Source organism: Apus apus, chromosome 4, assembly GCF_020740795.1.
Source record: "Apus apus isolate bApuApu2 chromosome 4, bApuApu2.pri.cur, whole genome shotgun sequence".
In the NCBI taxonomy this organism is placed as follows: domain Eukaryota; kingdom Metazoa; phylum Chordata; class Aves; order Apodiformes; family Apodidae; genus Apus; species Apus apus.
Window position 1 is genome coordinate 105428868 of NC_067285.1, and position 223030 is coordinate 105651897.

At 38.9% G+C, this 223030-nt stretch overlaps 4 protein-coding genes across 7 annotated transcripts; 1 reads left to right on the forward strand and 3 right to left on the reverse strand.

Annotated features, from left to right (window-relative positions):
- Positions 1-11304: 11304 nt before the first annotated feature.
- On the reverse strand, positions 11305-31019 carry MSANTD1 (Myb/SANT DNA binding domain containing 1). The gene is made up of 3 exons (XM_051618006.1): positions 30595-31019; positions 20704-20988; positions 11305-12357 (listed from the first exon to the last, which is right to left on the reverse strand). The coding sequence occupies exons 1-3, from the start codon at positions 30846-30848 to the stop codon at positions 12117-12119; spliced, it is 780 nt and encodes a 259-aa protein (XP_051473966.1). The 5' UTR covers positions 30849-31019; the 3' UTR covers positions 11305-12116.
- Positions 31020-66345: 35326 nt separating this feature from the next.
- On the reverse strand, positions 66346-150469 carry HTT (huntingtin). Of its 2 annotated transcripts, XM_051617074.1 has the most exons (67): positions 150328-150469; positions 145368-145451; positions 144733-144853; positions 140999-141058; positions 138942-139021; positions 138360-138498; positions 137971-138112; positions 136383-136561; positions 135710-135914; positions 134808-134855; positions 130030-130110; positions 129257-129621; positions 128175-128298; positions 127764-127882; positions 126708-126819; positions 124289-124429; positions 123453-123611; positions 123263-123360; positions 121583-121722; positions 121235-121298; positions 120744-120844; positions 119083-119229; positions 118805-118925; positions 118514-118590; positions 116179-116330; positions 115564-115766; positions 114581-114707; positions 113833-113960; positions 113009-113119; positions 112349-112426; positions 111520-111743; positions 110887-110965; positions 110591-110752; positions 109600-109655; positions 108638-108786; positions 107852-107988; positions 105716-105832; positions 103781-103903; positions 102946-103184; positions 101889-102031; positions 99305-99512; positions 97799-97940; positions 96651-96830; positions 95055-95231; positions 94717-94793; positions 93405-93543; positions 92464-92586; positions 91305-91518; positions 90959-91104; positions 90349-90526; positions 89973-90068; positions 88954-89141; positions 87577-87703; positions 86308-86408; positions 84194-84348; positions 83805-83944; positions 83557-83639; positions 82771-82901; positions 82467-82596; positions 81854-82009; positions 79090-79280; positions 78153-78267; positions 77717-77930; positions 77269-77374; positions 75763-75925; positions 74905-75065; positions 66346-74053 (listed from the first exon to the last, which is right to left on the reverse strand). In XM_051617074.1, the coding sequence occupies exons 1-67, from the start codon at positions 150426-150428 to the stop codon at positions 73840-73842; spliced, it is 9291 nt and encodes a 3096-aa protein (XP_051473034.1). In that variant the 5' UTR covers positions 150429-150469; the 3' UTR covers positions 66346-73839. The 2 variants fall into 2 exon arrangements, with proteins under 2 accessions (XP_051473034.1, XP_051473035.1); XM_051617075.1 differs by lacking the exon at positions 134808-134855.
- A 6504-nt stretch (positions 150470-156973) lies between these two features.
- Positions 156974-195989, reverse strand: GRK4 (G protein-coupled receptor kinase 4). 2 transcript variants are annotated; one of them, XM_051619038.1, is made up of 16 exons: positions 195709-195989; positions 185543-185629; positions 184785-184897; positions 179232-179309; positions 177992-178092; positions 176534-176626; positions 175087-175150; positions 174190-174330; positions 172695-172885; positions 166206-166243; positions 163614-163703; positions 162940-163148; positions 162007-162144; positions 161241-161378; positions 159406-159528; positions 156974-157873 (listed from the first exon to the last, which is right to left on the reverse strand). In XM_051619038.1, exons 1-16 carry the CDS (start codon positions 195758-195760, stop codon positions 157820-157822), a joined length of 1710 nt encoding a protein of 569 aa, XP_051474998.1. In that variant the 5' UTR covers positions 195761-195989; the 3' UTR covers positions 156974-157819. The 2 variants fall into 2 exon arrangements, with proteins under 2 accessions (XP_051474998.1, XP_051474999.1); XM_051619039.1 differs by lacking the exons at positions 156974-157873; positions 159406-159528 and having other exon boundaries at positions 161247-161378; positions 161999-162144; positions 195709-195896.
- A 285-nt stretch (positions 195990-196274) lies between these two features.
- NOP14 (NOP14 nucleolar protein) lies at positions 196275-219779 on the forward strand. Of its 2 annotated transcripts, XM_051618696.1 has the most exons (18): positions 196276-196738; positions 197815-197949; positions 198828-198969; positions 199526-199671; positions 200059-200196; positions 201702-201824; positions 203017-203148; positions 204501-204810; positions 206081-206211; positions 206453-206538; positions 208133-208268; positions 210988-211089; positions 211875-212028; positions 215652-215811; positions 216526-216673; positions 217587-217705; positions 218980-219135; positions 219483-219779. In XM_051618696.1, exons 1-18 carry the CDS (start codon positions 196538-196540, stop codon positions 219580-219582), a joined length of 2619 nt encoding a protein of 872 aa, XP_051474656.1. In that variant the 5' UTR covers positions 196276-196537; the 3' UTR covers positions 219583-219779. The 2 variants fall into 2 exon arrangements, with proteins under 2 accessions (XP_051474657.1, XP_051474656.1); XM_051618697.1 differs by lacking the exon at positions 210988-211089 and having other exon boundaries at positions 196275-196738.
- Positions 219780-223030: the final 3251 nt, after the last annotated feature.

Consider the following 223030-nt stretch of genomic DNA (forward strand, 5'->3'; position numbering starts at 1 on the left):
TGAAGGGGCAGGGGGGTCAGGGAGGGCAGGCCGGGGGGCGTTCAGAGCTGCAGCGGGCGGGAATGCCTTTGGAGCCGGGGCAGGAAGCGAGGCAGACCTTACGAGGTACGGAGAGGAGCGGGTGGGCACCGGGCGGCTCTCGGTTCAACCGCTACGCCGGCAGGTGAGGAGGGAGGTGCGGCACGTGGCGGTGATCAGGCAGCCGAAGGGCAGGAGCGGAAGCGGGAGTTCTGCCCGGCACAGGTGACACGTTCTCAACAGAGGCCGGGGGCAGCTCCTTGTTCCGAAGGGATGATTCCAGAAAACCTTACTTTAAATGCGAGAAACAGCAAGAGGAGAAGACGGTATGCATGAAAGTGAACGTCGATTGAGAGGTGTGCGAAGAATGTCAGGTCCAGAACGAGATAAGGATTAACCAAATGTATTTGACTTCCCTACTTAACCTGAAAATACTTTCTTAACTTCGTAGAAGGTTGTGACCTTTAAATGTGAACAGACTGACAGAAATCCTTTGTACAGAGGAGATTTCATCATTCCAGCCTACCTATGCCTTGGAACCCAAAATGGAACTAAAACTACCAGTCAGGAGGTGAAGGAGAATGCTTACCTTATTTTTAAGTTTCTTTTTCAATTTCCGAAGGAAGACACATGTTCCACATCTCACTACTGCTGTTAGGTTTCTAAGAAAACTTAAAAAAAGCAGAGGTTCCTGCTCCTCTGCTCCCACTTCTGCCTTCTTCTAGTGTTATCTTTGTCATTCCACCCCAAAGCGATATCTATCAACATAAAGCATCTCAGATCAAGTTTAATCCCAACTGTTTTATCTGTTTCATCAGGTTTTACAGGAAAGCTTCTGACAGGGAAAAATAACTGCATTATTTCTTCTCCTCATCCTTATAGAAGATATCTTGGCAGATGAGTGCAAAATTACAAGATGATAGACCTCCAAACTTCACCAGACATGCTGTGTCCTATAAAAGTAATTCTTCACCCTTTGAGGAGGCTAAAAATTCAAAACATAAAAAAGAAAATTGTCTGATTTATTTTAAACCTTGCATGATTGATTCTTTCAGTAATTTTTTAAAATACTCTAGAGATCTAAATTTGCCCAAACAAGCAATAGTTCTTTATTCCTTTGACTTGGCAGATATCACGGGGACAATAATTGTGCTCCACAAACTAAAGATCTTGTTTTGAGTTTCCATTCCTTAATAGCCCAGTAATTTCCAGCTTCCTTACATGGTTGTCAAAACTGTGTCCTTTGCCATGATTTCTGTTGCCTGTGCTCCTTGCACAGAGGTACCATTGACCAGCACTACCTCCTTGCCTACATAAAGGAAGATTGGTCAGCCCTGTATCTCAAATCATCTGACTTGGAAACAGCTGTAACAGAAGAGAATCTATTTGAAAGTGATGAGCAAAGGGGAATAGTTACTATTACACAGATGTACCTGCAAGTCCCCCCTGGAGCCTTATGAAGTTAATACAAGTAAATTATTATTTCTTTTGTTTTGAAGAGGAGGGATACTAGAAGTAGCATCAGCATGTACTAACTATAAAATGATTACTCCATGGAAGTGTCAGATTAGCTCTCCCACAGATTCTGAACCTTTTTTGTTTGTGATAGCCAACAGAATTGATTGGACTTTTGTAATAGCACAGGAACACATAATTAGTCTGACTTCACAGAAGGCTTCTCTGAAGCAGAGCAGAATTTCCTACATGAGTGTTGCTCAGCAAGGAAGACGTGACCACCCAGACCGACATGAGGTGTGCTCACAGCCTTCTTGCAATTGGAATTACCCAACTCATCATGAATGAATTCAGTCCTTTTCTTCAGTATTTTTGGAAATGGTGAATAAGACTTTATGTTACAATCTAGAACAAGGTGATTAATGGCCCCTCAAAAATCCGCACAACGTCTCAGCTGTGACTTTTCTTACTGTTTTCACCACTGTTGGAGACAATAAAGGAAGAAAGGGTGTGAAACAAAGTGATACGGATTTGTGGCTTTTGGACTGTAAAAGCTTTGGCTTATAAGCCTAAGCAGCTTAATGCTGGGTGTGCAGACATCTTAATCACACTGAGAGTTGTTGTCACACAACAGCTTGTCAGATTTGATTTGGAGAGGTTTACAATGCATCCTGTAATGAAGTGCGATTACTGCTGTCACAAACACCAGATGAGAAGTCAGAAAATAAATTTAGTCCAGCACCTGATGCACAGTCTATGGTTTTAATTACCATTGTAAATTGCCTTGGTTAAAGGAATGAAATTGTTGGTGACTCCAAAAAAGTTTTTATTTTAGACATACAGAAATAACCTCACATAAATGTCAATTTTTTCATTTAATTTTTTCAATATGTTCAAAATAATGAAATTGTATACAATTGTTACTATGGAACGCTTCTTCAGTATACAAACTTCATTCTGATTTCCCTGGCTTAATTTTGTTTGGAACATCAGAGAAGATTATAGATCATATACATAATTGTTAGCTTGTGTTGGCCAGTTAATACGTAGTTGGAAGCAAAATCCTCATTAATTGACTTATTTCTTAAATTCCAAAACCTCATCCTCCTTCAGTTAACCATCAGATTCCAATCCAAAGGATCACTGAAGATGTTTTCCACACTGAGGACTGCAAGATGAACACACAGTCATTGATACCTACCTCCATTTACCAGTTAACCTAATTTTTAGAAATTTTATTTTAAACTTTTATTTAAACTTTTATTTTAAACATAGTCCTCTCCCTAGTGGGAGACATTCTTGGCAGTGGGAAAAGGAAGAAAATATTTTTATATAAATGCATTTTGGTTTGAGTGATGGTGTTTCCCACCCTAGCATACTGATGTAAAAACAAAAAAATCTTTACAAGGAGTTGTGAGGTAGTAAAATGACACAGGGATACTGATCTTGTTAAATCTTGACTGGTCAATAGAGGACATATCCTCTCAAATCCTATTTAGACTTAAAAGGATTGTTTTATATAACTTGTGCATCTACTTGGCTTTGTAATTGTGTCCTTACCTACTATGTTATTTAATTAAATTTACTAATTTAATTAGTACAGTTAAATAGCTTTTGTGTTGAAAGATTCTTGTGGGCCTTTACTCTTAAATATGTGAATGGTACCACTTGCAAATCTGAAGGTTTATAAGGTAAATAGTCAGGAACATCTTCCTCTGCTTGAAAACAGGCACAACTAGGCCACATTCCTGACTGCTTCTTTGACTAGCCCGGCATTATAAATAAAATTGTTTAGTATTTCCCTTCAACAGAATGTGCTATATGTATTTTCCCAAATTCACTAACATAAATTATGCCTTCTGTTTATACAAAAAACTGAAAACAAATCATTGCTCAATCATGTCCTTTTTTTTCCCATTACCTATGACTACACAATTAAAATTGGTGTCATGTTAAACATCCAATGCTGAAAAGCAACTCTAATCTATATAACAAAAACATCTATGTCAAGCACACAGGTATGCCTTATATATTTTGGCCAAGAACTGGAGACCCAAGAATTGGGTTTGGCCTTACTGGTGTTAGAGGGAGCACAGAAACCTCTACCCCACCATTTCTTGTGGGCAAAAAGTACATACCTGAAATTCCTCATTTCCTGAGAATTACTTTGCTGAGCCAGAATGATTTTAAACTTTTAATTTCATAGGTGTCACGGACACTTTCCAATATTGTTAAAACACACCAAAAAAATTAAAAATACAATTTTCTAGTGTATTTTTTTCTTTCTCTGAAGTGAAATCTCTGAGATACTGAGATACTGAAGGGTCAGATGTTTTTGTGGTTTTTTTTTCCTTTAAGCTTTGAAGCTTTAATCTTATAATTCAAAATTGCCCGACTAATTAACCTGCCATGGTGTTGTTGCTCCATTTAAGCTGAGTCTTCTGTCCCAGTGGGCTCTTTTAAGCACAGTGTCTTCAGTCCCACTGAGCTTATAAATGTGTATCATCTAGCAGCTGAATGTACATGTTCTGAAGAAGCACTGCATGTTTTTGGTGCTGCTAAGGAAAAGGGATATCTCAGGGAGATATTCCCTGTGGCTCTGAATACCCTGGCAAAAAAAAAAAAAGTAATTATCACCTTTAGCAATAGGTTCTCCCAGAGTGAGCTAGCTCTGTCCTTGCATCTGAACAGGCTGAATCAGGATCATGAGTGACATCTCCCAGTGCTCTGCTCTTTTTTTGCCTCTTTGAAGCCATTTTCTGTGTGGCTCTCAGGTTCACACCACACAAAGGCGACATATCAGGACTCTGCCAGCTAAGGTTGTTGCACATATGTATAAAAAAAGTGTCAAAATAAAAGGTACAGTATATAAATGTCATTCAAGTCCCTAAAACTCAGGAAAAAAAACATGCTAAGAGCTCTCCAAGTCACACAGTCTCCACAGTGGTGCTTAGGTCCACCTTGGCAGAGGTGGTGTTGGTGCTAAGAGCTTCCATGCCTAATAATGCAGGATGACAGGATCCTGCCCTGGCTCTCAAATCTGATTTAACTCAGGCTGACTTCATCTTTCTCCACATCATAACTAGATTCTGAATGGCTTTTAAGATTATAAGATACCTGCTCATTCTGGGTAAAACCATCATGATTCTTAGTATAAAAACTCACTAAGATATGCCTACAGAAAGTAGAATTATTTCTTTGTGCTCTACTGAAACTTTGGTTTAATTTAAGATTTGAAATGAAAATAAATTGATTTATCCATTAAGAGCATCTGTTAAGAGTCATTTTGGCTTTGACAGCATGTTTGGAAACCTCAGTGCCCCCATCATCTCTTACTAAGATTCCTTTCAGAACTAGGTTATGGTCTTGTCTCCTACTAAAATTTCTATTCTGTGGTAAAAGTTAAATGTTGATGGATTATTTCTTTGAACCTGTGGCAGCCAAATTCCTCTTTCACCTTTTTCAGGATGCATTTGGTGGCTGTTTCATGAGCCAAGTGATCTGGCAGTTCCTGCTGAAATCCTAGCAATTATAGCTGATCTTCCATAAACCTCCTTTCCTTCATAATTGGCTTATTGCCTAGCATAACATCCTAATTTAATCTTAAATAGAATATTAGCTTATGGTTTGTTTGTTTTTTTCCTAAAGACATTTTTCTTAAGACTGAACCTGAACTGCATACCTTGCACATCAAAGTATACTTTATTTTTATTTCTAGCAGGCAAGACAGTATCACAAGACTTAACTGTGTCTCCTGCTAAGAGATCCAGAGGCATTGCTGTATCTGGAGGCAGATGGCTGATTATAAGGATGGTCAGAGGGGACTTTTCTTCAAGACCTGAGGAATGCTGCACCAGTGTTGAGACAATTTAAATTTTCACAGGGCACCATGCCATTCCTGATGTTTCAGCACATGGGGTAACTGTCTTCAACTGAAGGTGCTGGTCCCCTTCTCTAGACAAACTACAGTGTGTGTGGGATGTTGCATGGAGTTGTGCATTGCAGAAATGAACACCTACAGGCAGTCATAGAAGGGAAGTCTACTTAAAAATAAAGTTCTTCAAAGTATATTTTACCTTTAACCACCTTCCTAAAGTAAGGTAATGGCTTATCTGCATGAGAATACATAAACCAAATCACAAGAAGTTCTTGTCATCAAGGAGGCATGAAACAAGTGCATAATTTCTGGCATTATCTGTATTTCAACTGTGGTAAAATTCAGTCATAGTTTTTACTGAATGTTAACCAATGTGAACCAGCTCTAAATAGGCTTAAATTCTTGAATACAGATGAGATGTAGACTTAAAGCCTATGTGGACAGTTTTATTTTTGTGGAAGGTTTATCAGTGGTGTATTTCATCTTTATCTAGTGAAATTCTGAGTTAACTGAAGTAGTATATAACATCTTAATCATTTAAGTTCAAAGAAAGTATACCATGATAGTTAACACCACACAAGTTAGAGTGAGCAAGGTTTTATGTATCCATAAAGGAGACAGCATTTGATCTAATTATACTGAATTAAAGCAAAATTATACTTAAAGCTGTAGAGAGAAGCATGAGGATCATGGAGAGTTTTTAAAGTAGCTTTAATTAATTTTCTAAATATGTTTACTTTGCAGTTCCTATGAAATGGATATTCCTATAGCTTCCCTCAGTGAAACAAGCTTTTCTCAAGCTGTGATAAGTACTTCTCAACATTTAAGTATGTAGCAAATTTTATATATTTAATAGTATGCACCAATTATTTTTTATTCTTGCAATGCATAGCAACCCAGAACCTACCCCTAAGATAACAACATACAGTCAGGAAGTTACCAACACATTCACAAATCCAAATTCAGATATATATTATATATATGGTTTAACATCTTAAATATTTCAAGAGTTTTTGCCAAATTCTTAGAACCTGATGGAAGAAGCACTGTTTAAGAAAACAGAATGATAAAGGATCCATTTTCAGATGGTTGAAGGCGGCTGTTTTGAAAGATATTTTTGTATTGGCTACTTTCTTAAAAAATATTTTTGTACTGGACAAGAGATCTAGAATACAAGTAACACCCTTCACTACACTGCAAATATTTTACAAATACATAACTTTCAACCACGATCAAACAGGGATCTTATCTGTAGTAATTAGTCAGCTGTGGATAACTGAATGTCATTCACTGAAGATGAATGATCTGTTCTCTAAAGAACATACCTGAAATTATTCATCCTTATTAGAAACGTGTTTCAATAAAATACCTTCAAATAAGCTGTAGGAGAATTAAAATTTTTAAACCAGAAAAGAAAGCACAGAAACCAAATTTCAACCCAAAAAATGGCAAAGTAATTTAAATGTTTCTGTTAAAACATTTAAAAAGATCAATATAAAAGCTTAATGATGTGGTCTCAAGCTTGCACACACAGGAAGTATGCTACCCATAAAATCAGAGGAAATAGATTAGCAATCTAGAGACCAGATGGTTAGTATTTACTTGCTGACATAACACCACCAAATGTTCTTAAATTTCTTTTTCAAATTTGCCTTTCACATTACATTATCAGCATAGAAACTGATCCTGCAAACATACACAGTTAAATACATTTATTCATCTGAGTAGTCCCAGTAACTTTAGTAGAGGAGACTATTCAAGAGTCAGGCTGTCAGTGTAGGGTAAGGCTACAGAGTTGTAAGCTCTTTTTTGCCTGCTCTGAGCTGGGCAGATCATGTCTGGAAAAATAATAGAACAATTTTATATGTGTTTTTTTCTGCTGGTTTTGTACTTTGCAGAAGAGATAGCCATTTATGGAGAAAATGATAAAAGACATTCCATGTCCATAAATATAGTGCCTGGTTTTGTGGATTACTGTTAAACTTGGCAAGGCCTGAGATAAACTGAAATCTTAAAATGCTTCTCCAATTTGAAGTCAAGGGGAAAAAACACAAATCTTACAAACTATTTTAATGAGCAAATTGTTACTACCAACATGAGAAAACACTTTAATTATAATGAGATCTTCCTACAAATTACTGAACCTCTCTAGTTTTGAGAAAAATATCTTTGTTTCAAAATATTTGTCCACAGACTTATTTTTCTCTGGTGGGAAAAAATACCACTACTTGCTGTATGCTGTTTATAACTTGACTAAGTTAGCTGTAGGAGCTGTCTATTCAAAGTATACAGGATTTCACTAGTCTTAGCTCTTCAAACCATAACTTTTGTTCTTCAACATTATGGTTTTCCTATCTTTTAAAATGATGAGTTCCTTCTCTTCCCTATAATAACTAGCTTTGTTTGGAGGCATTTAATTTGCCCACTGCCCAACATGTTTTTTCCCATCTTTCCAGTCAACTCAATCTCAGTTGCTTGCTTGTTTCTGAATGTCTCGTATTCTCATCTGCCACCTCAGGTTCCTTTTCATTCTATTTTTACATCCATTTCAAAGTCACCTGCCTCCAGGCAGTGTATTTTCTTCCCTATTTATTTTTTCCATTTGCACCATCTGTGTGTGTATATGCAATACAGGCACTTCATTTACTGAAAGTGGTATTATATTCTGGTGACCCCATTACTGCCCTGAAAATAAGGAATTTGTCTTCCTGTTCTACAGTTTATTTGTTGATCACACTTCTAGAAGCCACAAGGGAGTTCCTTTAATGTCATAGTTACAATGATAAACTTGAATAACCCCTGATCTACTCTTATAGAATCTTAGAATCACAGAATATGCTCAGTTGGAAGGGACCCATCAGGATCATTGAGTCCAATTCCTGTCCGTGTCGGGCAGCCCAAGAATCACACCATGTGCCTGAAAGCATCAGCCAGATGCTTCTTGAACTCAGGCAGGCTTGGTACTGTGACCACTTCCCTGGGGAGCTGGTTCCAGTGCTTGACCACTCTCTGGGTGAAAAACCTTTTCCTGATATCCAATCTAAACCTCCCCTGATTCAGCTTCCTGCCATTTCCCCGAGTCCTGTCATTGGTCACAGGAGTGAGGAGATCAGGACCTGCCCCATCTCTTCCCCTCATGAGGAAGCCACAAACTGCAGTGAGGTCACCTGTCAGCCTCCTCCATGCTGAATAATCCAGGTGACCTCAGCCACTCCTCATAAATCAGCCCTTCCAGACCCTTCACCATCCTCATGGCTCTCCAATAGCTGGATGTCTCTTTTATATTGTGGTGCCCAATATAGGCTCCCCAGAGAGGTTGTGGAGTCTCCTTCTCTGGAGACTTTCAAGAGCTGTCTGGATGCCTTTCTGAGTGACCTGCCCTAGTGGTTTTTGGTCCTGCTCTGGCAGGGAGGGTCGGACTTGATGATCTTTGGAGGTCCCTTCCGACCCCTGACATTCTGTGATTCTGTGAAAACTGCACACAGTACTCAAGTGCTCTCCTTGAGTATTTTTTACACTTGGAACTCCCTACTCATACAGCTACAGAAGCAGTGTCTTGGTTCTGCAAAACCAGGAATTCTACCAAGCATTTTAATTCTAGGCACGTCTTTCAAGTTACAATTCATCTGAACATCTCAAACATTCAAATACCTTTACCTGCAGCTAACTGTCCCATATAGGTGGGAATTGTGTGCCTACCTTAAAGGAAAAAAAAAATTAAAAAGCCAGAAAAATCACTCAACCTATTTTTTCAAGTAAATGTTCAGTCTTTACTAAAACACATGAAACAGCAATAAAAAGAAACTATGGGTAGGTAGGGATTTTTCAACCTGTTGTCAAAAAGAGCATTAGAAAAATTTTGTCCTGCAGGAAACTAGTTAATATTTGTCTACAGCAGTGCTGTGTGTACTCTCTGGAGAAAAACAGAGCTAAAACACAGATAATCTGGGAGGATGGGAATAAGCCTTTTGTTAAAGAGATGAGGTTTTGAAATTGAACTTCCAAGTTTAACTACTTTTTAAAATTGTTTTACATAGAAATAAAATCTCACAACCTGCAGAAAACACTACTTCCTTTAACATGGCTACGTAAGACGATGTTCAGAGTCTCCTCTAGAATGCTGCATGAGATTCTGGTCATTCATCTTTAGAAAGTATGAACTAAAAGAGCAAAACTAGCAATTCAGTCTTCAGAATAATCCCTACTTTATAAACAAGTGTTATTCTTCCGAGGAAGGGCTGCATGGGACACAACCTCTGACTCTCGCAAGTAAGTGCTACAGAAAAGTGGCAAAATCACAGTGTTGATACAAGAAAAAATTAGGACAAATTGACCAGAAGTATTCCTAGATGCAATCTTCTAAACTGCAGCTCACCCATCTGTAATGCAGCTCTTCTTATAATTATTTTAAGATACAGGTCCACATTACAAAAGGGATCAATATGACATGGTTGCCAGTGGTAGCAGGCAAGGAAGCAGTGGGTTTCCTCCATTCCTTTGTTCCTACAACTCTGGAATTACAATGCTCACAGCATGTAAGGAGAGGGACTACCTACTCTATAGTACAAGGTTCAAATATGCTGCCATTGTTATTGCTCATTAATTGGATTTAATTGCTATAAGATTCAAGTAGATAATATCAGCAAATATTATTAAATCCTGTGGAGTCACAGGAGAGTTTCTTTAGATCTTCCTGTAAACAAAGTGTCAGGAAGTGCTACAACATGGATATGTCAACCTACCTGAATTTGTGGCAGATCCACATGTGGAATATGCAAAACCATGACGAAACACAGAACATCTGTTCCCTCTCTCTCATATGCCTGTGTGACAATGCTCTTGCCAGTACTCTAATCATCTGTGTGACATTAGGAGCAGTCCTGCTTTTACCAGTAGTTCTGCAGGCAGAGATATAAAAATGTTTCATGATTCTCTTTCAGATGTGACTAATTCAATTTACATGTACAAAAGTATTGGGATTGTCACATTTGCTACATGTCAGCTATCACCCTGTCTTTACAGAATCATACCAGACACTTGCTCATTTTCCAGTCACCCAATCACTGTAGTACAGGTGGAATGAAGGAGAGTTATTTCATTTATACTTCAGCAGCCACCATCTTCTGCAGGTTGAGTCTTCTACATTTGCATTATCCTGTTATCATGAATTAAACTCTATAGGAATGGGCCACGTTTACATACTTAATAATTCTTAACTTCATACCTGCAGGATCTTCTAAGAAGTATTTCCATATATTATTAATTTGCTAGATGAGTATAACCTTTTATCCTGTTCACCAAGCACAATTACAGATTAACTAGTTGGGTCTGGGTTTTAAAATAGTTTTTGTAATGTTAGCTTAGGCAACTTAAATTATATAGGAAAAGGCAAGCACCTTCAAAAGCAAGTTTAAGAGAGGAACTGGAAAATGGCCTGAGTTCCTAGTACTAGCATTAAATCTATACTTTATCTCCTTCTATATCTGAATCTAACCTTGTCTTGCAAGTATAGTGAAAGCAGCAGAAATACCTTTTTCAAGGAGAACACCAAAAGCAATGGTAGATAGGAAATTCAGCTGAGAAATTTCTGAATTTACGCTAAAGGTTATTTCAATGTCATACTTCACTGAAGACCAAACACTTGCTGTTATTTCACCTTAACAACTTAAATACAATCCTTTATGTCTCCGGCTCCCTCTTGTGGTAAGTGAATGTTGATGTGCCTTACAGACCCCACCTTAAAACATCTAATTGCATACCGAAGTCATTCCATCAGCAAACACTACAGTAGAGGTGTTGAATGTCCTTCATGACTTCCATCTCTATATTTTGGGCATCATTATAGGAGAACTTTGTATTGCAATTAAGAATTAAAAACCTTTGATTGTGGCTATCTCTCCCAGTATTTTTCACTGTCCCAAAGTATACTATCTGCCCAGCAATAATGAGAATGTTTCTTCTTTCTCTTTATTTCATTTGATAGATTATATATATATATATATATGTATATACACACAGTACAATATTTTTCTTTTGTGATAGAGAATAAATGAGAGTTTTCATTGCTGGTTGTTCATTAAGTCAACTGATTGCAGTTAATAATGAAAAAAATTAAACATTTAGTATCAAAAGCAATTTCAAGTATCTTCTATACATTTTAGTATTCAGTATATACTAAGGTGGTTTAGGGGCTTTCTTTTTATATCAAAAGTGTATTTGAATAGACTATTTTTATCCTAATACTTTAGGGTACTATTTATATCAGGTATGGAGTTTAAAATTATGTATCTTGTGGTCCCACCTATCCCTTCACAAGAACCATAGGTCACTTGTACAATCACAGCATGTGTTTCAAAACAGGGTTTAATCATCAGCAAACTCAAGATGCAATTACCATGTTTAGAAATGCACAATTTTGTTCTCCTACAACAGGTCAAGCTATAGTTCTTGATGTGAAGCAATATACAACACCACTCGTTGTAAAACAGTACCTGACCTAGGCATAAATAGTACTGAAGTTCCCAGAGCTATTCATCTCTTAACCTTTCTGTAAAAAAATAAGTCAACTTAGGCATATATTGCACTAATTTTATCATACTGGATCGCTCTCACCCTGCATTATCTGTTCTCTTTGCTTAACTAAGATTACACTAAGGTTTTAATTTCCATGGAAAACCTGGGAATAGGTCAACAGACACACATATGGTGTGCAATAACAGGATACCTATAATATCAATACTCATCTCAGAGGCATTCACAAAGGAAACTACACATTAGATTTGGAGATCATCTTCTCCAGTAGATTCATCATTCTTTCCTGTAACTGTAAGCTTTGAACTTGAATGATGTTTTGCTGATCCAGAATCCTGCGCACTTCTCTACAGGTTTCTTCCATAGCTCTACTCAACTTCTTTTGTTCTTCCAACATGGCCTCCATTAATTTTAGCTTCTTCTTTTGGAAGCTGCAGCTTTGCATTTTTCTTTTCTTAACTGGTCTTTCTTCAGCTCTGAAATGTGAATATCAGTTAACAATTAAACTCATATTTATAGAAAAGCACACCTATGTTAGAATTTAAAATTCTATATGACATTCTTGGCCAAGCTACAACCTATTTTTAAACCTCCATGTTCTCCAATAAACTCCCTCTCGTGTTCATGACAAAACATAAGTATTTACTACATTATTTTACTATATTATTGCATAGCGTTATAGACTGTAAAGGAAAACAGTTTTTAAATCTCATTGGTTTCATTAAGAATTTTCCCTGCAGATTACCACGCTTTTTTTATTTGTTTGTTCTTTTAATCTTGACATTTCTTACACATTGAATTTCTGAACTGTACTGGGAGAGAGATTTTGCCCATCTGGCCATTAAAACTCCAGCTTTAAAGCAGCAATAACCATCCCATCTGGAGAAAGCACTGCACTCTTATGTGTGGTGGGGTAAGTTACAGCTCATTTTTTAATGCATCACAGGGGTAAGGCTGATCCCACTACAGTGTACTAGTCTCAGAATTTGCCCTGAGACACAGCAGTTACACTGCCTACTCATTTATATATTCCATCACAAAACCTTCTTCTCGTATTCACGTGAATTACAAGTTTATCAAGTAAGATAGCTAACAAAACAAACCATACTTCCCTTCAAACTCCTAACTTGTTAATGAAAATTTCAAGCACACTAAAACCCTCTGCCTATTTATTTGTTTTCACCATAATATAAAGGCAAGATGATGTATTCAATATAGTAATTAATTGCTATTTCGATTTTAGAAAAAAAAAAAAGTTCTTCTGAAATTTAAAGAGAGTATTTTTAGCCCTTGGAAAACACCACATTGCTGAATCTTTTTATCCAGTCATGCTGACATTCCTCTAGCCGGGAATCTCTTAGCTCTCTCAGGGCATAAAAGTTAGAAAAACATGTATCAAGCTGTACATCCTCATCTGAAATCGGTACAACTGCCATGTGCAATTAGGGTAATAATGACAGAATTTCCTCTAAGCTGCATCATGCTGGGTTTCTGGTTTGGAAGAAAAAGACAAACTGAGCAATAAGGACAGTGCTCTCGAGGTGTGTAGTTCACATGGCCGTCCTAACTCTGGGTGAGAGGGCAACACATGAATTCAAAACCAGCCTACAGGGTGTGTGAGTGACAACACACACACACACGTAGATCTGTTTCTCTTAACCTCTCATTTAGGAAAGAGGCATACTGAATCACGAAGGAGGAAGAAAGGCAAATGTGCAAGTGAACCACACATCTTAAAAACCTCCAGTTACAGCTGAATAACTTGTTTTCTAACTTGAAGTGACAGTCCAAGCATTCATTCACTTAACTCCAGACTGGAGTCCCCAGCATCAAAGTGATAAGATGATGGGTCTTGAAGTCCCTTCACAAAAACAGCAGCCTTGGTGGTGTTCTGCCAAACACAGTATCCTTTCTGGGTGAAATGCAGCAATGGGACAACACAGTTGTGAGCTGTATGCCCTGTCAACGTCGTGCAGATTTCAAGACATCCTTGAATAAAGATAACTTGAAATCTTGAGGAATGTGTTTTTATGAATGTGAAGAAGAGGACTGGGAAGGGAGGTCACTCATCTGTGACAGATTTGTATCATAATTTCATTCATGTTCTTATCCTGCTTGACAGGCTTTGTGCAACAGTGACTGTGACATTCAGATCTCTCAGCAAGATAAATAAACAATCCTAACCACCTGAAAGACTTAAAGCAAATCTAACAAAAGGACACAAGCCCCTTGACATTTAAGAGTGCAATGACCCAAAAAGGGTGAGGTCTATGAAAAGAAACAGGTGGATTAAATTAAATTATATTAAAATCTTAGAGAAAAAAAAAAAAAAATTGTTCTTGAGGGAAACTGAGTACTGTTTAGTCATTTGAATGTGCTGTCCCCCTCTGCACAGGTAAGAAAGAATAGCAATCTTCTTTTGTAAATGTACACTAAGATGGTGAACAGAGACCACTGGCTTCCAGATTATCCAAGAATTTAAAGTTACTTGTACAATTCAAAGGGCTTTGTCACCATTAAACTGCTATGATGTGGCCCATCAAAAACCTGTAAGACATATAACCATACATCCAAAACAGTAACTGCCTTGCACAGTTCCAGGGAGAAAAGAGAGGCAAAATGTCCGGTGGTGAGGGCAGCTACCTGGGGAACTGTATCAGTGGTATCTGCAGTCTGCTAATTACTAAGTAATCACTGACAAGAGCTTGCCCAAAATTTGGTTTCAGCACAGAGAAGTCCCCCAAAAGCCAGGACATGAGGATTTTTCAAGGTCTCCCAAGTACTCTTTATGTTTTTTTTACAATTATCAAACAAGACTTGATAATTAGATGGCCTTAATTGAAAATAAATACTTATTTCAGACACCCCTAGCTTTGGTGGTATTCCAATCTCCTTTTCTCTCCTGCCATAGTGACTATCAGTGAAAGTGTTTTATGATCACTCACAAGTCCATAGTAAGGACTTGGAATTTAAAATCCTCTCCTCTTGCTGAGTAGCTCTTAAAGGAATGCACTTGAGAAGGGGTCTACAAAAGAAGGATCTAAAGCATCTAATTTACTAGTAAAGAACCTCAGCAAGATGAAACAATGTAAAAAGTCCAGTGATGCCTAAAGGAGTTACTTGAATACTGAAGTGTTTCCACACAGCCATCTTTCTCTTCTAGATAGCACGCCAGAGACCTCTCAGTTACAATAACTTTTCATAACAGAGAGTCAAGAGGGCAGAAGGGACAGGAATACAGGTTCATCATCGAGTAACGCACCAGCATCAGTAGCCTCGGATAGTTTCAGCCAGGAGTATGTCCACTTTAGTAACGTAGAGGCATAAGCACAGGACACGATCAATGTTTGCTGTAGCAAACACCAGCTGAGTTCTGTTGCTGGCTCTCCACGTTGTATTCCTGTGGAACCAACACCTCTAAAAAAACAGGGGTGCAACAGATCCTGACAGCATCTACAGCCTCTGCCAAAGTAGCATCTCTACTCTTTGCCAAGCCTAGTCTCTGACTGTAGATTTTGAAATCTGGAAGAAAGGGACCTAGGAAATCCAGGACCTCAAACACAATCTTCCGATATTCTTGGCCTGCAGTGTCTACGACTAGGATCCTCCAAAAGAATTAGCACAGGTGTTCCCCTGACCACACAAACTAAGTGTGGAAGAGCTCTGGCATTGGGACCACATTCCAAGCAGAACCTTGCAAAGCTATTTCCACACCATGCTCTAAAACAGACAGGCAAGGTTCAATGAAGCAAACCAAGGGGAAAAAAGTTCCCTCTCATGTAGGAGACTGAAAGGAAATTATAATATGTATTGGGGACCAAGGGAACACAGCAAAAGCTTCAGATATAATTAGGCAAGATATTAGGCAAGTCTCAAAAGCTTTTTCTGTGCCATCTATCTAAGATCAATTTAATTCACTGTTCAATGAAAAGTTCCCTGATTGATTGCCTATATTCACCTGAGAAGACTCATTTCAGGCATGTGTGTGAATACTTAATGAAACAAGAGTTGAATACAAAGAGTAATCTGCCTACCAAAATGTGTTACCTCTAGAAAACCATGAAAACAATTCCTTTCTGACTGCTTCGTGGCAAAAGGGTCTCCAGTACCATTGGTTTCTGGAATTTATGGCTTTCAGCTTCTAAGAGCTGTTTCTGGCTCAGTTGTGCTTTTTTAGCTATGCACAAATCTGAGTAGACTTCCATAACCTGTATCTTTATGGAAAATAACAACGGTCTGGAAATTATTAATATTAATATTAGAGATGGCACAAAGAACTTTGGAGTTTGAGGGCTGAGAATCAGACAACCTGGATCTTCTGGCAAACTAGGCTCATTCAAATACTGCCAAATGCATTCAGGAATTAATGAGGCTCATCCTTGAAGTAAAGTGTAGGAAAGAACCACAAAAATGGCTTGGAGCCTGGGCCAAGCACCTTGCCATGATAACAAGTCTGCATAATAAGATGCACTACATAATGTGCATAGCCTAAAGCTCCAACTTCTTTGTAGATGCTGCCCATTCAGATTTTAAATAGCTATGGCATACTTTAGAAAGATCAAAGGCTTTGCCAAAACTGTTATTTCCTGAATTAGCATCCTCACCAAGTTTTAATGCGCTTCTATGACACAATCCATATCGTGGTTCATTCATGTTACCAGTTCTTACTTTTTCTCTGTGTGTAAACCTTCTGTACCAAATGATATAATGTATTAAAAATTAAAGTTTAAATTCACATTTGAAAAAAGACACTGGTTGAAGAAAGGGATTAATCAGTGGAACAGATTCCTGTAGGGAAGAGTGAATTCTCCATCTTTTGAGTATTTCAGATCTAGACTGGATATCTAGTAAAAACTTTCCAAGAGTCAAATGAGTCACAAACAAAGAAGTGGAGGACAACAGAGACATGGGGGTCCTGAGTGTAACAGTCCTCTTTTAAAGAGAAACACATCACAAAACCTGTTCCATGACACTTCTGGGCTCTACACCCAAATTAACTGAATACATGGGTGATGTTTAAACAAGAAGTCAGACTAGATGACATGGTGCTTATGGTCTACTAACCTATGAAAGCAACTCTTTTACCCCCATTTTCAGTATGATAGAAATGGCAGAACAGTTCTGTTATTCCCTTAGCAACAAAAATAAAGACTTTAAGCTAGTCCACAGGATGCAAAAACACTGTTTTCAATTAGATAAAAAGTCATTTATAGTGATGTCAGCAATTTTGATTTTAAAAGTTTAAGCTGCAGCACAAGACTCCACCCCATTGCATTGTATTATCTGACCATAATACAATAATTCTATTATTGTCAGATGTTTTATGGACATTTCAGTATAATACAGGCTTTGTTGGAGCTGAAGAGCAGCGTTAGAAGCATAATAAGCAAATAGCAGGCACCCCATTAAAGGGAAACAGGGATTCCAAATGTTTTCCTCATCTGCAAAATGAAACAAATACAAAAATTATTTTAATCCCATGTTAATTGTATTATCCCTAACTAGCAGTATTTGTGTTTTATAAGAAGGTTCCAGACTCAAAAAGAATTTCCAAATGCAAAGAAAGCCAATTTCTTAGCCTGAGAGTATGTATGTATTGATTGAAGTAGAAATCGAATTGAAGTAGAAATTGACATTTTTCTCACATGAAAGCTAAACATTAAATTCAATACCTTTTTTTAAGTTGTAATTTATATAACCAAGTAGCCTCCTGCTATGTTCAAGAATACTGTGGAAAATACAAAGCTGACATTCAAAAGCTGTGTTTGAGAGTTTGAAGTGAATAAGAGTAAAGTTTTCAGAAGTTTAAAAGCTGGCTTCAAAAAAGTGCTGTTTGAGCATTTTTCACTATCCATTGTTGCTGTAACATTATGATTTTTATGACTGAAGGAAAAAAGCCCATAGCATAAGTTTTCTTTGCACACTTGGTTGGTCTGTGCATACTCTGCTTCACAGGAAAACAAGGAATACACAGTTGTAAAATATGAGATCTAAAAAAGCCATCTATATTTTACATACAGAATCATAGAATGGTTTGGATTCGAAGGGAACTTAAGGGGTTCTTCAGCAGGCTAAACTACAGAGGTCAAAGCTGTACAAGCTTTTCAAAAACTCCCTCTGGACACTGCAATGCCACGTTCCCTCCTCCCAGATACGCACCCCATGAATATCACAAGCGCTTTCTAACTTCTAATCCAATCACGATGCTCACCTGCAATGTTACACTGACCTCTCAAGTTCTATCTACTGCTCAACCATTTTTTTTTTTTTTTTACAACACAGCAGAACTGTATTTTAACTTGTGAATATGTACATAACTTGCTGTTAAACAATATGCATAGAATTATATTGCACAAAATTATTTTAGAGTAGATTTTGAGAGCAGAATGCATGGCTGCATTCATAAGTTAGGGAACAACGTATTATGGAAGTCCTACCACACTGACAGCTGATCTGCCCTTCACTCCAGCTCCCAACCCTGTTGCTCAGCCATCCTCAGCAGGCAACGGCAGCACTGCAGCCTGAGCTACTGCAAGGACAAAGAGTCAGAACCTGCCATACAGACTTGCAGGCAGTTGGAAGCCAGTCTGTGCCACTGCAGACTAGATTTAAATCATAAAATGGTTTGAGTTGGAAGGGACCTTCAAGATCATTTAGTTCCAACCCCCTTGCATGAGCAAGGACACCTCCCACTAGATCAGGTTCCTCAGAGCCCCATCCAACCTGCCCTTGAACACTTCAGGGATGGGGCAGCCACAACCTCCCTGGGCAACCTGTTCCAGTGTCTCACCAACCTCACAGTGAAGAATTTCCTCCTAAAGTCTAACCTAAATTTCCCCTCTTCCAGTTTTGATCCATGACCTCTTTTCTCTCACTACAAGCCCTTGTAAAAAGCCCCTCCCCAGCTTTCCTGTAGCCCCTTCAGGTACTGGAAGGCTGCTATGAGGTCTTCTCCGGGCTGAATAGTCCCAACTCTCTCAGCCTGTCTTCATAGGAGAGGTGCTCCAGCCCTCAGATCATCTTCACAGCTCTCCTCTGGAGCTCCAAAAGCTCCATGTTCTTCTTGTGCTGGGGGGCTCCAGAACTGGACACTAGGATCTCACCAGAGCAGAGGGGCAGAATCACCTCCCTTGACCTGCTGGCCACACTTCTTTTGATCCAAAGAGCTATTCAGTAGATCTTACTTAAGGAAGACACACACCTAAATGATCTGCAGTACGAAACTGGCCAAGTTAAAATATTTTATACTAAAACAGGTTAGGTAATTACTTTGGACAAAGTAAAAAAAAAAAAACAAACCCTGAACCTCTACTGGCTAAAACACAGCAGAGCCTACATTTTCTAGATCTTATTACTATGGAAATAATTCACTTAGCGTGGCTTAAGTCCACTTCAGCTATAACTGAAAGCACCTAGATGAGAGTGGGAGTCCACATGCAAACTGTAAGCACAACAGATATGCATTTGTAGTTGATTAGCTTGACTGCTTTGATGGCTTGTCTACACTCTGGAATGAAACCTGGTGTGGTGACCTCTCTCCTCCCCTACTAGGCACCCACGGTACAAAATCTGTGTTGTCCTGGAGTTTTCCCTTGGCTGAAGCAACTTAACATCCATTCATCCTATCAGCTACTCTAGTGAATAAACTATACCTCACTCTTGTGGCAATGTTACCTTCTAATTAAATATTAAATAACAGTATTAGAAATAAAATTATAAATGGAAAAATAGTTATTGCATCAGAAACATGATCTTGGAGTCTACAGATGCTAAAATCAAGAAAGACTGTGTATCAGGGATATCAGCTATTTACAATGAAAAAAAAATGCTGCTTGTGAACAAAATGGTTACTGCAGTCCAAGAGTAATACACCATAATATATATTTGATAGCAAAAAAAATTTTTAAAAAATAATCAGCTCTTCAAGGGCTATTTGCTTGAATTAATTTACCCTCATTTTATCCATCCAAGAGCAGGCCAGGAAACAATAATCCAAACTTGTTAGGTGGGTTCTTCCAGCTCAACATCTTCTCAGTGGCATGAGTGACAGCTAATTTTACTGTTCTAGTTAAAGCCTCACAGACTTGTGATAAGAATCTCTAGGATAAACTTTTCTTCCTGCCAGAAAACTGTAATCAACTCTTATTTCACACCACTCTGGAAGAAAAATGAGACCACTAAAGTCTAAAATTTGTATCAAGTGTACAACACTGCCTTTTGTTAGAGTGCTGCTTTCCAGAGAACTCTGATCTTATCAGAAGAGAAAACACACATTTGCATTCTCAAACTAGCATTTACTTTGAAAAAGTGATGTTCTCAATTGAATTTAAAATGTTGCAATGTACTGTCAAACTGTATGTGTAGCATTTCAGTATCGACAGAAATAGTTAGTTTGCATCTTTTCACCACTTCAATAACAGCTGAAGCCAGGGAAATTTCACACTCATGCCAAAAGCAAAACTAGAGCAAGCCAAAAGTCATCTGAGCAGTATGTTGTACCTCTGACTGCACTGCAGGACTCCCTTGAGCAAGCCCATACTATTATAAACACTCTACCTCACGTGAGCAGTGACATGCCTGCTGAGTTTTGGCAATATTATACAACGTTTTGCCCAGTACTCCTACTCCATTCCAGTCTCTCTTAAAGGGGTAAAGAAAATGCCCTAAATTCAGCGAAGTGGCTGAGACTGGGGAACAGATCTCATGTGTGATTTACAGAAAAGATACAACAGCTCTTAGAGAAGAAGGTGCTGGGGTGTCCCCTGCATAGCAGATCCAGTTCATTTCATGAAATACAAGAAAGGGGGGAAAGAAGATGCTACCTCAGCTTGTAAGAAAGCAAGCTTGACGAGCTCTCTGAGTGTTCATCTTCAAAGCACTCTTCCCTTCCTTCATATGTAAACTGGTTATATGGCAAATACAGAGGTGTAGACTTAGCTGATGGAGACTGCGAGGCCTCCGTCTGGGATGTAGAAGGACCCGGCTGCTGATTTTCATGCATTTTCACATCGCTGTGGTCTGTCACTTTGGATAAGATCCTATCAATGGTTTTGTAGTAAGGCCAGTCAGGTGCAACAGTCTCACTGTCAGTCATGCACTTTAATTTCCTGTAAAAAAAAGGCATGCAACATTAAAGCTTGTTTTCCTATAAAAGTACTTTTCATACAGATCTATCTATCTCAAAATGTTTGTTCTGGTCACATTTCGGAGTCAAACTGAATGCTTCTAATGAGAATAAAATTAGACACATCTTTTAATCTTCAATGAAGCCTGTCATTTTCTTTTCCTAGATCTACCTGTGACTAAAAGTTGCACGTAAACCTGAAATGAAATTAAATACAAATAAAGAACATTATGACCTCAAATAGAAACAGTACTATGTTGGTTGTAGCGTAGTTTTTCTTCCCCTCACAGAGAGCCAGACTAACCAATATGACAGCAGTCCCCAACACCTAGAGTAGGCAACACACCACAGCCTCTACCAGACTATGGGCAGCCCTGTACTTGCATGCTTCACAGAATGAGTACTTATTTTCCATTATGAACACCACTGGCTATAAAAAAATTCATGTCTTTCTTAAATCTTTTTCCTAATATTTCCTAAAAGCTCTGAATTGCCCAAATAATTAAAAAAATAATAATAATAATTAAAAAAAACCACACCAAATAAACAAACCCAGTGAAAACAGTTAATAGTGCATGATAAACTGCATGCACAAAAACATTACAGATTATCAACCATCATCTTATCTTTCACATGCATCTTATTGTGAGATCTGTTGTTCAGCCCTAACACAAAGTTCACAGCTATCTCACTTGCTACCCATTATTTCTTTTACTGAGAAATCTAAAAGTGAGGTGTGTAGATGAACTATACATCTCAAAGAAACTCCATCGCCCAGCTACAGTCCAAAACTTTCTTGTCATTTGCCTGTTCCAGTTGGGAACTTGTTCCCCTAAATCAAAAAGCAGCAAGGGAACACAACAGGAAAGGCAAGACCAATGACCAATGCCCCATTTTCATAAACCAGATTCCATTCAAATCAACACAAAGCTGAACCAAATCTGATTCTCCCAGCTAGCAAGATATTTCCATTTGCAGAAAAAAGGATAAAAACTATTCCTGGACAACTGGCCCACCCCCTTTTCTTGAAGGCTGTCAGGTTTTTCCTCCTCTGAATCTATCCTGCCCACACCAGTCCTGCAAAGGGTAGAATTAAAGAACTTGTAAACACAATTACAATGGTGCCAAACTTAAAAGTGAGAACTTGAAGTTCTTCCTTCTAAACAGCTCTCAGCCTAGGGTAAGGGGAAATCCAACAGTGAGGAAAGAAGGCAGAAAGATTTGCTTAGACTTTAAAGCCATTTAAGGATTCTTCTTTTTTTGCAAGGTCTGATGAGCTTTTCCAGCTCTTTAGGAATGCACATCATAGTCTTGCATAGCAAACCCTCCACAGCCATCCATATTTTTTATGCCCTCTATGCATTCAAAATTGTAATTCCATACAGGTTTCACAACTGCTGCAACTTTAAAGCCAGAGAATATCTAGCGGAACCTACCAATACATGCATATCCATCAAGGACAGATAGAAATAGCTAAATGCAGGCTGACAGCAACACAATCACAGAATCCTAGAATGGTTCAGGTTGGAAGGGACCTTAAGGATCATCTAGTTATAACCACCCTGCATGGGCAGGGACACCTCCCACTAGACCAGGTTGCTCAAAATCCCATATCCAGCCTGGCCTTGAACTCTTCCAGGGAGCGGGCATCCACAACTTCCCCAGGCAACCTGTTCCAACATCACTTGATATTAATTTTAGTTGGATTATTTAGGCTATTATACATTAAACCTGTATCAACTATACCACTATAAGCTTCTAGCCAAGTCTGCATTTCACATCTGTTTGCCTACGTTGAAGTCCCCAATATTCAAGCAATGGGATTTAAAACATTACCATCCTCAGCTGGTCATTGCCCTGCACTCACCATGGACAGTCAGACCATGGGCAAGACAACAAAAAGCCATGTATGGGCACATCCCAGACATGCCAGTGCCCAGTCCTGCAGCTCTATTAAGATTTCATGGGACATGGAAAAAAAATAAGGACTACCATCCATTTGGCGTATAACGTCCCAAAGTGGATACACGGACATTCTTGGAGACTGTGTCTAAAGGGTTTCTGCTGTCAAGCTAGACAACTGACATCACTCGCTCTACCCTCATCCACATGACCTAGTCATTCATTCAAAGAAAGCAAGCAGGTCAGTCAGATATGAAGAACTCCTAGTAAATCCATTCTGGCTATTTCCAGTCACCATTTTCTCCTTTATGTGACTGGAAATTGCTTCCAAGATGGCTTCCTCTGGGATCTTCCTAGGAGTTGAAGGGAAAATGATCAACTATTAATTCTTGTTCTTGTCTTTTATGCAGATGGGTTCAACAGTGGCTTTTCTTGGGTCCTCAGGGACCTCCCTCAACCTTCACAAACTTACAGACGTGATTCCTGACTCAGTTATTTTGTCCTACTGGTATTTCTTCTAATCTTGCTCCAGGCACACCAGACTGAGGCACCTGAGCAAGGAAGACAGAGATAAAGAAAGGTGCCAAGTATCCTCAGCCTTATTACTATCATCTGCTTTCAGTAAATCACCCACCCTGGGATGTGATTTTCAGGGCAACCCTCGGTATGAATACAGGCTGGGGGATGAGTGGATTGAGAACAGCCCCAAGGAGAAGGAGCTAGAGGTGCTGGTGGATGAGGAGCTCAACATGGGCCAGCAATGTGCACTTGCAGCCCAGAAAGCCAATCACATCTTGAGCTGCATCAAAGGCAGTGTGGCCAGCAGGCTGAAGGAGGTAACTGCCCCTCTGCTCTGCTCTGCTGAGACCCCACCTGCAGTACTGTGTTCAGCTCTGGGGCCCCCAACACAAGAAGGACATGGAGCTGCTGGAACAAGTCCAGAGGAGGGCATGAAGATGTTCAGAGGGCTGGAGCACCTCTCCTATGAAGACAGGCTGAGAGAGATGGGGTTGTTCAGCCTAGAGAAGAGAAGGCTCCAAGCAAATATTACAGTGGCCTTCCAGTGCCTAAAGGGGCTACAGGAAGACTGGGGAGGGGCTTTTTACAAAGGCACATAGGGATAGCACGAGGGGTAGTGGTTTTAAGCTAGAATAGGGTACATTCAGGTTAAACATTAGGAAGAAATTCTTCAGCGTAAGAGTGGTGAGACACTGGCATAGGTTGCTCAGAGAGGTGGAAGACACCCCATCCCTGGAAACATTCAAAGTCAGATTTGATGGGTGTCGCAAGCCGGTACTGGGGGGCTACCGGCTGTCAGGAGCAGGTGTTCTGCCCAAGTAGGTCAGTACCTTTGCTTTTTATGTTTGAGCTTAGCTGTATAGCCAGACTCCATTTTTTTCACAGAACTGTGAAGGTTTTGAAGGAAGAGCTGTTGTTCATTTATTTATCTGCTCACATAACGGTAGAGTTGAAGCTGTATAAAATCAGGTATTTCCCTGGCTCTGAATGCATTGAATGGATACTAATTCTTCCACTTCTGACTGCTTGCCATAGCTCTGGGCTGAAGAAAAGGGATCACAAACAAGAGGTAGGCAAGAGAACTTCATTGGCTTAAAAGCAGCACCAGTGGCAACCATCTACCTGTATGGAGTCTGGCTCATACATAAAGGAAAAAGGATGAAATTGATGGAGAGATGAGAAGATAAGGGGAAGGGAGTGTCAGCCCTCTGGAAAACAAACAGGAACACTGCAGGTGGAGGCAAACAGGCAGAACATTTGCTGGAATAGTGGTGATGGTGTAGCTTTCTGGTAAAAACAAACCGAATAGCTGACTTGGTTATATTATTGTCAAGTTTCAGGATTTACTGATTTTCAAATATTTTTTCCTACAACTGCTGGAAGCCCAGAAAACCAAGTGAGACAGCTGTGAAGTTTTGCTTGCATCAAGGTAAGCATAACCCTGGCAGAACTGAAGTCTAAAGCAAAGATGAATTTACTGCTCTAAGTCAGTCATTACTGCAACTCAACACAGCAGGTCTCAGCTGCATCCAAAATGAAAAGCCGGGGTTTTGTTCTTCTTCTTCCTATGTAGTTTCTGTTTTAATGAAAAATGTAGAAGTTAAAAGGAAACAAGGCAATAGTAAGGCTGAGATGCAATAGTCCAGAAATGAGAGAGGAAGATGAGCCAAGCATTCAACACTAAAAACACACATTTGGCATATCCCTGCCCGAATGAGCAAGCCAGGCAGAAAGATTAGGTAAGAAACGGGTAAGTAAGAAAGTCAGCAGAGCCTGCAAAATAAATTCACGCTTGGTTTAACTCAACCTGCTGCTGCTTCATGAAGCTCTATTAAAATACAGCTGAGAAGAGAGGCAACCAAGAACCCTCTCTGGAAACACAGGGATCAAAGCCAGGTTTTGAGTGGACAGACATCTGAAGTATGAAAAACACTGTCTACCCAGTCAGCTCAAAAGGTGGTCACTTGTCTTATTGCAGAGAAGTGAATAAATTAATGGGCATTGAGATTCTACTGCCAAAATGCTCCACTGAATGGCCTGAGACACCAATTGAGTAATTTGTGCTGCCATTGACCTTTCCTCAGACTTTATTCTCTCTGCCTATTAATCTACCTTCTAAAATAAAATCATTACATGATTATGTTCTGGAGAGATTTTTTAAATCATTATTCAGCCAGTAAAAAGCAAGCAATCTATAACATTGGGGGGGGGGTTTCCTCTTTTCCTCAAAATACTACTGCTTTTTTATTATTATTAGTGTGTTTGATATTACTACTTGCCTTAAGGAATGAATACAAGATCCACCTCTTGGGGTTTTTGAGAAAAGCTTTCAAAATACATAATAAATAGCAACTGTTCATGAACCAATCAATGGTGAGGAAAAGATGTATGAATTTACAGTACTAAGTTGTGCATCTGCTCTAAGTTATTGAAATTAAAAAGAAAGCTGGTAAAATATTCAAATTCAAGTTTTCACAGTAATTTGGTTGCACTTACACTTTATCATTTGCTGTAGCAGAGGTCAAATCTTCCAGTTGCTTAATGTCATAGGGTATAGCAACAGATTACATAAGCAACATTGTTTAATTGCTATCATGTACACATGAAAATAAAAAAATTAGACTAATCTTTTATTCAAATCATGAGACTGATTCAAATTTACCAATCATTAACATTAATTGACTGTGATTCAAATCAAAAAGCAACAGCTGCATTCTGTTTCCTAGGCTCTGGGGAGGGCGATGTTTTTTGAAAATAATAAATTTGCATTCACGCAGTTCTTATTTTTAAACATCAGAAGGAATCAGTCAAAACTGTGGACCACTATGTAAGCTTTACAAACCCTGCTTCCTTTTTATAAGCCAGTGTGCATTCAGTCAGTGGAAATATTATAACAGCAGATACAGTGCACTGTTACTGCATACTAGCAGTGACAGGACAGTGCTTTCTTTTAGAAGGACTCATTATAGGTTTATATGCTGAATGCTCACAGCAGCCCACATCACAGAAAGAATTCAGCATGTACTCTTAAGTGATGCTCAACTGCAGAAGCTGGCATGCTAATCTCAGCAAAACTTTTGATGACCAGCACATCAGAAAGCTCAACGTGGGATTCCAGCAGGCTTGACTCAGCCCTTCCTCCTTCCAAGGCAGATAAAAGGGAGGCTCACACAGCTCACCCCACAGGTGTCTTTGAACATTAAAAACCCAGTGGCTGATCTATCCACAGCTGATATTTCAGATTCTACTGCAATTCCTATTAAGAGAGTTTTACTGAAGTGCACCTGCAAAAAAACTTTCCATCCACCTATTGTGCTGGGCAGAATTTTCCACCGAGCTAATTTCCACAGCGAATGAAATGGTCCTTTAATATACTGAGACTGCAGTAAGAATTACTTCAGGTCATGGTATATTTTTCCCTGAACAGTTTCCTCCAAATGCACTTGGATTACACTAATGCAGAGGAATACAGGGACTGCTCCCAGATCAGTCCACTGTCCTGCTGCCTCCCTTTTGGTGAAGGTCAGTGCAACATGCTTCAAGAATCAGGTTTGGGGGAGACATCCACCTATTAAGACACATGCTGACTTTTCCATCAACAGCTACTAGTGTCCTGAAACCTGTTATCTTTTATAACTCTCTCTAATTTGAAGACAAACAATGTCTGTATTTTTATTTAATAAATCTAATCTTTAGCAAAAATAATAATAAAACAACCTACCGCTCTCTTGGTATCAATGATTTTCAGTGGTAATGAGTTCCACATGCTTCTTATGCAGTGTAATACACTTTTATATGACTTTAACTAGTTTTACATTTCTTGCCTTGCAATTCCAATAAATAACTTCTTGTGTTACAGCAAAATAAACATCTGCTTTATATTCTGAAAAATAGTACTGTATATTTTTATGCACCTCTCAAACTCATTTATATTTCTTTGCTTTCTTTCCAAGTGAGTCACAAACTTTTTCATTTCTCTTAATAAGAAAGAAAAAGACTTTTCACATCTCAGCCTAATTGTGTCTTCTAAACATCTCATTCTCTTTGTCACCTCACTGGGATATAGGGCAGTCAGAAATAAACACAAGAATCCAAGGGGGAAAAAAATTACATAAAACAGATTTATGTAATGGCATTTTAAAATTTGAATAATTTTTTTACTTCAGAGGTGGAGGAATGGGAGACCATCAGCCTGTAATTGCTTTTGTGTCGGATACTCACGTATGCTGAACTAACTTTATGTGGCAACACAAAATCCCATTTATGGTTCAAATGTACCCAGAGGAGTGAATACTTGGGCTGTGAGCCCATACTGAGCACTATGCACGTAGCTGCATTAGCTGCAGCAACTGCAATAATTACTGGCTAAGAAACACTCCTCCCCTACCTATGTGTACGTTTGACTGACTGACTCCTGCACAAGCAATGGCTTTCACTGACCAAAATAAGCAAAATAATATTTACAAAATTGCATCTTAAAATTATATGGGATCCTCAGACTGGAAAGCACCATTACAAATGTGCCCACTGCTTCCTATTTTACATCCTTTAATGTTTCAGATCTTCTAATATCTGTTTCGACAGTTGTCCCAAGATAAGACATGCCACTTTTAACACTTGCTTAAAAGGACTAGTAGAAATACTCAACTACTTCTTTTTCTTTTATACCAAATATATATATATATGAATACATACACTTACATATGCATAGCAATTTGTAGGAATTTTATTCCTACAGCATTTTCCTACAGAAATTTTATTTTCCTTTATGAAACTGTGGCACATGGGTAATATTATTATCTGGTTAAACATTCCAATCCAATTAATTTTTATCAAACTAAGGCTACAGAGCACAGCACTGTAAACAGATGCCTAAAAAGCTCAAGGGTCCTGAAGTGGTGAGAAGAAGTAACCGTCTGGGCGCAGAACAACCCCCTCACTCCTGCCGCTGGTGCTTGGTTCTCCCACGTCACGCTTACTAGCCCTACGTAATCATTACAAACCATTATCTCAAAACAGAGCATTCGCTCACTCTCAGGATCTTCTTCTTCAGCTGACACCACAGTGCAGTGATGATACCCCGAAATCCAGCCAGGTAAAGCATCTTCCTCAAGTATCCTCCAGGCACCAAAACATGGATTAAAACTCAGCTGCCTCACATCAAAGCCAGCAGTTGGTGGCAGCTCACATCATTTACAGTTTCATCACACTTCCTACCCTCACACACCAACAAAAAGTAACCAGAAAACTAAAAATTGTAAGCCACAGCTTTTGTTTGTCCCTGTTCTCTCTATCAGCTTGCCCTGAAGGCAAAGAACACAGGCGTGCTTTGGGTTAGGAAGACACATTTCACATTCTAGAGTACAAAACGAAACAGCACCGTGACTGTGCAAGGCAGTTTCTAACTCTCCTAAATTAGCATCTTAATCAATAAGCAGGGAGCTGCAATGCACTGCAAAATAGAACAGCAGCATGAGAACATGCAGCAGAAACATTCTTACAAGTTCACAGAAATAGAAGAATATTTTTTTTTTTAAGTGCTGCATTTCACACACACACAGAGTGTATGTACCTGAGTGATTCTATTGCTTCCCCTCCCCCAGTGCAAGTTTAAAGTAAAAACATTAATTAGAAAAAAACTGAGGCTGTTGGATCGATGCAACATTGAAAATGTAGAACAAAGGCTGACAGAAATAACGCGTTCCACTTGGCAATTACAGCACTTAAATATCGTGCAGTGCTGCTAGACACCTGTAAAATCTCGGTGCTGCTGAGACGTCTTTCGCAGCAGGGAGGACTGCAGAATTAGCAGACTAAGCAAAGGCCTGGGAGTCAGCAACTCCCGACTTCTCAATCTGCATCCGAGTGTGAATTGCTGGGAGATGCTGGGCAAAAAACTGTCTTACTTCCAGGTTCTCTCATCTACAGTCTGGCTGAAGAAAATTGTAAGGCTTGCAGCAGCACTGGTACAACGTTTTGGAGACATTAGCATTTACTACAAAACATCAAGTTTCATATTAAAAGGAAATTATATAAAGATTATGCTTCTGGTTCATACAAATGTAGAAGGACATTCAAAGTTAAGGGGTTTACAGGATTTTCCCTAGTTTTCTATTTCATGAGTAGTAGTCTCTGCACTAAATACAGTGAGGGTGCCTTACAGAGAAGCGAGCAGTTTTAACATGGTTGCCTGCTGTAATAACCTTTTTTATTATTAATATGAGCTTTGAGGAGAGATTAAATAAAAGAGTCACATATTTGATTTTCTTGCATTACAAGCACATAGCTAAATCACCACTCAGGATTTCCAGTATGAGGCAGTTTGTGCCTCACAGAGATAAGAATTTTAAAAAATAATAATAATCTATATATGCAAATATTTCCATTAAGTTCTAATTATCTTTTTTTCCCTGCAAACAACAAATGCACAAATGCCTCACATTTTCTTAAGCCAACTTCCCCTCCTGACTGACACTGCCTGTTCTTTATCATCCCCTTGTAGCCACCTACGCCCTCCCCCCGACTCCTTTGGAGCATATTGACGGTGCACATCGATTCCCTCTCTGCAGATACAATAGTTCTTTTGCTGCCGCTTCTGCTTATAATTATAGCAATGTGTGCCACTCAGTAATAAGACATTCAATTATTCTTGGCCCCGTGAAGTGTAACCCTTCAACTCACAAAACCAAAATCTAGGAGCTTCAGCTCCCTAACCCCCCCAACACCCCCGTCCCCCCAAAACATTATCCTGTTGTGGTTTTTTCCTTAAACTTTGCCTTGCAATACAGATTCTCACTGGCCACTTGGAACTGCAGGAGTTTCCCTGCAAGGAGCTGCTGCCAAGCTAACACAATCAGTCCCCTCAGCAAAGAGGGGGGGGAAAAAATAAATCTCCTTTCCCACTAAACACATTTCCATCCCTCAGCACCGTAACAATGCTAGCTAATTATAAAGAAACAAAGTTGTCCCAGAGTTTGACACGAAATGGGGGGGAAAAATTAACAATGACGTAACAGCACTGGCAAGAGAGAATTTTAAAAGCGATATGAACAATCTTCAATCTTTTATCGACAGATTTCCTCTAGGAGACTTCTTTCTGAAAGGCAAAAATCACTGCGTTGTCCCTGCTAAAATCTCTTAAAATAAAAAAGAAGTAACTGAAGCTTACCTGTACTGGAATGTCATATTTGTAATTTTTATCTTTATTTCCTCTCCGTGGCGAATTTCTCCAGTCATTTCAAAGAGTTTGTTAGCCATTTTCTCATAAACTTTGGCATTCCTTTTAGTTTGTTTCAGCTCATCAAAAAATTCTTCCCAAACCAGCATTAAACCTCTCATTTCTGCATCAGTCCAGTTTCTGGCCCTCCTGTGTTTTTCAGTCTGAGAAGAGACAATGTAACTGGGAATTTCTGCTGCAGCCATTGCTGACTGACCTAAAAGGGTTTTAAAAGAGGACACTTAATATAGATTGAGTTTTTAGTTTAGGTTTTTTGTAGTGCAAGACATGCATATGTAGATAAAGAATTTGAATGACAACAGAACATATGAAACCTTTTTGCAACAGCTTGAAGCTTGAGTGCACAAAATGGGGCCTACATCTGACAGGCAGGAATTTAGTTAAAAGCTTTTAAACAGAGAAACGTCATTTTGATGTCACGTTTCCATAGCAACAGAGCAACTGCATAAGCTACAACAACAAAAACCTTTTAACTGAAAGCCAAAGAATCAGGACAAAGTTGACAGGCCATCAATATTAAAGCTTTTAAACACTTTAGGTTTAACAAAAAAAAAAAGATCTATGCAGCCTTTGAGAAGCCACTTTTAAGTTTCTACTTCTTTTTTAGCTTTCCCTTACCTTTTAGGCAGACAATCTGCTAGCAGGGGGTCATGGTCGCCTGAACGAGCTTTTAAGTTGCGCCTTGACAGACTCTCTAGGAGGCTGCAAGGACTGAGGCCACGTACACACACACACAAAAAAAAAAAAAAAGCTCTTTTTTGCAAAGATATTCTGCAAAAAGCTTCAGCCAGCTTTACGAAAACTATACATCTCTAAGCTAATAAATGTTTAAGCAGGCAGGCTCATTAAAAAGGAGCCTGAATCTGGGTTTAAGAACATGCACAAAACAGTATTTAAGTGTTTAAATATAGAGAGAAATGGATATACAATTTCAATATAAACCCACTTTTCTTTTTTCCCCGAGATGTTTTGCTGCTGATAAGCACACACTGCAGTCCTGTCAGTATGAATTTGCCTTTGTAGGTATGTATTACTGTATGTGTATTTTATATTCCTAGTCATTTCGATGCTATTTATGCAGCCTGTGTTCTGCCTTAGGACTGCAGCAGAAGCATTTCACCTGCTTTATGGGGAACCTAAAAGGATTATTCAACGGGTTAAAAAAAGGCTGCGAGATGCTTAGAACTGTGAATAAATTGCTTTGCTGTAAAACAAGCATTTCGAGATTGTTTCTATACAGGGCTAAATTCTGCCAGCAGTCGTACCAGCACCGCTTAATTCATCGCATGAAACCCTGTGCAAGACCAGCCGGGGGCCAGATCCTGCCCTGCTGACACTCCTGCCATCTGATCATACTCCTCCACAAAACAGTGAGGCGCAGGAACTGCATTAATCCAAGCAGCACGGCCAGCTAAGGAGAAAGATGTTAACGTCCTACAGTCCCAATATAACCGTGTTATGTAAAATATAAATAAATAAACCACCACGGACCTTTCCTCTTATTTTCTCTTTCAGCCTATAAGAGCAATAACGACCTCACTGCAGGGCACTTCCTGAAGATTAATGACAGGCAGGGGTTAATGGCCTGAGGCTCACCCAGCCAGTCGTTAATCCCCAGGAAATGTTCTCTGCCTCAATCCTTAATGCTTAAGTATCCTATAAATTGTAAGTCTTCTCATAACCACATCCTTGATCTTAACAATAGTTTAAAAATCCTCAGTTTGGTTTGCATCCTGGGGATGGCAAAGAGAGCACATCATGTTCCTGAAAGGTACACTAGTAAAATTTGCAGTAGTGTTGTCTTCTTTCTGTTTTATTTATTCTATTGTTTATTACAGAAGGCACAACAGCAGACCACAGAATAAGGGGGATGGGGAGGAATCATATCCTCTACATTCACAGGGACTTCCACTGCTCCAACCCTGAACATGTCTTCAGAAACACCTGCTGAGTCACTGGCTTCCTCAAAAAAAAAAAAAAAAGGAAAAGATCCCCTAGCTTCCAAGTAACTACTTTTAACTACTCATGTGACAGCCTAGCTACTATTACCTTTAAAAATGTGTAAATAGCAGCATATGTTGTGACGATGATCTTGCATGGTTTGTCTCTTGGGTGGCCAGCTGGGAGACATCACATGACCAGGGGACAGATGGTGGTCAGAAGAGGATCAGCTGGTGACACGTTCATTTTATTAATTTATTGTTTTGTTTTGAAATTCCCATCACTTAACCTTGGGCTCCATGCAGCTAAGTTAATAAAACCAGGACAAATTTAAGGATGCAATACAGTGTCTGAGAGAGAAACCCCACCAGTCTCTTTTGTCACAGTGCTGGGTCTACTGTGAGACCCATGCACACTACTGCAAAGCCAACCTTTCCTTGCAGCCTTTAATCATCCATTAGAGGCTTGTTTTTCCCCTCCAGAGTTCAACCCACCTAGATTCTGAAAACGCTGATTAACACCACTGAAACCTACAGCATGATAAATACACCGTCTAAAAAACACAAAGATGGTTTCTACTTTCAAGGCTTTTTCATCCGGTTTCAAGCACAACCAGGACAGGGTGAGGAGAGAACCTGTCCAGCTGCAAGAAGTCCTTGATGGTCCACAACTATTACTTCCCCCTTCCATCCACACATGCCTGGCACATGTGTGGCTGCTCCTTGTGCTCTGCACCATCTGCTGGGGCCATGCCCGGCCCCCAGCCCCAAACCCGGGACCCCTGTGGGGTGGAGGGGGTTGTTTCCCAGTAAAATTCACATCTCTTCGCTTTCTGATGTGCTGTTTCCCATTAGTGTAATTGACAGATTGATATAGTGTTATTTAACATCTGTTAAAAGAAATGCCTTCTAGTAATACCTCCCTTATTCCCCTGCCCTCAGCACCAGAAGGGAATCGAAGTTTCCAGGACTTGGGGTTTATCCCCTCCTCTGAGAAAGTTGCTGATATTAATTATGGAGACTCCACACGCCTCCACGGCCTCACTGAAGCACACACACCACGTGTGACTTGCTACGTGGAGTTGAAAGCAAAGAAAGGTTTTTTTACCCTCAAATAAGCCCTGTAGTCCTACTAAGACCAGGGGCAGGAAAAAAAGCACCTCTCCAGGCCCTGCTGCTGCTCCATGGATCTGCTCAGGCTCTGGGAGTTGCTAACACCTCATCTTGGCCCTGAGTCAGGAAGAACAGCTGAAACAGGACCTTCAGTGGAAGATCAGCCCCATGACAGCAGCAGAGCTGTCCCTCCCCAGGACCAGGGCATTCAGAGGAGATGCTGCATTAATGCTTGGCTGCTTCTTTGTCCCTCTCAAGCTAGAGGCCAGACAAGGCTTGTCATCCATCTCATAGAGTTACAGAATCCTAGCATGGTTTGGGTTGGAAGGGACCTTAAAGATCATTTAGTTACAACTCTCCTGCATGGGCAGGGACACCTCCCACTAGATCAGGTTCCTCAGAGCCCCATCCAACCTGCCCTTGAACACTTCAGGGATGGGGCAGCCACAACCTCCCTGGGCAACCTGTTCCAGTGTCTCACCAACCTCACAGTGAAGAATTTCCTCCTAAAGTCTAACCTAAATTTCCCCTCTTCCAGTTTTGATCCATTACCTCTTTTCTCTCACTACAAGCCCTTGTAAAAAGCCCCTCCCCAGCTTTCCTGTAGCCCCTTCAGGTACTGGAAGGCTGCTATGAGGTCTTCTCCAGGCTGAACAGCCCCAACTCTCTCAGCCTGTCTTCATAGGAGAGGTGCTCCAGCCCTCAGATCATCTTCACGTCCGTCTTCTGGACTTGCTCTAACATATCCATGTCCTTCTTGCATCGGGGGCACCAGAGCTGGACACAGCACTGCAGGTGGGGTGTCACCAGAGTGGAGTAGAGGGGCATAATTACCTCTCTTGACCTGCTGGCCACGCTTTTGATGCAGCCCAGGACACAGCTGGCTTTCTGGGCTGCAAGAGCACATTGCCAGCCCACGTTGAGCTTCTCATCCAACCAAACCCCCAAGTTCTCTGGGCTGTTCTCAGTCCATTCTCCACCCAAGATGTCAAGACTGGCTTGTCACCAAACCCAGAATAACTGCTGGCATAAAGAGCTGTGCCTCTGCCAGACCCAAGGCACTGATGCACCTGGCACCGACATCACACACTGCGCTCTGATGTCTCTGCTGATGGTAGAATCCTCCAGCATCAGCCTCCTCCAGACTGAGGACCAGCCTGCTACCAAGTGCCTCACAAACAACTGAAGCTGTTACCATTCTCCTGTAAAAGGACATTACTTTCTCTTGGATAATGGATCTTCTGAGGACACCCTTGCAGATTACCTCTGTCTGTCAGAGAAAGTAGCTCTTCTGCTCCACTCTCCTGCTCATTCCAGTCCTCCTCTGATGAGCACTGCAATGACAATCTAGAATATATTCTTATGAACCCTGACCTCAGTGGTCTCACTCATGCCCTTCCTTCCAATGCACGCCTGCTCCTCACAGCTCAGAGGAACATTAAGTTAATGATCCTCTCACAAATCTGTTAATGTGAACTGTCTAAACATCCTACCTTTTTTTGCAATCATTGTGTATCAGCTTGAATAATAGGTCTCACAGCTGTTCCACCTTTCATGGTGATCACTAAAGATAACAAACCCGAAACAAGGTGGGAGGGTTTCCAATCTGCAGATGTGGATCTAATGAAGTCTGCCTACAGAGGCTTCATCACATAGTTCAGGCAACTCCATTAATCCTAACAAAGCTGCCGACTGTACTTCAAGTGATCTGAGCTAACCGACTGCACATGCAGCCTCCAGCCTTGCAAGTGTGGGCTAACACATGCCAAATAAAACTTCCTTCACCCAAGTTTTAGGGAAAGGGGTTTTCCCTTGCATTTGCAGGGAGATAACGGCTCTAGCTAGTCAATTACCAGCACTCCAGCCACAAGCTGTAAGCCATTAAACTGATTACAGAAGAGCATGTCTGATCCTGCTGGTGGGCATTGTGGTAGGAGAAGTCAGGCAGCATCTCATTTCACAAATCAGAGTTTACTACCTCAGGACACAATACATTTCTGCAATTTCTCCTAAATATACTTCTGTTCCTGAAACCCACGTGGGCAGCTGCAGATCCTCAACTCCTCCCACACCCACCACTTTGAGGACAAAGCCAGTAACATACGCCCTGGGCCTGCAGAAGGATTTCAGAGCAACAGGAAAGCATCTGACCTCCAAATTGTTATCCCTACCAGCACGACTGCTTTGAAGAGGGACCATCTTAAATGCTTCTGTGCGGATGCATGGAGCATGGGGAATAAGCAGGAGGAACTGCAGATGTGTGTGTGCCTGCAGGGCTATGATGCTATTGGTATCACTGAGACGTGGTGGTGGGATGAGTTCTATGACTGGAGTGTGGGGATGGTTGGGTATAAGCTCTTTCCAAGGACAGACATGGCAGAAGAAGAGGGGTGTCACCCTCTATATCAATGACCAGTCTGGAGAAATTCCCACTGACTGGAAGAGGGGAAACATAACTCCCATTTTCAAGAGGGGGGGGGGGGGGGAAGAAGACCCAGGAAACTATAGACCAGTCAGCCTCACCTCTGTGCCCAGTAAGATCATGGAGCAGGTCCTCCTGAAGGCTCTGCTAGGGCACGTGGAAAACAAAGGGGTGACTGGTGACAGCCAACACAGCTTCACCAAGGGGAAATCCTGCCTGACTAATTTGGTGGTCTTCTACAATGGGGTCATGGTATCAGTGGACAAAGGAAGAGCAACTGATGTCATCCACCTGGACCTGTGCAAAGCTGTTGACACTGTTCCACACGACATCTTGGTATCAAAACTGGAACAGTACAGATTCAATGGATGGACCACTCACAGGGTAAGGAACTGGCTGGGTGGTCACACTCAAATAGTGGTGATCAAAGTTCGATGTTCAGATGGAGACCAGTGACAAGTGTTGTTCCCTGAGGGTCAGTGCTTGGACTGATGCTACTTAACATCTTTGTTGGTAACACGGACAGTGGCAGTGAGAGCACCCTTAGCAAGAACCAAAGTGTGTGGTATGGTTGAAACGCTGGAGGGAAAGGGATGCCATCCAGAGGGGCCTTGACAGGCTTAAGTGGGCTCGTGCAAACTGCATGAAGTTCAACCAGGCCAAGTGCAAGGTTCTGCACCTGGGTCAGAGCAATTCCAAGGACAAATACAGGCTGAGTGAAGAATGGATCAAAAACAGTCTGGAGGAGGAGGACTTCAAGTGGTGGTGGACCCAGGGGGGGTTGGAACTAGATGATCTTTAAGGTCCCTTCCAACTCAAACCATCCTATGATCTCATGATACGTACAGGTGCTGACACACTGTTTGGAATTCATAAGTGGTAGTTCTTGTTCAGGTAAGTTTTGAGACCAGTTGGTCTAGTTCCCAACACCACTGGCAGCAAACACCACTTTAGGCAGCAGCTCTGAGCAGAGACACTGGTAGGAGGAGATCCCCACTAGAGGGCCACAAGAAACATACATCACCTCTCAGAGACATGGGTCCAACTCTAAAACATGAGGGTATTTCAGTAAGGCATCCACCAATGTCTGATTACATATAACAAAAAACAAAGCTGCCTGCACCCCATTTATGTTTTGGGCTTTGAAAGCAAGGTTCTCCAAAGCACAGGCTTGTCACTGCTCCTTGCAGTCCTCCAGCCTGGCCCACCAGGACATAACACGTGTGTGGATAATAGCAAATCTCCAAACAGCACAGTGGCTGCAGAGCACATGTTCATCCTCTGGTAACTCTGATTAAAGGGTTGTAAAAGTTTGTGTGAGGCTGTTTAAAGACAAAGGCATTTGGTTCTTGCATTGCAGTGGGATGCTATGTTTTACAGTCAAAAAAGTTGCCTGCATGTGTGGGGAGGCTGTCTCCTGCCCCACATTTTGATGTCCATCAGGCTAAAAATCCCACTTTCTGAAGTTGTACGGAAAATTATGTGTTTAGTGTCTCTCATCACTGCACAGCCCAATTTCCAAAGACAGGTAAAGGCAATGAGAAAAGTCCTCTTCCACTGCTTCTAGAGAGCTTGGCCAAAGGATACAGGCAGGGAGAGGCAACCACAGAGAAGAAACTGCCTTTATTCTCCTCCATTGAAAGACCAGGTCCACATCAGCAAAACCGCTGGAAACCAGGAGCTCACCCTGAGGTTGGGAAGTGCCGTGCAGACAGCAGAGCTGGATCTGTGAACTGTGATAAGGTCCATGCACCCTTTGGTCTGCCAGTCTCCCTGGGTGATGGAGTGATGTGAGTTTGCAAAGGCTCAGAAGCTTTAGAAAACCATCAGGGTTGTGAACGCAAAGGCATCAGGTCAGTGCTGTAAAACTGCACACAAACCACAGCTCATGGTGTCCTAATACCTGTGAAGGAAGTTTACCAGAGGAACAGCACAATGCTGCGTGTAAGGGAAGCAAAAAGCTATTTAAACTGCAGGAGGTCCTATTACGAAGACAAAAGGTTATTCAGGCTGAGGAAGTATATTAGGTGTCTCACAGCACGTAAATAAAGGGTAGTCCCTTTCATCAGAATGTCTGCAACATAACTGGGACATGCCACAAGGGAAACAAACAGGACAGACCAGGAGGGACAAGTGACAGTGATATTACTGAGCAAAGGGCATCACATGGTTGAACAGCTCTTATGTACATCCGAAATAAGTACCTGCAGAAGATTCTGAACACAGAAGTGCTCTGGAGAAAGCTGGCTGAGGGAAAGGCACCCTGGATGACACGGGGCAGAGCAGGTTTTGATATGTCAACACTTAGAACGAAAAAGAACAAGAAAATTGACATTTCCACTTCAATGCCCTGTCCACATGGCAGGTTTCCCTGATGGAGCAGTGCACTGGGCAGCCCAGGAGGGCAGTGGCCTGAGAAGATGCAGGTGATCTGGAAGAAGCTGGAAAGGTTCTTGATTGAATTTTGCTAGGTCACATCCTGCTTGAATTTCACTGTAATCAGAACATTTCCCCACAGCATTTTGAACTTGCTGAACTGGCAGATTCTGACCAAAAATATCTCCTTTGCCTATTTTAGTAGTAACCATGGAAGCCAGCTTTGCACAAGATATTCAGTCGGAGAGAGGGGGATGGCAAGAGACAGCGAGGTGCCCGCAGACACACCGGGAAACAGCTTCAGCAGTTTGTGTGGCCAGACCAGGAAGCATTAGCACAGACAAGGGGGAGAAGTGGAATTTCGTGAAGCTTTAGAAGAAGGAGTTCATGGACTGCACGGAACCTAAAGTACTGCTCAGAGAAACCAGATATAGACCACTATGTCAGTAGTAGTCATGTATGATCAATATGTCAGTAGTAATTAGATTTAAAATTTCAATACAAATATTTCCTTGATAATTACTTTGTACTTTTTACAGTTTAGCAGAAACACTGATCAAGTGTGGTAACACTGTTAAATTCATGCTACAGACCCTAGTTTAGAATATTGGGGCAAAAAACTATAGCTTACGTCCAGGAGTTACAAATAACTACTCCCAAAATATCTGGCATTTACAATATATGGAGGCAGAATACCAGACTAGATGGTCTGAGTCACACATGTTCCTGAATTTTCAGATGTACAGAGGAGAAACAGGCAATAGTCTTAAAAATTTAGTTATATAGTACAGAGAGCAAAGACATCATCAGTTCTACATGTGCCACACTCCCAGTTCAATTTATAGCAAACAGAACATTTCTGAGATTTGCTTGTTCTTAAGAAATCATTTGCACGTCCTTAGCATATGGAACAACCTTGCACTAGATAGTATCAGACTTACTCCTTTTCTGGTAAGCAAGTAACAAAGCTGATTACAATGAAAATCACCCATTCCCAACAAATGGTTTCCCAAATCCCACTTGAAAGAAATTATTTTGGTCCTGCTTACTTACAGGGGTCAGTCAAAAAGTCCTCCTGGCTGTACTTGGTTTTTAGTACATTTTAGCAAGCTACGTGCTGGGAATTGTCTAGTTCATTAAAATCTGCTCCTAAAATGCTATGCAAATATTTCTCTCTCAGAAGTAAATTCTTATGAGAACCTGTTCTAAATAGTTCACTTTAGACATAGACTATGATTTAACCCAGGTTGTGTTTGAGATGTATTGCAAAAGAGGAAAAATAACCCCTGTTGTGCAGAACTCTGCCCTGAGCCTTGTGCTGAGTGACTTTTCCACAGCTCAGCAGGGCAGGAGAAAAATGCAGCGTCATGAAAAACTAGATGACAGCAGCTGGTTTGATCCTGGTGGCGCTGCAGCTGCACATGGCATCATTTCTGCCCCAGCAAGAATGAATGCTGCTGCAGCCATCCCTTGCTAGCAGCAGAGCAAAAGGTAATGATACTTTACATAAATGCTTGGAGGAGGTTATTGATGCATTGATCCGTTAGCGAGAAGCCATTCCCCAAATTCCAAGAGTCAAGAGCGAGCCAAGCGCACGGAGCTTGGCACTGGTGCAGGACTCCAGCTAAGCAAGTTTTCACACCATTGTGGCAGGAAGCATGGGAGCTGCATTGAATAAATGCGTTCTAGCCTGCTGTTCTTCCAGAAAGTAGAGCAGCTTGGGCTCTTTTCCAGCAACCTCAGAGAATCTGCAGTGCAAGTCGCTGGCAATTCCCTGCCAGAAGCCCAGCCTCACCATGCAGAGCTTGCTACTAGCTTGGCAGTCACTCCATCCACCTAGTAGCTGTTTGCATCCCCACGCTGTCTCTCCCTGACTCCCTGCCAAGGCCCAGGATGGATGCAGGGAGTCTCCCAGTCCCTTGCTGCCCCCTGTCCTCTGCCCACAGCCACGCTCCCAGAAAGCCCAGCAGTTACCCCAGTGCAGCTGGGAAATGCCTTGAACCCTCTGTCTCAGTGGGGGATAGTGATGGGATTAGGTCCTGCTGTTCTGCAGGTTAATCATCCACGGGATTTGAAAATAAAAAGCATTAAAAATCAATCTAAGATGTTTGCCAAGTTCCTTTGACCCTCCTGGATTCTGTTCAGAGATCCCAGACTACCCCCAACTGTGGGCTCCTCCTCTTGCAAGGGTGTGCTCAGCTCTCCAACCCCACAGAGGAAAATTCAGAAGATTTAAAAAAAAAAAAAAAAAATAAAAATAATTCAGATAAAGTATTTAGGGCACAGGAGATTTTCATATCAGTTCATAAAAGATTTAAATACTGAAATGCTGTTGCGAGGTGAAATGGTGTTTTCGGTATTATTGCAAGGCAGCCTCAGAAATGGAAATTTGAGAAAAGTGTTGCAACCCATAAAGTTCAGACAATACTCGTAAAAGACTGCCTGATCTGAGAGCTGCCAAAAATAGAAGTAAAACCAAACTCACCAGCAATGCTGCAACAGCCAAAGAGCTTATCTGCTTAAGTGGTGGCTACTGGAAGTTGAGACCATTCAAGATGAAGCTGCTGGTTTTGGGAGAGGCTGCCAGTGAAGTCAGCCATCCCACAGCATCCCCCTGTCCTTCCATGGGAAACAGGTACAGCTTTCAAGGGACCAAACTGGAAGTATCACAGCAGGTGGTGATTGGTCCTGACTTTATTCCCAATGCCAGGCTCAAAGTGTTTCAGGGGTGTCTAGCTCCCTTCAGAGAGCTACATGGTAAAACCGCTATCCTCAGTGAAAGCACATGGGGGTTCCAGAAGCATATGTTTCCATATCATGCCATGGAGGCTGTGCAGCTGTATGGCCTGTGAAGTCCTGCACAGTCTGTGTTTCCAAATGCTTCCCCTGAGAGGATGATTTCTGCCTTTGTGCAGATGTTCTACACAAGCAGCAAGCTCCCAGGACGCTTGGTTGCAGCTCCAAGACAAGCACATACTGGGAAGTTAAGCACTCGCTCTCACATTTGGTGATAGGCAGGAGGGTTTCCCTCAACATAGGAAGGTTTATTGCAATATACATACAACATTGCCCCTTTTAACATACAGTGGTTTGCCAGCATTTGGGGTCTTGTGATTCCTCTTGGTTTACAGAAGGTACAGTCTTATTCCTTGGACATCCCAGGGATAGCCAGGAGGGATCATCCCCCCCCTCCAGCATCCAAGCATAGCACTTCACCGAGCCTTCTGCCCACGGATGCCTCATCTCCTCTCACTGCCTTCACTGTAAGCCTTTTATGTTCCTCCTTGACTCCTGGCTTTTTCCAGATGGTTTTTTCCCCTCTCCATGGCTCTCTGCTGTTCATCAGACACAACTCTGCTCCAACCACCAGAGTTCCATTTATATTCCAGCCCAAGTCTTCTTCTCCAATCTGGGCATTTGTCTCTATTGTTTCGGCTATCACTAAACCAAGGTGTGTGTATTTGCTTCCTCTCTTGACCTCAGTAAAATTCTGCCAGCAAACCCATCAGCCTATGGATCAAACAAGTGTTTTCTAGCCATTGCATCCTGGCCAGCCTGAGGAATTCCATCTGCCTCCTTCCGTAAGTTCTCCTGAACTAATGCACACACACAAACCATTTCTGGATGCAAACTTTTCCACATCCAACACCATCTGTCCTCCCCAGTGCTCTTCATCCAACATAGCATTCAGTGCTGTTAATTGGAGAATGTGCCCCAAATAAGAGCAGGTCTGTGCAAGGAAAAGCAGCAGGATTTGCTTGCCTATAAATACCCACCAGAGTGAGGGCATTGATAGAATCACAGAATATCTCGACTTGCAAGGGAACCATAAGGATCAACAAGTCCATTTCCCTGCTTCTCACAGGACTACCTAAAACTAAAACATATGACTAAGAGCATTGTCCAGGTCCTCCTCAAACACTGACTGACCTGGTGCCGTGACCACTTCCCTGAGGAACCTATTCCAGTGACTGCCCACCCTCTCAGTGAAGAGCCTTTTCCTCATGTCCAATCTGAACCTTCCCTGACAAGCAAAACTCACACTACCCAAAGGAGTGACAGAGTACCTGCCACCACCCATTTCTCTGCTGGGTAGATCATGCAAGTGCAATCAACAAGATTAGTTTAAATTATGGATTAACTGGACTCAATTTGCCTGGAGCAGATTAGCGAGCACTCAACTCTTTTTTGGCAACAAAGCTGCTTCCAGTACATGAGCAAAGATTATTCTGAATAGTAGCAAAACTGAAGAGCTACAGACCTGATTTTCAGTACTGCAGAGCCTAGCTTTTTCAGCCAAACCCCGCAGGGGGCTGGGCATACCCAGTGTAAGAAAGAAACCTAACCCAGATGTTTGAGGAGGGATTTGGACAGAAAATGTATGGAACCTAAAACCACACAGATGTAGGAGACCTCCAGTGTGAAGATGCAAGTACAGACAAGCGGTCCAAAGGGAGTCTGAGGCAGATGTGAACTGCACTAGGGAATTCTTATTTTGTTTCATCCCTAAACATTCAATCAACAGATTTCTCTGTAGCCAGAAGGGACACTTTTGGATCCTGGTATACTAATCAAATCTTCAATTCTCAGAAGGTTGGGATTTGTTATTGAAAACAGCTTTAATAACTGTAGGCCCAGAGCTAAACAAAGCAACAAGGAACCACCATCTGAGTGCAGAGATAGAAGACTAAATAATTTACAAAAAAATCCAAGCCAGTTCACAACACAGTATCTCCTCTTTAATAAAGGTGGCCAGTGTTTTCCCTCTGCTGTGCAAACAGAAAGCAGCAGCGCAGTTCCCCCAAGAAGCACTCCTGTGCAACTGTTCACTAGATGCAAACAGCCAACTCCAAGGGACTCAGGAAGTCAGGGCATTGTAAAAGCTACTTGGACTGGCTTTAGCTCCTGGTTTGCTATGGATTTAAGAAGAGTTCAAAGCCTGATCCACAAACCTTCCCAACCAAGGGCAGAACAAGTGTGACTGCTGCTTGGCAGCACCTCACTAGCCATAGAAATGAGAATAATCTTCTCTGCTAATATACTGTAACTTGAACCCCACAGTGATGGCTGACAAGCTTGAACATACAGTTTGCACCGACTCTTCCCCCACACTGCCTTTAACGCCCTGTAGCAGTATCCCAGTGGCTGAAGCCACTCAAGCAGACCAAAAACACACCACAGGCAGCAGTCTAAATTACTCCTAATGCCTTGGGTTTCTCCATTTGCAACACCTTTCCTCTCTGCACACCATTCTTCACGATAACTGGACAGGCAGATGATATTAAAGCTCATACATACTTTTTCAAATGATTTCTCATCAAGTCTCAGCGGGAACTAATTGAAGATTAAACTAATCATTCATTGAGACCTCTTATGAAGTGTTTTATCACTTTTTCTTAATACATTATGGAGAATTTCAATGAATTGCTGGTCTGGAAGGACCACTGAACACACAAGCTGGAGTGGTTGGACAACTCAACACACATCTGGGAGGCAAGGACCTGGGACATCCCTAATAAATGAGACAAGGCAAACCCTTATCCATTTCTTCTGGCTGTAAAAACCAGTCTAAGAAAAATACAATAGTGAACTTTTCCAAAAAATGATCCTGCCCTTCTAAAAACAAAGGAGCAAGTCTGACAAGAGCTGTTTGACGTTACGTAAAATATTCCTGACAAACTCTCTGATCTTCTCTGCCTCCTGAAATCTGGAGAATACCACAACTCCCAGCCAAAACCCTGCTACTGTAACTTGGGTTGATCCCTGCTTTAACCTGCTTCCACAATAACCAAATTCTTTCATCGACTGATCTGCAGCTCCAGCCCTGACCCTGCTCTGCCCAGCACCTCTCTGGGTATTGTACATGGCTATCAGATAACAACAACTGACATCCAGACTTCCACCAGCCTCCAGCTAAAAGCCCTAATGCTGGGGCATGGCAGAGCCCAGGACAAAAAAAATTAATGTGCTTCTTCTGCAGTGCCTCCCAGGGTTAAGGAGTCATTTAACCAGAGATGAAAGCTGAAAGAAAGGTCCAAAAAGGTTTTGAAGCAACAGAAAACACCCCCTGGAATGAAAGAACCAGACGCTTCGCTCAGTAATAAAATTCATGGTCCCAAAAGCAGGATCAGATATATCCTTACTAGTGTTTGCTGTGACAGAAATACACATATTCAGGTTTCCTCTCCTGAAAAGGCAGAAGAGAATCCTGAACGCTCATCACCACAACTATTAAACAAACATCAGAAAAAACTTCTTTCCTGTGAGAGTGACAGAGCACTGGAACAGGCTGCCCAGACAGATTGTGGAGTCTCTTTCACTGGAGACATTCAAAACCCTCCTGGACGTGTTCCTGTGTGATGTGCTCTGGGTGATCCTGCTCTGGCAGGGGGGTTGGACTAGATGGTCTTTCGAGATCCCTTCCTACCCCTAGGATTCTGTGATTAGGGATGTTTTTGGAGTATTTTATACATCTTGTAACTGTAAATATTTTAGAAACATTACTGTGCTCCATTCTACTCTGCTTCCCTATGCTGCTTTTATCTCACAAACGAGAACTCCTCCAGGCAAGCATCACATTCAAGTTCCTGTCTAAGCATTTAAAATATTACAGGTTGTGTGAGTTATCAGTCAAAGTTTCTGGAATCATTCAAGTTTAAGATAATTTAGATGTTTCCCGCTACTTGTGACATTCTAAAATATGGGAAAGTAAGATCAGCTTAGTTTTAGGTTATTAACGTGATGTAATAGTTACACTGCACTAAACCCAGTAAAGGCCAAAAACCAGTTCTCACTCACAAATGCTCAATTCTGAATGAAAACTTAGGAAAACAGTAAGTAAACCTTGTGATGAAGGTTTCCATTTACATTTGGCTGTGTTCTTGCCACTGCCTATTTTATACACCAACATATATATACACTAACTTGCTTTTCATACACATACATATGCAATATTTTACCTGATTTCTAACAGCAACTATTCCAACATAAAGTCTCGAAAGAGGAGCTGAAGGAAAACCAGGCCATCCCCTCAGAGCAGAGCCCAGAAAAACCTTACTACATGCAGAATAATCCTCAGGAACTGAAAAAGCACCATATTTTCCTTCCAAAAATTCAGAAATGTTTTGCATGTCTCTACTGACTCCACACTGTCTTAGGACAAATCCAAGACTGGTAAAAATCAAAGGCATGCCTGGATGCCACAGGTTGATTTTCGGTGAGCTGTAGTTTTATTTTAAAAATCGACAAAAAGAGAATATTTATCTTTCTTTAAGCAATATTCCCATCAGAAAATTCTGCATGTAAAAGCTGGAGAAAATGATGAGACTGAGTGCCAGTCCAATGCAGGGCTGCAACAAGGCACGTCCACTGCTAGGCACAAAAATACATGTTGGACCCTCAAGACTGTGAAGAAATGTTAAAAGACAATACATTTTAAAATACACCCCTCCCAGTCCACTGGCTAACATCTCTGATATGGTCCAGACACACAGAGACCTCAGAGCCATCAGGAGAAAGCAAACAGGTTCAGGGACAAAGTACTGACCAGTTAAACCCTATAAAACCCCAAAACTGCCATCGCCACAGAAAGCAGACATAGTTTTATAACTTGGAATCCTTTATCCACAAGGTACAAACCTGCAAAGCGACTCCTTACAAGGGACTGAAATAGTGACTGCCTTGACCTCCTCTGGCTGAAAAGAAAACAACACAGCAACTTCTCCACACTTGGAAATTGCAGCCCTGAAACACTCTGCCCTGTTCCCATGCCCTGCTTCTCAGAGGTGGAGCAGAGGGAGGCATAGGCTCAACACACAAAGCCACACTTCTATAGCTTCATGGCATTTATGGTGTGGAAGAACATCTCCAGTACCTGCTGTCCTAGGAACAGAAGATCCTCCATGAGCCTTGAAGTCAACACAGGAGTCCTCACAGCAGATCACAGACCCAGCACAGAACTTTGTGTCTGGAAGAGAAAGAGTTTGGCAGAACAAGGCACTGTGTGGGGAGGGGAGCAAGGAAACATCTCATAGCAATCAAGGAGAAAGCTCAGCCATGCCTAGCCAAGGTTATCTTGTAAAGGTCTAGCGACATGGGTTTAGTTTAATGCAGACTCTAGCCTTTCAAACAGTACAGACAAATCTATTCCCCATGCTACGTAGTCCCACCATAAATGACTTGAATTTGCCTGTAAGCCTTTATAACCTCATTCATGTGTGATGAAAGCTTCTGACCTTAAGCCAAAAGAATATGGCAAACATACCAATCCACACATCTTACCATTGCCAGCAAAAGGTGTCTCATAAAAGACATCACAGCCTCACCCAGTCCACAGATATAATTTTTCCCAGCTTTTCTCTCATCTGCTAAACTATCTGATTAGTGAGTTGATGATCACTGCTCAGCATGCTGCCCTTCAGAGGATCACAAATCTTTTTTAAAACACGGTGGGTCCTGAAGGTATTGTTATCTGTTTTACACAAGCCAGAGATAGTGAGAGGAAAACGTTCAAAAGCTTCTAAATGACTGTCAAACTGAAGTAATTTTCAAAAGAGAATTGGACACTCCAGAGCTGAAGTCAACCTTGCACGTCCTTCAGTCATATCTCACAATTAAACATGCTCTCAATTCACTTAAGGCAAGGCCCTCAAAGCCACAGAGGCACCTAAAGCGTATCACAATGGGAGACAATTTCCAAGTCTAAGATGCAGAGCTAAATTAGCCACGACTGCTCCCCTCTTCCAAGTAAATAACTGATTAGGTGCCTAACAGCCCACAGGAACCCATTTTTTCACCAAAAGAAGGTATGTGAGTACCTCAAGTTTTGCTTCCTCCGTACTGCAATCCCACCATTTTGGCCGAGCTGAACCTCTTAGCACTTATGCCTGTGAAAGCCCACTTGGGATTGGGAAGTTGTGAGCACAGGTAATGCTCCTCAGGGCAGCCCTGGCGTCAGCACAAGGGAGCAGCTGCTCCAACTTTCTTTTAAAGACGTGGCTGGAGGAAGAGGGTGTGGTCGGGGTGGCACAAAAATAGCACCTGCTGCCAGGGCCAGGTGGTTGCAACCTCTCCCTGCAGAGAGGGGTGCCAGGTTTGGACTCTGCCTCCCTCCAGGGCCAGTTTTGATTTTTATCCAGTGATGTTTTGATGCAAAGCAGGTAGTAAGCGGCTTTGGGAATACCGCCAGATACCTGCTCCCCACCTCCCTTCAGGGAATGTCCCAACTGGTAGGCCACAGTCAGGCTCCCACTTGCTTCTCCTCTCTGGCTCTGCAAATTCTTCTCCGCACCATGGCACAACTTCAATAGGCCGGGCTGGGAGGTTGCCTACAGCCTGGGAAGGGACAGGTGGATTTGAATACCCCTTGGGAGGAGGAGGACCCAAACCCAAGTTCCACCACTTCTGAGACGAGTATTATAACCATTAAGTTATTATATGAAAACCACCACACCAATCATGTCTATCTCAAGCAGTGAGTGCAGGGCTCAGAGCCGAGGCCTCAGCAACAGGGGCAGGTTTGACTCCCCTGGCCGGGTTTGGAGCTTGCAGAGTGTGGGAGCCACTCATGGGATGCAGCTGGCTCTGGGATGCAGCTGGGAAAAGGATACCCAGGAGCTTAAACAGGTATTAGGACAAGTATAAGGCAGGGAACAAGGTCCTGCAAACAAGCCTTCCTGAAATCACCAGAGATCCATCAGTTCCCACCATTCAAAGTCCTAACCTAATACTTGCGGGTTAAAATGTCAAGCTAAAAATCTCTTATCACCACCAAAGTGCTTTTACCTTGAATTTTTAAGTGTTTACACCGAGGTTAAAAACAGTCTGGGCTTCGTAACTGTTAAGCAGATGGTAAAACTCTGCAGTCCAATCAGCTTTAGAAAGTTACTAGAGTTTTACTGACTCTTGTAGTGAGCTTCCTGAGCTGCCTTCATCCTCCAACTAAAAGATTTTAGCTGCAGATATTTATCTAAAGGGGTTTCTTAAAGGAATTTTTAAAGTAGCTGTTGGCCAATGTTTTTATCACAAACCAACACAATACAGTAACAGCTAGCTCTGTGTTTAATTGTTTGAAAAGAGAATGCTTGTAATTGAAGAGCAAGTTTCTACATGCAGTTTTAAATACTGTGAGCCTGATTTTCTTCATATTTGTTATTTCTTCCAGTTCTTTAGGTAGGTATTTGTGAGAAGTGGAAGGATATGGAGCAGTATTTGCAAATAAGTCTCTTGAGCAAAATGAGTACATTTTAATCTCACTGAAATATACTACCCATAAAAATAGGAGCTATGAGGAGAAAAGTGGCTCTTTTTGACAAACAAGAGGTATTTACAGGATGTATCCCTCTAAATGGAGATAGATTAATAGACTGAGTAAATGGAAAAAATTGCAATTCATTTTAGACATTTGTCAAGATAATTTTGTAGGTAGATGTGTGCAAGAGCTACTGCTTCAGGCCCCATTTTGAAAAGAAAGTGACAAAATTTTGGTTTAGATTTCAGACTCAGCTCAGTGACATCATAATTAGTTTATCCAACAGCATTAAAAGCTAACAATTGCCCCTAAGCCTCCCCCAGAATAAGACTATTACAGCTAATATTCTGCATAATTCCATGCCAGTGACTTTTAGGCAGAATTTCCCACTCATCTTAACAAGGTAATAATTTAAAAATCTCTGCCAGGAAACACACCCTCCTCACTAGACTCCCACAGCTCTGAAGACAGCTGCTGGTGGCATGTGATGTCCTGTATCCAGAGCAGCAGAAAGTGTCTGGGGGGTTCATGTTACAAAAAAGTACAAAGTTGTAAGGAGGTTCTACTTCTTGGAGGTTTGGGTTTGTTTGGTTTTTTAATATTAAGAAAAAAAGAAGAAAGGATCCTATCTTTTTACAAGTCTGAGCATAAGGTCACAAACACAGCTTATGGTCCTTCCAGCCAGGCACCTATAGATTAATGCCATACAGTTGGGTCTCCACTGACCTGCCATAGCCAATTTTTCAGTATTTGCAGTGGTGTGGGAGCACCACAAAGTTTAACGTTGCTTTTGTCATTTGGAGAACAATGCTGGCCAAGCCCCTTGCACTGTCACGTTATTTAATTAAATACCAAAAAAATAATTCTACCACATGCCAATACACAGTGCAGTCTTACCAGTTGTGGAACCTAGCTCAGTTTTCAGCATGAATGCCACTGCTAATAGGGGGGGAAGGTGGTGTGAAGGACAGCTACCTACTGCAGTGTCACAGAGCTCAAGGAGGTTACCAGATTCCAGTTAGAGACCAGACAATTCTCTGGCAACATCTGAGAAATACATGAAAAAGCCCATGCCATGGTGCAGGCAGCTCTAGAGGATTTAATGTGGTGACCCCAGGGGCCCCTTCCAAGCCTATGTTTAAGTTGTCTAGGCACAGAGACCATTCTGTATTGTCATTATGGCAGCTTCTCTGTGTCCTGCTTCTACTGCATTCAAGACACAGTTATCACACTAGGGCATAATGTGGATTTACACACAAACCTGAATTTCTTGATTTCAGGTTGTCTGTAAAGTCTTTAATATAATATTTATCTTCTTGAGCACTACTAAGGATTGAGGTGATATTTTTCAAGAACTATTCAAAATCACACTAAGATTTTTTTCCTGAATGGTTACATCTCTGAGGATGCACAGGTATGGCTCTTCTCCCTTGTGCATTACTTCACAGTTGTGTAGACTGGGTGAGAAGATGAAGAAGAATATTCACAGCCAGTTTTAATTTTGATTACCATGGATATTTTGTATATGTAAAGTTTGTCATATGTCCTGGCCAACAAAGGCCAGGCTGGATGGTGGGTGCATTGAGCAACCTGGTCTAGTGGGAGGTTGGAACTAGATGATCTTGAATGCCCTCTGTTATTACCTTCACCTCATTAGAGTCACGACCAGTTGAAAACTACAAGAGCACTTTCCCTTTTATTTCTAGAGAATTTAGGGGGTCTGACAACTGTCAGACTTTGGAAGTCCAGCTACACCTTAGCAAGTGGACCACCTCCTCCCGTGGGCTGCGAGGCTTCAAAGCACATGGATTTGTGACAGCTTCCTTCCACGGAATCCATTTTGACATTTACCCAATATGTTATATTTATTCTACAAATACAAGTCTTCATTTTGGTTTCCATAAATTTGCTCAAGAAAGGCTAGATTTACCAGTGTACAATAGCCCCTTAAATATCAATCACATTTGCCACAGCAATTATTTAATTGATATCAAACAAAACCATTAATTTGACAACTTGATATTTGAGACTCTTGGGTGGCTACCATGGATACCACCTATTTTTATCAATAGTATTATGTATTTTATCTAAACCTGTTCTGCTGACACTTCAATTTGAAACAGCTCTTTACACTTTCAGGTACTAAAATACAGAAGAGAAAGCTCTGAGACCCTTTATAATGAAGAGCAAAGCAAAGATTTATTTAGCTTTTCTGCAACAGTTCTATGTAATTTGAGTGTTCTTATTACACTGCAATCACTTATCAAGCCTGCTGATGGACAGGCTTCCTACTCTTCATGTGCTTAAAAGGGTTTTCTCATTGTTTCTGAATTTAGCAAGTTGTTCCTCAAAATTGATTACACCTGCCTTGTTTAACTTGCCTTATCAAATGTATGCTTTTTTCTATTTTCTCTGTTCAAACATGACCTTCACTTTCTGAAAGATGTCCTTTTACTCCCAACATCTCTCTGCTCTTCCACTGAACATAAACAGCTTTTCAGAGAGTTCTGCTCAACCCTTTTGATAGGAGATACTCACTTCCTTGAGCTCATATTGTAATGTCTGCTCACTGCTGCATGTTCTCTGCAAGTATCTTACTCTTTTAGCTGTTCCTTTGAACTACAGAATTGTAAAAATAATTGTCCTGATCACTGCACAATGCTCTCTGGGTTAAAACAAGCGTTGTCTTCTGTGCTGGTTTGGTTCTGGCATGGCTTGGAGAGTGGGGCAGGAGGCCCAGGGTGACTCCTGTGAGAAGCTACTAAAAGTTCCCCCGGGTGGCCAAGGCTGAGCCATTAGATAATCAATGGATGAGCCTCCTTAATTAACATATAAAAGAACTGATAAAAGACCTGAGAGCGAAGAGTGAGAAGTGCTGAGCTGGAGAGCAGATCCCGAGGCTGGTGAGGAAGAAGGGGAAGGAGGTGCCCGAGCAGAAGTTCCCCGGCAGCTCACGGGGAGATGGCAGCTGTGCCCCTGTGCCCCACAGGGGAACACGGCAGAACATCCCCTGAAGGTGCCTGGAGGGTGGATGCGGAGCTGCAGCCTGAGGACTTGGCTCTGCAGCCGTGGAGGACCCTGTGCCAGGGGAGGTGGCTGTTCCTGACGCAGCCCGTGACTCTGTGGGCAGCGCTGGAGCAGCTCCTGAGGGACTGCACCTGGTGGGAAGGACTCATGGAGAGGTTTGGGAAGGACTCTCTCCCATGGGAGGGACCCCGTGGGGAAGCAGGGAAGGACTGTAAGGAATCGTTCTCCCTAGGGAGGAAGGAGTGGCAGGAACCACCAGCCTGTGAACTGACTCTAAACCCCATTCCCTGTCCCCCTGTGCTGCTGGGGGGAAGGAGGGAGAGAAGGGTGGGATAACGTGTGTAAGCACTGCCCTTTGTTTTGTCTGTGTCCTGTATTTTTTGTCTCCAAGTTGAGTCTGTTTTGCCCTTGACCCTAATCAGTGAGTGAAACCCTCATTGTCCTTGTCTGGACCCACCAGCTTCTAGTTGGCCTTTGTCTGCCCCACAACGTGGGGTGGGGGGCTTGGGGGTGTGAGTGAGCAGCCAGGTGGCTGGTTCTTTGTTGTCAGTTGGGTCCAAACCACGACATCATCTTAATTAGAAAAATTTGGTTCACACTCATACATGGCTTTCCCTTTTGTCTCTCATGTAAGGTTCTTTCTTCTCCTTTTCTGAACTTTGGTTTAGAATCATTGTGATTTCCCCATTTCTGCTGCAAAGAAAGGCCCTTTCTTCCCTGTGCTCCACTGAATACTCTCTTGGTAACAAGCATCTCATAAACAAACACAATTCTGTCTTCCAAATGAAATTGCTCCATTTGCCAAGAAGAGCCCATATTTCCAAAACAGAGTCCTCTGATTTTCTCAGCCAGCAATTTGATAAGAATTTTCCAGACAGTTTCAAGACCATGTTTCATTACCGTGCAATAATACTAATTACGAACACAGTCAACACCAATATCAACACTGCCACCTCCATAGCTGAGACAAGAAATCTCCTGGACTTAATCTTTCTTAGTTTCCCACAAGTTCCCTGGAAGGGCAGGTTTGTTCACACCTCCAGCGTAGTCTGGATGACAAGTCCAAGGAGATTAGCTTCTGTAATGTTTTTAGAAAACCATTGTAAGGAGGATAGCTAACACAGATGACTGATTTTCATCCAGGAGATTCTAGCATTGTTCCACTATCTCATTTCCTTCTGGAGCCCCAAGGGAAATTTTATAATCAGCACACCTGGTATGTGTCGTATAAATAATTAAGGAGATGCCCCCTCTAAAGATCTATGCAGAAAGGCTGTTCTGCTGTAAGAAATGGCCTGGATCACAGTCTTATTAGAAGAAAGAATTAGTTACAAGATTTTCTCAATTTTCAGATTCAAAAAACATCATGAACATTTACTGAACCAAATGGGAGTCAAGGCTCTACCCAGTCTATAGAGGAACCTACCTAGTATGTTTATCAGTTATTTCAACATTATTCTTTCTACTGTGTCAGTGTGGATGGTACTTTATCACCACTTTTCTACCCCGGAATATAATTTATTGCTTGCCTTAACAAAAAGATCATGACACCAATTTAGCTTACAGTCACATTAAGAAAAATAGTTTAGGTGAAAAATCTGGCAATAAGGCAGCACTGTATAAACTGGTTTGATGACAAAAATACTTAGGGCAAACCATGTTAAAGAGGACAGAAATGATGAGGAGCCCTCCATTTGTATATTATCTACTCAACTATGTGTAAGGTCAGTATAGTTGTTACAGCTGAACCTTCAGTCTTCTTTGGAGATTTTCCCCCCAGACATTTTGAGCATGGATGTCCTCACAGATTGAACCTTCTAAGAAGAAAATATATTATCACAAATGGAGAAAATAGGCAACCTCTCCTTTGCACTGAGGACATGTACATTCATGCCAGATGGCTCACACTAACATGCTGGTAGCATCTGCACAATTTTGATCTGAAAGGGTTATTTTGGCTTTTTGATTGTTTTGGGTTTGTTTTTTTCCTTGAGGGCAAAGTACTTCAGTAGCTGGACTTTCACTTAAGTGCTGTGAGTGTTTCTTTGTTTTACCATCAGAACTCTGTTCTGATTTATTTTTTCTGCTACTTTTGATTAATTCCCTGTCTTTATCTGTATTTAACACTTACACTACAGATCTCTTACTTGAAATCTTTTTGTTTTCTTTTCCCCAAAACCTGAAGTCATGTTTTACTTTAAAGCTTCTAAAAAATGTTATAATTTCAGTGTGCTTCACTTCATGTTGCCATCTGTAACTAAAGTACAGCACAGTAAATAGCTTATTTCTGATTTGGAATCCAGTTTTGCAGATAAAAGAGGTTAAACAGTTCATTTAAATATGCTTCTTTGATATGTAAGTGAAATAGATTCAAACACAGATTTGCTCACCATCATTACTCCTATTTTCTAACACATTAATTGGATATAGACAGTCAAATCAAGAAAGTCAGCTTATCAAGGGTTTTATTCTAAACTCTGGTATTTTTTTTACAGCTAAGAAATGCTAACAAATACCTGACGACTAAAAATCTTACATGAACAAAACCAGACATACATGCAATATTGTGTAAACAAACTCTCATCCTTTCAACTTGCCCAGTTACCTTAGGTCCATCTAAGTCCTTACACATTTTTCTAAAGCAATCACACTTGAAAGATCTTTGACTAATTAAAACTATTGCTGTTAGTGTGAGCAGGCCCTATTTAAATTCAATTTTTCCATGTGTTATGAACCCACATGTATTAATTATAAAAATTTTTCTCTTTCTAAAAGCCTGATACTACAGTTGGATCTGATCAGCACCCCTTTACACCTACATGTTGTTTTAAGGGGCCTCTGCTCAGGTGCAAGGGCTCTCCTGCATGGGTCCTTTAGAACAACAGCCTTCAGTTGTAGCACGATAAAGCACCATAGGATTATAGTAATTCTCCTAAGAGAAATAAAAAGGACTTATCTTTATCTTCAAAGTTAGTTTGCATTGGTAACATCAAGACCTTATCCCTTAATTTAGAAAAAGAAAAGCAGGAAGCAGTTATCAAGGTAGAAGGATCCAGGCAGTCTGTGATAAAATACAGTATTTGGTTTCAGTGCTGCCCTCTCTGTTTTCCACCCAGAGCAGTAAGATGCATAGTATCTGGTTAATTAAATTTCAGAAACCTTAGCAAAAAATGGGTTTCAGTTTAGAAAGTGGTAACAGAAGGACTCTGGACACATCCAGAGGGAGAAGCCCACTGGTGTAAGCTTCACAAGCTGAGCAGTATTTTTTCCTCTAAGAAGTAAATGTGTGATCTGAAAGTCTGCACAGAACAGTTTTACACCCAGGGGACAACTTAAGGTATTTTGTGAAGTTTGTAAGACTTACCTTTCTCCTCTGCAAGCTTCATTCTGCTCCAGTGGAAACCTGCACAACCACACACCCTGCTCTGCTGAATCCATCAGCTCGCTCCTCACAGCCACAGCTGCCTGAACCCACGATCACTAAACATGCTCTAATACTGCCAAGCTGGAGGGACTAAAGGGTTAATCCAGCTCGAAGGCATACATTAAACCGTGCTAAGAGCATTCCACAGAAATACCATCCTGAGCTAGCAGCAGAAGGAATAGCTAACCTGACACATGCTCTGTCCTGGCAACAGACAAACACATTTGCTTTTTAAACTCAACATCAACAGGGCACTTCGTGGGGCACTCACGAACCTTGGAAACCCCTGGGCAAAAAAAAGAAACTAAAAATCAGCTGTTGTAGGGACAGCTGCATGGGGGAAAAAAAAATAAATAAAAATCATAATAATAATTTAAAAAAAAGACCTGGAAAGGAGTTCAGCCAGCATTAGCTGTGAAAGTTCTACTTTGGTTTAAACAGACTCACTTCCAGATTGTACCCTCTGTCTAAAAGGCAATATATATCCTCATTTCTTTAAAAATCTGCAGCTCTGTGACCCCTTCTCTTTGCATAAACAGGCCATATAGACACACACCTACAGGAGAATAAAGAACCCGCAGTTTTAAGGATCCCAGATATTGATCTCTACCAGGCTATATAAACCAGCAGTTTTAGCAGTCTCTCAGGAGTTTGCTGTAAAAGCAATTGGAACTGCAATTAACAACAGCACATCTTAGGATAGGGAAAGACTTCTAACTAGAAGCTAATTAGGAGGGCAAACACTGAAGCTTGTTAGCTGAGATGCTAATGAGAATTACACTTGAGTGGCAGCAGACTAGCTATTCAGAGTTAATTAGAAACCTCAGCTGATAGTATATTGCTCTTAAGAGCTTTCAAAACAAACAACTGGAAAAACTGTCCTGCAGCTAAGAATCCAACATGCCATGTTGGGTAATTCATGGGCACGGGGAACAGCCTGAAAATTACACTCAGGCACGAGAGTAATTTAACAGCACGTGAAAAAGGCCAACAGGAGGCTTTCAGGAGGGGCATGCCCTCCTGGATGTTCTGCCACAGTTCTGCTCATCCATGGCAGACCTGATGCTACATTATGCACTGCCATGTACATGGCCTGGCCAGAACAGTGTCCAGTTGCACAAGAGGGTGAGCTGGAGGAATGCCACACACTCCAGGCATCACCACCAGCCCTGTGCAGAGCAGGACAAGGACCTGGGCTGGGCGAGGAGCCCCTGACAGCCTTCTTATCCCACCCACCAGCCTCTCCCATCCCAGCCCTCGGCTATCAGCCAGGGAAAGCTGCCGGTGTCAGCTGTGCCAGGGCAAGCAGCTGTGTGCAAGTTGCTCTCACCATGCCTCTGTCTTCCCCGGGGCACAGGAGGGTTTTACTCTCTCCTTCTCTTTGTGCAGTGAGGAGGCAAAGAGTAAATGGAGGCACTTCGAGGGGAAAATCTTTTAAACATAACATGTCTGCAACGGGGATGGTGAAGTGTGGCCTTACCTGGGCTGAGTTGCATGGCTGATTCCTGCTCTGAGCAGAGCCAGGGAGGCAGAGCAGAGGGGCTGCGTGTTTAAATGTTTCCTCTGTGCCTGATTGGAAGCGCAAGAGCCAGTCAGGGGCAGGGGAGAGGCTGTTAAACTCAAAGTAGGTTGCTTGTTTCAGGAAAAGATTGGATACCAGAGAACCTGCTGACTGGTTTGCAGCACATTTGAACACATGAAAACATGTGTCACAAGGGAGAGAAGCACTCCGGAGGAGTCAAGGGGATTTTCAGTTTCACCAAGGCCCTGTTTGCATTAAAATTTGCAGCAATTTAAGCAAAGTCTGGCTTTAATTCTGTTCACTGAAATGAATTGCAAACCCATCTGGATACTCCTAAATGGATTCAGGTTTCCAAAAGAAAACCAATGCAATGCAGATTTCAATTAAAGCACACAGAAGAGCACCCACAGAAGGTTATACACCAGTATAATAATAATAAAATTTAACTTTAGCTAAACAAATGTGACTTTTAATGCAGATGTGACCTAGCAGTCACTGACTGAAGGCATGTGAGAGGACAGGGAACTTTGCATACTGAAACCTCCCTGCAAGACTCCTGGGAGCAGGTATATATGTAAATACACTCCTCACACAAGCTTTTCTGTATCTGCAGTGGAGAGCATGTGAAAGTACAAAGAATTAAGCGTAGACACAAACAATGGCAACTACAATCCATAAACCCATCCATTTCTTAAAGAAAAAAAAAATTCCTGGTGCGGAAACAATATTCTAGAGAGACAAAGTATCTTCACTAAAGCTTTGGGCACATCATTTTCACCTGATGTTTTTGAAGCAAGACCCTGGATTGTGGTTATTCAGGTTTAACAGGACTTGTAAATGCTGACTGAAGCTGGAGGCAGAATTCCCCAAACACCAAAGTGATGTAGCTCTGGGCTTGACCAGCTCACTGGAGAATCATCCCAGCCACCAGCAACACACCTTGGATCAGCAGACAGCAGCAGTCCACTAGTGACCAGGACATGATGGTGGGTTTGACAAAGCCATCTCACAAGTGCAAACTCACCTGTGGAGGGTCCCTGAGCTGGCTGGAAGCACTGGCTGGGGGTCCCCTCACTCAGCAGCTTGCACAGCCACTCTGTGCTCAGTGCAAAGTGTAACAAGCTGCTTGGCAACTCAAAGCAGGCTAAATATAAGAAACGGAAAAATATTTAAATGCAGTAACTTGTATTAATGCTGCAGGGAAGATTTACTAGTGGGCAACTAAAGGTATGGATAAAGCTACCTCCCAGACAGTCCTAGCAAAGTGCTCTCAAGCTGGCTCAGGTCCTAGAACCAATCCAGCCAGCACAGCATGGAGATGAAAGGCAGCTGCCTTCCTCACCTTCTCAGGGCTTATTCCCTCCACCCTCTTCCCATTGCTTAGTACTTTGGGTCGATTTTCCCCGTATCAAAGAACTTTATGGAAGCAGCCTTCCCAGAGCTGCAGCCCCAGTTGGGAGCAAACCAGGGGGCAAGGTTCTGGGGGTTTCCAGGGTTTGTCTCACTGACAGTAGGTACAGCCCCAGGCCCAGGTGGGCAAAGCTTAGATTTGGCTCTAGACACATCTGTGTCTGTCCTCTGTCTGTAGCCACAGGGCCAGGGGTGGAAGGCTATGGGACACTGGTACCAGACACAGCATTGTATGCAGCATATATTATCTCCAAGGAGTGCTGGACAGTCATTCCAGTGCCCAAGCTGACAATGAAAAGTATGTATCTGTACTAAAAAGGTCAATTTAGCTAAGATGGAGCCTCCCTCACAGTTAGCAGGCCATGCTGTTTTCTCTCTGCTTGAGAATATTGATACTTAGAGCTTGCTTTGCACCAGTGATAGTGCCTTTTCTGACAACAGGGCCAGAGCTGTGCCCATCCTTTCAGTGCTGCAATGGGCAAGTGTACCCTGCCCATCAGAAGCCCTATCAGCCTGGGCACAGGGAGCCCTAAAATTGGGATCAGAAGGCACCTGCCCAGGCTGCTAGGGGCTGTGCTCATCCATCCCAAGCACCACTCGAGCCTGTCTGCTGCTCAGTGTTAGCTCATCATGCATCATCAGAGGCTGCAAGGGAGCACAAGGGTCATCCGCTTCTGTGAGATGAAAGGTACCTGAAAATGCTCACTACATTTTGCTTTCACCAGATTACCTTCAGCCTTTCTGCACTTTCTCAAACACTTCTTCAGTTTCTCAAGCTCTTTGTCAGGACTAATATACCTCATGCCCAACAGACATACAGGGAGAGCAGAGCTCTGCTCTTGGCCACAGGTTAAGCTAGACAAGCAATTTCCAAAATTGCTCAGCATCCCAGCTTCTGCATCCCTCCTGTTTCCTAGACAGGCATTTTGGCAAGCACCTTTAACATGCTGTGCTGACAACTTGCTGTATTTTTTTTTGGAAAAAAATCAAAGATGTTGGAACAAAGCTCCCATTGGGTCATGCCAATGCATACAGAGGCATGAGACAATGGGAGTATATATATATAGGATGCCTACAGTGATAATCCAGTGGCAGTAGGGTTGTCATACATACACACACACACAAGCCTTAGTCCCCACCATGTCATCAGAAACTCTTCTGGCTGGGGCCACAGACCAAAGCATGGTATTTGCCTGCAGTGCTCAGGACATACTGCCTCAGCCCTGAGCACTTGGCTTCCCAGAGCAGTCTGTCTACTGACTATGTATCTTTCAGGCTCTGGGGACACTATGGCAAAATTGGGTTCTCTAAATGCTTTTCACTGCCTTGATGAACAATCTCCTTTTTCCTCAGACATCCCCAAACACAGTAATAGTTTTGCTCCCGTTGATTCAGGAGAGCAACAAAGTCTTTTAGATCCTAACAAGCATATGCCACAAATTGTAACTTTTCCCATTTGTTATGCAGTTTTGCTTCCAATCTTCCCTTCACAGGGATAAATACACAGCTCTAACCCTGAATTTCATCCATTTACCTTCTCCTGACTGTCAATCTCTTTCAGTATTGCTAGCTTCACACTGCCTTGCACACAAGCATCCAACTCCACAAGAACCCAATTGTCCTTTCAGGCTGATGATCCCCTACTGCTGTGATGAAGGCCTCCCGACCGGCCCATGCCGCACACCTGCAGCAAAATGACAGAACCTTTTGCAGATTTTACCTTTCTCCCCCCAGAACTAGGCTGCTGCTCAGCTTGCATTGCAGCTCCCCAGGGACCAGTATTTCAGCTCTGCTGGACATACTACCCCAGGTCTCTGTCTTGTAATGGTGTTAATTATTTTACCACGCTCAGAGTACTGCCTGCTGTCAAGTTTCCACATGCACTGGGGAATTTCCTTTGCTTGGCACATGTTTGTGGGTTTACCGAGGATTATTTCTGGGTTTTATAATAGTGAGGTTTCTAGTAATGGCTCTGAATGGACTTTTTTCCCTAATTCAGTTTTATCTCTCACAACTGATGTAATGCCTCAAAACTGCACGTTTAATGTTCGGTCACTCACCAGTTCTCTTTTTCTTCAGGCAAGAAAAGACAAACAAAACAGGTAGCATCAAGAGCAGAAGCCTCTTCTTTTTTGAAGCTTTTGGCCTTGGGTCAAGGGGGCTTTTCACTAGAAAGTCCTGTGGTTTCCTGGAGAACTTGCATAAAACCCCATTCTCTGCTGCTGCCTTCACCTCCATGTCCTCCAAGGGCAGTGTCTGTATCTGTCTTCCTGCACTGCTTCCTTCCCTCTGCAGTTATTTTTTGGTAACCAAGTACAGCTATTGCATCCCGTGGGAGAGGACTAAAGGAACTTTCAGCCTAAAGGAATTAGTGAATCCGTGATGCTATTTTCCCCTATTCTGTTCATTACTTGGGGTTTTGTTCGAATAAGTATTATTAAAACGTGTCCACAGTTTAGTATGGGTAGGTTTCTACTTTCACTTGCCTTTAAGTAGCCCTGTTTTCTGTGTGACCTGTAATCCCAGCATGCTTTCTTTTCCAAAACATCCCATATGCCATTTACTTTGTCCTTGCTCTACTACAATCACACTCTGCCTTTTAATTGCCATTTGGCTTGGCTTGCTGCAAGTGTACCCTCTTTTCTCACATCAGGATGGGGAAGTCTCTGTAGAACCATGTGTTCCTTGCTGTATCCCTGTTGCTAGGACCGGTGCTGCCTTCCTTCCCTGCACACATAGTGCTGCTGTGGCCCACTTCATCAATCATTTTTGCTGCTTTGCACTAGTCATACCTGCAAAATCTCATTCTCTGAGTCACCATGTGTGTCTCAACGTAGTGCTTCCCACCTCTCTGCATTCCTCTTTCCTGCTGACTTTGCTATAATGATTATTTTTACTACAGTTATGCAGAACATAAAGCTTCTTGTTGCATTTTATCTTCTCTTTGCATCTTTGTGTCTTGCCTTTGTACTTTTCAACGTGCTTTTCATTATGTCTCTAAGCTAGCTCAGAAATTTTCTTTGTTCACATACTCCCTTTCCAGAAGTTTTACCAATGTCCTGCAGGCTGTGGGAGATTGACAGGAGCATCTACACATTATATATGATGGGCAGAAGAAAGTTGAATGTGTCCATACCCCACCAAAACAGCAACAAACTGCATTAGCACAATGCTGAGGCAGAGCTGGTGTCCCTGCTCCTTATTGGGGCTTCTTACTCTGGGCTTGATCCTACAAGAAGGGCAGCACTTGCAGGGATCACTGGGCTCACGTCTGCCCACGTCGTGCTTGTACAAACACTGTCAGCAAGATCACAGAGGCTAGTGAGATAAGAGCAGGTTTAAGTACCCCCCAGCATTTTCACTCAAGTTTTTATTCCTGTTACTAATCACTGCTGAGCTCATCTTTGCAGATTCGTGAGCATCAGCCATCTTGCACTGCTTGGCCAAGTAACAAACTTATTTCTCCTGATTCTTGGTAACACTTAGCAATATTTTTCCTATTAAACCTCATTAAGAGGATTTTTTTTAAAAGATATTTCATTTTTCAGAAATAGGACTTCAACTCAGCTTGGCAAGTCTGTTCCTGTTCCCGTTCCCATCCTAATCCTGCTAGAGAATGTGATTGCTCATTATCCTTAATAACACATCAACTTTTTTTTTTGCTTTTCCTTTTTCTGCATGTCTGGCAGTTTTGTGGCTTTTCCCCTGTGAGCTGAGAAAAGCCCAGCTTCTGCACTAATTTCTTTCCTACAAATCCAGCCCATGTAGAGAGCCTGGGACCCCCTCACCAGGCCCTCTGTTCACAAAGCAATTCTTCATTTCTGGTTGCCTCCACCTGCCACAGCCAGGTCACCTCTGCTACTGGGTGCAAGCACAAAAAGGTACCCGCTGCAGAACAATTCCTTGGTTTTATTCCTTTGACCGACCACTCTCCTCTCCTCGACCACCTCCTGAAATGAATGTTCTGCCTCTCCAGTACATAATCCTTGCAGAAGTTCTTGTCATAATGTGTCTAATTTTTGCCTCCAAGATACCACATACTGCAAAAAAACCCAGTGAAGTATGTATGTGGGCATACCCCAGAATGAAAGGCTCAGTACTTACTTAATAACAAAATACCCATTTCATGTTTAGACCCAGACCAAAGGGCAGGGAACAGCAACTGGTAACAGCTCAGATACTGCTGCTTCAGCCTGCTAAGATTCTGTTTTTTCCCTGCTATTCTAAATATGTCTGTATTTCAAATAAAAACGTTTCCCAAGGATTTTTAAAATAATTAGGAAAGCTTTCATGTCCCATCTAAAAGGGGTCCTTGAAACAGATTTAAAAAAAGAAAACATCAAGGAAGACATTAGGACTGTACCTCACTCTTTCATCAGTATATATAATACATAATGCACAACAGGTGCCACAGGAACTGCTGTTCAAGGTTAAAGCAAGGTCCTAATGAAAGGGACAATTACTCTCTAGTGACAGATAAAGAGAAGAAAGTCAAAACTAAACCATGTGAGAAAGGAGAGGCGGGAGTGCTCAAACTTAAGTGAAAAAGCTACAAAAGCCTTTACCTCGGGGAGAGGTCACTTCAGAACATGGCTGTGAATTGAGGTTTTTATCTGCCACCAATAATCCCCTGGCAGCCTGAAAGGCAGCAGCAAAGTCCGGCTCAAACGAGCCCCAGTGCGGCACAGACTTCTCCTTGGATGAGAGGTCCGTGTGGCTGGTGGGCACTGTGGGTTGCAGAAGGACACAGCCCACACCTTTATGGAGGGGGCCATGCTTGGCCTGTGCTAGATTTAATTTCAAGTTGCTATTAAAAAAGTCTGGTATCAGCATCCCTGTTTGGTACTAAAAACATCATAAAAGCACGTTTTTTTTAAAGGAAAAGGAGCTAGTGTCCAACATAGCACCAAATATAGTGGAGAAGGGAAGACTGCAAAATTCTTTAAACATCACTTTGTTCACAGTTGACATAAAAATGCATTTGAAAGCTTGTGATAGTAGTCTTACTTAAAAAAAAAGCAACCAAACAAACCACTATTACTATTTTTTTATTTCTACGTACCCTGATTTGCATTGCACTTGGTCTCTGGAAACTTCTTACAGATTGAAAGTTCTCACATGAAGGAAGAGCAGAGAAAAAGATGGTTGTGAGCAAGCTGAGAGCCTTCTCTGATGAAATAACTAGGTCAATTAAATTACTAGGTCAGTGGATGAAGGGAGAGAAGTGCATGTTGTTTATCTCGACTTCAGCAAGACTTGGAGCACTGTCCCACAACAGCCTCACAGACAAACTGGTCAAGTATGGGCCGGGTAAGCAGAGAAGGATGATGTGCCCTGGAAAATGGCTGAACTGTTAGGCCTAAAGGGTTGAGATCTGTGGCATGAAGTGGATTCGAGTCACTCATGGAATAACTCAGAGGTTTATACTGCATCCAATACTGTTCAACATGTTCATTAATGACCTGGATGATGGGACAGATTGCATCTCAGCAAGTATGCAGAGGATATAAAACTGGGAAAGGTGTCTGATGCACCAGATGGGAGTGCTGCCACCCTGCAGGACCTCAACAGGCTGGGGAAATGAGTCAACAGGTACCTCTAAGTTCAACAAATGGAAGTGGAAAGTTGTGCACCTGAGGAGAAATAATCCCATGCATTGGTGTATGTTGGGGCTGACTGGCTGAAAAGCCACTTTGTAGAAAAAAACTGAGGGATGTGGTGGACAGATGGAACATGAGTCAGCAACCTGCTGCAAGGGAAGAGCAAAGAGCCAGCACTGCATGGATAAAGCCATTCTCAGGGCTGGTTCAGCCCCAGTATGACTGTGTGTACACAGGGCTGAGATATAAAAGCTCAATGATTTGACCAGATCAAACCATAGAATCATCACATAATCCTAGAATGGTTTGGGCTGGAAGGGACCTTAAGATCATCAACTTCCAACAGCCCTCCATGGGCAGGGACACTTCCCACTAGACCAGGTTGCTCAGGGCCCCACCCAGTTGATCTTGAACACATCCAGTGATGAGGCATCCACAACTTCCCTGGGCAACCTGTTCCAGTGTCTCACCACCCTCACACTGAAGAATTTCCTCCTAATATCTAATAAAAATCTACCCTCTTTCAAAAAGTGGTTGAGGCATTAGAATAGGCTGCCCAGGGAGGGGGTGGAGGCACCATCCTCGGAGGTGTTAAAAAAATGGGTAGTCGTAGTGCTTCAGGAGATGGTTTAGTGGTCATGGAGGTGTAGGGCAGATGGTCAGACTTGATGATCTTGAAGGTCTTTTCCAACCTTAATGATTTCATGATTCAATTTAAAACCATTTCCTCTCATCCCTTTCCCAAAAAGTATTTTGGGCAGGAGCCAAAACTCATTTAAAATAATTTTAAAATCATTATATCAAGAGGTCAGTTAACAAAACCAGAAAAAACCAGTGTTGCATATTGAACTCCAGTACACCCCGACTGTATAACTTAAAAATTTCTTTTTAGAGAAGTAACTTTCTGGAATGTGATCAAGAAACAAAATAATGCAAGAATATTCCTATGAAAATTCAAAACATCAGGCTTTCACTAGAGAAATATGCAGCAATATGAGGAGGTGCAACTGTAACTACAAAAAGCAGTATTTTTTTTTTTACTTTTCTGATTGTCAGGAGAGAAAAAAATACCACACTTGCTTTCCTCAACTAGATGAAAGGCACCAGTATATAAAGAAGAAAGATAGTTCTGGCTGACTCAGGAGTAGTAATTTACAGGGAAAATGGGAGTTCAAAGAACAAATAAAGTATTTATTCTTTTTATAATCGAATGCTCAATTTAAAGTCTCATTATAAGGGTAAAGAACACTACTAAGAAGCGGTTTCAAGTTCTGCAGCCTTCCTTCATCTTGCCATCACAGCTCACTAAAAATGTATTTCCTTTCCTTATTGCTCTCTGAAAACCTATGGAGCCTGAGAAAACTACATGCAAAAGCTGGAAGTGAAATGGAAAAATGCTCTCAAACCTTTAACAACATGCAGGAAACATTTTCAGGCACAATGTGGTGAAGTGAGCACAGCCACTGAGGATGAAGAATAAGATGATGGTGTTCCCTATCATTCCTTTTTTCCTGGGTTGTACCTTGCAGCCAGGTTATATGAAGACATTTCCTGCCCGCTCTTCAGCTCCAAGGTTCTCAGCCACTTTCTCTCAGAAGCTGCCAGCCTGGCTCTGTTCTACAATGGCCCTAAAAGTGTCATTGGTGCCGCTCTATCCTTGGGTGCTGCTCCACAGCTGTTCCACCTCAAGGGAGAAGATGCCACCTTCAAGATCCACAAACTTGCCTTGACTCTATATATACACAAGGCTGCACAAAGAAAAAGTAATGTTGTGCATTAGATAGCAATGAAACATCTCATTGCTTGAGGTTAGGAATTATTTTTTTTTTAATTAAACATTGCTACTTTTTTCATAACTGGCCATCAGCAGACAAAAAGGTCCTCTACTCATCTATAGCACAGAATAGGCTGTTGCACAGAACTGTCGTTGCTTCCTGCATCAGATCTTAGAGCTTTAAAGCAGAAAAGCACAGGAAAAAAACACGTCAGGTAACCCTCATCATTACCACTTTTTGGGTCCTGCTAAAATGTCAACTCAATAATTTTGTTCTGAATGAATGCCCGCCTTTCACGACAGGCTTTGAAACTCTCTTCAAAATACGTCATTCAGGGGTAAATGCTTGTTTATGGCACTCAGCTTCCCAAGGTAGATTCTGTCTACGTGAGATTTTATAGCCAGTAAAGCATGACTGAGTACACCTGAAATAAAAATCAAATTGCTATCCTCTTCTGATTATTTTTAATGTAATCAAGCTATGGAGAACAATGCAGTTTAACCATCATTAATTTGGGTTTGCATTTATGTTTCATCTAGACTTAATGCAGGCAAAAAAAAGAACAAAAGCAGCATATACAAAGGAGAGCCAGATCGCACCAAGAAATTAATAATTAATAACCATTTTGATTATATTTAACCCACCAGCAAAAATGCAAAATAACTTTAAGCCTTACAAATCTCACTGCAACAAACTGAGTTCCTCGTGCTTTCACCCATACATATGGTCTAGCAATCTTTCCCAGTGCAACATGGTAACTCAACATGACTTCCTTCAGCACTCCATCATCACCACTAGATTCATCATTAACTTCAAAGATATAATATGCAGTTTGGATTTTTATGGATCGAAGAAACACAGATTTGCTTAATCCAATAATCTGAGACAACTCAAGTCAGACGACGCTTGCTGCATTCATCCCATGCAAGGATCCCCACAGGAGACCAGTGGTAGGTCTGGAAAATTAATCAGTCAGGCTAATATAAGCCTCTGTTTTAACATTGATAATATAACTTGGGCCCCAGACAATGTTTTCTGAAGCAGCAGGTTCCTTTCACTTTTACCGTTAGTGCTGCCTGCAGGTTTCCCAGCTGCCAGATCATATTACCTATGTTTTTTAATATTATCAGATCACATTGCAACAGAAACAAATCATTATCCCAAGCTCACATTTAAGTAACTCTGCAGTATATAAATGTTTCTTAAGTGAGAATAGTTAGAACCACAAAATCAGTAAAGAAGCAAAAATACAAATAGATATACTTTCTGAAGTAATTTGATTTTGGTACTGTTGAAGGTAAACATCTGTACACAACACTCTTCTTAGATTATTACATTAAGTATTAAAAAGCTGCAGATTTATTCAGTCCCCTTCTTAAGATTCACTTCCTCAGGACCCACAATACATTCACAAACTCGACATACTTTGGATCACTTTTTTTCATCTTCTGTTACTCAGTCATGTACCAATCTATTGATGACATACAACATTTATTGTAAAGCATTAGCCATGTAACATACTTATTCTAGGGGTCAGGGCAGAGGAAAGAAGGCAGGAGGAGAAAGAATGAGCATAAGCCACATTGCCAAGAGATGTAAGGATCAGATGCCTCGAAAGCACTTAAAAATACCTCCCAGCCCTCCAGTATCCTGTGTTGGTTTGAAACAGTATTAGTTTGAAGCAGTTATGACAGCAAAGAAAAATGAGTATGAACAAAGTATAATTAAAAGAACTGCTGCCCAAACTTGCCTGAAACAAAAGTTAAAAGATTATTTGTGTTATTTTCATAGATGTTATATCAAATGCCAAAGATGGTATTTGAAATGTCAACATTAACAAGACATATCAGGAAAAGTTAACAAGCTTTACCATTGCATTTCCATTGGATGACATGACAGAAACTTCAGTCCTGGAGCCATTTAACAGCAAGATAAAACACAGTGCCTCTTCCTCAAGGGGAGAAACGGGTAGAAAACATTTATTTATGGGGACATAATTTCAAGTTTGGGGAACACTGACTAAGTTTTACAGTGCACGTAATTCAAGATGAACTAGACTAGCAATAACTTACTATTTAAATGGTCTGACTTTACCTGGCTCACTACTCTGTAGGCATCTGGGGCACATCAAACTGAGGCCTCAGGGATGCATTTTGCTTGGAGCCCAAACACTGCAGCCTGGCTGAAAGAACTCCAACATGTAAATAGTGAGGCAAAACAATCAGGTTGCACTTGATCAAAAACTACTCATGACATCTGCAGTTTGAAGGATATGAAAACAGCACCTGGGGTGAGGATTACTCTGCCATACTTGGATGTATATGCCATGGGAAAGAACAGAAACAAAATTAAGGCAGAATTATGGCTGCAAATGGAAGAGCAGGAGGTTTGGCTCAGAAGATATCCTTCCCCTATAAACTTTTTCTTGTTCCTACTTCCAACTTTTTAACAAACCTACAAGTTATAAATCTTTTCATCTCTTGCAATTGTTAAGCAAAACTTACGGTATAATTATGGTATAAGTCTAAAAGCAACCAGAGCTTTTTGTCTTGAAACTGGGATGGAGCCAAGACAATTCCAAAATGATGGCTGCAAAACTTTCAGCTGCACTGAGTAAAAAGAAGAAACAGAACAACACTTATGCAGGACAGGAGAGAGACAGGGAAGTAGAAAAGTTACAGTAAATTAAAACGTTCTAGTCTTCTAAGTGCAATGCTTCATCTCCCTGTGCCTGGAAATTCATCTTTAGGGATAATTTTTCCAAAAATTAAATAGCTGTTCTTCTCTGAGTGACAAAAAGATTAAGACTTTAATATTCCAACAGGTCTTCAACCCTAAAGACAGAGAAACTTACCACACTACAGTTCTGTTCCTTGGCTCCACAGCTGAACTAAAAGGAGAGGCTGATAATTTCCTACGAACACTGACATGGGGAAACAAGATGTAAAAAATTGTTTTGGCTAAGAACAAAACCAGCACGTGCTTTGTATATTAAGCTACTACTTTAAAACTTATTCCAGAATTTCCAAAGAACAGTCAAGTGCTGCAAAGTTAATAAAAACAAGATGCCTCTGAACAGTTGAGCACTGCAAATGATCCTCCAATGTTCAGCAGCAGGACCACCCAGAAATTTCTTTTAAGCTGCAAGCCTAACAGCTGGGAAACCAAGCTTAGGCAAGTTAAACCATTTCTTCTCCTGTGTAACATTATCCCCTCCCCAGACTGCTGTAGATAAATACACCCTCATTCACACATACAGCTGTACACCTAAATTTTGTGTTTTCCAATCTCATCTAGAATCCCAGAGAAGTTTTGGCAAGCATGACTGTTAGATACAATTAAAAGCTCAACTGTGGGACTTCTTTGTTAATTGCAAACAGCACTGTGATTGTGAAGCATACCTGCATATGCAGAGTGTTCAAGTATTCTTGCATATTTTTAAAATAGTCCAATATTTGATAGTTGCTGAAAAGAAGAGACACTGTGGAAAAAGCTGAAGTAAGAATGCACCAAGAACTTTTAAATAACCAGAGAAAAATCACTTACAGTAATAGTTATATTTTATTTTCTCTTTTACTTTCAATGTGCAGTATTTTTAGCATTATTTTTTTAAACATACATCTAAAATTATATGCTCTCCTTTTCCTTTGAGTACAATTGCTTTTGTGGTTGGGGCTCCAAGCTTTTGCCTGTCATTGCCCTCAAACTATACAAGACAACACCAGAGGGTGCATGTCACATGTGGTTTACCTTATCCTTCCTTAGGTTGATCCAACTGGATGGTATGCATACACAGACTGATGGGAATTATAAGCTCACACAAAATGCACGTGACAAAAAACAGCACATGCTTCACAAATGCTCTGCAGCATTTATACCCAGTTAACTTGAATACAGCAGAACCTTGACATACAATAGAAGCTCTCCTGGGTATGACTGCGGGATTCTCAAGATTTTGTCAAGGTACCATGCATGAAGAGTTCACCTGAAATCTCAATATTAGGTATAAAAAAGCCTATTAGGCTTCCCCAAAATGTTGCTACACTGCTTACTCTAGTTCTTCCCACAGCTTGCTTTCACTTGAAAATAACTACCTAAAAACACCCAAAGTACTTTGCTCTCTTCTAACTTTCAGCAATTGTATTCTATGATAACCAAAATAGTTTTAAAAGAGCAAAGCACCTGCCATTGTCACTTGGTTGATTTCTACTTTTAGCAGAAAGTTTAGTTGGGATTGTACATGGAAAAAGTCTGCTTTATGCAATGAATGTCCTTTAATCAGTTCCCCTTGTTCTCCCACCCTATCCCTCCCTTTCCACCACTGGCTAATGACCAAATTTAACTAAACTGCTTATTGCTGTATTTATTGCTCATTATACCCTAAAATTTGTTTTATTCAGGAAATATAAATGCTTAGGTGTGACAGCTCCACAAAATCTCAAGACAAACCAGGTCTGCTGCTCTTGGAGGACTGTCTTTGCAGTGTTTTTGACACAACCTCCTTATCTGCTATGTAGAGTTAACAGCCATTTAAAAAGGAGAACGGCACAATGCTTTTAAGGCAAGCCTACTAAATATCAACAAATTACTTTTAATCCAAAAGGTTCCACTTGTTCCTCACTTTGTTTGATCTAAATCTGTTAATTCATTACTTAGTGCTTTAGGAATGCTGCTGGTGGTTAAGAAACAAGCAAGGTCTTGGGGCTGAGAAGGCATTCCTACCAAAGCAAAAGTAATGCACAATCACTTACTAGATGCTTTAGGCAAGAAATTACATCTGAGTATACACTTTAGAGAAGATTTAAATAAACTCACATTCAATTTCAACCAGCAGAGTGTAAATAGTAAAGAAAATACTTGGAATCCCACAAAGAACAACTGCTTTACAATTGGTTGTAGTTTCCAAAGCCTCACTCTTGCACTCAGTGCAAGGAAGGGGGCGTGCTGAAATGAAATGCAATCAAACTTAATTTAATGGGCCAGTGGGTAGCTGGCCCCAAAACTACAAAAAGTTGGCTAGGATACAGTGTTCTTAAAGCAGGGCCATATTACAGATTTAGTAAAGTAGATTCTTTGACAACTGAATTGTAAATGAAGTTTTAAACATTGAACTTTCTAAAGTATGCTCCCCATCATGCCATACCTCCAATCTTGTAAGATTGTAAAGAAGCCAGCTCCACTGCAGAGCACATTAAAGAAACTGTTTGCTTTGGTCAGCCAGGACACCAAATGTAAGCCTGAAGTCGAAACCCATTTATTCCCTGTTCTCAATGAAAAACCCAGCAGCCTGGTTTTCAGTGTTAGCTTTCTGTCCTCAGCAAGTTAAAACACTTTCTGTGAAATAAAACTTTGCCTTAAGTCAGCCTCAAGGGACAAGTTGTTGTTTTTTTCCTATAAAGCCAACATGGGCATTTCTTAGTGGCCACTGTTTTGCTATTACTGTTCTTAACCCTTACCCCCTGGCTCTTGTCACTACAAGCAGGGAGGAGTGATTTTAAATATTACTTCAATCCAGCAGTGAGGGTGGAGAAAGCTGTCTAGGAAGTAGAGAGAAAAACGTGCTGCTGGTGAAAGGTGAGATTTGAAGCACTACTGGCATGTCTACCCACACTAGCAAGACCCTTAAGTTACGTTCTTCTCAGGTCACTAAGAATTTCCTAAGAGGAGATGCCCTTCTTGAGACACTTAGTATCCATGTTTCAGGAGGCATACTCTGACAAATCTCCAAGAGAGGTTAAAACAGATGGAGTTATTGCTGCCAGGAAATCTGTGTGAGGTCAAAACTGACGGCACCAGCTCTGAAGCTTGACTAGAAATAGGTAACATGAATGTTTGCCTGAAGGCCAGCAATGGGCATTTGAGGGAGGGGGGTCTGTCACATCTGGTGTTTTTCATCCAGCCAGGCTGGCTGTTTAATTCAATGTATTCCTTCACTTCTTGGAAAGATCCTATGGCAAGTTCCATATTGGTTTGGAAAGTTTCAGAAAGGGGCTAGCTCCCATGACCCCAAGATGAGGGAACCAGCTATTCTGTGTTAATCACGAGGAGTTTAAAACAACAAAGAATTTAACAGTTTGAAACACAACATATGCTGTTATATGGTGAGAATACGACTAACTCGATGCCTTAAAAATATAGTAAAATCTATTTTAGATTTTGGAAAATAGCTTACAAAAATATCTTCACTTAAACTATATATCATACAAAAACTGACTGGTGTGTGGGTTTACAGTACAAAACAATTATTGGTGGTTACAAAAGGGAAAAGTGATCTATACTGCCCTTAATGAAAGCACAGGGCATTGTATCTCACTGTCTTGAATTAGTTTATCAGAATTAAGATAATTTCCAATACAAGTCAAAAACTTTCAAGCAGTACCTATTTTATTACACCCTTTCCTGAAGTCCCGTTCAGTTCCTTTTAAAAATCACCACAGTGCTGTGGCCCAAGAAAGAATAACCCAACTAAGGGCAGAAATAATTGCTCTAGATAGTAAGATCTGTAGAGAGCTAAATACAGCAACATCTACAGTTGTTTCTACTGCCCATACTATAGTTTTCATCTACCATAACAGGAAGTGACACCAGTGGACAATTCCTTTGTAATTAATTTATGGGCAGAAGCAACAATTTTTGGTCTAGATTGGAATTAGTTTAAATACAGGGGTTTAATAAATACAAATATACACATCTGTATACATTAAATGTCACATGTGTATAATTTCAACATATACATTATATACAGAAATACATACAGTACATGCTCCTCCTGACAACACTATCTCTTTTTTCCAAGTGTCACCAAAAGGTGTGATAAGAAAAGAGAGGTTAAATATAGCATGTGACTGAGAACCAAGGTATAATTTCTTTATAATTAAAGAATTACAACAAATAACAACTAAAAGACAAATGCTGTGCTAGATTTCCCCATGTAATGCTTAGGAATCAATGGGATTCCCTGGGTAGAGAGTAAAAACTAAATATGGCCCTCTGTAGTGTCCTAAAATTCAGGGACATTTGTATTGTGTTTGTGTCTGAATCATTATGCATATGACAGGTGATAAGAGGTTGTAATCTAACACTGTAGCCAGTCCCCAAGTAGCCTACAAGCAGGCATCTGTAACTGCTAGCATCATTTTTTTATTATTAATGAGAGTGGTTTGAATCCAGATGACTCCATGGCTCAGTTAGGAAAGGTCAAATGGTTTTTGACTACTGGGGAGCTTGCACCATTTTGTCTCTTAAAATGCTGTGCAGCAGATAAGGGCAGTTTCTCAAGCACAGAAAAAGCTGATCCAGAGTAACTAGTCCTCTCTTTTACTGCCATGTCCAAAACCAAAGGAATTCAAAAAAAGCTACACTGAAGTGGATCACAAGAATGCCTCCTTAGAATGGTTTCTCCAGACAAATTAATCAGCATATTCCAGTTTTAAAGCACTTCAAGAAAAAGTGAGATGCAGAACAAGATGTAATGTGTACATCAAGATGGATTTCCTAAAGGGACATGAATTGAAGCAGAAGGGAAAAAAATATGAGAACAATACAGATGTCAAAACATTCAGTAGCGTGGCTTCTGTTCATCTCAAATTTCAGCACAGCTCATGCAGCACACATCTTACAATTTTACATATTGTACATGATATAGAAATATTTAAGTTAAAATTTCTTTTACTGATATACCGTACTCAAATTTTAAATCCTGAGAAGAAAAAAGAAAAATTTGTGGTTAGGTATGTGCACTATATCTCTGATGTCACCAACACATACACCACAGGATATTAGAAAGTCCAGAGACAGGAATTACATGCTGGAAGTGTAACTTAAGAAAGCCATTTTCTCTTTTCCTTGTTTGTGGGAGACATCAGGAAGCCATTTCTATGCTGTACTACACAACAGTATATACAGGTACATAAAACAACGTTTTCTAATGACTGCGGCTCACAGTAACAGTGTCTGTCAGTTTCTTACTAGCTGCAACACAGTGGCCCCAGCTGCACGTGAGGAAGAAGAGTAATACCAGTTACCTTGCATGTAGTACTTGCTCATATTTTGCAGTTTGTAAATGTTTCAGGTTAGTCCCAAACACTACTTGAAAAACGTTGACATATTTCCTTCCCCTCACAGGTGCCTGGTGTCAACAAGAACTACATCAGACTTTTCAGGTGATTTCCAGTGCTGCAGAGCACTTGTCCATGCATTCTGGAAGTAAAACCGGAAGGTTCATACTTATCACAAATGCAACCCCAGATACGCTCTTCATCTTGCATTCATATCAGATTCCAACACTCATCATGCAGTTCCATTACATATGAGGATGTTCAACATGCTGTGACCTTGTGGACATTCTGCAAACAAGTTAGTAGTCGATGATAAGGGGTTCCTGGAGATGCTACCACCTCAAACACTGACTGAAAGGCCCTCCGATCTAATTCTTCATCTATCTGATGTCGGTAAAAGTCTATGGCCACCAAACAGAAGATGTTCACATCCACTTGCTCAGATTTTCCCATTCTGCTAATAATATGTGGAAGACTGAAATATAAGTTAAGGTCATAATTTGACAGAAGTTACTTGTATTTTGGTATAGCATAGTTTTAAACACTGTTGTTCAATTAAATGATGTAGTTTTCAGTTCACCAACATAGCTAAAGTGCAAAATGTTGTCATACAGCAATTCAACTGTTACTACAGAAATCCTGTTTCTTCATTAACTTCATGCAATTTCTTATCCCTAGAAATTCATTTTAACCTAGCAGTATTTTTCTTGGTCCACTGGAGCAATCAGCACCACGGTCACAACAGCCGATAGACGAAGAGCGCTGCTGAGATTAAAAAATGCAAGTGATTTTTGTTTGATTGTTTTGAAATCAACCCAGCATGGACACCACATGTGTCTTTTGGCTGTTACAACTTATTTGGCTGATGTCATTCTATTGTCAAATCTCATTAATACTGCAGTGCACCTCCAGGAGGACCCTTGCAAATACAGTTGGTATGTAGAGGATAATCTTGAATTCAGGTTTGTTCTCTCTTTTTTTTTAATTATATTTTATCTTGCAGAAGGAACTTCTAAAGGTCACAGCAAAGCTCTCCGGGGAAGCCCTTCTGAGCAAGGACTTTCCCAATCATCTAGCACAGTTACAAAGAACACATCTTAAAACAGTATTTTTAGGTAACTTCATTCTCATAATCTGTTCAGAAGTTATTTTTTTTATCCTCAAACCTGAGGCACCAACAGCACAAAGTGATACACACCACTAACTGCAGTAAATCTGACTGCTTGTGTGTGCTAAATTTGTACTCTTATCCCTCAAGGCTATCAACATGCTTTACAAAATCACTAGATTTACCCAGAAATGGCACACATTGTCTTTTTAGGATACATTGCTGAAATCCATTGACTGGTGGAAGCACTGACAAAAAAACAGGAAAGACTCCACATTGCCATTGCCACAGGTGTTCTTTGTGTGAAATTAGAGAGAGACAGCATCACCCAGTCACGGACCATTGAGGACTGCCCAGTGCTATGTAGTGTCTGGAATACCTGCAGAAATATTTGACACCAGAATAAAGACATGGTAAATGGACATGGGAAAGAGTTGTTTCTCTTGTAAAGCTTCTCTCCAAGTACAAAGCCCTGAGGTTCACAAACCAGATTCCTGGAGCCAACTTTGAGGCTAAAGAATTCATGAACACAATGCCCAGGCAAAGACACTCTGCAAAAGAGTCAGCCAAGATCCAGCTGGACTCACATCTGTGCCAAACTGAAGTAAGCATATAGAAATGCAAGACTTTTCTGGTGCTCCTATTTTATACATGAACCGTGGTGCACATGTGCACCCTCAAGTGATGCATGAGTCCAGTAAGTAAGTGCTGAAGAGCAAAATACTCAGAAGCCTAAGTGCACAGGAGCTTTACTGTAGAGTTCACAAGGCCAGATGATGTGGACCAGCTCCTTGAGGTCTAAAGAGTCCAAGCATCATGATCCCAACTATTAATCTTATCTTTATTTTTCCCATGATCAGTGACTGAACTGCACTGCTGTGACCTGTTTTCCAGGCAACATGGAAGGCTAGAATCACCACGTCACCCAGAAGACAAAGCTCACTGCAATACAGCTCAATCATTACATAAGGTTTATTAGATCTCACAAAACTGGTATTCACCCTTCTGACTGAGCTGTCAGCTATTTAAGAAATCTTCTGAAACATTTAAGGAAAAAAAATGAATATAAACACTACCTTATAAACTACTGTTGCCATGAACTGAGGGTAAGGTTGCTGATTGGATAGAAATTCTCCAATAACTTTATTCATTACGTCTTGTGGGGGGAAAAAATCATCAAGGAACTGTGGAAGGATTCGAGCCACCACTCTGGCTTCAAAAGGAAATCCCTTCCTAATCCTGAAAATAATAAAAAATAATACATTTTATTATTTAATTCCAATGAATATCTCATTCTTTTCCAATTTAACTGGCAAGAAAAAGAACATGTTACTTTCATCTGTAGATAAGCAAAAAGAGTCTTCAACACTCAGGAATCCCAGTCTTCATGTAATCTTACTCAAACAGTCTACACAAAGAGGTCTATTAAAGCCTCTACCAGAAGCTGTTACAAGCCTTGTGTCCTCTCTCCACCCCTCCTTTTTTTTAATAGTAAATTTTGTTTTAAGCTTTGCATCAGAGAATTTTCAATATTATGAATGCTGAAAAACTGAACAAGAACAAAAAGACAGAGAGATCACTACTGTTAGTTATCAGAGCAAAGACCATTTATAAGCAGAACATGAGTTTCCATTCATAACATCCTTGCATATTTTTAACTGAAGTCCAGGATGACCCATACACCGAACCAGGAAAGGAAGTTGTGCTGCACTGTAAAGAAGAGAAAAGACTCTCCAACATAAAGACAATTTTACTTAAATAACCACTACTGGAAAATCTTCCTAATAAAGGCTGCATCTGTTGGTATATCGAGAACAAGTTATCATCACATGTTTATTTCTTGCAAAAGTTATTTTCTGCCTGTAGTATTCTTTTGCTGACTCTTAGGAGTGGTATTTTCAAAAGCACTCAAGCACTGCTCTAGTGCTGTTCTCATCGAGTGCAGAAGTGAAACCCTCATCTAGTTTTGTGGAAAAACCACTGAACACTGTAAAAATTGTAAACCATTATCCCACAAACTACTATGCAAAATCTAACATGCTATGCTCACTTAAGACAGCTTGAGATTGTCAGATCAAAACAGGGGATTTGAAATATTTCCATTAAATGAGTTCCATGTGAATACAAAAGTTTTACTGTACCCTTCCACTGCAATTACTTAACAGCCTTGGAAAGAGCAATACTTGAGTGGGGGAAGGGGAAAAAGGTTTTAAACTCTGAGGGTGGTTTGAAAGATTATTTCCCGTAAACTGGATTTATATCCTCAATTATGCAGAAGACGAGAAGCACTTAAGAGTTTGACCTGAAGGGAGCTGGAAATACATTTATAGGTCTTATGGTTTGTGGAACACAAAGTATCAGTTAGGACATGCCTGTTTTCCGTTTACATTCCTGTACATTTGTGCTGCCTTCAGCAGTTCCATCAGTGTTACTGTGTATACCAGAAGTATCAGTTTTAAGCAACAGTAAGCATTGAAACATCATTAATTAAATATTAGAGTTGTCAAATAGAGAAGTGACCACACAGTGCCAAACAGAATCATTTCCCTCCCAGTGCCACATTACACGTTTTATCTTCTTACCTATCAAAAAGGACAGAAACTCGTTCCATAGCTACGATCACAGATTCACTGTCTGGAGCAGAGGGATTTGCATCTGTGTTACGACTGGGGCTGATTTTTTCCTTCCCTAAACCAAAATAATTTGTTACAATTTTGCTGTGACTGCTAAAATGAGAACTTTTTAACCTCAGTAGCAAAAATAAATGAAGAAAATCAGCTCTTTTCATAAGCTAGTATCTCAGCACATCAAAGGTATTAAAAAAGCAAACATAACATCTCAGAATGGTAGTGGCTGGAAGGGACCTGGAGATCATCTAATCCAACCTACCTGCTAAAGCAGGTTCACTTGGAGCAAGTTACACAGGATCATGTCCAGGTGGGTTTTGAGTATCTCCAGAAAAGGAGACTCCCTAACCTCTCTGGGCAGCCTGCTCCAGTGCTCAGAGTTCTTTCTCATACAAATAAATACCTGTGTACATGCAAGTCAGCATCAATCCAAGGGCTGCCATTGCTCTGTGGGGGCTCTGCACATTCACTCTGTCCACACTCAGTTTAACTAGCGATTCACTATCCAGCCTAGAAAGTTGCTCTGAAAGAAGGAGTCTTTCTAAACCTCTCAGGACACAATGATAAATAATGGATGGTGTTGACTCATCACTTCCAGACACCATGACTCCACACATCTGAAATAAAGAGAAAGAAACAACTGTCTGAGTTGTATTTAGGTCATCTCCTAGCACCATACCACTGCAGCTGGTATGAAACTGCACCAGATATTAAGACAATCTGATAAAACTAAACCCAGAAGCATACCTACACTACAATAATCAAGTTAAGCATTAAAGATAGCTATGAGGTGATCCCCAGTTATGTGACCACCTATGACCGACGGCTTCACAACATACCTGTATAATTCCTGCAGAGAATTCAGGCCCTACATCAAGTGGGTAGTTCTCGATCAAATAGAAAGCAGCTGCACACATTACCAAGATGTGCTGTTGGTTATGGATGTTTACACAACTGTAAACAAGCAGAAACACTAGTGGTCACTTACAAAGTTGTGTAGATCACAGAGACAATATAAACAAGGAGAGCAGGGCTCCATCACACACAAGGGTTACTTGGGAAGACAAACGTCATCACTCTTTATGTTCTCCCCCCCTTCCTTCTTCTCCCATCTGTATATGCTGAGCATGATGTCACATAGTATGGAATATTCCTTTGGTCAGCTAGGGTCTGCTGTCCCACCTGTGTGTCCCCCCCACCAACTTCTTGTGCACCCCCAGCCTACTGGCAGGCGTGGTGGGGTGAGAAGCAGAAAAGGCCTTAACTGTGTTAGCTCTGCTCAGCAATAACCAAAACACGTCTCTGTCATCAGGGGTTTCCAGCAAAAATCCAAAGCATAATCCCATATTAGCTACTATGAAGAAAATAAAGTCCATCCCAGCCAAAGCCAACACACGCTGGTTATCATGGAAACCCAATGCAACACAAGAAATTTTTCAGCAATTACAAACTATCATTGCCTGACTTGTTTAGAAGAAATAAACTTCATTACTGATCCTACAAGTCTTTTTCAAAGTATGGATTCTGACAGAAAATAAGGTTTAGAGAACACAATTGACTGGAGACACAAAGTTTTCTCACCCTCAAATATCCTTTTGCTTCTGGAAATCAAACCTAAAATTGGCCGATAAGCTTCATTTTTAAGATTTCAATGAAAATGCCAAAACCTGCTTGATACAACAGCTCTAAAATGTACTGACAAGAGCAAACAATGAGGAGCCCTTTTGTTCACACATAAGCACACAACATTTTGGGGGGGAGGGGAAACAGTCTTACTGTGCTACTCCTCTCAAATTGGAGAGCAGATACTCGCTGATAATTGGAATGAGTTGCTTTGCTGTCTCATCAAGCAGGTCACATTCAAGGATATAAAGAATTCCATGCAGAGCTCCAATCCGACTTGGCATATGAGTGCTTCTTAGGGTTGATTCCAGTAGCCGACTTACTGGTTCAGCCACAGCTTTATCCTAATGCATCCAAGGAGAGTATTTGTTAGAAGTCAGCGCTGGTGAATCCTGTCATTTGCAAATACTTGGAACAGATTAAAGAGCAGAAAATTTGGCATGAACTAAGCCTGGCTTAAAACTACTTTGAATCAAATGTCATAAGATTAATATAATCAGATAAGAGATGACTTGCAGATTAACTTGTGAACTAATGCTACTTTGTTATACCTGTAAAAAGTTATCTCAAAACGTAAAGCCATAAAACCAAGCATTAGTTCAGTAAATATTATATGCTATTAACAATTCTCTCTATATAGGATTTGGATGGTTGGAATTTTCTGGCCTGCCAGCTAAGGATTCTTCTGTCTGAAACTGCCTCAGATGCCTACAGTCTGTATCCAAAAGAATAGTCCGTCCATTCACTCAACTCATAGCACAGCATTTCATTTACTTGTTCTCCAAGACCACTGAAACTCAGACATACACGTCTTCCTCTCCACTGGTCCCACGATCAAGATGAAGGGATAAAGTGCACCCTCAGTATGTTTGCAGCTGATACCAAATGGGCTGGGAATGCTGCTCTGCTTGAGGGTAGGAAGGCTCTACAGAGGGATGTGGACCAGCCAGATCAATGGGATGAGGCCAACTGTATGAGGTTCAGAAAGATCAAGTGTCAGGTCCTGTGCTTTGGTCACAACAGCCCTATGCAATGCTACAGCCTTGGGGAAGAGTGGCCGGAAAGCTGCCCACAGGAAAAGGACCTGGGGGTGTTGGTCTACAGCCAACTGAATATGAGCCAGCAGTGTGCCCAGGTAGCCAAGAAAGCCAACAGCATCCTGGCCTCTATCAGAAATAGCATGGCCAGTGGGAGCAGGGAGGCAATTGTCCACCTGTACTCAGCACTGGTGAGGTTGCACCTCTAGTACTGTGTTTGGTTTTGGACCCTGCACTACAAGAAGGACATCAAGGTGCTGGAGCATGTCCAAAGAAGGGCAATGAAGCTGATGAAAGGTCTGAAGAACAAGTCTTACAAGAAGTGGCTGAGGAGACTGGGGTTGTTTAGCCTGGAGAAAGAAAGAAGGGTGATGGGAGTCCTTATGGCTCTCTACAACTACCTGAAAGGAGACTGCAGTAAGGTGGGTGTCGATCTCTTTTCCCAAGCAACAGAAAGAGGAAATAGCCTCAAGTTGTGCCATGGGACGTTTGTTTAGATTGGACATTAGGAAAAATGTCTTCATTGAAAGGGTTACCAAGCATCGGAACCAGCTGACCTGGGAAGTGTTTGAGTCACTCTTCTTCCCTGGAGGTATTTAAATTACATGTAAGTGTGGTGCTTAGGGACAGGGTTTAGTGGTTGACTTGGTAGTGTTAGGTTAACAGTTGGACTCTGTGGGGTCTTTTCCAAATTAAATGATTGCATGATTCTGTTTGTTTTTCAAACATCAAGCTGGTATCAGATACTTCACTCCCTGCTACTGAAGTACAAAAATGTATTGGAATATGTAAAAACTATTCTAAACTGCAATATTAGAAAAGTCTTTTTTTCTTACAACCTATTTAAAGTATTTAGTAGCAATTATTTATTTCCCTGTATTCATGAAGTATCTAAGATACTGGCCAGTTTTACAGTGTATGTTCTCTTTTAAAGCAGATTCTCTACATAACTGAGCACAAGACAACAAGCAACTCTTGATGGAATAAACCTTTTTTCCCCTTCCACTAAGCTGTTACATTCAGTTATTAGTTTGTGAGAAGGTGTTAGTTCACCAAGGGGGTAAATATAGCCTGCTCAGGACAACACACTCTCTAAAACTGCTTCTGCATGTTTGGCATCACTTTCACAGCCTTCCCTTGCACAACTGCTGCTACAAAAGCTACTAAAAGACCTGCCCCAAAACTCTTTCAAATTTTTTCTTATCATCATTACACATACAGTTTTACATTAGTTGCATAGAGATCTTCTAGAAATGCTAACTTCCTCCAAAATAATTTGTTTGTTTGTTTTTTTCCAAAATAATCCCACTCTGAAACATCCATTTGAAAATACTGTTGCTCTCTGGTCTACAGATTTAAAGATAGCATCTTTCTTACCCTAAATATAGAGTGATACAGTGGAGGAAAGCAAAGAGTGAGGGAAAGAAGAGGGATACCTAACTATCACACCACGCATTCATCACACGCAGTGTTCCAGCCTCTCACAAGGTTAGTGTCATTCACTTGTAACGTGAATCTAGCAATAGATGTTCCACAGTCCCCATCGCTGGTCTGAAATGCAACAAATGAGTCCAGGGCAAAGGTAACACTCAACTGAGTAAGATCAACCAGAAAGCACATTACATTCAGCTCAAACCTCAAAAAAACCCAAACCAAACTACCTTTCTGTTTGAATATGGGGCAACTAGAGATGATGTTTGCAACCTCTGAAAGCCCAGAACACGTATCCTCTTACTTCTGACAGCCATGCAGATCAACTAAGGCACTTTCTTGGAGAAAAGCCACTCTCACCAAGTACATCATATTTTGCAGCAAAAGTTACGGCTGAGTCAACCCAGACACTCAGCAATTTATAACAGAACTTCAAGAGAATTTCTTACCATTCCAAGAACAGCAGCAGCTTTACAAGTGGCTGGTATCAAATACTGTACAAGAATCTCATCTTCTGATGGATGTACCTTCCGCAGTTCTGACAATGTTGCATACATCATCTCAAACTGATTCCTTTCTGTAAATAAGTCTGATACTGCCAGAAGCTGTACACAAATTAAAATTTAATATTAAAAAAAGCCCATTAGCAGACAGCCAAAAACTGACATTCCCTTCTGTTACAATTGTAAACAAAGGATTCCTTGACCAACCTATTAAATGCAAAAACATTAACTCAATTGTCTGGAATAACTTGTTAAGTTGTCCAGAATTAATTCCACCATCCATATCAGATAACTATTACCTCCAAACAGTTCATTCTTTGACTAAGTAACAATGAAGTGTTTGCAATACAGTAGCAGAATATACAATCCAGATGCTTATATAGTTTAAAACATCATAATGTTATAGTTGTTCACATGTATTTCTCCATTGCCCATAAAATAGCACTGGCAAGAAAAATCAGTGTCCCCATATGTTAGAAGAGGCCTTACAAATGTTGCTTAGCTCTCAACAATTTGTAACATACTCAATAATGACTCTGGAAAACAGGTTAAGACTTACTGATCGCACCACTTCACTAATCAAGATGACTGGTGTCCTCTTGCTGGGGTTTGAAGGCAATATCCACTGACTGTACAGTTCAAGCAAGAACTGAGAACAAGAATGGATATCTACACCAGCCCGGTGTTTCCTGCAAGGCACAATAAGCAAGTGTTAAATGAGTGTTCTTAAGCCCTTGCTAAATACTTCACTTGAAATACAATTATTTACTAGCATTCAATTTATAAAGCCAGATTATTTAACTCAGCATTAAGAGATAAAAGCTTAATGATAAATCAAGGGAGAATCAAGAAAAAAAAGACACCTGGTGTTAATAGGAGAGGTTGGTGGTGAGGAAGGAGCAGGTATGTCATTCTCATCTTCTTCATCCTCACCCCACTCCTCTTCTCTCAGTGGAGTGATATTGTTTCCTAACCATATGGAATGTATAGAGACCTTGCAACATGACAAATAAAAAAAAAAAAGAAAACCAAACAGAACAGAAGCACAACATTTAACACCCTCATAGTCAGATTAGAAAAACTTATAAGTCAAATACATTTTTCATATAAATGACAGGCAACGAACACATAGCCTCAAATCACATTTATATGAACTGCACATCACTTGACTATTTTTTTAATTTATTTTTTTTAACCTTGCCCAAAATTTTAGTTTAACTCACTTTAATCTGTATGGCACAGCAAAACCAGCAGCACCATGTGCTTAGTACAGCAATACAGGTGATGTTGAAAGTATCTGTCTATAACCTATAAGCACACACTGGGATTGTTCGTGCACATTCATTGTCAAAGTCTATATACCAGACAGAGTCTAAAACAAACTATAAACATCTACAGGTGTTTCAAGCAAGAAAATAATTTAGAAAAGTACAACTCAATAGCTGGCTCACAGGTAGACCTCACACACAAGCAAGTACTCCATGAGAAGTGGGACAGCTGGCCAAGAGGAGTCACCCAGTTACGGTCTACCCTGCATCACTCAGAGCTTTTAGTTTAGATTTGATGTCAAGCAATGCCTTGTAACTGAATTTTCACAAGATAGAAGAAATGTAATAAAAGTCAAGTTCAAAGTTAAGGTTTTAACAAACCTGTCCCAGTTTATAATCCATATCTCCAATTTCTCGTTCAGTATTGATCTGCAGCAAGAGCTTTTCATGGCTGATAAGAGAACCTATAGCAAAAACAGAAGACAAGTTTTTAAAACATGCATGGCAAAGTAGATATGCAAATTACTTCAATTCCTGCCAACTGGATTTCAAGTAAATTCCTAAGAGTATCTTTTCTACTTTTAAAATGTAAAATAAATTCACTTCCCCCAACCCCCCATGCTACTTACCTGTAGTAGCAGGAGAAAGTGATGGAACAGGATCCCAAGCTTGGTATAAGTGATGAGTTGCAATATTATCTCTCTTAGATACCATTGCTTGGATTTCCCGTTCAACAATTCCCCTGATAACACTCAGCTTCCTCCCAAACCTGAAAGCCCAAGAGAAATAAATTTAAACAGATTTTCCCTGTACTCTGTTTACTAGATTTTAATAAAACATTGTCTTTTTCAGATACTTTCAACTCAGCAGGATCCATGTAACTTCTACGTAAACAGATCCACCTGTATACATTCTTGCTTAGAAAACACATATTTTGCTACAGCTAAATTAAGCAATTGTAATTATGCATTAATCACAAGTGTAATTTTAATGCATTTTAAAGCAAGTAAAAATATACCTTGTGTCCAGGGCTTTTAAAGCTTTGTTGCGGGGCTGCTGTTCCAAACAGCTAACTGCTGGATTGCCTGCAACAGGTATTGTCATTGCACTCAGCACCAAGGAAGTTATGGCTTGTACTGCAAGAACATTAATTTGGGTCCTCTCTGTATCTTCCTGTAAAATGAACTTACTGTAATTTGAATTGTAAAAAAAAAAAAAAAAAAAAAAAGATCCTGAAAGCCCTGATTATCAATTTGTCACCTTCCATTAAGTTATCATTAATAAAAGACTGACATCTAGACTTCCTCCCATCCAGAGACCTATCTGGCATAAGCAATGCACTGAAAGCAAGGTGCCTGTAGTGGCAACACACTCTTCCATCTCATCTGCCATTCTGTGTGTATCCTCTCATATCCCAACAGCATTAAAACATAAAGATGTTCACTTCAGAGCTTTCGAGGCGATTAGTCTCTTTGTTTCCACCTACCCATTGTTTCCTGTTGAACAAAGCATCAAATAAGACTAAATGTGAGTTGGAAACTCTTCAGAGAAAGATTCATGTTAACGACTTTTTATAGTTATTGACTGTTCAGGAATAAAACTCAATCTCATAATGTATTTTCTGCAGCATTTTTCTGGACATCATTATCCAGATGCAGCTGATGTTTCTTCTAAACCAGGATGCTACACATTCATTATTAGACACCAATAGAAGTGTGAGATAACTGTCACCCAACTTCTTTAACATATTTGGTTAGATTTATTCTACTATTCATATCTGAGGCACTGACATTTGAATGGCAGGCTGCTTCTCAGGTTTTGATTTGGTTGTATTGATTTTGAGTCCTTTTTGAAAATATCAGAACGCAAGAGAGTCTGAACTTTTTAATAGAAGATGGTAATAAATTTTCATCTTTATTTTTTTAAATCTTATATTTTTATTTCAGAAAATCTTAACATACTGAAATTAAAAATAGCACTAGAAATGGTTGCAGTTTTTAATGTATTAGTTTTCCTTGGAAAGTGAAGGAGCATTATTATTCCTGTTCTACAAATAAATGCTCTCTACATATCAAATAATGAACTACCAAAAGCTATTTTGCCTTAAATCTGTTTCAAAACAGCCATTATATAGAAAAGCTTAACTCAAAAATTCAGCAGGCTGCACAGCAGGTCTCCAAGGCAGTCGACCTAACAGAATTGGCTAACCCAAGGAAGAGGAATGATGTCTTACTCCTTTTTGGAGTCTGACACATAAGAAGCAAGAAAAACAACCCCCTTTGTCTGCTACCCACTATTTGTAGGTATCCACCCTCTGAATTCTTCTAAATGCTTTAAGCTCCGCACCTACCACCAAGGACCATTTACAATGTGGGAGAGAACAGTGTATGAGCCTAGGTAAAAAACCCTTTCAGGTCAAAGAGCCACAACATAGTAAATTCATTCATTAGTGGTAAAGACATTTGAAAAGGGAAAGTCTCTTGTGATCCCTAAGTTCACTCTCATTTTTGCTTTGGGTATAGATAAATGTCTTCAGATCTGATCCCCAAATGCCCACCAGTGAATTCTGCACCTAAGGCATCCAAGTTAGAAGCCCAAGATAAAGTCTACAGCTGGGAGTGAAAGACATGGACACCCATCTCTAGGTCAACTAATTTCTAGAGAAGAATCTTACCAAAAAAAAAATCTTACCAAAGAAACTTCCTTTGAAGTTTGATTATTAGATAGCACAAATAATTGCAGTAATACATACTCGTTACAGTTAACTAGTACATTTCCTAAAGCCACAGTTTTCTCACACCTCATTTCTTTCCAAGTTTTTGGAGTTCCTATTGTGCCTAAAGCCAAATTAATTAAGCAAAGTTTGAACTGTGTGTGTGTTGAGTGACTTAATAATATAAAGCTGAAAAAGTTTCACTAAATCTTTTCCATACTATTCACAAGCTTGCAGAAGCTTTAAGCCAGAAGATGGATGTGTCTGAACTCACAGGGATCTGAAGATCAGGAAATACAAAATGGAAATAATTTCTTAGTTTTAGAAAAGACTTTTCTGCTTTACTGGCTTATTAACAGAAACATTTTTCTTAGTTTAATTAAAATTTAATAAAAAAAAAAACCAGTGAATGACATTACCTCTTGTTGGTTCTCCTCTTGGTCCATTACAATAGGTTGAGTTACAAGCACACCAAGCAAAGTAGCCCAGGTCTCTTCAAACTGAGTACGGCTGATCCATCCTATGGAAACACTCACGAGATAGCCATTTATGTCTTAACACACACTTATGCATGAAATACTATTAAGAAATATACATTTTTTCCACAGATTTAATTTAATAACTTTTCCTATTCAATTCAGCATTTTTTGTAATCACTACAGCTTAAATTTAAGTATTCTATTTTAGAAAGTGATGAACTTTCTGAACATTATTATTTAAATTGTCCCGTCCATGTTCTTTCCTATATGAATGTCAATATTCTTATTGTCCAGCTTTCAAAGCATTGGTATCTATCAGGTTTTCACATGACAGAATACCATCCAGAAAATACGACCATTCTCACAGGAAAGAGAGTTGTGTATCTAGAATCCTGTAACTATCCAAGAAATCTTCATGCCCTAAAAGCAAAACAACTCAATCGCCTAGAAACAGGCCATTAAAATTCAAGCACTTCTCAACATTTTTCCAAACAGATTTTTCCTATGAAAGACTGCAGAGGTTTCCTGAATAATACCTTGCAATTTATACTTATGATATCTAAAGAAACAAAGAATAAGAACATAAGAATGTCATCTTAAGCATTAGGGTGATCAAACAGAAATCAGTGGCACATCACAAGTCAGTCAAATACTAACCTCTAGATCAGAGGGGAGGGGAAAGAAGAAAACAGAAAACCAAAAGAAATTCCATAAGCACAAGAAAAATTTGATGCATTACTTTTGACAGCATCATTTGTTGACAAAGACTTGAACTGTTGAGCCTCACTGCTCTCCTTCAGTAAACCATGACATATGAAGAAGCTTTAAAGTGACAGCATCTCATCTAAAACACTAAGAGTGTGGCACTAATTTTTATGCATATACTATGCATTAATAAAAAAGTAGGGAAAGCAAAAGATTCTCAAATATACTGTCAGAAACAAGTGGCCATTCTGTGGAGCATACTGAAATCATCTGCCTAACTTGGAAAAGTTTTTGGATTTATTTCTATAATTTGTAACTTTTTCTCTGCATTGGGCAAAATGTAAGAATTATTGCAATACAATTACTAACCTGCTCTGAAATATTATTTCTCTTTCACATAACCAAGGGAAACAAACAGTACCAGATTCAGTTATCCAGTAACTTTGCAACACCAGTAAATGCCCAATAAGAGTGAACTATATTCATTTATAATTTTGTACATACCAAGTGTATTAATGCGATAGATGAACTCCTTAAAGATTTCTTTTTCTTGAAGAAATTCTACTGGGATTTCAGGAAAAACTGTGCCAAAATCACCTGCAGGCTTTGGTGACCAGCCTAATTTCCAGACCTGAAGAAATATAAAGAAAGACTACTTATCCAAAACAATAATAGCATTAACACAACAGCTATAAATATGTATGTATGCACCACTGAAAAGCAATAAGACATCAGTAAATAAAATTAACTCTTTAAATATAAAAAAATCAGAGAAAGATTAAATATCTAAAATACGTAATACACACTTTACACTGTACTTCCAAATTATTAATTTTTTGCTTATTTGTCACTATGAATTAATTATGCAAGCCTATTGTCCAAGTTTGGACATGAAAGCAAGTAAGTTCCTGTAATATATTTCATTTTAGAAGTGCCAAGTGAGTCCTAGATTGTGCAGCAATTATGCTGAAAGGCAACTCAGGGAAAATACTGCACATACTATTGACGGCTGAAAAATGCACAAAGGTAAACCCAAGAGTGAGCAAAATAAGTCTCAATCAAAAAAATTAGTACCTTTTGACATCCCCTCAAAAACAGAGTGCTGAGAAACAAAGAGCAGAGAAAGGGCCTTAAACATATCAGTAAACCCCTTTTACTCTACCTAATAAGCATCTAGAAATGTTTCTCATCATGGCTGATCAATGGTTGAAGTTGATCAAAACTAAGTCATTTCACAGTACTAACAATACATAGAGGTAATCACAAGATGTTCTTAAATCCATGTTGAAGTGGCCAAAAAGAAAAGACTGAAACTCCTTGTTGAAAGGATCCAAGATGAGTTAGGAAAGTATGGTATTACACAATCCAAAGACACCTGCATGGTGTATGGTACCACATACAAATACTTGAGTCAGTTCAAACACTGCTTTAGACACCTCAGCACCAGCATATGATTGTAGAACTTACAAAGACTTAAAAAATGCATTTGTCAATTCAGGTGTCATAGAGAAAGTAGCAGCACAGATTTTCCCTCTTTCCAGGGTAAGCAATCCCACTGAGCAGGAGGAAGTATTAGTCTTAACAAAGCATCCAAGTCACTGCTTGCTTTTCCTTTCTTTACCACCTGAACATTCTTTCACATAAGAGTGTAAGGAGCAACTACACTCCTCTCTAGTCAAATCTCCGATTCCAAAACGAACTCTTATTTGATATCTTTACAATGCTTTGCTACTCAGTATTTAAAAAGATAAACTGGCTGACTGAACCAGCTAAAGGTTGAAGTCTTCCTGTAATAAAACTTCACATGCAGCACTGTATTTGGTTTTCAAAAAGCTGTTCAATAACCTTTAAAGTCCTGAAAACAAAGCATAATGAACATACCAAGGGAGGTACTCTTGTATAGCTGTTCACTAGAGGCAGCCTTGCTAAACTGATGATGATATTCTTGAGGACAGGAGTCAGAAATGCTGGAATACAGCTGTTTCTTTTGTGCCCCAGTGACAAGACAGTCTGTAAGCATTCCACCATCTCAGCTACCATTTCACAAGCTGCAGCAATGAGTTTAGTTCCTTTGTGAGAGAAAAAGAAATTCAGTTTTACGAATCTATTCAAAAGACAAATAATTTTAAAAAGATACAGAAAAACAAAAGACGCTTAATGAAAGAGTAAGCCAACTAAAAAGGCCAAAACCACAATTAAGGATGAAGAGAAAGAAGTATTCTACAATATTTCAGCTAGTTGAAGAACACTACTACTCTCCCCACAACGCAATGGCTTGCACTGTTGTGCAGTCTCAGTGCTGGAGATTACCAGTACCTGAGATCTGTCAGCAGAGAAGCTCACATGCTAAAGCCCAGCAAGAATGGGCTACACTAGAGCATTTGTTAGAATTTTAAATTACCAGACTCATCTGTTTTATGAGAAAACAGTCTCATAGTTGGCTCTACGCTAAATCTGAGAAGCACATAATTTCTGTAGATTATATCTTAATGTATCAGGACAGCTGAATATGGAAAACAATGCTGTCCACACTATGGCACTACAGTTGACCTTCACCTCAACTCACTGCTCCCATACAGAAGAAGAGCTAATGAATCTGCCATTCTTCAGAAGAAATATTAACAATTCTACCCCTCCCACAGGAAATTTAAAAATCTCACAACAGTTCAAAAACCTCAGGCTGCAGAGTGCTGCACAGCTAATGGAAACCCCCAAAAGAAAAATCTGCATTAAAGTTTAGCTTGCAAGAAAAAACAACTTTATCTGTTAAAAATATACATTGTAATAAACATTTCTCAAATACAAGTAAGGCGACAGATGAATTCTCATTGTTAAAAAATTAGTAATGTAAAGGGTACAGTGAAAGACTAAGGCAAATACAGAATTCATGGTTTACTTACTTTGTGTGTTTGAATCAACTTCACTCTCAATTAAGCCTTTTGATGTATTCTTCTTTCTTTCAGGACTAAGAAGTTGATTACCGGGTTCAACTGCAACTGAATTAGACAAAAATATTTAAAAGATTCAGCCTTTACATATCTCATATTCCATTTTTCTTGTCAAAATCAAATAGTAGTAGAATATTTACATCTCCAAAGTATCAGCTAAGTTCAAAAGTAAACCAAATTTCAAATGAGAAATTAAAATAGTGAAAATAAATTTGTCAAAGAAATAATTAAAAAGGGCTCTGAGGAAATATTCCAGATACTTAGCATTTGATCAGTTATGACTATTTATTAGAGAAAATTTTCTCATGGCCGTTCAAATTGGACTCACCTGCTTCTATGATAAATCTAATGCAATTAATTAAGGAGCATGCATATGTCACATTAACTGCAGAAGCCAGCAAATTCCAAAGACTGGGCTGCTGTAATGTCAGACAGCAACAATCCAGAGCAGCTTGAAGATCTATACTCAGTGGAATCTGGTCATGCATTAAACGCCATGATAGTGCCTGTGAAAAAATAAACGTTTCCCATTAACAGCAAATTCTTACAATAGAAACACTTCTAACCAAAGGTGTTTTGTTTTTTTTTTAATTCAGCAATATAGCAAGGTGTATTATTTTTTTTTCCCTAAGAAAATTTAAGTACAAGGAAATTATAAGCATTATATACGGTTTATTCAGTGTCTCCAAAATCAGCACAAGGCCATTCTCCCAAATGCCAAAATAATTCCATCATTCAATCAACTTCTCCTTGTAAAAACCTGTCCCTGTCCCATAAGTCCATCTGATTTACTAGCACAAGTCAAATAAAAAAACAACTGAAGAACTTTCTACACTTAAGAAAATTGCCCAGATAAGAAGTTCCTCAATAGTGATGAGTTTAAGTTGTTCCCTCTCCCAACACTTCATCACATCTTTAGTTATACTGTAATTTCTTACCTCTACTGACATAACTATGAATTTCAGGATATCATCCTCTTTGTCAGAAGGAACACGGAGACCAGCTGGTAGTTTTGAGAGTAACAACAAATACTGAGCCAGCGCACGACATAGGGTCATCATAGACTGATACATGACTTCATCTCCTATGAAACAAGACTGGATGAAATCTAGCAGTTTGAATTTCTTGCTCTCAATAAATGTTTTTCAGGATTACTTCATAAGCAACTTTTATACCAGATGTCTTGATTTTTTTTAAATAGTAAGTTTATATATTTACAAGACATCCGTAAAGTACCTTTGCAGAGGGGAGAATAAACTTTAAAAAGACCATTATTTCTATTACCAAAGATATCGCTTAGTTTTTTCCAGTAGGCTGATGGCTCAGTTGGCAACAGTGGTTGAAAAACCTGGTGGTTGGCAGGAAGGTTTTGCACAGTGGTAGACACATGATCCAGAGTTACTCTCCGAGCTGTTTCAAAGAAGCTACTCCTTTGGTCTCTTGATATTTCATTCATGCCAAGGCTTAAACAAGGTGCTAACAAGCTCAGGTTGAATTCCTGAAATCATATAGTAAATAAAAAGTAAAGAAATTGCTTTTAAAAAGAAGTTTTATCTGTATCTGAGGATACTATTCTGGCATATTAATATGGTAATAGATTAACAGCTCGATTACTAACTAGCTTGTTATTATGACCTTTGATCTATTATGGTGTAACAATACCATATTTAAGACCATACTTGTTTCACATTTAAATTCCAAACATTAATGCACTGGAAAGAAAAAAAAAAATCAATATGCTTATTCCAAATTTTCAGAACAGTATGTGCATAAAGGTTAAGGCTGACCCATATACAAGGAATCTTCAAACAATAAGCTTTCAAACAAATAAATTGAACAAAAATCTCTTTAAAAACAGTTTTCCACTACTATTTCCACATCCCATCAGGAAACAATGTAGAGAATTTTAACAAACTATGTTGTTAGAAAACAAAGTATTTCATAAGTGTCCCTGCCCATGCAGGGGAGTTGGAACTCAATGATCTTCCAACTCTTAACCATCCTATGATTCTATAAATCTGGCATAAAGGACAACATGTACCTATTGTTTCTATCTGCGGCCTGTTAGTGGAATATTAAAAGTTATCTAGCATAGATATTTAAAAGGTTACAAAAACATCTGGCCTTGTAAGAGACTGTATGGCAAAATGAGGACATTGTGTAAAATTGTATTTTTGTGACTGCAATACATAAACTAAACTTCATTTCCACTATAAACATCCAACCTGTAGAGCTAGAAAGCTACGATCAGCAGCATTAGTAGACACAGAAATGAAATTATCTACTATACTAGTTTTCAAAATGAGGTTAAAGTCAAGAATTGAACTATCAGTATTGGAAGTGTTTACATTTAAGAGTAATCTATTAATGCTACTAATAAGAACATTAGAAAAAATTTATAACGTCCTCTTCAAAAGACTGTTTCATCTAATAAAGAAGTTACCTTGCTGGTCATGAAGGAGTTCAGGTCAGGCTGAGGAATCCTATTTACCAGCTCTGCACCTTCTAGCAGTGCTGAGTCAGACTTGATCCAACACTGCGACCTCACTAGAGACACATACCAGTCCTTCAATAATTAAAAAAAACAACTTATTACCTATTTGTTTTCAGAAAATAATGTACTTCACGGGGACTTGGGAAGAAATGCTAATTGGCTTGAATTCTGGTCCATTAAAAAGATAATTAGAACACATTAAGGTAAAAAAACCCCTCAAAGGAAAAAGCAAGGCAAAAGAGACAAGTGGTGAGCAACCCGGTCTACTGGGAGGTGTCCCTGTGCATGCAGGGGGGTTGGAACCAGATGGTATCTAAGGTCTCTTATGTTGAAGACAGAAAGCCGTGGTAAATGGTTTCTGGGCACAAACAGCATTTCCTCCTGCTGTCTAGATGGCTCTCAATCTCTGTAAGTCAAGGAATTCCCCATCTACTTAGTCTCCTCCAAACTGTCAGCCATTCAAATAATTGTGGCTGTCTCAGTTACACACGTTTCATATTACTGTGCATCACTGTGCAATACAAAGGAGTGAAAAGGAGAAATTATCTGTGCCATGGGAGAAGCAAGGAAAAAAGACACAGTCCCCAAAGGGCTTGTTCTTAGCTTCCCACCCGGCTTTGAATAAATGCACATGAAAGACAGAAAAAGTTAAGTAGTCACGTTCATTCTCTGAAAGTAACTTAAAAGCTCAGAAGTGGCAACTGAGAAGTAATGCTTACTTTCCAAGAGACAACCAACAGTTTCCAGGAAATGAATATAACTGATCACTGCATGAACATACCAAGAGACAAGAGTATATACCTGCCTCTACTGAACCTGAGGTAAATCTTTCCATTTAAGTTAAACAATGCCAAGGCAGTTTCAGCGACTCTTTCTAAACATCATCTTACCTTGTCTAGGATTACATTCTCTAAAGCTGGGTGGTCTTCTCCATCTAGAGGGTGTGAGGTAACCAGAGGTGAAGGACTAGTTGTGTCTGGTGCTACCATAAGACGAAACCTATCCAAGAGCGAGTAAAGTCTTTGGTGTCTGAAAATAGAAGAACACATCAACACAGAATTAACCTACTGAGTTTTACAAATCATTCAAAAACAGAAAGACACTCAGCAAACCAATTCTAATCCTGTGAGAGAAAAGCAGTAGGGTCTTAAGTTCTTTATCAGATATATGCAGTCAGATGATGGAAACTGCAAATTTCACCAGTAATCAATAGCCAAAAACAAATTAACCCAGCACCACCAACAACATAGATTTAAATTTAATTTAGATTTAAAATTTGTGTATGCTTAAGCATAAAATGAAACCTGTGCAGTTTTCTTTATGGAGTAAAACTTTTTAATGAGCAAGAAGAATAAAACAGATACCAAACAAGAATCCACTACAACAGAACTTAAAAAAAATATATTAAGAATATTGCAGTTGTGGATTTACATCAGTGTCAGAGGTTTGGGGTTTTTTTTGGTTTTAGCTGCTTGTTTGGTTTGGATTTTCTCTATTCCATTACTGCTATCAAGAACTTGTCTGAAGTTATTTGGGGATTTAGGAGTTCTTAAAAAATTCAAATGTAACATGACTTATGAAGGTATATTACTACCAATCTACAGAAGTCTTGGGCTTTAGATTCTTTCCCCCTATTTCTTCCTTATTTCAAGTCAACAAACTCAAACAACAATGACATCAAGAGGAGTAAATTAGGCTCCAATATTAAATAAAGCCTTTTCAAAAACTGAGTAATCTTCTCCCTTTTATAATAGTTTACTTTTAAACAGCTAGGAGAATAAACAGTTAAAACTCAACAAAGCTATCTAGAAAAAAAAGAGCAAAACCCAAGTCCTTTCAGCAAAATTTGAGGAAAATAAAGTTGTCTTCCATAATGTAGTTTGTCAGAATTAATTTGCAGATGCTGTCTCTAAAAAGTTAAATATTGAACGGGCTGTGGGAGAGAGAATTAGATGTCTCCAAGCCTTTAGCTTGCTTTAATTCTTAAGTATACTGCAAATTCACTTCATTCAACCCAACTGTCCTTGTACCAGAATATACCTGCATCTCGTTAAGAGAGGCTTTAATTCTGTTTTACCTCCAAAAATGACCCACTATCTCAACTTAAAAGAAAAAAATCCAAATATAGGAAAACAGAGCTAATACAATTAGTACTAGACTGTTACTTATTCTGGCATTTTAACATGTATTGGCATTATTTACCTTGTTGCTAATCCACTGTTTTGAAGGTATTCCTGAATTCTATCCAGTTCTTCAACTGGTAACTGAGTAATGCTGTTCTATAGGAAAGAGTCACAAGAATTTTATATGACAAAAATGAATAAAATACCCAGAAGTACTTTGAACAGATTAGGAGAACTACAGACAGAGAAACTGAAGTGTAAACATTCACATATCTCTATATCAAATACAAAAAGTTAATTTCTAATGAAATAATTTCAACATCATTCTATTTTGATCTACTTAAAACCCCATATTACACTTGATTATACTGCTAGCACTATCCCATCTTATTTACAAATTAATATATTTGTCTTTACCTGTAAAGTTGCAGCCAAAAGCATTTCAACTCGACGACAAGCCAGCGTGTCAACCATGCGAGCAAGCACACGGAACGGGGTACACAGGAGCTTATCAACATACAGTGTTAAGACAGCCCCAGACTGGCTGAGATGTATTCCCTCTAAGCACTGCAAAGTCTTCTTCAGAGTTGTGGGCTAGATGTTGAAACAAAAAGACAAAAAGCACAATCAGTTATAATACAAAGATCTTAAAGCTAAATGGAAAGACATTTAGAAAAAACTACTGCAGACAACTACCTGATTAATATAATCATCTATATATGAATAGCCCTGTGTTACTTGGTTTATCTAACAGGAACACTAAGTTGTTTGATGTTTAATTGTAAAAGTTACTCTTACAATAAAGAAAAAAGTATGGAGCAAAACTTTTAGGGAAAAAACTAGAGTCACAGGTGGAAATGCAGAAAGTTTTGAAAACAGGGAGAAGCCTGGACATTAGCTGGAGGAAGGTAGGAACATAAACACAGTGAAGACAAGAGAAAGTACAGAAATCCAGATAAACTTTAGGGTTAAGCATTTTGAGTACATGTTTAATCTTAGAAACAGTAATAGTTATTCAGGACTAAAAGGGAGTGCAAAGACATTTTTTCTATTTTTTTAAATACGAGCATCAATTCGGCACTAATAATCTGAAGAGAGAAACAAACTAGTTTGACTTGTGGAACCAATCTTCTTTAAGAGCAGATGTAAATATAAGGTATTTTGATTTTACTGACTTTTCTGATTATCACCAAACCTTGCATGGAATCACTACATCTTCCATTCAACACGTGTAGTTCATGCTACGGATTTACCTGGATTCATCTCACCCAAAATTAAAGTGTTTTATTCACATCCCTAAAGCACTATTGCAGTTGTACTATATTTGCACAGAGACAACAGGAAAAGACAGGAAACATCACAAGGCTACTGAGGGTCCAGTAGCATCTCCCCCCACTAGCTCTAGAAGAAGCCCAGGAAATTACATTTCCCGCCTCGGGAGTTCCCAAGATTAAGAGGGATGCATACAACCTTACATCTCTATAAAACATCCATTCCTTTTAATTTGAAAACTAAAATAATCAACAGAAATCATACACTGAACTTCTTTTCCCTCACCAAGAGGCTACGACTTGAGGGGCAGATCATTGGGGAAAGCATGAGCTTGCAAGTAATTTTCATGCTGTTAGGGCCAGCGAAGATGAACTGGTTACTCTTCCTGCCTGTGTAGTTAGTATTTCTGTTATTTATGCTACCAAGGTACTGAAATCAAAGAGAGAAGTTACAGCTTTAGTTGACCTCTCAGCTATTTATTATGCAGGGGCAATTGGGAGGAAGAAAACCAGCTTAACAAACTCTACTCAAATCCATAGATTCAATGGATTGGAACATATCTGATACTGAAGTTGCTAATATAAGGCTCATTGTTTGGATTCTTAAAGAAGTGACTTTAAAAATAAAATCAAAAGTAGATAAATGACCCAGAAATGTCAGAATGTGCATACTTATCAATTAAACTTAACACTGAAATATGTGATGCTACTCTTTACAAAGAAGTCAAGAAGTTAAACTTACAGCTGCAAGATTCTCACACCGTGACTGAATGGCCTGGATGAAGAGACCACTGGCTGCTGAATTCCTGTGCACAGCACTAATGAAGTCTTGTACTGGAGGCTCATGGGACAGATTAATCAAGTCTTGAACATGATTCACAATAAGCCAGGTCAAGTGTTCTGAATCATGCAGGTTTTGACACTGAAGGGGAAAAAAAAAAAATCAAACTCTGATTCCAGTAATAACCATGTTAAGTGTTTTAATTAATGAAAACTTTATCAGACACACCATGAAGTTTTTCATATATAATTGTGGTAGCTATTTTTAAAAATGGCATAAAGTGTCCATATTTTAATATCACCATCATTTTTACGTGACAAATTTTCCAAATGCTTTTCATCTTTTTGCAAATTAAGAGATTTAAAATGAATTTGTAGCTTTTTTTAACACTAAAAATGCAAGTTACAAACAAGTAAATTGAGAAGGTTGATTCAAAGATACTGCTTTTAATTAAATGCTGTTTGAAATAAACATGCACACACAGAGTCTTCTTGTAAAATGTGATTTTCATTTAGTCTTCTTTTTAAACATTTCTTATCACTGTCCTTAAACACAAGATGATTAATTTCTGGAAAGAAAATTCAAAGAGATCTGTCAATAATTACCTTGGACTATCTCTAATCTGACTCTGGTCTGAATGTCCATTAGTACTTGGAGGGTTTTTTATAAAAAAACACCTTGTTTTAGTTTAATATGAAAGGAATGCAGTTTGCCTGCCCCCAAACTGCTCTGCAACGCAAACTGAAGTGCAAAATACTAGGTATTAGAGGAAGATTCATTTCAAAAAGCTCCCAAATGAACTAAAATGAACTAATACTCAGCAGCAAGAGGCCAAAGCCAGCACTACTTAGATCGCTCCTAGCACATCTCAAGTAAGCAGACAGTTCTATAACCTGCCAGGTACCCTTTACAAGGCAAGATAATTCCGAGTTCAGAACAGAGAAAAAGATGCCAAACAAAGTCATGCCTAAGCTTACAGAAGCACCACCTGAAAATACCATTACTAGTTTCACAAGTCCTCATTTTTCATTTGTGAACCAGACAGATTCAGTTAATGTACACTAAATAACTCAAAACTACAGTTATAAAATTCATAATTCAAAACTTACAACATAGTCACAAAAAAGAATGAGTGCTCCTCTTCTCACTATCTCTCGATTGCACATGCCACGTTTAGACTCTGAATTTGATTCATCACTGTCTCCAGATAACTGAGGGCTAAGCAATTTAGTTGTAGAAAGACTGTGTCTCCTGCAAAAAGCACATTATATTTTGTTACCATTTTATTAATATATTTTGTTACTCTGGCTATTGAAACATTAAGAATCAAATTGTTTGGAATATCCTACTAATGTGCTTACATAATACTTATTTTCCTAGAAACTTCATTCAAACATTAGACTGCTTTTGAAGCACATACTTTGCCTTCCATCAGCCCTTTACCTTCGGCATCACTTTTTTGGTTCTGTACTTGTTACTTCCTTGGACAGTCAAAAGAACTAAACAGGTTATTTAAAAGAAAAACAAGGGTCACTGCATGTCTGAAAGGATAAGAGAACCTAATTTTGTATTTCCTTCTCAGGTCAAACCAGTGTTCTGGAGCACTTAGTCTAGTGTCAGATCAAAAGTGACACCCAGCCCAGAAAAAAAGAGGTTACTAGTAAATCAAAAAAGGTAACTACAACAGATAGCAAATGTCACCTTAGCTATTTTAGTTGCTTTACTTTGCTCATAAGTCTGGTAATTTCGTGTTTCCCCAAATTAGAATAATATTTTTTCACATCATGAGGTTAAACTGAGGTAAGAATCTTACATTTGAGCAAGTACTGACCAACTCATGTCATGGTGAAAGATTAGCCTACCCAACGCATCTCAAGCTGTCAGCCTCCTTCTACAGTTAACACAGAGGGTTACCCACTCACATAGGGGCTTATCTGCCTTACACCCTTCCTTACTTCATCAGAGGATGAATCATTCCAGTGTTTGAAAGGTGGGATGAACTAACTTCAAAAGAACACTAATTTTAGACCAAATCTCTTAATTTCAAACAACTACAAGTGAGGTTACTCTGGTGCTTGATGCTAACAAGTCAGCACAGTGGTGATACTATGTTTTGACAGCATTTAGTACGAGACTCACTGAGAACAGATACCACTACAGTTACAGCTATAAAGACTAGACTGCATTATCATAAACACAACAGTGTATATCAGATCTGCATGGCTGGTTATGTGCTAGAAGGTGAAATACAAAGTCTCCATAGGGACATTAAATCTGACATACTGAATATTTGTCATAGTTATTTCTGTAATTTTAATTATGGGTAATACACAGATGAAGCTTTCTTGGCTTAGAAGTGGAGAGATTACCTGGCAGTTCTTTCAAGGAACAACTGAGCACAGGACACATTTCCTTAGTTTGAAAGACATACTGATACCAGCACAGACAATATGTATACAGAAAGTAAAGGCAGAACTATCTACTTCAGAATCCAAATGGTACTACTCAAAAGGCTGACATGGCTTAGCAGAGAAAAAGGTAGATTTTGGAAATATAATTGCAGAAAATACAATTGAGACACACTACTACTACTCAGGATCAAAAGCAAATCTTACTTTGGGGTTTGATGAACTTCTGACCACCAGTTGTAGTTGGTATAATTGACAAGAAGCAGGATTTGACACCAGAGGAGAACTAAAGAAGGATGCGTGGGAATCATGGATTGAACAAGGTCACTCAAACTTTCAAGGGTATAGAAACTACCATCTGATCCATCTCCTGTGAAAAGTCTGGTAGCTGCAGCTGTGATTCTTCTAAACATCCCTGCAAACAATAAAAGTGTGTTAGAGTAACCATGCTCTAGTCTGAATTCTGAAGTTTTAAAATTATTCAGGGTACTCCAAGAATACAAACCTTGTTTCATAAGACACTACCATTCCTGGAAGAAAGATATATCCTAAATGGTTTTACAAGTGTAAACCAGTAATGATCAGCTCCCAGACTCGGTAACAAATGCTTTAGGTCAGACTGGAATTGAAACGAAACCTGCCTTCTCACATTTTTCTGTGTCATGCATCAAAAAGTTTATCTGATACATGAAAACTTTACCAAATTTAAAATCATTAATTATAGACGAGGATTTTTTGGGGTTATTTTGTTTTGTTTATAAAGTAAAACACAGTTCTAGTTAAGAACCATACTTTAATTATTATCCTACCTGCTAAGGAAGATCACTGACAAGTCTCCTATTTCAGATGAGGGCTTCCCTAATACATTGAGTTCAAACTAAAATGATACCCCTCCATCCAACTGCTGAAGTGCAAAAAAGTAAACGTGCTTAAGTGGAGAAAATTCATTGCCCTGCACACTGAACACTCAGCATGAAAGCTGAATTTTGCTTTCTGACTTGCTGATTCTGTATTCATATGCCAAAACAAAGGGAGGGAAAACAAGGAAAACAGACAAAAAAAAGTTGTGTAAAGGTACAGGACTTTTGAGTTTCTATGAGAAGAAAAAATCAGGGGAAAAAGGATTTATTCAGAAGCAGTTAGAAATCAAAAGCTAATCAGAATAACGAAGATCTGTAATGTTCCTTGCTTGCATTGCCAGATATATAGAAGAATGAAGTTGTAAATACCACAGTCATGTGGAACAGTTTAAGCTGCCCCCAGGACCAATAAATACACAATGTAAACAGCAAAGAATGGAAAAAATAACTGAGTCTTACAACTTCTGTTTCACTTACTAGCAAGCCAGTGTTATTCCCGTTCAAGCTTCCTGCATTTGCAGTAATTGCACCATCTAGTGACTTTCTGCAGTCATGGAAGCCACTGCATGCTCATCTTTTCATTTTGTCTATGCCTTTTATTTCTACTAACTTCAAACTAGCACACTTAAAATGTTAATTTCTAATCTGGTATATTCCTAGGAGGCAGCACTGCTTACATTATGAAAAAACTGTAAGGGGTCAGAAGACAAAACATCCAAGCAGAACAGTGGCTAAATATGACAAAAGACCTTAGTCTATGTTCCCACACACAAGTCCCTATATACTGCACCTGTAGTTATGAGAATACAATTTAAATATAGAGGTTTTCACTGAACAGAAGTATTACAAAAATGAGCACTTAGTTAACCTGAAGGAAAATGTTACAACATGAAAATACAGCCCAAGTATCTGAACAACCTTCCTTCTACTCCCTTACACCGTGCTAGGTAACAACATTAACTGCTAGCACTTAAAAGTTCATTTGTAGTCTAACACTAAATTCATTTCTAAAGATCATGCAGTAACACATATTCCAGTGCTATGCATGAGTACTTTAGTATTTTGTTTTAATTTTGCATGAAAATCTCAACATAGTTCCTGTCAAGACTCACAGTGCAGTTTAGAAGCCAGTCACTGTAGCAGAACCAGCTGAGCATTCCCTTTCCACTATCCTCAAGCTCCCACTCCGCAGGGACCCACTTCTCTGATTTTAATCACCAGATGGATTTTCTGATTTCACCATTTAATCACTCCAAATCACCTTGGTATTAAAATATTTGTTTAAATGCTTCCCTGTAACAACAGTTAACAGTATGCACACTGTAGTTACTACTGTAACATATACATGGGAAAAGAGAACTATTACTCACTACATCCAAAGTCCTATGCCCTAAAGCAGGACTTAAAGATCAAGGAAGGCTCTGGTAACTGTCAACATATTCTGTGCCTTTTCATAGGATTTTCATAATCCTGGGGTCTTTTGACAAGAATCTAGGTTTGAAGACTCAATTTCTTCTGACAAGTCAGAAGACAAAACATGCTCCACCACAGCTGCACAAACTCCTACAACATAATTCAACTGGTTTCCCAGTATTACCTGTTACTGTGACTGAAGACTAGAAGAGTAAAACTACTGAAAGTTAAATCAAGGCAATGCAGAAAAGAACCAGCTGAAGATCCAGAACACTTCTATCAGCATTTTATTTACTTAAATCTAACCCTATGATACTTAGTTTGCAAGAAGGAGCTAGTAGCAATGACAGAAGCACAACTAAGGTTTTTTTTTCTCAAGAAAGGAATTTTATAACAGAAGTCTGTAAGAACAGCTTAAAAAGAAAATAGATTAGAGATTGTTGGGACACAATGGAGCACAGAATCACATTAAATGTCCAACAGTGTTCTGGGTGCACTTTGTTACTGCAACGTATTACCTGATTTGAAGATATGTATTAAGCACATAAGCAGTGTGCCCAGCTCCTGGCAGTAGAAAGTATGCTGCTGCTCATTCATGTCCACTTTCAATTGTTTGGTAACAATATCTTCCAGTAGAATGCCAACCAGTTGTAATAAGAACCTTGAAAAATCATGTATGCCATCAACAGAAAAACTCAGGGGTAACTCAGCAAGTCACAGTAATTCAGCTACTTACAGTCTCATCTATCCACACTCTACTACACAGCTCCATATCAAAAAAAAAGAAAAAAAACAAGGTCAAAAGAAACACCAAAAAAAGGCATTTGAAGAAAGCCATTCTTGCTCCTGGTCATAATTGTTCCTCAACTCACTTCTGTTGGACATATGTTCCTATTAAGGGAGTCCAAAATCCCCTCTTGCCTCTGCCCATGACCCTCACAGTAGCTGAGGATAAGAAACACTTTGTTTCTATGTGAAGTTACATACTTGAACACAAAGTTCTTGATTTTGTAAACAAACTGCTATTTCAAATGCTTTCCACCACATTAAGCCAGAATGCCCTAATGGCAAACATTATGTCAACATAAAACCATCGCCATTTATCCACACTTCTTTTGCCTGAAATTTGTCACATTCTGAGGACACCAGCGTGGAAAGTTAAGTAGGCAAAGCTAGCTCTTTCAAAATAGGAGATAAAGAGCAGGACAAACTTAAAAGATTTTAATCCATCTGCTGCCAAGACACTATTCCAGAACATGGGCTTCTACTAAAGGGGTGATTCATATTTCACACTCCACACAGGGAGGAAGTAAAAGGTTAACCAATTACATTTTTGCACCTGCTTTTAAGAAGTCCTTGGCTTGAGAACAGGTATCAGAACAGTCCAAAGTCTCCACAAAAACTGCTCATCTCCTCCCTCTATTGTCCATCTCATTATTTCCTCCTCCACAGGCACTCCTCTCATATTTATTCCTACCAGGTAACAGCTCCATACACAGATCTATATTCCATAATATATTTGTGATTTCTCAGAAACATTAATCTTTCCTCTAAATTATTTAAAAGACAACATACCTAGAAAATGTCTCTTCAGGCAGGTATTTAGCCTGTTTAACCTCAATGTGATCCTCTGGTGCAGCTGCATTATTTTCTCCACATCTCAGTCTGTTAATTGCTTGACATGAAATCAAATATGGTGAGAAGGAAAGCTCTTGTATACGGGACAGAACGATGTCTTCTGTTGACTGTGAAATCAGAACTCTAAGGATAGCTAAAATTCCAGAAATCCATAGCTGGACAGTGCTCACTGATGCCTAGCACAAACAGAAAAAATCAGATCATTAATATTGTGAATAAGATTGATAGGTTGACATGAGAATAGCATTTTGGAAGACCTGAACACAGAAGTTATTTCCTGCTTGCTCCATTCTCAAATGGATCTGATTTTATGCCACAGTTACTGAAAATGTTTAACTTCAAAAGTATCCAACAGAACATGGGCATGTGTTGAACTTTTCTAAAGTCTTAAAAAAATAAACTATAAAAGCAGTACAAATACTCATTAAAGGAAAAAAAGTGTGATTTACCTATTAACTGCATTCTAGAATTTATTATAACAGTATGTTTCTCTACCTTCCTGATCCTCTAAATACAAAATGGGGGTAAGCAGTCCATAAGTAGAACCTTTCTGTACAGTGCTCCTAGTTGGTAAATCTTATTAGTTCTAATGAATTATTTCCTAAAATCTGCTGCAGTTACTTTAACACCGCACTGCAAAATATGAAAGAGAAACACATGCTGCTTTGTTTTACACAAATGACACCAGATTGTCTCTGGCCTGGAAACAATCACTTTTACTACTTATCTAGAAACAGGTCACAGCTGCTTTAGCAGGTTCCCACTTGCTTACCATTGTTTTAGGAGTAACAAACATGCTCCTTAAAAGCATATCCACAGGGCGAAGGGAGGAAGGAGCCAAAATTTCAAACAAGGTGTTCAGTACTCCCAGAGCATCATGAGAGTCTATATGCATCTGTAAAAGAAAAACAGAACATTAACTTACAACTTCCATTAAATGCAACTGCAACAGAAAATTACCATTTCATGTTTTACATTGTTTTTACATTTCTATGACACCCTGTGTGTAATAAACTGCTTTTCCAGTACAAAATTTAGAGCAACCAAAATCTATGAAATTTAAATTAAAAACTTTCATTGCTTCCTACTCAGGAGGTTTGAGAACATGGACAAAAATCTATCAGATTATATTCAATATACATACCACATATTTTATTAGGAGAAATACATCCTATTCAGAGAATGAGACCAAAAGACTGACCTGTCATAGAAATTAAAACCTTTCCTCCACCCTGCACATCCTACCAGGTATATTTATAGAGAGCAACTCTGGTCATGGATAAACTTAACAGATAACCAGGAGAAAATAATTGCTAATATTCAGGTAAATGAACAGCTACAATGGTATTCCATAGCAGCAACAGAGGTAGGACACCTTACCTGATCAGTTTTTTAGCTAAAATATAAAACAATCAACTGCAAAAAGCAAAGGACTGGACCTGAAATTTAATCTTCATGACTACTTTGCCCAATAATATTATAGTTGAGCACATACACAGACTGATACAAAACAAAGGCATGTTCAAATTGCCAGCATTTTATCTTTGCTCAAAGCCTGTTGTCTAATCCACGATACGGTCCACTCTCCCCAACCCTGGGATCTTCTCATGGTGCTAGAGATCTGCCATCACAGAGTCAAGAACTTTAAGGGCACAATTACACTAAGTTTACTTTTTATCCTTGAAGTGTTTCTAATTCTAGGAAAGCTGTCTTGAAGACAAGTCCTCTACTGCTTAGGGAGCAGCACTGAAAGTCCTTCTACAGGAGCCTTCTTCCAAAATACAAAGGGCCTACTCCCTTCCCCAGTGTGCAGTTCACTAAGAGACACATGCACACATGGGAGGGAGTCCAGCAGAAAGCCACACAGATGGTTACAGGTTTGGAACATCTGCCAGACAAGGGGCAGCTGTGATTGTTTAGCCTGGAGAAGGCTCAGGTGAATCTATCAAATCTGTACAAGTATCTGCCAGGGGAAGAGAGAGGAGGAGATAACACAAGTGCAGAAGATAAAACCAGAATCTCTTCAGTGATACCCAGTATCAGGGCAAAAAGCAATAAGCACAAGTTGAAATACAGGAAATTCCATTTAAATACAGTTCTTATATATTTCTTTGTTTTCTGCCTGTGAAGATGTTCAGACATAGGAATAAGTGGCCTAGAGAGGTTATGGAGGCTCTGTCCTTGGAGACTGTCAAAACTTGGCTGGACACAGTCCTAAGCAGCTTGCTCCAGCAGACCCTGCTTTGTGGGGTTGACAATATCTAAAGGTCTGCTTCAACCTCATCTATTCCATGATACTGTGACTTATTAATGTAATTACTATGCAGAAGACTGTCTTTTCATTCTCCTAAGAAAAAACTCAATCAGTCCAACCTGCAGATACAAAAAAATAATGTTGACATTCTAGAAGCATAAGAATCTTCACATAATGTACTAAGTGCTCTGAGACAACCATGTGCGTAAGAGATGTAGAATGAGCTTCCTCTGGAAACAGCATTGAAGGTACTGAACATAATTCATCCATTTAAATATGGCCTTCATCACTTCAAAGATTAAATTTATGTTGCAGCAATTGTTTTTTTTCAGATATGGCAACCACACTTTCAAGAAAAATTTGTCTTTGAATTAAAAAAAATCAAACACCCAAAGACACATACATTATAACAATTATTTTAGAAGTTTATAGATGAAAAATTAATATAATAACCTGTTGTTTGGCAAGCATTGGGAGAATAATGTCAGCTATTTGACGTGACAATCTTTTCCATTTGTCTTCATTTTCTTTATGACACTGTTGCAATACTAAGATGAACATTTCTAGCACCTGAGGAAAAGTCCAAAAGAATGCAAGTAAACACCCACACTAACAGGAAACATTTAAGTAATCCCACAGTAGGAAAAATATTTACTGTTTCATCCATCAGCAAAAAAGAAAACTCACATGAAAAATCACACAACATTTTAAAATACCATTTTCAGGTTAAAAGCTTTTTCTTACTTACAATTTTTTAAAAAGAATTTTCTAATTACTTTTATAAACTAGAAAAAGGCTTTCTTAGTCCTTTTTAAATGGCATTTGTCAAAAGGCTACTCAAAAACCTCAAAAAAGAGTAGTAAATCTACATGCTGCATTGCACACTCAACAAAAAGGGGAAGAAGGAAGGGGGCAATTTCCTGTGTGTATACTCTTTCTTTACTATAGCTCAAATGAAGTATAAATTTGGTCAAGGAAACAGAACAGACATTTTTATGGAGCTCACTGACCTGAGAAATGTCATTTTCATATAAAAGAAGAGCATGTAATGGAGCAAACCAACACCAAGGATCACTTGGAGTTGCTGAACACGTCATCCATTTGAGAGTCCTAGAGACAATGCTAACAAGGATAGACAGGCCAAAGACACACCAAACAGGAATGTAAATATATGGACTGGGAAGCAGGACTAAAGGAACTGGTTCTGAAAACCAGCTAGGTGGAGCACGTGTAGAAGTAAATAGTTAAGATTCAGAAATGCAGCCAATTAAAACACAAACAAAAAATCCACAAAGAAATTACTAAGTAACTTTCTTCTTAAAAAGTGCTCTTGTGAGAGAAGTTAGCAGCAATTCTGGGCTGAAGGACTTCAGTTCTGGAGCTCCAGAGATGATAGCTACTGTTGTAGCAGAAAAAGTTACAGGCTGCAGCATTTGGAGCTTCTAAAATTGCAGGGATACCACTGCAGAACATGCCAGCCACAGCCAGGGAACAACAGAACTGCCCCAGGGTTACTTTATACATACTGCACCACCAGAACAGGCCAGAATAAGAAGTAAAAATGGGATGGTGTGGGAAGAGCAGTGCATGGGTGGTCTTTAATAGGTTAAGTGTGTCAGCAGTGGATCTGCCAGCAACTGCAGTACCTTATGTAACACAGTTATTCACTATGTCAAATCATGTGTCTACAGAGTGTAATTTCATACAGTTATATTAGTAATTTTACTATTATAAAACTACAAATTCAAAAGAAAATGTGGATACACAAAATTACCCCAATCTGAACATTCAGTTCTAAATTATTTTGACGAGATGTATTGACTTTTTTCCAACTATTCTCAGAAAATACATTGCTTACATTAGTATACACTACAATTGCATTTTCAAATTATGAAAGGAAAAGCACATTAAGCTTGTTAAGCACCTGAATAAGCAGTAAGTTCCCATGTTAACTATATAATTTCTTTTAAAATTACTTTTATGTTTCTTTTAAACAAAGCGTATTGAAGAAAGGAATACTTTCCTACAAGGCAGAAGAAACATGTTTTACGGACTCATGAGATCTGGAGCAAAGCAGCACTTGCTAACAATTGTCTACCAGTTCCATTACCTTATTAAAATAATTACTATTTTAAAATTTTATTGAAGATATTGTTATTGTACAGCAACACCTAAATCAACTCTTTGCAGCGTGCTTCCCACTTTTAACCCTGTTTTCTCTTCCACTTTTACCCCCATTCTTTTCAGTTTCTTGAATCCTAATTTACTATGACTCAGTAAACTTGTTTATTCAATTTGCAAACAAAAGCAACTATGATCCTAACCAGAGCTTTTTCATGCTTTGTTACCTAGGCTTGACTACAGAAATCTCACAGACATGTTTTTTGACTTAAAATATTGTCATGCAGAACTTTTCCCCTAGTCCCAAAAATCTTTTCATACTCTCTCTATAAAGAAAGGTCACACAGAGTCCAGCTATTCAAGTTTGGTATAGAAAATAAGTAAAATTCCCTGAAGCATTCTTAGCAGCCAAGCAAATATCACTCTTTCATAGACCATCAAATGGGAAACTTTGTCCTCCTCTCTTACCTGATGGTACTGAATAAGTCTCAGCAGCATTGACACTACCACCTCCTTTTGTGTTTCCAACTCTTTTCCAGCATCTGCTTTATTTGTTCCTCTCAACACAAAGAGGTCATGAACAATGGGTTGCAGAGCTGGTATTGCTGAAATGAGATTGGTTTGTTTTAGCATGAGACAAGTCACTGTTGAACAGTGTTTTCTTGTTCGAACAGTTCAGCTACTAAAAGTAAAAGGTACTTTAGTTTATTAAAGGTATTACCCATCCTTAAAAAAAAAAACAAACAAATGAAAACAATCCCCAAACTTGTGTATAATGATGTCTAACTTTTTTACTTCTAGTAGAAAATGTGTATTACGGATATTATTTGTCCATTCTCATTGTGCTAAAATAGATGTTTTTATAAAGCATTTTTCAGAAGAATCACTTGAAAGTATGAGAGATGCTTCTACTTAAAGGCTGAAAGTGGGGGGGACTAAAAATTAAAATTGAAGCCTTTGAAGTACTGCTACATTATGAAGTTATGACCTGATATAGCTTAAAAAAAAGCTCTGCTGCTATCATGTACAATGTGTGTAAAACATGTGATAGCAGTGTTAGTAAGGTTCAATAAACTTCCTAAAGGAACTGAGAATTATTTAATGTATTAAAAATGTAAAAGCCAGAGTATTCTAGTACAGTGTGATTACAGTTTTCTAGAGCTTAGCATTCCATCCTGTTTTGTTGCTGAACTACTATAATATTAGTGCTGGCATCTCCCCCCCATATTTTGGGGGGTTTTTTGTTGCAATTACCATGCGTAACAGCTTTTCTCCCACTGGCCATGATACCATCACACAACTGTATGATCTTAGGAATTCCGATTATCTGCTTGGAATGATACCGCTCATAAGACAGCAACACCAAGAAAAAGAAGATACTAGGAATAATTGCTTCAGACTCTCTGAAAAAAAAAAATAATAAAGAAGTGTAAAGTTTAATTGCACAACTCTGTTCAGTAAAAAGAAATATATTTACAGTATGTATTTTTTAAAGAATGTGCTGTTCTGCTTACATACAGTATTTCTATAATTTTTGTTTCCTGATCTTTACTATTGCTTTTTCCCCCAACCGACTGCTTTCAAACTTTGACAATTACACAGTTACTAATATACTAATATTAATATACTAATAACATACTATCTAACACATGTGACACACACAGGAGTATTTATTGTAGGAGACCTGAGAGCAAAAAACCCACTTGTCTTTTCATACAGACTCAAGGGTGAGAAAAAACAGAAACAGTTGACAATAAAAATTCCACTGCATTGCTTATTATCTATTAAGTACTACAAAAAAATGTACCAAGTGATCACGATACAAATGGATTCACACTGAGTCCACAGTAGGAAGATGAAGTTCTCCCTTCAGCAACTGATTCCTGACAATGAAGTGCTGCTTCCTAAAATCAAAACTTTGGAGGGACAGGGTCCCAGAGGACTGGTTTTACAACACCAAATGGGGAAACAGCAGAACATAGCTTAACTTTTTTTTTTTTTTTTTCCATGCTACTTCCCAACTTCTTCAGCTACATGGAACCTAATTAATCTGAAAAGGCTACCACTGGAGCCAAAGAATAAACAAGCATATTGTCCAGAATTTAACTCTCTCTTTCTCATAAAGTAGAAATAACAAGCAAAACTAATCACTATGTGCTTGGGAATAAGACAACTGTAAACCCATACTTTTCAAAGGATCTTGGCTAATTTCATACCTGAACTGTCCTACTTCAATGTATTCAAACTGCTTTAGCACAAATCCAATAAACACCTAAGGAGAGAATAAAGTGTACAACAGATACAGAGACATTAATTCCTATTTGAAATAATACGGACACTTACAAAAGTGCATGTTTTAGAAGGAAAGAAAAGAAAGACAGGCAGCGAAAATAATTTATACTTATATAGTTCATTCTAATATGTTAAGAAGTTTTCCCTCTACAGTTGCAGATCTTGAGAATCTTGTTGATGTTACAGCTTATGAAGGTATGCATGAACTTATTCCATATTGTACCTACTGTATATGTATTTTTAAGTGTAACTTTCTCACTCGTTTAACACACTACTTGAGGCATTATAGTCAAGAAATTAAGAATCAACCAAAAATCTCTCTCAACCAAGATAAAACCCAAAGTATTTATGTATTGAAAAGATTTATCTGTGTTTGAACTCGCAGGAAAACTAATGTATTGCAACACATACTAGTTTGTAAGCCTGAAAATACTGTAGTAAATAGAACATTTAAATTTTCTTTTACACTACAAATTTACTGCTTATATGGACAACCATACAGTCTACTGTATTTGCCACTAATTTCCCCCACCATTAAAATAATGATTGTTAACCATGATGCTCACCACTATCAGTCATACAGAAGTCTATGCTCTCAATACAGAAAGAAGGTACTTCCATTTGTAAATGAAGTTTTATTTAACAATACTGATCATCTTGTCCACATCATCTTACTCCTAAAGGCAATCTGATGAACAGGTCATAAATAGTTTTTGCAGAGCTTAGGAAGAAATTTATATGCAACTGAAAACAGAAATCTGAAGCTCTTTGGGGATGAGAGGGAATTGGGTCTCACCCCCTTATGTCTTTCTTTTCACCTATAGTACAATGAATGGATTGCTGAAAGTATTTTTGCTGGAGATAACAAGCCTGCTGGTGAGTACTACAGATTTGCAAAAATGGTGAGGTACCAACCTGATCTGAATCCAGAAGACAGTAGTTAACTCGTAGCTGAACCAGTTGAGCAAGCAAGTCTAGAACTTGTCTCTGCAGCTGTACTGATGTTGTTGTTGTGTATTGTTTCAATGCTTTTATGACAAGGGGTTCAAATAAACGAATGTGATTGTGAATAGCATTCTGTAATAGAGAGATTTTAAAGTAATCTAATATCTGAACAGGTCTGTGATTCAAAACCAAATTATGTTTTAAAAGGAGAAAAAATATTTTAAATCTAAGGTACAGCTCTTTCAGGAGTACGTAGATACAAGTACCTTATCAGCACGATGTTTTGCTGCACTGGTAATGCTAGTTTTCAGCTGCGTAGAAACTTTCTGCAGCACATCAAACCATCTGTCATACAAAACAAAAAACCATACACATTAAAAAAATGGAGAGACAAAAATACTCTCCTTAGATGCATAGTGTTTTACTAATGCCAACTGTTGTTTTTTTTAATCTACTGGACTGCTGCAATAATCTTTGTAAAAAAAGAGCAAAAGAGAAAACCTAGAGTACACTTTGATCAGATCACAGATTTGTAGACAAACATCTAGCAGAAAGCACTTCTGGTCTTTGCTTAGTCATCTGCCTTTCCTTTAAGTCTGACTATAACTAGCAAATTAATGAAATGGTTTTGAATACAAACATTTAGAACTATTATGCTTTAAAAAAACCTTTAAGTCGTATCCATTTTAATGATTTAGCTTTGATTTGAAAAACACACTAGTGATAAAACAAACAGTGTTGCATTCAGGATCTCACTACCAAGATAAATTAGTTTGCTTAAATCTACAAAAAATCTGTAATTTCAAGTTACTGAGCTCCTGATTATACCTGCATTTATGACAAACAAGAAAAGACATTCTACTTCAAGTTAACATTATTTCATAAGGAAAGAAAGTTACCCTGAAGCATCGTGATCTTGCTCAGCCTGAACCATGTTCCTTAGACTAGCATCAGCAAGGGCCTGTGTGAAATGTGTGTATGGTGCCATGAAGCAGTAATGATAGAGACCAGGTCTCAGATTGGAAGAACCCAAGCGCTGAGCTTTGCCTTGAGCTTTGTTGGGGTTTGAAGACAAGCCATCGTACTGAGAAGCCAGATTTGTCCCAAACAATGTTTTCAATAACTAGGGAAGAAAACGGGAAGGAAAAAAACCAGTTAACATTTCAGGAAAAGTAAACCTGACTCCTCATCCTCATAAAGGACTTAAGAGGAAAGGTCAAACTGTGGATCATGTACTTAAATACAAGAATACAGAAAAAAGCTGGAAAAAAATAAACTATCCATACCTCACCCAAAAATATATTACTAGTTTGGTAACTGAAGCTATTTGCATGTGACAACTCAAAACAGTCTACTAAAGCTTGCCTCTCACCAAAATTAACCTTTGGTGACTTGAACCCAAAGATTTTACTAGAAGCCTGCAAGAAATCAACCAGTAAGGCAGTTCTTTGCTTTCCAGGTAACACGTTGTGTTACCTGGAATTTCCTTTTTTAGTTGAAATAGCTCTTGGAATTGGTAGCAGTTCAAGAAGAAACTGCATTATTCAGATGATACAAAGTTTCCTAAGAAGTCATGAAAATTAAACAAAGCATGCTCTGTTTGCTCCACCTGAACTACAGTTTCCTCACACAGCCTCACTTAAGATTGGCCAGTCTTAATATCCAGTTGATGACCACAGAACATCAGGATTAGCCACCCAGTAACACACCAAAAAATTACCTCCTTACCTGCTGTACACAAACTGTTGCCATTGTTGGTTCTCTGTTGAAACATGATTTTAGGTAACCCAAAATTTCTTCTACGCACTAGAAAAGCAGAAAAAGTGCATGTAATTGCATTTTTATTCATTATACTAAGCATTAAGGTGAAAACCGGACAACAGCACAGGTGTTTTTTACCAAGCAAAACTAAATAATAGAAGGGAAATAATGGAAGTATATAAACAAATAAAAATGCAAGATCTGCCTCCTAGTCTTAAAACACCACAAGGCCTAACACTACAGTCAAGTATCAAGGAAATGGAGAAAGGAGAGAAGTATGGCTTTTGACACTTTGTACATTAAACATATATTGATAAATGAATATATTAATAAATATATTAATAAACTAAATAGATTAATATAGTAAGAATGACTGAAGGCAAACCATGTTTTTGGGAAGAAAAATCTCCACGTTAAATTTAACCAGTAAAAAAATTACTCCAGCTTTCAACAGCAGCCTAAATCACAAAAAGTCTCCTTCAGCCCTTTATCCAACATTGTGGCAGCACAATGCTTCTAGGATTACTGTCTCTCAACAGTACCAATTTTTTTCATTAGTGGTATGTGCTTTTTCCCCAGTAAGGATCACAGACTACAAAAGAAAAAAAACAAAAACACATCTTATACCTTTCCAATATCCTGAAGAGTAGCAAGTTCCAAAATTTGAGACAGAACATCTAAGGCAGACCGTAAGAAACATCCAAACTTTTCATTACTGTTCTGGAGATCCAAAGTAACCTGTCCCAAAAAAAAAAAAAAACACCGTCATAATAATTACTTGACAGGGAAATAAAAATTATAGGAAAAAAGTGGGAATTGACAGAAAATGCTCTTTCACCTTAAAATTTCAGCATAGTTCAATCAATGCCACTGACAGCCTAGACTCCCTTATGAATCACTAGAAAGGTAGGATTTCATTTTGACTAAGAAAGGCATCTTCTAGCTTGAGGAAGTTATAGCATCTGGGAAGGCCTAGGATGTTGACAAGTAATGGGGAAAGGATAATGTATTTCTCAGAAACACAGCAGGTATAATGAGAATACACCACCTGAAGTGCACAAATGAGCTCACCAAGTCCCTAGGGAGTGCATCTTCTATTATCTGAACTAATGAGGTAAAAGCTTACCCATCTCCAACTGTGAAAAGAACCGACACTGGGATACAATCAGCATGGCCAAGCCAGCAAAGGGTCATTTGGTACCAGCATTAGTGAGCAGAAAAACAAGCAAGAGGGTGACAATGCCTATTAAGTCTTCGGTTGGTTCTTGTTTATTCTGATTGGTAATGGCTGTGATTGGTTTTAATATTTTTTTTTTTGTGGATAAACTGTTTACTCAGGTAAACCAGTGAGTCTTGATACAAGCAGAGTCATATTTAAAAGAAACAATATGATTGCCCATATTTAAACTAGAATGTTTAAATATTCTAGTTTAAACAATATCATGCAGTACCTTATAATTAGCATGGGTTGCTTTCAAGACATCATACAACTTCAGATACGATGGAAGATGATAAAAGCTTCCTACTGAAGATGATTTACTTGTTGGAACAGGCCCAGTAGCATCAGTTTGCCTAGTAGCTTAAAAATATATTGTAGATTAGAACAACATAATTCTTCTAGGATGCTCTAACAAGTATACTCAACATAATTTACCATATCTGAATTATCAGACAGCAGGATTTTTTTTATGTGCACACATTTTAAACCAGAAAAACATATGCTTTACAACTAGAAAATGAACCAGCATTCCAAGAAACTAGCTCTGAGTTAAGACTGTAAGTGGATGTACAATTTCCAAAATGGAATTAGCAACCTACTTCACTCATTACTAAGAAAAAACAGTTTTAAAGATTCAGTATCTTGTTTCCAAGAGTAATGTGAGCTGCTCTGGCTAAAAGCTGCAAAGCAACTTTCAAACTTTTTTTAAGAAAAACACATGCAAAAATTCTTTCTTAATTGTAGTCAATAGCTGAGTAGATTCAGAAAACCAGTGTTCAGAAAAACAGTAAAGAAGTTCCCACCCACAGCTGCCTTTCCTGCAAAGCAGCACTGAACAGCACAGAACTTCTGACAGTAGGTCAGGCCTTTTGAACTAAAACTTCAGAAAACAAGTTACTCAGTATTATTTCTTCTCTCTAAGCCATAAGCACTTAAGTGGGGACAGTAGGTGGGGGGTTAATAGGAGTTAGTGTGCCTACCTGGACTTGCTTCGCCACCTTTTTTAGGGCTCATTGGCACAGATGACTGTTCAACGGACTCCCTCTCTTTCCCCTTTCTCCGAATTGGACTAAGAGAAGGTGGGTTTGTGAGAGAAGGCAAAGCTGCCTAGAATTAAAAGAAGCTTTATTCATTTTGTGGGCAAAGGTACCTTTTCTTCTACACAAATAAAAACAAATTCATCTTTTGCTTAAACTCCCCTTTATTAAACTCCTCTTTATTTAACTATCAATTAAATTAAGATACCTCAACTCTCAAGGTTCAGGACATGAATTTCCAGAGTGAAAAGGAAGAAGTTTAATATACTCCCTACTTTCCTTCTCAACTTCAGAATAAGCCAATGAGATGGAAGAAGAGCTCAATGACTCAAGTTGCTTTTGATTCCACACACATTGTCAAAAAATAACCACATTTCTGAAAAATGAAGAAATCACTAATCCTAGTACCATTGCCTTACAGTCACTAAATCAGTCTCAAAATGTAAATACCTCAAAACAAAACCCCAAACTCAAAAGTACCTCATATCAGCTGTTTGAGAAGTCAAAATATTTTTCAGGTTATTCAAAAGATAGAAGAGTTGTTTTAAGATCAGAAAGTAGCTCAGTGCAATATGGCCAGCCAACCAACCCAAAAGTCAACAGATGTTTGCCAGACTATGCAATCCAGTACCACATTTACTATATACACTCCTCACTGAATTAATGTTTCCAGTGAAGTGACCAGGAATGAAAGGTTCAAATGTTAAGATAATATTATATACACTGCAGAACTAAACAAAAAATTGTCACATAGAAGAAAAATGTGGAAGTTCTTTTCATGTTACTAGCTTACCTACATATAATGGACTCCTATTAGCAAGTTGTTAAATAGTTAACCTGTATCAAGTCTAAAATGCAGAGCCTTGAAGAGGTCTGTATCAGAACAGTGTTTAAGTCCCATAATTTTGTTTATTTTTAATACATACCTTTACTGATGGGCCAGGAGCAACATCATCCATTACATGCGCACAAATATTAATGACCTTGAGCAGATGAGAAAAAAGTTGTTCTACTAAAGTAACCAGAGCTCGATCTGCCAGAGCTGGCCAGGGTTCCTCCTGCTTTGCAGCACCTTGGTTTGAATCTTCTTCAGCACTCCAGGGATTCTTTAAGCACTTGGGAGCACATGCTGCAACAGGAATCGGATTATTTAAAGAAAAAGAAGGTAAAAACTTGGAATTAAACATCAGAAAATTCTAGAGGCCCACCATCTCTATATGAACAGAAATTCAAATAGGAAAAAGTGAGCCTATATTTTCAAAACCAGCAGTAGGTGCCCAGTTATCAACAGCAACAACAAAAAATGTTAACTTTTTGTACCCAGCCTGTATTAAGCATACTGCACATTCCCTTTGGTGACTAGAGGAAAGTTGCAACCTGGAGACAGTATCTTAGTAAACCTCTGAAGTGCATGAAATTCCATTTTTCTTCTGCTCAATCTTGCAGGTATTTTGTTGTGTGCAATCAGAATAACAGTAAGATACAGGCATTATGATTCTAATGGCAAAAATAACAGTACAATCCTACTTCCTCTGCCCTACCTGCAAGCAAGTTTCCAGTCAAAATCAAAGCATCCTGATGTGCAGAGAGGTCCAGTGGGAACCATGCTGATGAAAGGAGAGACAGGACCATGCCAGCCATTCCAATGGTGCAGCCTTTCTGAGCTTCATCTGAAGGACTTGGCTGGGAAACACTGTAAGTTTAATTTTAGAATATCATTACTTTTTTACCCTTTTGCTAAGTTTAAAGTATTAAGAAAACTAACAGTTAAGTAGAATGCTTATCTAAAAAAAACAGTACTACAGAAATATATTTAACACTCAAGTGGGACTTCAAACATTTGAAGCAGAGATCTGACAGTACTTCTTATTCCTGAAGAGCCATTACTTTTTTTTTTTTAAAAAAAGCAAATATCAAAGCTGCTAGTGACATCTACTGATAACCTGAAGAATTCCGTATTTAACTGCTAACCAGTATTGTCCTGAACTGTGTCCAGTTAAAAGTCTTAAGCATATGCAAGGCAGGGATGGTAGACATAAGCTGTAGTATCACAGTTTTACAAGATACTGTTTAAAAGCAATAAGAACTAAACAACTGTAATCCACCAAATCATCTAGACTTCTGGGTAGACACTATCCAAGATTGTAATTGGCTGCTGCATTCCACACTTTATAATAATTTTAAAATCAGATTTTCCCTCACAACTAGTTTCAAAAGGAGCAGGCAGTGATTACCAAAAGATGTTTGTCAGAGTACTCTGTGAATCACACACATCATGTCAAAGCTATAAGGCTTGCACAATACTACTAACTGGCTTTCAGGAGAATATTTTAAGCAACTTCTAAATAAAGAGATTCCTTCAGGATATTTTTTTAATTAAAAAACTATCTTCTAAGGTAGTCAACTCTGGTCTAATACAACTACAGCAATTTCAGAAAGTAAAATTTACACTAAATATAGCTATTATTTTGACAAAGTTACACAGGTAATTACAGTGTCTTCCTTTTTTAAAAAAAAAAAAAGTATTTTCATATGCAAGTGTGGTTTACACATAGTTAGAAACCCATTAATTAATCCATGTTGAGTTGTACAGAGTTGAAATGCAGAAACTTCAATAGCTTTTTAAAAAAATAAAGCCAGAATTTTCCAAAATTATTCTCATGTTATTATCCATTATATTATATTCTATATCAGAAAAAAAAAATGTTTATATCATTCCACAAAATAAAATTACAATCTAAAATGCTATGAACACAGGCCAAAAATTAATAAAGAAGGAACTGGAGGAAAGGTCAAAGGCTACTTCGCTGCATCACTGATAACTATAAATGCATCCTGAAAAAAGCATTTTTTCAATCCAGGTAGAAAAGAAGACACAATTGTTACACTTCTGCATTCATTTTATGTTCCAGCTAAGTACTGCTACACACTAACCTACTTCATTTGTTAAAACTGTACCTACAGCTCAAATGCATATCAGAGCACACCACACTCATGGCTGGCGAGGGAAGAAAGGGAATGCTGACAATAAAAGAAGCTGGGGGAGGGTTGTTTTTTTGCTGTTCTTGGCTTTTTGGTTTTTTATTTTATTTAAAAAATAAGATAACATTTTGCAAGAGTTTCAGGATAACAGAAGAGTAAAATAAGAGTAGAGACATGGCAACAACAATGAAAAATTATGTTAACTCTACTTAAAAGCCAAAATGCTCTAGATGTGCACATCTTCAGTAGCTAGCTCATGTGGCACAGCATACTGATAATCAAGACACAAGATCAAAGATTCAGAGTTGGCAACTGTGCAGTTACATTCTGAAGAAACTACTCAGAATACCAGTACTTTAGGGCTATCATATATTACCACTTAAGTATAACAGATACCTCATTTGGTGTTCCCATTCAGTGTGCCAAATGAGAACAATTTAAATGCATCTAACACTTTCATAGTTACAAAAGCAATTAAGAATCAGCTTCCTTTATCTACTGTTTTACAACATAAACATGAGATCAAGGCGCAAAATGTTGATGTTCTGAGTTTAAAGTGATACTGGATGAAACAATACTCTGAAAATAAACATTCTTTCAAAAGCATGGAAAATTTTCTTTTTATTTTTATACACACTGACCATATGTATCTTTCTACCACAGCAGCTGCAGCCAATCCCTGTGACATATGCTGTGGTTCCAGGGATGGGGAAGTGCTCACCCTTAATACCAGGACAACCTAATGTTACAATCTTCTGTATCAAGTTCTTAAGTAATTGCTAATGTAAGCTCAACAGCACATACAGAAACCCAGGCTCCCAATACCTAAACAAGTGCACTTCCATTACACAAACATGACTTTGAGAAGCTTGAGTAGGAGATGAGGGAACATACCCACAGTGCCATCCCACGTTCCAGGTGCACACTGGAAATGTTGTGGAGAGAAGACATAAAGCTTCACAGCAGCCAAACTGAAAAAGTTAACAACAAGAACTGAAATGGTTTCATCACTGGAAGAGTTAGCAACAATGAAATATCTTAAGAGTGAGAATTAAATATATTACTATTACTATTGTGACAGTACCAAAGCTGCAGATACCAATATAGCCAGGAAATAATTAAAAATAAAGCAAGCAAATATGAGAAGAGAAAGAGTCAGCCACTATAGCAACTAAGAAAACTCACTGTAAGTGCTCTTGTAGTGGATATTGTCAATGCATGGGAAATTGCTGCAATAACCCTTGACAGATTATTTTCCATAGTGACATCTGTTGGACTTTGCAGCATATTGTAACCTCTGTATGTTCTGAAATAAAAACATTTGTATCATTAAAACAAGTACATAAAAAAACGACACTTCATTCAAAAATTATTGTGGCTTAAATTACTATTAAGTTTTTTTATGACTAGTCATTGCAAATGGAGTCCACAATCCTTTTAAAGCCAGACAAGACACAACATACCTGGTGATTGTGCTCACTGCAAAGTGAGAAGGAGGCTGAGTCTCATGCATTAATAGTTTCAGGTAGACACTGCTCTGGTCCCGTGCTGCTGCCACAACTGGATCAGCCTGTCCTTGATCACAGTTATAAAATAGCTTTGGAACAAGCCTTAATAACAATTGTCAAAAAGGAAAAGTATTATTCAGAAAGTATTGATTATACTATTTAAAGTATATTAAAAATACATTTAATATACAACTCAGAAAGCTGCATAAAATAATTACACATAAACTTACAATTATTAAGTTGCAAATGAAAGCTGTTACTAAAACACATTGTTAAGCTGAATTAATCTTCTTACTGATGCTTTTCATTATATTCAAGGACCTCAAATCAGGACAAAGGAACTGCTCTAGACATATGGCAGTTTAAAAAAAAAAATCTTGCATAGAGATACCAGCCTATACACACTACAACAACCACTTTGCTAGAGTATTTACCCCTCAGTGTACCCCTGTCTCCCCATGTACTTTCCCCATGGATATCTGTGTCAACCAAGAAATACTTTCTACACAAAAAGGACAGTTTTTCACCATCTGGTATCTGATGATATGCAGCAAAACTGAAACAGACAGTACGATCCAGCCTTCTTGAACAACAACTTTTTCAACTTAAGACAAGAGTGAAAAACTACAGTACACACTTTTTATAAGCTCACTAACAATACTTTCAACGAATGCCCATACTGGATATTCCAAGGGGCTTCTGCAAGCTTGTAGCAGCTTTCTCAGTCAGGTAAGTCTTTTCCAACATTAACACATACTGTCACTAACTCAACATGAAGATGCAGGAAAACTTCAACTTGTTACCACTCAAATTTTAAAAATTCCATTTCAAAATCAAGTCCCTGAATAAAACCAACAAGTACTAGCTATGACGCAATAGTTAATGATTTCACTGCCAAGCTGTTTCTGTAATACGAATGATTTTAAGTGGCAGACTTGTTAAGGTTTCATTGCCTTTTAGTTGTTATTAGAAATGAACAGCAATTAATACTCTGAAAAAGCTAGGGAAGAGACTCCTCTGACAGCAAAATATTCCAGGAATTCAGTATTAGATGCTCACAACTCCTTTAAACATAAAACTTAAGTCCCTGAATTCTAATAAATTAGGCCCTTACTGTTTGGTGTGTTTCTCAGGACAGCAATTTTAACTGTAGCAGGTTACAGAAAACAGCTGCTTTTTAAAGATTAGCTACTTGACTGTAATCAGTGAGCATGAAAGTTTTAAGATAGACTACTTATAAGCATCTGGAAACTGTAACATTTGGGAGTTAGGACAACTTGGTACAATCGCAACATTTTAAGTCCATCAACTACTATCAGGATACTGAAGAAATCACTTCAGCATGCAGAAATTTGAAGCTGAAACTAAACTGACCTCAGAATATAGTACAGTTAAATGTAATTGTAATGCTAATAAAAAGCAAAGCACAATTGCATTATGATTCAGAATTATTCATGTTCCAGTAACCCAGAAGCTGCATTTGTCACCCATCCTTCATTTAAACAAAAACGTAAAAAACCCCCAAAGGGATTATTGTAGTCACAGGTACACAGTATCATGCAAATACCTTCCTAAACAAAACAAAACAAAACAAAATTCCCAAAACCCATATATACCTCATTAATGAAGCTGCAGCTACATGTCTCACTCTTGGATCTTCATCTCCAAGCAGGCATATTACAACATCATTAAGCACTCTCTCCTGAAGTTTCAGTAGCTAGAAAATAAGTCAGCACAGTAAAGTTTATTAAACATTTTCATCATTTGACCAGATTGTTAGAAGACAGCTAACGAGTGAGATTTCACCTGTTAAAGAAGTCTGTAAGACAACCTTTGCCTTAACTTTGCCAAATACACTATTTAAATTAACAAACAATTTTTTGAAGTTTAACACAATAAAAACCACATACACAAGATAACACCAAGGTATTTGATTCTCAGTAGGAAAGTATCTTTCGAATCGTAACAAGTCTCAGAACATGAGCCTATTTATACAGAACATGTGTACAACAAATATCAGTGCTGACAGAATTTAAACACAAAGTACTGAAATTGCACTGGTACCTTAATCCAGCACCAGAATATACTGATTGAATAGTTTACTTACACCAGTATAATGATGAACACCTCTGTGCAAGCTCTCAGTTCTTCCCTCCAAGAAGCTGACTAGCCTATGGTAAAATAGAATTTAAAGTACATTAATTAACATTAAACATTATTTCTCCCTTAGTTGCTCTGAGGGTTCCTTTTGTTTGTTTATTAGGATTGGGCTTAGTAGTGGTAACTCAATGGTAGCTTGGCAAAGGAATTACTACATTCCTTATAGGAATGATTGGTCTCAATTAATTTTATGAAATTTGTTAATATTTCAGAAGAAACTGCTCCATTATGGTTCCAGTTTCCTAAACACAACATCTTTGCATTGTAGTTACAACACCCATGGAAAAACACTTACCGAAAATCTACCTCTGCAAGTGTTTCCAGAAGTTCAGTCCTTACTAGCCAATATGAGCTATTCTTCAGTGTAAGGAGGTCAACAATTAATTGTAAACCTAGTTCACTGTAACTGCTACTACATAAGCTCATGATGCAATGCTGTGAAGAAAAAATAGCTTTCAGTTACATTACTGAAGAGGTTCTCTGAATCAAAGTATGTAAGTGATCATAACAGTTTGTTTTGTTTAGAATGCTAAAAAAAGTTATTGCTTAAGAGCTAGGAGACAGTACCAGAGTTAGGTATGGGGAGCTGGTGTCCTAGCATTGCAAACTACTAAGATCTATTGCTGAATTTAAACTCTGGAGAGGACCACAATCCTCAGAGATCACAGGACAATCCTCCAGTGAGCAAGGTCTAAAACTCAACAGGGCTTAAACATCACAAGCATTATTTTCTTTGCTATTTGAAAACTGTCTCTCCTAATTTCCACTGGGTATTTTTAAGACCCCTGCTTCTGATTCCCAAAGTTTTTCAATAAGTCTACCTCCTCATTTTAATGCCTGTTCAACTATATGCAAAGCATGTGATCTTTGGAAAAAGTCAAAGAATTCTATACTTCTACATCTTATTTAACTACACAAAAATGTAGCTTCTTCTTCAGGGATTAACAAACAAAAATGCTGAAAGTTATGAAGTCAGGCTACATTATATACCAAGAGAAAGAAAACATCAGAATTTCCCAATGTAAGTTGCCTGAACTGAACTGAATTCTATTTAAGTCTTCTAAAAAGTGCAATTGCACATGAAACCACTATATTCAAACAGTAAGATCATGGAACACAATGTTAAAAAGATTGCATCATTACACTAACTGGATTTCCTTCCCTGAGCTGGATCACAGACCCCTCCTCTTAACACATGAAATAATACTTTCCATAGGTTAACTGCATTTTTATAAAAAACTGTGTTTTGCCTCACTGACCCATAAGTTGCAATAGTCAGCCACCCTGTGCCCCTCCCTGATGAACTGATTTCCCTTGGCCTCAAATTTGTCCTCATTGTTCTAGTTTTTTTTGCAAATTCCTGAAGGAAAAGCTCACTCCTTCACCCCTCTGCTTCTTAATAGCACACCTTCCAGAGATGTTATTACAGAAATATAATTCCCATGCTTTAAGTTCCACTCACAAATTCAGCTATCATCTATATTTTAACAATTGCCTGATGGATCTTTCACCCAATATGAAACCCTTACTGTCCTAAGATTTTCCTCATTTTTAAAAATCATTGTTCAGAAAACAATTACTATTTTACTTGTATTTTCTCGTATTTAATTTTTGCTCTCCAAATACAGGATATGACTGTTACACATTCACACTTCCTGTTTAGGCTTGATATCCTTTCTATCTAATGCACTCATCCTACTGTTGCTTAAGGTAACATTACAGCTCATATCAGTACATTTATGACTAGAAATATAATTATTATATTATGCTGCTACACATTCTAACCAACATAATTATTTTCCAACTTTTTGCTCCTACTTTTCTGTAACTGAATCCATGTTTTCTACAATGAAGTCACTGGGGAAAAAGTCATTTATTGCTCCATGCTTATACATGTGAGCAGGGCAGGATCCTAGTCAACTTATAACACCCCTGTGATCTGTGGTGGTGCAGAAAAATTACTGCTTCTGCTTACCCTCACAGCTGTACAAGCCAGTTTGCATGTAACAGAGGACTCATCCTTCAGTGTTTTCTGTAACAGAGGTATGCAGTCTACCAAGGAAAAGAGATTTCCTACAAAAAAAACCAGAAACATTTTAGGCAATTAAAACAAAATAAAATTTTGGTTACATTAAAAAAAAGACAACCTTAAAATTCATTGTTACCTGTTGAGCTTCTGACATTGATCAGCCATTTTTCCACATCAAAGCGGGATTTAATTAGAATGGAGTTGACAATTGTTCCACACAGAATGGCAGTAGCTCCTCTAATCTGGGGATCTCCATGGTCAATGTAGTTCAGAATATCTGACACATACTGCTCCTCTAAGAAAATAAGTTACAACTACTTTATTTTAAAAATACTAGTCTTAGACTTAACTGATCCCTAAAAATGCTTCAGTGGAGTTACCAATTGCTGTACAGTCATTGTCAGTATCTTCACAAGACACCTGCCCTAGTTCTACCTTTGAGAGATCCCTTGCATGTAAGCCATGGATCATTCATACCATGCAGACCAATGATCACATAAAACCACTACTGATTGATTTCAATTGTACACAAAATGCCCTGAGGAAATCTAAGTTTTGTTCAACACTCCACCCTTGCTTCCATCAGTATCAAACCAGTTGATTACTCCAGGTCCCTGCTGATCATACTGTAACATTCACAAGAATTAATCTAGTGGCTTAGAAACCATCTACAAAATGGCCTGATCTAAATGAGAAGAAACAATTTCTAAGATAAAACAACCACTTCTATACAGCAGTTGTACTAAAACACCTTAAATCTGTCATATTTAAGCTCCTCCACTGAAATTTAACACTTATTACAAAAAAATAAAATCTCACCCCACATGCTATCAGTGCAGACAACATAATTCTTCCACTTGGTTTGTTTGCACATACTAAACTGCATTTACCAGTTTTCAGCATAGATGCTGCCTCACTTATTTCAAAACCCAAACACAACTGTTGAAATGAAGTATGTGAACTCCAACATACCATACTCTTCTCCCATTGCTTCCAGGGGTGTTTTATACAGTTTGCTGAAGAAAGACTCAGGGTGAAGAGCAACAGCTGCTCCAACACAACTTACTGCCAGGGCTTTTACACTGACTCTCACATCTCTGTCAGGAACTAAAGCTGGGGGAGGGGGAAAAAAAGGGTATTTAAAAGCTTCCCAAATTGCTTTAAGTTAATTAATAATTACATATCATATAAATAGCTTAACCTGGACAAAAAATATAAAGGCAGAGAAAGAAGTTGCATTTTAGCAGAAAAAACAGTTGTATCCATTTTGGTGTTGGTTTTTTTTTTCAAAAAGTAAAAAACCTAACTAATAATCACACACACTTCTAACTCCCTTCATTGCTGAGAATACAGCTACTACACTGTCCTTCCAAAAACACTACACTAGCAGAGAACATGAGTACAAATATCAGATCAGAAAAGGGAAAAAGAACAAATACCTTAAATGCTCATAAATACTGACACACAAGCACACGTGTGTGACAGAGACTTCCCAGTGAAAGAAAAATGGAAGCAACAGTGTCTGACAAAGGTTTTCTGGAAAATGTCTACTGAGATTTTATTGCTATGCTGAAAAGGTACATAATTCCTGTTTTGAGCCCAAATAGCCTCCTCTAGCAATCACTTACTGTCAAAACGCACCTCTTCGACCACCACATGTGTAAAAACGCATGAAAAATACATATGCCAGAGGGACAGGATGCCATCCAGAGGGACCTGGACAAGCTGGAGAAGTGGGCCCAGGTGAACCTCATGAGGTTCAACAAGGCCACGTGCAGGGTCCTGCACCTGGGCCAGGGCAACCAGATACAGACACAGGCTGGGGGAAGACATGCTGGAGATTAGCCCTGTAGAAAAAGACCTGGGGGTACTAGTGGATCAAAAGCTGGACATAAGCCACCAATGTGCAATTGCAGCCCAGAAGGCCAACTCCATCCTGGGCTGCATGAAAAGGAGTGTGGCCAGTAGATCAAGAGAGGTGATTCTGCCCCTCTACTCTGCCCTGGTGAGACCTCACCTAGAACACTGTGTCCAGCTCTGGTGCCCCCAGCACAAGAAGGATGTGGAGCTGTTGGAATGTGTCCAGAGAAGGGCCACAAAAATGATCTGTGGGCTGGAGCAGCTCTCTTATGAAGACAGGCTGAGGGAGTTGGGGTTGTTCAGCCTGAAGAAGAGAAGACTCCAGGGGGACCTCAAAGTGACCTTACAATATCTGAAACAAGCCTATAAGGTGGCTGGGAAATACCTGTTCACTAGAGCATGTGACTAAAGGAAAAGGGGTAATGGTTTCAAGCTAGGAAAGGTTAGATTTAGGCTGGACACTAGGAAAAAGTTCTTCAATATGAGGTTGGTGGATCATTGGAACAGGTTGCCTAGAGACGTGGTGGGGGCCCCATCTCTGGAGACATTCAAGTTCAGGCTTGATGGGGCTCTGAGCAACCCGTTCCAGTGCGAGATGTCCTGTCCCTCCTTACTGTAGGGTGATTTGATTAAATGTCCTTTAGAGGCCCCTTCTAACCCAAGATATTCTGAGTCTATGAAAAATGATCACAATAACTTAGGCAAATGCTAGAAGATATCAAAAGCAGAGAAAAAAAGTTCAACTTGTGAAATCGCGAAAATCAACTTGTGAAAAAGCTAAGCCTTTGAAAACATTAGGTCCATCCCCTGGATTATTACAGCTAAATCATTTAAAATATGAAGTCGTATTTCCCAAATATAAATGGGTGCAACATCACCTCCTCTACCTGAAGTACATTCAAAATAATTAACACTGAATTAAAACACAACTGAGTGATAAAGCTAAAAAAGGTATTTTTAATCTTGTTTTAATTAAAACAAATTATGCATTGGAAAAAAATATTGCAAAAATATTAAGATGAGTATTTGAAAGAACTGTATACTTCTGAACTGATTTTTAGGAGTTTCCACAGAATGATCAGCAACTCAGTGTATTGCTTCTTTAGTAAGGTATCAACACTTTTGTAGTGAACAAACCAGGAACCCAACACTGACAGGAAAGACAAACTGGTATTATATTGTCTTTGCAGCTTCATACAATCTAGAAACTGTCATGAAACCACAAATTAAATCTCAGAAGAATTTTAAACATAATTAAGTATTTGACTTATGGGTTAAGCTACCATAACGCTTCTTTAGGTGCCCAACAGTTCAAAACAGGATTCACTGTAAAGTGACATAAATTTGCAATTTTTTTTAGGTTTTTCCATATTCTGATGTGATTGTTCAAATCACTACAGCCACAGAAAAACCCCAACCCCAAAATCTACAATACAGCAAAATTAGAAGCCAGACAGAGTAAACTTATCAAATTTCCAACTTGGTACATTGAGAGACACAAAGAATCAACGAGTCTTGAACAGAAGCTTACCTCCTTTCTCACCAGTAAGTAGGAAAGAGGCTGACAGAAGCCTAACGCAGTGCACTAAAGGAGCAGAATTTTCATCGGTATAGTGACCTATGTCTCCTTTTACCCTGGAGGGCTAATGAAGGCAAATCACAATTTTTAGATTTAAAAAAAAAAAAATTAATCTCCAATTTAAATACAATATTAAGAGCAAGATACAGAAATACCGCACATCCTTAAATATACAAAGGTTGTAATACAAAATGTGTTTAACAGGTATTCTGAAAATGGGACTTAAAATTTAATGCTTTCAGGAAGTTTGTATACAGTAACACAATTGGTTTAATTTTATCACAGAAACCATAATTATTCTGTAGATTTTATGAATTTCCTATACTTGCTCTTTGCATCTGAAGGAGTCTGATAACTACTTTTTATCACCAAACAATAAACTTTGGAAACTCTGTAGGACAAGAAATTAATTCCTAAATTGTTTCCAAAGAAGGCTGACAACCCTCTGTAGTTCCACATTTGGAGTTCACCAGCAGCCCAAGCTGATCTGCCTCTGCTTACCACAAATAAAACCCTTTTGCCTCAGCTAAGAGTAAGGTCCAAAGCTAATGTCAAAAACCCGTAAGAGGAAACCAGCAACCTGTGGTTGTACTGGCACGAGCCTCTCTGCTGAAAGACAGGCTCAAAGAGGAACTTCTGAGGAGCCCGTGAAGTTACCTACACAGCTAGCAACCAGCACAAAGGTATTTCAGGCAATATAGTATCAGTGTAACCTACTAATGCATAGATAAAAAGGGTTTGTGTTCTCAGTAGTTTGTGTTCTGTTACAGTTTTGCTGGTGATTGCATTCAAGATGTTAACACTCAAACATTCACCTTATGTTAAACGAAATTCAAGCTGTAACTCAAATTTACTACCCAAGCTTAGTTATTTTGACCTTTAATGAAGTAAATCACATATAGAGGTAACACGCAGTTACCACTAAATTACATGATCATGGCAAACGTATTTATTTTTTAAACTTAGTGGCTTTAAACTTTAAACCAGACCACTGTGACTACTTCTCACCTTATTTTCATGATCACCAGCATCTGCTCCATCTTCTTTTGATGTAAATCTATCCACACTGCTATCAGAAGGCTGCCTACTATGGCTCATGGTTTTCAACAGGTGAGGCTGCTGCAGAGCTTTAGAAAAAGGCAATTCAGAATATATAATTTCAGACGCAAATTAAAAGCACTTCAGTTGAACTTAATTATACAAACACGAAAAATGAATTAGCAATGATCAAAACAAGTGATTCATTAGAAGTGCTAAAATATATTCCTAATTTTACATTTCCATCTAGTTATTTGTTTTGCATATCCATTACACGGCTCTTCAGTCCCTTGGAAGTTAGACAGCAGATGCACCTGTAACACCTGCCTTGAAGGTGTCCTCAGTTCTGTGTCCACTTTCCCCTGCCATTCATCAACATACCAATAGAAGAATTTCTGAAAGACTCTGATGAATCATCTTGGAGAATATTTGCAGCCTCATCTTCCTCATCCTGCAGTTGCCCAATCTGCATTCCCGAGTACTGTCCTTCAGCACCTTCCAAAACCTACACAGTGTAAGGAGAGGACTTAAAATAACTAAGCTTAACACACAGTATTAAATCTCAAACATACAGTGTTAGTGATCTAGAAAAAATCAGAAAGCAAATATGAGCCTGATAAATATCAGTGTACAGCTGTGTGCCAGCCCCAAAGCAGTTGCCTTCCTCCTCCAGCATTTGGGCTATTAGAGGCCAGAGTCACATCTGACAGTCTCCCAGTTGAGCCATGAACTTAACAGTGAGAAAGTCAAACTCGTGGTGCTTTGCCTCCTCTGCAGCTCTTTGCTCCCTTATGCCAAACACAACTGTCCCTCTATCTCAGCAGCTGCCAAAGACAACCAACACTTTTACTGTCACAAACTGAACTTGCTGTCAAACTCTCCCATGTGCTCACCGGTCCTGGATGTGTAAAGTCAAACTGAGAACACACTGTGTAGGACTAAAAAGGACAAGCAAGTTTGAACGTATTTTAACTCCATCATTCTAAAACAGAGAATAGTAAAATGGACATTTTCTAAAAGAGTGGTTCTTGAATCCTCACACCTGCAGGAGTATTTGTTCACTCTTTAACACTTCCATTACTCCTCCTGCACCAAAACTGTTGTTTATATATACACGAAATTAACAATATACTACTAAAATGATACATTTATGTCAAGACTTTGATATTGACATCCTTCCAGTGAGCGACTATCTGTTCATGCCTTCATATGACCCACCCAGTGAACATACTAATTATAGCTTTATGGTTTTTAATTACTGATTAAGTGAAATTGTTAAAAGGAGGTCAAGCTCTCCAATACAGGTGTGAGCTGCTGACCATTCCATTGTTACTAGCTGAGGATGGAAAAGTAGAAGACAAGTAAGTAGATGAATCCAAGTCTGGGCCCGCCATGGAAGAGCTCTGCGATATGTCGGGCCCCTCAGTAGAAGGGGATCCCCCCTCTGCCCGTTGCTCACTTACAATTTCTGAACTGTCAGAAGGTGTTACAGCAGAGTCTGGACCTTCGGTAGTAGTCTGAGAGCTATCACTAATTGGTGAGGAAGCCTGTGTCCCATCATTCAAGTCCATAGTAGGATCTGACTGGACAGCACTGATCTGGCTGGAACTTCGACTAAGCACATCATCCTCTTCCCCTTCAGTGGTTGTACTTGTCAAATCACAGCTTGGCAGGTCTACAGAGTCTGACTGCAGCGTATGTTGGGAACGTGGCTGCTCGGTGATGATGTCATGTCCAGTAGAATCAGCAGATGAACCCCCTACTGACCCAGCTGTCGATACTCCTGATGAAGTAGCTAGTTCACTGGTTATCTCACCCTTCACAGAAGCTGCAAAACACAGACATTTATGGGTCAATCAAATGTTTACACTTTTATTTTACTCTTGATATAGACACCACATAATAACCAACATATTCAACTAGGCTAAGGTCAGTTAAACTAGCAGTACAAAAATAAGCATGTCTAAGATTTCAGTCCATCTATGCCAGTAGCTCAATATGACAGCCTATCCATTAAATAAAATAAAATAAAATCAGTCAACTTCATTAGCTAAGTGTAAGTTTTATACCAGGGATTATTCATGGTTTCAGTTTGTTAGCATGTATTTTCAGTGCCCATTCACTTCTTAGTCACTATAACACATCACATTTATATTTTATTTAGAGCAATAAAAGAATAGATTTCTAATGTATAGTAAACGAGGTTGATTGCCCTGCTAGAGAGAAAGTCAGCTACCTGCAAAGGATGCAGAGCTGACATCCGAGCGGGTTTCAGGATCATCCTCCAAACCTTCTTCTTCACCAAGTAGTATTTTACCTGAGAAGTGGTAAGAAGAAAAACCTTTACATCTTTCCATAATTAGAGACAACTTGAAATGCTGAACAGATGAAGTCAGTTAGATATGAATTTTTAAAAAAATTTTATCCAAACCATTCTTCAAAGCTACGACAGGCAACAGGTGGGAAAGAGAAAGGAACGCAGCAAGTGAATATCCAGTTTCCCACTATCTGATCAGGAGAGAAACAGACAGCAGTGACAAGGAAACATGCAGTTAAGTAATTTTACCTACCAGTGTAACCATTCAAGAAACTACCTATGACCATTCTAGTTTATTTTTATGGACTATGTTTAAGATTCCACTGATTTTGTCAAGTATGTCCAATTAATAAGGACTGGATAATTGGCATCTGGATGTCTGCCCTCAATTCAGAAGGACATTAAAGCACCACAAGTAATAGAATAAACAACCTCTCCCTCCTTAAGGACAAGAAAATTATCAAAGGCTACTTGCAGTTCACGGCTTGGAACTCCAATGATAACAGAATGGAAAATGCCTAGAGGGAAGAGCAGCACAGACTAGAAGCAAAAGACAATGTAAGTGGGACAGAGTGATGAACCATGGACAACAGCCATTAAACCAGGGACTATTAAGGCAAAAACCTTCAGAGAGGCTTTTGCCACAGGAAAAATGAGAACTACTTTTAACTTAAGATAAACATCACAGAGTTCTCTCACAGAGTACTATCTATTTTAAATAGAGGCAGCAAAAAGAGAAAGATAGCTGCAGATGCACACTGCCTGGGAGCAAACCAAGGGTGGAAGTGTACTGTAAAGTCTGTAAATGGGACAGGATATAAAGTGCAGAGGGAGCTATTGAGCCCAAACTTCTGGATCTTGCAAGTCACTTGCTGAGAGAGAGGTATTCATAACTGCTTTGAGATAAGCCTGTTTTCCTATTTAGAATAAGCTTCACCATGCAAGATACCAATGTTTTGAAAATTCTAGGTGAATTCTTATACATCTCAATTAAGTTACCGAGGGTAAAAAATCATTAGCAGACTTCTAAAAAAATTTCTGTCACAACTGCTTTCATACATAACAGTAACATTATAGAACTGTCTTCCTCCAAAAAGTATGCTTTATCCTATTAACCTGTGAGGCAGAAAAGCAACCGTGACATTTCCATCTATGTTCTACGAACAGTGAAACTAATTGAGAACTACACACTCCTATAAAAGAATGAGTAAAATCCTGCTAAGAGTTCCCAACAAAAAGCATGAAAGATAGTATATTCTTCTGTTCTTTCTCAAATTTACATCCATTTCATTGAAACAAACCACGATATTCTTCTGCTTTCCACAGCTGATTACCTTTAAAAGTAAGTCAAGGAGGAAGGACACTGAAAAATACTCATTAGGCATATTAGGCTTTGTATGATCAAGTATGTATATAAAACAAGCTGCAGGATAATTTTCCATTATTTGGGGGGGGGAATTAAGATGAAACCACAGGCTTCCATTTCAGAACGCGTCTTCAGCCTTTTTTGCAAGTAATTTTCTGAAGCTGAAACACACAAACCAACAAAGGCAAGTTGCTCAAAACTAAAGTTGGTCTGAAGCAGCAAGACTGAAAAGACATGGAATATCTGAGTTCTTATGTTAGGGTCACAGATTTCTGTAGATGAGTCTCACTTCACATTCCTACACAGAAAAGGGATATTACAGCTAGAGGAGTTTCACCAAAAGCCAGTAGCAGAAGCCTACTACTCTATACAGTAGTCGACTGCAAAACCACTTCAAGTAGGAACTGGGAATAGGCTTGATTTTTCCCTACTTCCTATGATGGGAGAGCAGCAGGAAATGAACAATTCACAATTTGAAATTAAACAAATCATGCACGAAGTCATGAAAAGATTCCTTAAAATACATTTAAGCCATTGTTTTAGACCACAAAATCTTCATATTGTGATCTTGAAAAAGGATAAAAGCTGATGACTCACATGTATTCCCAATGAGCAAAGGAAAGGTTAGTGTTTTAACAAGTTACTTTAATTAAATTTACAGTATTGTTAATACTGCAAAGTTATACTGAAGGCTACTAACAAGTCACATATCAAAATGATAATTTACCATTTTTCATTTAAAACTGTTATGTGTTGTTATTCTTATTTGTTGCATTCAACAAATAATGGCCATGGCAGTCTGGTGAGGTTCCTGCTGACTGGAAAAAGGAGAACATAGCTCCTATTTTTAAAAAGGGGAAAAAGGAAGACCCGGGGAACTACAGGCTGTTTGGTCAGTCTCACCTCTGTGCCTGACAAGGCCATGGAGCAGATCCTCCTGGAAAGTCTGCTAAGGCACATGGAAAATAAGGTGACTGGTTACAGTCAACATGGCTTCACTAAGGGCAAGTCATGCCCGACCAACCTGGTGGCCTTCTACAACAAGGCTACAGAGATGGTGGATGGTGGCAGAGCAACTGACATCATCTACCTGGGTTTGTGCAAGGCATTTGACACTGTCCCACATGACATCCTGGTCTCAAAACTGACAAGGCATGGATTTGATAGATGGACCACTTGCTGGATAAGAGATTGGCTGGATGGCCACACCCAGAGAGTTGTGGTCAATGGTTCAATGTCCAAATGGAGGCAAGTGACAAGTGGTGCCCGTCAGGGGTCAGTGTTGGGACCAGTGCTGTTTAACATCTTTGTTGGACACACGGACAGTGGGATTTGAGTGTGTCCTCAGCAAATCTGCTGACAATACCAACGTGTGTGGTGTGGTTGACACCCAAGACGGAAGGGACGCCATCCAGAGGGACCTTGACAGGCTGGAGAGGTGGGCCAGTGCCAACCTCATGATGTTCAACAAGGCCCAGTGCAGGGTCCTGCACCTGGGTCGGTGCAACCCTCAGGGACATCCTCCCAGGCTGGGGGGGAGAATGGCTGGAGAGCAGTCCTGAGGAAAACAACTTGAGGGTGATAGTTGATGAGAAGCTCAACATGAGCTGCCAGTGTGTGCTGGAGCCCAGAGAGCCAATTGTGTCCCGGGCTGCAGCAAAAGTGTGGCCAGCAGAGCCAGGGAGGTGATTCTGCCCCTCTACTCTGCTCTGGTGAGACCCCACCTGGAATACTGTGTACAGTTCTGGAGCCCTCAGCACAAGAAAGATATGGGCCTGCTGGAGAGGGCCCAAAGAAGGGCCACCAAGATGATCAAAGGCCTTGGAGCACCTCTGCTGTGAAGACAAGCTAAGAAAATAGGGGCTGTTCCGCCTGGAGAAGAGAAGGTTCTGGGGAGACCTTAGAGCACCCTCCAGTACGTGAAAGGGGCCTACAAGAAAGCTGTGACAGGACAAGGGGTAATGGTTTTAAACTGAGAGAGGGGATAGTGACAGGACAAGGGGTAATGGTTTTAAACTGAGAAGGGGACATTTAGGTTAGATATTAGGAAGAAATTCTTCACTACAGGGGTGGTAAGGAACTAGAACGGGTTGCCCAGGGAGTTTGTTGACGCCCCATCCCTGGAGGTTTTTAAGGCCAGGTTGGACGAGGTTTTGTGGTGGCAGGGTTCCCTGCTCATGGCAGGGGGGTTGGAACTTGATGATCTTTGAGGTCCCTTCCAACTTTAATGATTCTATGATTCTGTCTCATCTTCGGATGCTGCAGCATTATCTACTTTTGGAACACTCTCTCACTCTACTGTTTCTAACCTAGAAATTACCTCTGTATCCATAAAGCACTATTTCGTTCAGCTCTAACCATTATTTTACATTTATGTGTATTCTTAAAGCATACAGGTATAATCTTTAAGCATTATGAGATACCTTGCAAACAAAAATAGAAGGACATACTTGGATAAATTGCAAGCTAGTTGCTATAATGGTCCTTAAAAGTTTGCATCATCTTATTTAGTCTTTGACAATTTTCCTTGAAGATTTTATTTACAGTATTACACATCTCTCTGCTAACTGTGCTTGCATGATTGCACTACACTCACACATAGGTCCACTGCAATAATAACATTGTGTTCACCTAAAAAATTATGAAACTGTTACAAAGCTGTATATACAGTGATTCCACTACTGATATGACTGGCTTTAAGCAAAGTGTAAACATATAACTAGATAGGAAGTGCTTTCATGGGAAAATAATACTTCAGAGCAATTGTATTATTTAAAATCCTGCTAAATGAATCATCTACTGAAGGAAGAAATGAAAACATTCACAGCAAGACATAGTATGAATAGAATTAACCATCTTTAACATAAAAATTAAAAAGCATCACATCAAAGCATGCAAACAAACATGCACATGCATTAATGAAAGAAGAAATAAACCAGGCCCAACAAAACGAAGAAGGTTAAATATTTTGTGAGTTACATTAAAGGTTAAATATTACCATCAAATGGAAGAATGCCCTGTTCAGAGAGATTATTTTTAGATGTGCTCTTTCAAAGTGAAAATCGCACCAATATTCACCACCATAATTTTGTCAGTGAACTATAGCAAAAATAAGACTGATACTGCTTTTAATAATTTTAGAATATTTTGATTGCCATTTCAGAAATCACATCAGAATTCTTAAGATTTACAGTGATTAAGCTCAGCTGATAACACAAAGGCATTTGTGAATGAAGACCAAAGTTCAGCAAGACAATGAAGTGGGAAGGGGGGGGAAAAAAAGCCAAAAAAATCAGGAAGTAATGCAATATTTGTTTTTAAAAAGAATCACCTTTATGTTTTCTCGCAAGAACAGGGCTGCATGAAGACCCCCCTCCAGCTGCAAATCACAGAAAGTAACACATCAGGGCAAAGACAGAGCTGCTGGAATCATGAAGGAATTCTAATAGCCACAAATGGGAAGGGCAAAATTAAAAAAACCAAAGCCAGGAAGAAACAGCAAGCTTGTTGTTTTGAAGTCCAAGGTTTTGTATCATTTGCCATCAAGTGACCTTTTTTCCAAGCCACTTGTGCAAAGTTTGCTTTTACAAAAATATGCTCTAAATTTCACTACTATGATTGCTTCTGGCTAATGAATTGCCTTCTAATAGCAACAATATTAGAATGATCCATTAGTTCAATACAGAAGTCCTTAGAGAAAACCAGAGACTAATTATTTTGAAACACATAAGTAGCAGTTAAGAGGCACTTTTAAGAACATGCACTTCACAGACGAGAACACTGACAGCTGATTTTAACAGTTATAGATAAATTTAAGTCATGCTTTCATTTCATGCTGGTTTTGGCGTTCAGCAAGGAGCTCTCAGTTAATATAAATTCTGATTAGATCAGCTTTTTATGAATCACAGTTGTCAGATGCTTGGTGAGAACATCATTAATTTTGTGAGGAACAAAAAAAAATAAAAATCTGTCACCACAGTTAACCTGTTCTGTGTAACCAAAAAAAACCAGTAACACAAACTGTAGAAAAATACTCTGGAGTTTGTCATTGTGCATTCATTGAATAATGAATGGAGAAAAAAAAAACACCTTTTAGTGTACCTGGGGAAACAAAAAGTCATGCGTAACTATACATTTCATTATATCCTTCATGCTTTTGGCAAACACTGAGACATAGAGCTGGTGATGTGTGTTCATCTTCCCTTTACTTGAACTACCTAAAATAGAGCTTACCAATAAGTTCCACGATGCTCCCACTGCGGCTCCTGCTGGCAGATTCATCTCTGGATACACTGACCTGTGCAATGCCCCCTGAAGCAGTCAGGGCATGGAGAAGTTCAGGTGGTGGTGTTCTAAAGAGCTGTTGTAATAACTCTAAAGCTCCAGTCACAACATTATGGTCCTGATGCTGGGTGTAATACAGAGTCAATTCATAAACCTAAAATCCAACAAAGCACTGGAGTGACTATCAAGACACAACAGACTACATTTCTTCTCATATCCCACACTAAATTTCAGTGATGCATTAAAAGTTACTGACATTTACTGTATCTAATCTTCACCACACTCTCAAAAGGTTCAATGTCAATAAATTGTAGCCATTGAACTGCTTTTTTGTAGAAGTCTGTTGTTTCTCTTTACTGTTACAGAAGGAAGAATCACACCAAAGAACATAAAGGAAACACCTAACAAATGCTGCTGATTAATTTTCCTGGGTTTTCTGGCCATTATTTATGAATAATTCCAGTCACTGGACCAAGTATCATTTACCAAGATTAGAAGGAATTTGAGAACAGAACTCAGAATATTCAACATCAAACTAGTGCTGTATCATACTATATACAAGATTTATTTCTTTTCCTTACAATTAGCAATCTTGAGGCTAATTTTATTATTCATATGTTACCTGTATAAGCTGTTCTTGTGAAGGCGAAATCTCTGTTTCTTTTCTTGTTACTCCAAAACTGCCCTTCAGGCTGGTATCCTTTACTTGTTGTTGCAATAAAGGTATGAGATACCTTAGTGTAAGTAAAACACCCAGAATTAAAAGAGTTGGATGATCATCTTCTACAGGAACCAACAAGCCTGGGGAGTAGAAAAGAAGCAGTCAACTTATCAACAGTGGTTAGTTTCAACACAAATGTTATTTCATGTATTTCATATACAGCTTTTTAAAACAAAACAAAACCAAAACCTAGCAGAAACTTAGGAATGCTTTCTAAAAGTAGGAACATTTGAAAACGTGCAGTGTATAGTACTCCTGACAACGATTTAAGCAATGTGGAGAATGGTCAGAGGACTCTGTCTCATCTTCTCTGTTCTCTACCTCTTCTTGCTCAAAAGACAAAAAAAATTATTTTCCTTAATACTGGATGCCTTCACCAAGTGATTTAGACTCTCTTGCTCCCTTCACCTGCCTCCTCTCTCCACTTGGCAGTTTAATTAGGTCCAAACACAACTCCCTCACACATACATGTGCCACTGTTCTAATGAATAACATTTACACTTTTGCCTCCTCCCTGAAGTATTGGAAACCTTGTTCCACATACATACCTGCTAATCACAGAATAGAACCCAAAACAAAGAAGAAGTACAAGTTATGTAAGAAAACACAATGTTCTATGCAGAGGAAAAAACAAACAAACAAAACAAATCAGAATCAGTTAATGGAGTTCCTATTAGTGCTCCTGTCTGAATTCCTTAATACTGCCAGGATGCTATAAAACATACTATTGAGGCAGGAAAGAACAATGCGTGCACAGAAGTACATAATTTCCAAGTCACATAGACTGAGGAAAGTCACTCCATGGAATTTGAACTTTTCACCCATTGGTCTTCCTTACCTCTCTCCCCTTTTGCAATAAAACCTAGATAGTAAACAAGCCCTTGTTAGTAACAGCACTGAGGCAAAATTTTTCACTACAATCCAGAGAAGTGTCTCATCATGAGTTCCAACACACCCCAAAGACTAAACAAACTTTACAGCTAAAGAAAACCAGAAGCAAAGTTGCCACAAAGTTCTGTGCTTTTAAATAAAAAAAAATCCATTTCTGGTCTAAGTTAGATTTTCAACAAAGAATCTACATTGTACTACTTCTAAAAAAAGGTTACAGGGTATGTCTTCATGACCCAGAAATAGCAGTCATATCTTCCATTCAGATCTGCTGCACTAACAACCAAGCTGGTGAGCAACACAAGTCTCCTGAACAATTTCTTCCAGGATCCCTAAGCCTCCTTGTTTTCCAACAGACTATTTGTTTCCCTAGCATTTTTTCAACATTATTGAACTAGCACTACAGCACACATAGAGATACAAATTGCTTTAGTCATATCTTCACCTAACAACACAATATACAGAAAGCATTAGCAGGGTAACTGGTAGTCTACATATCCTTGCTTTGCCTGAAAACTTCCTGCATCTGAAAAGTGTCTTACATGGAAAAAAAATTCATGTTACTTATACCTGAAGCAAATTTATTATTTTTTAATCTTACCTAAAAGTACATTCAATAACCAGGCATAGAAATACTGTGTTCTTCGTGAGTTTTGGCAGATGCTCACTGCTGATCCTGCTGCTGTTCGACGGATAGTAGGGGAGCTGGATTTAAGATTAGCTATGAAAGCCTTCAATAAAGCCTAAAAATAAAGATATCTTACTTAAGTTTGGGAGAGAGAAAAGGAGGTAGAAGTGAATTAAGTCATCAGCAAATGCATTTTTTGTCCACTCAAAGCATTACTTCACGTATATCTAGCAAGGGCATCTTTTGCTTCAATTCAGACACGCAGCTGTAACGCTGCTTTCTGTAGCATCTAATTGATAATGCTGACAGCTTACTGTGCTTTGAGATATAACAGGGAGCACTAAGAGGTTCAAGAGAGATACCTTAATCTCATTGTCGTTTGCAAAATTGCCAAATGCCGCCATGATTTTTGGTATTGCTGCAGCCAGTGTCTCCTGTACCGACTCTTCGGGTCTCTTACTTATCCGTGTTAGACAGGGTAAAAGGTTCACTAAGTATGGCCTAAGTGTGGCAAAGGAGAAAAACTCACTTCAGATCAGAACAACTAAACCCACCTAAACACTTCTAATTCACACTTAAAAATTCTGTGGTATTACTAAATCATAAAAAAATGTACCTGTTAGCTATTTTGAATGTAAGGAGACAACAGACTTTTGAATACAATTTGCCAACATTAAGATAGAACTCAAGAGTTCTTAAAAAAATGCAAGTCATAGTCTCCAGAAGTTTCCCTGCACTTCCCCCAGAGTCATGTACAGCACAGAACTAAAAACTCCGCTGAAAGAAAACCAGCTAAACAAATACAGTTACTTCAAAGAGAATAATATGACAGGAATTCTTCCAACCTCCCAGTTATACATTTTACATTAAGAACTGTACCTTTTTGCTAACACCTACAGTTTGTTAAGTGCTTTTCAGAACGTTCACTACCAGGATTTCCTTACCTGCACTTTTGAGGCCGAACTAGATGGGCAAGCTCAGCAAATCTCCAGAGTGCAGCACGTAAACTTCTGGAAGCACCATTCTAGACAAAGTACATAATTGTTACATTTCATCAGGCAAAACCATTTCCTAAATAATATTTATAATACACAACAGTATATGGTTTTATACAATTTGACTTCAACAGATTTAGATTTAACCCCTTCCCTTAGTTGAAAGCCATACATTTCCTTTAGTCCAAAGGAAGTTAAGTCAACCTCATGACTGTTTCATTTTTCTACATGGTTTTAGGAATTTTCCAAGTGACCCAAAATGAATATAGTAAGGAACTACAAGAAAGAAGGAAATATCTGAGATCTCCAGTCTGCTGAAATCAGCTTAAAATACCACAGAGAATGGCATCAGCCAACAAAGAAACACTGATGATATCAGAGTCTAAAAAAATAACTGGAACACTTGCAGAGATGTAAGTGCAGCATAAAATTGACAGAAGTGGAGATATGCAAATAAGTAATGCTCAGCTCCTGAGTGCAACAAAGAAAACATCCACATATTGATCTGTATCACTTCATGATGGCTTGCATCCAGAAAATTAGTCTCTTGAGCTGGACTGGCTTTAGACCCAGTGTTTAAGGATACAGTAAAGTTCCTTAGTATTGCTGGAAAAACAGAAAACCATGCAAATCAATAGAAGTCTAGAAGAAATTGTGTACCTCGTGTAGTTTGAACCTAAACAAAATGCTTCTTAAGTCAAGTCCCTTTGAAGACAGAGCTGAGATGTTTGGAAACTGTCATTTCTTTCATACTTTCTTTAGCTAGTATAACAAAGGCTCACGGTCTTGTTAACATGACAAGTAAAAAAACTTGCACCTGAATTACAAAATGAGCACTTCTGAGGTTCAGAGCCAAACAACAGATTCTGGCATGGCTCTTAAAGTGATGCAACTGATGCACAAACAAAATTCAGTCTGCTGGGTGCTCCTGTTATGCCTGCTACTTCTCTCTTGTCTGTGCCATGAATCTGAAAGCAACTATTCAAGAAGCACATGGCACCTGAGCAACAAACTATTTCCTCCTGCATCTGGTCATAACATGCAGAAACTTCCAAGTGATTTTTGTTCATGTTGGCTGTTTTTTGTTAATGTCTAGCTAACATTTACTTCTACACCCTCAAAAATTTTGAGGGACATTAAGGTACAATACAGTAAGATATTCATGCAAGGCCTACAAATAGTCCACATCTAACAGATTAAATGCTATCCACATTGCTTTTGTTATTTATTTTCTAGAGTCCTGTCATTCCCAATAAAATGTAACAAAAAACAGTAGCATTACCGTATGCCAAATAACATCTATATTTTCTCTCTATACAAGCCTTGCTGTCTATATAGCCTTCCTATATGCTTCTAGATGCAAGGAACATTATTTCAGTGACAGTGACCAGCACAGAGCATTTTCCTTTTGTAGTCATATACTTTAAAAAGTTAATTACTAAAATTCTTTCCGTGGACACAATTAAAATGACTTCTGCTACAAAGAGAGATGATTCAGTATTTTTACCTATACTTCTTACAAAAGCTGTAAGTACATATCACACATTCAGAAAACAAAGTAGTTAAAACTTGTATCAGGTCACTTCAGGTCCTTATGATTCCTCCAAAACTTTATTTCAAATTATGAATGTCACTGTCCTCCACCCACTTTTCAGCAACCTTTTGCTTGAAGTTACTCTTTCCAGCTTGGTCAGTGGAGCAAACATGAATATGCCTTATTCATTTGGGTGCAGTCACTAAGGTTAACTCAGACTGCTGTTCACACCAAATGCTCACGTATTTTCTGCCAGATAAGGTTTCAAGAGTGGTTAAATCTAAACAACAGGGCCAATAGTGAGGAACTGGGTAGAATAATATATTAAACTGTCACAGATCCTTCCAAAGTGAAGCTTTGATCTTGATCTTATAAGAAATATGCTATTTATTTACATAAATGCCACATTCCAATATACAAAAACACGTACTAGGTACCATATTTTAAAAGGATACGAAAGTTAGAAACTCACCTTTTTAATCTCTTTATACAGTTCTAATTGTAACCTAGGAAGATTGGAATCCATCAAAGCCTGCAAGAAAATGCATTGAGAATGCATTGTGTCAGAGGAGAGGCACTTCACAGGAAAAGTTACACTTGGAATCAAACAGCTTCAAAAAAGGCACAGAACTATCAAATTGCCTCTGTATTTGATGTGTAACCAGGAATGTGCTAAATACTGAAGAAAGATACCTTTACCTTTCACACAAACATAAAACAGAAATGCAGACAAATTCCTAAACTCATAACAGTTATTTGCAGTTAATATTGACTGCTTTACCCATTCTACATAAAAAAGGCCATACGGAATGAGACAACAAGCGGAGCCAACCTAACATGCCAACTGGCAATTGCCAGGAGTAGATACTCATGAACGGAATATTAAAGCACAAAAACAGTATTCCCAAGCAGTAAAGGTATTCTTTGATATTCATCCCCACCATCTAGTAACCTCCTACTATTTCTCAAACTGAGGCTGTATTTGTACCATTGCCTTTAGCAGCCCTTGAAAAACCCTTCCTTCATGAATCTGCGTATTTTCTACACCCGTTTATTACCACAAGGTGTTCTGGACACCAGAACTACTGCACCTCAGACTCTGATCAAACCTCCTGCAACAGAGCATACATTGTAGTTTCAATCTGCAGTCTAGCTAAGAGCTGGGGTACACGAAATTAAAGTAAGCACCAAGAAGCAGTAATTTTTCTTTTCACCTCAACTCGATCATTTCCCCGTCCATTTTTAAAATAGCAAAGAAGAAAAAAAATATATATAAAAATAGTTCTGCTATACATAATCTCTCCCTACAGGATATTTTGTGTACATACCAGAACCCTCTCTTACTCTTTTTCTACTGCACAGTACAATATACGAACATTTTCACCATCGCTTCCTCAGATGAAAATTAAACTTTCATACAATGTGCAAATGCCTGCATTGTAGATTTACACAGTGCTATAATGTTCAGTATTTTCATTCCTTATTCTATTATATTTCTATCTATATTCTATTCCTTGCCCAATAATTTAATAATTTCTAATTTTCTATCTGCCTTCTTGACTACCAACTATTAAGCTCGTATCTTCACAGGATTACTCACGATGACTATAAAACCTTACATGGCATATGCTGATGTAGAGGTCACAACTGCTTAAGCATGGTCACTGAAGTGCCGGTAGCTCCTCCAGAGCCTGAGTTCCCTAGTCTAAAATTGTACTCCCCAAAACCCCACTCTCCTTCAATTACATCAATCATTACAATAAAATGGTATTACCTTTCCTAGAAAAATTTTACCTGGCTTCGATCTTTAAATTGTCATAAGCATCCCAGCTACTAACTGCAGGTGCCTAGGTTACAGTGGGTTAAGAATAAATCTCACTTTACAAAAATTAGCTTTTATGGGAAATTCGCTGCGTGTGTAAGGATATCAAGCAACACAAACTGAAACCAGCTACTATTTGGCTTCAAGGGTAAACTGTCCTTACAACACAGTCAACTGGAACAACTCTTTTTACTAGTGTTTACCTTTATTTAGCAGGCTAGAATCTAAAAAGTCTCAACTGAAAAAAAAATTCTAAGTATAGACAACTCTTAACTACCACCAATAATAAAGCACAATTACTGAGACCAACTGTACTCCAATCTGTGTGAACAGTCCCCTCAGTATCAGTAGCACAGAGATTACTACAACACCATACAACACCTTCAAAAACAAAACAGCTTCAGCAACACCTTACTTGCAGAAACCTGTTAACTCCAAACTTGGTATTTTTTCCTTTTAAATAAAAGTAACACCAAAGCTATTTAAGCTTTGAGCCATTTCTGCTATCTGTAAGGTTCTGATGCATAAGTGTAGTGGTACTTAAAGATGATCTACAGAGTGTTTAGATAAACGTCTTCCTTGTTCCAATTTACAGCCTTATCTATACAGAAGTGTTAACATATTAGACTAATCCAGACAGACACAAAATTACACAGGTAATGCTCACATTGACATGCTTACATTTAAAGAGAAAAATATAATACATCTTTTTAGCAACACAAATGGTCTCTAAAATGACTGAGGTAGTAAAAAAGCTGAATGTTGACTAATATGAAAGCTTAGGAGACTGATGTCACTGTTCTGCTCTTCACAAGCACCACTGCTACTTGCACAACCAAAAATAAAACTGCTCATCTTTTTGTCTCTGCATTTATACATGAGAGACCATCTGCCTAAAGACTGAATTGCCTCCACACAGCATAAAAGAAACTGAATAAAATCTATGACCAGCTTCGACAACAGTCTGATGCGTTCATGTGGCTGGGTTACTACAACCACCATTTCATTGCTGTGACCAACTGGCAAGCTTACTGGCTGATAGAAGACTCTGTCATTTAAAATGACTTTGATCTTTAAAACAAAAGCAAACTACCATACAAAAACTTGAGAAAATCCAAAGTTTTTCAAGTTACCTTGAAACATGCCAAAACCCAACAATACTAAATAGATCAGTGAATTTAAAAGGTCAGTTTTATACCAAGCCTACAGAAGAGTTTGGTGGAAAGAAGAAAGTAAGTTTGCATTCTCTAGAACTGTTTCAGAGAAGCTTTTAAAGTAAATTAAGTTACATAATGGTGTATGCATTTCAAAGAGTGCTAAAGTCCTGCAAATGGAAAAAACATTCAAACCAGAATGAACTGAGCAAAGAGCAATATGGCAAAACAAAAAAGCAAGAGTTATTTGCATTTCCTCATTCCTATTTATGGAATACACTACTTAATCAATCAGCTTTCTCCATATAGCTTTCAGCCACAAGGTCAACCCCCAAAACTTCATTCATTCATATATATCAAACAAATTGAACTTAACTGAGAGAAATCTCTACAGAAATAGGGATGTTTTATTTGCTTGCTTCTACACACCCCTTCATGCTAAAGAAAATCACTTGCATATTTCTAAAGCACTTAAACTTTGCATCAACTAGATTTATCATGCTGATATATTACATTGACTCAAAGGTAAAGTATTTCAGTAAACAGGAGGAAAACAAAAAAAAGGGGGGCAGGTGAAGGTAAACCTGTCCTAGAAGCAGCAGCTCACAGCAATTGCTAACAAGGTTTTAAGATACTTTGAAACAAGATTTAGACCTTGCCTAACCTCCTATGAATGCCCGCCTGCTGTTCTCCCAACAAACCCTTCATTCTGGATCAGAGTAGGGTAGTAATCACCAAAACACCATATTTATCCTAATTATTGTCTAAAAGCTTCTCCTCCAAGTCTCAGCAAATCACACTACCAGATATACTGCATTCTACTAGGTTGGAATAAAAACTCACTAACTATTTTGGTCAGCTTTTAAAAAATATTTTTACCTTTCTTCACCTTAAGTATCTTTTTGTTTACCAAACAGTAATAGAGTATTCCTCCCATACAAGATGATTTTAGGAAAGCCCACATTCTTGTTTTGGTTAACGTGAAGAGAGCAAAGTTAATGAACAACTGCAGAAAAGAGTGGATTAGAACAATGAATTTCAGAAGTTAAATATTTTGATCTGAACACAAAAAGCACACAGAATTTAGTAAAGACTCTTACTTAACCTCTTGCATTATGAGAGATTATCAACAATAAGAAAAGCAACCAGAAGACCATCAGTGTGAATTCATACAGGAAACTGCATCAAGAAAAGGTAAAATCTGCTAGTACAGCATATTAAAGTTCTTACTTTAATAACTTTATTAAGGCATTCATCAGCAACCATCCGGACATCAGATTCTGCATCCTCACTGCAGAGGAGAAAGAGTTCCATAGCAATCCCCAGCAGTTTCTGAAATTCTGGAGAATTTCTAAATAAACAAACATTAGAAAATTACAATGCATACTAAGAAAAGCAAACACCAGTGCTAATTTTTAGGGGTTTCATAATGCAACTACACATATATTATACGCAGTTATACAAGAGAAGGCATTTGGTGGATTTAAGCAGCTCATAAGGAGTTAGGAGATCATTTTCCTGCTCTTTCCTACCTAATCTGTCAAGGTATTTAACCTCTATGCCTCAGTTTCTCTGTCTGAGGTAGAAGGATAATGACTACTCTACCAATGCATAAACAAAATTACTTCTTAGCTTTTGAGTTGGTAAAACAAAAAGCGACATTTGCTCTAGATGACCCTGCTCTGGCAGGGGGGTTGGACTAGATGATCTTTTGAGGTCCCTTCCAACCCCTAGGATTCTATGATATTTCAGTTTCAAACAGAAGTTGAGCATTTAAAATCAGCAATTCTCAAAAAGCCCCCAAATAACTAACACTCTAAAGCAGCTATTCAGACTAACACTGTAAGTTAAAGACATTGTATTACCTTAAAGACTGAGCAACTATGTTTTCACATATTGTTAGGCAATGATTCACTCGATCTTTCTTGGTAGTTGAAAGTTCTTTCTTTCTAGAAGAGAAACACAATAATAGTAAGTCTGAGATAATACTTCAAAATTGAGAAATGACCACTTAAACACTCTTGCTAGAGTAGCACTGAATTATTATACAAGAAAAAGCTGCTACTACCTGTAGTCCCAGGACTTGATCTACTAATTGTTGCTAGAGCATGGAGGCACACAAGCAACAGAAAGGACGCAAACTTAGAAAAAGAATTAACCACTGAACAGGGAGTATCATTAATTCTCTAACTTTCACTGAGAAAATATTCAGGGGAAAAAAACACTGAATGAAGGGAAAGGAAGGAAAGTGGAGGAGACGGCAAACAAGGATGAATTAAAGAAACTGACAGAAAAAAAATGGAATACAATCCATGAGAACAAGTCTTGCAAGACCTAAAAATACCAGTTTTTAAAACAACTTCTCCACACTTGGTATCACCTTAGACTTTTATTGTTTGGCAAGTTCTTGAAATTTAGAGATCTATCAAATCAACCACTTTGTATCTAAACTGGAAAGGATGCAGAGGCAATACTATCAGACTCCACACTACTCCAAACAATTTTGTATTATAAAAATAGCAAAGCTCTAGGCACATTCTATGCCCATCAAGAATACTGTCCCCCTAATAACACTTGGTATCATTCACGAAAGGCCAAGCTTAGCCAATTTGCAGCAGACGAGTGCAAAACAGAGAAAAGAATTCACAGATATAAAGAATGCCTATCTACAAGCAATGCAGAGCCTAATACAAAAAGCTTCTAGTTTGCAAATTTTCCTTAACATTCACTTCAACATGATATAAGCTGCTATAACTCTTCAAAGTTGACTTTAGAACAGAAGCTTCTTCCCTGCTCCACCCCAACAAAGGAACTGAAAAAGGAAAGTGAAAGAGATTCGTAACTATGACTGTGAGATTTTATTTATTGTTTACAGTGTCTCTTACTGCCAGTGTTACAGACTCAGAATCACTTCTAGGAAAGCAGATGTTACTTTTAAATAATTAGCCAATAGCAATACCAGAGCAAATCTGCACACCCAAAGGTACTTCTCCTGAGTTAATTTCACAACAGGGAGGTACCTGAAATTCAGAGAATCCTCCCTTTTGTTTTCCAAGTGAAAATGTATCACCTGTAGTTCTAGCATTTAATTTTCTGTCTTAAAAAAACACACAGCAAAACCAAATAGCAAAATAACATTTCTGAACTAGAAACATTGGGAAACCACGGGAACAATCTTGAGCTACATCAACATAGTTAACACAACATCAAGGACCAACAGCAAGTATTCAATAAGCACACTAAAAGTAAGCTAGTTCAAAATATATTTTTAGACATAAAATTTGAAGTAAGCCGAAATAATTAAGAGATTTAAATTAATAATAGTACAGATTTGGGGGGGAGGGGGGGCAGGGGGAAAGGTCATTCTTTGCAAGCATCCCTGTCCATCAGGTTGAAAGTGGAGCGTTGAGAAGCATTTACTCCCAAAATTTCATTTTTTTTTCTCCCAAGGTTCCTCTCGTGTCACTCCAGAAATACTTTTCCTTTTTAAAAGTTTAAGGAATGGTTCTTAGCAAAAACATTTTTTCCTTTATAACTTGGCAGTGTTTTGTTTAGGTAAGCTCATGACCTCTTGTTTGGCCTGTTTTCTTAAGCAACTGGAAAAATACAAGTAGCCAATGTGAATTTGATCATGATATCCAATGTCTTTCCCTCTATCTTGAAAAAGCACCGCAGTCTTTCTTCTGCCATTTGTTATTCCACTTCCAAAAAAAAAAAAAAAATCAGCCTTTGAGAAATACAAGGTATAAGACAAACACTTAATGTACACTGTGTGCATGCACACGTTTTCTCTGCCTACATGGTGAGAAGGGTAACACAACAGCTTCTAGAGACTGAACAAAAAAAGCAGCTCTATTCAGAAGTATTATGCTGATGAGCAGGGGACAACACCAGCATCACACATTTCTTAGAAGAAAGCTGAAGTAGCAATCCCCAAGTGTAAGGTCATTTCAGGTTGATGAATAACAGAAGGCAGGAGCTGGAAGTAGCAGTCATCTACAGGAAAGCTTCATCTCACATGCAGAGTTTAATCTGCGTGCTTCCACAGCCAATCTGCAGCCAAGAAGATTAACAACATAAGAAAACCAGCAAGCCCAGATAATTTTGGATGCCGAGTCCTGATGAGCTGGCTACAAAGAGAAGCAGCTCACGTATGCTAATTTTTATTAGGCCTTGGAACTAAGGATATGTAAAAAGAGTACAGAAGCCCTGAAGCTGAACCAGCACTAAGAAAAAGGGCCAAACCAAATGGCTTGACATTAATTTTGAGAAAAGTAATGGGGTAAAAGATTCTATTCAGAACAACAGAAATATGAGTGGATCAAGAAATAACCTAAGCCCAAATATGGAGGACACTTCAAACAATAATGTACAGTCAACTAGAACATGTCTACAACATACCCTGAGAATGGTAACTCCAAAAAACATTTAGGAATCGCCACTGACAAGCAGAGCCATGGGATCTTCAGTTAAGCAAAAAATACATGAAATCTATGACCACAGCTCCAGTCAAACAAACAAACAAAAAGGTAAGAATTCATTAGTATAGAAAAATGCATATTGCAGGAGAGCACTATGGCTCTTGGAGCACCTGTTGCTGTAAAGGTAACTGTTAGAATCAAATGTAAGGAAAAAAGAATTCAAAAGGAGAAAAAATGCATACCAATGACAATAATTAACTATTAGAACAACTTGACAAGAGAAAAATAATCCACATTTGGATTAATGAAATCAAAGCTACTTTTACAGAAGAAACATCAGCAAGTCATTCTCTCAGTTCACTGTAAGAGGTAAAAAGAAATAAAATGGAAAATATAGGATGTTGTGTGACAGCCCATCTGCATTTTAGTTTTACTGAGTAAACTGAACTTCTGCATCATACTAATCAAATTTTAAGTCAGTGGGAGCTTTGTAATCCAAAACAAAACACTCAACTCCAACCAAAATTCAAGGGTCTGAAAAAGCTAAAAATAGATATGGAAGAAAATAAGGTGCCTCAGCAGAAGTGTAGAGAAGTAAAATGACAACAGAGAGCTCAACCAAAGTTTTCACAGAAGAATAAAAAAATCAGCAATAGGTAAGAGAGGGGGTCAGAAACTGATATCTGACTGTAACACACACTAAAAGTGTAACATTATTATTATTAATTCATTCTTTCATCACTGACAGGTAAGCTCATATCCTTTTACAGCAGTAAAACAGACACTGGAAGTTACCACACAGAACTACAAAATATTTGTGTTATCTATAGAGAATCACAATGAACACCTCTTCCCCCAACAAGGCAAAAATACTGAGACAACTTTCCTTTTCAGTCCATTACAAACAAACAAACAAGAATGCAGACAGTATTGGGAACTACATTCAAGATGACAGCTGGTATTTCACTATAAATCTGTGAAACTTCAGCACAGACTGCCACAATATCCTTTTATAGGCTTTTGTGAGGCTCAGTGCTGTTACTGAATTTGTACAGCTCCTGGGGGCAGGCAATACCATCAGCTTTCTGAAAACATACAGCCTATTTTTAAACACAAAGCAAAGTCAACAAGGACAACTACAACCATTACTCTTTAATGTTTTGAGGAGAATATGTGTAAACCCAGACCCCCCAAATCAAGCAGCAACCCTCAGCAACCATCATAAATAATTTTCAGGACTTTCTCTTGACACACCGTGATCTATCTCATCAGTAACTTTCTAGAGAGATTTTTTTTCAACTACATATAGAAAAGACTGGAAAGAAATAGCCATCTAGCCACATCACACAAAGTATGAGCACAAAAAATGGACGTAACAGAGCAATTAGTCTCTGCAGATCAGAAAGGCATCTAAACACAATCAGCTCATGAAGATTATTTTTTTCAGCTGCTATACCCCAAAAGGGTAAAAATGAATTGAGGTTGAGACAACACCTGCCAAGCAGTATCAACCATGATAATTCAGTTGGCATCCATATCAGAATGTACTGAGGGAGCAGGTGGCCTAGGGCCCAGCACTTTCTCAGCATCCTCTGCCAAAACACTATCGAGCTGCCAATTTACAAGCTACCTGCTCCTCAACCCTTCTGCTTCTCCTGTCTCACCAAGAACTGGAGAAAAAGCAATAATGTGACTCATTTATTTATCCCATAAAATTCCTGTATCTTTTCACTTGCTCAATAAAAGTCATTTTTAGAGGATGCAAATGTAAGGGGCAGCATTGTGGCACTGAACAGCTCCTCATCCTCCAGTAATGCCTCCCGATGGGAAACCGGAGTGTCTATTGCATGGACATCGTGGATTTGCTCCTAGTGTTTAGGAAAGAAAACGGGTCTCAAGCATATTTGAACTAACTCCTCTCAGGCCTCTGCACAGCAAGTCACAGCACAAGACATTAAACGAAGTTTGTCATAAACAGACATCCACATCAGCTCCTCCTAGATGCATCAGAGCTCCAGCTTTATAAGGATTAGTACTTTAAGATATGCTTAGGAATCTTCGCCGTTTTCCCAGCACTGTTTTATCTGAAAGTAAGGTTTTCCTTCCTAGAACCAGCCTGAGAAACCCACAGAGCATCTGCTATCTCCTGTTCCTCACCCATACTGCTGCACTTCCAAATGTGCTTGCCCAGAAAGTTACTCCTAGTTAAAACTTAAATAGAGAGCAGGCAGCGCTCCCAGACACATCCACAGGCACAGCCACCTGCCAAGGGCAGAGGAGCGCTCCGGGGACCGCCAGCTGCTCCTCCGGCTGTCAAGGCGGGCTCCGGGGGCGGCCTCCCCTCGGGGAAGGGGAAAGGAAGCGTTCTGGGAACCCTCCCAGCCCCCGGGTGCGGGTCACTCACGGTCTCTGGAGCGGCTCCTCAGGGATGGCAGCCGGACTCTGCTGCTGCTGGAAGGAGCGCAGCGACTCGAAGGCCTTCGTCAGCTTCTCCATGGTGGCCATGTCCGCTCCGCCCGCGCCGGCGGCACCGACCCGACACTCCTCCCCGCCCTCTCACAGGCGGCCGGCGGCGCCCGCCTCCCCCCTCACGGGCCCGGCTCCCGCCCCGCTCTCCCCGGCCGGGCTCAAGCCCCCGCCCAGGCCGCGGAGCCGCTCACTGCGCCGATGAATGAGGGCGAGGCCCGAGGGCCCCGCGGGCGCTCCCCGCCCGCCCCGCCGCCATCTTGGATCCGGCCCAGCAGGCCCCGCGCCGCAGCCCCGCCCACCCCGCGCCAGGCCCCGCCTCCCGGCACGCGCGCCCTGACGTACGTACACACAGCGCCACGCGGCCCGGGCGGGGGGCGGGGCGGGGCAGGGGCCGGAGTGACAGGCTCCCTGTCCAATCAGAGGCAGGACCCGCCCAGGCTCCCGCGCGTGACGAGCGGCCAGGCCGCGGGGGATCCTAGTGCCCGCCGGGCGGTTGTGCCGCAGCGCCCCCTGCTGCCGGGGAGGAGGCGCCGCAGGTCCCGCGGCCGCGCCCCGCAGCCCGCGCCGGGCGGGGACAGGAGACCCGCAGCGCAACCCGCGGAGCCCCCGGGCTGTGCCGGGAGCCCCCGGGCCGGAGCCTGCCGCCGCTCTGCTGCCGGCCCTGCCCGAACCTGACACTGCCCAGGGGGACCCCCCCGGCCTCCCCTCCCCTTTCCAGCCGCCCCTCAGCCCGCAGCCACAGGCACCGCCGGAATTCCAGCGCAGGAAAGAGAAGGACGCATCAACGGGGCACTTAAACCTTGGCGACGTGCCCGCCCGCCTCCCACCCCGCCTCTGGGGGTTCTGGAGTTGCTGTATCAGAGGGTGTTTCTTGCACTCTTAAAGCAAATCCTAGCCCTGCAGTACGCAAGAGATACCATATGCAATATTTAAGTCACTGATTCTATCACTAAGCACTTCATTAAAAAAAACAACAAACAACAGTATTCTGAACTTTGCAATTACAACCAGCGGTTTTAATAGATCATAGGTCTTCTAAGATGATAGACGGTAAGGACTTCGACTTGTATCTCATACCCATGGAATTGGTTCCAATCACAAAAGTGGAGAACAAACACCTCTAAGAATCTTTTAAGGAAGTAACTTCATATGCAACTTGGTTATTGCTGGCATGGATGGACAAAAGAAGCAAAGCTCACATCTTTGGACGTGACAGAACCACCTCACTGATCACATTCTTGCCAAATACTCAGTAAAACTGCTCTGCCACTCACCTTTAATAAAAGATGAACCATTTGACACATTCCTCGGAAACTAAACCTATCTACACTACTGAAAACAATTCAGCTTAGATCAACCCCCTTGTTTCATGACCAACATGTAACAAAATTTGAGCTTTTAAGGCAAAAAGAGTATTTTTTTCCCAATTACTTTATGACAAAGCTTGCAGAGCTGCCTCTGGAACACAGAGACGTTGGTGAGTTGTTTATTTAGCAAATGATACATGAAAAAAGACAACCATGTAGCTGGAATGCTGCAACAGCAACGCAGTGTGGTAACTGCATGTGCCACTCCACGCTTTGAAATAAACTTAAGCGTGTTAAAAAGAGTAGAGGCTCTTATCAAATATTGAACAAGCCACCAACCGAGTCAGTCTTTGCCATCAGATGAAAATGTGTGCCAGTCCCTAAGGGCTGCTGACTCACCGGCAGAAAGGCCAAGGCAGTGCCTGCCCACAAGCACACTCCTCTTTGTTCTCCTTGTCATTCCCAAAGGTACTGGCAGTGCCAGCCCTCTGGCTCATTAACCACGGGTTGGGGAAACTGTAAGAGAACTCAGGGCTATCAGGTTTTTCTTCGGCAAGTACCTTATCAGGAGAGTCTCTCAATTCTAACTCAGTGATCTGTGGTTTTGCGTGTCTCGTGTCACGGAGCCTGTTCAAATAGCAGCCCCATGAACAGCTGCGCTGGCAAAAATAAAAGTGTTGCAAAACTGGCAAGAAGCACAACAAGCAGGCAGGGCTAGAGAACAGGCATTTTGTAAAGCCATCCTTACCACAGGGAAATACAAAGTCACAGTCTCGAGGGAAGAGGCGATACATAATTTAGCGGATGATGATAAATTCATCTCAATCTCCAGGAGAAAATCAAAACACATTTTACCTTGTCTATAAAATAGACATGAAAATCTTGAAGGTGGAGAGGCACAGGCTACCCAGGCACAGTTTACCTCTTGATTTAATGCTTTTAAAAACAGGTTGGACAAGTACATCAAGAGCATTTTTAACCCTGTCTTGAAGTCACACTTAGGCCAACACTTCTGCATTTCCACAAACAATTCAGCACGTAATTGGTTCTACTCTTTCCAACAGCCTTCATGAGACTACTGACATCTGCACAGACAATCTGCAATATACCACAGCATGGTTAAATTATTGTTTAAGTCACTTAATTTGAAGCTGCTTTGTATAGCAAATGAGTGATTAGCCCTTCAACTCATATCATAAAATGACAGTGAAAACCTTTGCATAAACAGGGTAAAAGGTTGGAAACACAAGCAGCCTACTGTTGAAAAGTATTTGATACAGAAAACCACAAATCCAGCTAATAATTCACACAGACATTTATAAAGAAATAAAGATTCAGACCATGAGATACGGTATTAATTGAGCAAATACAACAGAGCTCTGCCATTTTTTCCTGGATCTAAGAATCTTAAATTAGTGAAGAACTTACAGCATATAATACACATCTTCTATTTCAACAAATTGCAAATATGTTTTTTAAAAATTACATTTTTTCTTTTATCTATCCCAGCTACCATGATAGACCAGGTAAATAAATCACATTAGGCAGTAATTTATGTGGTTCAGATACGTGGCAGTGTTTTGCTTTTATTTCAGGAGTAACAATGCTAGAATATCCAGGAAAACAGCTCATAGAACAGTTCAGTGGTTTGGAGATACTGGAACTAACACATCACATTTAACAGTCAGCTTTGTTATACTTGGAAGAAAATCTGGTGTTTTGGACACATGTGGAACATGGGAAAAGTTACCCACATCTCATGTGCACCATAAGAGCAATAATGAAATAAAAAAGAATTGCCCATTCAGCAGAAGAGACATCATCACCACCTAAATGAGCCAGGCAGACACTTCAAATCATGCTGAAAGATGCTTTCCATTAATTTTTAAATTTTAATTCCACTTTTGGAGCACTTCCTCAAGAAAGTATTTTTTGAAAATCTATACCAAAGTAAAGGTAATAATTCCAATGATAAATTAGTGTAATACTAAAGTGTAAACCAAAGTAAAATAATATTATTACTGTTGACTTATTTCAGTAACTTGTTAATAACTATTCTTTGTTATTACAAATGGCAATGAGAAATTTCTTACACCAGTATGGCTTGAAAAATAATCTAAGTGCATTTTTTAAATGGATTTTTAGTTGTTTTTAATAGTTCCTACCATTGATTTCTCAAATTACACAATTTTTTTCTGAGATGGAGATAATTCTCCTTCATAATAAAAAACCTTAACATCTATTTTTTAAGAATAATTTGGAAATAAAACACATCCAACATCATCTATTAAAGGCTAAGATTGCCAAAAGCACTCTGTCATGGAAATCCCCCAGGTTTTTTTTTCCTATTTATAATTTTACATTAATTAAGTGTTCCTTTTTTCAACCACAACTGTTCTGTTGTTCTAACACAGAAACTTAACACCACCTCTATTATGAACACTACACCTCTCAGGGGGTGAGGCTGACAATTATTTTTTTTAATAGAGAACAATCCTGAGGCATGAAAATTCTATTCACTTGGTCAGAACATTCAAAAGCATTAAGTAAACTGATAAGATACTGGTATATTGCTTCACAGTTTCTGAATTTTCAGCTAAAAGATACAGATTCATGAGGTATGCAGAAGCAGACACTGAGACTTACACACACAGATGCTTGGAAACACAAGCCACAGAAAAGGAGGGCTGATCTCATGCAAGTTATTCCACTGAAATCCATAGATTTTTCCATATCTTGCACCAGTAGAACAAAGCAGGTGGGCTGCTGGACTGTCTCACTGCTATTAAAGCCTTCTTAAACAGGGCACAAACCTTTTAGCAGGGCTTGTAGCAATAGGACAAGGGGTAAACTACTAAATCTAGTAGACTAGATATATGATAGAAATTTTTCACAATGAGGGTGGTGGAACACTGGCACAGGTTGCCCAGGGAAGCAGAAAATACCCCATCCCTGGAAACATTCAAAGACAAGTTGTATGGGGCTCTGAGCAACCTGATCTGGTTGGATGTGCCTGCTCATTGCAATGGGGTTGGACCTTTGTAAATCCTGTCAACCCAAACCATTCTATGATCTAGAATCTGAATTAGTGGAGGTATAATGAAGCCATACTGAATGACAGGAATTTCCATTGGCTTTTTCTTTTTTAAACAGCTTCACGGAAATAAAAGGCCACATAATCAGTATTACACAACCTGCTGCCTTCCCCCTTCTTTGTCTCCATTGTGTCCCACAAAAATCAAGAGCAAAGTTCATATCAAGTACCACAATATTTTGCTTTTAGGTGCTCTTCCCTCTTACCCTTTAAGTCACATCAAACAGCATCATATCTTAATTTCCATGTACTGTATAAGGGGAGTTGTGCTGATCCTTCCAGCTTCCTGTCTTTTCTAATTCATTAGGGGATTCACATTAGATAATATCCAGTCATTATTATGTGGTTTATTTCTAGCTAAAAGGGGCAAATTCATAGTAGAAAAATGCCATCTTGAGCCTACTGAGGAAAACAAACAAACAAACCCTTTCCCCCAGATGGAATGTAGGTCCTAAACCTGCAAACATGTAATTATTAAAAAACAACTCCATAGCATTCTTCAGACCATAAAAAAAAAACTAGTTGTGAAATTAAACTAAATAAAGCTTCATAAAAATGAACAAATCCTCCACTTTTTTGTATGGTTGGAGTTCCTCATACAAAGAAGTGGGTGTAGAAATAACCACTTCTTAGGAACAATTTCCTTTTTTTCTTCATCTAGCCTTTTGTCTTCATAGATCCTTGGAGAGTGTTAAGTCTCAGCAATCCAAAACAGAAAAGTTTACTTAAGATCTCTCTCTCTCCAATATGGAAAGATAATTTTAAATACATGATTCTGTGATCAATAGAGTTTCAGATTATAATTTTTTTATTATTATTTGTTAGAGCCAATTCCTGTATTTTCTTAATAAAAATTACTCAGCTTGTGTACATGGTATTCTTGCCCAATTTTAATGTTGCTCTGAGCAGGCATTAAATCCAGACTGTCACCCCATATGTCTAGTGTTAATATGGTCACCTTTGCCTCAAAACACCAAACTTAAGATCTTAAAAAATTAAACCCCTTAATCAGAGAAACCTGATTTATATTTATAAAACAGTTTTGTTACTTGCCTATTTCTCCATTCCTGTCTTTTTAGAGTCCTGTTACTGTGGTACATACTAAAGGGGGTTAGGTCAGATCACACCAGTGCACTGTCTCACACATAATGGTTCCAGGCAACACCCTTACTGCAGGTATTTCCCTTTCTGTCAAGCATCCCATCCCTTCACTATTGCATCAGCCTGCCTTCCAGCAATTCATTCAAAACTCCCTCTGCCAGTTTCTCCCTTTTTATTTCCTATGGCAGTCATTTTGCTGTCCTCTGTGCTGTTTTAGATCTCAGGAAAAATGCACTGAAAACACAGGATAAGACTCTTATTCCTCATTTCAGTAGCCAAGAGGCTGAATTTCAGACAGACACCAGCTCAGCCCTAGTAGGATTCTGTAGCACACTGGTTTCTCAACTTTTTTCAGATTCTAACCTTTTGAAACATTTGTCACTGGAGACAAGATACTGTGAATTAAGACAGGACAATAGGTTTCACTACCAAATGTATCTTGTGAGTTTCTCAGAAGCAGTGGGTCTGTGGATCACACGCAGAAACCTATTTGAGGTAGAGGACTATTCAGGTGCTCTGTGTGTGTAATGGAAGTATGGTCTGGTTGGTGCCCTAGAGATGTGAGAAGGAAAAAAAAAAAATGCATGCTCAGTGAAGAAACCTCTTCAGAATACAGGATGAAATATGTAACAAAATTAATGTCTCATACTCCAAGAGCATTCTGCTGTATTTCAAGTCCCTAACTCAAATTTTGAAGAGAAGAGGCTTTTAATGAAATGTACTCCCTCAATTTATCCTCAGACACAGATTTATAGTTTTACTAGAAAATTTACAAAATAAAAAGTCTGGCATACTTTGAGTCCAAAAGAACAGATGTTTGACAAGCTTTCAAAGCAGCTGGAAACAGTTTTCCTAGTGAACATCAGGTAATTGTCACTAAATCTTCCATACCAGCTCCATGTCTGCATTAAACAATCATTAAAGGCAGGTTTTAATGTTTAAGTTTTTTAAGGTTATATGAAAATATTATTTACATTGTTAAATTTGATATTTAATATGACTTTGTCCTTCCCTCAGTGGCAGTGATTGCTGTCAACTCTACAACATTGTGTATTACAAAAAAATAAGCAGAAAGCAGGTTCCTAAAAAGAGCCCATGCTTTCTTTTTTTAACCCATAATAAAAGTATAACATCCTACATGGTGTTGAAAATAATTTCATTTACAGTAGAAAGGTGTCCCCACAGGTAAAAAGAAATCCTTTTAGTAAAGGCAACAGAGTATTCAAAATAAAATACAAAATTTTGGCATAAGTCTACTTGCATGGTCCATGACAGGAAATTGTATGGAGAGGATATGTAAGATGGGTAGAAAGGAGATGAGTGGGGTAATACAGTTTGTTACAGGGTTAAGATAATGTTCAGAATTCTCTATATTTAGAAATACAGAAAGACATTCCACAGAGCCAGGTAGTAAAGAGCAATTGGTAATAGCTGGCCACAGTGCATTGAATTCCTTTTTCCTTAGCATTTGCTGGAGAGATACATCAGCTAGTAGCACTGCCATGCTGCCAGGTAACACCAGAATTAGGGAATTGATGAGTACAGCACTTTTAGTCTTAAGAGAACTGCTAACAAAGATCCTAATGAACAAGACAGCTTTTCCCAGGAACATACAAAATCAAGTTACATTGATGCCATAGATATTATCTCTGTGCTTTAAAAATCCTTTTAGCATTTCCAGATTCATTCCACTGGGAAAAAAAAAAATCAAGATAAATCAAATACATACAGAAACACACTCACTCAAATAGCACTCGCTGCTTTTTGTACAATTAAGCTTTAGTGAAAATATACATCTTAAAACAAATGAAGTACAAATGTACAAAAATCCTTGAACTCAGATAAAAAATATATATAATACACTTTGCTACAGAGATATAAAACATTTAAAGTCTGCTCATCCTTTCCGATGAGAGTAAAATGATTTAAAGTCTAGAGGACTCCTGCTCATCGTCACTGCAGTCAGATTTAAAGCAGACCTGCAAGAGAAGACAAAGAGCCAATTCAGCTGCAGAACTGACATTATTGTCACTTTGTGTGCTTTATAGGGCACAGACAGGCTGGGGGGGTTTCTTTTTTCCAGCTCATTTTACTCCATACTAACTGAATTATTTGGGAATATGAAAGGAAACCACAACCCAACTCCAAATATCAAGTTGTTAAAGCTCCATTTAACCATAAGATACTTCCTTCTTTTAACTTCACAGGACAATTAACTGCAATCTTACTTCAAACCCAACCAAAAGCTCTCAATCTGTATTAATTTTTTTACGACTCCTTCTAAACACAAAGAACCATATCTTGGGACAGCCTAAACCCTGGAGATTCAGCTTCAAGAAACTGCTGTCAGGCACGAGTTTTTACTTTAGCTATGTGGGATTATTAGTACATTTAACCATTTCTTCTATTCCATTACTGTAAGTGGAAGAAAAGTGAATTTGAACTAAAAATGACAGTACTATTATAAATTCCATTAGCACTGTGCCTTTTTAGAGAGGTGAATTACCAGGTGACAACAAAAAAACATCATCATGCAATTTTAATACAAGGCCCTGTTGTGGCTACTTAATGGTATGCTCCTAGCAATTTTAAAATTCCATTTCTGCTTGAAAGCAAAAGTAATTTCTACAGAAGTGTTCTCTACTGGAACATACTCATGCTTCTCAAGATAATTCCACTAAGTGCAGGCATACTGAGTAAGCAGAATTGTGTACATCATCTTCAACTGAAATCCTTTAAAAATAGCCTATTTCTCATTAACTATAAACAAGCACAATATGCCATGTCTTTTAGGTGATAAATATTCAATTAATATACCCCTATATATTTCCTATAGAGTGGGAGCTGTGTGTGTATGAAGACTGCATTATCAGAATCTATAAAAACATATATTATGTTGTTGTTTTGGTAAAGGCATTAAACTTCCTAAGGTATTTAAACATTTGTTTTGTGACACTTCACTCTCATTCATTTAGAAGCCATTTTTACTTTTTTGCTTGATACACCCGAAAGCTTCATTGGGAGCCCAGCTTTCTAAAGAAGCGAGTCCTAGGAGTTGCATTGCTCCAACACTCTCACTTCTGAGCTTCATTAGTCATCTGCAAAGTTTTTATTATCTCTGAATAATAGTTCAATTATCTCTGAAGTCATCTCCCCAGAAGTTTTTATAAACACTGGCAAAATACATAAGGGGTAAGACCCAAATTAGTATCTTTAGGAAAGAAAGATCTATAGCATAGCCATTAACAGCACACACTACCTTTTCCCCAGGGAACAGCTAGGAGACACTACAGGAAGACAGACTGTCAGGGGAGGAAAAGCTCCTGGAGTTATAAGGATTGCTACAATTTCTGAAATGCAGTGCAGGGGCAAAGCCATAATGCACCAGATTATATTAGTTTCAGTATTAAGTGAACAACTTGTTTTTCCTAAAATAAAATAATATAAAAAACTGAATGGATGTTAAGGTCTTACTGGTAATTTTCTTATGAAAGAAAAGGAAAACCCTTACCTCTCCACTAAAAAGTCTGTGAAAGAAGCCCCTCTTTGGTTTAGGAGACCTCTCTCTGTCTGGTGACACAGTACCATCAGTTTCATATGCATTTATATCTTCAAAGCATCCCGTTTCAATCATCTTTGAAACACAGGAAATATAAATGAAATATCCAGCCAAGACTCTCAAACACATTTCATGTATTTACTTCAGCTGGGTACTCCTAACAGCTTCCAAACTCATCAGTCAAACTACCCTACTTGCAGAGCACCATGAAGGAAAGCACAAAGCCTATGCTGACTCTCCTGTGCATCCAGCAATCTGAAGAATAGCAATGAGAGCACTACCCTGCAGGTAAGTACTCAGATACTCCCTTGCTTTGCTAAGGCATTTCTTCTGCCTCATGCAACAAGCAGAAGTTTTTAGAAACAGCAACTGATTTTCTTTTCATTTATTCTGCTCATTTTGGAGCAGTCCAGCCTAACAAATATAATGTCTCTATACCCTAGACTGATTTTTATTAATAAACATGACATTGAGCAGGAGAAGTTACTCTTCTATGCAGAACACTTAGTACCTGCATAGTATTAGGGGGAATACCTGTTACATAGGGGACAAATTGCACCCTTGGGCAAAAAGCAGCTGGTGTCTGACCACAGTAATTTAAACATAATTCTGGTGGTTTGGACAACCATCTATCAAAAGACAACATATACTATAACTAAAAATAAGGCAGTGAGATAGAAAAGGCAATGCTTTGTGGGGGGAAAAAAAGAGAAATAATGAAGACACATTTGTGGAGAGAAGCAAGGGATTTTTAAGTAATCTCCACTTGAGTACACAGAAAACAAAAGAATTAAAACCAAAATTGCCAGGTGCAGAAAGGACAGCAGAAAGAGTAAATGCCAACATAGTGTAAGAAATATTTATTTCTTCAACAGCCTAAGGTTCATGGCTTCTTAGTGAAGACTTTCTATGTCACATAACAGCTTTCAAATCTCCTTCTTAAAGAAATGCAAAAAAAAAAAAAAAAGGCAAAAGGGAAACAAAAGGCAATGTACTTTTTCTCTGACAATAGAAATTGCTCATGTTTGTGTGTTCAAGCTTTAAAGAAAATTAAAAAATCATACTAGGAAAGAAACTACACTGTTAGAATTCAATGAAATATTAATTTCAGAAAGTTATGAACATCTTATAATAGGGAGAAGGCATTCATAACAAGAACTACAATTTTAAATAACAGTTACCAAGCCCACTTAAATACAGACTTGAACTGCACACAGAAGTAGGAAAATTCTAGTATTCTATGCAGAAGACTAGAAAAGTCATTCCCTGGGCAGATGAAAAGCTGTAAGAGGGAGTTTGACTCAACCAATATTGAACTGTTTTGTTTTGAAAGTTTAGAAAAGGTAAATCTGCAGTTCTGCATTATTGTGTCACTTGGGCACTGTTGATACAGGGGAATGAGACACAAACAGCTTGCACTGCACCCATGTGCTGTCAGATACATTGAATAGCATTCTACCCCTCTCTATGGACAGCAATATTGAATAACAAGGGACACAAGAACTAGAAAGACATGGTCATACTGAGGCTAAATACTGTTCTGTATGCTGTACCTATGATGACAAGATGCCAGATTCCATTTATGCAAATTTACCACAGAACCTCAATTTTTAGAAAGCTGTTTATTGTTTGGGAAAAACTTTTTTCTGAACTCTCTCAGCAAAAAAGTCTAAAGCAGAAACTTCTTTACATCTCTTAGAGGAAGTCAATACTACAATTATATTCCTTATGAAATCTTCTATATTGCTGTGCTAAAGAAAACAAATCTTTTATGAAATATACAATACCTCATTTTGCCAAGGGATTGAGACACAACCTGTAACAAATTTGGAATAGAAGTCATCATCTGTAGTATCCAGGTTCACTCCTTTTACTGTTGAGAACTGCTCTATGTCCAGGACATCTTTACAATACACGGCACGTGGCTGCAGTACAATACAAGATTGCTTCATTAAGGTTTTGGAGTCTCTTTGTTTGGAGTATTGGGGGTTTTTTGTGTGGTTTTGGGTTTTTTTCCTAGATGAGCTAATGGGGAGTGAAACGTCTGCAATTTTATATTTCACCTTGCTGATCACCAAATTACACTGTACTACAAAACAGAAATGTAAAAACTTAAAAGACACTCTCCATAAGGCACCTGAGCAATTCCATCCATCCTACAAGGAACAGAAAAGAAATATCAAAACCAGAAACAGCATGCAACTTCTCTGGATTTCTTAATTGTTGTCATAATTCACTAATGTTCTGTCACCCTCCTTTCAACTCCAGAGTAAATTCTTCAAAGATAATCTTCATCTGTTCAGCATCCAAGCTATGGAAGCAGATTTAAGGGCTAAGGAACGAGCTACAAAGCTCCTTAGAGAAATATAATGATTGAAAATTGTTTTGTCATCTCAGATGAAATGCTACAAACCAATTAGTTATCAATAGCTACAATGGCATTCTCCTGCATATTTGACTAAAGGTTTCTCTGGAGTTCACATGATTGCTGACATAGAATTATGACAGTTGTTGCCTTTTTAGATACTAATCAAATCTGTCTCACCTACTTACATCTGGCAAGAATGGAGGTTCTAACATGTTAGCTTCCAGCCTCTTGAAGTTAATATTCTTAAAAATAGGATGTTGCTTTACAATAGCAGCTCCATCTTCAGTGCAACCCAGTCGTTCTGCTGGATTTTTAGCAAGTAACTACAAAGATACAGGAAAAAAAAGGCTTATCCAGTGATACAATCCCATAATTAAAAAAAATAATTATATATATCACGTCTTTCAGTAAGTTTATTTTGTTACTTGTTTTATTAGATGAAATTTATCATCATATCAAAATGAACAGGAAACCCAAAGTGCAACATTCTGGAAGCCAAAAGTTTTTCGGTAGACAAAAGAATGCCTGAAAGCAGAGCATTTGAAGATTATACCCAGAGTGATATAAAAATATTTTAACTGATGTCATGCAGAATTGTGAACTTTACTTACAGGAAATAGAGACTTGCTTTTTTTTCCAATGGGCTTAACTGATGCCCATATTTTGTGTAAACTAGTAAAGAAAACTTTTGAAGCTTTCCATATAGACTTGCCTCTGATTAAATTTCAGTACATGCAAGATAAAAAAAAAAGCTGCTGCCTCATACAGACTCTTTTAGGCAAGAAAACTAGTATACCACTCTGCCATTTCTCCCCATGCTGTACTGAAGTTGAACAAGCTATTATACTCCATCTATAATTACATGTGGTTCAAGGCGTCCTGGACCTTTTCACTGATGTGATGAAAAATCAGTTTATGCATCTTGAGTAAAGTCCTGAATTGTCAAAGTTTGATAACTGAACAATTTATGGACAATCACAAACTTCCAGCTGAACTAAAGAAAGACCTAAGAACTCCAGCTTTGAAAATCTTTCAATAGAAAATGTTAAAATAAAGTAACTCATCTCTTAAAAAGGTTTAGAAATTTAATTTTCAAACCTCTACATCTCTTCACCCACCATCCTGCAGATGGATTTTGCCTCCTCTGAGAACTTCTCTGAATATGTTTCCTGGTCTTCCTTTACCCTCCGGTCAATCTCATCCCGTTTGACCCTTTCCTTGTGCTTCCTGAATGGAGACTGTCCTTCAATCATTTCATAAATCAAGCACCCAAGACCCCACCAATCCGGGCTGAATGTATACTTTTCGTTTTTGAGCACTTCTGGAGCTACAAAACAAAAACAAAGAAACTCTTCTGTAGTTTGAAGAAATGTTAAATCCTGCAGTGATGACTCTATTTATATCCGAGAAAAGCACTTAAGTTCTTTAACACTTAAGATCAGTATTGTTTACAAACCCAGAATTAAGTTTTTCCAAAACCTGGAAAGAAATGCATTGTCACGGTAATTCGTCTGCTTACCTGTTACCCTAAATCTCTCCAAACCTCAGAAAAAATATTAGATGTTTTCTTAAAGTTCTACCTAACGCTAGAATTTCCAGAATTTAGTTTTCAAGTTTATCAGTAGCCTTATAATTGACTACTAATGTCTGCTAGCACATATTGTAACCCTTCTTCCCATAAAATGTCTAGCAAATAGTCCAGGCCCAGTATAGTTCTTCAGACAAGTCATTCATATATTCACAAACGCAAATTTTCTCGTAAAATGTAACTAGCAAAGGATACTTTACATACCCATGTAACCAACAGTCCCAACCCGACCTCGGACGGTTTCTCCTTCTGGAATCTGCACAGCTAATCCCAGATCTGAAATCCTGATATGTCCTATTTATGATAAATCAATTAGACACAGTCAGCAAATAATGAAGTATTATCACTTTCAAAACTAAACCATTTCTGTAGCATACCTCAACAAAAAAAACACCCCAAACCATCAAAACGTGTTCATAGCACTAAGTTTATTTAACTCAATTAGAATTGAGTCATTTATCATTACTCAACTCTTTCTTAAATAAGTAAAGGAAGAAAGGCACAGATCTAACTGACTTCCTGAAGGTCATACAAAAAATAAATTGCTTTTAAGTACTCCAACTCCTAGTGCTGACACAGGCTGCTACTCTAAGATGAAGAGAAATGATGACTGCTCATTTCAAATTCTGTATTAATGCATCAGGCACGTGTATTTTTTCATTCTGTATTCCTGCCACAAACACTTTGCTTTCTGACTTCCTAACAAAACACCAGAATTTACTTTTCTTATTCCAAATGTGAGAAAACTGTAGCCTGAGACACCAGGTTTTCCTCTAACAAAGTACCCTACTAATGCTAAGCCCAAGTAATTGGAATTGTTATCCTCACTCCCACCTCACAAGAAAACCAGCCTAGCCATAACCTACTTAGAATTATTTATCTTGTAACATGTCAATTCAATATTAGGCTTTCTCCTTCTCATGAATCAATCTAATGTAGAGAACAGTTTCTATATGACTTTATTAGCCAAACTTCTCAAGTTGATTACCTTTCCTATTATGCATGGCATTTATACTAGTACCTATAACGTAGCAGTCTGGTGGCAGACCATGATTTGTTATGAACAACACTGCTGAGATGGAGAAACAGTTCAAGAAGGGCAATGGGAGTAAGTTCACTCCACCCTCCCTTACATTCCCATGGACAGGTACAGTTCTGTGCTGGACAGACTCCACAGCACATGATTCAAGATGGTTCAAGGCAACATCTTTATTGACAAGATTCCAATTTAAAAACACCTAAGGTACTTTCTTAAGAAAAATACAAAAGGCTAGACAGAACACAAGACAATTACATTTTCAATTTGATTTTAAAACAGAAAATTGCCAACCATCTGTAGTAGAAAAATTCAAGGGCAAAAACCAAACAAAAGCAAACCCACACTTATTTCTAATACTGGATATAATGACAGAGACACTGCAATTTATAGGAACATCACAGATTTACAGAATAATTCAGGCTGGAAGGACTTCAGAAGGTCTCTAGTACAACCTTCTGAGCAAGAGGTCAGCTGAAAGTGTTCAAGGTTTTACAAATCCTTGTCTAGAAAACCCCCAAGAGTGGACACTGCATTACCTCTGAGTGGCCCATTCCAATGCCTGAGTGTCCTTTGTGCATGCGTTCTCTATCATGCAAAAAGCTCTACAGCATCAATGTTAGTTAACAGCATGTTAATTTCTTATTTGTATCTGATAGAAAATCAAGGGGTGGGGAGACAGAATTGAGAAAGTCAAGTGCCACTCTTTATACTGGTAGGAAATAACTAAATGCTTTTAAGCAGCAAATGCTATTCTAAATACATTCAGATGCTCTTCTATTCCCTGACATTGATGTGCTCCTTTCCAAGTGCAAGATCCGACCTCCTGAAGCAATTTTCTAATTAGTCCCCTCTGCTTTCTGGAACAAGATCAAAAGTCTCCCTGGCAGAGAGAAAGCTTGCTAAGGCAGTCCTGCGAGGCTACATTTTTCCTCAAAGAAGCCTTCAGCTTTTGTAAGGCATTGCTGGAGAGAAAAACTAAAGAATGCATTTGATGTCTAGCAAAGCTTAGCTCTGGGAAAGTGCCCAAGCATGACCTTTCTAGAAATTCATCAGTCAGAACATGCTGATTTTAGAAAATAATTGTGCTTTTCCTTAACTCAAATACTCAGCAATTACAAGAACAAACTCCACAGCACAGAAGAAGGTAATTGCTGCACACATTCTACAATGAATTAAAGAAATTCTGATTAATTTAATACAAAGTTATTAAAATTAATTAATTTGGCTTTTGAAGACAAAAAAACTACAAACACTTCTTCATATTGTTCCCACTTCCTTGATTCCTTCCAGCCACATATGCATGAGTGACCATCAGACCTGTTTTAGTTGAAATGTTAAAACAGAGGTGCTTCAGATTTCTTTTCTTCATTATTGCTCAAACACCATAGTTCACTATGTAAAATTCTGGCCCCACATCTAACAAATCATGTTTCCATAGCCAAAGAAAAGACAAAATGAAAACAAATCCATAGAAAAGTTTTAGCCATCTTAAATCAAGGAGAAGAGGGAGGAGGAGCAAAAGGGGAAAAGGAGCCATTTTATGATGGGAAACTGACTCCTCCAACATCATTATCATTGTTTCTTAAAGACCCAGTATTTTCCCCTACTTTCTAAAAACTCTGGACAGTTTTTTCTTTACTAATTAATTATTTGTCAGTCAGGTCCCTTTTATCATTAAGAAATCCCTTTGATTTCTGGGACAGTATTAATTAAATTTGTAATTCCCGATTTCAAAATTAATTTTCATTTTTACTTACCACAGTCATCAAGGAGTATATTCTCAGGCTTCAAGTCTCTACAAATTAAACAGAATAGAAATGTAAATTACACAAAGGCAAAATTATTAGCCATCAACAAGTGCAACTGAGGCAACTTGAGACTTCTTGGTTCTAATTAAAGCTGTTTTTTTTCCAGTTTCCACCTATACACAAAAAAAGTGAGGATGAGGACCTATAATATCAATAGTTTAACCGCAGAACTTGAGATCCATTTTTTCCCAACTCTCTAATCCATTTATATCAACAGCAGCAATTCATATATCACAGATTAAAAACCCCTACAAAACACTAAAATCCTGATACGAAGAACCACCAAACTACACCCAAATTTTTGCTCATAAATGAAAGACACTTCTTCTGAGAGTATGAGCTATAATTGCAAAACACACCAGTGTTCAGTGCAGTTTGGTGCTGGCACTTTGCTGTATTTCACCCCAGGATGTCAAAATATCAACTAAAGAGTAAAAGTCCTGAAATTAAGCCCAGGCTTAGTATCATCCATTCACAGAATCACAGAATTGTCAAGGTTGGAAGGGACCTCCAGAGATCATTCAGTGCTAGAGCAGGATGCCCTAGAGCACATTACTCAGGGCTGCATCCAGGCAGGTCTTGGAATATCTCCAGAGAAGGGGATGCCACAACCTCCCTGGGCAGCCTGTCCCAGTGCTTTGTCACCCTCACTGCAAAGAAGTTCTTCCTCATGTTTAAATGGAACTTCCTATGTTCTAGCTTGTGTCCCTTGCCCCTCGTCCTGTCACTGGGAACTGCTGAAGAGTCTGGCTCCATCCTCCCTGCACCCACCCTTCAGATACTTGTAGGCATTAATAAGGTCTCCCCCAGCCTTCTCTTCTCCAGGCTAGAGTCCCAGCTCCCTCAGCCTTTCCTCATAAGGGAGATGCTCCAATCCCCCAGTCATCTTTGTTGCCCTCCACTGGATTCTCTCCAGCAGTTCCTTGCCTCTCATGAACTGGGGAGCCCAGAACTGCACACAGTATTCCAGATGTGTTCCAGACTCAGACTCCATTCCTTTAATTTGGACATGGAGCTTCTAAAGCTTTCTAGACCCTTAATCTAGCTAGGTTCTTTGCAATCAACTTCCTAAGACTCTTTACTACTTTTCTGTAAGCACTGAAGTTTCATGTGAAACATTTCATGGATATTAAAATGCTAGCAAAACTCAGGAAATACTAAAAGGGTAATTAATTCAGTTTTGCAAGTCTGCATTTTATAGGCATCTTCTTGCACATTTTTGCCTTAAGAACAAAAGAAGAAACTCAATGGGTTATTTGCATTTCCTATTCCCTCAAGGAAAATATGGGAAGTCACAGAAGCTGAACCAGAAGCTATTCAGAGGTTACTTCTAGGATTTATCTTCTAGCAGATTCTACTGAGAACTTACATATTTTAATTTATATAAAATATATGCATATGCATGGAAGATATGTATAAAATATATAATGTATATTATATATATAAAACTGTGGTATACATCAGAAAGTATCAGGACTGCAATACAACCTCAGACTTATTTCACCATAAATATTGTATAGGCAGGAACAGAGAAGCAGTTCTTGGCTAAAGATTCAGTTATTGTTGGAATAGATTATTAAAAACAGTATGTACATGTATGGGTATATACAGTTATGACAAGAATAGTTATTAATATACAAGCAAAAATGACTGAATAATATTTAAAAGAACAATTTTAGGAAGAACCATTCTAGAATTTACATTCAAAATGAGAGAGAAATCTACAGAGAGGTATTTGCTCACCAAGAAATCTGTATGCTTTTTTCCCCCAAATACTGATAAATTGATGCTCTGAAGTACGTGCACACACATTAAATGTTCATTATTTCAGGATATTAACTACATAAAGAACTGAGCAAGACATTTTGCTTCAAATATTTCTAAGTCTAGACAGTCCTCATAATGTTAATCATTTGATGTTAGATATGAGATTACAATCCCAGAGAAATCAGGATGGATGACAGCACAAAACAAAAAAAGCATCCATGCCACACCAGTATCAAAAAAGCAAAAGAAAATTCAGTGCAAACTTTTGGTAGAAATACATCTACTAATGAACATAACATATGTTTAGGTCAATTAAAGCAAAAAAGTTTAAAGAGCTCCATCTCCAAGAAGGTTGATTACTAACCAAAAACCTAATACTTACTTGCAGCATCTGCTGCTTAATAGAAACTGATCCTGTTCTGATGTTATTTTGGTCAGTCAATAGTAAAACTTGTTTCTAGCCAAAATTCCCTCTCTTTAATGCTGTTAGATTCTAGGCCTAGCAGTTTGCAAAGAAGTCAGCTTTTGGAAGTGTTCAGCTATTCATTCTAGCTCTGAGACAGTAGCTTTAGGGGTATCAGCCTTCTCCCTCTTCCCCTCCTCCACCACAACAGAGGCCAAAGTCACAGTTTCCACTGGAATACACAGACAGGAGTCCTGCACTGGGTAACAGGCAACTCGAGCTGAAAACCAAGCTCAGAACAAGAGCTAGCAATGCAATTCTAGCCACAAAGGCAGTTTTCCCTTATGAAGCAGAGAAAGGCCAGAGGACTGCAAAGTTCACAAAATGAAAAGGTTCATTAACAAAATTAGATAAAATTTCTATATTTGTTTTAAATTGGACTGAACAAGCACTAGTGCTATAACTTACACCAGCCTTCCCACAGAGAAAACTTTTGGGTAAATAACCTTCAGAGGATTCCACTGTAAGGATGTCTATTCTGAGCACAGAATCACAGAATGGTCTGGATTGGAAGGGACTTCAAAGACCATCTAGCTCCAACACCCCTGCCATGGCCAGGGACATGTCTCACTAGACAAGGTTGCTCAAAGAACCATCCAGTCTGGCCTTAAACACTTCAAAGGATGGGGCATCCACAACTTCCCTGGGCAACCTGTTCCCGTGTCTCACTAACCTCATAGTAAAGAATTTCTTTCTAACATCTAACCAAAATCTACCCTCTTTCAGCTTAAATCCATTACCCCTTGTCCTCTCACTACAAGCCCTTGTAAAAAGTCCCTCCCCAGCTTTCCTGTAGCCTATTCAGGTCTTGGAAGGCCACTGTAAGATCTGCCCAGAGCCTTCTTTCCTCCAGGCTGAACAGCCCCAACTCTCTCAGCCTGCCTTCATAGGAGAGGTACTCCAGCCCTTGATCATCTTCATGGCCCTCCTCTGGATTTGCTCCAGCAGGTCCATGTCCTTCTTGTGTCAGAAGCTGCAGAGCTGGACATAGTACTGCAGGTGGGGTCTCTCACCAGAGCAGAGGGGGAGAATCACCCACCTTGACCTTGCTGGTCAAGCTTCTTTTGATGCAGCCCAGGATATGGTTGGTGCTCTGGGCTGCAAGTGCACATTGACAGCTCATGTTGAGTTTCTTATGAACCAACATCTCCAAGTCCTTTCCCTTAGACCTGTATTCAATCCACTCTCTGCTCAACCTGAATTTGTGCTTGGGATTCTCCTGATTCATGTGGAAGACCCTGTACTTGGCCTTGTTGAACTTCATGCAGTGAGAGGCAGGCAAAGCACTACAGCTTCAAAAGGTCTCAAGCCTGATCTTTGATCTTTCAGGCATATTCAGTGGTATGATGAGCACCTACATGAGTTTGAGAAGAAAACCTATGTAGCCACACAGATTACCTGAGAAAAAACAGTATCATCCTTGAGGAGTCAGGAAACTCCAGCAATTATGTCCCTTTTGGAAAGCAGGCACTTGTTCCCTACTCTGTCTTACGCAAATCCTGTCTTTGCTCTATGTATTATCAGGCTTTTTATGTAGCAGATGGATGAACACTCCACTACTGCCTGTTCCTGTCTGTTTGCTTATTTTTCCTATGTCAGCAACATATGGCAGGTTACAGATAGTTCCACCAGCTCCTGTCAAACAAGCAAACCAGCTCAATTGCTGTAACAAGACTGTGCAGGGCCCTCCTTCCAGCACTGCACCTGTTCTTTTAATCCACTGGGAACCCCACTAACAAAATGGCACAACTGACAAAAGGGTCCTACAGACAGAAGTAACACCCCTGCCTGAATGTAATAACTGGTATAAAGACACATGAAACACATAAATAATCCGGATGTTAACAGAGAAGAAAGTTAGACCTATTTTTTTCCCACTTTATAAGGCACTGATGGTGACATACCCCAAACATATTTATAACAAATTCACTTTACTGTGAATACACGATGTACAGCCACAAGAACAGCTTCTCAATAAAATATTTTGTAACAGTGTGTTACAGAACTGAAGTCAGCTTTCACAATTTAAGCTGTTTGTCTAAAGAGAGTTTAAAACACCTCCTTTAAAGCTGGAAAACAAACGCAGTAACAGATCTTGAGATCTGGCACCAAGAAAAAGAAACGGCTCCAATTTCAGAAATTCAGTGGTCCTACCAGTATGAAATGCATTCAAAATGGCAGCAAAATAAAAAAATATCCTAATGTATTTTCTTGCCTTGGAGAATGAAAAAATACTAGTTACCATAATTCAGAAAAATAAATAATTGAATGAATGGAATTAAGCTTCATTATGTTCTACATCCCACAACATTAAAACTAGAGGTTGCCAGCCTAGCTTCATTGGTGAGAATAAAATAATTATTGCAAATTTTCCCAATCTTGCTGTTTCACTAATCAGATAAAAATCACTGCATTTCAATTAAGATGCCTAATAGAGAATTTTGATTGTGTAACATATCACTATAATTGATGACATTCTGAAGACTTCCATAACCACCTGCTTTGGCTTCTTGACTTTAGAACTGTAAAATTTACAGCTGTGCTTCTAAATGAATGGTACAAAAAAGGAATACATATGGAAAAAACAAATCAAAACTGCCGTTAGCAAAGGAGAAGAAAAAATACTTTGTTTTACAAGATGTTAGTCATTTGATATTAAAAAGCACAGGGCTGAAAGTGATTCTACAGAGAGTGTAAATTATCCAAACATTTTCTAGTTTTAGTACTCAAGCATAGCAGAGCTGACAATAATTATTCTCTTTTCACCTGTTTACATACTGGGCAGGAACTCCCTTACCGAATGTCCTATACTGAATTGTTTAAATTACACCTTCTGTTATGATTATGATTAAATTTAAACGCTTTTTCCTCTCAGCATACAAATCATTCAGTTACTAGCACATGTACAGGTAATTTGGTCCTTAATTTTGTTAGGAACAGAGAAATAAAAATAATTCCAACTCTTAAGAAGAAGTTTTACTCAAGAGTTGGTTGTGAAACTATTTTTCTCTGCACATAAATTTAAGGTCATGCAAATTTTTAATAATTGAAAACTGATGATGTAATAGCACAAAATAGAGCAGAGATGTAGACACCAAGACAACTCCAAGATCACAACCACTCCAAGATCTGGAATTACAGACAGAGAACACTAGCATTTTAAGGCCTTCTTGTAAGCAATAGCTAACAAGTTGGGCTTAAACACAAAGGCTATGATAATTTTGTTGGTTTGGGCTTTGTATTGTTTCGTATTTTAAGCAGTTTTGTTTTCACTTGGGCAATGTGAAATGACCTACTTGTAGCTCATCGAGAAGAATGATGAGCAAAACCATTCATCCTTGCTTCCCTCCTATATGCATGCCAAAACACACTGTGTGACACTGCAAGATGGGCCAAATTGTTTAGGGAGCCACACACAACAATCAGCATAAGCCTGATTTACTCTGTGGTTCTGCAACATTCTGCTGTATGTCTTCTACACTGGGGAGGGAAAAAGACCAAGGCTTATTATATTAAAGTTACACAGGATTACCATTTAAATCTTCTTTGAAAAGAAGTGGTACTTGGTGTTACACACCAGAAAGATAAAGAAAGCTTTCTTGGTCCACCACTAACTTTGTTTTGCTTGTTCTGAAATACTAATGCATGCCAGGGCTTAAATGATGCATGTACAGAGACAGAAAAGAGAAGTAAGATCATACAATCTCAAATGCAATGCATGGGGTTTCTGACAGTTTCATTAATTCAAAAGTGATAGCATTTATTGGAGGAACCTGAAATAAAAACAGAAGAAAGAGGGCAATATGGGTTGTAACTGACTCTCGGACATAGCAAGCAATACAGCAAGGGACGTCTAGAGCCTCCTGTGAACTACTTTAGAGTGGACATGAGTACAATCCCATGTTCCTCAAATTTACTTGAATTACTGATTAATTTGTTTAGCAAAAAAAACCAACAACCAAACAAACAAAAAACCCCAACTTTCAATCATTTTATGTTTTAGAACGTAGAGAGTATCTAGAGCCCAATTAACAGTAAGAAGACAGATCAGTAATTCTGAAGGACATGCCCTGAAAAGAAGAACTAAACAATTTTATTGCTTCTTATACTATGAAGTTGAAGCATAAATTTGTTTTAGTAGAAAACAATATATCCAATGCTGAACGTATCCAACGTTCAAAGTATTTGAGACTATAGATGACACTCACCTGTAAACAATTCTCTCCTTCTGCAAATCCTCCAGACCACAGCACAGTTCTGCAGCATAGAAAATAGCCCTTTCTTCATCAAAGCCAGGATTTCCCATGTTATATATGTGAAACTTCAAATCCCCTCCATTCATTATGGTTAATACTAAACACAGGGCATCCTTCGTCTCATATGTATAGGATAAACTAACCTAAAAATGGGGCAGGGGGAGAAGACAACCATTACTCATTCATACACCCCAGTACAATTAATTTACAGATTTTTTTTCCCAACAGCATAAGAATCCTTTTTTGAAAACAATAAACAAACACAATAGGCAAGTAGAGAATCATTCCTGTCCAGTACTTGAAGAAATAAAGGAATACAGACTAATCTGCATGTATGCACAAACCCTACATCACCATACAAAAGTTTAGTCACTTACCTGTTCAGATACCAGATTTACTCAGCTGCGCATTATCTATATTACACTTTGTTAAGCTAATGTGTGCATATACCTTATTTCACTAATACCTCATGAATTATCCATTAAATATTAACAACTAAATGACAACAATAAAATGAAAAAATAAACTCAGGGGAAGTTTACCTGGTCTAACTTTGATCAGTCTAAGTTATTTCACTGCTTAGTAATTAAAGCTACTAACAGACCTAATTTATATGAAAATACCAGGTACTAAAACTTTCATTCAGTGGGATTTCTACTAAAAGTTATGTTGATTTAACATCCAACATACCTCTTTAAACCTTAATACATGGCCAAGCAATGTAACTAAGGCTGATACAATAAACTGGTCAAATTTAATGCGTATCTTGAAATGTATAAGCAGTTGAACCACAAATGCTACAAAAATACCTAATGATAAAAAAACTCTACTATGTAAACACACAGAAATGCAGGATATGCAGCTTCTAATGGCAATTAAATGGCAGACTCTCACAAAGTCACTCTTTTGTAAGTGCATTTACAAATTACCTCCAAAAATGAAACTAGAAATCAGCACTAATTACAGGAAAACAGGTGCATGGGAGGGAAGAAGGGGGTAAAAGAAGCAACCAGAGAGCAATGCATTGGAAAAAGAGACAGAGAAGAGAAACAGGAAAGGAAAAAAATGGCTGGAACAAAGTATATGGAATATCCTCAAACATACTCAGTTAAAGGCTGCAGCAAAAATAGAATTTAAGAAACTATTCAAGTCTTAGTACTACAGAATAATCTATTCACCTTTAAATAGAGGTAAAAAAATCAGTGGCACCAGCATGCTGAAACACAACCTGATGTTTGCTTCTAAGTGAGAAATAAAGAGGGAGACTAAACTAATTCAACAAAAGATCCCTCTGCACAGAATTACTCACAATCACACACAAAATATACTTATTATTCCATTAATTATTTATCTCAGCAGTCATACATGCTTTAAACCAATTAAATAGTCTTGTGCCCACAATCTCCTGGAAGAAAAACTGAGAATAAGATCAGAAGTAGATACTTACTACAAACCTACTATTCACTTTCTCCAGAATTCTTTTTTCGTTTAGAGCCATTGATTCTCCTTTCCTCTTCTTTATTCTCTTTTTTTCTAGCTTTTTACAAGCATACATTTTTCCTGTTGCCCGTACTTGACAGGCACATACCTAAAAAAGAAGGAAGGTGTGTCAGAGATGCTAGGGGTTTTTTAGAATTTTGTTTAAAGAAGGTAAGTTTTCATTTTCTTTTTTCACACTCTTACATCCCCTCAGAAAATCAATCATCAATACAGAGCTTTCACCCATGAAACAACTTTAAAAGGTCACAAAAGCTGTAACAGAAGTAGACCAAGTTATTTTACAGGGCCAAACCCATTTTTGTTGGGGTTGAATAGTTCAGTAAAGCTGTGGATCCTGTGCTGGTGAAACACCTGACTGTGTTTAACAATCAATAGATGCCTAGGCAAGCAGGACAGAGGACAAACAAACATCCATGCCATAATCAAGCAGGAGAAAAATAATAATTTAGTAACCCTTCTTCCTCTTCAACATAGGGTTCTGGTTAAAGCACAGAGAGGGATAAAAACCCCAATGAATTATAAACAGATTGAATAAAGTCTATCGTTTTTTATCATATTAATTAATATTCTACCTAATTATTAAGCAGAAACTACATTTTCATTGCCAAATGAAATTTCTAAACAGAAGCAACTGCTGTTAGTTGGTGCAAGTTTTCTCCAACTTTGTGCATGACCTACAACACTTTAACTAACACTTTAAAAGTTTTGATTGATGACAGTTTGCCAGGTGATGTGTCAAATATAGACTGTTAGAGTCAGAAGTTAAAAAAGCGCTTCTCCTTTGTATTAACTTTATTTTTCTTCTCGTAAGGATTGCCTGGCAGAAAGATACTTCTGTACTCACCTCTCCAAATCCACCTTTGCCTAGTACTCGGTAATGCCTAAATGTGTGTTTGGTTACTGGTTGCCTGATGAACAGAAAGAAACGATTAGTGCAACAGGAATTACAAGAGCCAGTAATGCCCTCCCCACCCCAAGGTCTGTCCTGATTTTCTCCTTCCTGATCTATGACATCTTACTGAACAACAGTTGCCTTAACCTCATGAAGACAGTATTATAATAAGCTGAATTTCAAACGAAAGGGATGCTCTGGTTAGAAACACTGGCTCCCTCGTGTGGTCGGCAGACATTCATAATAGCAGGAAGAAAAGCTGATCTCTCAGGCCCTGTGATTATTCATGGTTAGGCCTTATCTGTTCTCATCAACAGTCAATTTATCACCTCTAGTTGTCTCCCTTAGTTGCAGGATGCTGACATGTAGGCTGCTTTTCAATGAGATCATGCTTACAATGCAGCAGTTAAACGGTACATTATATCTGATTTTGCTTTGCCGTTTTGCATTTACAAAAAAGAAATACTTGTGGTATGCAACAGCAGCTCAGGAGACAAACTGTGAAGGTACTGATGCAGTGGAAGAGGAACAGATAACCGGAGGCACTAAAGGATTCAGCCATTCTATGCTAGGGCACTCCTAATCATAGAATCATAGATCATAATAATGTATCAGAGCAGGTCTGTTTCATGATGGCGTGGGGTTTTTTAGTTTTGTTGTAGAAAAGCATTCATTGCTAATGCAGCAAACAAATAGAGGTTAATTTGGTAGAGAATTTGGTGTAATTGAGTAACTTCCCGAGTTCCCTTCCTGGCTTTTGCTGGTAAGTCAGTCAAATAAAAACACTGGATAATTTGATTGACTATATAATTAATGCTCAAGCACCTTAATGTTTGATACCAAGCAGTGCTGAATCTAATCAATTTGTACCGATTTCAGCCTTCTGAAAAAGTCTGGACACTTGTTCAGTATTGATTTAAAAGCCCAAACTAGATTCTGATATATACAAATCTTGCTGTCTTGTAATTGCTAGATCTGTGTCCGTGGCACCCTGAAAAACGTATTAGTTACCCAGTCACCTAAAGGGTTATAAAGCTAGATTAATCTGCTTATTAACCACTAATTAGACCAACTTTGAAACTACAGGATGATAGTGTTCCCAAGAAAGACTGGTTTCCCACTGCACACTTGAGAGCCAAGCATATATCCATATGATAATAAATTTACATTTACATAATTCAAATCTACCACTTAAAGACTTCTGGATAGATAAATCCATTGGAGTACTGGCTCTCTCGCTGTCCGAGAAACATCATCCTTTACATCTTGCCTTTCAGATCATAATTTCTTAGACAGGCAGTGTCATTCATTAGATCTCTATAGTATTTCTAGCATAACAAGCAGAACTGCCCCACAAAGCAAAGCAAAATTATAATGCAAATATTATAAATAAACTTACTTTTCCAACCATTTCCACTGTAAAAAACGGGAAAAATACACACTTTCTTGGTAAGCTTCAAAAGGTCTTTTGCTTAGATATTCATGGACAATTCTAGCAACAGGAAAAAAAAAAAAATCAATCTTATACTGAAAAAAAAATGAAATCAGGAGGTGCTATCGCTCTATTAAAATATACATATCAATGTAGCTGAAGGCGGAAAAACATTGTCACTGTGTTTTACAATGGTTTTAATGTAGATGTCTCACAAAGTAAGTACCTGTCACAGATAATTGTTCCTGTCAAAACACTAGGGAGTGCTAAACTATTGTTATTTATTGCAACTAGGACATCTGACCTCTGCATTCTCATTGTCCCCAAGCCCACCTAAACATCAGCCTGTCGATAGCTTTGCAATGCACATAGGACCCCACAAATATGACCTCTGAAAGATATTTACAGGAAAGTACCTACAAGTTTTCATACATTCTTGGAAGACTAAGTTAAAATTTATTCTAGAATTTGAAAGTGAAATACCATAACTGCCATATTCCAAACTGAACAGAAGGTACCTTATCTTTGCTCTTAAATTAAATACACCGAGGGGAGGAGTTGTGGGAAGAAAAAGGGAAAATTCAAACTGTATTTAGATTGTTATTGGACAGAGGAAAGGGGATGACCTCCACGACAGATCCTCCATTTGAGACATGTTTTACTAGGCGTTCTCACCCCTCCTTTTCAATCTTATAATCTCAGGTCGTCATAAAGTATGCTTATTTTTGTTGCTGCGGAAATGACCCAAGCAGTGACAAAACGGGTTGTAATCCTTCAGACATGATCAAGCATGCCTTGAAGAACCAGTAATATTAGAAACATCAAGTCTTTAGAAAGATATGCAACACTGGTAAACATGTACCATCCCTCCAAGAAAAGCTGCTGCTGCTGTGTGAAATACCACTTCATGACTTCAGAATGAAATCAAGTTGTATTTGTTTGTGTTAACTATCGTGATCAATCCTCTAATCAGCCATCTTAATGGAATATAACTGTTGGCCTCACTTCAACCCATCTGCAAGAACCATAAATTGTGTAAAATTGTTCAGAAACCTATCAAGCTCTGGTTTATAAACTTCATTTTTTTCCATGTACCTTCATCATGGAAAAGAAGTCACTCAAAAGCTAAGAATACAATAAAGAGAAATATTATCCTACCTTGAAGAATAGTTGGTAGCAGATACTAGTGTGATTTTATGCAAAAATACCATTAATTAAAAAGCTCTGCAAAAAATCAAAGTCCTACATCACATCTGAAGAAAATCTAGTCCTTTAAAAAAATCTGTTTCAAATTTCTTACCTACACTCATTCCAGAGATCAAATGCACTCCTGGGTGTAGTAACTTCCCCTTTCATTTCTCTCAGAAGCACACAATTTTTTTCTCCTGTGATACTGAAACTTAGCACTATGTGTTTTTAACTTACCTAGTACAGTCCATAAAGAGATCCTTGGAAGGGTTCTTTTCCAACCTTGCTTTACACTCATTTACTGTTTCCTGAGGTATTTCTGGCAAGTGTGCTGCAGACTTTGCATAATTAAAAAAAAAGAAAGAAAAAAAAAGGCAACAATGAAAGCAATTTTGTAAATCCATTGAATGAGTAAAAGTTCTGTATTAGAAGTGAAATCTGCTAATACAGGAAAAGGAAAGGAATTGTTTGGCTAAAAAGAAAACCAAGAAAGTAATACTCAGGCAAAATTTTTGTGTTCCCTATTACAGAAAAATGCACTGAAAGCTGTTACAGTTATTTACTATTTCTGAATCTGGGGAAACAAACTTGGCAATAAGTAAAATTTCTTTTCCCTTCTGTAAGTCTACTACCACAAAAGCAAGTTATCTGTTTGGTTTGGCAGGATGGAAGAAAGGGGTAAGAAACACACAATTTGGGAAACTATTTCAAACCAACCCAAGGAAACATGTTTTTTTGCAAAAACTGCATGTGACTTATGGTCCCAAAGAAACTCTTATCTGCTCTTAAGGCATCTGCAAACCTTAATTTGGAGTGAAGCCTTCTCAAGATGACCAAAACAAGAGAACAAGCATCAATTCATAGAAAGCAAACATCTAATTATAAATCCACAGAAAAGCTTCCATTGGACACCAAAGAACAGACTCTTAAAGCTCAATCAGTGCAATCTAATATATGCTAAAGATCAGCTATTAGTGATCTACATGCAATATAGAAAAAAACAGATTGCTATAGAGCAAAACAAAACAAAATAGCATTCCACTATGTGAAAACCTGCAGCAATTCTGAAAATTTACAGCAAAACAACCAAGGCCCCACAGGAATCTGAAAGAAGCCTGAGAATTTAAAGAATTCCTCATTCTTATGTCATCAGACTACAAAACTCTTAAGTTAATTTGTTTATAGCTTTTTTTTAGGTGCTAAATGAGTTTGTTTAAAAAATATCTTTACTTGACACCAGTATACTAATTAAAAACATAGAAGAATAAATCATCTTATAAGCAGAGATTAGTTAAGGTTTCTACTCAACTTGGTAAGTCTCACAATTTTAGGAGGCAGTATACTCTTCAGAAAGGCAAAAATGGGACTAAGGAAGTTTCCAAGTCAATTTACCAAAAATGACAGAGTCACTTAGAACTGTATTTATCTGACATTTCCAAAACACTTGAGAAAATATGTTGCAATGTAATATATTTACCCCATTAGTGAAGTATGTCTCTAAAACTTTCAGGCCACAGTCTATACGCTTTTCATCTGAAGATACCTCATATTCTGCCTAGGGGAATGGAATTGAAAATTAAGTTACATTCAGAGCTATTTGGTACTACAGTATTTTTACATGATGCAAGGTAAATTTTATCACGAATAATGCAATGCTCCTAATATAAAAGGAACTGAAGGCTCTCACTTTTAAAAATCTCTTTAAAGATTTTTAGGCTAACGTAGTGAAGCATGTATGAACAGTCTTAAGAAAAAGGCACATGGAATTTAACTTTTGAAAAACAGATGAAAACTAACAATTAGTCTAAATGCGATTACAGAAACTGCGTTCTAGAGGTAAAATTAGATCAATTACAAAGGAATAGTATTCATGTAGTATTATAGGACAGAATGATCCAGATAATTAAATAAGAGTCCAATAATCAGCTTTTTCTTTGCTGTGTGGTTTTTTTTTCCCCTTCATGTGTGTTTCTTTACTACAGCCTTGGATAAAACTAATAAAACTACTATTTTCAACAAGGTCATGTTAAATGGAAATAAGTGAGATCTAAACCAACACCTGGTTCATTCTTTAAGAAAATAAAACCAAGCAGATACAAAATGTGAAGCTTTTGACTTAGTAATATATGGTACTGTGATGTAGAAAAAAATATGGTGCAATGCAGTGGGTTTTGGAGATTAACAACTGGTAGCTTAACAGATCTTCAGAGGTAGATATTTATGAAAAGCAAAACATTGAACAGATACTAGTATTGAAAAACTCCAAGGACGACTTACTATTAATAATTTTAAGGAATAATCTAGAAGCAGGCATCAAAAGTTACTACATTTCAAGACAACACAGATCTGGAGAAAGATGCATTTGTGAAGAGTAATCTCAAATATGTAATAGCTTCATAAGCTGGGCCAACTCAAAGCTTATTTCATATCTTAGAATGTAAATGAATGCACCTAGGAACAAAGAATACATGGCAGAACTCCAGAATGGAGGACTACATCACATTAAACATCAGTTTGGCTGATTGGGACAACAATCATTAAAAACCTCACAGGAAGTTCCAAGTGACTGACCTAGTCAGAAGAGAAGTTACATACCTTTATAGAGAAAACTAAAATACTGAAAATTTAGAAGAACCAAACCCCCACACAATACTGGAAATAACAGAATTCCTGAACTCTAGTTCTGTAGCGAAACGCAACTAACCCACACTGACTCACTGCTAAGTCATCAACATCTTTTTCTGCAGAAACATTATGGTATCAACCACTCCAGCACAGTACTTAAATCCATAAACAATTGCAAGCCACTGTTTTAGCTATTTTAATTCCACAACACTCAGTCTAATGCTAAGGAATTCTTCTGCAACTACCAAACAACCTGAGCAGGTCAGAAAACGTAACCAACTACAGCAGTGCAGTTACCACCTTTAACATCTTCAATTATGCCCAGGTAGTCACTAATTTCATAGAGTCAGGCATACTGTTTTAAGCAAGAAATGTTTAAAAGGAAGTTTAAGAGACAGCCTTGTCAACTAATTTCTGTTACTCACAGAGCTTAAGAGGAAAGTTTGAGCTCTCACCCATTCCTTTTTATACTTGAGTAACCTTGTCCCCAGCTAGTGAAATGAGTCACTAGATGATTGGATAACTGTAATTCCTCACTTTAATTTCTGTCCCTTTTATTCGGTTATTTCACAACTCTTTCTGTAAAGCCAAGCTGACTCCAGACATTAAAGTCACACCCTGTCACAAGTTAAAGCTTACCAGCCTTAGCATTCCAGCACAGGTAGACAACATAGCATTGTACTACCTTGATTCTGCCATTTTCGCCTCCTGGAATAATCATGCTACTGAAATTGCATAGCTCCATATAAGAGTCAGAAAACTCTTTTAATTAAGACTATGGCATTTTATGGCAAAAAGCTTACTTTCAGAGAGATTAATCCTAAAATTTATTAAAATGTAAAAAATAAAAAGCTGGCAAAAACCAAGCTAAAAAACCCACAACCTCAGCCTTTCCTTTCACATTACTGCCTTATAAACAAAACCAACAAAATGAACAATCCCTTAATCCAATTACAAAAAAACCTTGAACAAGCTTGCTGTAGACCAGTCCAGAAAAGGACTAACTTAGGAGCTATCTGCAAGAGATAGCAGGTATTTTACCTCACTTCCTCAATCAAGACAGCATACTAGCTTACAATGGCAAGTGTAGGGTCCTGCACCTGGGGAGGAAGAACCACATGCACCAATACAGTTTAGGGGTGGACCTGCTGGAAAGCAGTTCTGAGGGGAAGGACCTGGGAGTCCTGGTAGATAGTAAATCATCCATGAGCCAGCAGTGTGCCTTTGCTGCCAAGAAAGCCAGTGGAATCCTGGCGTGCATAAGGAAGAATGTGGCCAGTAGGTTGAAGGAAGTCAATCTCCTCTTCTACTCTGCCCTGGTGAGGCCACATCTGGAGAACTGGGTCCAGTTCTGGGCTCCCCAGTTCAAGAGAGACAGGGAACTGCTGGAAAGAATCCAGCAGAGGGCAACAAAGATGACTGGGGAATTGGAGCATCTCCCTTAGGAGGAAAGGGTGAGAGAGCTGGGACTCTAGTCTGGAGAAGGCTGAGGAGAGACCTTATTAATGCCTACAAGTTTCTTCTCACAGGTAATTAGCAATAGAACAAGAGGGAAGGGCTTCAAGCTGCAACAGGGTAGGTTTAGAAAGGAGATCAGGAAAAAAAAATTCAAAGAAAGAGTGGTTAGACACTGGAATAGGCTGCCCATTGGAGTTACCATCCCTGGATGTGTTTAAGGGCCATCTGGATGTGGTGTTGGTGGATATGGTTTAGGAGAGAACTTTGTCGAGTAGGGATGATGGTTGGACTCAGTGATCCCAAGGGTCTTTTCCAACCTGAATGGTTCTATGATTCTAAGTATCTAAAGGGTGAGTGCAAGGAGGATTGAGCCAGACTCTTCAGCAGTTCCCAGTGACAGGACAAGGGGCAAAGGGCACAAGCTGGAACATGGGAAGTTCTATTTAAACATGAGGAAAAAAATTCTTTACAGTGAGGGTGACAGAGCACTGGAACAGGCTGCCCAGGGGGGTTGTGGAGTCCTCTTCTCTGGAGATACTCAAGACCTGCCTGGATGCAGCCCTGAGTAATGTGCTCTAGGGGATCCTGCTTTAGCAGGGGAGTTGGACTAGATGATCTCCAGAGGTCCCTTCCAACCCTGACAGTTCTCTGATTCTGTGATTTTCAGATCATGAGAGTCATTCATTACAGATTATATTGTTCTTAAGAGAATTCCATTTCAGTCATTTCCAAACATACTTTTTCACCTTGATTTTTCAAATGACAGTTAAAAGAAGAAAAAGTTAATTGTGAAAACATCCCTTACATTATCTCAACTAATGCAGCCTTAGTTAAATCACTGAAGTGTTGCAAGCCACATAACTCTATAGGTTACATATTTCAAAACAATTCAAAATTTTCACTTAGTGTAAAACATAGTCACCTTTTAGAGACAATTTCACCTGAAAAAGACATGCCTACCTTAGTCATGCCTGAGATTTTTTTTCTCCTTTGTGCTGCCAAGGATTCTGTTACTGCTTATCTAAGCTTTTAAGGATTAAAAATGTGTGTGGAAGTTGTAGCCATTAAGGGTCCATCCACAGTTGCAAGTGGTCTTGTCATTGTTAATTGCTCATTAAAGGCTTTGATTTACATTCACTTCAGGATATTTAGCTCCACTGTTCTGGATTTCCATGTGATACATTCTATGTCTCCAACTGTCAAACTGAGCCCTGCAATTCAGTGCTAGAACAGCTCTTAAGAGTCACACAGGTATGGTGAGACGCACCTGGGGAGTAAGCCTAATTAATTGCACAAAGATTCATTGATAAATGTAAGGCAATCCTACCTACTTGACACTAAAGTTTCTTTTTAGCTGATCAAGTGCCTCAGTCTATACTCCCGTAGGGGGAAAATATGATGAAGTGGGGCGCACAGCAATAAGCTCATGTACTTCCTTATACCCTGCACTTTTCAGAGCCATCTTGCATTCTAATACTGTACTTCGGGGTGCATGCAAGCAGCAGCACACTTCTTCTACACTACTGCTATCTTTGATCATTTGTTTCCTGAATATAAGAACAAAAATGGGTGGGATATGGAAAACGCTTCTTTTGGCAGAAATCTCCATTTAAGACTTTATCTTACTGCTCTGAGGCATTAAGAATAAAAAGCTCTGAGCTATTATTTTCTTGTTTTAAGGACTGTTGTGTGCCTGCCTACTCTTCTCATTACTTTCCCCCTCCCCATGAGGGTTTTCTCTGAGGAGTTTTACAAAACATGGCTGCAGGCACACTTCCTTCCTCCCCTCATTCTTTAGCATTAGATACCAAGATGCAAATGTATCAAGACAAAATACACTTCCTTTTCCCTTGGTCTCTAAAATCTGGTTTCTCTCTTTCCAAAGATGGCTCCTTAATTTCCATCTCCATTGTGTTTTTTTTTTAATTAGCACATTCTGTCTAGCCTCAGGCTTCCATGCAAGTTGCAAGATTTTCAAGTTTATGTTTACAACATTTTCAAGTCTGAGCATCACAAGTAATAAATGTACACAAATCCTTTTAGGGTCAAGTAGTCAAGCAACAAGTCTTTCTAAAACTGTTTCTCTCGTTCCCCTCATGCCCTTTCTTGTAGTTCTGATCATACCAAGACAGCAGAGATTTTATAATTTCCCTTTAGGAACACAGAGAGAGTTTTTTGATATTCATCAAAACGTTACAGCTTTACAGGTGGCAAAGAGTAAATTGCTCTATATTTTCATGTATGCAGCATCACCGAACAGATGTGTTTAGAGAAAATTGATATTCTACAAAATTGTTGTGTGTTAACCCTGATAGGCAGCTAAGCCCCACACAACCACTTGCTCACTCCCCCCCAGTGATAATCAGAAGACTAGAGGCAAGAAAACTTGTGGGTTGAGGTAAAGACAGTTTAATAGATAAAGCAAAACTGCATGCACGAGCAAAACAAAATAAGAAATTCATTTGCATCTTCTCATCAGCTGGCAGATGTTTAGCCATTTCCAGGAAAGCAGGGCTTCATCATCATGCATAACAGCTACTTGGCAAGACTAACACAGTAACTCTTAACTTCCCCCCTTCCTCTTTCTTTCCTCCAGCTCTTATTGCTGAGCATGGTGTGATACCATATGAGATATCCCTTTGGTCAGATGGAATCAGCTGTCCTGGTTGTATCCCCTCCCAGCTTTTTGTGCATCCCCAGCCTACTCGCTAGTGGGGTAGCGTGAGAAATATAGAAGGCTCTCTGTAATCACTGTTCAGCAATAAGTAAAACATCCTTGTTATCAACACTGTTTTGGTCTAAAATCCAAAACATAGCACAGCACGAGCTAGAGTGTAGAAAATTAACTCTATCCCAGCCAAAACTAGCACAGAAATCAAACTTTTTACAAACAAAAACGTATAAGCTTTTGCCTACTGCTATTCATCTCCAGTTTCTTACTGCTTACCACTGCATCCAGAAATTCAATGCACCTTTTCAAATCTGGTCTGGAATCACAGAACTGTCTGAAGAGAAGTCTTCCTATGGGCTGTTTGTCACAAAGTTGGTTATAGTCTCTTTCTGAGAAAGAAATAATAAGTATGTATATTTGTTTACTTTTATTTTTGGCATAAGTTACTCCTTACTCCCATTTGAGAATAGGTCAGATTTTACATTTATGTATTTAGCAAGGATATCAAAAACACACAAAGATCCCAAAGAATTGTGGAACACACACTTCCAGTCACATTAATATCTTACAGAACATCACATTTATTAAAACCACATTGAATTATACGGTTGTTTCACTTAGGTTGGGAAGTGGAAAGCAGCAATAGCTATCCCAAAGTAAACAAAGCTGTTTAGACAGAAGAAATACAAGATGATAACAGAAAAGGTTAAAAAGTTATTACAAGTTACTAAGAAAAGAAGTGAAATAGATTATCACATCATTCAAATTACAACATGATTCCTTTTTCTAGTTCATGGTTTGTAAATTTATTCTTTAGGAGCAGTTTCCTTTAACAAACAAGGAGCCCTGATACAGCTTTTATCTTCTCATAAATTTATCTTCTCATAAATTCTCCACCACATTAAAAGTTTAATACCTTTTTTGCTAATGAGCATTCAGAAGCAAGACAGAATCCCTTCAGTTAACACCACTAAAATGTTACCCTTCCCTTCTCAAAAAATAAAATAAGGCAGACCATACAGCAGGACACGTACCGATGGAGCATCTGATACCTTCACAGTGACTAACAGGTGGCAACTTCAGCATTTCTTTCCATTTTTTACTACGCCCACTCCGTTTGCCTACAAGAAGAATATGACTAATGTCAAACACAATACTACATCCGAATAAAATTAAACATATCATTAACAGCATAAAATTAGATCCCTTCTGCACAGATCTGTCAGACCACTTTTCATGCCTAAAAAGAAATTAATCTTCAAGGCTACCCAAATCAATAACAAATTTGATACAGAAGAACTTTTATATAAAACACTAATAAATGCAGAAAGTCTCCTGCAATACAAATTTTTTCATCTTGGCTGTGCATACAGAATATCTCTGCAGAGACAAGGCAAATATTTAGGTATCCAAACCATTACAAACAAAACTGAAACATCAAAGACAAGCTAAAAAAAAAGTTGAGAATACTCTCTCAACCATGGTGATGAATGGAGGACATTAAGCTGAATAAAATATACACATAACAAAGTTCTTAAACACATCTTTGGATTATCAAGTTGTACATAAATATTCTCTTTCCTTTTTTAAGAGCAGAAATAGTAATAAAAGTAGACCCCACTAATAAATGAGTGGGCATTGCTAAAATACACAGCATTTATTCTAGACTATAGTAAGATACAGGATATCAGGAACAACTTAGCTGTTGTAAAATTCAGATTTTTTCAGTGTTTCAGATTCCACAGCACTAGTATTAAAATTATTTTCAGAACTACTACAGTATTTTCCCCATTGTTTCTAAAAAAAAAAAATTTCTGTGCTTCATTTTCTAAGTTAAATTGGAATTTTAGCATGTTTGACCTGAAGAAGCTTTGACCTGAAGAACCAATTCCAGTTACAGAAGACATCCATACTTACCAAAAAAAGCAAAGAGAAAGATACAGGAACACAGTATTTTTTAATTGCAAAATATTTCAGCAGAAGAGTCATTTTTGTGGGGCAAAATATTTTAAAAGATGTTTTTAGTGAGTGATATGGCCAGATGCATTTCCACATGAGAGAACAGTAGTAAAACTGCATAGAAATTTTCTAACTGTACCAAAGCAGCACATACCGTTAACCACAATGGGAGAGAAAGGAAGGGAGTTACCCTATGTAACCCGAATAGAAACCAAGCAGCAAACAGTACTCAGCTCTTTCAGAATCAAATCATTAGAGAGAAAGGAACTAATTTTCAGAATAACAAAATATCTATTTAAAAAAAAAAAACAAACCACCTCACTCAAACATACGGCTCCTTGAACAGTTCCACCACTGCAGGCAGAACAGTTCCATCTTAGTGTAACTCAGCTCATATAAAATTTACATTATCTTTGCTAACAGGAACATTGACATCTAACTCTGCTGTTACAGCAAATAATTCTCAACTCTATCACCAGAAAAGTAAACACATAATGAATATCAAACCTTAAAAAGCTGGCTTGCAGAGATTCTTTGAACTGATACCTACTCTCTAGAAAACCTTCTGCATTTTATTTCCTAATGTTGCTTTGACATTTGTCTTCCAAAATATTGTAGAACACAAATATCTGTGATCTACTTCCCACCCTTATACTTCATGCAGTACCATAACTAATCATGAAGGTGTAACTACCAGTATCATTAAAAAAAACTCCAATTACTGTAACAAAATATTTTTAACCATGCATCTGAAAAACACACTAAGCTGTAAGGTCCACAGAAGGTAAATTTCTTCTATTAGAAACTGTTCAGAAAGACTTATTTTTGCTTGACACAAGACAATCAGTATTGACCAAAAATGATAAACTGACACAAATTCATACCACAGTGCTGTTTGTAAAAAGTAAAACTGAACTGTGATATACACCAAGTACATCATCCTCTGAAGTGCAGTCGAAGAGAAAAAAAACCCAAAAAAACCAAACCAAAACAAAAAAAAATGTGGATCACTGGGGCATTACACTTCAATTCCAACATAAGAAAGTCTGCTGCATTTGGTCTCAAATATTTGGCCAGCTACTTTTGATGTGACCATTGTGAGACACTGGCACCGGTTGCCCAGGGAACTTGTGGGTGCCCCCTTCCCATGCAAGGGATTGGAACTCAAACCATTCCATGATTCACTTTACAAAAAGAGACCTCATGCTAGAATGCAACTGAATTCACCATCCTACAGAAGTCAATAAAGACTATATATAATGTATTAATGATATACAAGAACTAAGTGCTTAGTAGTATCAACTAAACATGCTCTCTCTTCTCTGACCTTCTATTTACAGACTTTTTCTGTGCTTTTACTGTATGTCCCAATAATGTAAAGAGAAGGCATGACCTACATCACTTACAGAGAAATTAGCCATTTCTGGTAAAAGGTATGGGAGAGGGCCAATTTGTTTGTCATATTATGCCCTAATTGCAAATCCTTTTCCATTTCTGAGGCAGTTTAAAAGAAGTATCAAATCAAATTATAATAGTTGTGGTTTGTAAGTGTCTTAATATTGATTTCAGAGCTTCTGTTCTGGATTTCATTCTAAAATGCTTCAGATAAAATTCTTCCAGAAAGACCAACAGCTTATTTTCCAACACTGCAGCAACAAAGCCATTAGGTTAATCTGCTTTATGGTTGACCTCTGTGGTTCAGATGAAATACCACTTTTGCCTCTTTCAGATGTAATTGCTGGCTAGAACAATGTCCAACTTGAAGCAACTCCTCTTTTACAAAGAGAAGGGTGAATGCAGCAATATACCATTACAATGAGGAAACACTGCAACTGCATTTTTGGGTACATGAGTGTCCTGGTTTGAGCCAGGATGAAGCCAGTTTTCTTCAGTGAACTTACCTTCTTCTCCTCCCCAGATTACTTCTTAGAATTTCAGCATTTACCTCCTTACATGTTTTTGCTTCTTAAAAAGATAGGTACTAAATTCAGTTAGGTCATTGCATTAGAATGCAATATGTTATGAGAGAGATTTTGAGATGTTCCCATTTTTCAGCCTTTTTTTTACAATTTCAGAGAAGCATTCGTTACTTTTGTAAGGCAAGATCAATTCATCAGTAAAAACACAAAGAGAAACTGCTGTGGCAAAACAAAGCCATCTGGTGTAGAAACAGATTTAGACAAATAAAGGGTATTTTTCAAATCATCAGATGGACTTCCCACAGCCACAGTGATCTTCCTTACAGGCAGAATTTATAGCATAATTGTAATTTCACTGAGTACAATGTTAACTGAACATTATTAAGTCAGTTTTCCTTGAGATAGAAAGCTTGAATTCTCTCCTACAGAATGAAAATAGTGAGAAGCATTGTACTATCTATGGCTAATGAATGTATACTGACTACAGGCTGTACACGCTACAGTGCTATGATTCAGTGGCTACTACACTGACACTGAGATCCTGCCACGGAGTTGTTCAGGGACCTCAGTGGTTCACCCTTCCTGTCTGTAAAGGGTAAGTAACGTGTTTCTGTGCACAGCTATTCAGCATTAGGGTTGCATGATTGCTACAACATCATTCTTGCAAAACTGATTCCACAAACCAGATTGTCAGATACCAGCTGAGAAATTCATACCAGACCACACCCAGATAAGCTCTGAAAGCATCAAACTGCAACAAGAAGACAACCTAGAGCACACCCTTAACCATATAAATGAATCGACTGTCTCAAAGAAAAATACAGAAGAATTTTCCTTCAAAACACTCCCAATAAGGACTAAAACCTGTCATTGAAAAATCAAAACATTCCTGTTTAACTATGGCCTTATGTCACAAAGACACTTGTAAACACTGCCTACTAAGTAACAAATATTGATGGTATGCCCTTACTGTGCAAGACCTACCTCCAAGACACAAAGTACTGTGGAATTGATATCTCAGGTCTTCAGAATGTTAACACCAAAGTACTACTAACTTCAGGCTAGGAGACAAGTTCACACACACCATCACTTGAGGAAGGCTGTCATGCTTCCGATTCCAGAGATAGCTCATATTGTACTGCTTTGTGGGGTTTCTGCTACCTTCTCCATTGCTTAGGTCAAATAGATGTTTTGACATCTCAGCTCCTTGAAAAACAAGCCTGGTCACAACTTAACAACTAGGTTTATCAGAGTGGCATCTCTTCTAAATGCAGAAAGATATGTATTTTTCCCAAAAATACAATGCATATAATTTAGGTGCCTTTCAGGAATTTTACCAGAATGACCTAGCTGAAAATTCAGGTTTCAAAACAGGGCAGGCACCTAATTCTTCAGCGCTATAAAGGTCGAGGCACTTCTGAATGCAAAGAGAAGAAAAAATGCCAGCAGTTCAATAAATAAACAAAGATACCTATAGATCACAGATTGTTATGGTATTTTTAAGATAATATTCCTCACACTCCTGCATTCAAGTGCTTGGAGCAAGGTAATGCTAGAGTCCTCTTGCTCATTTGACTGTTAGAGCAGTAACACTGTAAGCATTTAAAAACCCCAGGTATCTATGTGAACGTTTGTGCAGCTTATTTATATGCACAATCATTTATTGTTCCCACAGTTATAACCACTTGAACAACTGGTTCTTCACATCGGCTCTATCTACAGTGCCAGTAATCATGTGCACACTTAAGAATGCCAGTGCATACATGCTGAACGGCTTCTGCACCTCTTCAGAAATTTGGTAAGAAAGCCTTCTATCAACTTAAGTAAATGCAACTAATCTAAACACGAATTCATTGACCTAATCTTCCGATCAAACAATGCAACATCTACGTATACATTTCATTTCAATGTGTCTATAACAACAACTTGGCTAACAGAACTTATGAGAGAGAAACAAACCCAACAGTTTTCTAAAACTCCAATTTTACAGACAGCTCTTTGTCAAACAAGGTTCTTTTTATCATAATGGTACATAATGACTGCAACAGAGAAGTCAAATTCCTTTAAGTAGATTGTGAAACCTCTAGTTATAATTGCCACCTTTGAAATAAGCAAAGCAGCAGTGTTTATCAATAACTAGACCTCTCATGTTTATTTAGTAAATGTAATTATTTAGATTCCAACATGCCCACATGCATTCTTCTTGCAGTTCATTAAATAAAGGACAAAAAGGCAGACATTGTGCATAATTCTGTACAAACACAGGAAGACATGTTTCCTGCCACAATGAGTTTACAGCAATTTAAAGCACAATGAAATAAGGCAGTGTAATAGAACATTGGAGGCAAATAAGGGAAGAACAGACAAAAATAACAGCAACTGCAAAACCTCACAGCCCTCTCACATTCAAATTTGTATTTGATGCTGGTGAATGGACTTTCTGGGTATCACTGTGCCTTGGTTTCCACTTGTCCATATTCCTTAAAGATTTTAATTCAGTTTGATAGCCAAACTGCAGTGATGTGAGCAATTTCCTTGAAATTTTCTTCCTAGTTACAAATGCACACATTATAGGACATCTGCCTATGTATCATCACCAATACCATACTGAATTACTAGTCTATACTGCAAGCAAAAGTAGGATTTATTTTGCTTGCAGAATTATTTAAGTGGTCTTTAAACGTAGATAGTTAAAGCACACAATTTGAGTGGACTGCTTATTTTTTGTAGAGTGCTAATAATACAATTTCAATTCTGCAACAAGTATTTTTCAGAATTTGCTTAAGCCAAACCGTGATCACATTCTGTTACTGAAAGGCTCCTGCTAACTCCAACCTTGGGCTGCACATAACAATTATCAAATCTGTGGGAACTTGATGATCCATCTGAAAACTGATTTTGGGGGGGGAAAAAACCCAAACCCAAAACACCAAAGAACATACTAAAAAAGAAAACAACAACCAAAACCCATCACAACAATCCACACCCTAGACCATTTCATAGATCCAACTGGAAACTATCTCGCCCATTCTGCAGCCACAGGCTAGAACCAATACAAACAAAAGCTTGAGGAAAAATCTGCTTGAGGCATGATCTTAATTTAGCCTAAATCAATGACATAGAGCATATTATATGCCTAACAGCAGATCCAATTCTCATTCACAAACTGCTCTTGCCAGAGCAGTACAACTGAATTTTAAAGTGAATGCAGAGGGACCAGGTATGTTTAAAACGCACTCTTGGCATGGATCCTCAATGGGAATAAACTGCCATGGACTTCAAAGGAACTACAGATCTACCCTTTGGATGTATTTTTGGAGGCTATTACTTTAGGCAATGAAAAAAGGAAGGCTCCTAAGCAGCTTAAAACATACAGTGATTAATTTCTTTCCTTCAAAACATCACAGACTACATATGGGATGCTGAAATTAATTTGGGGCTTACATATAGTCAAATGATTTATTAAGAGTGATTGAAATAACTATGAAAAACACAAGATACAAATAAAAATAGACAGTGAATATAACATAAAAACATTTTTTGTGAACTTTAGATTTTTTCAGAACAACCTGGTTTATATTTATTATTTGCCCCCATTTATGGGATAAATTGTTCAGTGTCTTTCAAGAGGTACTAATTTCAAAGATATTTCTGCTAGGAAAAAATGAATGTGTTAATTCTGCTCTTCCACAACACAAAGTCATATTGCTGCACATTAATTCTTTTACACATAAAAATCCCTATATGTCAAAATCTGAGTAAGGAGACCATGAAATTGCAAGGTTTCGCACTGTCTATCTCACAGTTCACACATCATTATCATTTTACACTTACCTGTTTTTTTCTATCTCAGTTGCTGCACTACAGTGCTTGTAAGATCAACTTGGAGTTTGCTTTATAATCTCGTTTTACTACTGACTCACTTGTGCCTGTTCCACCAGAGGGTTCACCTTAGGAGGAAGTTGTCCGTTTTTCTTTCCCACATACAAATTTCCCTCAAAAAGTCACACATGCACAAGAGGAAAGACCTGGGTTGGCACAGAAGGCCACTTATCCCAGGAAACTAGGACAGGGAATCCCAGAACACTTTCCACTGCAGTTTTCACCCAGGGGAAAATCCCTCCACGGACAAGTTAGCTCTGCAAAAGCAGGTCAACTGGAAAAGTGGACGAGGAAAGAAAAAACTCCCAGTTTAGCTCCTGATTCCTTAGTCTTTCATCCATAACGTACCATAGGGTACTTTGTGTTAGCACAGTATTTTCTAGTAGTAGGCACGTACAAGAGTCATATATTATGAGCCATCGCTAACACCCACGTGTGCAAAGAACTGGCATTTGATTATTTACAAAAGCACCATTAAAAGAAGATAAGGAATCCTCATAGCTTTCCTTCTTCACATAAAGTATTTTTTTGTAGTTGCTACAGAGATATTACAAGCCTGTATTGGAAAAAGCCTTCTACTAAAATAATCTGTTTTACAAAAAGGCTTGAAAAATCCTCTTAGAGAAAAGCATCATAAGACAAAATGTAAAGTTTTGAGGCTGGGAAGAAGCTGAGGTTGGATCTGGCCAAAAATATGGGACTAGTAAACTCTTACAAACTGATGCAAATTGAATTAGAAGATTTACACCTCTATTGAAACAAATTAACAGTAAGACCATTAGTAAGAAGGAGAAGGTAGTTAGTCTATAAATATACATCAATACCACTGTTTTGTTTTCTGTAGAAGGATAAAGTAGCAGTAAAAAATGATGTATTTTGTCTAAGAACACTGGTTAGCTCCGGGCTATCAAATTTACCTTCTACATTTCAAGTCAGATTTAAAGAGTAGACACTGACCTAGCTGTTCAATGTGTGCTAATTCTGCACACCTACAAATATAAAACCCAAATGATATTCACATAACCTTTCATCAGATGAGAAGTATGCAACATCTTTAATGCTGTTTCTATATTTGCAAAATGAAGATGACATCTTTAGGGTTAAAAGACTTGATAAGATACAACTTCAATAGTACAATCTTTTTCTACTCTCATTTTCATCACAAAGGAACTACAAGATAGACTGAGACTGACCCATGCAAGCCATAACTAAGCCTATGTTAATTTCTTCTAACATGCCACTGAAAACTATAAAAAAAGAGCACAGATGTTTACTTCTTATTTACTTTGCTTTTATAAATGAAATATTGATGCACATCACCACCTTCTCTTATCCAGTCTTTAACACACTGAGGAATTGGAAAAAGGATGTGGCTTAAGCCTATAGATGAAAATAAGTTAAGCTGTTATTTTATACTAGTCCAAGATTTTGCCTACTTCCATGAGAAACAGTAATTCTGCACTTTTCCATGCTGTCCCACCTCTCCATACATTAATACAGTGAGATAAAGGGAATGTGGGAAGTTAAAGGTCAATTGAAATTGTCCCAGTTGTGTGGCCCTTTTAGCAAAGAATGTATTTCAGTAAAATATCTACCTCACATACTAACTTTGCAAATTCCATTCCCTTGGACCCTAAAAGGCATGTAAGAGTAGGGTTGGGACAGGGATTTTATGGAATGGTCCTGACAGATGGAGTAAACCAGACACTCCCAGACCTCCCAGAGCCTGCAATAGGCAGGGAGCACTTTCATTTCAAGAAGTGTTCTGGAAAATGTGATGTAAAAAGCACCCCTTGCACAGGAGCTCAGTCCTGAAAAGGTAAAAGACCTTCTATCAATTGATCAATGGAGTTTTATAGTTTCAAAGCCAGAAATCACATTTCTGTGCATGCTTACACAAAAGAGTCCAGGCCAATTAAAGGTACAAAAGAGTAACAGTTTATTACCATTACCTTGACAAGCTTCACATCAGGTAGAACTGATCTTCACATCAGCTGCTGTCAGACTTTCATTTAGTTCATTAAAATATCTTGTTTGGTCAGTTCTACCACTACAGTTTATTTTAAACATAGTGAAACCTTAACTAAAGAGGCAACCTGACATTAAGCAGCCACTTAAAAGCCTTTCTAGATTACCACTCCACTCTTTGTGGTGAGGGCTTGGGCATAGAAAGGTCCTGAGCCAGATTCCACTTTCCCTTCATTTCTCAGATCACTTCAATGCAAACTTCAAATTCAGGCAGCACCACCACAGACATGTTACCGTCAGTGAAACCAGCCAAAACATGTCCTGTAGTTTGAGGTGGTCTTTTCAGCTAAGGTTGGGAAATGGCCCAAAACTGTGATCACTGTTCTGGTTTTTAAACCCCACTTCAAAGTCAAAAAGCTGATTTTCCTCTCTTGCAGCTTAAGGCAAATTTAACTGGATACACATATGGTGTAAGTGCCAAACCCATTTACAGTTGGAGAAACTTGCAAAACATACAGGGGCAGATTCTGTTGCTCTTACTCACTTCAAACTGCTCCAGCTAAACTAATGGGACTTCTCAACACACTTACGAAAAGCAGGATCCATTCCAAAAAGCATATGCACGTTTCACAGTTGAAAAACATACTCTACATTGAGTACAGTGGTAATCTGGGGAGGCTTTCAAGTGGCCATTTAATGGACAGTAATATACAGGAAAAAACAGTAGGACAATCTTATTTCAGGTCTTTAAAAATCAAACAAACAAACCAACAACAACAACAAAACACAACAACAACCACGTGCTAGACTAAATTTCATTATAAACGGAAAATGTTTGTTGGGGGCTGAATCCTCAAGTCAAAACATTCTGGGGAATCAAACTTAAGTACTAACCCAATGGAAAACAGCACACTTTTAATACTAGGTTAACACTCGGCTGCAAAATACAGGTAGCATTCACCAGCTAAGTTTTTCACAAGCAGGAATCTCAGCAAGACAAGAGCGCAACGTTCTCCCAGAGAAGATTTATGTCACTTCGCCCTCCGTATCTCTATGCGTATATATTTACAATAGAGAACTAGGGATTAACGATCTCCTTAAAACATCCGGTAAAAACACCACTCGAACCGGGAGCCCGCAGGGGGAAGGAGAAAAGAGGGTGTTTTTTCAGGAGCGAGCGACACGCCAGGGGCTCGGAACCGGCCCCGCGGCAGGAGCAGGGCAGGTGCCTGAGGGCGCTGCCCGGGACCCGCCGTCCTGCCACCTCCCCGGGGGGGTTCCCCGTCCCGCCCGGACCCCCCGGCCTGGCAGCCTCGCCTCCCTCCGCAGCCTCTCCTCCTCCATCACTTCCTCTCCCCGCTCCCGGCTGGCCCCCTCTCCCCTCACCTCAGACCCTGGTCTTCCCGTCCGCAGCCCGCCCCGCCGCGCCCTCTCGCTTCTCCTCCCCCCTCGCCTCGCCCCGCAGCTCTCACCCTCCCGGGCTTTCAGCAGCACCGTGTTGGCCACGATGTTCTCGATTTCCATGGTCGGGGGCTCCTTCCCCTCAGGGCAGCCGGAGAGGAGGCCGCCCCTACTGCCTCCTTCGCCCCCTCCTCCAGCCCCGCCACCGCCGCCACGCCAAGCCGCCGCTCATCCGGCCCCGCAGGACCTCAGCGCCGCGTTCGCCTCTTCCCCATCACCCGCGGCTCGCCCGGGCACCGGCCTCCCCCTCCCCGAGGGCGGAGGCAAAGAGCAGGCAGCCACGGCCCGCCCCAACCATTGCTCTCCCGCCCGCCTCAGCCAGCTCCGCCTCGGCCTGCCCGGGCCGCCTCCTCCTTCTCACCCCCGTGACTACAGCTCCCAGCAGGCCTTGCGCCGCAGCGCTCGCGTCTCCCCGGCGCCGTCCGCGCTCTGCCTTCTGGGATATGTAGTGCAGTACAACTTGGCCGGACTCCCCCACACACACACAGCCTGGCTCGCCCCAGAGCGGGAGGTGAGCCGAGAAGGAAGTCTCGCGATCGTTGCGCCAAGCTCTCGCGAGAGGTGCGAGGTTGCCGCTGCGCGTGTGGTAGTGGTGGCGGCGGCGCGGGGCGCGGCGGTGGGAGCGCTGTGCTGGGAGCGCTGTGCTGCGGGCCCCGTGCTGCGGGCCCTGCCGCCCCTCGCCGGGGCTGGGGGGAGCGTCGGAGGACAGGGGCGGTTCGCGAGGGTTTGCTGTCCCAGCCCGGCGCCGTTTAGTTCGGCTGGCTTGCCGGCCCCGGCCCCCGCGCGGTGCGTGAGCGGCGAGCCTCTCCTTCCCCGCTCCCGTCCCCACGGAGGGAAAACATGGGGAAGGCAGGTAAGCGGAAGGTAAGGCAGGCCTCGGCGCCCTCCGCAGCCCGGGGCCCCGTGAAGTCAGCGGTGGCCGCGGTCAGGAGCAACCCCTTCGAGGTGAAGGTCAACAGGCAGAAGTTTAACATCCTGGGGAGGAAGACCAAGAATGACGTGGGGCTGCCTGGTGTCTCGCGGTCCAAGGCCATCAGGAAGGTAAGAGGACATCAGAAGTTGGGAGGGAGAATGGCATCTGTAGGTGCAGGTGCGGTGGGGAGACCCTCAGCCCGGGTCACATCCGAGATCGCCTCGGCCGTGCGCGGGAGGAGCGGCTGGTCCCGGAATCACCTCGCGTTGCTCTCGGTTATGGAATCGTTTCTTTCCGCTGCAGCCCAGAGTGCTCAGTCGTGCAGGTCTCATCGCGTGAGGGGGAATATTCTCTTTTCAAATTACCCACGTCCAGCACACAACAGCACGTGTTGTCGGCAAGCACATGCTGCATGAGGGCAGGTGGTTGTTAGTGGCCATCCTGTTGATGAGTTTTGGTTAAATGGTTGCATTGTAGAAGTATTTTGGGATGCAGAATAGTAATCTGGCCTCACTGGTCTCCTAAGGATGACCATACAACTTAGAAATATTTAATCTTTTGCTTTCCACATTTATGCCATTTTAAAATTGCCTCTTTTTCTTTCTCTACTGATATCACCAGCTACTTGACCAAAATCTGTGAAGCATAAGGGAGAACTGGCATTGGAAAGTAAACCTGTCTTCTTCCCTGTACCATAAGTAGTGCACATGCTTCCTCACACAGGTCTGCTAAACTTCCATTTACTGCTTTGATGCATAACTTGGCTGTGCTGGACAGTAAAGCAGAGAGCTACATGTGTGTACCCACTTGAGGTTTGTTATGTTCTAGATGACAAGGGCAAAAACGGTTCAGCTGACACTGGGGCTGCTTTGCTTTCTTAATATATTCTTGTATACTAAGCTTCAGACAAATCAGAACTCTTCAGTGACAATGCAGATTTTTTTATATGTGATAAAGGTGAGATACAGTGTATTATGTTTTATCTTCATATGGGCAGCTAGTGAGAGAACTTAATGACTCTGAATATACTGCATGAGCTTCCCATCTTTCATCTCATTAATTTTTCTTTCTCTTTCATTGCATTCTGATAAATTCAGTGATGTTGCCAGGATACCATAGATCCTTTCTTTTCTTTTGGCCTTGTCTTTGAAAGTAGTTATTCTCTTCGGTTTCTAATCTGATCTCCTTTTTTTTTCCCTCCTAGCGTACCCAGACATTACTGAAAGAATATAAAGAAAGGGAAAAGGCAAATGTGTTTAAAGATAAACGTTTTGGTGAATACAACACCAAAATAAGTCCAGAGGAAAAGATGATCAGACGATTTGCTTTGGAAAGACAGGTAAAGTATAGGAATGTTAAAAAGAAACACAACAAAACGCCACAAAAAGGCCACAAACCACAAGAATTGCTTGACTTTTTTGGTTGGGGGTGTCCCCCTTATCAGAGGGTTTCACAGAGTAGTGCTTTCTTTTTCAGTTTATATGTTTGTAACTTCTATGCAAAAGCACTTTTTTCTGGGAATCCAAAATTTTTCATGAAAACTTTGTTTTTTCAGGGCAGCTTTTTGAAGCAGAAATTTCTTGGAGCACTTTTGTGCACTGATATGCAAGAAGGGCAGTTTTTAGCAGATTTGTTGATTAATTGGTTTTCTTTGACTATTTTGACTACTATGATTTGGGATTTTAATTAGGAAAAGGCAACCACTATCAATTACACTTTGCAATTCCTATATAGGTGTTGAACAGCAGCCATTTAATTTGCTGAATAGAAGAACACTGTAACTTGCTGTTGTTTTCTAATGTGGATTGTATGTGCAGTGCTGTTCTTTTTGCCTCATCATACTCAGTCTCCAGCACTGAGTGGTGTAATATCATATTCTACTGGTAGTTTGCGTAGGTTATAGTCTGTTTCATTAGATCCAAAATGTACTAAAGAATTTATGTTACTGATATTTAGATAAAATGTAAGCTTCCTTAGGTTTTCTGAGTTTCTCCATTTCTGCATTATTATAAGAGAGTCATCATACTCCCTCACTTAAGGTTTAATGTATTTGAATGAAAGTATTGGTCTGGTAGTGCTCTTAATCCAGTTTTCTGTTCTGTCAGAACATTGAAGTAAGAATCTCCTCAACTTCCACTAAAAATACAGACTTTATTGATTTGTTTCCTGGGAACTTGAATCTTTTGTTATTTAATTGGTTTGTTTTACTATTCTTAGCAAAGTTATGGAAAGAAGAATATCTACAATCTTAATGAAGATGAGGAATTGACTCATTATGGCCAATCTTTGGCAGAAATTGAAAAACTAAATGATATTGTTGATAGTGACAGTGACTCAGAAGAAAGAGGAGCACTCTCAGGTAAGACATGTACCAACAATAAAACCAGCAGTGGGGTACTAGCTGACGTGAACATCATTTATTCACTCCTCTCTTTCAGTGAGAAAGAGTATTACATAATTGGTAGGGATGTTTAAGCCAGATTTGTTTATTTCTTAACCACACACACACAGCAGCTCTGGATTTTAGCAGGTGTTAAACTGGAATTACCTACCTAGCAAGCTGTTTTAATCTATGATCTTTTCAGCCTGTATTTCAGACCCTTTTGGGCGGCGTGTGAGTTTTCTAGTTGCTTTCTTGTATCTCTGCAGCTACATACTAGTTAAAAATATTAAAAAAACATGTTCCTACCTGGTACAAGATGCTTGCCAGTGTAAATCATGTGTCTAGCATCTGTCTTACTTGGTATGACCATTCCCATAGTATGTGATGGAAATAGTATGTGATTGATTCAATTGTTTTAATTGCTCCTGTTCTTAAAGAGTGGGGACGTGCTGTCCCAGCTGCCCTCCAGCAGTGATGTATGGATTTTAAAAGGATTCACAATCTACTTCTTTTCTCTCTTTCTTTTTTCTAGCTGAATTAACTGCTGCTCACTTTGGAGGGGGTGGGGGCCTCCTTCGTAAAAAAGCATCAAGTGGACAGCAAGATGAAGAGGAGGAAAAACCTAAATCTAGGAAGGAACTCATAGAAGAGATGATAGCCAAATCTAAACAAGAAAAGGTGAGGTTTTAGCCCTGACATACAAATGAGTATCATTAAGCTGTCACCATTTCTGCTTTGCAGAATAAAATAGTAGTGACATAGAAAACAAAGGAGAGCTGTTTAGGAGAAGAGCCCAAGCTTCTTGAATAAAGTCCATCTGACTTGGTAGTAATTCTAGGATGTGCATTGAGTATCTGCCATTCTTTTGTATCCCCAAGTCTGCCCTTCTGCTGACTCATAACTTGTTTTCTGTGTGCAGCCCTTGTGACATTCAGCTGAATTCTATACTGCTTCTTTCATAAAGGATGTTCACACCTTTAAAATGTTAAATATTTAAAATTATTCATTTGCTAAATTCAGCAGTTTGGTTCTATGCTGTAAATGCTACGTTTTGTTTTTTTCTAGCAAGAGAGACAAACGCGGAGAGAAAGTGCATTAGAACTCACAGAGAAGCTCGACAATGACTGGAAAGAAATCCAAACCCTTATTGCCCGCAAAGCCCCAAAATCAGAGAGAAAGGACAAAGAAGCAGAAAAACCCAAGGTAAGGTTTGGGCTAGACTACCTTTTTGTGTTGCAATAACTTACGGTTTTGACTCAGTGGCTGAAGTATAAAGCAGAGTTCATCACTTTGTAAAATAACATGTTGCCTTCTAGTTGTATTAAAGGAATGTTACAGTCCTAGGACACTTTGATTAGGTGGGGGAGTATACGATTTTATGTGATTCATCTGATGTTAATTACCTGTCAAATCTGAGAGAGGTTATGGGTTGAACAACATTGTTGACTACAACTTATTGTTACAACAAGTACATTTTGTCAAAGAATTAAAATTGTGGAGAACAATTGACTTAGTTGGAATGCCTTTGCGGTGTTCCTTGGGTAAAAGAACTTCTATTTGACAACAGGTATTTCCTTCTCATAAATCAGGTACTGTCTCTACAAAAAGAGAATGAGAATACTTTATTTTTTCCTAGATAACTTGTGGTCTTAAACAGTTTTCTAACATTTTTTTTCATCTATCATTAGAGTTATACACTATGGGAAATAAACTTTTAAATCTAAGAACAGGTGTTACAGTTTTTTATGTCTTGTGGAAATTCTGTATTACATAGCAGAATATAGTGAATTTACATTTATTCTGTGGCAGTAGAATTAATTTTTTAAATTCTCAAACTAATGAAATTGTTTTATGTTAAGACTGATCTCAAATAACAAACAGAAGATACTGGATCAAAAGTTTATGTTTTGGTGTATTGGTTGTTGTTTTTAAGATGTTCCATAACATGCTGAATACTCTAGCATGTTGTTAACTTAGACAAAAATTCTGTCATAATTTACTGAAAAGGAAGATTAGACTCCATTGCTTTACTTTTATGGATCCAATTTAAGAATTAGCAAGGATGCAAAGTGTGCGTTAGTGACGTTCTATAACATTAATGCTGAACTGGGGAAAATTGCTAGTCATTTGTAAGGAAAATAATCCTTGGGAAAATTTTAGTGAAGCTATATGGTTTAGTGTCTTAAGCAGGTACCAAGAAGATTGTACTTGCAAGTCCAGTGTAATCTCTGTTAATTACTGTTTTCCCCAGTATGTTGCTTAAACTCGCTGAATATCAGCATGTCTTTTCATTTGCTTTAAGACAGACGTCTGTGTAACTAATACAACAAAGTCTCAGCTCACGTCTGACAGTGTAAAGTGAAATGTAAACTATAAATTTACTAATTTTAGCTACTTTTTGAGAAAACAGTATCATATTAATAACCAATATTTTAAAGGTTTTCAATTAATCGCTAAACCAGTTTTTGCTTAAGAGACTACTTGTAAGTTTTTCAGTCATGAGTAACTTAAAGAGGGGAGGGGGAAATGCCAGGGGAGTTTCTAGTTGAGTGTCGATTCCTTTCCTCGTCTTAATACTGAGCTTTCTTTGGAAACTGCCTTTTCCTTATATCTTAACAATCTTATTCTTAGCTGTTAGCGTGGCAGAGGGGTGGTTGCAAAGCAAAATAATAAAGCTTAAGATAACAATTATATAAATATCTCTTTAGCCTGATGAATATGATATGATTGTTCGAGAACTTGGATTCGAGATGAAAGCAAAACCTTCAGAAAGGATGAAGACAGAAGAAGAATTGGCAAAAGAGGAACAGGCACGACTCCAGAAGCTGGAGGTATACCATTTATGGTTTTAGATTGTTTTCTGCCCTGTGTTTTGGGAGTTACGGCTTAGATTTGTTGCTTGACCTTAGATTGAATGTGGCTGTGCTGACCTGCAGTTCGTTAGAGTGAATTCAGGAAATCTGTTTGTGTTTGCAATCTGATACTACAACAAAAAAACATTGGCTTAGTGTGTGACTGCTGAGGTTGTTGCAATGAGTTGATCTTTCTTTGATAAAAACAGAATATTACTTCAAATTGCCTTTAAATGTTTTAAATTATTCAGAGTTGAGGAGTGCTTTTAAGTCAGTAAGGAAGGGTACCATGTTGCTCAGCAGTTTAATTAATACATTGGCAAGTCATTTATTGTTTTCTTCTGGTGTTAGAAGAGTTTTACAGGGTAGCATGGATATAACTTTGCTTTGCAGAGGAATAGGATTCTCTTGGGAAGTGTTGCATGCTCTTTCTATTACGTGGAGCTCTGAGTCTTACAAGAAGAATGAGTAATTTAGTAAATGTTTCTCTCATAGTTTTCTTTTGGTATACTAGGGATACAGTTAGGACTGCAGGAATTCAGTACCTTCAGGTTACCTCAGAACAGTTCAGTAGCTAATAGAAGAACAGAAAGAAGGAATTTATTTTCTTTTCTGTTCTTATCATCTTGTTTGGTGCAGTCTGGCTGTCCAAGTGGAAATACTTTTGTAAATTATTAGTTCAGGTATTGCTCATTGAGTCTATTTACAAATCTAGTGTATCTTCAAAATCATAGGATATAATTGTGTTTCCTACAAACATCTTACACATACGGGAAACAGAGATAAACGCTGCAGAATCATAAAACACTGTAGAAACTTACAGTTTCTAGTAATGATACATCATCTCAAAAGCAAACCAGGTAAATTTTAAAGTGAGAGAACATAATGCTTCTGGTCAAGCTGGTTTTAAAGCCTTCCAAAGAAGCTAATCCAATTGTGTGTGTGCTCTTGTCAGATTGCTCTCCCCACAGAAAATAAGGTGTCATCAGCTTTCGCCCATAGTGGCTCAGCTGCTATTTTTGTTCTTCATCAACTTGTGGAGTAATCCCAGTTAACTGTTTTTCCTTTTATTTTGTTGGCTCTAGTGCTTGAGGGATCTTCCATTCTGATGTAGTTACCTAATCAATCCAGGTGGCTCACATCTGTGTGTGGTATTTCTTCTTCAACACAGGCAGACCGACTGCGTCGAATGCGTGGGATAGATGAGGAGACGAATAAAAAGAAACCCAGCCACGTGTCAGCTGATGATCTAGCTGATGGCTTTATCCTGGATAAAGATGACAGACGCTTATTGTCTTACAAGGTGAGGTTTAAAATTGCAAAAGTTTCTTCTGAAAAGGATACGGGAAAATCAGTTTGGAAGTGACCTCTGTAGAGACCTCTAGTCCAACTTCCTGCTCAAAGCAGGGTCAAATATGAAATCACCAGTTTGCTCAGGGCTCTATCCAAACTGTTCTTGGAAAATCTCTTAAGAATGGAGGCCACCCATCTTTCTGGGCAGCCCATTCCACTGACTGTCCTTATTGAGCAGAAGTTTCTCTGTGTATCCAGTCTGAACATACCTTGTTTCAACTTAGGCCTGTTGCTTCTCCTTCTCCTGCTGTGGACTGTGATGAAGGTATTGCTCTGCTTTTTCAGTTATCTCCTTTGTAGGTACTGGAAGCTAGTTGTTTGCTCCAGACTGAACAAGCCCAGGTCTGCCTCTCCTCATAGGGCAGGTCCCCCAGCCCCTCAACAGTCTTGGTAGCTTTCTGCTGAACTTGCTGCAGTTTATAGATCTCTTTATTGTATTTGAAGGCCCCAAATGGGACGCTGTATTCTGTGTAGACTTACAAGCATCAAGTAGAGGAGAACAGTTTCCCCTAATCTACTGACTATACTCCTGCTAATTACAGTATCCTTCTATGCTGTTAGCCTACTGGGCTGAAGAGAGTGCTTTAGCCCTTTTTAGTCATTTTTTTTTTAATTATTTTTGCTGTATTTGATACAACTACCAAATTTTAGTCTGTGAATGAGTGGATTTCTGAAAAGAATCTTCCCCTTCATGTAGCTTTTATTAAGGTGGCAGAACAATATAACCTTAAAGCTGATGTGTAGTGGGTCACCCTGACTCTGGTGCAGGTGTGTGCACCACACCTGCACTGATCCTGTCATCCTCTTAAATGTCAGCAGTGAGGGAATAGCTCTTGTCCCTGAAGGGGAGAATACAAATGGTGAATGTGAATTTAAACTGATGATTCGTAAAATCAGGATGGGAACAAATAGTTATCTGATATGCTGTTTTAATAAATAGAAGGATTTTTTTCTTTTTTACCAAGAATGCTTCTGTAAGTGATGTTGTTTTTTTTTTTTTTAATATAATCTGCTATTAGTTTTTACTTTTGTGTTGTTTCTTTTAGTTCTCATATGCTACCTGTTATGCATCCAGTTTCTTACAGCCCTTTGGAAATATCCTACTATTCTGATACCTGTAGGCATATTCTCTCCTTAAAATCCATCCTTGGCCTGCAGTGCTGCCATTCACTGCTTGGTCAGGGTAGCAAAGCTCAGTTCTTTTTCCTGTGTATTTAACCATAGTTTTGCATGGTGATTCTGGTGAGGTGCTGTCACTTTATCGTTAACAGTTTTTAACTGTTTTATTTTCTCTACTAACAGGATGGAAAAATTGACATTGAAAATGAAGAGGAGGAGGAAAAAGACAAGGAGGAAGAGGAAGAAGAGGTAGGTGAGGAGGAAGATAATGAGAATGAAGAAGAAAGTGAGGAAGAAACTGCTAATGAAGATGAGGAGGATAGTGCTGCAGATACCCACTCTGACCTTGAATCTGACCTTGAGAGTGAAGAAGAAGCTGCAGGGAATAAAGAACAGAAGAAAGAAAAGACAAATGAAAATGAGTCACAGAATGTGGAGAAACTAGATCAAAAAATGGAAGCTGCCAAATCAGAACTTCCCTATACATTTGCTGGTAAGCAAAGGACTGATCCAGAGATCCCTCTAGTGTTCAGGGGGTTATTAACCAGTTTCTTTCTCTGCCTTGGAGGGTCTTAGATATTCCTGTTAATGAATTTTTGCTTCATAGTTTTCTTACACTATTCCAAAAGTAGCCAGTAACTACTGTTCCTTAGTGATCAGCCCTAATCATGTTGTGAGCAGAGGGAACCAGATCTGTTTCACCCCAGAGCAGTCTTAGAATTGAGAGATAAGTACTGGGAGAAAAACAAAAGTACCCATAGTCCTTTCTGAAGGCCACAGACATCCAATCCAAAGTGATAGTGTTTTAAATAATAGTATTCTAGTATCTATACTTAAATGAGAAAAGGTTTCTTTCTCTGTTAATGTCAGTTCAGACTGACATTTTTATCAGAGGAAGATGCTTGGAGAGGCAGGATTCTGAGGTTTAATCCCTCTGATTTAAGATTGCATTGTTGTTATACAAAGACACTCAAAGTTCAATTTATTTTCAGTCAGTGCTTAGGAGGAAGGAGAAGGCACGTTTCAAGGAGTACACAAAACATTAATATTAAGTACATAATGCACCTAACTATTGTCTTAGTATAGATTTCTCTAACAAAAGCATCTGTCTCAAGATTAAACAACTTTTCAAACAACTTCCTTAAGTGCTTGCATTTTTCCATCTAAAGGAGGTAACTTGTGTTACACAAAGCCTTTTAAACTGCATTCAGGTTTTGCTTTACCCAGAAAACAGTCACATTAAAATAACTCAAGAACTAAACCAGTTAGGATATTTGCTCACATATGAAGTTATCAAGAAGTCTAAATATATGCCAGGTTTGTTGTTTGTTTTCTATTAGTGGCAAGATTCTTTTCCTAGTATCTTTCATACGAAAGTTAGGTGGGTCTAAATAACACGCAGAGCTAATTGTGTTATGGTAAATTTATGGTTGAATGTGTGCTTAAGTTCAGTTCAGCTTTGTGTGTGTGTCAACATAGTTGTGCTCAGCTTAGGCAGCAAATACAGGATGAACGGAAAGCTAATAATTGAAAAACATACACATTATTTTCAGAAGTAGATTAATATATATAATGCTAACATATATATATGTATAATGCTAATAGGTTACTTATGTTGAAAAGGGGATTCTTTAAAAAGCTGTATGGTATCTTTTTTTCTGAAAAATGACATTTTAAAGCTGGAAATTTTTTTAGGTGTTCATTTGAATTAAATATGTAAAGTTTGAGATTTTTGTCTGGTCAATTTTTTTTTTACTTTCTAGTTCCTGAGTCCTATGAGACATTTAAGTCTTTGTTGGCTGGAAGAACAATAGAACAGCAGCTGATTATACTGGAGAGAATACAGAAATGCAATCATCCAAGCCTTGCAGTGGGAAACAAAGCAAAGTTGGAAGTAAGGGGGTTTTGTTTTGTTATGCTTTAAGGTTTAAAATTAACTTTGAATTCCAGAGTAAGTTTTATTAAGTGTTCAGGAAGCAGTATAAAGCACACGTGCTTCAGTGTTGTGAATAGCAGTAGAATCAACATACCACTCTTCATTCTCTAACTTCTGTGTCATTATTCTTTTGTGCTGTTTAAGAATGTGCACAATGAAAAACAACCCTAATAATTTTAACATACTGTGCTTCTTGCAGAAACTGTTTGGTTTCCTTTTGGAATATATTGGGGAGTTAGCTACTCTGGATTTACCGGAGCTCAGAACAATTGACAAACTGGTCCTGTAAGTAGTAAATCCTATGGATTTTTCCACCTTTATGACGTAGGGTAAAGCATTTTGCATGTTTGTTTTGAATAGTTTGGTAGTGATTCCAGGCAACTGGTAACTCTCCAGACCTGCAGTTATTTTCATGTGTTGCTTGAGCTATTAATTGTACCAAGACATTTTCAAAACCTCAGCATGTATTTTTCATCTACAAAATGCTTTTCATAGGTAGTGGATAAATAATACCACGTATTCCTGTAAACGTCCATATATTCAATTATTCAGCCAGCTGTTTAAAGATTTTAAGCTTTTCAATGAGGCTGTGCAGTTCCCTTTGCAATCTTTGTTTTATCCATGGTTTTCCGTTCTATGAATTCACTCAGTGAACTAGATGAAAATGGAATTAAATTGTTTTAGCAAACTCTACATAAGTTTCAAATAAACGTTTTGCAGGAATTTGTCAGTTTGGCATTGATGCCTTCAAATACCTGGCAGACAGTTATAATGACAAGAGAGCCAAATTTGTCTCAGAGAGGTATACAGTGAATGGTAAGGGTCAATGGACACAGCCTGCAACAAGGGAAATTCTAGTGAGATGTTAGGAAAAAAATCTTCACAGCAAAGGTGCTGAGCATTGAAATAAATATTCCGGAGAGGCTGTGTAATCTCTACTCCTGAAGATACAAAAAATGCAAAAAAGCTATGGGCAACCTGATCCAGCCATGGTTTGAGCAAGGGGTTGCATCAGATGACCTCCAAAGGTACCTACCAAGCAAATTTTAGTCTGTGATTCCTGTCTTGACTTGGCAGGCTAGACAGCTTTCTTTCAGTGAGGTATTTGTATTTAGATTTTAGCATATGTTTTTTATTTCATGCTAGAGTAAAGAAGTTTTAAAAAATTTGTTATGTGCAGCTTCAGCATTCATTGCTCTGTTGCATTCATCAGCAAGAGCACTGACCTATAGGGGCTTATAAAAGCTGTAAATATTTTTATAGTTTTCTAGAAGTGGGATTTATTATTATCACTGCAGACAATTTTAACTGAAAATACTGGCAAAACTCTGACCAAACAGATGCAAGCTTCTCTGACTGCATCTTCCTGTAGGCACTAACCATAGGGCAGGAGCTGACCTAATTTGGGTTTTTTTTGTTTGTTTTAAAGAATTATTTCACTGACCACATTGCTGCCTCATGTATTGTTTACCATTGCCTTAGAGTATTTACAGTAGTGGCCTGTCTTGTATTGGTCAGCATACTTCAATGCAGTAAAATGTAGAAGTAAGAGATTCAGAAGGATCTTTATTAGCCATAGCAGATGATTTGGCAGTTTATTTTAAAGTTTAAAATTTTTATTTAAACTGTAAAAAACAAAAAATCAAATATTATCTCGCAAGGCCCGATGAAAAATACATGTCTCTGTAAACCAGAAGTATCACAATAATAACCTGTATACTGGGTGGCTATTCTTAAAGAAGAATAATTTGTTTCGGGGAATTTGTTATTGTTACAGTGTAGGTAGCACAGTAGCAATCTTCCTACAGGTGCTTAAAAATCGGTTCTTCATTAACATCAATGGTGTAACTTGATCATGACTTACTTTTCTTGTTAATAGGCCATTGTACAATCTTTGCCAGATGTTTCCTGAGGCAGCCAGTGACAGTATTAAGTTTATCCTTCGAGACGCTGCACATGATATGGAAGAAGTAATTGAAGTCAAAGGCCGTGCCACGTTTCCAGGTTTAGACACGGTAACGAATGCGTTCTGCTGGGAGAATCTCCTGTTCTTCCCATTAGTACAGAAATGCCAGTAAATGTGAGATGACATGAAATTCAGTTCTATATTTCAAAGTATGTAATGAATTATTTGTATCTTCTCCATTTTAGGTTTCTCAGTAGTTTGAATTTGAGACCTGGACAGGTTGGAGAGTTGGGCAGGGAGAAACTTGATGAAATTCAACAAGGGCAAGTGTAGAGTCTTGCATCTGGGGAAGAACAACCCCGTGGACCAGTACAGGTTGGGGGCTGACCTGCTGGAGATCAGTGTAGGACAAAGGGACCTGGGGGTCCTGGTGGACAGGAGGATGACCATGAGCCAGCAGTGTGCCCTTGTGGCCAAGAAGGCCAGTGGCATCCTGGGGTGTATTAGAAAGGGTGTGGTTAGTAGGTCAAGAGAGGTTCTCCTTCCCTTCTATTCTGCCTTGGTGAGGCCCCATCTGGAATATTGTGTCCAGTTCTGGCCCCTCAGTTCAAGGACAGGGAACTGCTGGAAAAGAGTCCAGCTGAGAGCCACAAAGATGATTAAGGGAGTGGAACATCTGCCTTACGAGGAAAGGCTGGGGAAGCTGAGTGTCTTTAGCTTGGAGAAGAGGAGACTGAGGGGTGACCTCATCAATGTTTACAAATACGTTAAGGGTGAGTGTCAGGTAGACGGAGCCAGGCTTTTTTCAGTGATGTCCAGTGATAGGACAAGGGGCAATGGTTGCAAACTGGAACATAGGAAGTTCCACAAAATCGTCAGAAAAAACTTATTTACTGTGAGAGTGACAGAGCACTGGGACAGGCTGCTGAGAGAGGTTGTGGAGTCTCCTTCACTGGAGACATTCAAAACCTGCCTTGATGTGTTCCTGTGTGATGTACTCTGGGTGATCCTGCTCTGGCAGGGGTGTTGGACTAGATGATCTTTTGAGGTCCCTTCCAACCCCTAAGATTCTGTGAATTGCCAATCTGGAGATAAGTTGTAACAAAAAAACCCCTATAACAACAGCAACAAAAAAAATCCTGAGAAACAAACAAAAAAACATCTCCACACTTGTTCTTCAGAATAGAAGTGTTACACTGTGACATTAATAAGGGGGAAAGATCTTAAAATTGCCACTCCAGTTTTCATAGCAGAAGATTCTTTGTTTTCTTGATGAAACTTAAATGGGTAGTTATAGGAGGATGTGATATTTCAGTTATGTCCTGATTTCTTAATTGTGTTAAGTGCATATGTTTTAAAAAGTCTCTGCAGATGTGCATTACCTCCTAGGTTTAAAAAAAACAAACAATGAAATTTATTATGGGTATAAAAATACAACATTTCTTAGTATTTTATGTATGATAATTACTAAATTAATAACTCAGAAAAAAAATGAACTTTCCTTCTAATATTGGTAATCTTACAAAATTTCAGTGGCCATGCCAGTTGTGAACAGACTCCTTTTTCAGTGTCTAAGTAAATGACTGTTAGGGAGTTCAAGAATGGAGCATATGGAAAATGAATAATTGTTTATTGTAGTAAAAAGTTTCAAAGACAAACTGTAAGTCAGTAATCCAAAGGAAGCAATTAGTTTTCTGTCTCCCAGCTCAATGATTCAATGCTGTCTAATGGAACCATTAGACTATTGGAAGAAAATAGGCTGAAGGATTTGCTTAGAAGACTTGGTTCTTACAGCTTGGAAAATATTTATATGGAGCTCTTTTGAAGAGTCTTTATTCAGGATGTTTTGGATTTTGCAGGAAATGTATCGTAGAGAGCTTTTAACTTCTATTTTTATTTTGTTACCGTCACCCTTATATGACACAATCACACTTCTGACTTTCATTCCCTTCAGTGGACTTCTTCAGGTTTCAAGCCATTATCTTTTATATCACTCTCCTGTTCTCAAAGCAGTTGGTTGAAAGAACATTCCATAGACCAGTTGTGTTAGTAGAGCTTCTATGTGCCGATAGTTAATATAACCTGAAATTTGGACTGTGGTATTTAGTAAGCAAAACAGTCAGGAGAATACAGAAACTTCATAAAGAGAGCTGAAAAAAACCCACTCTACTTGTGTCTATCTTATTGTGTAAATATCCATGTAGATAATTTTCAGAATTACCTCATAACTGATGTTTAACATCCTTATGGTCTTGATGGGATGTACTTGTAGCTCTCTAAGGTTGGAAGGGACCTTTAAGATAATCAGGTTCCAACCTCCCTACCATGCACAGGGACACCAAAGTCCCCTTTGGTAAAAACCTAGTTAATTGCCGTTTAGTTCTTTTGCCTGCAACCTTTATTTGTTGATGTGTGCTAATGCCTGAGGGCCCTGGTCACTTAATTGTCTGGGTTGAGGACCTATTGAAAGGTGTCACAGGTCCTGTGTGGCCACTTGCTCATTTGTGGTGTGAGCATATGTGATTGTGGTGGGCTGAAGGGGCTCATCTTTTCTTATGGAGTGAATGGGCTTGGAACACCATAGTTCCTTCTTGGTTGTTCTTCCAGCTGCCTTGCTGAATTAGTGCAATGTTAGACCTGCAATGGATATTCCATTTTCTCATGTAACTTACAGATCATCTGTCAGATTTCTTAAACTTATGCTTATTGTAGTGTTTTTAGTCTGCTGCATGGCAGTTACTCATTCATCAATTACATGTATGTAAAGTCAAGATTCTGGCAATAACATCTTACTGTATTTTGCCTTATTCTGTTTTATGTGCTATCAGCTTATTTATTTGAAAATTACATCTCTGCTGTTTCCAACTTCTGACTTCTGGCATCCGGTTGTAACACCTGCTTTTATGTACATGAGTCAGCTACTTACTAAGGTATGTCTATGATGTTGGATCTCAGTATATAACTCCATTGTCTTGTTTCTCCCTAGGACTCCAGATATACGTGTTAGCATTAATGCACATTTTGGGATTGTACTGGAAGGGCAGCTTAGTATTTGGTATAGTCACAGTAATTGGAAAAAAAAAACATGAAAAGGAAAAAACCCTTGCAGACTAGAGTCCAACTCACAAAACCATATCTGATAATTTTTTCAAGCTGTCACACAAGAATTCCTTATATGGCAAATTTCATAGGACTAATAGAACTGACTGCATGCAGTCTGAAAAAATTAATTAATAATTTCTCTTACATATATGGCATTTGTTCCTATGTAAGACAGATATTTAGTGGAAAATGGGAAGTATTTGTTTTTGGTGAAAATGTAGCTATTGCAGTGCAGTTAACATATGTCTATTTTTCTATCCAAATATCCTGTTTATGTGTTTCAAAAGTTTTGAGCTAGTTGCTCTATTCCTGTGAGATATCCAAGTTGCTTTGAGCCTTATATTTCCTTGGTTCATTTCTGAAGAACTTATAGTTTGTGGTTTAGCACCTTCTAGTGGCTAAAACCAGCTTTGACAGACTTCTTGCTCAAGCCTGCTTATACTCTTTAGTGAGGGCAAGGGAAGGCCAATCTGTTTTTCATGCAAGTCCAAAGGGTGTCATTTTACAGATTTTAAATATGTACAGCTTCTTCAATATTTCTGCTTTTTGGGAGATCCTGTATTTGTGCTGTATAGAGTTTTAATGATGAATATTTAATGCTTTTTTCTTTTAGTGTCGCATCACAACATTGCAAGATGTTATTAAAGGGTTATTTATATGCTGCTTATTCCTGGAATATGTGTCTCTTTCCAGAAGATTTGTACCGGAACTCATCAATTTTCTTCTTGGAGTACTTCACATATCTCTACCCAAAAAACAGGCTCAGGGTGAGTTTGTTTAGAGTAAATGAGTAATAGATTTTAGTATTAGGGATTATCTTTTAAATTTTAATGAAAATATTTTGATTGTATGTAGCTAAAGACCAAAATAATATGCTAGGTTAGCAGATGATCACAACTGTGATTCTTGGCCATCTTGTTATGGATTAGATCCTCTAGTCTTGGCAGGAAGGAAAGAACTGAAGTTATTAAAGGAAATGAAGTCATGTTGCCCACAGTGCAGCTTTTTTGCAATATTGTTATTCTAAATAGATTGTGTGATTGGACTGTGTGCTGAAATTCTCAGTCTGATGGATTCCTGATGAGTATTTTGTATCTTCACAGTGAGGCAGCATCAAATGCTGCAGATACCCTTCCCTCTTAACCTAATATCCATATCACCAAGAGACATGAGAGAAGTGTATCACAAAGTTGGTATTTTTCCTTTTTATTTGTTTGACATGGGCTTAGCGTAGTGTAACAGAGGGCAGCTGTCCCCAGGAGCGGGATTAATCTGTGCTGTAACATAACCGTGTAAACTTAGAAGCTTGCACAGACAGTAGAGAGAATAAATCTCTTCAATTTGATCCATATGCTAGCAAATTATTTTTATTTGCCAATCTTCCTCTTTCTTTTACTTTTTCTTTTGGATTAATTATTTTAAAGTTATTCTAGATCGGGGTCTTTTTTGTTTACTAGGTAAGTAAGAATAATTCACTTATGAGGAGTTTTGTCAAAGTATAGTAATAAATTCTGTCTGGGTCACTCTGAGTGTCAGTTAACATATGTGAAAACACTCAGCAGGCAGGATATTCTCAAGTGAAAAAGTGAATTATTTGGTTGCAAACTCTTATATAAGATGTCACTTTTGAGAAGGCACCTGAAGGGTCTCTGTTCCTGAGGAAGATTCAGCTTCTGTTACCACCATATATCCCAGTACATCTTTAGTAGTGCTGAGTGGTTGTCTTGCAGCTTCCTCTTCTTTTTTTTCCCCTTTAGGATTTTTATGCCTTTCTATGCTGTTTGGTTTTTTTCTTTTGAATTCTTGAGCGTTTAATGATCCCTTTTCTCAACAAGCCTAGCCCTGCAGTTTTGCCTTTAGTATCTTATATGGCTATACCCTACAGACTTTCTCCCAGCTGCTTCTCACAGCTTAGGAGTTTCCTCTGAAGTGTGAGCCAAGGTTACACAGCTGGGCTGCATTAGAGCTAAGCCCTGGATTCTGGGAACACCAACAGCTGAATTCTTAGAAGGAGGTGGGAAGAGATTATGGAGCGGGTGGGTTACATAGTACTGAAAGTATTTTCTCCTTTGTGTACTCTTTTAGGAGTATTTGATTTACAGAAGGTTTTTTTGTACAGTTAAAATATCAGCAAAATCAGATAAGAAACTATTTTAAAATATTTAAGGTATTGATGATCAAGTGTTACCTTTTTTTAATTTCCTTTGTATTCCTGTTAATGATTTTGTACTGGTTAAATTTGCATGGTGTTGGTTTCTGTTGGCACTGAGGAAAAGCTCACTAAAAGATACTTCAGAGACACAGTGTTCTCTTTCAGAATTTTTCAGTCAATAATGATGTCTTGAAGTTATTAAAGAATTCAATAATGTTTTTAAATTTTCGTGGTGCAAGTATTGCTGATAAATGTGATAGGCTGTTAACACAGAATATTTTAAAATACATCCAGTTCTCTGGAAGGTTGATACACTGTCACACACAAAAAATTTCATGGGTTTCAATTTTGATTGTAGCTCAAATTAGCAAATAGAACTCTTACTGCTTTAATTTTATGAGTTTGATCATAAATTTCTCACTTTAAAAATTATGTAGAGTACAGCTTCATAAAAGACTTAAATACAGTCTTTTTAGACTGAAAAAAAAACAATTGCTACCTTGAAAAAGAAGAAAAGCTGGAGGTGGAGGGAGTGGGAAGGAACTGTCATTGTTGATAGCCTTAGGTAATGGAATTATTACTGAGATCTGCTGTCCTCTCACGAGTAAAGCAGATAATAAAACCCACATATCTTAGTTCCTGATCTTGCCTGTTTCTGTGTGTCAGCCTCTCAAAACTTTGGGTCTCAAACTTTATGAATCTTTATTTAAACATATAGTTTTCTGGCATGACTGTAAAAGGCATGTATACAAGTTCTAGAGCAGGTAAATAATCTTCACTTACAGTGTGAAAAAGTTTTGAAATAAGTTCCACTGCAGGCTTGCAGGATGAAAGGGAAACCAAGGGTGGGGGGAAAGGGTCCAGCGCACAGACTGCGGATTATTTTCTCCATTAGCCATTAAATTCTTCAGGAGCCTCTTTCATGTTGCTCTACACATGCTGTTCAGCTTATGATCAGAAGCACAGTGATTCTTAAAGCATTTCCTGTATGCCCTGCCCCAGTATATATTCTGTGTTCCATGCTCTTCTTGTTTTAAAACTACTTACCTGGAGCGGGAGAGAACTTCACAGCATGGTCTGAGGGCCTCTAGTGAGAGCTCACAGGAGAAGCTCTGTGATGTACTGCAGCTGTGGGCTCTCCCTGCTCCAGCTCACTGTGCTTCTTGACCACTTTCTGGTCAAAGCCTTCTACTTGTAACTATGTGGGACAGTCCTATTCCTGCTGTTTCCTCCTAAGCGTATCCAATATACTCCAGCCTCACTGCCAGTTTAACTGTGCAGCCTCTTCCTCACAGGGTGGACATGTACCTATGTGTCTTCTCTCTGTGCATAGAGAAAGGCTTAGCTTGGAAGAGACCTTAAAGATAGTCTAGTTCCAAGCCCCCTGCATGGGCAGGAACATCTCCCACTAGACATTTCTAGCTTGGCCTTAAACATTTTCAGGGAGGAAGCATCCACAATTTCTCTGGGCAACCTGTTGCAGTGTCTCACAACCCGCATAGTGAAGAATTTCTTCCTAATATCTAGTCTAAATCTGCCACATTTCATCTTAAAACCATTATCCTTCATCCTATCACTACACTCCCTGACAAAGAGTTCCTTCCTGTCTTGTAGGACTTCTTTAAGTGCTGGAAGGCTCTCCATTATAGGCCTTCTCTTGGCTAAACAACCCCAACTCCCTCAGCCTGTCTTTGTATGGAAGGTGCTCCAGCTCCCTTAACATTTTTGTGGCCCTCCTGTGGCCTTGTTCAAGCAGGTCTTTGTCTCTCTTATGCTAGGGACTCCAGAGATTAACACAGTACTCCAGGTGGGGTCTCAGAAGAGCCAAGAAGATGGGGAGAATTGCCAGTCTGCCATGGCTTTTCACATGTGATGAAGAGTGGCTTAGCAACTTTATCTGCCAGTTCCAGCAGGAACCTTGGTCACATCATGTCCTGTGGCCTTGTGCACATTCAGGTTCCTTAAGATAGTCTTGAGCTTGATCTTCTACAGTGGGCAGTACTTTGTTCCAGTCCCTGTCTTTGGCTCATGTGACTTAGGAGGTGTGACTAAAGCACTTATAAATTGTACCCCTGTACCCATGCTCCAGTGTTTTCCCTGTTTGTAGAAAAACATTATACTGATAAAGTATTTTTTAAGGCAGTAAGATTAAAAACTTAAAAAGAGTTCTTGGTTTTTCTTCCTTCAGAAAATGTTTAAAATTGGTCTTGTTTAATTATCACTGTTCTTGTTTTTTAGGCTATACTGTAGTGCATCCATTTACACCAGTGGGGAAGAATTTAGAACTGCTTTTGGTGTGTGATAAGGAGGATCTGGAAAGTTGGCAGAAGAAAAATCTGCCGTTGAGCATTGTGACTAGGTTAAATGAAACCAGCAGAACAGAAATGAATCATACCAGGTACGTAGGAAATGGGAACAGAAGAAATAACAGATCATCCTTTGGTTAATCTCAATGACAGCATTCTTTGGGAGTAAAAACAGGATTAGTGAGTTGTTCTGGTTTATTTTTATGGTACTCCCTCTGCAGCATGTGACATTTGTTAGAGAGCTCAGCCCTTGCTTTCCTCTTCAGTACAGCTGTGAAATGATGAGGATGATGTAGGGACAGAGGAGGTGCTCAGCTGCTGGAACTGAAAGACCACAAATAAAGATGTTCACTAACCATGTTCAGCCTTATTTTTCACCTTGCACATGTGTTATGGTATAATTTATTTAAGGGATGAGTAGGTGTTTTGTTACGAATTTCAAAAAGAAAGCCCAGGACCAAAATTACTACTTCTGTTGCAATGAAGTTTTAGAACTTTAGAACCAGTACCAGAAACATTTAGAACCAGAAAAAAAAACCTTATTCCACAGAACTGGCAAAGACACAACATTGGCTGCTGCTTTGTGCATTGCCATAAAGATTTGTGTCTGATGGGTTTCTTGGGTGTTTGAGAGGGAAATTTTCAGTCTGAATTATCAACAAGAAACAGCCTTGTAAATGGTTGTCAAACAGTCTTAATATTAGGTGCTGCTAACACTCTCTAATTTAATGAATTGTATTCATTTTATTTGAAAATCCAGTACAGTTTTTGCAAGTGAAATTGTTAATTCTTTTGTGCATTAACAGATTATCATGTCTAGCCTTGTGCTTTGACCTTATTAAAAAATCTGCAGCTCTGTATGAGTCTTTACCATCTTTCCATGAAATAATGCATCCTATCAGAATTCTCCTTGCACAACATGTGCCAGTGAATGAATATCCTGAAAAAATGAAGGTATGTGTTCCTCAATAATGAAATAATTGATGTGTTGGTGTTTTTTTATTAATCTGTGATCTTCATATGTGCTTAAACAAAAAACAAGTATAAGCATTAGTGAGATTTTTTTTTCAAGGGTCAGGCACTTGCCTCTTGTGGTCGTTAAAAAAGCATAGTGATATTTCTTTGGAAAAACCAAAGAGAAGACAATGTTTAGAAAAGGCATGGTTTTATTATGTATCTTGTCTTGCCCCTCTAATTGAAGAGAATAGCTCTTAGCTTGTTATAATGTAACATTCTTCGAGTGACTTAATTTATAAGAGTACCAAGATATTGTTACAATGAAATAGATGTACCAAATTCATGAGGTGGTATTTGTAACTAAGTAAAACACAAATATGACTGGTTAGCTGTCTTATTTAAAACAGGGCAGTTGTTTTCGAGCAATGAGGTTCAAAATGTTAATCCCCATCTTCTGAATGTAGCAGAATTGTCCTCTCCTCAAAGAGGCATCACAAAATAGCCTTAAAGAACAAGATTTTATAAGATAAATGATGCAAAATGGCCTATTTTTTTTCCATCAAAATAAACAAAATGAGCAATCATTCTTAAAAATACTCTGAAAGGCAAAGTCTGAGTTAAATTTGCTTTAATCTTTAATCAGCTTCTTTCTCTGTTAGATGAAACTACCTGAAGACCTTTCTTATTGTCCATGATGTTGTCCTAACAGACTTCCAAAAGTGTTTAAAAATTATGCAGCCTGGAGGGCTTACAGGATTTCAGTGTTAGCAATGTCCTAATGAACAGCAGGGATTTTACCCTGAAAAGGAACATATGGGGAGAACATTACTGTTGATTCAATTTACAATATTTTGTAAATTATGGTGTCTTTGATATGCTTCTAAGATTTCAATGTGATTTGCATTTTCAGGAGTGGTATCACAGTGCTCTGAAAGAGCTAGAAAACAAAGTAAAACACTATACCCCACTGATATGTGAGAAAAAGAAGCCAGTGCCATTGAAACAGTATACACCTAAAATTGTGAAAGTGTAAGTAAAGCAATACTTGATACAAAGAAAAAAAATTGTTAGTGTTAAGGTTTTCAGCAAGCTGGAAGGATTTGGAAAACAGGACATAAAACAGATAACTCTTTCTGTGCTAGATTTTGTGGACAAATCACAAGGGACCAGCTACTTGGGTGATAGGGAGGGGAAAGAAAAAGGATGTAAGTATTCTAAGAAATAGAGCAAAGATTCTCTTGTGGAAAAAAATAGCACTGTAAATCAACTCTTCTGTCTATAATCAATTGTAATTAATATATTTCAAGATTAGAGGAAGTTATTGTCTAGTCAGATGCTTTGCTGAATGCTCTGACAAGCATTCAAGTCTGAAGAACAACAGTGAGTAATTCACATGTATATGAACTATATGAAGGTAAGGATGGATGGTGAAAGTACTGAGGGATACTTCATTAGTGCAAAAGTTAAGGCAGACTATTCCTGTCTGTCACCGTTTGACTCAGGTCTGACAACAGTCTATATTACTGTCTTACTGTCTGCATCACAGATGATAACAAATAGTCATATGAAGTGTTCATTCAAGCATACTTACATACCCCGTTCCTCCTTTTCACCCAGCCAAGCAACTTTCTATTTTGCAACTGTAGCAATGACAAAAAACATGGTTGTTTTTTTTCCCCTGGTTTTTACGAAGCCTGCAATGAGCATGTGTATTTTTGTGTTCTGTTTTGGAATTACATCCTAATAACACTAGCTTGGTTTTGTAGATAATGGAACAGTATTCTCATTCACAAAGTCTGCTATCCATTGCATGCTGACTTCTTAGCCCTGTTGGTTATCTACAGGGGCACAAATTGCCTGCCTTATTTATTCCAGTTATTGAAGAGGACAGCATTCCACTGCTGTACATGTTTTTCCCCAAGTAACTGATCAGACTTCTTCTGTAGAATTCATCTGCAGAGAAGGTCTGCAAAAACTTAAAATACATTGGGAGATTCCATCTTTCTCCAGACATCTTTCTTGTACTCTGGCTTTTTCAGACTGTTCAAAATGTAGGCTACATATGGGACGTTTAAAGTGTAAATATTGTCTGCTTGTCATTTGCATAATGATGACATACAGTTAGAAGTTCTGGTGACTATTTTTCTGGTAGTTCACTGGGCAGCTCCTTATTTTGCAAGTTAATGATATAATATGCAGGAATCAAAATACTGAGTACTCATACAAAAACTCACTTCTTTTAAGCATGAAGAAGTTGGTTTTTGTTAAGGTGTTCTGTGCTCACGCATACATTCTCATTTCAGTTTAGAGTTTGGAAGAAAGCAAGCAAGCAGCAAGAAGGAGCAAGAAAGAAAACAGTTGATTCAGAGGCACAAACGGGAACTTAAAGGAGCCATTCGTGAGATTAGAAAAGATAACCAGTTTCTGGCCAGAATGCAACTTTCAGAAATCATGGAGCGGTAAGTAGCCTTTTTTTTTTTTTTTTTTTTCCAGCACCAGCTGTATGTTCACTTTTTTGCTGAGTGCCAAGACTGACAGTAATGATCAAACATACTAAACTTAAATAAAATTGGACAATTTGGGGGAAAACAAACATTTTCAACAGAGGTAATGTTAAGCGTTTTCAACTTTGCACTTCCATTTCTCTAGTTAAAGAATGTGCAGAATGTTTTTATTTAAACTGTGTGTTGGTGAAATGTAAGTGTTGGATGGCTATTTATAAATTAATTATTATTATCTAAATATACTTATTTTCCCTAATACAATCTTTTTTATATATTTTGTATGTTGCTTGTTTGTTTTGCAGAGATTCAGCCAGAAAAAGAAAAGTGAAAGAGCTGCTTGGTAGCCTTGCCACACAGGAAGGTGAATGGAAAGCGCTGAAAAGGAAAAAAGGGAAGAATTAATTTGAACTATCTACAGCACAGAATTTTGGTTTTACACCAGTTCTACAGCTTTTGAACAGATTTTAATTGCATTCTTTGGATGTATTCCTTTTGAGGACACAACATCGTCAGATCTGACTGAAAAAGTGAAACCTCCTTATTGGAAAAACCCACAGTTTTTAATAAGAAAAATAAAAATAAAACTTTTGTATGTGGTATACCTCTGATTTTTTTTAATAATACAGAATATTTGGATTAATAATCAGATTTCTTAGGACTCTGTTGCCAGGTTTGAGTCTAACTGGAACTACACACACAAAAAAAGTACAGTGGAAAACTTGTGTTATCTTTTTAATACTGAATAATTGCAGGCAGCTCTCCTAGTGGTAGTGTATTTGCAATTTAAGCAGTACCATTTTAAGTAGCCTGTAGCAGTGGGACATTCTTATTCATGTATTCAGTGGAGTAATGGAATCAGCTTTCAAGTAGAAGTCCTTTGTTGAAGGTGAACATCCATTCATATTTAGTAGGTTTTATATTGAGCACAGCTCTGAAGTTCTTAATAATCTAAGGTAGTTAACTAGAATTCATCAGTGTATTTATAACCCTGATTCTAGTGGGCATTGGAATCCTTAACTCCTTCACTTCTTTTTTTTTTTTTTTTTTTTATCATGTACGTCTAATTACTGGTAACTGCCCAGCATGACTTTAGGCAAACATCTGCTCTTCAAATAGGAACCATAAATACTTCTTTTTATACTATAATTTGTGAAGAAACGTTGTGGTGAGACAAAGAGCATCACAGTTACTGAAAGGTATTAGTCTGAACCAGGTTGTATTCACTGTAATCTACCTAGAAGAAAATTATATTTTCTTAAGAGAACTGTTATGAAAATGAAATAACCTTTTACAATAACTTTCCAATTTCAGTCTAAAGAACAAACTATAAAGAAGATCCTGTAAAGAATGAACTAACAGCTGTGATTCTTTATAAAAACAAATGCAAAACTCCAAAATTTCTTCCATTTTCAAGCACTGTTCCTAGATCTGATCTCTTGGCTGGAGGTGGTGATGCTTATCTACTGTTCAGGAAGAAAGGCTTAAGCACTGTTGGTAAATCTGTTTAACAGTTAGGCCTGGTTGTTCCAGGCAGGCTTAGAATGTTTTCTTTGTTCTGCTTTTTTAGTTTGAGGTTGGTTTTTGTTGTTTTTTTTTCAGATGAGACTTGTGGTGGAAGCAGGATTAAAACTAGGAGGGGAGGAGCTGAAACACTTAGGCTTTGCATTTAAACTAAACTATAAGGTAAGTCTTGACATAAAGGAGAAAAGCACTTTACTTGAAGAAAAGGATTTTTACTGATTTGCAGTGTGACTGTGGCAATCCAAGTTATGGGTGATTATCGTCTCCTTTGGCTTGCAAAACCAGTGGTATTGTTAAAATAGGCTGGGAGATACATAATTAAAAAACAGTAAGATTTCTGTTCTTGAAATCTATTCATGCTTCTGAAAACAAATATATTTTCAGTTAACATTCCCAAAATCAGTAAAGCAATCTTCTGAAACTTAGATCTTATGAGATTAGTATGCCTCCTGCTCCATGTCCATTTGGCACCATGTGAGTTTTTCTTAAAAAAAACAGTAAAATCTTTAAAAACAAAACTTTGTATATAGTTCAAGCAAAGAACTTAAGACTGTAATAATGAGGAAGAAGCTAACTTTCTATTTTATGCTATAAATCAGCACTTTCAGTTTGGGGTTTTAGTCCCAGTATATTTCTCCTTCGGACAAATAAACTGTCAAACAAGTATTGTTGTTTATTTATCTGACTTTATTTTTCCAACAGCAGGTATCTTCAGAGGATTTATCCAGCAGGGTATTAGAATCACAGAGAGGCTGACAGCTGCACTTTGATCCTTGGGAAGTGGCTCTTTGAATCCACTTGCAGCTGCTTGTTATTCCTCAGTAAGGGAGGTAAGAAAGAAGTTAGGGGAGAGGCAGAAGTGAGATGGTATGATGGTGTTTGTGGGAAAGCACGTTTTTTGAACAGGACTATCGTGCAGTGCTGATGAATAAGTAAAGGACAGGGAAACCTCAGCTTATAAACTCAGGACTGTTTTGGAGTGTAGTTTTTGAAATTCTACTGAATGAAAAATCACTGCATGCACTTTTACAAATTGTATTGTCAATATTTAAAATCAGATTTAATACTGTAAATCAGAACAAGAGGGAATGCCCTCAAGCTGCACCAGGGGAGGTTTAGAGTAGACGTTAGGAAGAACTTTCCACTGAAAGGGTTTGTCAGACATTGGAACAGGCTGCCCAGAGAGGTGGTTGAGTCCCTGGATGTGTTTAAAAGTCATGTAGATGTGGCACTTGGGGATATGACTTAGTGCTGGACGTGGTAGAGTAGGGTTGATCGTTGGACTTGATCTTAAAGGTCTTTTCCAACCTAAGTGATTCTGTGAATCAGACTAATGGTGATGCTAAACCATGCTATTTTACGTGACTAGGAAAGGAGGACTACCTAGTCTTGATTCAGCTTAATGTGGTTGGATAGTTTTGCCATCAGAACGGTGGTGCTCTGATGTAGAAAGTGGTAGAAAGGTCTGGTCATTTGGACTACAAAGGGATTGGACAAGCTTTAGAGTCAGCAACCCCTTTCTCATAGAGCACAATCACATTCACCAATTATTCTCATCTGCTGCTCGTAAATCAGGCCTTTTGACACATCTGTTATCAATTATAAATCTGTTGTTAATCAGCCAAAAAAACCTGAACTACAGAATACTGTAGCTATATTCAAGTAATCAGACACAAAACAGGAAAATTACCATTTTGCCTTTAGTTCAAGTAATTTATCTGTGAACATCAGCTGCTACAGAGAATAGCTACCCTGAACATGAATACTGTAAAGAACATAGTGAGAATAAAACTGTTTAGCTAGAAATTGGATAAATTATTTATGACAGCATGAAAAGCTTCCTCACTCATTTGGCCTTCTGGTTGTCAGTTGAAGGCTTGTATGCAGTTTGATAGTCTCAGTCATGCCTTGCAGAAGTTGTCATCCTACTGTGGTATAACCATCTTCTGTTCAAGCCATCATGTTTTTGCCATCAGCTTCTGCTCTGTGGAGGTTCTGAGGCTGCTCCTGGGCAGTTTGTTGTGAAGCAGAAATGGAGCTCTCTTGGGCAGAGAGGCTGGTGTCTCCATTGCTGCAGCCTGTTCAGCTGTAGGAACTGGCATGGCTGCTTTCCTCTTCATGTGCCTTCTGGGCATTTGGAAAAAATAAAATATATGATGTAAAGCATTTGGCAGCTTTATCACGTTTGTGAAGTCTTATGTATTCAGGGGGCCAAAACCTTATCACAAATTTGCTCCTTTTGGTCTCCCAGTTTTTCACCTAAGCTACACAGATCGATTCACAGTCCTAAATGTATTAGGTATGCCACCTTGAATTGTTAAAATGTCTG

What these genes read in the sequence shown, in the direction of transcription:
- NOP14 (XM_051618696.1), top strand. Translation starts at nt 196,538, where the DNA reads ATGGGGAAGGCAGGTAAGCGGAAGGTAAGGCAGGCCTCGGCGCCCTCC. An exon ending in AAGAAGCAGAAAAACCCAAG is followed by an intron (nt 200,197 to 201,701) that starts GTAAGGTTTGGG and finishes ATATCTCTTTAG; the next exon opens with CCTGATGAATATGATATGAT. An exon ending in CTTTCAGAAATCATGGAGCG is followed by an intron (nt 219,136 to 219,482) that starts GTAAGTAGCCTT and finishes TTTGTTTTGCAG; the next exon opens with AGATTCAGCCAGAAAAAGAA.
- MSANTD1 (XM_051618006.1), bottom strand. Translation starts at nt 30,848, where the DNA reads ATGGCTGCAGCAGAAATTCCCAGTTACATTGTCTCTTCTCAGACTGAA. An exon ending in AATATGACATTCCAGTACAG is followed by an intron (nt 20,989 to 30,594) that starts GTAAGCTTCAGT and finishes TTTTTTTTACAG; the next exon opens with GAAATTAAAGTGCATGACTG. An exon ending in TTGCTTTCTTACAAGCTGAG is followed by an intron (nt 12,358 to 20,703) that starts GTAGCATCTTCT and finishes TTCACATTTCAG; the next exon opens with AGCTGAAGAAAGACCAGTTA.
- HTT (XM_051617074.1), bottom strand. Translation starts at nt 150,428, where the DNA reads ATGGCCACCATGGAGAAGCTGACGAAGGCCTTCGAGTCGCTGCGCTCC. An exon ending in CAATGCTTGCCAAACAACAG is followed by an intron (nt 103,904 to 105,715) that starts GTTATTATATTA and finishes TTTCTTTTACAG; the next exon opens with ATGCATATAGACTCTCATGA. An exon ending in TCATAGTTATGTCAGTAGAG is followed by an intron (nt 90,527 to 90,958) that starts GTAAGAAATTAC and finishes ATTTTTTCACAG; the next exon opens with GCACTATCATGGCGTTTAAT.
- GRK4 (XM_051619038.1), bottom strand. Translation starts at nt 195,760, where the DNA reads ATGGAAATCGAGAACATCGTGGCCAACACGGTGCTGCTGAAAGCCCGG. An exon ending in GCTGCTGAAAGCCCGGGAGG is followed by an intron (nt 185,630 to 195,708) that starts GTGAGAGCTGCG and finishes TTCTTCTTGTAG; the next exon opens with GCAAACGGAGTGGGCGTAGT. An exon ending in AAGGAGAGAATTGTTTACAG is followed by an intron (nt 166,244 to 172,694) that starts GTGAGTGTCATC and finishes TTTAATTTGTAG; the next exon opens with AGACTTGAAGCCTGAGAATA.